The following is a 288,358-nucleotide window of genomic DNA, read 5'->3' on the forward strand; positions in this document are numbered from 1 at the left end:
GATGCTGCCTTTCTGAGACACCGCTCCCTGAAGATGTCCTGGGCACTTTGTAGGCTAGTACCCAAGTTGGAGCCGATTAGATTTGTAACCTTCTGCAGCTTCTTTCGGTCCTGTGGAGTATCATCATTGTGGATAGAATGAAGAAACTGCAGGGGTAAAAAGACCCTGATGGGAGTTGTATACAGACCTCCAAACAGTAGCAAAGATGTGGTCTACAAATTACAACAGGAGATAGAAAATGCATGTCAAAAGGGCAATGTTACGATATTCATGGGGGATTTCAATATGCAGGTATATTGGGAAAACCATATTGATGCTGGATCCCAGGAGGATGAACTTGTAGAATGCCTGCAAGATGGCTTTTTAGAGCAGCTTGTGGTTGAGCCTACTAAGGGATCAACTATTCTAGATTGGGTGTTGTGCAATGAACCAGAAATGATTACAGAGCTTAAGTTAAAGGAACCCTGAGGGGACATGATCATAATATAATAGAATTACCCTGCAATATGAGAAGGAGCATGGTCCCCTAATCTGAGGAAAGACATCTTTGTCATAGAGGGAGTACAAAGAAGGTTCACCAGATTGATTCCTGGGATGGCAGGTCTTTCATATGAAGAAAGACTGGATGAACTGGGCTTGTACTCGTTGGAATTTAGAAGATTGAGGGGGGATCTGATTGAAACGTATAAGATCCTAAAGGGATTGGACAGGCTAGATGCGGGAAGATTGTTCCCGATGTTGGGGAGGTCCAGAACGAGGGGTCACAGTTTGAGGATAGAGGGGAAGCCTTTTAGGACCGAGATTAGGAAAAACTTCTTCACACAGAGGGTGGTGAATCTGTGGAATTCTCTGCCACAGCAAACTGTTGAGGCCAGTTCATTGGCTATGTTTAAGAGGGAGTTAGATATGGCCCTTGTGGCTACAGGGGTCAGGGGGTATGGAGGGAAGGCTGGGTTCTGAGTTGGATGATCAGCCATGATCATAATAAATGGCGGTGCAGGCTCGAAGGGCCGAATGGCCTACTCCTGCACCTATTTTCTATGTTTCTATGTTTCTATATCAGTATTACAGTGGAGTAAAGGGAATTACATAGGCAGGAGAACGGAGCTGGCCAAAACTGATTGGAAAGGAACACAAGTGAGGATGATAGCAGAGCAAAAATTAGTGGGAATTTAGAGGATTGGGAAGCTTTTAAAAACCAAAAGAAGGGAACTAAAAAAGGTCATCAATAAGGAAGAGAAAGAATATGAAGATAAACTAGCTGATAATACTAAAGAGGATACCAACAGTCTTCAGTATGCAGGAAGTTCGGGGGGCATGATTGAGTGAAGTTGCCATTACTAGGGAGAAGATGCTTGGGAAACTGAAAGGTCTGAAGGTAAATAAATCACCTGGACAAGATGGTCTACACCCCAGGATTCTGAAAGAGATATCTGAAGAGATTGTGAAGGCAATAATAATGATCTTTGAAGAATCAGTAGATTCTGGCATGGTTCCGGAGGAAGGGAAAATTGCAGATGTCACTCCACTTTTCAAGAAGGGAGAGTGGCAGAAGAAAGGAAATTATAGGCCAGTTAGTATGACCTTAGTGGTTGGGAAGATATTGGAGTTGATTGTCGAGGAGGTGGTTTAGGGTTACGTGGAGGCACATGATAAAATAGGCTGAAGTCAGCATGGTTTCCTTAGGGGAAAATCTTGCCTGATAAATCTGATGGAATTCTTTGAAGAAATAACAAGCAGGATAGACAAAGGAGAATTGGTTGATTTTGTTTACCTGAATTTTCAGAGGGCCTTTGACAAGTATCACATATGAGGTTGCTAAATAAGTTATGAGCCATGGTATTACAGAAAATATGCTTACATGGATAGAGCATTGGCTGATCGACAGGAGGCAAAGAGTGGGAATAAAGGCAGTCTTTTCTGATTGTCTGCTGGTGACTAGTGGTGTCCACAGGGATCTGTGTTGGGACCACTTCTTTTTACATTGCACATCAATGATCTGGATGACGGAATTAATGGCTTTTTGGCCAAGTTTGTGAACAATACGAAGCTAGGTGGAGGGGCAGGTAATGTTGAGGAAGCAGAGGCTACAGGACATAGACAGATTAGGAGAAACCATAGAAATCATAGAAAAATTACAGCCCAGAAACAGGCCTTTTGGCCCTTCTTGGCTGTGCCAAACCATTTTCTGCCTAGTCCCACTGACCTGCACACGGACCATATCCCTCCATACACCTCCCATCCATGTATCTGTCCAATTTATTCTTAAGTATTAAAAAAGAACCTGCATTTACCACCTCATCTGGTGGCTCATTCCTCCCACCACTCTCTGTGTGAAGAAGCCCCCCCTAATGTTCCCTTTAAACTTTTCCATCACCCTTAACCCATGTCCTCTGGTTTTTTCCTCCCCTTGCTTCAGTGGAAAAAGCCTGCTTGCATTCACTCTATCTATACCCATCATAATCTTATATACCTCTATCAAATCTCCCCTCATTCTTCTACACTCCAGGGAATAAAGTTCTAACCTAATCAACCTTTCTCTGTAACTGAGTTTCTCAAGTACCGGCAACATCCTTGTAAACCTTCTCTGCACTCTTTCAACCTTATTTATATCCTTCCTGTAATTTGGTGACCAAAACTGAACACAATACTCCAGATTCGGCCTCACCAATGCCTTATACAACCTCATCATAACATTCCAACTCTTATACTCAATACTTTGATTAATAAAGGCCAATGTACCAAAAGCTCTCTTTACGACCCTATCTACCTGTGATACCACTTTTAGGGAATTTTGTATCTGTATTCCCAGATCCCTCTGCTCCACTGCACTCCTCAGTGCCTATGTTCTACCTTGGTTCGTCCTTCCAACGTGCAATACCTCACACTTGTCTGTATTAAACTCCATCTGCCATTTTTCAGCCCATTTTTCCAGCTGGTCCAAGTCCCTCTGCAAAACCTTCCTCACTGTCTACTACACCTCCAATCTTTGTATCATCAGCAAATTTGCTGATTCAATTTACCACATTATCATCCAGATCATTGATATAGATGACAAATAACAATGGACCCAGCACTGATCCCTATGGCACACCACTAGTCACAGGCCTCCACTCGAAGAAGCAATTCTCTACTACCACTATCTGGCTTCTTCCATCGAGCCAATGTCTAATCCAATTTACCACCTCTCCATGTATACCTAGCAACTGAATTTTCCTAACTAACCTCCCATGCGGGACCTTGTCAAAGGCCTTACTGAAGTCCATGTAGACAATATCCACTGCCTTCCCTTCATCCACTTTCCTGGTAACCTCCTCAAAAAACTCCAACAGATTGGTCAAACATGACCTATCACACACAAAGCCATGTTGACTCTCCCCATTAAGTCCCTGTCTATCCAAATGCTTGTAGATTCTTTCTCTTAGTACTCCCTCCAATAATTTACCGGCCTATAATTTCCTGGATTACTTTTCGATCCTTTTTTAAACAACGGAACAACATGAGCCACTCTCTAATCCTCCGGCACCTCACCTGTAGACAGCGACATTTTAAATATTTCTGCCAGGGCCCCTGCAATTTCAACACTAGTCTCCTTCAAGGTCTGAGGGAACACCCTGTCAGGTCCCGGGGATTTATCCACTTTAATTTTCCTCAAGACAGCAAGCACCTCCTCCTTTTCAATCTGTACATTTTCCATGATCTCACTACCTGTTTCCCTTAATTCCATAGACTTCATGCCAGTTTCCTTAGTAAATACAGACGCAAAAAATCTATTTAAGATCCCCCCCATTTCCTTTGGTTCCACACATAGCCCACCACTCTGATCTTCAAGAGGACCAATTTTGTCCCTTACAATCCTTTTGCTGTTAATATACCTGTAAACGCTCTTTGGATTATCCTTCACTTTGACTGCCAAGGCAAGCTCATGTCTTCTTTTAGCCCTCCTGATTTCTTTCTTAAGTATTTTCTTGCACTTCTTATACTCCTCAAGCACCTTATTTACTCCCTGTTTCCTATACATGTCATACAACTCCCTATTCTTCTTTATCAGAGTTGCAATATCCCTTGAGAACCAAGGTTCCTTATTCCTATTCACTTTGCCTTTATTCCTGACAGGAACATACAAACTCTGCACTCTCAAAATTTCTCCTTTGAAGGCTTCCCACCTACCGATCACATCCTTGCCAGAGAACAACCTGTCCCAATCCATGCTTTTTAGATCCTTTCTCATTTCTTCAAATTTGACCTTCTTCCAGTTCAGAACCTCAACCCTAGGACCAGATCTATCCTTGTCCATGATCAAGTTGAAACTAATGGTGTTATGACCACTGGAACCAAACTGCTCCCCTACACAGACTTCCGTAACTTGTCCTAACTCGTTTCCTAACAGGAGATCCAATATTGCATCCCCTCTAGTTGGTCCCTTTATATATTGATTTAGAAAACTTTCCTGAACACATTGTACAAACTCTAAACCATCTAGACCCCTAACAGTATGGGAGTCCCAATCAATATATGGAAAAATAAAATCCCCTACCACCACAACTTTATGTTTCCTGCAGTTGCCTGCTATCTCTCTGCAGATTTGCTCTTCCAATTCTCATTGACTATTGGGTGGTCTGTAATACAATCCCACTAATGTGGCCATACCTTTCCTGTTTCTCAGCTCCACCCATAAGGACTCAGTAGACAAGCCCTCTAATCTGAGAACGGACAACGAAGTGGCAGATGTAATATAGTGTCAGGATATGTATGATCATGCACTTTGGTAGAGGAATAAAAGCATAAACTACTTCATAAATGGAGAGAAAATTCCAAAATCTGAAGTGCAAAGGGAATTGGGAGTCCTCTTGCAGGATTCCCTAAAGGCAAATTTGCAGGATGAGTCTGTGGTGAGGAAGGCAGGTGCAATGTTAGCACTCATTTCAAGAGGACTAGAATATAAAAGCAAGGGTGTAATGCTGAGGCTTTATAAGGCACTGGTGAGGCCTCACTTGGAGTATTGTCAGCAGTTTCGGGCTCCTTATTAAGAAGGGTGTGCTGAAATTGGAGAGGGTTCAAAGGAGGTTCACAAAAATGATTATGGGATTGAAAGGCTTGTGATGTCAAGAGTGTTTAATGTCTCTGGGCCTGTACTCACTGGAGTTCGGAAGAAAGGGTGTTCTCATTGAGATCTGTTGAATGGTGAAAGGCCTTGATAGAGTGGATGTGGAGAGGATGTTCCCTAACGTGGGGCAGCCTAAGACCAGAGGACACAGCTCCATATAGAGGGATGGCCATTTAGAATGGAAATGATGAATTACTTCAGCCAGAGAGTGGTGACTTTGTTGCCACAGGCAGTTGTGGAGGTCAAATCATTGGGTATATTTAAAGCAGAGGTTGATAGATTCTTGATTAATCAGGGCATGAAGGGATATGGGGATAAGGCAGGAGATTGGGGCTGAGGGGGAAATGGATCAACCATGATGAAATGGGGAACCAGACTTGATGGACCAAATGGCCTAATTCTGCTCCTATATCTTATGGTCTTGTCAGCACTCCCTCTTTTAGGTACAAGTATTTCAACTTTTCATGTCATCGATGCACAGGTCAGGTCAGCATTGACTGCTCAAAAGTAGAAAGCCACTTGGGTTGATATTATGATGGCTTTTACTGAGAAGTTCCAAGACACTGATCCACAATAGTAGTCCCTCCTAGAAACTGGAGTTGCTGGCAATGTGGTCAAGCTGAATCACTTCTGTTGTTGAAGTCTCTCTGCTGTTACTTGTTTATTCTTCTGCTTTTCTGTATTCCAGATCAGCCAGCCATAGAATGCTGCTGCTTAATGAAAAGTTACATGCTGCATATTTTTCAAATCACAAACAAGAGGAAGTCTGCAGATGCTGGAAATCTGAGCAACACGCACAAAATGATGGAGGAACTCAGCAGGCCAGGCAACATCTATGGGTGAAAAGTACAGTCGACGTTTCTGGCCGAAACCCTTTGGCAGGACTGCAGAAAAAAAGCCGGTTTGAAAGGTGGGGTGGGGGGGAGGGGAGAGAGAAACACCAGGTGATAGGTGAAACGTGGAGGGGGAGGGATGAAGCAAAGAGCTAGGAAGTTGATTGGTGAAAGAGACAGAAGGTCACGGAAGAAAGAAAAAAGGGAGGGGGAGAAGCACCAGAGGGAGGAGATGGGCAGGCAAGGAGATAACGAGAGAGGGCCAAGGGTATGGGAATGGGGGCGGGGGGGAAGAGAGGCACTACTGGAAGTTTGAGAAATCAATGTTCATGCCATCAAGTTCAAGGCTACCCAAAAGGGATATAAGGTGTCGTCCTTCAACCTAAGTGCGGCCTTATCCCAACAGTGGAGGAGGCCATGGATGGACATATCAGAATAAGAATGGGAAGTGGAATTAAAATGGGTGGCCACTGGGAGATCCCGCTTGTTCTGGCAGACGGAGCATAGACGCTTGGTGAAGCGGTCTCCCAATCTACATCAGGTCTCACCGATATACAAGAAGCCACACCGGGAGCACCAAACACAGTATATGACCCCAACAGACTCACAGCTGAAGAAAACCCAACCAGTTGCCCTGAACCACCATTCTCCTCTGCCTAGTAGAACTTGTCCTCACTCTAAGTAATTTCTCCTTTGGGTCCTCCCACTTCCTTCAAACAAAAGGGGTAGCCATGGGCACTCGCATGGGGCCCAGCTATGCCTGCCTGTTTGTCAGCTGCGTGAAACAGTCTATGTTCCAAGCCTACACTGATGGCTGTCCCCCCACTTTTCCAACGCTACATCAATGACTGCATTGGTGCTGCTTCCTGCACCTGTGTTGAACTCATCTATTTCATCCACTTTGTCTCCATCTTCCAACCTAACCTCAAATTAACCTGGTCCATTTCCGACACTTACCTTTCCTTTCTTGATCTCACTGTCTCTATCTCCGGAGACAGCTTATCCACCAATGTCTATTATAAGCCAACGGACTCTCACAACTGCCTGGACTATATCTCGTCCCACCTTGCTACTTGTAAAAAACTCCATCCCGTTCTCTCAATTCCTCCGTCTCTGCCACAGCTGCTCTCAGGATGAAGCTTTTCATTGTAGAACGAAGATGCCCTCCTTTTTCAAAGAAAGGGGCTTCCCTTCCTCCACCATCAATGCTACCCTCAACCACATCTCTTCCATTTCACACGGTTGCTCTTACCCCATCTTCTCACCACGCTAACATGGATAGGGTTCCTCTTGTCCTCACCTACCACCCTAGCAGTCTCCGTGTCTAGCACATAATTCTCTGAAACTTCCACCACCAAACACATCTCCCCCCTCCCCCACTTTCTGCAGGGATCGCCCTCTACGTAACTCCCTTGTCCATTCTTCCCTCGCCACTGATCTCCCTCCTGGCACTTACACTTGCAAGTGGAACAAGTGCTACAGCTGCCCTTACACCTCTTCCTTCATTACCATTCAGGGCCAGAAGCAGTCCTTCCAGATGAGGTGACACTTCACCTGTGAGTCTGTTGGGATCAAATACTGTGTACGGTGTGGCCTTTTGTATATTGGTGAGACCCAACGTAGATTGGGAGACCACTGCGCTGAGCAACTACGCTCCGTTCACCAGAACAAGCAGGATCTCCCAGTGGCCACCCATTTTAATGCCACTTCCCATTACTATTCTGATATGTCCGCCCATGGCCTCCTCCACTGTCGGGTTAAGGCCACACTTAGGTTGGAGGAACACCACCTTATATTCCGTTTGGGTAGCCTCCAACCTAATGACATGAACAACAATTTCTCAAACTTCCAGTAGTGCCTCCCCACCCCCCTTCACCATTCCCCATCCCCTTGTCCCTCTCTCATGTTATCTCCTTACCCACCTATTGCCTCCCTCTGGTGCTCCTCCCCCCCCTTTTTTTCTTTCTTCCATGGCCTTTTGTTTCTTTCACTAATCAACTTCCTAGCTCTACTTCATCCCTCCCCCTCCAAGTTTCACCTATTGCCTGACATTTCTCTCTCCCCACCCTCCATCTTTCAAATCTACTCCTCAGCTTTTTTTCTCCAGTCTTGTGGAAGGGTTTTGCTGGAAAGGTCGACTGTACTTTTTACCCATAGATGCTGCCTGGCCTGCTGAGTTCTTCAGCATTTTGTGTGTGCTGCTACATATTTTTGATTGATCATAGGTTAAAGCTAATATTTACAGTGGAATAGAATTCTATTGTTTACACCTCCTGGTTGCCATTTGAAATACCAGCCTTTCCCTATAAGAAAGAACTTGACTTGCATGGTACCCTCAGGATATCCAAAAGCATGTCATGGTCAATGAAGAACTTTAGAATCATAGAAAAGTCCAGCACAGAAACATCTAGTCTGTGCCGAACCATTTAAGCTGCCTACTCCCATCGACCTGCACGAGGGGCATAGCTGTCCATACTGCTACCATCCATGTACCGATCAACACTTCTCTTAAGCACTGTTAGTGTAATTTGTTAGCTGCTTCGTTGGTGTACAGTGGCATTGTAGGAAATGCTCAGCCCCATGATCAATAGGATTGTGGTGAGACTATCTGCATTACACAAGTAATCTCAGTAAGTGTGCACCTGACTCAGGGAAAGGAACAGACAAGCTAACACAGAAATGCCTGATGCAGTTTTGTGGGGGCTTAATTTCATTTGGTAAAAATTATTGGCACAATCTACTCCAGGTTAAGTTATTTTCACATGTTTACTGCCTAAAACAGATTAGTCACTGGGTGATCCAGTTTCAAGACTATATCCTTTCACGTAATTTAAATGTTTATTGCAGTCATTTACTTCAACTATTATAGCGAAGAGTACACATTTTCTATACTTTCTTGCGTTTTCTCTTAAACATTATTAATCTTGAATGAGAAATGGAGAGGTAAAAGGAAGCAAGAGCAGGCAAGCCTGGAGGGAGGTGGGTGAAGGTGGGAGGGTAAAATGACTGGGAAGAGGCTGAGAGAGGGAGTACGTAGAAGGTAGGAGTGGGTAAGGAAAAGTGATAGGGAAGGCCAAGGGGAAAGAGTACAAGGTATTGATGGTGAGGAGAAAGGAGAGTGGGGAAAGGGAAGGAGAGGGTAAAAAGGAGAGAGTGGCTATTCTCTCCTCTGCATTTCAGTCTCCGCTGACATTGTGTCATTGATCCTCTTTAGATTACTTCATACACCGTCTGCAACTACCAATGACTACCCCGTAACTCAGCAACACTCTTCAGGAATTGCAAGTGGCTGGCGTAGAGTTGCATGTTCTGGTCAATGTCAAGCCACTGGACATCCGCAGCATCGTCACCTGCATGTAGATTCAGTTCTCCCACACTGTCACCTGGAAATAGAGCTCATGATTAGGACCCCTGACACTAATGCCAACAAAAGCAAGAACTGTGGAACATCTGGAAGTTGTAAAAGGCGGTACACAGACACAAAGTACTTTAAAGCCAATGTGCTCTAGGGCTTGTAAAAATCTGTTCTTCATCCGCAACTTTGTCTCCACATTTCTCATCTTCCTACTTCCCCTCCTTACAGCTCCTCCTTTCCACACATACCAGTATCATCGTGGAAATTCACAGCCATTGTTTCCATCCAGGCGTTGTCAGTGTTCCGTGGATCATCCACGTATCCTGTGTAAATCTGGGGTGGGGTGGGAGGGGGAAGAAAGAGAGAGAGTGGGAGAGAGAACATTGTGTAAACTCTCTTGCCTTCCACATCTCCTTTAAACCCACCCCCCCACCTGAAATGTATATCCTCTGGTACTTGCCATTTTTACCATGTGAAAAAGATTCTGACTGTCTAACTCCTGTATGCCTCCCACAATTTCATAAACTTCTATCAGACCTCTCCCTCAGCCTCAAAACTCCAGACAAAACTACCTGTTTCAACAACCTCTCTTTCTAGATCATACACTCTTAATACAAGCAACAACCTCTTCTGTATCTTTTCCAAACACTCCACATCCTCTCTGTAATGGAGCACCCAGAAATGAATAAAATACCGCAAGTAAACCCAACCAAAGTTTCATAAAGATGCAACATGACTTCCTTATTCCTCCACTCAATGGCCTGACCAATGAAGGCAAGCATGCTGTGCTTTACTGATTGGCTTATCCACCCGTGTGGCCACTATGGGAGCTATGGACTTGGACCCCAAGATCCATCACTTAAACGTCCTGACACTAACTGTACACTTCCTGCTAATGTTTGATCTCCGAAAGTACTAAATCTTACATTTGCTTGAATTAAATGTCATCAGCCATTTCCACACCCATACCCATAACTGAATGGTATTCCGTTTTCTTTGATCGCATTCCACATAGTATCCACAACTTCACCAAGCTTTATATTGTCAGAAACTTACCAAGCCACCCATCGACATTTTCATCTAAGTCACTTACATCTACCACAAGCAAAATAAACACCACCGACCCCTGCAGAGCACAACTGATCACAAACCCACAGCCAGAAGAACACACCACGCCCCTCAACCCTCTGCTGTCTTCTATGGGCAAGCCAATTCCAAATTCAAGCTACAAGTTATCATGGAGAGAGGTAGGTAGAGCTCTTGCCCTCTAATCTAGGAGACATCCTGGTAAACCTCCTGTGCAACCTTTCCACAGTCTCCACATCATCCTGTAATGGAGCATGCAGAACTTTAGGCAATGGTCCAAGTGGTCTGACTAAAGTATGTATCCCTCAAGCACGACTTCCTTACTCTTATACTCAGCATGCATATCAATAAAGGCAAGAATGCATATGAATCAGAATCAGGTTCATGTTTAACATCACTGGCTTATAGTGTGTAGAATGTAGAATAATACAGTACAGGAACTGGGTCACAATGTTGTGCTGAACCAGCTAAACAGCAAATTAAAAACATTCAACAATAATCCCTCCTACCTATAACATGTCCATAGCCCTCCATCTTCCTTACATCCATGTGCCTATCCAACTGTCTCTTAAAAGTCTCTAATGTATTTGCCCCTACCACCATAGCAGGCAGTGCACTGCAGGTATCCATGACCGTCTGAGTGAAAAAACCTATTGGCCCAGATCAGAGGTGATTGCCGATTTCACTTGCCCTACGCAATTGGCAATCGCCTCTGATCTCGGCCAACATTTACGTGCTGGGTGGCACCTAATTAATTAGCTTGTTTATTTTGGCTTTTTTCTTAAAGATGTGCTGGGTGCGTTCTGGCTACTGCTGCATGCTTCGCGGCCCGGAGGTTGGGGACCACTGTCCTAGATATTGTCTATCCAGAATTTTATAAAGTTGCAACAGAAGCTCCTGACTTTTGAACTCAATGCCTTGGCTAAAAAAAACAAGCATTCCATAAGCCTTCTTAACCACCTTATCAGCCTGTGTAGCCACTTTCAAGGAGCTATGAACTCAGATCCCAAGATCTCTCTGCTCAGCAACGCTATTAAGGACCTTGCTCTTAACAGTGTACCTTGTATTTGCTCCACCGAGGTGCAACACCTCATACTTATCTGGGTTAAACTCCATTTGCCATTTCTCAGCCCATATCTGCAATTAATCTATATCGTGTGCTATTCTTTGCCAGTCTTCTACACTATCCACAACTCCATCAATCTTGGTATCATCCAGAAACTTACTAACTGACCTATCTACATTCTCATCCAGATGATTTATACAGTGGTATGCAAAAGTTTGGGCACCCCAGTCAAAATTTCTGTTACTGTGAATAGCTAAGCGAGTAAAAGATGACATGATTTCCAAAAGGCATAAAGTTAAAGATGACACATTTCTTTAATATTTTAAGCAAGATTACTTTTTTATTTTCATCTTTTACAGTTTCAAAACAACAAAAAAGGAAAAGGGCCCAAAGCAAATGTTTGGGCACCCTGCATGGTCAGTACTTAGTAACACTCCCTTTGGCAAGTATCACAGCTTGTAAACGCTTTCTGCAGCCAGCTAAGAGTCTTTCAATTCTTGTTTGGGGGATTTTCACCCATTCTTCCTTGCAAAAGGCTTCTAGTTCTGTGAGATTCTTGGGCCGTCTTGCATGCACTGCTCTTTTGAGGTCTATCCACAGATTCTCGATGATGTTTAGGTCGGGGGACTGTGAGGGTCATAGCAAAACCTTCAGCTTTCGCCTCTAGAGGTAGTCCATTGTGGATTTTGAGGTGTGTTTAGGACCATTATCCTGTTGTAGAAGCCATCTGCTTTTCATCTTCAGTTTTTTTTTTACAGACGGTGTGATGTTTGCTTCCAGAATTTGCTGGTATTTAATTGAATTAATTCTTCCCTCTACCAGTAAAATGTTCCCCGTGCCCCTGGCTGTAACACAAGCCCAAAGCATGATCGATCCACCCCCGTGCTTAACAGTTGAAGAGGTGTTCTTTTCATGAAATTCCGCACCCTTTTTTCTCCAAGCATACTTTTGCTCATTGTGGCCAAAAAGTTCTATTTTAACTTCATCAGTCCACAGGACTTGTTTCCAAAATGCATCAGGCTTGCTTAGATGTTGCTTTGCAAACTTCTGACGCTGAATTTTGTGGTGAGGATGCAGCAAACGTTTTCTTTCTGATGACATGAAGGTCATATTTGTGCAGGTGTTGCTGCACAGTAGAACAATGCACCACCACTCCAGAGTCTGCTAAATCTTCCTGAAGGTCTTTTGCAGTCAAACGGGGGTTTTGATTTGCCTTTCTAGCAACTCTACAAGCAGTTCTCTCGGAAAGTTTTCTTGATCTTCCAGACTTCAACTTGACCTCCACCATTCCTATTAACTGCCATTTCTTAATTACATTACGAACTGAGGAAACGGCTACCTGAAAACGCTTTGCTATCTTCTTATAGCCTTCTCCTGCTTTGTGGGCATCATTTATTTTAATTTTCAGAGTGCTAGGCAGCTGCTTAGAGGAGCCCATGGCTGCTGATTGTTGGGACAAGATTTGAGGAGTCAGAGTATTTATAAAGCTTTGAAATTTGCATCACCTGGCCTTTCCTAATGATGACTTTGAACAAGTCATAGCCCTAACAAGCTAATTAAGGTCTGAGACCTTGGTAAAAGTTATCTGAGAGCTCAAATCTCTTGGGGTGCCCAAACTTTGGATGGTGCTCCTTTCTTTTTTTTCCACTCTAAAATTGTACAAAACAAAATTAATACACTAATCTTGCTTAAAATGTTGAAAAGAATGTTTCATCTTTAACTTTATGACTTTTTGGAGATCAGTTCATCTTCTACTCACTTAACTATTCACAGTAACAGAAATTTTGACCGCGGTGCCCAAACCTTTGCATGCCACTGTACATTACAAACAACAGAGACTCCAGCACAGATATCTGGGGAACTCCACCAATTACAGATAGCCAGCTTGAATAAGTCCCTTCAACCACTACCCTCTGATTCTATGCGAAAGTCAGTTCAGAGACCAAACAGCCAATTTGCTACGGATCCCATGCATCTTAATCTTCTGTTTTTGCCTCCTGTGAAGGACTTTGTCAAATGCCTTAATAAAATCCATGTAGACAACATCCACTGCCCAACTCTCATCAATCTCTCTCATCACCTTGTCAAAAAACTCAATCAGGTTGGTAAGGTACGACCTGCCCTGCACAAAGCCATGCTGGCTCTCTCTAATTAGGCCATGGGTTTTCAAATGCTCATAAATCCTATCCGTAAGAATTTTATTCAGTGGGCACGCGACTCACTGGTCTATAGTTTCCAGGATTTTCCCTTATTCCCTTCATAAACAGAGGTACAACATTAGCCACTGACCAGTCCTCCGGGATCTCACCTGTGGCTAGAGAGGAAGCAAAGATAATGGTCAAGGGCCCAGCAACCTCGTCTCTTGCCTCCTTCAATAACCTGGGGTAAATTCCATCAGGTCCTGGAGTCTTACCACCTTAATATTCACCAGGAGGCCCAACATTTTCTCCTCCCTGACCTCTAAAGGCCCTAACATATTTATACACTCAACACTGATCTCCTGGTCCTCCATATCCTTTTCCTTGGGAAATATTGAAGCAAAGTACTCATTAAGTGCCTCACTCACATTCTCTGCATCCAAGCAAATGTTCCCCCCTTTATCTTTGAGTGGTCCCACCCTCTCCCTAGTTATCCTTTTACTCTTGATGTCTATATAGAATGCCTTGGGATTCATCTTAACCCTATTTGTCAAGGGTTTTTCATGGCCCCTCCTGATTCCCTAATTCCATTCTTTACTACTTTTCTGGCTTCCTTATACTCCTCATGTGCTTTGTTAGATCCTAACTTCTGGATCTTTACATACTTTTCCTTTCTCTTCTTGACTAAATTCATCAAGTCTCTGGACATCCAAGGTGCTCTTATCTTTCCATCCCCGTCCTTCCTTCTGTACTTTTCTTTACTCTGTGCAATTAATCTTTAAACAGCCTCGACATGTCTGATGTGGACTTGCCAATTAATGCTTCTTAGTTCCTGCCTAATACCCTTGTAATTGTCCCTACTCTAATTTAAAATTCTTTCAGAAGAACCATATGTATCCTTATCTATAGTTATCCTGAAAGTTACGGAGTTGTGGTCACTGTTCTGTAACTGCTCACCCACTGAGAGATCAGTCACCAGGCCACTCACTACCCAGCACCAGGTCCAGTATGGCCCCTCCTCTCAATCCACATACTGGTTTAAGAAACTTTCATGGAATCACTTAAATTCTGCCCCACCTAAACCCCTTACATTAAGGAAGTCCCAGATTATATTAGGGAAGTTGAAATCCCCCATGACAACAAACCTTTTTCTAAGCACATTTCCTTAATCTGATTACATAGATTCCTCCATGTCCCAGTGCCTATAATGGGGTGTGTAGTACAATCCCATCAGTGTGATTGTACCCTTCCTATTCTTGAGTTCCACCCAAATGGACTGACCCCTCCATTATGTGCAGCTGTGATATTGTCCCAAATTAGTAGTGCAACTCCACCACCCCCCCCCCCTTACCTCCTCCTCTATCTTTTCTACAAGTTTGAAAATCTGGTATATTAATCACCCATCCCTGCTCCTCTCTCAAACAAGTTTCAGTAACGACTACAACAACTAGCTTAAACTCTCCCGAGCAGTGTGCAGCCAGGATATTGGTTCCCCTCCAGTTCAGGTGCAATCCACCCCTCTAGTACAGGTCATCTCTTTTCCAGAAAAGGTTCCAATGATCCAAGGACTGGAAACCCTGTCCTCTGTACCATCTCTGCAGCCACTCATTCATCAGTGCTATCAGCCCATTTCTATCTGCACTAGTCCGTGGTGCAAGGATTACAACCTTAGAGGTCCTTCTCTTCAGCCTCTTTCTTAACTCTATATTCTCATTGCATTGAACCTCTTCCCCATTTCTGCTTATGTCATCGGACTGATGTTTTGAAATTTGTTATCTTTGCAGTACAATACAATACGTAATAGAATAAAAAACCTTGAATGACATTGAGTATATCTATGTTAAACTAAATAGGTAGTGCAAAAAGCAGAAATAAAAAAAGTAGTGAGGTAATGTTAATGAGTTCAATATCCAAATCAGATGGCAGAAGGGAAGAAGCTGTTTCTAAATCATTGGAAGTGTCTTCTTTACCACCTTATCCACTTCCATTGCAACTTTCAGTTAACTATGAACCTGGAACCAAACATTCCTTTGTACCTCAATGATACTGAGGGGCCTATCATTAACTGTATAATCTCTCCTTTAATTTGTCTTCCCAAAATGTAACATAGAAACATAGAAAATAGGTGCAGTAGGCCATTCAGCCCTTCGAGCCTGCACCGCCATTTATTATGATCATGGCTGATCATCCAACTCAGAACCCCGACCCAGCCTTCCCTCCATACCCCCTGACCCCCGTAGCCACAAGGGCCATATCTAACTCCCTCTTAAATATAGCCAATGAACTGGCCTCAACTGTTTCCTGTGGCAGAGAATTCCACAGATTCACCACTCTCTGTGTGAAGAAGTTTTTCCTAATCTCGGTCCTAAAAGGCTTCCCCTCTATCCTCAAACTGTGGCCCCTCGTTCTGGACTTCCCCAACATCGGGAACAATCTTCCTGCATCTAGCCTGTCCAATCCCTTTAGGATCTTATACGTTTCAATCAGATCCCCCCTCAATCTTCTAAATTCCAACGAGTACAAGCCCAGTTCATCCAGTCTTTCTTCATATGAAAGTCCTGCCATCCCAGGAATCAATCTGGTGAACCTTCTTTGTACTCCCTCTATGGCAAGGATGTCTTTCCTCAGATTAGGGAACCAAAACTGCACACAATATTCCAGGTGTGGTCTCACCAAGGCCCTGTACAACTGCAGTAGTACCTCCCTGCTCCTGTACTCGAATCATCTCGCTATAAATGCCAGCATACCATTCGCCTTTTTCACCGCCTGCTGTACCTGCATGCCCACTTTCAATGACTGGTGTATAAGGACACCCAGGTCTCGTTGCACCTCCCCTTTTCCTAATCGGCCACCATTCAGATAATAATCTGTTTTCCTATTTTTGCCACCAAAGTGGATAACTTCACATTTATCCACATTAAATTGCATCTGCCATGAATTTGCCCACTCACCCAACCTATCCAAGTCACCCTGCATCCTCTTTGCATCCTCCTCACAGCTAACACTGCCACCCAGCTTCGTGTCATCCGCAAACTTGGAGATGCTGCATTTAATTCCCTCATCCAAGTCATTAATATATATTGTAAACAACTGGGGTCTCAGCACTGAGCCTTGCGGTACCCCACTAGTCACCGCCTGCCATTCTGAAAAGGTCCCGTTTATTCCCACTCTTTGCTTCCTGTCTGCTAACCAATTCTCCACCCACACCAATACCTTACCCCCAATACCGTGTGCTTTTAGTTTGCACACTAATCTCCTGTGTGGGACCTTGTCAAAAGCCTTTTGAAAATCCAAATATACCACATCCACTGGTTCTCCCCTATCCACTCTACTAGTTACATCCTCAAAAAATTCTATGAGATTCGTCAGACATGATTTTCCTTTCACAAATCCATGCTGACTTTGTCCGATCATTTCACCGCTTTCCAAATGTGCTGTTATCACATCCTTGATAACTGACTCCAGCAGTTTCCCCACCACCGACGTTAGGCTAACCGGTCTATAATTCCCCGGTTTCTCTCTCCCTCCTTTTTTAAAAAGTGAAGTTACATTAGCCACCCTCCAATCCTCAGGAACTAGTCCAGAATCTAACGAGTAACACCACCACTTTCCCAGATTAAACTCCATCTGCCTCTTCTCCACCCATATCTGTATCTATATCCCACTGTCTTCTTCGATAGTCCTTTACACTGTCTACAACTCCACCAGTCTTAGTGCCATGCACAAATTTGCTAATCCACCAATCTACGTTTTCATCCAGGTCTTTGATATACACTATATCAAAAACAAGAGGGCCCAGCACTAATCCTTGCAGAATGCCACTAGACTTCCAGCTAGCATAACAACCTTCCAGCCTTATTTTCTTTCTTATATGGGCAAGCCAGTTCAAAGTCCAAACTTGCAATTCATTCTGAATCCCATGCATCTTTATCTTCTGAATCATCCTACCATGAGGAACATCTCCAAATGCCTTAAGGTCCTTGTAGTCAATGTCTACTGCCTTACCCTCATCAAGTGCCTTTGTCATCCCCTCAAAAGTTCAATCAGGCTTGTACAGCGTGACCTGCCGCGCAAAAAAAAGCCATGCTGATTGTCCCCCAAGCAGGTCAATCCTTTCCAAATGCACATAAATCGTATCTCTTAGTATCTTCTCCAATAATTTCCCCTACCACTGGCCTATAATAACCTAGACTATCCCTATTTCCTTTCTTTGACAAAGGGAGAATATTTGGTACGAGACCACCTGTTGCTAAAGAGGACATAAAAATCTTTGTCAAAGTCCCAACAAACTCTTGATTTGCTTCTTTCAATAATCAATCAATGATATGCCATCAGGCTCTGAGGACCTATTCACCTGAAGACCCAGCACTATCTCCTCCTTAACCTTAAAATGTCCCAGTGTATCAGCATGCCCCACCCTGCCCTCAATGTATTTCACATCCTTCTTGAGGGTAAATACCAAAGCAAAGTACTCATTTAGCCCCAAGCACAAATCCCCTCCTTTATCCTTGAGGGATCTGTCCTCTGTGATTGTCCTCTTTTTCTAAATAAAAGTATAGAATGCCTTGAGACTCTCTTCAACCCACTCACCATGGGCCCTCATGGGCCCTTTGGGCCTTCCTAATTATCTGCTTGAGTACTTTCCTGCTATCCTTGTATGTTACAAGGGCCCAGTCTGATATTAGCTTCCTAAATCTTAAATAAGCTTCCTAAATCTTAAATATGCTTCCTTTTTCATCCTGTTTAAATTAGGACCTTGAGTCATTTGAGGTTTCTTTACCTCACCACTCTTGTCCTTATTCCTTACTGGAATATGCAGATCCTGAAATCTGATCAGTTGGTCTTTCAACAATTTTCACAGGGTCGAATGTAGATTTAACTGACAGCAGCTGTTCCCAATTAAAACCCCTTGGATTATCCTCTCATCCATTTGCCCTCCCCCAGTTTAATACCATATTGCAAGATCCAATTTTATCTTCCTTTTTCCCTCTTCAGTCCTGATGAAGGGTTCCGGCCCGAAACGTTGACTGATCGTTTCCACGGATGCTGCCCGACCTGCTGAGTTCCTCCAGCACGTTGTGAGTTTTATTCTTATTTTACCCAATTTTATCCTTACTCACAACCATCTTAAACCATAACAAGTTGTGGTCACTATTCCCAAAATGTTCTTCCATTATCTGGTCTGTCACCTAGTCTGTCTCACTTCCCAAAACCAGGTCCAGTACATGCTTTTCCTTCTAGTTGGACTCTCCAAGAGCCCCTCTTGGATGCACTGAGAAAGCCTGCCCTATCAAAGCCCCATCCAGTCCTGATGAAGGGTCTTGGCCCAAAACGTTGATTCTTTATTCCTCTCCGTATATGTTGCCTGATCTCTTGTGTAATGAAGTTCCAATCAATACTATTTCTGCACCTACCATAACGTCTACACATCTGTTCCTCCACCTCTCTTATGGCTATTGGGATCAATAGTATAATCAGCATAATGGTATCTTCCTTATTTCTGAGCTCCTCCCAAGTTGTCTCTGTCGATGAGCTTTCTCATGTGTCCTCTCTGACTATTGCTGTGACGTTCTCCCTCATCAGAAGTACAACACCTCCACCTCTTACATTCTTAAAACAACACCAAGGAAGGTCTAGGTGCCAGCCCTGTCCCTCAAGTAATCAGGTCTCTGTAACAGCAATGACATTGTAATTCCATGTACTGATCCAGGCTCTAATCCATCCACCTTACTCATAATACCCTGAGCATTGAAATAAATACATTTCATCCTATCAGTGCCACCATGTTGATTAGCCTGTTTCCCATTGTCCTTCTCAGTGTTACATGTCACACCATCCTTCTTGCTCTCAACCCTATCCTGCTGCTGTGGTTCCCATCCCCTGCCATTCTAGTTTAAGTCCTCCTGAGTAGCAGCAGCAAACCTCCCAGCCATGATATTGGTTTCCCTCCAGTCTTGTTTGTATTGGTCCCACTTGCCCTGGAAGAGAATGCAATGATCCATAAATCTGAAGTTCTCCTCTTGCACCAGCTCCTTAGCCGGGTGTTGAACTGCACCATGTACCTATTTCTCCCCTCACTAGCACATGGAAGGGGTAGTAATCCTGATATTACAACCCTGGAAGTGATGGATTTTAACTTCATGCCTAGCTCCCTAGAATTACTTTGTAGGACCACATCCCTATGTCACTAGTACCAATATGGCTGCTCATCCCCTCTCAGCATGTCCTGTACCCACTGTGAAATGTGCTTGACCTTGTCATCGGGGGGCAACACACCATTTTGAGTGTCATCTGCAGCCACAGAAATGCCTATCTGCACTCATTACTAGAGATCCCTAGCACTAGCACTCCCCACTCTGCTTGACTTCAGCCTTTGCTTCTTTACATCAGAATGGGGCATGGTGCCACTAATCTAGCTTCTGGTATCGATCTCTGAAAGGTCACCTCCCCCCCCACCCCCCCAGCGGTATCCAAAGGGATATAACTGTTAGTGAGGGAAATGGTCAGAGGGTAACCATGGTTTGTCTACCCCTTGACTGCTCTGGTGGTCACCCAACTATCTGTAGCCTGCACCTAAGGCGTGTCCACCTCACTAAAATTCATCTCTGGTGATCCTAAGTACATTCAACTTCACCTCCAGATCCTTGTCAGTCAGTCAAGAGCAGCTGCTGAATGAACTTCCTACAGATGCAGCCATGAGAGAGACCACATCATGCAGGAGGAGCAGTCCACAGCCTCGACTGCCATTTTCTCTAAGTTAAAAATCATGGGTTACCAGCTGGATGGAAACATCTACTACCGCTCTTCAATCTTCAACAAAAAACATCCGGAATCCAGACATTGCCTTCCAGATCAGTGACCTTTGTTCTTTAAAAACAATGAAACCAGCCAAAGCAGCTTAACTTCATAATATGTTCAGGAACTTATTTTGACAATTAATTCTAAGTCGTTTCACAGTCAGGGAGGCACGTGTCAGCTCACACTTTCTCAGGCCGATCTATGTCTCCTACATTCCCTGCTCCTCTTATGTTACTCCACGCCAAAGCCTCAGAAATCCCAATCCCGTACTGCATCTGGAAGGAGACGGCACCAGCAAACAACACTACCATGGGCAACATTCACCACATGGTCCACAAAACTGCTTCTTTAACTTCTTTTATATCTTTTTTTTTCTTTTAAATGTGTTTCTGACACTGCTGGAGCGTGTGACCTAGAGTTTGGTGGTGTGTTTTTGGGCCGATTGACATGATCTGGCACTTCACCGTCTCAAAGAATGTTCTGGGAGGCGAGTGGCCTCGAGGCCAAGAAGCTTAGGGGTTAATTTCTGCCTGATCTCACTGATTAAAGCATGAAGGAAGATTGAAAATATCGAGGTGAGTGGAGAAGGTAAGTGAGTGTTCAGCGCTGTTGCCCAGCCTCATGCTCCCCTCACTGCTGCCAGAGGAAGGTGTCTGCGTGTGAAGGTTTCCCTTTCTCACTCTTGCTCACTGTTCCTGAGGGAAGGCCCCTGCGTTTGAATGGTCTCTCTCCTTCACTCGATGCTGTCTGAGGATGGTACTGTAGTTCTGGGTCTGCGGTTTGTGTTTGGACTGTAGATCCTGGCCATTCCTTTTCCTGATGCTAGTTTGGGTGACTTTGAATCAGGGCAGCCTGCTGATAATGAACACTGATCTGAACTGAATATGGACTCTTTCGATTTTCTGTGTTCACTCATTCTTTCTTGTCGCTGTTTGCGCAATTTGTTTTTTTGGGCGGGGGGTTGATGTTCTTGTTGCCTCGTTTGCGCGATTTGATTTTTGCACGTGGGGGGGATTGACTTTTTTTCTTTGAACTGGTTCCATGGTTTTCTTTGTTTTACGACTGTCTTTGGAGAAGACGCATCTCAGGATTATATACTGCATAGATAACTTTGATAATACATGTCCTTTGAATCCTTTGACCTCACAATGACTGTTCTAAAATGGTCACTCAACACGACCTCACCTTCCTTTCATTGGACAAGTTGTCACAAACTAAGCCAATCAGAAACACAGCACACAGAAATGGTTCCTTTTTCAAGGCTCCTACTTTACAGGGAATGGAACAATACTGTGGGGAAATTATAGCGGCCAACCCACGTCTTTAGGATATTGGAAGAAACATATACCATCATAAGGCGAACACCCAGACTACACCAGGTCAGAGCTGAACCTGAGCATCATACAAGATCAGGCAGTGGCTCTATTGGCCGTGCCTTTGTGATACAACACTCAAAATGTACCCCTCATGTAGTCTCAACTCCATTTAAACTATGGGTTCTCAAATTCTTTCATGCCATGGACCCCTACCAATAACTGAGGGGTCCATGGAACCCAGGTTGGGAATCCCTGCACAAGTTCCCTTTTCCTATCTGCTACAACATCCCTTCTCTCAAAGTAAACAATCTAGGAACCTGGAGGAACCCAATTTATACAGGTTTTGCACAGGACTGTTGGACCCATGCTACGACCCCGGACGCCTTCAGACTACAAATTGTGCAACCCCTTGTTCCGGATCCAGCCTGGACCTTGACTACCTGCGCTGCCGCTGGACCCCAAGTCTCCTCTTCCCACACCGCCACTCTGCAACCCCATGTCCCCCAGGCCCCACCATCAGTTCTTGGGTCCTCAGAGCCTCCAACTTCCTCCCACCTCACACCCCAACCCTCCTCTATCCTCTGACACCACCAGATCTCTTCCCATCTCTAATCCTTCCTACATCTTCACAATTCCATCCAAGCTTCCTTCTCTGACGCAGGACGATGTCCTCAGTAAAGGCCTCACCTTTGTCCGCACCTCAGTGAGTTCCACACCTGTCACGAAGTTGAGCTCTTTTTCCGTCGCCTCTGTCTCCAAGCCTATTTCTTTGGCAAGGATTCTACATCCTGCGCTGATGACCTCTTCTCCCGTCTTTAACCCTCCTCCTCTTTTTGGACACCCCATTCTGGATCTTTTCATCTCAAATTGTCAAAGAGACATCAACCGCCTCAACTTCAGCACTCCACTCTCCTCCTCTAAACTTATCCCCTCTAAACCCACTGCCTTCCACACCAATGCCAACCTTACCATCAAACCCGTAGACAAAGGGGATGCTGTTGTAGTGTGGTGCACCAACCTCTACCCTGCTGAGGCCAGGCAGCAACTCTCAGACATCTCCTCATACCTACCTACCCCACTCCACACCATCAGAAAACTGTCTCTGACACCATCACTGATATCATCCACTCTGGAGAACTCCCAGCCACTGCCACCAAACTCATAGTTCCCTCACCTCACACCGCTCGCTTCTACCTCTTACCCACAAACGGAACTATCCAGGTAGGCCTATTGTCTCTGCTTGTTGCTACACTACTGAACTCGTATCTTTATTCTCATATCTTGATTCCATTCTATCACACTTGTTTCAGTCCCTCCCCACCTATATCCGTGACACTTTTCATGCCCTTGATCTCCTCAGTAACTTTCAATTTTCTAGCCCTGACTGCCTCACCTTTATCTGGATGTTCAGTCCCTATATGCTTCTAACCCCCATCAAGGCGGCCTCAAGCTCTCCACTTCTTTCTTGACAAAAGAACCAATCAATCCCCCTCCCACCACCACCCTCCTCCATCTGGCAGACCTAGTCCTCACTGTCAACAATTTTCCCTGGCTCCTCCCACTTTCTCCAACTCAAGGGGTGGCTATGGGCACTCTCATAGGCCCCAGCTATGTCTCCCTCTTCAATGGCTGTGTACAGAACAGTCCATGTTTCAAGCCTTCACCACTTATACTCCCCAACTCTTCCTCCGCTACACTGACGACTGCATTGGTGCTGCTTCATGCTCTCATGCTGAGCTCCTCAACTATCAACTTTGCCTCTAACTTCCACCCTGCCCTTAAACTCACTTGGTCCATCTCTGACAACCCCCTCCCCTTTCTCAATCTCTCTGTCTCCATCTCTGGAGACAAACTGTCAACCAACATCTTTTATAAAACACCTAGTGGTTATCTCTACAATACATCTTCCCACCGTATCTCCTGAAGAAATGCTATTCCCTTTTCCCAGTTTCTTTGTCTCCTCCGCATCTGTTCCGAGGGTGCAGCTTTCTGTACCAGGACATCAGAGATGTCCTGCTTCTTTAAAGAATGGAGTTTCTCTCCCTCTATTATTGATACTGCCCCCACCCGCAGCTCCTCCATTACCCATACGTCCACACTCACACCATCTTCCTGCTGCCTTAATCGAGTCCCTCTTTACTTATTACCCCATCAGCCACCGCATCCAACACACTATCCTCTACAACTTCTGCCATCTCCAAAGGGACCCTACCACCAAACATATCTTTACTTCCCCCTTCCCTCTACCTTCCATGATTCCTTTGTCCATTCATCCCTTCCCACTTATCTCCCTGCATATATCCCTGCAAGCGGCCTACCTGCTACACTTGCCCATATACTTCCTCCGTCACCTCCATTCAGGGCCCCAAACAGTCTTTCCAGATGAGGCAACACTTCCCCAGCGAATCTGCTGGGCCGTCTGTTATGTCCAGTGCTCTCCTCTACACTGGTGAGACCCATTGTAAATTGGGGACCGCTTGGCTGCGCACCTCTGCATCATCTGCCACAAGTGAGACTTCCCTGTAGCCAAACATTTAAATTTTGATTCCCATTCTGATGTGTCGGTCCATAGCCTCCTTGTTTGCCAAGATGAGGCCACCCTCAGGGCTGAGGAGCCACATGTTGCACCCTCCAACCTGATGACAATGTCAATTTCTCCTTCCAGTAAACAAACTCCTCCATCCCTAATTCCCCACTCTGATCTTTTACTTCTTCTCACCTGCCTATTACTTCCCCCTGGGTCCCCTCCTCCCCCCCTTTCTCCTATGGTCCACTCTCCTCTCCTATCGGATTCTTTCTTCTCCAGCCCTAGACTTGTACAACCCACCTGGCTCCACCTATCACCTTCCGGCTAGCCTCCTTCCCTTCCCCCCCATCTTTTTATTCTAGCATCCTCCCCCTTCCTACTCAGTCCTGAAGAAGGGTCTCGGCCCTAAATGTCTATTCTTTTCCATAGATGTTGTCTGACCTGCTGAGTTCCTCCAGTGTTTTGTGTGTGTTACAATGCTAGTCCTAGATATGTAACCCCCATCCCTGAGGGCACAAGGCCTAGAAAGCACTGACCCTGCTCCTGCTCACCTTCACAGAGTTCTTTTTGCTGAAAATGGCTTGGAACTGTTTCCGCATAGGATCCTTAATACTATGAGGAATACCCAGAGAATTGAGTGCTTCTTCCTCGAACTCGCGCTTCAAGGTGGTAGAAGGATGTTCACCAGCATCCACCATGCCCTGCCATGAGAAAGAGTGACAATTTAAGCAAGCTCAGAAGTTAATGATTGATGCGGGGGGTGGGGGATGTGCAGGTAGGGATGGAAGGAGCTAAATTTACAGACACCTTGAAATGTCTCACTCTTAATGTATTCATAATCTTTAAATACACAGCATGTTTCCTTACTACCTGAAATATTCACAAGAGGCCAGAGACAAATGGTCAGGAAAGCTACAAAATGGAGCCGCCAAGTATCACGCTGAGTTGGGGTCAAGATGCACGAGCTGACAACAGTACTCCAAATTAAATTATTCAGACCAGTGGTTTGGGGACTGGGAGAAGGGGCACTCCTTAATTTCCAAGTTGAACAGATCTTTGGCTGGTGAGCTAGGATTACTTGAGAATGAATCAAAGTAGCACATAAGGCAGACTCTTGACCTCACAATCTACCTTGTAATGGCCTTGCATCTTACTGTCTAACTGCACTGCACTTTTCCTCTATCTGTAGCACGTTTTTCTGCATTCTGTTATTTTTCCCATTACTATCTCAATGCACTATTGTAATTAAATGATCTGTATGGAAGGCACACAAAGTTTTTCCACTGCACCTTGGTCTCTGGGATAATAGTAGGTCAATTTACCAACAAGAATTTGAACTTGTAGAAAGTACTTAACATTACACAACATTCCTGGATACTTAACAGAGACAGAAAGTAGATCTCGATGCAAATAGGATTGAACAAAATGGAGAGTTGCTATCATATCAGAACAACTCCCATGTGATCAGTGGAACTATGAAGAAAATTCCTGGAGACACAAGAAACTGCAGATGCTGGGACCTGGAGCAGCAGGCAGTCTGCCAGAGGTACTCAGTGGGTAGAGCTGCAATGTTCAAGGGACCGAAATTGTTGATGTTTGTTGACCCTGCATCCATCCTACTCAACTCACCAAGTTCCTCTGTCAGATTGTTCCTTGCTCAATAAAATTCTGGAATACACAGGTTTTGAGGCAGCATCTGAGCTAACGTTTCAGGCTGATGACCCCTCATCCAAACTTTGACTTAAACTCGCCAAATTCCCATAACCGGTTAAAAGACCTCAGAAATTTAAGGAATTGGCAAATGGTCGGGGCCTTTAAACTACGAACTTAATATTTTATTTCTTAGACTTAGACGTTGAAAGAATAGATAGTTTGAATGAGCCATCTATTCAGATAGTAACTAGTTGGGGATTAGCAGGCCATCATGTCAACAGACAGGTCAGGTAGCCAGTGGCACAATGATGGGGGAACAGCAGTGTTAGTTGGAGCCGGGCAATGTGACAAAGACTCCCAGAATATTATAACTGCTGGACCCATCAGGGTATGGTCATCATTCAAAAAGGGGTTCTTATGTGCGGACACAAAAACATAGGAACAGGAATCAGCTACTTCTCCATCAAACACATTTATCTTTCATTGTTATAACATGGGGTGACATAGTTCACAGAGCTGTGTCCCATAGCTCCAGAAACTCAGGTGAAAGCTCTATAAAGATGCACAGTGAGATGTATCATTATTAATTGATTATACCCATTATTCAAGAAGATTGGTGTAAGCTAACAAGCCCCTACCCACCTCTCTGACTTTTGTGAAGAAACACACAAAATTGACCAGGAGCTTGTGGAGTTTGTACTGGAAACAAGATTGTGAGGCAAGATATGATGGACCAGCTTGTCTGTTCTCACCTGTGATCTTCTATCCTCACATCCTATCATACAAGGTTGGGAAGAGCCCTAAACACCTTGGCACTGGGTTCACGATATTGGGGGATTAAAAGAGAATCAGGACTTTTCAGAATTAAAGAATGAGGTGAGAAAACAGACTATGTAAGGATGGTATACTGTGCAACATCTTGTCCTCACCCCTGGAATCGCCCACTGCTCACAGTCTTTCCTCTTTATTGAAATAAACTGTAGGATGGGTTTGCCAGAAAGCTTGTGGATCACCTTTTCACCTCCTTCTTTCTTCCACCTGCAATGGAAAAAGAACATGAATAGGTCTTTCAGTTAGGAAGAAAGCAAGAATGTTGAGAAACACTGAGTGATAAATGGAAGAAGCCTAATCCACAAAGGCAGTGTGTAGATTAGCGGCTGAAGGTTCAACTATCAGTTAACAAACATACTCTTCTACTGTTAAAAAGAGTGTGGATTTTCAGGGGAGTGGTTATGTGGATGATGGGGGAAGACAGAGGGAAAGAAAGAGGGAAAGAGGGAAGGAGGGAGGGACAAAGTCTGGGGAATTGAGACAGTAAAGGACAAGATGAACAATCCTAGTGTCTGAAAGGGCAATGGAAAGAGATTCTGCTATGAATTTCAAAACGAAAGGCAAGTCAATAGGTACTTGCAGGGCTGGGGCATGGGCAGGTGTTGGGGACTGAAGTGGAATTCTTTCAAAGAAACATACTGTACCTGTGATGAGGAGGAAGAGTAGTTCAAAGTAAATTTATTATCAAAGTGTATGGGGTGTCAGGGAGGGGTAGCACCTGTAGTGGGGGAACAAGTCACATCCTCTTCAGGGCGGTTTATCCACCTTTGGTCCCCACCTGGCACCGAGCTCTCACCTGTGGCTCCCTGTAGTTGTTTGCATACGACAGCAGCCACACTCTGGGCAACAGCTTCGACAAGCCAGCTAAACCAGGTGAGGGTAGCCGATGGGTCTCAAACCCTCGGTGAGGTAGGGAGATGTCTATCCCAGCATGTGAAGACAGACTCCGGAGGATTGAGCAAATGAGAGACTAATGGAAGGTCCAACAGTCAAGAAGGTGGTCTCTGCAAGCGTTGTGGAATGTGTAGAGCATGACAAGACACAGAAGACGTCCTGGTCATTCACTGCGCCTAGTCCCATCTCCAGCCGTCTCGACTCTTGTCTTGACACTGGATCCAGATGGGAATTGGGAAGAGAGTGAGGCTGACGCTGCGCAACTCTCCCTCACTTAAATCCAAATCAAACGCTAGTCTCGACATCAATTGGTGTCGAGGTCTTCATCGACAACGATGGACGAACATGATGATCAAAGTACATATATGTTACCATACATACGCTAATCTGAGAATTATTTTTAGGCATTTACAGGAAAAAATACATCAACAGTGAAGATTGATAATCAACCAATGAGCAATAGATGACAAACTGTGCAAATAAAAATCGTACTGAGAATTTGATGTGCAATGAGTTCTTCAGAGTGAGTCTACAGATGATATAATCTGTTCAGAGTAGCGGTGAATGAGGTTACACACAGCACTTTAGGAGGCTGATGGTTGTAGGGTAATAACTAACTGTTCCTGCACATGGTGAAGGTGGGGGGACTTGGGTCCTGTACCTCCTACCCTATAGTAGCAGCAAGAAGAGTGCATAGCCTGGATGGTGGGGACCTTTGACCATGCTGCTGCTTTCTTGTGGCAGCTCCATGTAAATGTACTCATTTGTGGCAAGGGCTTTGCCTGTGATTTTCCATTCCTGGGCATTGATGCTTACATACTAAGCCATGATGCAACCAGTTAGAATCATCTCCATGGTGTATCTATAGAAATCCCTCAGAATTTTTGGTGGCATGCTGAACCTACACAACTTCTGAGAAAGTAGAGGTGTTGTCATGCCTTCTTTGTGATGACACTTATGTGCTGGTCCCAGGATAGATCCTCTGAGATATTAACACCAAGGAATTTAAAGTCACTAACCCTCCCCACTTCCAATCCCTAATGAGAACTAGCTCAGACCTCCAGCTTCTTCCTCCTGTAATTAATAAATCAGCTCTTTGGTCTTGGTGACATTGCGTGAAAGGTTGTCGTTATGGCACTACTCAATGAGTTTTCAATCTTCCTCCAATATGATGATTCATCACCACCTTTGATTTTACCAATAGCAGTGGTGTCATCAACAAAACTTAAATACAGCCATGGAGCTGTACTTAACCAGGCAATCATAACTGAGTAAAGCAGTAGAGAACTGTTGCTTCCCAAGTTGATAAATGTGTAAACTTTTCCTCAAGGAAAATCAGCATGAGCCAAGGATCCCATGATTGGTCACAAATATAACTGTTGGATGAATATAGACAGAATAGATCGTTGTCTTGGGTATCTTCTCTCCAGTTAGAACAAAACAAAATATTAGGTGGGCTACACAATGTGCAACTGAGACCAATCAGAGATGAATTTCCACCCAGTAATGGCTAACCATGGAAAGGGAGAGAGACAATGAACAGACTGGACAATGCACATGATGAGGCTAATTTATAGATGTAATGGAAGAATGAATGCTCCTTTTTTTCTCATCAAGTCCAAATAGTTCTCAAAGAGCAGACAATACCCTTTCATAGCTGGGAATCTACTGTAGGATCAAATCAAATCCAGCTACCAGAGGTGATGACCATGTCTTTCTGAATACAAGCAGTTGGTGCAGCAAGCTGATCCCAGATCTACCACTTCACTTCCACAGAGTACCAGGCATTGGTCAAAAAGTGCTGAGTTCAAATTCCAGTTGCCATTGCAAAAGTTAGACAGGCAATGGAGTTCCAGACATGATGAAACCTACAGTTACATTAGGTACTAACCTTCAGATGAGATGTAAAACTGAGGCATTCTTGAATGGACGCAAGAGATTCCACAATACCATTTCAAACTGCAGCATGCAAATCCTCCATGTTGTTATTGGGAAGTACAGTGGATTCTGATTAATTGGGGCAGCCACTTATTAGGAACAACGCTTAGAGAAAAAAAAACTAATTGACAAAATAGTAGGATTCCCTTTGTTTATTTGGGACACTATGCCTCTTAATTGGGACAGGTGACTGTTGTTGAACAGTTTCTAACTGGCATCAGTCACGTGACTGTTTTATGCTACACCATGCTTAGAACGAACAGTTTTTAAGTAGCATCAGTTGCTGTGTTTGTGTTCAAAATGCAGTGATTTTTGTTACTGACAGTTGGTGGGAAATAAGCAGTACTACAATTCAAAACTGTTTTGTTCACTGCAGTTTCAAGTATTCAGGCTGGGAGATGCCAGCAATGGCCAGGAGTGAAATTGAAATTATTTCACTACTTCAACAAGTTAGGAACTACGAAGAATTTGAAGGTATCAATACTACAATAAAAATGAAGATTTGGAAGGTGTGATTGTCAAAAGCATTGTATGAATGCAGGACATTATTTGTATTAGGAGTCCACGCGGATTCCTCCATTGATAACTATCAGGAACCATTACACAGTTTTACAGTACTGTAGTAGTATTGGTAGTGTTCTAATTAGTTCTGTATTTCATTCAAATACATAATTTGTTACTCAGTTAAACAATAGTTTGTCTTTTTTAATACCTTTTAACTATTTGCATGAAACTTAGGCTAATTAGGCCAAAATGTACCAGTCCCAATGTGTCCCAATTAATTGGAAGCCACTATATTTATTTTTCAACCAATATCATTAAAAGGAAATGTATTACAAATCCACATTCATGTAAGCTTGCTAGGTATGCTCCAGTCACTGAACTTAGTATTCAAAAGCCATTCACTATCTGGAGCTGTACTGAAGTGGTGAAAGGTGCAAGTTTTTCTATACCACATTATGAATGGAGTTTCATTGCAGCTGACTGACAGTTATGTTGGCAAATTGCACCTACTGCCTGTGTGTCATTATAAATACAGACAGCAGTGAGGGGATACTGCACTGACAGACAAGAGCCCGTTTGTTCCCTCAGCTGGTTATACACAAAGAGAAAAGCTAAAAAAAAAATAGGTGGCACTATTTAGAAGGGCAGTAAAGTTATCTCCGCTGATCGGGCCAACATTTACATCTGACCAACATCACAGAAAACAGAATACAGGTCCTCCCTGAATTACAAAAATCCAACCTACAAACACACATACTGTATACATCAACGAGCATTTGGGAGACCAGCGGGATATGCCCGCTGACTCTCACATCACAGCTGTTTCTGTGATCCCCTCCCAGGCACTCTTCCTCTTTCTGTTCATTTCTGACAAACAAACTGTTCTCAGTAACAGAACCCTGACATAACCGAGAGACTGCTTATATCTAGTTGTTAACAGAAAGTATGTGTGGGAACTTGTTGTGCGTAAACTGAATGTTACACTTCTAATATTACAATAATATCTGCATTTCAAAAGCAAAGCTGTAAGTACTTTGGAACATCCTGAAGGGGTGGGGTGAAAGTTTTTATTTACTTACCGTGTAACAATGGGATCAGCCGCATGATTTGGTCCCCATTTTCCCAGCAAGCCTCGAGAAGTCATTCCCGTTCTTCCCATTGGATTCCTAGGAATAACAGCAAGGATCATGGAAGCCTTGGTTCCTCTCACTGATAAAGCGTGAAACCAGCATGGATAGAGAGAGAGGCACTCCTCACAACTCATGCCTTGATCCTAAGCATTTTTCAGGATCAGGAGCATAATTGCATGGAAAGCAAAATGTGTTACTGTGTAAATGAACCCAAATGGACCCACATCTAATACTTAGTGTCTACACTCAGTATTAGATGTATTTTCAGTCACTTTAAATTATACACATTTCTGTGATGTTTTGATTTATTTTCTTAATTCTTAGGAAGTTGGCATTGCTGGATAGTTCGTTATTTATATATCAATCCAAAATGCCTCAACAGACTTTCTGGGCCATTTAAAAAGGCAGTTAAGAGTCAACCAGATCACTCTGGGACTGGAAGCGCACATAGGCTGGGTGAGGTAAGGAGAACGATTTCCTTTCCTAAACGATATTAGTAAATCAGTTGGGATTTTGAGAGAATCAACTAATACAATAGTCATGCTTTTCCCTTCTGATTAATTTAATACTTGGATTGTAATTTTGCAACTATCACAGTCAGATTCTGATCAACAGCCCATTAACAGTCTAATAACTTAATCTCTAGGCTACCGGATCTGTCATTCTATTATGATGCCATAGAACAGGTGTGTCAAACTACTGGCCCGCGGGATGATTTTGGGGGAGAAAAAAGTATAGTCACAACCATTTATTATGTATCTGTACGGCAGTCGCTCTCTCTCCCACCACTGTCTGTGCCGGCAGCCTGCTGTGTGTACTTAGAAAACAATAGGCAGCAGTTAACTACCCGCTGTGCTTAAGCACCTACCACCCTGCACTGAAGACCACTAGGGCCCCACTTACGTCATCACACACAGTATAAACACACAGAGTACTCAGGTAAGTAACACCTGTAGCAAGGCTGAGATTGTCTGCTGCTGTGGTTCACAATGCTTTCCAAGAAAAGAGAAGTTGACATCGAAGGTTGGATATTCAACGATAATTGGAAAGGTTGTTTTTTCTTCTGTGAGGTCAACGGTAAACCGTAAACCTGTGTGTCTGATATGCTCGCAACAAGTGGCTGTGGCAAAAGAGTACAATATCAAACGGCACTACGGGACGTCACACGGAGAAAAATATGACAAGTATGTAGGACGACTCAGAATGCAAAAGATAAATGAGCTTGAAGCAGCTCTGGAATAACAGCAACCAGTGTTCACCAAAAGTCGAGAGACTCATGATGGAGCTGTCAAGGCCAACAAAATAGCTGCTGCATTGAAGTCATACCCAGAGGGGGAATTCATCAAAGCATGCATGCTGACCGCGGCTGAGCTGTTGTGCCCTGAGAAGAGGCAGGCTTTTGGTAATATCAGCTTGTCAAGAAATACTGTGGCAGACAGAATCGGGAAGCTCGCAGGAGATTTGAACAGTCAACTAAAAGACAAAGTTAAGTCATTTGTTGCCTTCTCTATTGCAATTGATGAGAGCACCAATGTGACTGATGTAGCTCAATTGGGAATATTTATTCGTGGTGTTGATGCATCTTCGACCATCACCGAGGAGTTTGTGGAGATGGTGCCCATGACAAACACCACAACGGCGAACAACGTTTTCTCCAGCCTCGTCGAGGCCTTGGACAGACTGGGGGTTGATTGGAGTCACGCTGTCAGCGTGGCAACAGATCCATGGTCAGGAAAAAGGCAGGTGTTGTTATGAAACTCAGTGAGAAAGTTCAGACAGGGAATCCAGAGCAGGAATTCTGGAATTTTCTTCATATTATACACCAAGAGGCATTATGTAGCAGGAACCTGAAAATAGACAATGTCATGGATGTAGTAATCAAAACGGTTAATTTTATTAGAGCCAAGGGACTCAACCATCAGCAATTTGACATTCTTTTGTCCGAAAGTGATATTAGACACAGCCTACCCTACCACACTGAAGTCCGCTGGTTGAGCAGAGGGGTTGTGCTCAAACGTTTTTGGACTATTCATGAACAAAAAAGGGAAGCCAGTGGCAGAGTTGGATGACCCAGACTGGCTTCATGATCTTGCATTTTTGGTGGATATAACAGAGCACTTAAATGTGCTTAATGTTAACATGCAAGGCTGCAACAAACTTGTTACGGAATACTACAACAGCATTCGTGGCTTTCAAATTAAATTAGGCCTGTGGGAGATGCAACTATCCCGGAGCAACCCAGCTCATTTCCCCTCTTTGCAGTCTGTGCGTGTCACTCACGGAAATAATGACAATATGGACAGGTACAAGGACAAAATATCATGGCTGAAAAGTGAGTTTCAGAATCGTTTCCAAGTCTTCACTCAGCTTGAGAAGGAATTCTCGCTATTTTGCTCGCCGTTTGCTGTCAACGCAGCATCAGATGTGCTGGAGGAACTCCAAATGGAACTAATTGAAATTCAGTGTAACTCGGCTTTGAAATATAAATTTGAGACTGTGAGTCTGGACTCATTCTACCAATACCTGGGACCGATGTACCCGAAGATGACAGACTTTGTCTCAAAGATCCTTTGCATGTTCGGGACAACATATCTCTGTGAGCAGGCGTTCTCCATAATGAACATTAACAAATCCAAACTGCACTCGCAGCTGACACACAGACATCTAAATGACATTATGAAAATCACAACTGCCCAGAAACTGGTCCCTGATGTTGACAGGCTGGTTAAAGCCAAGAGATGTCAGGTGTCTGGAAGCAGCAAGTGAAAAATGAGTGACACTGTTCGATGCACTGCGACATGTAAGCAAAATGCATTATAAAATATTGAGTGACATAATATTGTGATTCATTTATTTTCTGACCATTCTATTATTGTAAATGTGATCACTTCAATAAAAAAATCAGAGGCTAACTGTGTTCATTGTCTTGAGTTTGATTGCTGGAAGCAGGCTAATAAAAATTAGGTGCCGTTGTGTAGCCTACATTTACAATTTGTTTCATTAGGCCTACATTTGTATCTGCTAATGTTTGATTTCAAATGGTTTATTAATGGAAAGGGTGTGGCTCCCAAAACAATCTTAGCCAAAATAGCATCGTTTTTCTCTCTCTCTCTCATCACAACTTCCTTGTAGCCTACGACTGTAAGTTAATAACAATCATAAAAATAATGCTTGCTAGGAAATCTTCTCCATAAGAAACAAAATTCGTAAAGTGAAACACTTTGTAGTTATAGCAGAGACTGATACACATGAGAACAGGTTGAAAAAACGAAGGCAACGAAAGCTGTGGGAGCACTCGCGTGCACAACTGATCCAGCCCGCATGAAGTCGCATTTTGGCCAATCCGGCCCATGACCTAAAATGAGTTTGACACCCCTGCCATAGAATATTCATGAAATCTCAATGAGTTCACTTTTCAATCTTCCCTTTAAAGTGACAGACTTCCTTCTCTGTTCATATCATTCAGACAAAGCACTGGCAACTGCTTTTTTATTGTGCTTTAACTGATGAAGGCATGTCCATTTTTTGCGCTGATATGCTATCAATACTGTGAGGCTGAGTCTGTGTTTTAGCATAATCTGTGGAGATTAATACTCTACACAGTTTGATTGGAATGAGATGTTAGTACCTTTATAAATTGCACTGCTATATGTCTATAGTCAAGCATTGGCAAGCCTATTAATACTCCTAAACACAAGCCTAGGTCTTCCTGTGATAATCTTGCTCAGTTCACTGTTGTAATTTTCTCCGTAATATTCACATAGTCAGCCTCCTGTTTGTTGTTTACTGGAACTCTGATGTAAACCCCTTGCAAACCGTAACTCATTGTCTGATCTAACTGTGTATTTACTATGATATGACAATTGTTCACAAGGTCCATGCTTGTTACCTACAAGTTGTGGTTGACACTAAATTCTCAACTATCATTACTGATATTAGATAAAACACATTGAAATACTGGGGTAATGAAAAGTTTGATATAAATATCAGTCATGGGTTGGTTGACCTCTGATACATCACCTTATTAATTATTCTTTATCTTCAGACAATTCAACTGTGGAAGATACAAACCCCAACAGAATCTAACTATTCAAATGCCACACCTTCATATTTCTCCATGAAGAATCTATATAGTAATTAGTACTGGAAACCTTTACAGAATCCCTCCACCCTCTACTTCATCTGTATCCCTGATACTTTACCAATGCTCTCTAACACCAGCATGTTTGAAATGAGACACTTAGCAAAGAGTAGAGAGAAAACACGTAATTGTGTTTTTAACTGAGGGGTTGTTCGAATTACAATTTGAAGGCACAGTTACCAACACTATAAGGGACAGGTAGCAGCGTTTTTTTTTCCTGATTATTTCCATTTATACGGCTTTATTCATTTACTAAAGTGACCAGATGCAGTTGACAGCAGATTATCAGATAAAATCTGATTCTAGGAGATATTTGAGTAGGTAACAAAAAGCTTTGTCAGAGGTAGGTTTCAAGGAGGAAAGAGAGGGGTAGAGAGGTTTGAGGAAGAATGTCCAACTGGCAGCAGAGGATAGAACCGGCCATAAATGAAGCAATTAAAACTGGAGTGAACAGTCAGGCATTCTAGGATATCACATGCCTATCACTGCTCCAAATCTCAGAAGCTCATCTCCAGTGGAATCAAACAAGTGGGATCACAACAAACCTGAAATGTCGACTGTGTATTATTTTCTACAGATACTGCCTGGCCTGCTGATTTCCTCCAGCATTTTGTGTGTGTTGAAGTGGAATCAGTACTCACCGAGGCAGGTTGTCTTTATCCAGTTCATACACACCTAGGTTGCTCCTCCGATCAATTCTCCCATCCAGTGCATTGAAACATGGAGCATGTTTCAATTGGTCTCTCTTCCTGTCACAAATAATGAGAGAAATTTGCCTTCATGCCAAGTATTACTTTATTTTTCTGTGTGTTCTAAGGTTATCACCAATCATGAAGCAACTTCATAAACACTGCTGTGAGGGGAGGAACCTGAACATAGCCACTCATAAGAGCAGAAGTTGGGCTTAACAACTTGGCTCCTCAAGCCCTCTCTGCTCGTCAATGAATTCTTGGCTCTACTTCAGCCTCCGTTTTCCTCCACAAACCCATATTTCTTGATTCATTGAAGATCCATACATTTATTAATCTCTGTCTTGAATACATCAGGACTAAGCCTCCACAGTCCTCTCGGGTGGAATACCACTCGGAGTAATTTAGTTCCTTCTCATTCACTTCTGAATGGCAGGCTCCTTATTTTGAGATGGTGTCCTCCTGTTCTGGCCACACCAGCTTGGGGAAATAACAACTTAACATCTACACAATCAAGCCCCATAAACTTTTTTTACATTTCAATGAAATCACCCCACATTATTTGAAATACAGAATATAGTCCTAATCTGCTGAATCTCTTCTTCTCCAACTAACTTGGAATTCCACCACACAATCTGATAAACCTTTCAGCAGTCCCTCGAATGCAAATATGAACTTCCTTAGGATGGGATCTCTCTCGCATTCTATTCCCTTTCTAATAAGGACTAACTTTCTGAATTTGTTCTTAACTGTTTGCTACACCTATAATGTTAATTTTCAGTGATTTGTGTACAAGGACACCCATCTCCCTCTGAACTCACACTTTTCAGTCTCTGGCCATTTAAAAAATCTCTAACATTATGATTTTTTTTCCAATCAATGTGATAATCTTACATTTTCCTACATTATATTACGTTTGGTGTATTCTCACTCGTCACACCCTCTGCATCCTCCTCACATCCACACTAACAGGAAGCATTCTATCAGTAAACATGGACATATTACACTTGATTCCCTCATCCAAAACCTTGATCTAGATTTTGCACAGTTGCTGGTCCACTAATCAGTCTCCCAAACTAATAAAAACTGTTCATTTTGATTCTTTGACATTAATCAATCATTAATACACGTGCTGGGATTGTGAAGCATCTTACTGAAGGCCTTTTGAAGATTCGCCTTTATATCTAAAAACAAAAACTAGTAGCAGATATTAAATCGGATGTTCCTTTCATTAAGCTTGTGTTGACTATACCTAACCATGTTATTCTTTTCTAAATGCCATGTTACCATTTGCTTAACCAGAAGGTTTCACTTCTCTGTTGCCTTTCTGTCCCTTCTTAAATAATTGTGTTACATTTGGTAGCTTCCAATTTGTGCCAATCACACCAGAACTTATGGAATTTTGGGAAATGGCATCCAGTTCACCCACTATTTTCATCAATATGTTCATCAAAACATTAGAATGCAGGTCACCATGTCCTGGAGATTTATCTACACTCAGTCATATTACTTTCTTGAATACAAATTGTTGACTCCTACTAACTTTATTGTCTGTCCACTGCTCTACATAGAACAGTGATTTACCACCACTGTCTATCCTTGAAGATAGACACAAAATTTCAATTTCTTTATCAATTTTTTTCACCAAACAATTTCTCCTCAGTGTACAAGGACCCACTACATCTAATACTGTCATTTTCACATTTCTACAGAAACTCTCAATCTTCACTTGCCAAAATTAATTTACCTAAAATCTGGGTCAGCCCATTCAGGCCCAGCCTTGACAACCTCTGCCGTGTAGTCCACTGGATCATATGCTGCCCACTCTCTGCTCCAGCTGACATTATCATCCTGAACAGGGAATCGCTTGACCTGTGATCCTGGGTATGGCGAGCTTCGTGCCTTTACGTGAATCATTGATTTCCCTGTACTGCTAAGTGTAGCAGGACACATCGGGTAAGGTTCAGGCAGACACCAATTGGACTGGAAGAGGCAGGTGCTGAAATAGAAACACTTTACCATCAAAAGTTTGCTTCCTGAGGAATCCATCCATGCACAATCCAATTCTCTTCAAGGTGTAAATTTCATAAAGTATCTAACTGGCTATGACATGCTTTAGGAACAATCTGGATTGCGAAAAGCACAGCAAAAGTATAAATCTCTTCCTTATTACATTCCAACTTTTAGGCAGTTACTCTCCACATATTCCCAACATTTCCTGAGGTTTACTTTATCTCACATACACATCTTGCTGCAAACTTTACCATCACTCATGTATTCCCTCTAACTGCTACATATTTATGCAGCATTACTTAACTAACATTTCTTATCATTACTTGCCAGCTTAATCGCCAGTGTTCTGCTCCACCCTGATCTTTGTGGACTGGGAAACCGTCAGCAATCGATCTCCGTGACAGGTGTTGGCTGCTCTCAGACACTTAAATAACAACAACAGTGGCCTGGTCTGTGTAACTCCACTATGATGATCTCCGGTTAACAAAGTTATGCAACGTAGTTTTCATATTAACCAGTGAACGTGTCCAATCCTTGCATGACTTCCTGAGAGGTTCTAACTATTATTAATTGAAGAACTGAAACTAGATGCAATAACAAAAAATTGACAGAGCAACCAATATTGACTCATTTCCTCCAATCTAAAGGCACACAGATGACTAAAAGAGACATCTCCCATTGTGGTGGTTAAGCAGACTGCTTCAGGTTTTCCTCCAGTATTTTGTTGCATTCATTTTACCCTCTGCCTTCACGAGCCTTCCAGGGCCTGCTGCAGTGAAGCATCCCCACAGCATAATGCAGCCACCACTCTGCTTTATGGTAGGGATGGTGTGTTTTTGATGGTGTGTGCAGTTTGGCTTATGCCAAACATAGCATTTAGTCTGATGACCAAAAAACAGTTTTGGTTTCATCAGACCATAAAACCTTCTTCCAGCTGACTTCAGAGTCTCCCACATGCCTTCCAGCAAATTCTAGTTGAGATTTCATGTGAGTTTTTTTCAACAGTGGCTTTCTCTTTGCCACTTTCCCATAAAGCTGCAACTGGTGAAGCTCCCGGACAACAGTTGTTGTACGTGCAGTCTCTCCCATCTCAGCCACTGAAGCTTGTAACTCCTCCAATTACCCTAGGTCTCTTGGTGACCTCCCTCACTAGTCTGCTTCTTGCATGGTCACTCAGTTTTTGAGGACAGCCTGCACTAGACAGATTTACAGCTGTGCCAGATTCTTTCCTTTTCTAGATGATTGACTTAACTGTACTCCAAGGGATATTCAGTGACTTGGAAATTTTCTTGTATCCATCTCCTGACTTGTGCTTTTTTAATAACCTTTTCACGAGTTGCTTGGAGTGTTCTTTTGTCTTCATGGTGTAGTTTTTGCCAGGATACTGACTCACCAGCAGTTGGACCTTCCAGATACAGGTGTATTTTTACTACAATCAATTGAAACACCTTGACTGCACTCAGGTCTCCAAAAACAGATCTCCTTTTAACTAATTATGTGACTTTTAAAACCTTTTGGCTCTGTTTAAGGCTCTCTGCTATTATATCTTCCAATACAGACTCAATGAAAAGTAAAGTCTACTGCAACCTTATCACTCTCACACCAGGCTGCAATTGCCTGTCTACGCACAGCTGGAATCAAATCTGCAACTTTTTCCTCTACGTAGTTTCGCTAAATAAAATAGGATTGTCAAGACAGCACAAAGTTATTTGCATTACACAGAATCAAAAAGTCGTGGTAATATTATTCAAAGTTAGTTCTAACTTTTTTCCTCACACAGAGTAGTGGATATGTGGATCAAGCCATCAGAGAAAATGGTAGAGGTGAGTACAAATACAATGTTAAAACACATTTCAGTAGGTTCACTGAGAGGAAAGTCTTAGAGGGCTATAGTCGAGCTGCAGTCAAATGGGACTAGCGCTGGCAAAGTCAAGTTGGGCCAAAGAGACTGATTCCATGCTCTATAACCATGACCCCGATTTAACACGTCACAGTAAAACATAACTGATGCTCTTTTGCAGTGGCGCACTCTAACACGGCCTTTGCTCCACTCCACCCTAGTGTCTGATGCTGGAAAGTGCAGAACCCTCAGAGAACCCAGGAGTTCAGCCGTGGTCTCCCTCAGCTCCAGCAGCTTTCAGGTGTGACACGTGCAGGACAGTCAGTGACATCCAGTTGGAGTATAGTGTGAAGGAACAGGAGCAGTAGACCCTCTGGCCTCAGAATCCTACTGTGGCTTCAATAAAGTCATGACCGATCTTTCACTGTAATGCCATTTCTTGCAGTAAACTCATCCCTCAATATCAAAAAGAACAAACCAAGTTGCACGCACAGTAGAAATACTGTAACTCACACACAAACCATTGAGACATCCCACCTCTCCAGCAAGTTCCAGCAGTCTCTCGCATATTAATTGTGGCTCCCTGATGCCCGCAAATTATATACAATAACCCAGAAATCAATTTTTTTTGAGAGAGAGAGAGAGAGATATATATATATATCCAAAAAAATAAAAAAATAAAATGTACGTCACCCCAGACTACCCTAAAGTGTACCCCTGCCTAATAGGGGTCAAAAATAATGACAGTGTTGCTCGCTGCGCTGTTTACAACAGTGACTTTTCTATTGCCCATGGTGGGTTAAGACTATAAAAGACATGTTAAGGTGAGTTGAAAAGGTGTCACTCATTCATTAGCATAGCTAACGTTATTTAAACTAAACAACAGGAATTCTGCAGATGCTGGAAATTCAAGCAACACACATCAAAGTTGCTGGTGAATGCAGCAGGCCAGGCAGCATCTCTAGGAAGAGGTAACGTCGACTGTACCTCTTCCTAGTTACTTAAACTGGCTTGCTAGCTGCTAAGGAGCTACTCTATTGCAGACATCCCACCTCTCCCGGAAGTTCCTGGAGTCTCCTGCAAATTGATGGTACTACCTCCCTGAAATGAGTTTTTGCAGGGTGGGATGTCTGAATATTACCACTAGTAAATTACCAAATAATAAGGTGCATTTATAACACAAATTAAAAAGTAAAGTGTGTAACACCACTGGCGCTACGTGATGAGACCTGGGTCTTACAGCCCAGCAAATAGTTCTTGTCCTAATGCGACAGTACCTCCTTCCTGATGGTTGTTGGATGGATGGGAGGAATCACCGACAATGCTAAGGACCCTGCATATGCAGCACTCCAGATAAATATCTCTGATAGGTAGAAGAGAGACCCTGATTTTCCCCTTAGAATCAGAATCAGGTTTATTATCACCGGCATGGTGGTGAAAATTTGTTAACTTAGCAGCAGCAGTGCTATACAATACATGATAATGTAAAAAAGAAAAAATGAATAAATAAATCAATTTCAGTAAGTATATACATGTATATTGAAAAGATTAAAAATAGTGCAAAAACAGAAATAAAATATATTCCAAAAAAGTGAGGTAGTGTTCACAGTTTCAATGTCCATTTGGGAATCGGATGGCAGAGGGGAAGAAGCTGTTCCTGAATTGCTGAGTGTGTGCCTTCAGGCTTCTGTACCTCCTTCCTGACAGTAACAGTGAGAAGAGGGCATGTTCTGGGTGATGGGGATCCCTAATGGACGTCACCTTTCTGAAGCACCGCTCTTTGAAGATGTCTTGGGTACTGCAGAGGTTAGTACCAGCCTCCTCAGCAGTCCTCACAATCCTTTGTTGGGACTTACGGTCAGATGCCTTGCAATTCCCAAGGCTATCTTGACCATGCTGTATCTCTTCCTACCCTGACTCCTGTAAAAATGATAACCCCTTTTCTCAGTTCCTTTGGCTCCACCACATCCGTTCCCAAGATGAGCCTTTCCTTTCCAGGACATCAGAGTTTTCCTTCTCCTTTAAAGAATGGGGTTTCCCTTCCTCCACCTTTGATGCTACCCTCATTCACATCTCCATTCACATCCTCCATTTCCCAGACATTCGTGCTCACCCCATCTTCCTGCTGCCTTAAAAGGGACAGAGTTCCTTTTTCCCTCACCTACCACATGAGCCTCTGCATCCAACACGTCATTCTCCGTAACTTGCTTCATCTTCAGTGGGACCCTACCTCCAAAGAACTCTTTACTTCCCCCCACTCTCCACTTCATTCCCTCAGTGATTCTGTTGTCTATTTATCCCTCCCCACTAATCTCCCTCCTGGCACTTATCCCTGCATACAGGCCCCAAACAGTCCTTCCAGGTGAGACAACACACATCTGCAAATCTGTTGGGCTGTCTACCATGTCTGGCGTTCCCAATGCAGCCTCCTCTACACTGGTGAGATCTAATGTAAATTGGCAGGCTGCTTGATAAGCATCTTAACCACATCTGCAGAAAGCAGAATTTCCCAGTGGCCAACCATTTCAATTCCTATCCCTATTCCCATTCTGACATGTCAGTTTATGGCTCTTCTTCTGCCATGATGAGCCACTCTCAGGTTGGGGAAGCAACACCTCATATACTGTCTAGTTACCCTCCAACCTGATGGTATTAACATCCACTTCTTCAACTTCCAGCAATGTTTTCCCCTCTTCTTCATTTCCACATTCTGGCCTCTTACCTCTTCTCCTCACCTGCCCATCACCTTCCCTGGTGCTCCTCCTCCTTACTTTCCTCTTCTATTAGATTCCTTCTCCTCCATCTTTCTGCATTTTCCACTTATCACCACCCAGTTTCTCAATGCAACCCCCACCCACCTGGCTTCACCCATCATCTTCTAGCTTGTTCTTCTTCCCATCACCCTGCCCTTCTTATTCTGGTATCTCCCCAACCTTCTTCGGCACAAAATGTTGACTGTTTATTCATTTCCATAGATGCTACATGACTTGCTGAATTCCTCCAGCATTTTATATGTGATCATGTACGCATAACAATTAAAGCCAATCTTTATCTTTACTTTTCACTTCTGTTAAAAGCTATACTTTTAAAAATGCTAATTTCTTTCTGTTTCACTTCACCTTCAACCCAGTTTGCATGTTTAATTCCAAGCACAAAATATTTAATTTGTCCACTCTTTCCTTATTCCACAAAATAATTCTGTTTCAGTCTATGGGGCCCACATGCCGTTTTTTTTTACTAATCTTTTCTATACGAGATTAATACTATTACTTTTCTTATCAAAACCTTATTTCTTTATTTTGTGACTTTATAACTCTGAATGCTTTTTTTTTGCTGGCAAACTTGTCAACCTTTTCCTTGATGGCCATAGATAGACCACTTTTCTTTTGCCTTAGAAAAAACTTTAAAAACTTTTTTTTCGTAACTTTATTCAGATTTGAGTTTCAGATCGAACTAAATCACTTATAAAATCACTTATACACATATATATGTATATATCTAATTGTACCTGTGTTTTATCCAAACGAGGCACACGATGTCAAAATAGAACACAGACAACCACATTGTCTGATCCCAGGATCTGTTTACATTTCAATCACTGTCTTTGTCCGAAATCAAAATGCTCATTCATCCCAGTCACAATGCCAACAGCCTGCACTTTCAGCTTGACCCTCCTCTCCACCATCACAGCAAAACATTCCATTCAGCTCAGCCCTATAGTCCCGCTTCATGCATAACCTTAATTCAACTTCTCTTCACACTCACAACCAACACGAACCCCCAGTGCCTCCTCACACCACCTGAAACACAACTCCCTCACCGGCCAGCTAGTTGGCCCACTCACTCCCTGCGCTCAACCCTTCCTTCACCGTGCGTGAGCTCACCCCACCCTCACCCATTGCTCGAGAGCAGACCAATCAGGAACGCGGATCTCCCACAACTGCTCGAGAGAAGACCAATCAGGAGCGTGGAGCCCGTTGACGGCGACGCGGTTTCCTGGTGCGCGGCAAAAGGTGTCCGCATGCGACGGGGCCGGGGGATGAATTTCGGTGTGGGACGGCTCAGGAACCAGGAGTTGCGACAGCGGCCCAGTGGGCCTGGGAGTCGACAGTTTTGGTGTGGGCTCCGAATCGGGTTCAGGTGAGGGCGGAGTTTTTGTGCGTCCATCTCATCCCGGAGTTCACCCCGGAACTGGTGAAGCTCCTCTAAACGGTGTAGGGGACGGGACCATCGGCGGACAGGTAATTTACCCCACGCCGGGGAGAGATAACGAGTAACCCCGCTCTGGGCAACCTCCCTCGGCAAAACAGCGCAGGTCTAACGCTGGACTATTGAGGGAACAAGTGCAGGATATCCCATCTAGCATGAGACATCGAAGGCGGTGCGGAACACCCTCAACACTGCTCTGGAGCATCAGCATAGTTTGTGCTTGACACCCAGGTGTGTGGATTTGGATAGACGTGTGCTTTGCACCCTCTGAGCCATGCATGGACGTCTAACTGAATTTAGAAAACAAAATAAAGAAGGAATGTCAACGATGAAACAATTTGTTTTGAGAAACACAAGAGTCAGCACAGTCTGCACATGCTGGAATCTAGGGCAGCAAACAATTTGCTGGAGAAAAATCACCAGGTTGAGCAGCATTTGGGAGGAAAAGTATTGCGATGCTTCAGGTTGAAACCTTTCGTTGATACAAAGAGTGGAGAGATGAGGTGGCCCTCCTCAGTACATCAATCGCCTCAAGTTCCTTAAGGCTGATTTATACTTCTGCGTCAAATCGACGCCGTAACCTACGCAAGTGGGCTACGCGCATTGTGAGCATTTAAGGCTGATTTATACTTCTGCGTCAAATCGCCGTAGGTACGGCGTAGCCGCGAACCCTACGCAGAGCCTATGTATTTCCTTCTACGCTGCAATAGCTTCCCATTGGGTGACTGAAGGGCAGGGAAGGAACTCTGGCTGCAATGCTTTCCATAAAGCTTTACGGACCTCCGAAATTATGGAGGACACATTTCGCTTTTACGAAAAAAGACGCTCACTTTAAACTTGTTTACCCCGAGAAAGACTACCATGACCATGAAGCCTTGCATGGGCAGGTGTGTGCGCATGTGCGACATGCCCGGATTGTAGAGCGACGCAGACACATCAACGCACAAGTATAAATGCTCACAACGCACGTAGGCCACTTGCATAGGTTACGGCATCGATTTGACACAGAAGTATAAATCAGCCTTTACTCACCACACCCTTTCTACTCTTTATGCTGACATCTTGCCTCTGCTCTTTGTCCTTGACCTGAAACATAAGCAATTCTTTTTCTCAAGCAGATGCTGCTCAACCCTCTGGTTCCTCCAACAGATGGTTTGGTGTTTTGGGAGTGATTGAAAATGTTTGTAAAAATGTATTTAATCTGTTTGTAAGTACAGTGAATTCCAGTTTGGGACTACTACATTTTGGCCCATTTAAGTGGCTGCTCCAATTAGCTGAAGTTTCATGAGAATAGTTAAAAGTTATATATAAAAAAAACAACTACCATTTAACTGAGTAACAAAATTATGTATTTAAAAAAAACACAGAACAAATTAGAACACTACCAATACTACAACTGTGCTATAAAATCATGTATTGGTTCCTAATAGTTACCGACCGAGGAATTCACCCAGTGTACTCTGCCATGTTCTTTTGATTGACTGTAAATGAACAAAATCAGTACACACACCTAATGCAGATAACGGACTGCCTTCATACAGTGCTTTTGTTAATTGCATCTTCCAAATATTCATTTTCATTGTAACATTCAAGATGATTGTTGATACCTTCACATACTTTGCATTTCCTGACTTGTTGAAGTAGGGAAATGGTTTCATTTTCACTCCTGGCTGTTTCTGGCAGCTCCAAGCCTGAATGGTTGAAACCACAGTGAGCAAAGCAATTCTAAATTTGTGTAGTGCTTATTTTTTGCTCATATAAGTGGCAAAAATCCCTGCTTTTTGGACACAAACTTATGCAACTGATGCTATTTAAGACTGCTGTAAGCACGGTGTGGCATCCAACAGCCATGCTTGTGCACATGACTGATGCTGATTACAAGCCGTTCAGCCTCAACCTCCTGTCCCAATTAAGTGGCATAGTGTCCCAAATAAACAAGGGCAACTCCAGCTGCTTTTAGATTAGTTTTCGTTCTTCCAGAGTTGTCCCAAATAAGCAGATGCACTGATCAACTGGAATCCACTATACACCTTTAGCACAGAATTTTTCATGTAAAATTAATTACTTAATAGGTTAAAAAAAAGCTGCAAGTTTTTCATTGCACCTGTACCTCTACTTGTGCATATGACAATACTTAACAAATACAGTACAATAATTTTTGCAACACACATCAAAGTTGCTGGTGAATGCAGTAGGCCAGGCAGCATCTCCAGGAAGAGGTACAGTCAACGTTTCAGACCGAGACCCTTCCCGACGAAGGGTCTCGGCCTGAAACGTCGACTGTACCTCTTCCTGGAGATGCTGCCTGGCCTGCTGTGTTCACCAGCAACTTTGATGTGTGTTGCTTGAATTTCCAGCATCTGCAGAATTCCTGTTGTTTGCATAATAATTTTTGATTTTCATTCAAAATGATTCTAATCTGACTGCTGCTTTACACTTAGAGGGATGCAAGTGTAATAGTGATCGATCTTTTAAAGATGTTATCCCATCTAAGGCTTAATAGATTTATTTCAGATTTTCCTGTAATTTCAGTACTTAAGTTTATTATTTTGTCTGTTTATTTGTTTTTTTTTTGTTGACAGCAAGGGACAGTTGTTTCTGATTCAGCACAATAAGGAGCAAGAAGCCGTTTAGTCGGGATGAACCGGCCAAAAGCTGTAGCAATTCGGCGGCCCAGCAGTGCTAAACCCAGTGGTGAGTGAGGTCTCTCTCGTTCACAAAGTGCAGATTTGTTTAGAATCAGAAAACAAAAAGTTCTTGGCATTATTATGTTGACTTGTATAGAGTGCATCATCATTTAGAAATATATGAATCAGGAGAGTGTCCCCAATGTGTAGATTTCACTGTTCTTCACTTCACAATTATTCCACATGTCATCCAAGCAAAAATTTTAAGTTTATTTTCCTTATCCTGTTTCAGCCATTTAATAAGAACATGAGTGGTCTGGTGTTAATTTTAACTTAATCTTGCCTTCATTAATGGAACTATGAGATCTGGTTGATAGCTTTAAGTTCCAAAGCATCCAAATCACCAGCATCTTCATCTAGTCCATCCGTACTGATGCAAAGATCAAGCAATTGCATCAGCATTTATATTTTCTTCGGTGTCTGTGAGGACTCACTTGTCCACATGTATTCTCTCAAACTTCTACCGATAAATTCCAGAAAGTATCCTCAGCCTGGTGTGGTAACTGCTCTGCTGTGAGCCATCACAACTTGCAGAGTGTGGTGAACATCCCTCTCCATCACAGGCTCATCATTTCCTTCTGATCAGTTGCATCAGGAAGGCTAATTGATTGAACAAGGATGCTTCCCACCCTGGCTATTTCCTGTACTCTCCTTCACTGTCCAGAAAAAGATGCAGGAGCTTAAAAGCCCAGGCAGCCATATTCAAGAGTGCTTTCTTCCCCAATCTATTCAGACTCCTAAACCAATCACTTCTTTCATATCCCCTTCCTAGTATTGCTGGCATGTTCTCACACTCTTTATTCTATCTCTGTCATTTATTTTGTTTTTGTCACTTTATCATTTCTTTTACTGCACTGCCATGTTTGATCTATTGCTATATTGTTGTCGTTTATTCTGTGAATTTCCCATAAGGAATTTCATTGCACCTGTGACAATGAACTAATCTCAATCAGTTACCCTGTCATTTCGTGAAGCCTGATTTTACTATTCTGAATTCCATGATCATTCCTCATGCAATCCATGTAAATCTGAATTTTAAGTGGGGCACTTTCTATTTCCTGTTTTTTTTTCTCATTTATATTAGGATCCATCTTTTCTTTTGATTAGTGTTATTTTTCTCAGTGTTTAAATTTGTATTTTTGCAGGCCATCCTCCACCTGGAGATTTTATAGCCTTGGGCTCAAAGAGTCAGGCCTCTGACACCAAGGCACCTGCTGCACTTCTGAAGCCAACACAGGCAGGACTGCAGTCTGATCGTAAACGGGAGGGATCAGCATCCTTGGCCTCAACCTCTGGCCTTTCAAAGCGTCCGAAGATCTCTTCCACACCACCACTGAGTGCGCTAGGGCGCCTGGCAGAAGCAGCAGTCGCTGAGAAACGAGCCATTTCTCCTTCAATTAAGGAGCCGTCTGTTGTACCAATCGAAGGTAGACCTTGCAGGCTGTAGACCTTGCATTTGGATCTGTCTACTGGGCCTAGTGCCTGGAACTGTGCACCATACTCTGATTCGCTGCTGTTCCTCATGACATTTTAATCATGTAATTCAATTCAATTGTGCACCGTACTCTGATTCGCTGCCGTTCCTTATGACATCTTAATCATGTAATTCAATTCAATTGTGCACCATACTCTGATTCGCTGCCGTTCCTTATGAATATTTTAATCATGTAATTCAATTCTTGAAATGTAAGCAGAATTTGCACTTCCATGATTATTTGTCAGTATCCTTATGATCGTCTTTGTCAAGCGAAGTTACTATTATATCATGCAGGAAGCATGTTAGCCAATTTGAACACAATTAGCAATGATTCAACAAATATGATAAGCAGGTCAGCTGTGATCTGATCATTTGTTCTGGTATTGTTGGCTGACTTTTAAGTATTGGTGAGGTCATTTGAGATTTGTCCTACTTCAAAACAGTACAATGAGGTACAGTATTTTTGCAGTTGGCAAAGAGGACAGAATGGAATATCAAAACAAAATATAGGAAGCAGTCAGCACTGTGGAAAGAGAAACTAGTTAATGTATTTGTAAGAGTCTATATTTGAATGTGAGGCAGGTGAGCCCTTAGTAAAGTTTTACATTCTAAATGTGCCATGCTTTGTAGAATTCCATTATTCCTTACTCTTCACGAACAACTTTTGTGTTTTAACATCCAAATTTTGAAAATGCTTAATTATTGTTTGGTTTGGCTTGCCCTTTAATTTTTTTTTACAAACTTTGGATGGCATTCCACACATGAACCTTGGTCTTTTTAAAATTCTGGAGCCTGATTTGCAGTTAAATAGTAATAGTAGATGAGTTGTGATCGATTCATCTGCTCAAAAACTCATCATAAGTGATTTACTATCTAAACTTGTGGTGAATTACATGCTGTTTATTCATGTTGTTGTAGAACTTTTAAAAAAAAAGGAAGAAATTGATTGATTTATTTGTTATTTTTCCTGGTCTTGATTACTTCTCAGCATATTATATAGTTTTTGAAGTAGATATCCATGGAGGGATAGCAGCCAATTACCTTCAGTAGACTGCCACAGGTAATTAAATACTTGCCGTTTGAGTGATCCCATTTGAAGCATGGATATTGGCTGAGGTGATGGGGATACCTTTCACACTCTTCTTCATAATGGTTCCAGGGATCCTTTATGCTCATCTGAGAGCACAGATGAGGTTGTGGTTTAGAGTCTGCTCTGAAAGATAGCACCTCTGACGGTGAAGCAGTGTGTAATTACTGCATTGGAGTGCAAGTCCAGATCTTGGTGGCATGCTTTCTGAGTGAGCTTGTGCTGCAGGTCACGTGTATCACGAGACAATTTCATTTTGTTAAATACTCACAGTATCCCTGATTAATAACATAGGATCAAAAATTTGTGATGTTTACAATAACAACTTAACCTACCAATCTACATGTCGATAGACCATAGAAACAAATCAGAACCCCTGGATCACAAGGAGAACAAGCAAACTCTTCACAGTCAGCACCAGAAGTCCCTATTGAACCCATTCCCTGGGACTGTGAGGCTGCAGTTCTACCAGCTGTGCATTTGTGCTACCCACAGTACACACGGACTAGGAAAGTTACAGCTGTGAGGAGCTGTTCTATCATCCCAGCTAAAACATACTGTAACTTAATGACTCATTTACTGAAGGTGATGATAAAATCCCTGACTTTAACAATGATGAAGCAAACCCTGTATGTAGTAGAATATTTCGTAGGCTTTCTGTTCTAGAAAGCAGGTGATGTATTTTTTACTTTGTTTTGCAATAGTCCCGCCAGCGACATTGTTGGATGAGATAGAGGCAGCAGAGCTGGAAGGAAATGATGACCGCATTGAAGGGCTGCTTTGTGGAGCAGTGAAGCAGATGAAACTCAATCGGGTGAAGCCAGACGCAACGCTCTTTCTCAGCCTGATGTATTTGGCCAAAATCAAACCCAATGTCTTTGCTACAGAAGGTGTTATTGAGGTAAGGGTTAGTATAGATTACGTGGGAAGGAAGGCAGGAAAGGCAATTATAAAACAGAGCCTCAACTAGAATGCTGTGAATGGTAATGAGCACCATATTTGAGGAAAGAAAGGCCATAGGAAGGGTGCAGAGGGCATCTACTTGGATGTTCCAGGAATAGGGGATTTCATTTATAATGTGACCTTCAAGTTAAGGCTGCCACTTCTGGATTGTGAGGTGAAAGAGCTAGTTCTGGTTCATTACTTAGTTTCTGAATGAACAATACACTTTTCTGTATGCAATGTCTTTATGTTTGGAAATGTCCACACACAAATTAAAAGAAGATTTGCCATTATAAAACACATGTTGTACTCTTGAGTCATCCTGAAGGGCTTTACAGTGAATTATGTTTTATTTTATTTTTTGTTAATTTTCAGGAAAATACAACTTAATGAGATGCTTGAGCTCTTGTCATCCTCCTTTATGAAGGCGGTGAGGGAAGCAGACTATTATGCAGACATTGATATGTTAATTTAATATCTTTGTATTAGGCCCTTTGCAGTTTGCTCCGACGAGATGCTTCTATTAATTTCAAAACGAAAGGCAACAGTTTGGTTTCTGTGCTTACTTGTAATCTCCTCATGGCAGCCTACGAGGAAGATGAGAACTGGCCTGAAATCTTTGTCAAGGTATGGCCAATTTGTACATTGGAGAAGCATGTTCTGTCAGTTCAACACATTTCCATGTCATCTTTCAATTTTAGTTTTTGCTTTTGGGAATTCTGTGAGCTCTTTTGTGAAGTAGCTTCTGTGGCTGGCAGACCTACTATGGTGGGAAACTACACTGTGTTTGCTTAATGTAGAATCAAGGTTATAGCAAGCCTCTTTTACTTGCTCATTGGTGCAGTTTTGGGGGAATGCTGTGCCTCGTCACTGCAAAGTGAATCAAAGTGCTTTTTATTACATAGTCTGTAATTCATTCACTGTTCTGTTGCCCATTTACAAAAATAGTTTTATACAGTGCCTTGTATGAGCTTGGGTGTCTCAAATAACTATATCCTATAAAATCCTTTCTTCAAGTGTAGTCACAGTTATAATGTTGGAGACTCCCACAAATTAGCAACCAAATAAATGAACAGATCATCTGTACTTTTAACTTTTTTGGAGGCGTTTAATGATAAGGACAAAGGAGAGAAGTCACTTACTTCTTGTCAGATAGTGCTATTGTATTTTTTTACTTCATTCTGAAGGCAGGTAGAGCCCTAATTAACATATCTATCATAAGAAGTCATTCCCCCAGCGCTGAAGAACTGCTCATTAACCACGTCACGTCATGCAACGCAGTGAGGTATTGAGTAACATGTCATGTTTCCATTATATTAATTCCAATTAGCTCTCTCTGGTGGATTTGTAATTGGCTAATGAAAGTGGTGATCAGATAAACTGCATGAGTTCTATTTTTTGCAACTCAAACTTATTGAAAACAGCATTTCAAACACTTTCCTTCAGGTGTATATTGAGGACTCCCTTGGTGAGCGTATTTGGGTGGACAGTCCCCAGTGCAAGACCTTTGTTGAAAATATTCAGACTGCTTTTAACACAAAGATGTCTCCAAAAAGCATGTTGCTGCAGGCGGACGGGGGCAGGATTGGCAGTGATCTCAGTGCAGGTGAGAAATTCTGTGTCCTTAAATGCATTTTTGTAATATGTCTCAAACCGTAATAACCTTCCTAGCGTTCTTTAGTTAGACAGTCTCCTCCTTTTCACCATTTATTGCTGACTGATTCCATGGGTAATTTTGGAGGTTTCTCCTAAATCACAGTTCTCCCAAATATCAGTGAAGGACGGGGTATTTCAGGCTATGTAATGCCATTCTTGGAGGCACTTAGAATCAAGACCAATCCTAGGCTTTCCCCCACTCCAAGCCTTACTTGCTTCTTGTTTAAACCTCATTACTTTGTATCAGTTATCTCGAGTATATAACTGGGGAATAGCCAGACCCTTCTGTATAGTCAGTGGCACTCTACGTAGTTAGACATGAGCTTGGAATTATAATTGAGTGAAGTTTTAAAAGTACAGAAATTTGGTCTCTCTGGTTCATGCTCGTATTAATGGTCCACATGAATCTTCTGACAGCAAAATCCTTTATTTCTTTCTCACTATTAAGTCCTTAAATGGACGAGATATTGCCCTCAGTCTTACTTCTCCAAGTCTTCATTCTCTTCATTCTCGGTAAAGGAATTTCTACTGAATTAATTATAACCTTACAATTATGATCTCTAAAGTTATTTTATTTAGAGTCCTTTATTGACTAATGTACAGGTGGGAGTCCACATCCATCTACGCCAGACGATGATGATAATCAAGCTGAGCTGCTTATTGCAGAAGAGAAACTGAGTCCAGACATCGAGGCAGGTCAGGTGATGCCCAGGTGAGAGTTGTCACAATATTCCTGTGACAGATCGTGGATGTTTTGGATAGGGTGGTGGCAGGGAGATGGTGAATACGACTGGGAAGAGAATGAACCCTGATGTTTTAACAGGAATTTTGAGGAATCCAATGAATTGATTGATTATAACTTTGAGCCTTTTCAATAGTAGCTCTTTGCTCTGGAATAATTCAGGTAGTGATCTGCATGGGGTGGGAAAGTGGTCTGATGAGAGAAGAAACCCCTCTTTGGTACTTAGGCTCCCATTTGGATAAGAAAATGTAAAACAGATACAGCAGGAAAAAATTGAAAATTAGTTGACATTTAGCAGCTTCTTGTAATTTTCATTTTTTCAGTCTATGGAAAATACATTAATTTTTAAAGACTGATCATTTGGCTTTGCATGTAAATTATTGTACCTCCAGAATCTGACGTGATTTATTACAGATCAGTCAGGTACAGGCTTTGTTGCGTTAGTCTATGTGCCATTATAATTCTTACTGAAAACTTTCTGTTTGTTTATTTTCAGTTGCCACTTTTACATGATGACTAATTAAGGCAGATTCAGTTGTGTAATTCTTTTTCACCTGCTATTCGTGGTGTTCCATTTTGTAGGAAAATCTTTCACAAGTGTGCAAGAAGACACGGTTCCAGGACCTCTGTCTGATATCCTTCCCAAAGCTGTAACCTTTCCCAGTTATTCTGCAGCAGTTTTTACTTTTTTGCTCTGATTCATTCTCTAGGTATGAGGACTTGGCCGAGAGTGTGGAAGATTATGTTATTGACATGCTTCGTGATCAGCTCAACCGGCGTCAGCCCATGGATAACGTATCACGGAATCTGCTACGGTTGCTCACTGCTACCTGTGGTTATAAGGAAGTTCGCCTGATGGCTGTTCAGCGGCTAGAAATGTGGCTGCAGAACCCAAAGGTGGGATGTTATGGGGTGGTGTAGAACTAAAGATTAAGAGTTAGCAGTTGATTTGGAAAATAAGTTAAAATGAGCTTATTTTAAGCGTGGCGCTTGAGAACAAAAAGGAATTTTCCAGCTTCTGCAATGCCTTCTCTTACACTGGAAATGTTTTTCTTTCGAGGGGATATTTCTAAATATACTGGATATATTTGATCTAACTCCAGATTCTACTTCTGTTTGGCCTCATCTGTCTTTCCTCACAAAACCAGCAACTGACCTACTTTGACCTTGCAAGCTAACATCCATTATGAATCCTTTCTCCTCAGTTTTCTTGGCTGTAGTGTCCTAAATGCATCTCTTTTGCAACTTATTCAGCTCTGCCAATGAGATTTCTTACCCTATTGCAGTCCAAAAATGTCTTAGATCAAAGGAAGCGATTGTAACAAAGGATAATGCATCTTATCCTATTCTGCTTGTAGGCTGGTGACACCTTCCTTTTACCCATGCCCACTATTCTTGAGTACTGCTATCTCTAATTATCTAATTTCTTCTTTGAAATGGAGCATTGGATAGGAAGAAATTTCCTGCATCTTAAGTGTTATAGCCATGTTTTCAGCCCTTGTTATAACCTCAGAGGTTAGGGAACAGATTCCATCTCTCTTTGACAGTGGTCAGAGTCAGTTTGTAGCCTATCATCTTTACCAACATGAACTTGAACTATGTCATAATTGAATAAGCTTCTCAATTTTAACAGCTCCAAGATGTACTTTCAATCACACCATACTTTTGCTTCAACTTCTTGTTTTCTCCTCACTGAGGTTGCTTGAATCTCATCAGGAATGCCAGTCCAGAGGAAGGGTCTCAGCCCAAAATGTCGACTATACTCTTTTTCCATAGATGCTGCCTGGTCTGCTGAGTTCCTCCAGCATTTTTCATGTGTTGGTTTGGATTTCCAGCATCTGCAGACTTTCTCATGTTTGCTTGAATCCTTGCCTGTCTCAACTCATCTGCTACTTAAGCTCTCATCCAAGCTTTTACCTTTTAGATTTGGCTGTCAACACACTCTTGGATGGCCTGAATGTGCATGTCTAATTGTGCATTGTGCATTCATCCATTACCCCCGTGACTGCTGACCTACTCCTTATCAGCAAATATCTCTTTAGTTACAATTCCTTTCTATTCTATGTTTTGGTAGTATTTTCATCCATTCTGTTCTGCTTCAATTCTGGGATCACGTGAGCCTGAAATTTATGGTTTCACTACTTTCAGCTGCCAAAGACTGAGGCTTTGGACTTCCTTTCCTGAACCTCTCTCTTTACTCCTTAATGTCTATGCACTTCTCGGTTTTGAATTATTTTATAATGCTCCTGTGAATCATCTTAGGAAATTTGAAACCTTTGGCAGTTAACAGGAAAAATCAGTCTTTTGTACTCCTGAGGTTACAAACACCTGACTTGCGCACAGCCCACACATCACGAATAAGCAGTGGGAGACTAGTGCGATGGATTTGCCAGCTGCTGAGGAGCTGCAGGCATCATCTGCCGGGTGATCGCATTTCTGATATGGGAACTGTCTGGGCTATGAACAGTTCACAGAAATGGAACCCTCTTGTGCCCTGGGGACAACCTGTATTGAGTCTTTCTTTATTTACTCCTCTTTTTCTAAACTTAATTCAGCTTTTTTGTGTTGGTAATCTTTAGAATTACTGCTGAGCTGAACTTTGAGAGAGGAGATTCCGAATTTTGTGCTTTGCATATGTCAGTTTGAAAGAACACCTTGCCGAATACGTGTAACTGTATTTTTTGTCTCTGTTAGCTGACCCGTCCAGCTCAGGACCTGCTGATGTCAGTCTGCACCAACTGCTGCTCACATGGTACAGAGGACATGGAGGTTATGTCGAACCTCATCAAAATCCGTCTGAAGCCCAAAGTTTTGCTGAATCATTACATGCTCTGCATAAAGTGAGTACCAGAAATACAGCATGTCTTGTAAAGGTATCTGAGAGGGACTTGGAAACTCAGCATCTGCTGAGGCCAAGGAAAACAATCATGTCAATGAAGCCTGACAGTGATATAAGATTCCAAGTCTTAAACTAAGAAGGTAAAAATTCTGCTGAGAACTTTGAAAAACTTTGATATTTAAGAAGTGCTGAGTATGTTGAATGTGTTATCACAGTGAGTAAATGGAGTGGTGGGTTTTGAGGGAACTTTTTAAACCTAGCATTATTTTCTCTGATTACATAGAACTTGGTGAAGTGTAATATGGTCAGTAGGACAGCTAAACTGATCATGGCTGCAGAATATTTTGTATCTCATAAATGTATGAATGTCTACAGGTGCCAGAAATCCAAAGCAACACACACAAAGTGGTGCAGGAACTCAGCAGGTCAGGTAGCATCTATGGAAACGAATAAAAATGAAATTTCTTCCCTTTCCCCTGTGGTCCACTCTCTTCTATCAGATTCCTCCTTCTCCAGCCCTTGACTTTTCACCTTCCAACTAGCCTCCTTCCCCTCCCCCCACCTTTTTTACTGGCGTCTTTCCCCTTCCTTCTCAGTTCTGATGAAGGGTCTCCACCTGAAACGTCCACTGTTGATTTGTTTCCATAGAGGCTGCCCGACCTGCTGAGTTCCTCCAGCATTTTGTGTGTGTTATTTTGTACTTCAGCCTGCAGCACAGAATCCCAGCCTTTCAGCGTGCACATAATTCTCCATGCCACATCCAATCTAAGTTGCATTTCTGTGCGGTAGCTTCAAAGTGGGGAGTTTAGGTGACACACTATACCATGAAGATGCAGTTTAGCATGTGGTAGCTGATGCTTCACCTTTTATGTCTTATAAAATAGACTTGGTAAGTGCTTGGGTATAAAGTAAAAATCAGAACCAAACCCCACCTGTACTTAACCTGTACATGACAATCTGCCCCATCCAAAGTCAATCTCAACTCTACCCAAATCATAGGGCTATTGTTTTTGCATTCTTTATTGACTCCCCATTCTGGTACCAATACCTATAGTTGGACCCTGTTGTGCCTGAGTTGGATAACCAGGCTTTAACCTGACTGCTGCAGAGCTTTTGTGACAGATAGTAATCTAAGCATTATCCTTCCTAAGCTTTTCTGAGACATTTAAAAACTCTACGGTTATCCCCCACCTCAGCAAAGCTGTCTCTCTGTTAAATATCAGAATCAAGTTTAATCACGCATATGTCGTGAAATTTATTCTCATGCGGCAGCAGTACAATACAATACATCATAAAAACTGAATTACAGTCAATATTAAATATATATAAGTACGTGTGTGTGTATATAAAACGTGTGTGTGTGTGTGTGTATACATACACACACACACTTGTGAACACGGCGCAGCACATCACACAAACCAATCTTCCGTCCATGGACTCACTCTACTCCGCACGCTGTCGGAGCCGTGCTGCCAGGTTAATCAAGGACACAACCCACCCAGCCAACACATTTTTTGTCCCTCTTCCCTCCGGGAGAAGGCTCAGGTGCTTGAAGACTCATATTGCCAGATTTGGGAACAGCTTCCTTCCAACTGTGATAAGACTGCTGAACGTATCCTGACCCAGATCTGGGCCGTACCCTCCAAATACCTGGACATGCCTCTCGGTTTTTTTTGCACTACCTTACTTTCCATTTTTCTATTTTCTATTTATGATTTATAATTTAAATTTTTGATATTTTCTTATTTTTAATATTTTTAATATTTAATATTTATAATCCAGGGAGTGGGAAGCGCAGTATCAAATATCGCTGTGATGATTGTACGTTCTAGTATCAATTGTTTGGCGACAATAAAATATGAAGTATATATTCAAATTAAGTAAGTAGTGCCAAAAAAAAGTAGTGAGATAATGTTCATGGGTTCAATGTCCATTCAGAAATCTGATGGCAGAGGTGGAGAAGCTGTTCCTGAATCGCCGAGTGTGCGCCTTCAGGTTCCGGTACCTCCTCCCTGATGGTAGCAATGAGAACAGGCCATGTTCTGGGTGATGGAGGCCCCTACTGACAGAGTTTTTCTTGTTTGTGTTACAACTGACCTTTAAGATTAACTCAGCATTTTCTTTTCCTTTTGATATCCAGCAACTGGTGTGTTCGTAGGTCTAGCTTTGCTTACTTGTTCTTTAGCCTCTAGTATACACTCTGCAGGATATAAAGTGCTTTGTGACACTCATCGGTCCTTGAAGGTGCTATGTAAACAGTCCTTCATCAAAGGGATCTTTTTTTCTTCTCTTTAATTATACAAAATATTGCCACACAATGTAACTTTTCTGTTTACTGTTGGTCTTAGGGAATTGCTGAATGCCCATCGAGATAACCTGGGAACACTAGTGAAGTTTGTCATTTTTAATGAGCTGTCAAATGCACGGAACCCAAACAACATGCAAGTCCTTTACACAGTGCTGCAGCACAATCCTGAACTAGCCCCCAAGGTGAGTCCTTACATACCTGCCTTGTGTACAGGCAGTCCAATGGATTTGGTGGCATGTTTGGTGTTAAAGAAGATTTGCTATTTTTGTCCCTGAGAAGGTCATAATAGATGCTGATTGTGTCAATTCATTTAAGAACATAGGCGAGTAGTGCAACAGGAGCTTTCCTAACTTGGGTTGCCAGCATTCTCATTCTGCATAGGGCACTCTGTTTAAACAAAAAATTGGACTGCCTCATCTTTTTTTCCTTAAAATCTTCCTGACTGGAACTACAAAGGTTGAGTCTCAATTTTGTGCTGAGTTTTTCCAGCAAGACAGAACAAGTCATGCCCACAATCAGCTGGAACGTTTACCCCTGACAAAGTCGGTTGTCAGATGGTGCCACTGGGACACAGTGGGACTAGATACATGCTGAATGAGGGGAAAATATTCATGTTTGTATTAATATAGAAAGAGTGAAGTTATTATTTTCCTGTTGCCTCAAAATCTCTGGCTAACTGTCCCAGGAGCTGCTTAACCCTTGCACTCTGTGAATTGAAATACTTTTAAGTTAGTACAGCACTGTGGGACTCCATGAGGAGCACAGACAACAGTGCAAAAGATGCCACTGCTAGCATAGGTCATGTCAGCAATAGATGCTTGGACTTAGCAGGAACCAAGGCAAATCTCAGAATTAATATCACATGGAATGGAAGACTTAATCATTTAAAATCAACATTTGGACTGTGATGAACCTCTGCTGGAAGAAATAACAAATACAATTTGTCCCTCAGTTTTTAAATAAATAGTGGAAACTCAACTCTCCCAGTTAGTGACATTGTCCTCTCTCCAGTACCTTACATGTCTCTTGATAACCTTTAAATCCAAAGCTCCACCTGTCTCAACTTTGCTCATTGACTGAAGTAGAGAATAACAAAGGTACACAAAGCTATGCGAATGATGTTCTCTTATGGTCAGACTTAAATGGCTGTCCACTTAGTTTGTGATAGTATCCTTGGACTTGTAACTGTCAGATCTACTTTGTCAACTTCTCACAGACTTGTAAATTTCCAGCATTCAAGTCAGCGAGTGTAGGCCTATGGTACTTCACCAGTCATCATGGAGGACAATCCCCTTGCTGCAGGAATCAGTCTTACAATTAGTGTGGTATTCTTCCAAGGTAAAGAAATCTGATTCTAATAGATCAGATTTTGGTTCTGAAGATATTTTGCTATAGCAATATAGGATCTTAGGAACATCAGAAGAATGCAAGATACTTTCCACAGTGTGGTGAAAACTTTAGAATTGAGACAAATTGCATGGATAAATATGGAAAACATTGTTAGTAATGGGTATGGAAGGATGTACTGATTGGGCTCTAGTGGTTAATGGGGCCGGTAATGTTTCTCTTTGGATACCAGAAATTCATATAGATGCTAAAGAAAAATACAAGTGTTTAAATAGTCCATTGCCATCACTTGTAATTTTCCTTTTCTTCCCTTTCCAAAGTAGATTGAAAATCACTAAAGCTACTTTTAATGAGGATAATTTAATGATCACAGCTTAGAAACAAAAGTTGACATGTTCCTAATCTCCCCAAGTTAAGTCATTAGTCACCTGAAGTTTGAATAGTTCTATGAATTTTTATGTGTTGGTGATGGGCAGCTTGTGGTTTGTCTATAATTGTTTTTTGGTAGTTACGTAAATATTATTATGTGTCTCATTCTGTGTTGCATTCTCTCAGTATCTAGCTATGGTGTTCCAGGATCTGCTAACCAATAAAGATGATTATCTTCGAGCATCTCGAGCTTTGCTGCGGGAAATTATTAAACAAACTAAACACGAGATCAACTTTCCTTCCTTTTGTCTGGGCCTGATGCAGGAGCGGAAGGAGCAGACATATCTAGATATGGAGTTTAAGGTGGGTCCTTGTTCTTAGTACATGTATGTGTTTATAGTCTAATGAAGCTGACTGAGTGCTGAGTCCTTCCATTTTAGGAGATCGAGATAAGCATCTTTATTATCTGCTCCCATCCAAATCATTGACAGAGTCGCGCAGTGTAACTGTTGGCATCACAGTAGCCTCTCAGCCATTCTTCTTTAGCAACTAAGTTTAGAGGGGCTGCCTGACCAAGCCAATGTGGCTGTGGTTTCACAATGGACTGCACTGAGCTCTGAGGTACGTTCACTATCTTTGAGATGGTCTTGAACCTTTTACCAGTTTTGTGTTTCTCTATTATCATTTCCCTGACTTGTCTTGAATGCTCTTTTGTCTTCATTTTGGTATGGTTTGTTGAAAATCTACTAAAATGTTGGGTCTTTCAGAGAGAAGGGAATTTATTCTTATGAATTCATTGAAAACAGGTGACCCTCCAATTTTCTACATCAACAAATTTGCTGAGTTTGTAAGGTAGTATATAGTAGTGTACCTGAGGAAAGTTTGGTTGTTTCAGCCTCACAATTTTGATTTTAATTTTTAATAAACTGTTGACAAGCTTTGGAATTTATCTGTTAATTTGGCATCATGCACAATGTTTTGTAGGTTAGCACAAAAAATCCTACTTCAATATAAAATTTAGAAATTGAGACAGTAAAATGTGAAAATAGTTGTGGAGGCTGAATACTTTTTCAAGACACTGTAAGTCACTTGGATCTGATGGAATATACTGTATCTGAAGAGAATATGGAGGCATTAATAATTATCTTCCAGGAATCACCAGATTCTGGCATGGTTCCGGAGGACTCAAAAATTGGAAATGTCACTCGACTCTTCAAGAGGCAGACGAAAGGAAACTATAGGCCAGTTTGCCTGACCTCAGTGGTTGGGACGACATTAGAGTAGATTGTTAAAGATGATCTCAGGATACTTGGAGGCACATGATAAAATAGGCTATAGTCAGCATGGCTTCCTTAAGGGAGAAGCTTGCCTGACAAATCTGTTGAAATTCTTTGAGGAAATAACAAGCTGGATAGTAAAGGAAAACTGGTGGATGTTTACTTGGGATTTTCAAATGCCTTTGACAAGATGCCATACGTGAACATGCTTAAAAAGGTAAGAACCTATGGTATTACAGGAAAGATATTAGCATGAATAGAACATTGGCTGATTGGCAAGAGGTAAAGAACAGGAATAAATGGAGCCTTTTCTGATTGTCTGATAGTGACTAGTGGTGTTCCACAGGGGTTGTTCTTGGGACTGCTTTTTATGTTGTATGTCAGTGATTTGGATGACAGAATTGAAAGCTTTATGGCCAAGCTTGCAGATGATATGACGATAGCTGGAGGGGCAGGTAGTGTTGAGGAAGCAGGGAGGCTGCAGAAGGACGTAGATTCAGAAAATTGGGACAGAAGTGGCAGATGGAATACAGTGGTTGGAAGAGTATGGTCATGCACGTTGGTAAAAGGAACAAAAGAGTAGACTATTTTCTAAATGGGGAGAAGATTCAAAAATTCGAATGGCATAGGGACTTGGAAATCAGTGTGCAGAATTCCCTGAAGGTTAACTTGCAGATTGAGTCAGTGATGAGGAAAGCAAATGCAATGTTAGCATCCATTTTGAGAAGGCTATAATAAAAAAACAAGGATATAATGCTGAGGCTTTATAAAGCACTGGTGAGACCTCACTTGGAGTATTGTGAGCAGTTTTGGGTCCGATATCTGAGAAAGAATGTGCTGACATTGGAGAGGGTTCAAGGGAGGTTCACAAAAATGATTCTGGGAATGAAAGGCTTATCATATGAGGAGCATTTGATGGCTCTGGGCTTGTACTCACTGGAATTTGGAAGAGGGATGATTTCACTGAAACCTATCGAATGAGATAATGAGATGAAGAGTCCTTAGAATGAGATCACTGGTTGTGGGAACATCTCAATAGATGGACAACTGAGTGTGGCTCTCCTCTTTTGTTCAGTAGCCTGATGGTTGAGGGGTTGTAACTGTTCTTGAACCTGGTGGTGTGAATCCTGAGGGTCCTGTACCTTCTATCTGATGGCCTGGGTGGTGAGGATCTCTGATGATTGCTACTGCTTCTCCATGGCAATGTTTCACGTAGATGTGTTCCGGGGTTGGGTGGGCTTTACCCATGATGGACTGGGACGAATTCACTACCTTTTGGAAGATTTTCCATTCAAAGGCATTGGTGCTTTCAAACCAGGCCGTGATGCAGCCATTGACTTGCCAATTTTTACTGACGCACCATTCTCTCTGGATGCATCGTGGCTTGGTATAGCAACTGCTCTGCACATGGAGCAGATTGACTGTGTTGTTTATTATGTTCTCTCTGTGTTGTTCTGCTGAGCATTGTGATCATGCTTTGCTGGCACTGGAATACTTGCGGGCTGCCCCCAGCACGTCCTTAGGTTGTGTTAGTTGTGGACACATTTCACTGTATTTTTCGATGTACACGTGATAAATAAAACTGACTATGAATTTTATCAGTATTTGTGTATGTATAGCTTTTCATAAATTCTATTGTATTTCTTTATTTTCCGGTAAATGCCTGCAAGATCGAGGTCAAAGGTTAAGGGTGAAAGTTGAACCGTCTAAGGGGAACATAGGTGGAAACTTCTTCACTCAGAGGGTGGTGAGAGTGTGGTTCGAGCTACCAATGCAAGTGGTGCAAGAGATTTTAAGCAATGTTTGGATAGGTACATATATACATCGATATTGAGGGTGATGGTCTGGGTGCAGGTCAATGGGACTGGACAGTTTGAATGATTTGGCACAGGCTAGATGGGCCAAAGGGCCTGTTTCTGTGCTGTTCTTTTCTATAAATGAATATTGAAAGGCCTCGACAGAGCAATGTAGAGAGGATGTTTCCTATGGTGGAGGAGTCTAGGCCTAGATGTTACAACTTCAAGAGCAGAGGGACGTCCACTTAGAAGAGAAATGAAAAGAAATCTCTTTACCTGGAGGGTGGTGAATGTGTGGAATTCATTGCCACAAGCAGCTTTGGAGGCCTGGTCATTGGGTGTATTTAATGCAGAGGCTGATAGATTCTCGATAAGTCAGGGCGTACAAGGCTTGGGAAGAAGGCAGAAGATTGGGTTTGAGAGGGAAGTCCATCAGTCATGATCAAATGGCAGAGCAGACTCAATGAACCGAATGGCCTAATTCTATTCCGTGGTTTATAATCTTATGTTTGCCCTATATACCTGAATGGTTAAATGTTAACACATAATTGAAACAGTGTTAGATTTTCACAGAAACAACCACTTGGTCCATCTTGTACATGCCATTGTTTTTGTTCTACTCAACCCTTTTATTGACTTGTTCCATTGCATTCTGTAAACATGTCTATTCCATTCTTTGTCTTCTTATCAGCTTTCTCTTGTATTCATTTGTTATTCATCTTAGTTCTTCCATGCGGTAACAAGTTCCACATATGTAATTCTTTATAGAAAGGAATTTTTTCTGTTGTTTAGTATTGTAGTTATTGAAAACTGTTTTGTTTTCAATCTTCTCCGTCTTTATCAAGTCATTATTGTAAAGACTTGTATCTGGCTCATTGTTGTGTCATGGAGCTGATCTTCATTTGTCAAACAGATATCAAACTGTCTCTGCTGCCCTCTTGCAAGTCAGAAAACGTGCAGTAACATGCAGAATGATCTGCCTATGTTCTCATATTTACATATGGCTTGCAAATTGCAACTGAGCATTTGAATACTTTTTAAAAATATATATTTTTAAACTATTATTGACTGACTTTTGCAAACTGTGGAAACTGCTGCAGCAATTGTCATTAAGTTGTATCAAATTTATGATTTGACTTAGATTAGAGGTGTGCTTCAGGGAAGGGACAGGTGGTATGATTGTGGGTGGGTCGTTTAACGCAGCCCCAAGCAATGACATGGTGGGTGACCATTAGGATGGTAGAATCAGCAATCCTTTTCTTGTCACATAATCTTATTAGACTGATATTTCCAGAATCAGTAAGAGACTCTGTTTGCATATTGTCATATCCTACCTCAATTCAATTTATAGACCGACATAGCAGAAAGGCAATCATCAGCAAGAAGAAATCTGTCTGAACCTGTGTACTTAATGCCAGGAAACTGTCAGGACAATTATCTGCCCATTGATTGGATTCCCAGTTGTCCTCTGTAGTACAACAAAAAAGCCAAATGAATGGCGTTAGGTGGAACTTTAACTTGCTTTCTTGGTTCTATAGGAGCGCTTTGTGATTCAGGTGACGGACCTGTTGACCCTGTCAATGATGCTCGGGATTACAGCTCAAGTGAAGGAAGCAGGGCTTGCTTGGGACAAAGGCGAGAAAAAGAGTGAGTACAAGTAGCTGATGGTTAGTGGACCGGAAAATAGATGAACAATTTTTCTCTGCTCTATAGCAGGTAGCAATTCTTAAAGATGGAATGGTTAGACAAAGTGGTATTGTTTGTGATATACAATCATAGAATTATTAGAAATTTATCGTAAAGCAAAAGTAAAATTTGATCCCTCCCAATAAAAATGCTAGCCACCCTAATAGCATGTTCCAGCGTGAAACACACAGCGTTCCAGCTGAACCTCAGTGACATCACCTGTTGCTGAAGCTGCAGAACCTACTCTGATCTTTCACCACTCTACACCTGGGCCTCTGGCTACCACTTTTTGTCGTTCCTCTCTTGGGCAAACCCCCACGTCCGTTGAATGTGCTGGGGTCCATGTTTGCTCTGTACCTGGCCCTCTAGTCCCTACTCTTTCTTCCTACTCTTGGGTGGAGCCTGTGTCTGCTGGATCTATACAGGTCCACAATTGTTCTAGACTTTTGGAGATGTAGTCATGTAGAAAACACTCATCACCTTTGTCATAAGATCTGTCATGCAGCAATGGGAAAAGAACCATATCATTTGTTTTAATGTTATGAAGCGATCCTACTTTGCAAAATATCTTTGAATACTGACTTTATTGTGTTAAATTAAAAAGGGCCATAGTGAAAACTTAACTGTACCAAAATAAAGTTCAACAGGCAGATGAACGTTGATTACTGGCCTTTAGCTGGCTGTTGAACCCTATCAACTTATGAAATCCAGGCAAATTGATCTCATTGTAATTGCCAAGTCTGTTCTTTTTAAAAAAAACACACAGCTTTACTTTGGAGTCAAAGGTGATGGGCTCAAACCATGCTCTGGACTTAAGCACATTTATTTATTTGTTCACTCATTCATTTATTTAGAGATTCAGCATGGAAATGGCTCCTCCAGCCCAACAAGCCATGCCACCCAGTAACCCACCTATTTAACACTAGCTTAACCATAGAACAATGTACAATGATCAACTAACCTATTAACCGGTATGTCTTTGGGCTGTGAGAGGAAGACAGAGCACTGGAGGAAACCCACACGGACACAGGGAAAACGTACAAACTCCTTTCGGATGGCACTGGAATTGAACTCCAAACTCCGCCCCAAGCTTTAATAGTGACATGCTAACAGTTATGCTAACGTGGCAATCTAGATTGATACCATGGAGATACTAAATCAAGAGATGGCATTAGTTTAAATTGACCTCGTGGTCAGTTGAGACACCTTGGGCTGAAGAGTCTGTTCCTGCAGTGTATTCTTTGATGTTCACAGAGATTCTAACATTACTGTTAAAGAGCCTGGGAGTTTGCCCTAAAATCATGGTCGGTATTTATCTGTCATCCAATGTTACTAGCAGATAAAATTCAGTAAGTGCTGGAAATCTGAAATAAAAATAGCGAAAGCTGTAAGAACTCAGCAAGTCAGCTAGCGTCAGAGTTAATGTTTCAGATCAAAGAGAAAGCAAAGGTTCTGATCCAGGCTCTTTGATCTGAACCATTAACTGTTTCTCTTTCCCTGATTATGCCCAACCGGCTGAAAATTTTTGGCATTTTTTTAAATCTTACAAAAACGGTTAATCTGGATTTTATGTAAAATTTCTGGTTATGTGAAAATTCTGTAAATGATTATTTAATATTTTCATAAATTGGAAGGATTAATATTCAAGACTATTTAATTGGCTGTAAAGTGTTTTGGGCACTTTAAGATTATAATAAATATTACATAGATTTCGATTCTTTAAATCAATTGAGATTGAGATGGAAGCCTTAACTAAGGCTTTCAAGGTTCCATAGAATTACAGATCTGTAGAGCCTGGATGCTTGTGTTTACAGCTATGCTAATATTCTGTACGTTTTCCTTATTAGAATTACTAGTCACCTGTGTGATTAATATCCATAAAATTGCACATGCTTCTGGGGCATGCATTAATATAAAAAGTGAGAATCACACTGCTGCCAGTAGCATTTTCATAGTGTGCAGCAACAGTGACACCTTTATATATTGTGCTCTGCATAGTTACATAGGGCTTCATTATTTTTCATTTGCTTATACTTTTGGTATCCTTGTTAATCTGATAATTTTGTATTGCAATGCATTCATTCAGCAGAGATTTTAAACATGACCTGATTAATGACGAGATGCCTATCGCGGCTGAATGGAACTGAATTATACAGGTTCAGAAAGTGTCAGAATTCTTGTGTGCTTGATTTCAACTGACCAGGAAATCAAAATCAGTGGTTGAATGTTTTATTTTAATATAGATGAGTTTTGCTGTTGATCTGGGCTGCCGTCCCGGAAGTGAAGTTTGAACACAGAGGAGCAGTTTCGAGGGGTTGTCTGGCCTTGTCCTGTTCAATTTTTGTCTACATTTTTGTGTTCTGACATTGTGTTGACAAATCTAGTTCGTGGAAGTGTGAAATATATTTGTTTTCTCTCTCTCTATTATCTCATTATTCCTCTCACCGTTACTTCTGGATAAAGACCTGGAAGGGCTGCGTGCGTTTCAGACTCAGATTGCAACCATCCAGCGAGATGCGGTGTGGTGGTTACACACAGTGGTACCAACTGTCTGCAAGCTGAATCCCAAGGATTACATCCATTGGTAGGTGCTGTGTGGTGGTGACTTGGAGGAGAGGGTTTGGAATAATTATCTTTCAATATCGGTGATTAATGCTTGCAGAGGTGGCTGCGTTCACTTTTTCGTATTTAGTATTATTGGAATTGTAAGTGTAACCAATAGCCAGAAATAATCAGAAATATACTCAGAAATCTGAACTGGGAACAAACTGCCACTGTAAGAATAGATGGAGAAGTGAGTTAGTTTACGGAAATCAAGAGAGGCGTTAGACAAGGGTGTGTTTTCTCCCCTGATTTGTTTAATGTTTACGGTGAAACAATATTACAAAAAATAAGAGACATCTTGGGTATCAAAGTTGGCGGTGAAAACATCAATAATTTTAGATATACGGATAACACTGTGTTAATTGCAAATACGGAGGAAGTACCACAAAACTTAATTGATGTAGTTGTTGAAGAAAATGCAAAAATAGGTGTATCTATCAATTGCAAAAAGACAATGTATGGTGATATCCAAAAAGAAGGAGAATCCTATCTGCAGGCTGAGAATAAATGGGGAAGACATAAAACAAGTACAGAACTTCTACTTAGGAAGCTGGGTGACATCAGATGGCAGGTGTGACATGGATGGCAAAAGACACCTTTACGAGAATGAAGAGTATACTAACCAATACTAAACTAGGCATGACAACCCGCCTCAGAGCACTGAAATGTTACGTTTATCCAGTTATGTTATATGGCTCAGAATGTTGGACAATATCTAGTAACATGAAACGAATTGAAGCAGCAGAGATGTGGTTTTTGAGGAGGATGCAAAGAATATCATGGACAAAATGAATATTTAATGAGGATGTCATGAACAGACCAAGCACAAAAAGAGAAATAACGTATGAGATCATGAAAAAGCAATGTGACTTCATTGGACATGTGATTAGGTAGAATGCACAGTAATTATGGGAAAGATTGAAGGGAAGAAAGCAAGAGGAAGGCAAAGACAAATGATGATGGAGACAGCAGCCAGACAACTGGAAATGACAACCACTTGACCCGAAACAGGAGTGTGTGGGCCATGGAAGTCAAAGCTCAAACTGGGCATGGCACCTGATGATGATGATGAACCAATAGCCAACTTCCCTCACATCCTTCAGTAGTAGGGACCAAAGATAATTTCTTCCCTTGAATGAGTAAGGAAGGTTTACCTGGTATAGTACCTGTGTTGAGTAGAGCTAATTGGAGCACTCCCTAAATACAGTGTAAAGCAACCTCAACCAAATGGAAGTTTAGTGTGGAGGGAGGAGGATGAATCTGGTGGAAGTCACCTGCTTCATTGAGTTTCTTTGGCTTAAAATCACTGATTGGAATGCATGTGAGCAAACACAGGGAGTACCTTGTTGGATTACATCGAACCTTGGGTATAACTTCTGGACAGACCTAGCATCAAAATAGTTTGGTGTGATGATGTCTATAGAGAGATAGAGACCAGAATGTGATAGAAAATGGGGGCTTTCGCAATCTCTTCCATTGATGTAATGCACTAGTCATGAAGAAAAGGATAAATACTGTTAGAATCATAGCTAGAATATTAACTGTGCCAGTCGGGAGTGGGAAATTTCCTGCTGGGAGCACAGGAATGGGAGAAAAATATCGTAATAATACAGGAATTTCATAATCATGGGATACACATTACCCTATGCGATACTTCAACTACTTGGTGCTTGGGTAAAGCTCCTCTTTAATGACCTAATGGAGAATGAGGAGGAAAGGGAAGCATCTAGTCATTAAGATTAAGTACACAAAAAGTGTAAGCAAGAGGTTGTGTACAGGGAATTCCAGGTTTTGAACTAAATTTAAGAGCAGGACTAAAACGCTTGTTATGTAATTATTCATAATATGAAGAAGCTTTGATAGTTTTGAATAAAAAAAAACATGGAAACATAGAAAATAGGTGCAGGAGAAGGCCATTCGGCCCTTCGAGCCTGCACCGCCACTCAGTATGATCATGGCTGATCATCCAACTCAGAACCCTGTACCAGCTTTCCCTCCATACCCCCTGATCCCTTTAGCCACAAGGGCCATATCTAACTCCCTCTTAAATATAGCCAATGAACTGGCCTCAACTGTTTCCTGTGGCAAAGAATTCCACAGATTCACCACTCTCTGTGTGAAGAAGTTTTTCCTAATCTCGGTCCTAAAAGGCTTCTCCTTTATCCTCAAACTGTGACCCCTCGTTCTGGAATAACTTAAAAGGGAAAGAGGATAAGAGCTGTGTGTCTCGCAAGACGATCCAGGTATTCCCTAACTGGAAACCTTGGATGAATTATGAGGTCAAGTCCCTTTTAAAGGCTAGAGCTGCGGCTTTTAGGTCCGGGATACCTGTCGCTACACGGAATCCAGGCGTGAACTCCAGAAAGCCATTAAGGGCGCCAAGAGGCAATATTGAGCCAAGTTGGAAGCCCAGGCTAACCAGAGGGATGCCAGTAGACTATGGCAGGGTCTAAATGAGATCACTGGGCGCAAAGAAAAGGCTGGGAATATCAATAACTGTGGCGCTTATCTTCCTGATGAACTTAACATATTCTATGCAAGATTCGAACAGAAGAGGAGCGTCCCGCTCCCTCTGGATGAGCCAGACCTGGTGGCATCGAGATTCATCGTCACCGAGGAAGACGTTAGAAGGGCTTTCCTGAAGATAAATCCAAGGCAGGTGACGGGCCCAGATGGCGTCCCGGGACGGGTTCTCCCGGCCTGTGCAAGCGAGCTAGCTGGATTGTTGGCTGACATCTTCAACTGCTCCTTGCTTCAGTCTAAGATCCCTTTTGTATTTTAAGAAGGCATAATAATCCCAGTGCCGAAGAAGAGCAAGGTGGCATGCCTGAATGACTATCGACTTGTGGCTCTGACATAAATTGCTATGAAGTGCTTCGAGTGATTGGTTATGGCACACATCAACCACAGCCTACCGGTCAACCTCGACACTTTGCAGTTCGCCTACCGGAGCAACAGGTCAACGGCAGGTGACATCTCTCTGGCCCTACGTTCCTCCTTAGAACACCTGGAGAATAAAGACGCATACATAAGGCTCCTTTTCATTGACTACAGCTCTGCCTTTAATACCATCGTTCCAAATAAACTGATTCCTAAGCTCCGGAACCTGGGCCTTAACACTCAGATCTGCAGCTGGATCTTCAACTTCCTCACAGACAGGACCCAGGCTGTAAAAATAGGGGACAAGTTCTCCTCTACAATCACTCTGAGCACCGTTGCCCCACAAGGCTGTGCACTCAGCCCCCTGCTGTACTCACTGTACACCCACGATTGTGCAGCCAAGTTTCCACCAAACTAAATATATAAGTTTCCTGCACCGTAGAAAGCATTCTTCTAAGGTGCATCACAAGCTGGTATGGAAGTTGTCCTGTCCAAGACCGAAAGAAGCTGCAGAAGATCGTGAACATGGCGCAGCACATCACACAAACTAATCTTCTGTCCTTGGACTCACTTTACACCACACGCTGTTGGAGCAGTGCTGCCAGGATAATCAAGGACACGACCCACCCAGCCAACACACTTTTCGTCCCTCTTCCCTCCAGGGGAAGGCTCAGGAGGTGAAGACTCGTACGGCCAGATTTGGGAACAGCTTCTTTCCAACTGTGATAAGACTGCTGAACGGATCCTGACCCGGATCTGGGCCGTACCCTCCAAAAATCCAGACCTGCCTCTCGGTTTTTTTTTGCACTATCTTACTTCCCATTTTTCTATTTTCTATTTATGATTTATAATTAAAATTTTTAATATTTACTAATTTTTTACTATTTTTAATATTTTTAATATTTAATATTTGTAATCCAGGGAGCGGGAAGCGCAGAATCAAATATCACTGTGATGATTGTACGTTCTCGTATCAATTGTTTGGCGACAATGAAGTACTGTATAAAGTATAAGAGCTACAAATGTAAGCTATTGAACTTTGGGAAGTCAAATTCTGATATGACATGTAGAGTAAATGGCAGGGACCTTGGAGACACCTTGGAGTGCAAGTATATTGCTTCCTGTAAGTGGTAACCTAGGTGGATAGGATGGTAATAAGAGCATTTGGTATTGAATATAAGAGTTGTAACATCATGTTGCCGCTGCATAAAACATTGGTTAGATTGCGGTTCCAGTCACCACACTACAGGAAGTTCGTGGTAGCAAAAAGGCAAGTGCTGAAGAGGTTCACCAGGATGTCACAGTAGAAAGGAGGGCTGTAGTTATAAGCAGATATAGGAAAGGTTGGATTTATTCTTACTGAATCTTAGGCTAAGTTGTGACCTGAAGAGGTTTATAAAATTATGAGGGGCATAGATAAGATGGGCAGACAAAGTGTTCCCGGGGCAGGGAAGTTTAGCAATTCTGCAGATGTTGGAATTTAGATCAACAATCATACTGGTTGAAGAACTCAGTGGGCCTGGCAGCATCTGTAGAAGGAAATGGTGAGTTGCTGTTTTGGTTCAAGACTCTTTTAGATCTACAGTACTGAATAATACAGTGGCATTTAAGAGTGACAGAGTGTCAGGACCCAATGGTTTCTATCCCAGGGTTTCATAGTTCTCTTGATTTATTATGTTAGGTTAACAAACGCTGCTGAAGCAAGTTGGGAGATGAAAACCAGCAATATGTGAATGAGTTGACCTATCGGTAATTGGAAGATTGCTAGTTTGCCATTAAGGACAAAGTGGAAGAACTTATGGAACAGTTTTGTTGATCTGTAGTAGATCATGTGTGAAAAATCTAATTGTTACTTTTGAAGAGAATGTTAAAGCAGTAGACAGAGAATGGCTTTTAATATTATCCCAAATGGGCTCCCAAACCCTATTTAATAAAGTCTCTCAGTAGAAATAGTTAACTAAATTAGAAGCTTAGGCAATGTACTAGCATGTTTATTGACTAAGATTCAGGAAGAGAGAATATAGACAATGACACCATCTCAAATTTCCAGGTTCTGTAACAGCAAGGGTATATATTGGGGTTGCAAACGTCCTCATTTTTATATATGGCCATCAATGGTTTAGGACAGCATGTCGCTAGAAGAATACTTTGGACTTTGTAATATCTTATAGACTTACCACAATAATATCTGAACACCAAAAATTAAAATAAAGATTACAGAAACTTTGAGCTGTGTTTTCAGTAATCCACTAGATTAAGAGTGATTCAGTGGACGATCTGAGGTATTAAAGGGGAACTGATTTAAAAAAACAGTTATCACAGTATGGGAACCTGAGACTGGTGAAGTGGTTTTAAAAAAAGCAAGCCCTGAGGAATGAAGTTAGTGAGTGCTTTGATATACAAAGTGATAGAAATTTACAACTGTGGTCTGCAGGTAGCAACTGATGTCAAATCGATTGTTAATCCAGTTCTAGGATTAATAAAGTAAAGCTAGCTTTATTTGTCACATGTACACCAAAACGTACAGTGAAATGCGTTGTTTGTGATGCATCAAATCAGTAACAATTGTGCTGGGCTGCCTGTAAATGTTGCTACGCTTCCAGCACCAATGTAGCATGCCCACGACTCACTAGACCTAACAGTACGTCTTTGAACTGTGGGAGGAAACCCACACGGTTGTGGGGAGAACATACAAACTCCTTATAGACAATAGTGGGAATTAAACCCACACGGTCATGGGGAGAACATACAAACTGCTTATAGACAATGGTGGGAATTAAACCCTATGCTGTCATGGTGCCCTAATAGATGAAAGGTTATTGGAAAATGGCAAGTCCTAGGTATTAGGTTTCAGTTAAACTGTGATCTGTTTATTTATGAGAAAGGCTTGAAAGATTAAATGACCAACCCTTAATTTGGTGTTTCTTTAGCTAAAGCAGGACTCACTTTTTACTTTAGCTGAAATCAATTGCACATTCATCGTCTTTTCTGGGAGACATTAAGCAGTCTTCAAAATATAATAGTGAGTGATAATAAGAAGGGATATTGTTGCAAGTGATTTTGTATGTCGATGAAGGGAATTTCTTTTTCCCTATGATATAGACAATTAACTGGGAATTTGCAGCATTTTCTATTTGCACGAGTTAGCACATTGTAGTGGAGGGGGGATGGGATTGGTGGTGGGTGGAGGTTGATCGGAGGGTTTTTGCATCCAAGCTGGAATACCTAGCCATTGGTCGAAACTTCTACCAAGCCTACTGTTCTACTTACATAACGCGTGTCACAGATTTTTTAAATCACAATTTTAAGTGGGCTCTGCTTGGAGGTTGATGTACTCTTACATGATATTCTGTGGCCAAGTTTTAAACACACTTTAACTATCTTCCTTGCAGTTTGCATAAGGTGCTTTTCACCGAGCAGCCAGAGACATACTACAAATGGGATAACTGGCCTCCAGAGAGTGACCGCAAGTAAGCAATTGTTTCCATACCCCTGGGGGTGTGTAAGCACAGTTCCCTGACACCATTCTGCTGAAGCATTTACAGCATCATCTTATGACTTTAGTTGTTGTTCAAATGCACAATCCAGATCTCTGGTTCTGTCTCTGCTTCTGTAATTGCAATTGCAAATGTAATTGCATCTTGCATCTTGGCAGTTGAACAAAAGGGGCTCAAGTGTCCTGGGTACAGAGGATTGGTGGTATCCAGAGCAGAGCTGGGCTGTTCAGTGCTGCTTCCTTACTAAGTACTAATAGAGTATGTGAGCGTTGTAATGTTCAATATCCATGCTGACAGATGAATAATGGTTCTCATTTTGATAATGAATCTAAAATGCTCACTTGTATATGTGCTATCTTTTGCATAAGAATAAAAGATGCAATGAGAGTTGGCTCAGAGAAGGCTCACTAAGTTGATTTCTTGCATGAAGGAACGGGCTTGTACTGATGCAGTTTAAAAGAATAAGTCGCAATCTTGTTGAATCTTTAACATTATAAGACCATAATACATAGGAGCAGACTCAGGCTATTCAGCTCATTGAGTTTGCTCCACCATTCTGTCATGGATCATCCCCCTCAACCCCACTCTCCTGTGTTCTCCCTGTAACCTTTGACACCCTGACTGATCAAACTCTGCTTTAAACATACTCAATGACTTGGCCACTGCAGTTGTCCACGGCAATGAATTCCACAGATTCACTACCCTAAGGCTAAAGAAACTTTTCTCATTGTTCTGCAGGCTGAATTCCAGATTCCTAACACTGGGTGTTGGGTGACAAGGTTTAAGATTTTAGCAATTGCTCAATTTGAATTTAGTGGTTCAGATTTTGTCAGGTTGCTTGCTTGAGAGAGCACAGTTACAGAATACCCTGCCAAACACTGACTCTGACTCTCAGTGGTGTGTCTGGATAGAGTACAGTTACAGAATACCCTGCCAAACACTGACTCTGACTCTCAGCGGTGTGTCTGGATAGAGTACAGTTACAGAACCCCCTGTCAAACACTGACTCTGACTCTCAGCGGTGTGTCTGGATAGAATACAGTTACAGAACCCCCTGTCAAACACTGACTCTGACTCTTAGAACTGTGTCTGGATAGAGTACAGTTACAGAACCCCCTGTCAAACACTGCCTCCAACACTCAGAGAAGTGTGTCTGGATAGAATACAGTTACAGAACCCCCTGTCAAACACTGACTCTGACTCTCACAGGTGTGTCTGGATAGAGTACAGTTACAGAACCCCCTGTCAAACACTGTCTCCAACACTCACAGAGGTGTGTCTGGATAGTTACAGAACCCCCTGTCAAACACTGACTCTGACTCTCAGTGGTGTGTCTGGATAGAGTACAGTTACAGAACCCCCTGTCAAACACTGACTCTGACTCTCAGCGGTGTGTCTGGATAAAGTACAGTTACAGATCCCCTTGTCAAATACTGACTCTGACTCTCACAGAGGTGTGTCTGGATAAAGTACAGTTACAGATTCCCCTGTCAAACACTGATTCCAACTCTCAGCGGTGTGTCTGGAAAGGCAGACGGAGGGGGTCTCACATTGACTCAACTATCATTATTGGCAGGGCAGATAGTGAAACCTGCAGATGGGAGCAGCAGTGGAAGGTGGCATGCAATGCCCCCCAAACTCTGCATCGTTGGGAGTCAGAGGAGACGGCAGACACTGGACTATGGAACAACACAAGGTGTTGGGGGGAGCTCGGTGGGTCAGGCAGCTTCTGTGGAACAAAGTGTCGAGTCAGCATTTTGGGTAGAGAGAGCTGGTTGCTGCTATTAGAGCCAGTAATGAGGGCTGTGTCATGTTCAGGCATATATGCTTGGAGATACAGTTATGAGGGAGGTTCCCATGCAAGGTGGTCAGAGTTGTTTCACCAGTGGAGGTGTGTAGGGGCTTGGTTTCAGAAAAAGGAATCTTTACTTAACGTAAGGATGAGGAGAAATTTCTATTTTGAAGATTCATGAATGTTTCAATAGGCCCTACAATATCAGAGCAGAATTAGGCCATTTGGCCCATCAAGTCTGCTGTACCATTCAATTATGGCTGTTTTTTTTTTCTCTTAATGAAATCCTCCTGATTTCTCTATTACCTCTTCACTCTCACTCCCTTACCAGTCAGGAACCTATTGATGATCTCTGTCTTAAAAACACAATGACTTGGGCTTCATAGTCCTCCTGGCAACAAATTCCACAGATTCATCACCCTTTGGCTGAAGAGGTTTCTCCTTATCTCAGTTCTAAAGTGATGTCCCTTTATTCTGAGGTTATGCTCTTGATCCTAGACTCCTACTAATGAAAACATTCTCTCCACGACTGCTATCTAAGCCTTTCAGTATACAATGAAATTCCCCCTTTCATCCTTCTGAACTCCAACAAATACAGGACCTGAGCTATCAAATGCTCTTCTTACCTTAAACCCTTCTTTCCTGGGATCATTCTTGTGAACTTCCTCTGGATTTTCTTCAGAGCCAGCACATCTTTCCTTAGCCACAGGGCCCAAAATTGCTGACAATTGCTCAAATTCCTCAGCAATACAGCTTTGCTTTTATATTCTGGTCATCTCAACGTCAATGCTAGCATTGCATTTGCCTTCTTTGCTACTAACTCAACCTGCCTGTTAATCTTAAGCGAATCCTGAAGTCCCTTTGCACCTCCGATTTCTGATTTCTCTTGCAATTTAGAAAATAGTCTATATCTTTATTCTTCCTACCAAAGTGCAAAACTTTTCACTTCCACTTCTCTACTCCAGAAAACTGTGATGGCTGATATAGCCTTGGCTGATGGAGGGTTACAGGGATCTAACAGGATTATGGAGTATAGGCCAAAATCTGCTAGAACCTTATTGAATGGCGAAGCAGGCTAGTGGCCACACAATCCACTCCTATACTATCTTTATGTCCTTAAGCTACAATTCCAGCAGTATCTAGAATCTGCTCTCCATCTGACCTCTCCTTCTGCATCTGATCTATCCCCAACCCCTTGCACACTTTTCTTCCCAAACCACGCATCCCCCACGACTGCTATCTAAGCCTTTCAGTATACAATGAAATTCCCCCTTTCATCCTTCTGAACTCCAACAAATACAGGACCTGAGCTATCAAATGCTCTTCTTACCTTAAACCCTTCTTTCCTGGGATCATTCTTGTGAACTTCCTCTGGATTTTCTTCAGAGCCAGCACATCTTTCCTTAGCCACAGGGCCCAAAATTGCTGACAATTGCTCAAATTCCTCAGCAATACAGCTTTGCTTTTATATTCTGGTCATCTCAACGTCAATGCTAGCATTGCATTTGCCTTCTTTGCTACTAACTCAACCTGCCTGTTAATCTTAAGCGAATCCTGAAGTCCCTTTGCACCTCCGATTTCTGATTTCTCTTGCAATTTAGAAAATAGTCTATATCTTTATTCTTCCTACCAAAGTGCAAAACTTTTCACTTCCACTTCTCTACTCCAGAAAACTGTGATGGCTGATATAGCCTTGGCTGATGGAGGGTTACAGGGATCTAACAGGATTATGGAGTATAGGCCAAAATCTGCTAGAACCTTATTGAATGGCGAAGCAGGCTAGTGGCCACACAATCCACTCCTATACTATCTTTATGTCCTTAAGCTACAATTCCAGCAGTATCTAGAATCTGCTCTCCATCTGACCTCTCCTTCTGCATCTGATCTATCCCCAACCCCTTGCACACTTTTCTTCCCAAACCACGCATCCCCCAAAACATCTAATTTTTCCCCTTCCTTGCCTAGTCCATCACCTCTGTAATACCACCCAGCATCTGTCCTATTTCTACCCTTCTCTTCCCCGCTGACTCCATCTGCTAATCTCCTCTCCTCACTTGGATCCATCTGTAACTTATCAGCTCTTGCCTCACCCTCCCTCTCATCTCTTTATACTGCCTATCTCCCGTCTTTGGTCCAGATGAAGTGTCTCAACCTGAAGTATTGAGTGTCCATTTCCATCTACACATGCTGCCTGGCCTGCTATGTTCCTTCTGCAGCTTGTTTTTGCATCTTGTTTTCAAGGGCAAGTTGATCATTCCCAGTATTTTTTGTCAGTGATTGGTGGTGTTAGGGGGTGGGGAAGGCTAAAGAAGCTGGGATTATACATCTTGAAATTTGTCTGCTTATAGACAGCCACAAAGCAAGAAATTTGAATAACCCAATTTTTTAAAAAAGACCAAAAACCGCTGTGCAGAGAAAAAGAAAGAAATAAAACCACACACATTGTGTGTTTGATAGTTGAGTGCTAGAATTTTTTTTTCATGAAGTAGATAGATGGCTTTTCTGTTTCAGGGAGAGCTGATATCTAGCGGAGACAGATTTAATATAATTGGGGTGGATGAATATTTATGCAGTGTGTTATGATCTACACGGCATTGCCTGCAAGGATGATGGAAGTACTTTCCAATAGTAACTTTCAAAAGGAATTTGGATAAATACTTGAAAGAGGAATTATTAGCAGGGCTACAAGAAAAGATGAGAGAAACTGAGATCAATTAGGTAGGTGTTCAAAGAATCAGCACAGACATTAGCAGTTAAATGTCCTTCTTGTGTATGAATCTGAGAACTGTAAACTCCTCATCTCTTTTCAGTTTCTTTCTCCGGCTGTGCTCTGAGGTCCCACTCTTGGAGGATACCCTGATGCGGATCCTGGTCATTGGATTGTCACGGGACTTGGCTCTAGGGCCGGCTGATGCCATGGAATTAGCTGACCACCTGGTGAAACGAGCTGCATTAGTGCAGGCTGACGGTAAGGTGATTAGTTTGATGCAGGGAGGTAGCACCCCACCCCCCGCAACCCCATATTCACCCCATCCACCGGTCAACCTCCAAAGGTGTATGTAATACTTTGTTTAGTGATTTTGTCTAATCTGTAAACCAAGTTGGGTATATGCAGAAAATGTGACACTAAAATATGTACCTATATTATCATGCTTATTCTATTACAACTTTAGGCAAGTCTACGGGGAGTTCGGCCTCATCACGTAGGACATCAATAGAGTAGCTCCTTAGCAGCAAGCCAGCTAGTTTAAATAACGTTAGCTACGCTAATGAACGAATGACACTGTTATACTCACCTCAACATGTCTTTTACATTTTAACCCACCATGGGCAATAGAAGAGCACTGTTGCAAACAGTGCAGCGAGCAACACTGTCATTATTTTTGAGCCCGACTGTAAAGCCCACCCACAGAGAAAACTGATAGATCTACTTAGCATGAAGAGAGACCAAACAGGATTCCCCCCTCCCCCCTCCCCCTCTCTAAAAAAAAAATCGATTTCCGGGATATTGTATATAAATTCCAGGCATCAGGGAGTTGCTATCAATATGCGGGAGATTCCCGGAACTTCCGGGAGAGGCAGGATGTCTGTTAATGTGTGTTTGAGATGGGCATTTAACTCTTAGGTCAGGTGCAATAAAGTGTAGCACGTAGTCCTTCACATTTTGTGAAAGAATGGTTCTGTGCAGGCATAGAGCTTTGGAAATCCACAGCTGTAAATGTAACACGTGGTCCTCTGTCTAGTTTACCACCAAGGAATGTAATTATATTTATTTGTAGTCAGTGATTCAGTATGGAAATGTCAGTATAATGCATCATATAACAGTATATCTTAAGTTACTGGCACAATGCTTTGAGATCTCCTGCCATGTTTAGTTAGAAGTCTCTTCACAACCAGAAAGTACAGTGTTGTTGCATCTATCCTTTTGAATCTCTCCATTATTTTAAACATCTCAGTTCTTTAAAATTTCTTCTCTATCACTTAAAGGGTTGCTAACAAAGTTTATACAAAGTGTCCTCAAAATTTAATCAATTAAGATAGATAATAAGTAGGTATAAATTCTTTTCATAGCTGAAAATCATACTGAATAAATGTTAACTTTTTAACACATTAATCAAAGCAGACTGCTGAAATTTTATAGGGTTCTGTGAACTACGTTAAGCCCAATGGATTATCTTGGATCTCGGATCCTTCTAATCCTACCATTCCTCTGTCCTTGGGACCCACCAAGTACCAGAGCTTGTCCAATGAATTATCTTGGATCCTTCTAATCCCACCATTCTTCTGTCCTTAGGACCCAGCAAGTACCAGAGCTTGTCCACGTGCTGGGCCTGTCCCATTCTCCTCCTCCCTTCTGTCTGTTGCTGAGAATGTTTGTCACCTACTTAAGATTCTTTACTGAACTCCAGGTTTGCAGTTAGGAATTTAGATTCAGCTAGGTAGCTACAGTAGGTGAGTTGGCAGTGGGACGATGAGAGATGGGGAAGAGAGAGAAAAAGCAAGATAGAATGGGGGAGTATTAAGAGAGATGGACAATTACTAAACAGAATTCAGCATATCTTGCTCCTTCTTCAATGCTCTCTTAAAGGTATTAAGGCAAACTATTCTCCATTGGTATATTTAAATGGGCTACTCATTGTCTACTTTTGTTTATTAGTGCAATTAAATTTACAATTTTTAAAAAAATTGTTGGATTGCTCTATTTAGAAAAAGGTCCTTAAAATGTCATAAAGACTCAACAGGTTATTGACATCCGTAAAGAATGATGTGTGCTGCTGTAGTTTTAACTGAAGTATTTGGGAAAAACCTGCAAAGTCATTCCTGTATTGCTGTTGTGTAGCTCTGACTGAATTTTGCTTTTTATGCATGCAAGCAGGGCTGCACATATTAAATGATCCATAAAAAGTAAACTTTGTGTGTAATGTCATTGCACTAACACATTACTGGTTTTAAAATACTTCACTAATTAATGTCTGAATATTTGTTTTAGTGTCTCATTCCCACCTGGTTCTGTTTCTGAATTCAAATGGTTCAGGTCACTTCAAGTTACTGGTCCAGCAATGATGTACTATCCAATTAATTATTCTGCCTTAGTGGCAGTATTAATCTGTGTCCAATTATAAAGGCATAAAAATTTGTAATAATATCTCCCTCTCCCTTGTCAAATTGGGAGTTCTGTGTCTATCTGCCTGCCTGCCTGCCTGTCTTTCATTGGGTCTTCTGTCAAAAAAAACGCAAGTACTTATAATCATGCAAGGTGGTTAATGCATGGAGCACATCTTTGAGTATTAAAAACACAAGACTTGAAGAAATGCCTAATATTAAGGTTTTTCATGCCGCGTTAACTGTGACCATTGAAGTAAAACATGATAACTTTATTCTCTGTTTATTTTGTTCTTTCTTTCAGATCTAGAAGTTCTTCACGTGGAGAGGGTTCAGCTGATTGACGCAGTTCTAAATCTGTGCACCTATCACCACCCTGAAAACATTCAGCTACCTCCTGGGTTTGCCCATTATCTTTCACCTATCCACAATGAAGCTAGTTTTTAAAATTCAGAAGCAGCTTATAGGGGAACACTTCTTAAATTGCATTGATATTTTAGCCTCAGTTTTACAGCACAGAAGGAGGCCATTTGGCTCATTATATCTGTGCCAGGTTTTGATAGCTGTGCTATTAATCCTCACTTTTCTCCCTCCAAAATCCTTAACCCTCTTTCCCAATTTGAAATAATTGTCCTTTTATTTTAATTTTTGTAAGGTTCTACAGGATCTAGAAATCTACAAGTTCTAGAGGACCACTTGCTCTGTTTTAAAAAAAAACACACACACATATTCTGGTATTTCTAAGCAGTCATCCTGTACTAGAGTGGGAAATGACCTGCCTGTGTTTGGTAATTATTCAATGATTATCCCCGATAAAGTGCATGTGCAGACTTTAGAGTTGAACAGCATTCAACTCAGTACTGGTTAAGCTTATATTGTTAATGGTTGTTGCCCATTATCTCTTTTTTTTAAAAAAAATAGTTTTACTTGTCACCTGTACATCAAAGCATCTACAGTGAAAAGCATTCTTTGCACCAAATCAAATATGCAAAGATTGCACCTCTCCCTTGATGAGCAAGTTGGGGTAACCCCAGAGACATAGTGTGGGGATATGTTGTGAACTGGTCTCTAGTGACTCTGAATAACTTTAGAATAACACAAAATGCATATGTAGTCTGGATTATGTATTTATATATCTTGTATATGATGCATAGCAATCATTATTAATCTAGTTAAAATGTTCACCTTTTACTGAAATCCTGTCAGAGTGTTTGAACATTCTCACCGTGAAAATAACATGAGATATCCCCCTTGTAACATAAAAAATGGTATTAGTGTTGCCACTGAGACGTGTCAGTGTGTGCTGCCCTCTCATGATGTTGGATTTTTTTTAATCCTTCAGGTACCAGCCCCCTGCCCTGGCTATTTCCTCCTTATATTGGAAGGCTTGGCTATTACTGTTAGTTGTAAATGCCTTCAATCCACAAAATATCGGTGAGTTTCCAGCTGACCTGCACATATTACTTTCTACAAGTGTACCAAATGTTGATAAGTTGCACAGAGTACTGCAGCTAGAAATAAAACGAAGTGCAAAAACATCTCTATTAATGTCTGAAAGTTGGATTATTTGCACATTGCACACAAACATTAAGCAGGGGTGGAATCTGGCTTGACTGTGATGCCATTTGGTTGTCAAAGAGCCTGCTGCTGCTCACTGTCTTGAATGATGCACAGAGTAATCTGGATGACTTGTCAGTTTGCACAGTTATATACAAGTGAGTGTGCTGGCCTTTGACAAAGGGAATGAGGAATAGGAAATAATAATTAGCTGTCTACTGGACTTGCATTTTCTGAAAGTAAGTGCACATTTAGAAAGGCTTAAGAGAAAAGGATTGTTGCATTGTTCTGTGAAATCACCTCAGTTGCTTAAAGAAGGATTTTTGAGGCGATGTCCTCTCTTTCTGCACTGCAGATTTGCCTACATCATGTAGACTGAATTCTTGCCATAGGCAAGGCATCATCCGATGGGAAGTTTGCCACACTGCTTATTCTTAGAGATTGCTGAGTAACCATTTCACTCTCACCTGCCTTTGGCAGTACTGGCACAAGCAGTGGAGCGAATACTTTGCAGATTGGTGCAGGGGTTGGAGGGAGCTTAGTATCTGGAATTCTGTCTCTAACCACCTTTCCTTTAATGTACAAACTGAAAATGCTGGTAGCGTTCAATAGGTCAGGCAGCATCTATGGAAAGAGAAACACAACATTTCAGATTGAAGACCCCTTGACAGATACTTAAGGATAGTGATTGAAGCCTAGATGACCAAGATTGATCAAAAATGTCTCACATTTCCATATTTGACTTAGTGTGAAAATTTTGTCTGATATATCACTCTGTAAAGTATTTTGAAATATTATGTTGAATAATTGAATTTAGAGTTCTAAAATGCCCTAAAATGTCAGTATTTATATCTGAATTGTCTTAGTTTGATGATGCAGAGAATATTAGTTAAATGTGTTTTGTTTACAGGTCTGGCTGCATGGGAAGGTTACCCCACCCTGAAGATGTTCATGGAAATGGTGATGACAAAGTGAGTTACTTTAGATTGGAATTAAAAATGAGTGTGGTAAGATTTGGTGCAGGCACTCTTCTCCCTGAAGTAAATGCTGCTGTGTGTGTGTGTGTGTGTGTGTGTGTGTGTGTGTGTGTGTGGTGATGGAGGAAGAAAGGGAGCCTGGAATTGTTCTCACCTCTAATAACAGAAGTCCTCCTGATTTATCTTGTGCAGGTTAACCATAAACTACTCTTAACAAATCTATTTATAACTTTGATGCAAGTTGTCATGGATGGAAAATTCTTGTGAATGCTTACAGAGGCTATGTTGACTCAGGCCAAGGGGGCTGGCGTCGGGCATGATGACGGACTCTCCACTTCTCCCTCTCCCTCATCAGTGTGTTCAGTTCATCTACATTAGCCGCGCCGCTGTCTTCTAGGAGTGTGTTGACAATAATCTTGGGGGGGGGGGGCGCCCAGGGTTCATCCTCCCATGCTTGGGCTCCCATATGATGACTAGGCTGGCAGGTAGCTCGGGGTGGCGTAGACAGTGCCCTGCTAGTTGGAGTCTTCTCACCTCGATTTAGTGGTGAGCATTGGTAGGTCGTCATAGAGCTCGACATTCTTCATGTGCTGTTGCCAACTCACGTCAAGAGCCATCCGGAGCATTCGTGTATAGCAACCATCTAGAGACTTTCGCATAGTCTTAGTGAGTGTCCACGTCTTGCATCCGTACATGAGGACGGACTCTTATGACTGCTATGAAGATCCTCTTTTTAAACCCTCTGGTCAGGTTCGACTTTTGGATTTCCTTCATGTCGTTCGTAGCCCTCCACGCCAGCGCCTTCTGTATCTCTATAACCTCCTTGCTTATTTAGCTTCATTCCATTAAGAAAGCAGTATCGAAAAATGATACTTGCACACATTATTGTGAGATGATGATCCTCCTGAAGAGGCGGTCCTGTGTGCCATAAGCTAGACATCGCCTATAGGTTAACTGACAAGAACAAAAGAAGTAAAAAAGGAATAGGTCTGCTCTGACATTCAGTAAGATCATGACTAACCTTGAACGTCATACCAGTTTCCTGCACCAACCTCAGATCCCTTGATTTGTTTAATATCTAAAACAGTATCCATCCCTGGCATGGCTATACTCAGGCACTGCCTCTGTAGCCTTAAATTATTGAATCTTTGGAATTCACTGCCTTCTAGGTAAAGACATTTCTTTTCTCAGATCTGAATGATTGACCTCTTAGTCGTAGTTATACAGTATTGAAGCAGTCATTTGGCCAAATTCATTCATACCCACCAAGTTGACTATTTGAGTTAATTCCATTTCCCTAAGTTTGGCCCAAATCACTCTAAACCTTTCATATCCAAGTACGTCTCTATATGTTTTAAAATGTTGTGCTTGCATTTGCCTTCAACACTTCTTCTAGAAGCTCGTCCCACCCTCTGTGTGGAAAATGTTGCACCTCAGATCCCTTTTAAATGTTACCCTCTCACCTTAAAACCTGTCCCTCTAGTTTCAGACTCCCCTACCGTAGGAAAAAGATTATGATCATTCACGTTGTCCAAACCGCTCATGATTTTATATAAGGTTACCCCTTAGCATCCTATTGTCCAGGGGAAAGTCTCAGCCAGTCTAATCTCCCCTTGCAGCTTAAGCCTTCCAGTTCCAGTAACTTAAACTTGAATTTTTCCTGTACCATTTGCTACTTTCTAAGCCCAGGTGACTAGAAGTGTATACAGTGATCCAAGTGCAATCTCACCAATATCTTGTACATTGAGAGACTGTGGCCCGTGGTTTTCACAGTCAGTGAAAATGCCAATGCTACATTTACTCTGTCAAGGCCCATAACAATTTTGGTTAGATCAATTTGCGCTCTTCTAAACTGGGCACAATTTCTCCTCGTATATTGAACCAGATATTGCACACTTTAAGCAACACACATAAAAGTTGCTGGTGAACGCAGCAGGCCAGGCAGCATCTCGAGGAAGAGGTATAGTCGACGTTTCGGTACCTCTTCCTAGAGATGTTGCCTGGCCTGCTGCGTTCACCAGCAACTTTTATGTGTGTTGCTTGAAATTCCAGCATCTGCAGATTTCCTCATGATTGCACACTTTAAAATGCTTTTGTATCAGCAGAGTAGGGTTTCTCTTCATGAAGACTATCAAAATTTTATCTTTGTTAGCATATCAGGCCACATGTATGTGCAAAAGGTATCTGTATGCTGGCAAATGCTTCTGTAGGTATACATGTGGCAATATACGTATGTTACATCAGTTAGCAATTCTAAAGAGAAGAGACAGGTCATAAAATTTATCCCTTTTGTTGAGAGAAAAAGTGCACAGCTTAACTTCATACGAACATTCTTCATGTGTACCAATTGGCCATCTGTGTATTTGTCTGTCCCTGGCTGCTTTAGACAAAGGAGCAGAATCAGGCCATTTGACCCCTGGATTCTGCTCCACCGTTCAATCCTGGTTGACTTCTGATCCCTCTCAACCCCATTTTCCTGCTTTCTCCCCAAAACCAACCTGAATAATCAAGAACCTATCAACCTCTGCTTTAAATATACCCAATAACTTAGCCTCCACGGCCATCTGTGGTAATAAATTCCACAGATTCAGTACCCTCTGGCTGAAGAAATTCCTCCTCATCTCTGTTATAGTGGATGTCTCCTATTTTGAGGTTGTGCCCTCTGGCCCTAGAATCACTTTAGGCAACATCCTCTCCACATACACTCTAGCTAGGCCTTTCAATATTCGATAGATATCAATGAAGTTTCCCCTTATTCTTCTACACTCCAGTGAGTACAGGTCCTGAGTCAACAAATGTTCCTCATACATTAATCCTTTCATTCCTGGAATCATTCTGGTAAACCTCCTCTGTCAGTACCATGTCAGTACATCTTTTCTTAGATACGGAGCCTAAAACTGCTCACAATACTTCAAGTGCCGTCTGACCAATACCTTAAAATCTTCAGCATTACATCCTTGCTCTTATAAGTCCTCTTGAAATGAATGTTAACATTGCACTTCCCTTCCTTACCACCAACTCACCTGCAAGTCAAGCTTTAGGGAATCCTGCATGAGGACCCCCAAGATCCTTTGCACCTCTGATTTTTGAATTTTCTCCCCATCTAGAAAACAGTCTACGCCTTTAGCCCTTCTACCAAAGTGCATGATCATATACTTCTCTATATTCCATCTGTCACTTCTGTGCTCATTATTGCAATCTAAGTCCTTCTGCAGTCTTACTACTTCCTCAGCACTACCTGCCCCTTTGTATCGTTCGTAACCTTGGGCCATAAAGCTATCAATTCTGTCATAAAAATCATCGACGTATAACATTAAAAGAAGCAGTCCCAACTCTAACCGTTGAGGAGCACTATAGTCACCAGTAGTTATTCCCAGTCTTTGCCTCGTGCCAGTCAGCCAATCTTCTATCCATGTTGGTATCTTTCCTGTAATACCATGGGTTCTTGTTAAGCAGCCTCATGTGCAGAACCTTGTCAAAGGCCTTCTGAAAATCCAAATAAACAACATCCATTGACTCTCCTTTATCTATCCTGTCTGTTATTTACTCAGAGAATTCCAACAGATCTATCAGGCAATTAAGGAAACCATGTTGACTTTGACCTATTTTATCATGTGCCACCAAGTACTTCGAAACCTCATCCTCAACAAAGTACTCCAACATCTTTCGAACCACTGATGTCAGGCTAACTGGTCTGTAATTTTCTTAGTTCTGCTTCCCTCCCCCTTAAAGAGTGGAGTGACATTTGAAATTTTCCATTCCTCCAGAACCACTCTAGAACCTAGTGATTCTTGAATAATCATTACTAATGCCACTACAGTTTCTTCAGCTACCTCTTTCAGAACTCTGGGATCTATTCCATCTGGTCCAGGTAACTTAACTACTATACCTTTAGGCCTTTTAGCTTCCCAGGCACCTTTTCCTTAGTAATAACAACTACACTCACTTATGCCCCCGATTCTCTTGAACATGCTGCTAGTGTTTTTCACAGTGAAGACTGTTGCAAAATACTTAGTAAGTTTGTCTGCCATTTCTTTATCCCCCAATACTACCTCTTCTGCATCATTTTCCAGTGGTCCGATATCCACTCCTATCTCTCTTTTACTCTTTATATATCTGAAAAAAAAACTTATGGTATCCTCTTTTAAATTATTGGCTAACTTTCCTTTATATTTAATCTCTTGTCTCCTTGTGGCTTTTTTAGTCTGTTGGCTTTTAAAAGCTTCCCAATCCTCTAACTTCCCACTAATTTTAAAAGTGCATGTGGAAGCTCATGTGTACCATAAACACTTAAAGGGACTTTTTCGTTTCAGTGGTCAGTTACTCTAATTTGATGTTGGTATTAATTTATTACTGAAACAGGTACTGAGATACAGTGAAAAGCTAGCCTTGCATTCTGTTCATAAAGATCAGATCATTGCATGGTGCAATGACAAGATTTAAAAAAAATGTAGAATAAACTAACAGCTACAGAGAAAATGCAGTTTGTTTAAACCCTAAGGTGCGAGATAATAATGTGATGGACTGTGGGGTCACGAGTCCACCTTCTCATACTAGGGGACCATTTAATAACAGTGGTGTCGAATCTGTTCTTTAACTGTATAGCCATGTAATATCAACATGTGAGCAGTGGTACTACATTTTACCGATTATGCTAATGCACACTGTATAGCCATGACATGAGAACAGTTGATGGTGGAGATACTTAGCAGGTGGAGGAGCATCCATGGAGAGAGAAACGGAGTTAATATATCAAACCGATGGCCTTTCATCGAAAGGTTCTGATGTAAAGTGATCAACCTGAAAACGTTAAATGAGATATATGAAACTTGATAATGGAATCTGAAACAAGAAACAAAAAAGTTCAAGGAACTCAACAGGACAAGTAGCATCTATACGGAGAAATGGATAGTTGATTCTTTGGCTTGTGACCCTTCATCCACAGATGCTGCCTGACCTGTTAAGTTCCTCCAGATTCTTGTTTGTTGAACTTCAAATGCTAAGTCTGTTTCCCTGTCTGCAGATGCTGTCTGACCTGCTGAGTAGCTCCAACATTTTCTGTGATTATTTCAGTCTTATAGCAACTGCATTATTTTCGCTTTCCAATATTATCTCTTTGCCAATATGCCAAAATGCCAGCACCTCATCAAACATGAGAATATCAAGGATACTAAGAACCAGAAAAGTGATGTGATCATTTTCAAGTCTGTAAAAATATCTTTGCTTTTCTACTTTCAGCAACTTCTCTTACCCTCAATGCACTGTGACCGATGAGGAAACCAGAACTGAAATGATTACTCGTGAACTACAGATGTCACAGAGAGAGAAGCAGGAGATTTTGGCTTTTGAGAGCCACCTGGCTGCTGCATCAACAAAGCAGACCATCACAGAAAGTAACAGCCTGCTGCTGTCACAGCTGACCAGCCTTGAACCACAGTGAGTTGTGGATAAGGGGTACCAGTATTGACCAGTAGTGAATGTGAGAGCGTATAGTTGCCACTGACCTCGTATCAGTTATTGTTCATGGTCATATGATGCCTACCCGTCATGTAGCTGAACGTAACATTTGCTAGCTAATTGAACAGAGTACATTACAGCTCTAGCCATCTTTATTCAGATTTGATCAGTGTAAATCATTGTTTGGGAATCCTAATCATTTTATTTTCTTCTGACCTCCCAATAGAACGCTGTTGTGTGTGAGTGTACCAATGCATTTATTACATTTTTTTAAGCTCTTTATGTTAGACATGGGTGGTGATAGGAATTTTTGCTGGGCCTGAATTATCCATAATGATGCATTCTTGAGCTATCTGAACAACAGCAGTCTGGAGAAGTTATTCTGACAGTGCTGTTGGAGACTCACTGTATTTAGAGCTAGAGATGATGGACTAAGTGCATACTTGCAAGTCAATGAAAAAGGGTGTATGAAACCAGAGGAAATAGCGGAGATACTTAATGAATACCTTGCTCCAGTATTCACTATGGTAAAGGATCTTGGCGATTGTAGCAATGACTTGCAGTGGACTAAAAAGCTTGAGGATGTAGATATTAACAAAGAGGATGTGCTGGAGCTTTTGGAAAGCATCAAGTTGGATAAATTACACACATAAAAGTTGCTGGTGAACGCAGCAGACCAGGCAGCATCTATCGGAAGAGGTACAGTCGACGTTTCGGGCCGAGACCCTTCATCAGGACTAACTGAAAGAAGAGCTAGTAAGAGATTTGAAAGTGGGAGGGAGAGGGGGAGCTCCAAAATGATAGGAGAAGACAGGAGGGGGAGGGATGGAGCCAAGAGCTGGACAGTTGATTGGCAAAAGGGATATGAGAGGATCATGGGACAGGAGGCCCAGGGAGAAAGAAAAGGGGGGGTGGGGGGAAGCCCAGAGGATGGGCAAGGGGTATAGTGAGAGGGACAGAGGGAGAAAAAGGGGAAAGAGAGAGAGAAAAAGAATGTGTGTGTATAAATAAATAACGGATGGGATACGGGGGGAGGTGGGGCATTAGCGGAAGTTAGAGAAGTCAGTGTTCATGCCATCAGGTTGGAGGCTACCCAGACGGAATATAAGGTGTTGTTCCTCTAACCTGAGTGTGGCTTCATCTTTACAGTAGAGGAGGCCGTGGATAGACATATTAGAATGGGAATGGGACGTGGAATTAAAATGTGTGGCCACTGGGAGATCCTGCTTTCTCTGGCAGACAGAGCATAGGTGTTCAGCGAAACGATCTCCCAGTCTGCGTCGGGTATTGCCAATATATAGAAGGCCACACCGAGAGCACCGGACGCAGTATATCACCCCAGCCTCACCTGGAAGGACTGTCTGGGGCCCTGAATGGTGGTGAGGGAGGAAGTGTAAGGGCATGTGTAGCACTTGTTCCGCTTACACGGATAAGTGCCAGGAGGGAGATCGGTGGGGTGGGTTGGAGGGGACGAATGGACAAAGGAGTCGCGTAGGGAGCGATCCCTGTGGAAAGCGGGGGTTGCGGAGGGAATGATGTGCTTAGTGGTGGGATCCAGTTGGAGGTGGCGGAAGTTACGGAGAATAATATGTTGGACCTGGAGGCTGGTGGGGTGGTAGGTGAGGACCAGGGAAGCCCTGTTTTTAGTGGGGTGACGGGAGGATGGAGTGAGAGCAGATGTGTGTGAAATGGGGGAGATGCGTTTGAGAGCAGAGTTGATGGTGGAAGAAGGGAAGCCCCTTTCTTAAAAAAAAAAAGGAGGACATCTCCCTCGTCCTGGAATGAAAAGCCTCATGATTTTTTTTTCATTTTTCTCTTTATCATGGTTAACTATATCAAGTGTGTGGGAGATCTATTATACTTGTATTATTCCGAGAGCAGATGCGGTGGAGACGGAGGAACTGTGAGAAGGGATACCAGAATAGGTTTGGAACATAGATTGTTCCACAAAGCCAACAAAAAGGCAGGCATAGCTAGGACCCATATGGGTGCCCATAGCCTTCAACCTGATGGCATGAATATTGACTTCTCATACTTCTACTTATGCCTCCCCCTCGTACCCCATCCGTTATATACACACATTCTTTTTCTCTCTCTTTTCTCCCTCTGTCCCTCTCACTATATCCCTTGCCCATCCTCTGGGCTTTTCCCCCCCCTCCCCCTTTTCTTTCTCCCTAGGCCTCCTGTCCCATGATCCTCCCATATCCCTTTTGTTGATAACTGTCCAGCTCTTGGCTCCATCCCTCCCCCTCCTGTCTTCTCCTATCATTTCGGATCTCCCCCTCCCCCTCCCACTTTCAACTCTCTTACTAGCTCTTCTTTCAGTTAGTTCTGACGAAGGGTCTCGGCCCAAAACATCGACTGTACCTCTTCCGATAGATGCTGCCTGGCCTGCTGCGTTCACCAGCAACTTTGATGTGTGTTGCTTGAAATTCCAGCATCTGCAGATTTCCTCGTGTTTGCGTTTTTAAGTTGGATAAGTCACCGGGACCGGACAGGATGCACCCCAGCTTACTGTGGGAAGTGAGGGAGGAGTTTGCTGAGCCTCTGGCAATGATCTTTGCATCATCAGTGAGGACAGGAGAGGTTCTGGAGGATTGGAGAGTTGCAGATGTTGTTCCCTTATTTAAGAAAGGGAGTAGGGATAACCCAGGAAATTATAGGCCAGTGAGTCTTACTTCAGTGGTTGGTAAGTTGATGGAGAAGATCCTGAGAGGCAGGATTTATGAACATTTGGAGAGGCATAATTTGATTAGGAATAGTCAGCATGGCTTTGTTAAAGGCAGGTTGTGCCTTGTGAGCCTGATTGAATTTTTTGAGGATGTGACTAAGCACATTGATGAAGGTAGAGCCGTAGATGTAGTGTATATGGATTTTAGCAAGATATTTGATAAGTTACCCCATGCAAGGCTTATTGAGAACGTAAGGAGGCATGGGATCCAAGGGGACATTGCTTTGTGGATCCAGAATTGGCTTGCCCATAGAAGGCAAAGAGTGGTTGTAGATGGGTCATATTCTGCATGGAGACTGGTGACCAGTGGTGTGCCTCAGGGATCTGTTCTGGGACCTCTACTCTCTGTGATTTTTATAAATGACCTGGATGAGGAAGTGGCGGGTTGGGTTAGTAAATTTGCTTATGACACAAAGGTTGGGGGTGTTGTGGGTAGTATGGAGGGCTGTCAGAAGTTACAACAGGACATTGATATGATGCAAAACTGGGCTGAGAAGTGGCAGGTGGAATTCAACCCAGATAAGTGTGAAGTGGTTCATTTTGGTACGTCAAATATGATGGCAGAATATAGTATTAATGGTAAGACTCTTGGCAGTGTGGAGGATCAGAGGGATCTTGGGGTCGAGTCCATAGGACACTCAAAGCTGCTACACAGGTTGACTCTGTGGTTAAGAAGGCATATGGTGCATTGGCCTTCATCAATCATGAGACTGAGCTTAAGAGCCGAGAGGTAATGTTATAGCTATATAGGGCCCTGGTCAGACCCCACTTGGAGTAATGTGCTCAATTCTGGTTGCCTCACTCACTATAGGAAGGACGTGGAAACCATAGAAAGGGTGCAGAGAAGATTGGGGAGCATGCCTTATGAGAATAGGTTGAGTGAACTTGGCCCTTTCTCCTTGGAGCGATGGAGGATGAGAGGTGACCTGATAGAGGAGTACACGATGATGAGAGGCATTGATTGTGTGGATAGTCAGAGGCTTTTCCCCAGGGCTCAAATGGCTAGCACAAGAGGGCACAGTTTTAAGGTGCTTGGAAGTAGGTACAGAGGAGATGTCAGGGGTATGTTTTTTACGCAGAGAGTGGTGAGTACATGGAATGGGCTGCTGGCAATGGTGGTGGAGGTGGAAACGATAGGGTCCTTTAAGAGACTCCTGGATGGGTACACGGAGCTTAGCAAAATAAAGGGCTATGGGTAACCCTAGATAGTTCTAAGGTAGGGACACGTTCAGCACAGCTTTGTGGGCGGAAGGGCCTGTATTGTGCTGTATGTTTTCTATGTTTCAAGCTATTGTATGACTTGTGAGGGAAGTTAAAATTGTTAAAGTTGCCATGTACCCAGAAGCTTTACCGAGGATTGTCGAGTTTGGGAGCTGTTGTTGAACAAATCTTTGCAAATTGCTTGGATTGCAATCAAGCAGTTGCTTAGTTCTGCATGATGAGCTACTAAAGTATCACTCTCATGTAAGTTCGACATGTGGATTAGGCATATTCCTCTTCTTAGCTCCTGCTGTCAGACCGTGAAATCCAGTTGCCTTTCCTAAATGAATACCAGAAGAATGTTACTGAGAGGATGCTCTCAGTTCTGAGTGGGGTGATGTGTGGAGAGACCCCGTGAAAAGTATAAAGGAGATCTGCATAAACACGTGTGAGAAATGAATGGAGATTTCTGTTGATAACCTGGTACCAATCTGTTATTGAAAAGTTTTATAATGGTCTCTGAAATGATATTTAGGTACGTTCTTCATGCTGATGAGCCTCAGAGAAAAACAGAAAAGGCTGGAATTGCTTTGCAGGTCAAGCAGCATCCATGGAAGGGTCTGACTTAAAACATTGACTTTGTCTCTCTTGCTGCCTGCCCTGCTCTGTTTCCAGCATTTTCTATTTTAATTTTAATTTTTGTCATTTGCAGGAATTTTTTAATTACTGTTTTAGAGAAGGCATATTGGGGAAGAAAGTGGCCATCAATACTAAATGTAGGCAGGACTATTTTCCACTAGCTGTTCTTGCCCCTGCATATTCACCAACATTGAAGGCTGAATGTGTAGAAATGTGTGCAACCAGTAGCAACACATACATAATGCTGAAGGAACTCAGCAAGTCAGACATTATCTATGGAGAGGAATAAACGCTGGACATTTGGTGCAGAGCACCTTCATCAGGACGAGAAAGAAAGAGGGAGAAGTCAGAATAAGAAGGTGGGGAAAGGGGAAGGAGTTGAAGCTGGTAGGTGATAGGTGAAGCTAGGGGAAGAAGAGGTGGATGGTTGAGGGGGCGGGGGTGAACTGAGAATCTGGGAGGTGAAGAGCAGAAGAAGAAATCTGATGGGAGAAAAATGGACCATGGGAGAAAGGGTAGGATTGGGTGCAGTGTGAGGAGAAGAGAAAGGGGTAAGAGAGGAGCCAGAATGGAAAACGAAGTGTGGGGGTGGAGAAATTACTGGACGTTAGAGATGTTGACGTTCATGCTGTCAGATTGGAGGCTACCTAGAAAGAATATGAGTTGTTGCTCCTTCAACCTGAGAGAGGCTTCGTCTTGGCAGGAGAGGAGGCCATGGTCCAACATGCAGATGTTTGCTCAGGTGTCTCGTGTTTGTGATGAGGAGTAAATATTTTCCTCCTTTTAATGTCTTTGTGAATATGCTTCTGTCATTTTCTGACTTCCTGACCTTGTGATTCCTCTTTCAGGGGCCCCCCTCGCCGTCCACCTCCACATGTTCTCGAGCAGCTGAAGAGCTTAAATCAGTCCCTTCGCCTTGGCCACCTGCTGTGTCGTAGTCGCCATCCTGACTTCCTGTTAAACATCATTCAGAGGCAGGTGAGTGAGCACTGCTTAGAAAGGTAATAGGGCCATTTACAAATAGATAGTTTTTCACATCCTCAGCACTTAGAAAGTGCAACGCAGCCAAAGGATTACTTTTCAAGTAACACAGATAAAAGTTGCTGGTGAACGCAGCAGGCCAGGCAGCATCTCTAGGAAGAGGTGCAGTCGACGTTTCAGGTCGAGACCCTTCGTCAGGACTAACTGAAGGAAGAGTGAGTAAGGGATTTGAAAGTTGGAGGGGGAGATCCAAAATGATAGGAGAAGACAGGAGGGGGAGGGATGGAGCCAAGAGCTGGACAGGTGATAGGCAAAAGGGATACGAGAGGATCATGGGACAGGAGGTCTGGGAAGAAAGACAAGGGGGGGCACCCAGAGGATGGGCAAGGGGTATATTCAGAGGGACAGAGGGAGAAAAAGGAGAGAGAGAAAGAATGTGTGTATAAAAATAAGTAACAGATGGGGTACGAGGGGGAGGTGGGGCATCAGCGGAAGTTAGAGAAGTCGATGTTCATGCCATCAGGTTGGAGGCTACCCAGACGGAATATAAGGTGTTGTTCCTCCAACCTGAGTGTGGCTTCATCTTTACAGTAGAGGAGTCCGTGGATAGACATGTCAGAATGGGAATGGGATGTGGAATTAAAATGTGTGGCCACTGGGAGATCCTGCTTTCTCTGGCGGACAGAGCGTAGATGTTCAGCAAAGCAGTCTCCCAGTCTGCGTCGGGTCTCGCCAGTATATAAAAGGCCACATCGGGAGCACTGGACGCAGTATATCACCCCAGTCGACTCACAGGTGAAGTGTTGCCTCACCTGGAAGGACTGTTTGGGGCCCTGAATGGTGGTAAGGGAGGAAGTGTAAGGGCATGTGTAGTACTTGTTCCGCTTACACGGATAAGTGCCAGGAGGGAGATCAGTGGGGAGGGATGGGGGGGACAAATGGACAAGGGAGTTGTGTAGGGAGCGATCCCTGCGGAATGCAGAGAGAGGGGGGAGGGAAAGATGTGCTTAGTGGTGGGATCCCGTTGGAGGTGGCTATGCAACTCCCTTGTCCATTCATCCCCCCCATCCCTCCCCACTGAACTCCCTCCTGGCACTTATCCGTGTAAGCGGAACAAGTGCTACACATGCCCTTACACTTCCTCCCTTACCACCATTCAGGGCCCCAAACAGTCCTTCCAGGTGAGGCAACACTTCACCTGTGAGTCGACTGGGGTGATATACTGCGTCCGGTGCTCCCGATGTGGCCTTTTATATATTGGCGAGACCCGACGCAGACTGGGAGACCGCTTTGCTGAACATCTACGCTCTGTCCGCCAGAGAAAGCAGGATCTCCCAGTGGCCACACATTTTAATTCCACATCCCATTCCCATTCTGACATGTCTGTCCACGGACTCCTCTACTGTAAAGATGAAGCCACACTCAGGTTGGAGGAACAACACCTTATATTCCGTCTGGGTAACCTCCAACCTGATGGCATGAGCATCGACTTCTCTAACTTCCGCTAATGCCCCACCTCCCCCTCGTACCCCATCTGTTACTTATTTTTATACACACATTCTTTCTCTCACTCTCCTTTTTCTCCCTCTGTCCCTCTGAATATACCCCTTGCCCATCCTCTGGGTCCCCCCCCCCTTGTCTTTCTTCCCGGACCTCCTGTCCCATGATCCTCTCGTATCCCTTTTGCCAATCACCTGTCAAGCTCTTGGCTCCATCCCTCCCCCTCCTGTCTTCTCCTATCATTTTGGATCTCCCCCTCCCCCTCCAACTTTCAAATCCCTTACTCACTCTTCCTTCAGTTAGTCCTGACGAAGGGTCTCGGCCTGAAATGTCGACTGCACCTCTTCCTAGAGATGCTGCCTGGCCTGCTGCGTTCACCAGCAACTTTTATGTGTGTTGCTTGAATTTCCAGCATCTGCAGAATTCCTGTTGATTACTTTTCAAGTGTTGTCACTGGTTGATGAATTGGAATTGGTTTACTCTTGGTACATACTGAGATACAGTGAAAAGCTTGTCTTGCATACTGTCCTTCTGTTTTATGTATATGCTGAGACTATGGCAACCTTTGGAAAGAGAAGTCAAGCAAAGTGATTGGGTAATTATGACATGAAGCTAGTGCAAGATCAAATATAAAAGGGCACATTTGGACAAAGAACTTGGCGATGACTTAATACTGTTCACCTAGGAAGATGGTAATTCCAGAGATACTTTGCAGACATTGCAGTACTTCTGAAGCATAGTTAGCATTGCATTGAAGGGACTCAAAGCAAGATTTCACAAACAGCAGTGAAACTGTATATATTACTTACTGGGTTAAAGCTGGTCAGAACGTTGGAAATTACCCTACTTCTTTGCAAAGCACTGACAGGGATCTTTTTATATTCATGCTCAGTTTATTGCTTCATCCAAAAGATGAATCCTCAAACAGTACATTTCCTTCCTTGTGGCACTGAAGTGTAAGCCTTGATTATGTGCTCAGTTTTTTGGTTTACTGATTGAAATCATGAGACCATAAGACAATAAGATCATGTCCTTCTTAGTCAGAAGTGAGAATCTAATCCTCTGAGCCAAAGCATTTACTCTTCTCTTATTGTGAACACTGCCCTGGTAACCTTTTCGGAATGCTGACTTGAATAAAGCAGAGCTTTTAACATCTCACTTGGTGCTAAATGTGGGTAGTGTGGACCTCTAGGTGGCAAGTTTATTTCACTGTTGTACTCTGTTACAGTGTACCAAAATGTACTGCACTGAAAATAATACATCATTGAAGTGTTCCATTTTATGTTGGCTTCAGATTCTCTGGACTGAGGTCTTGGGATATTAACTCAAGAGGTCTCAGACACTGATTATGTAAAGAAAGTAGGAGAAAAGCTTGCTTAAAATTGTGCTTGTTCTTTGAGAAAGTTTCTGTGTCCCTTCTGAGGATGTTCTTTCTGAGGTGGCCAGAAGAGGGTTCGTTGTTTGAAACATTAAAGCAGGAGGTCCTGAGAGGTTGAAGACCACCCCCCCCCACCCCCCACCATGTTACAGGTATACAGCACTTATCTGTGCCTGTTGTTTCTTTTTGGGTTTGATCCGTGGAATAGAATCATTGGATCACTGTGCCTGTATCTACTTTTTGAAAGCACTACCGAGTTTGTTTCACTTTCCCCTGTTTTTCTGTCATAACCCTGGGTATTTTTCTTTTAAATATGCTAAAAATGCCCAGCTTACCTTTGAGTAGGACATTTCTAATTATAAGGTGCTAAGTGAAAGAAGGATTACTGAGATATTTAAAAAAATATTTAGTCAGATACATGGATAGGAAAGGTTCAGGAGGATATGAACCAAATGCAGACAAATGGACAAGCTCAGTTAGATAACTTAGTTTCTATGCTTCTCTTTGTCAGTTACCTTAAACTTGTATTACTTGGTTATAGATCCTTCTTCCATTTATTATATTTTATATTAATCAAAAAATTAAATCAAATGTGGCTGTTAAATATGTTTTTTCTTTCGAACCTTCCTTTTCCTCCAGGCTTCGTCTCAATCCATGCCCTGGTTAGCAGATCTGGTACAGTCTAGTGAAGGGTCCTTGGATGTGCTGCCTGTCCAATGCCTGTGTGAGTTTCTGCTTCATGATGCAGCTGACGAGGTGGCCTCCACAGAGGAGGAAGATGAGGGAGAAAGCAAAGAGCAGCGGGCTAAGAAACGACAGGTAAGACTGCATCTACCCAACTGGGGCAGGAGCACATGTATATGTGGACATTTGTAAATGGCTGAAAAATGTCTTATCCTTACCCAGCAAATGCCGTTTTTATTTATTGCTTATTTTAATTTGGGATCTTGGCTTTGCTGCCAAGGTCTATATTGTCTAACCATAATAGCCATTGAGTGGGTGGTGATAAGCCAGCCACCTTGTTGAGCAGCTGCAGTACTTCTGCGCTGTCCAGCGGCAAGTGGGGGGAAGAGACCCAGTAACACTGAAGCAATGGTGATGTTTTTTAAGGGTGTTGGGGAACTTCAGTCTGAAGTCCTCACCCTTCATGCAGGCGAAGTCTGATTTGGGAGATGCTGCTGGAGTAGCTGTGTAGGTAAATGCAGTGAATTTTGTGGGTGTTTCAGTTGGGCTATCCCATAACAGCTATGAGAGAGATTGCTGAAAAACAATTGTGCATTGTATCAATTTCAACACCTAGCTTCCACACTGCTAGATTCCAAACTGGGAATGTGACAGAAATTAATATCCTGCTTTGTGATGCTACTAGGCCATGACTTGCTACCCATAGACAGGAATCCCTTGGTTTTAAAACAGCTGTGAGATCTTTTGTATTTACTTTAGCCTTGGCTTAGTATTTGATCCAAAGGTTGGTACCTCCAGTACTGGTACAGTGAGCTTGGATTTTCCGTGGCACGTGGAGGAGTAGTTGAGCCCAAATGGGGGGCATGGTGGCAGCTTACAGTGCCAGAGGCCTGGGCTCACTCCTGACCTCTGGTGCTGTCTGGGTGGAGAATGAATGTTCTCACTGTGACTGATAAGGTGCTCCTGTTTCCTCCCACATTCCAAAGATGTGTGGATTGACCACTGTAAATTGCACCTCATGTTTGGGTGAGTGGTGTGATCATGCTGGAATTGATGAGAATGTTTTTTTAAAAAATGGGATTAGTATAGGAAGGTGGTTGATGGTCCTCACCAGCTTGCTGTTTTGAAAGTCCTGTTTCTGTGTGGTATCCCTCAGTGGTACAGCTATCTCTTTCAGGAGAAGGGGGAAGTTTTCATGGGGACCATTTTTTTAAAACTGTGATTATAGAGTCATGGAGTTAGGGACACTTAGCCCAACTCATCCATGCCAACCAAAATGCTTATCTATTATTTGTCTGTTTGCCCCATATCCCTCTATTTTCTATCTATGTACCTAATGTCTATTTCTGTCCTCATATCTGTTTCTATCCCAATGTCTTTAGATTTTGATGTCATTATACCTGCCTCTATCACCTTTTCCAGCAGTTCATTCCATCCTTTGTGTGGGAAAAGCATACCCCTCAGTCTCGTATAGAATGTTCCTCCCTCACCTTACAACTGTGCCTCCTAAATTTAGTCGTCTCTACCCTGGGGGAAAAAAGACTGCAACTATCTAACCTACAATATCAGTGCCCCTCATGATTTTATAAACCTCTAAGGTCACCTGTCAGTTTCCTTTGTTCCAGGGAAACCAGTCCATCTCTATCCAGGCTCTCCTTATAACTCATGCACTCCAGTCGTGAAGAAGGGTCTCAGCCTGAGACGCCAACTGTTTACTCTTTTCCATAGAGGCTGCCTGGCCTGCTGAGGTCCAACCTTTTGTGTGTTGCTTTGTCCAGCATCTGCAGATTTTCTCGTGTTTGTGTTTGTTTTTCCCTTGCTCAGCCCTGTCAACTTGGTTGGTGTCATCTGCAAGACACCAATTGTGATTAAGCAGCATCATCTCATTGGCAGCACTGGGAGTGTTGACTAAACCTCTGAAGTACCTGGAGTAGGTCAGTTTGCTTCCTTATTTGACCTCTGCTTTTCTCTTTGTTATAGAGACAACAGAAACAACGGCAGCTTCTGGGCCGTCTGCAGGACCTCCTGTTGGGTACCAAAGCTGATGAACAAACGACCTGTGAAGTACTGGATTACTTCCTGAGACGCCTTAGCTCTCCACAAGTCGCCTCTCGTGTTCTAGCCATGAAGGTATGTTGGAGGGGTCTGTGTATCTTTTAAATTTACTATCTATCTTTGTGAAAGTGAGCCAGGTTTTGTTTCAACAATTTTACATGCATCACTGCTAGCATCATCATCATCAAATACCTGCTACGCTGCTAGTGTTTAGGGCAGCTTTTTATGCTGTTTCTGCAACAGTCAGAGTTGTTGTAGCCCTGAGCTGAACTCCTGAACCTGGAGGACTGGTGGACCACTCTTAATCTGGCCTCTCCCTTTTGACTTGTTTGGCATAGCTGACCCTACCAAGAGTAAAATTACAAGGCCCTGACTCCAGCCAACTTAGCTCTGCAGATCATTGAGACATGCAAACCTCCTAACCCTCTGACAAGGTTGTGGTCCTCTTGAAGGATGCATCACTGTTAAGCTAGCCTTGTTATGTTTTAAGAAGTCTGTGGTGAGTTGCTTTCATGAACCTCTATAATTCTTGTATTGAGGGAATTCTGTCAGTGGCTGTAGAGGAAGTGTCACAAGCAAGAGGATGTATTTACAATGTAAGAGGGTTGTCATTTCAGATTAAGGTGCGTAGAAATTTCTCAGAGAGCAATGAATCTCTGGAATTCTCTACTTCACAGGGTGATGGAGACCTGATCATTAGAAATACTTAAGGTAAAGGTTAATATAATATTTGAAATAGTGAGGAAATGAGGGTTATGGGTAACAGGCATGGAAGTGAAGTTGAGGTTCACAGAGATCATCCATGTTCATGTTGAATAGTGGGGTAGGCCTGAAGGGCCTGCTAAACTACTCCTGCTCTGATCTTGTGCAACACACAAAAAGTTGGAGGAACTCATCAGTTCAGGCAGCAGCTGTATTCCGAAATGGACTGTCGATGTTTTAGATCAAGACCCTTTATCAGGACTGAGATGTAGGTGGAGCAAGAGCTGGCAGGCAGTAAGTGGTTCCAGTTGAGAAGGGCTAACAGGTTCTCTAATGGATGAAGGGGGACAGTGGGAATGGTGCCTGAAGCTGGAAGGTGATAAATGTAAGTAACAAAGGGCAGCAGATGATGGATATCAGATAGGTGATGCTGATAGGAGAGGGTGGGACATCCCTATTTTCCTCTGTTGAATAGAAAGATCAAGGATGTTGACGAAGTAATGCTGAAGGAACAGGGAGGGACATGTTTCTAGGCAAGTTACAGTGTGATCTTGAAGGGAACTTGCAAGTAGTGCTGTTCCAACCTCTCTTCTGTCCTTGTCCTCTGAGGTGGTGGAAATAATGGTTGGTGAGTTGCTGGTGGTGAAGTAGCCTTTCTTTTAACCTGAATGATAGAAACATAGAAAACCTACAGCACAATACAGGCCTTTCAGCCCACATAGCTGTGCTGAACATGTCTTTACCTTAGAACTTCCTAGGCTTACCCATAGCCTTCTATTTTTCTAAGCTCTATATACCTATCCAGGAGTCCCTTAAAAGACCCTATCATTTCTGCCTCCATCACCGCTGCCAGCAGCCCATTCCACACACTCACCACTCTCTGCGTAAGAAAACTTACCCCTGACATCTCCTCTGTACCTACTTCCAAGCACGTTAAAACTATGCCCTCTTGTGCTAGCCATTTCAGCCCTGGGAAAAAGCTTCTGACTATCCACACAATCAATGCCTCTCATTATCAAACCGCTGAAGAAATAACCACTGATGCTAAATTAATTGAGAATTTCAGAAGCTGTACCAACCTCTGCAAGTGAAGAATATTCAACATGCTCTTGGCTTGTGCCTCATGGAAGGGATTTGGGTGTCGGGAGTTAAGTCAATCACGAATGATGCTCTGGCTTTGTGCAGTTTATGTGGCTAAAGTATTTTTATGTCTGGTATTTTACCAAATTCTGCTAATGATGACACAGATGTTGAAGGCAATGATCTGGGAGATGGCAGTGTCACATTTTGGGGAAATGCCAATTTATTAGTGCGAGAGCTGGTTTGAGTTTTACAACAGCAATGATCCAAATACCTGGAACTGCTTCCTACACATTGTGAACATTTACTGGAAGCAAACATGAGGAATAGCAGAGAATGAGCCCAGGTAGGCAGTGTCAGTGGATTATTTGGCAGTGATGAGAGGGTGCTGATGTTTGTGTTTCTCACACAAACTGTACACCATTTGTTTCACCTACCAGCTGATAATAATAAGTGACTCATGAGTTTCATGATGTCACATGGGAAGGGGTGCAGAGGGGGTGGTGAGAAATAGGTCCAGTATCCTTCTCCATTGATATTACGAACTTCTTTACCTTTTTGACGTCACTTTCAAAGGGCTTCTCATGTGACACAAACATTCAACCTTCTTCACTGCAGGGATTGTCTCTGGTACTGACTGACTCTGAGAGCAGTCTGCGGGATGCGGATGAGCGAGACCAAATGATAGAAGAGGACTCGAGTGATAGTGAGCCGCTCCCTGGATATCAGTGGCTGCTGCGGGATCTTCCCAAACTGCCCCTGTTCAGCAGTGTCTGTAAGATGACTTCCTTGGCACTGCAGCAGGTAAGCTTTGTGAACCACAGGGGTGCTAATGTTTTTTAATTGAATGTTACAATGTGGACAAAAGTCCCTTAGCCTATCTCATTTTGAAGAGAAACTTAAAGTAAAAGAGCACCGATTTAGAAACTTGTGGAAGAAATGAATACGTAGGCTGAGAGACACGGGCCAAATTCAGGCAAATAGGATGTGCTTAGATAGATACTTCTGGTTTAAGATGACACTACTGAAGATGGGCGATAACTTACTGGCAGTTCATTATGCAAGAAATACAAATAAATACTTTATTAATCACAATTTTCTGTAGTGGAAATATTGTAAACGATCACCACAAACAATGAAGAGGTGAGGGAAGGTGACGCTAACTTGATGGTCGAGGCGTGTGGATTCAAGACTGATTTGGAGAGAGGTGGAGGCATGTTTGAGAAGTGGTCAGAGCGAGGGAGAGACATGGTTGGGACCTCTAAGGTGTGCATGCACACATTGTTTGCTACTAGCTCAAAGGAATTTAAACTGCGCACAAAAGAATGTCACCCTCTAACTCATTGGCATGTTAAGTATATTTTATGATTGTACACAATAACATTTCCTTTTCCACTTTCTGATGCAGACAGTGTTGATAACAAGGAGTTTGTGATAATTTGTCTGCAGATTTTAGAATTGACATGTTTATACTGCGGTGAGCATTTGGTCCTTATTGATAGATGAGTGAGCTCATTGAATTCAACAAATGCTTTACTGTGATAAACACAAAACAGAAGGGGAACCATGACTCAGAGAGTGAACCCAACCAGTCTCATACAGACGGGGGAGGTGACCATCACACACCCCGGTTACAGATAGGGTGACCCACAAATACACAAGTGAATAACTGTATAACCCAAGCTAAAATGTAACAATAAATGAACTGGAACTTCCCACCATAATCCCACAAAAGCATTTTAATGCAAGAACAATAAACAGTACTGGTCATTAGAAATGCAGGGGTGGGCTGTCGACCAGGCCCCCCCCCCCACCAAATAGCATCACACTGCCCACACCCGAGGGGTCAGCTGGCCTTGGCAACCTTAGAGTCTATAACAAAGTTCAAAAGTCCCAGTGGGCGTGGACGCTGCCACCTGTTTGTGTGAGGCAAGAGACAGGGCACCCGGACTGTCACTTCCTTCCTTCAGCCTCACTGGGTTAGTGGTGGCCAGGGCCTGACACGGAGCCAGCCGGTCCCGGTGCAGCACGACTGCCTTCTGCTGCTCAGGTAACCGCACCTGGTATACCACATCGGCGATGCGGTCGAGCACCTCTCCCGGCCCCTCCAGTGGCTTCTGAGGAGATGCGGTCGGTCCTTCTTCCGGGAGGGGGAGTAGACCCATACTGGGGCCCCCACCATTTACTGCTGCATTGGCACCCCAGGCTGTTGGCCCAGCCCTTTCTGGAACTTGCAAGCATCGCGGCCGTGCACGAACAGCTCCACATCCCGCCTGTAGCCAGGCCAGTAGAAGCGTGCACACAGCCTGCCCAGCGTCTTTGCAACTGCGAAATAGCTGGCCCCCACCAGCCCGTGCACTGACCTCAGCACCATGGCACGGAGCCCCCGCCCCGGGGGACCACCATCAGACAACTGCCACCACTGGAAAAGCAACCTCTCACACACCTCCAGCGTTCCCCACTGCGAGTATAAGGCATTGGTCTCTGGATCCAGGGCGGAGAGCTCTGCCCATTTCAGCCATTGTCCCACACTCAACCATCCCCACACCCGGGCCAGCACAGAATCACTCACCTGCTCGCTGTGCAGCTGCTCATGGTCCATGGTGGGGAGGTCATTGCTGGCTGTCACTACCACTTGCCCCTGGTTCAGCTGTGTTACACTGGGCCATTACCAGGTGTGCTGCACTGCAGCAGGCCACTGTGAAACCGGTGGTGGTTGCTGCTCCCTCTGGGACTACTTCCTGGAGCTGTCCTGCTGGAGAGCCACAGCATTTGTCCCATGGTCCAGGTCTGTTGCAGGACTCTCGGATGTCGGTGAGCCACACCTCGTGCTCCATTGTGATTTTCCACACCGTAACGCGCAGCCTCCTCTTCCCTCCCGTCGCCACACAGTCACCAGTGACCGTCGCCAGCTGGACCACCATCGTTGTCCATCCAGGCGGGGTTGGCTGGTCCATGTTGGGGAGAACACCGGGACAGATGATAGTGATGGTAGCACCTGCCTCACCGCACCAGTAGCAGAGATCCTTTCGTGGCCCGTGGTGGGGTTGGCACGGTGCTGGTCGGACCTGTCTCGCTCTTCGTCAGTTTCCTCCTCCGCCTCGGTGACACAAGCCTGGGCTTTGATGCTGGTAGCCTTTGCGGGGTGGGGGGTGCTAAAATTGCTTCTGCTCTCTCCGCCTCGTCTAGCAATGATAGTCATGTCAGGCGAACGTGCTGCCGAAGGCATTCCAGTGTTAGCGCCTTTGCAAAGGCGTGGAAGGCAAGCTCTTCCTGGGCTGTAGGAGGGAACTCGGGGTAGCCGTGCCAAGCACGCCTTCAAGCTTTCTCCCATACGGTGCCATCTGCTGCACAGTTCTTTCATCAAGGGGAATTGAGTATAAGAGCAAAGAGGTTCTTCTGCAGCTGTACAGGGCCCTGGTGAGACCACACCTGGAGTAATGTGTGCAGTTTAGGTTTCCAAATTTGAGGAAGGACATTCTTGCTATCGAGGGAGTGCAGCATAGGTTCACAAGGTTAATTCCTGGGATGGCGGGACTGTCATATGTCGAAAGATTGGAGCGACTGGGCTTGTATACTCTGGAATTTAGAAGGCTGAGAGGGGATATTATTGAAACATATAAGATTATTAAGGGATTGGACACGCTGGAGGCAGGAAGCATGTTCCCGCTGATGGGTGAGTCCAGAATCAGAGGCCACAGTTTAAGAATTAGGGGTAGGCCATTTAGAACGAAGTTGAGGAAAAGCTTTTTCACCCAGAGAGTGGTGGATATATGGAATGCTCTGCCCCAGAAGGCTGTGGAGGCCAAGTCTCTGGATGAAAGAGATGGATAGAGCTCTTAAAGATAGCGGAATCAAAGGTTATGGGGATAAGGCAGGAACTGGATACTGATTGTGGATGATCAGCCATGATCACAGTGAATGGCGGTGCTGGCTCGGAGGGCCAAATGGCCTACTCCTGCACCTATTGTCTATTGTCTATCATTGCTTCCACCAATGGCTTCTGCTCGAAACGCCACTCCATCGCTGCTACGAGGGCCCTGTAGTCGCGCTGCCCTGCCAGCATTAGGTCGAGGAGGGCCCACAGGCCATCTCCCTCCAGTGCCAGGGCAAGGCGCACCGCTGTCTTGGTGAGGCTCCTTCTGTTGTGCCATGCAGCAAGTCTGATGCGCCAGGTAAGGCTCCAGGCAACTGGTACCGTCGTATCTGGGAAGCTTCAGGATGGACCTTGAGGCACAAATCATCAAGGCCCTTTGGTCTTCCTGTTCCTCTGGTGGTGGTGTCTGCCATGGTGCCGATCTTCCCATGGCTACGACGTCTGGGGTTCCCCTGTGCGGGTCGCGACGAAGGTGAATGATGTCCTCCACCGTGTCTCCTCGGTTGGGGAGTCTGGGTACCCTCGCTCTGTTGGGGCTCCCCGGGAAGGCACAATGCTCACACTGGTGTTTAGAAATTAGAGGGACATTTGTAGAGACGGTATCGAGGCATGCGAAGCAAAGAAAAATCAAAGTGGAGGAATTTTGGGGCCCTTCCACCTAAACCAGGAGCAAGGTCTGATCGATCTAAGCACCAGGCCAATTTGGAAAGGTCTAGCACAGTACGGAACATGGCAGCAGGGTCCAGGCCCAGAGCGTGTTGATGCAACAGGACCCAAGTCTCAGAGCGTGGAACGACCCAATGTTTGGACAATTTAAACGCTGGGCCAGAGGAATTGAAAAGGCAGGGGTCTGAACCAAAGGTGAGGGTTGGGATGGTTCTGTTGCTGCTCCACAACATTCACTCTGCTGTTTGCTGCACCGACACTGAGTCTGTGGCCTACTCCGGGACTGAGCTCTGCGACATTTTGCTTGTGTGTGATGAACTGGGGCTGAGGCTGTGGCCTACTCCGGGAGCGAGCTCTGCGACATTTTGCTTGTGTGTGATGAACTGGGGCTGAGGCTCCGGCTGCTCTGGGTGCTCTGGCCTTAATATCTACGGACTCACTTTCATTCTGAATGCTGTTGCTTGCTTTTATTGTTTGCACTATTTGTGTTTTCTTTCTCTTTCTCTGCATTGTTGTTTGTTGGTCTTTTTGTTAATGTTTTTTTTCAGGTTTCTTGTTTTGTGGCTGCCTGTAAAGAGACGAATCTCAAGATTGTATAATTTATACATACTTTGATAATAAATGTACTTTGAACTTTCATCTCGGATAGTGTATACATACTGTAATCATCTGACGAGCAGTGATCAGATAACATTGTGTTTGAATTTTGAAAGGTAAAAGCAAACTGGAGTAGATTAAATACTCCATATCATAAAATAGTATTTGCATTTAATTGGTGCTACTTTAATGCCTCAATAGACTTAACACTTAAATGCAACAAAATTTCAGCATATACAGTGCCTTGAAAAAATATTCAGCCCCTAGAACCATATTCGCATTTTAATGTCTCATTTCTAAACTCAAAATATATTGAAGTCAGGTTTTTTAACTTAATCTACAAAACATTGTACAACGTGTCAAATCAAAAGAAATATTCCAAAACCTGTCAGCAATTTACGATAAATTAGAAACCAACATTATGAGGCTGAATAAGTTTTATCCCCTTTGTAATTACCATACAATATTTACTATTTCCTTACCAGCTCACTCAATTTGTTGATGTAGAAAATTAGAGGATCACCTGTTTGCAATGAATTCATAAGAATGAATCTCTCTCTAAGGTCCACCAGTATGGTAGATTTTGAACAGTCCAAACCAAAATGAAGATAGAACAGTATTCACTTGTAAGAGAGGTTACTGCGAGCTGCAGAATTCAGTGGCTGCAACTGGAGATGAAGATCATGGTTCCACAATCTCTAAGGACTTGAACAAAAAGGGTGTTTGTGGATGAATGGCACGATAGAAGCCCTGGCTAAAAATAAAGAGAATATTCTTGTCCATAAAAACTTTGCAAAGCATCACTTAGAAGATACTGTAAAGATGTGGAAAAATCCTGATGTGGGATGAGACTAAAGTGCAACCTTTTCGCCTCAACACTAGCGGTATGAGTGGCGTAAATCTAATGCTGTTTATCAGCCAGGTTTCACCATCCCTGCTGTAACGTATGATGGAGGTAGCATCATGCTATGGGAATGCCTTTCAGCAGCAGGGACTGGAAATCCAGTCAGGATTGATGGGAAGATGAATACTGCTAAATACAGATTAATCCTGGGTTAAAAACCAACTAGCCTCTGCCAGAAAACTGTGGAGGAGGTTTGTCTTTCAGCAAGACAACAACGCAAAGCGCACTGCCAGAGCAATCATGGAGTGACTTCAAATGAAGAAAATTAATGTCCTTAAGTGGACCAGTCAGAGTCCTGACATTAACCTGATTGAACGTCTTTGCCAAGACGTCAAGATTGCTGTCCACTACCGCTCCCCAACTAACCTGGCACAGCTTGAGCAATTTTGCAAGGTGGGATGGGCAAATCTTGCTTCATGTTGTGCAAAGTAAAGACTAATCCAAAAAGACTAGCGGCTGTAATAGCTGAGGGATGGTTCAACTAAGTACTGAGCAAAGGAGGGTTGAATACTTTTGAACTGCTGATGTTTCAGTGTTTGAATTTTTAGATTTTTATACTTTACAATTCTCCATTTTTTGGGCTTTACTGTGGGGGAGAAAGAAGAGCATGTGATGCACAAATAAAATTCTCAGTTGAATGAGTATAACAGCCAGGAATTTTGATCAATTTATATGAAAAAAGTTTGAGGGCTGAATACTTTTACAAGGCACTGTATATAATGGCTTCATGATCTTGGGTCATCCAAGAATAGCATCCAGTTATTCAAATGCTGTTTGAAGCATTTCTGTATGAATAACAAGTTTTGACATGCAGCACTGTGATTAAAACTAGGTAACTTGTGTTTTGAGTGATGCAGTGGAGGGATAAACATTCCCCAGTGCTTTATCAAAATTGTGCCCAGGCTGATATTTGAGAGTAAGATGGGACTTTAATTTAATACTGATTTTGAAGGTAGAAAGTTCAATGATTTAGTATTCTCTTTGTACTGCACTGAAGTGTCAGCTTGGGTAATTTCCTCAAATTTGTGGTGGGGTTTTGAATCCATCACCTAAATGAATGAACAAGGTAAGTACACAGTATTCTGCACACCCCTGTGATTCTGTGGATTGTGACAACATTTCCTTCCGTGTTTAAAAGAGACCTGAAGGGTAACTGTTTGCATAGAGCTTGTGCATATATGGAACAAGCTGCCAGAGGAAGTAGTAGAGGCAGTTACAATTCAATTCATTTCCAGTTTAATTGTCATTTTAACCACATCCAAATAGAACAGCGTTACTCTGGGGTCAAGGTGCAAAGACACATTACCAAAGGTCATATACTGTAAGCACATACAAGATCACAATTATGTAATAAGAGTCCTGGGGCCCACCTGCTTTCCCTATTTGCCCCCCCCCAAAAGTAAACAACCCCATATAGAATATCACTAAACATACAATGACACAGAATATGCTGCATCTTGAGGCCCGAGTCCATTGAATGCTGCTAAAAAATTTGCCAGCGGCCACAACAGAGCTTGTCTTCTGCTGAGCAAAACCGTGGGAGGGAAGCTCTGACTCCGTCTGGACACCGTGTCACACAGCCCCCGGTGAAGCACAATGGCTTAGACCCTGACTCCAAGCAGGTGACACTATGGCTTCAGGCCTAGTCCTCATTATGACCGAGGACTTGGCCCCCTCCATCCACACCTGCTCACATCTAATAAGTCAGCAAATCAAACTTGCAGCATACCAGGTTAACAATGTCCAAAGACAAGATCACAAGAAAAGTGACCGTGATGGCCACTTGCTATATGCCTGTAAGTCTCCATCTACTCAGGCAGCAACATGTTGCTCAGCTCCTTCATTATCTCTGCCAGCAAGCAACTCGCTCATGGTGTAGACCTCCAGTTCTTTGAGTTCTCAACGTATAGCAGGATCTTGTGATCAATAGATGTGCATTTAAGTATAATTTATAATTTTTAAAGATATTTGGATAGGTAAGAGAATAGGAAAGATTTAGCGTTATATGTGCCAAATGTAGGCAAGTAGGCTAGCTTGGGCAGGCAACTTAGTCAGCATGGGTGAGTTGGGTCAAAGGGCTGTTTCTGTGTTGTACTAACTGTATTTTCTGTGCTGTACGACTGTTTGCTGAGAGCAGGACTTTTCACCACATGAGGGCATCAGATGCCAATTGTTTTTGTTCACCCTCTCAGGAGTGAACACTGCTGTTTGTTTAATGGGACTGGTATATTTTAACTGTTTAAGATTTGAGCAGATAGGGAAATGATGTGGTGTGTAGCCAAAAGGGGCATACAAGGGATAAATTGCTGAGAGACGTATTTGGTGTTGATTTGAGTTAAGAATTTGTTAATTTTTTTAAAAATTCTTATTGCTAATTTTGATTTGCAGGCAATTCATGTGGAGACTGATCCCCAAACCATCAGTGCTTATGTTATTTATTTGTCACAACATGCTCCAGTAGAGGAACAGGCTCAGCATAATGACCTTGCTCTGGTAAGAATAAATCTGCAGGCTTGAATAATGTGGCAGCATGAAAAAACAATAGATCTACGGCAGAGAAATGCTGTCTTATTACCCAGCTTGTGAAAATGTTTCATTTGAATGCTTTTTTGGAAATATGTTTCATAAGATCCCATTTAATAAGGAGAACTCATAAGGTTGAGGGTGTAATATTATGACTGGTAGTGGAATGGGCACAGCTGGAACACACACAGAAGGCATAAATGGGTAATCCAGAACTGGTGGTTGTAGTCTTGGGACAAGAGGTTGACTGCTTAGGACTGAGCTCGGGTTGTGTTTCTGTATTCTAAAAATCTGTAGATGCCATTAAGTATGTTCAGGATTAAGGTAGGCTTTTGGATTGTTGCAGATCAGGAAGGAAAATGAGGATCAACTTGTGTTCACTGTGTAACATATTTCAAAGGTTGAGTTCACAACATGTTGGGGTATTAATGGGAGTGATAATCTGCCAGTCTGGCACCCTTGTTTCCAGATTTAGGGAGTTCTGTACTTTGTATTCTATTAGGTTTGTTTCCATGTTAGAACTTTATCTCATCAATATGCAAACTGACCTAGTACTTCTAATGTATGAAAATTGGACACTCCCATCTTCAACAAAGGAAATTCTGGTGGCATTGCCAGATAATAAACCATTAAATTATTTTATATGCTGCTGTCCTGAAGAATAGCAGTGCCTTTGATATAGTTAATAAACCTTGGTGTTTCTAAGGAGCATAATCAGTCAAACTTTAGTACAGAGCTCCATGGGGTGATGTTGAGACAGGTGATCAAAAGGAATTGTCAGAGGGATAGGTTTAATGAAGCAGCTGAAAAGAGATGAGCAAGGGGGGATTTAGCATAGGACTTCAGGAGCTGAAGGTAGAGCTATTTGATGGCACGGCAGTTGAGAGCAATTAAAACAAAGGATCCAGAAATGGAGGAGAACTGAGATCTCGGTGGAGGCTACCAGTGTATACCAATATACCAATACCTCTTTATATACCAATTTATATGGAGAGGTGAGGCCAAGATCACAAAGATCAACAATATGAACTTTAAATTGGAAGCATGGTTGGACCAGGATTTTCTGTGAAATTATTTAGCACAGTGGGTCATTGGTAGAAGTGAATAGGTAAATATTTACCAAATGCAGAACATCAATCAGTTATCACAGAGAAGATTATAAGCCAGGCTGACAGCTTTTAGATGGAGATCTTTTAAGAGTGATCAGGTAGATTTTGTATAGAATTTTCATTCTTGTTTGCAATGTACTTTCCATTATTGATAAGTTTTAGTTGTTTTGTTGTAATTCATCCTTTTGTTTCCTTAGGATGTTGCTCGTTTAATTGTGGAGAGGTCCACGATCATGACCCACCTCTTTGCCAAGCACTCCTACAGAACAGAGTGTGAGTCTGTGCTGGTGGCACTAATTGCCATCTTCTCTCGGTACGTGAAGCGCATGCGAAAGACAAAGGAGGATGAAGAGGTGTACAGCTGGGTGAGTGCTTTGTCTTTAGCTGTTGCACATTACCCCCAGCGGTCACTGGGTTCATGAATGACTCAATATTCTGTACTGTGCATTGGAGACACACTTGGTCCTGGTGTCTGCTGGCAGTTATTCCACAGCCGTTTTATTCTTTGTAGTCCATTATCCACATGAAGAAATTAAATCAGAACTTAAGAGAGAAATTAGGAGGTTCATTTGAATGAAGGAAATCTGGGAGGAGGAATGGGCAGAGAAAAAAAAAGAGAAGCTGCAGTTGTCCCTTTTGAGGGGACATTGCCTCAAGATTCAGGGGAGAAGATTTAGGACAGAGATGAGGAAAAACTGTTTTTCCCAGAGAGTGGTGAATCTGTGGAATTCTCTGCCCAGGGAAGCAGTTGAGGCTTCTTCACTAAATATATTTAAGATACAGTTAGATAAACCTTTATATAGTAGGGGAATTAAGGGTTATGGGGAAAAGACAGGTAGATGGAGCTGAGTTTATGGACAGATCAGCCATGATCTTATTGAATGGCGGGGCAGGCTCGATGGGCCAGATGGCCTACTCCTGCTCCTATTTCATATGTTCTTATGTTCTTTTAAGTAGAGACATCAAGTCATACAACATGAAACACTAATCCTACACCAGTCCCATTTTATTCTCTCCACTTTTCCAGTGACCTCCAATTTTCACCACCTAACTATGTAGTAGTGGTAATTTGCAGTGGTCATTTAACCAGTTTGCATGTCTTTGGGATGTAGGAGGAAACCAGAGTGCCTCACAGTCTCAGCAGGAAATTGTAAAATTACACAGGTAGCACCAAAGGTCAAGATTGAACTTGAGTTGCTGAAGCTGTCACACAGCAGCTCTTTTAGTTGTCCTATTTTGAAAATTTAATAAAGGTATCCATAATTTTGGCAATAGAGCGGGAAAATGGTTTTGAGATAGGTTATCCTGTTGAATGATGGAGTAGGCGCAGGAAGTAGAGTAGTCTGCTTCTACTGCTTTTCTAAAGTAATTAGTTTCTTTCAAGGAGGCACAGATGGCATCATACTTTAATGTGCCATTCTCTAAGTTGAGACGGCTATGAGAAATACTAAATGGGTCAGGGATTGGTGAAGTTATACCAATACAAGAACATTTTCCATTCTGTCCCTATACACAGAGGAAGGATATGTTGCTGATAGTTCATATACTTTTGCAATGGCTCTGTCCATTCTTCCTCCTCTTTCCCAGCAGCTCTGCAAATTTTATCGTTCTTTAACTCTTTCTGTCATTCCGCTTAGAACAGGGGTTCCCAACCTGGAGTCCCCGGACACCTCAGTTAACGCTAGGGGGCCGTTGCATAGAAAGGGTTGGGAACCCCTCATTTAGAAAGTCTGCTTCGTTAAATACTTCCAACTCTATTAAATAGAACTTAATTCCAGGAATGTGACTGCCACAGGGAGAACTAATGATTTTTTTCATGTTCCTCATCCACAGTCTGAGTCCCAGGACCAGGTTTTCCTGCGCTGGACTACTGGGGAGACAGCTACCATGCATATTCTGGTGGTTCATGCTATGGTCATCCTCCTGACATTGGGTCCTCCTCAAGGTATTGACATGAAAGCAGGGTTTCTGATACGTTATTAAACTTAAAAAAAAATCTTTGGGTGGATAATAAATGCTGGCTTCGATAGCTCTGCCCATTCAGAAAGTTAGATAAATGAAATCATTATATTCTGGTAGATTGAGTATTGAGTGCTTAAGCAAAAATAGCACAGAGCATGCAACTGCAGAGCTGCCACAGACACTTGTAATAATTAACATTAACCTATCCACTCATACTATCCCAACCTTGGGTAGAGATAGCAAATATTTCCAAGTCAAAATGGTGTTCAACTTGAAGGGGAAGATGGTGTTCCCATGCACCTGAAACCTTTGTCCTTAGTTTAAAGTTCAAAGTACATTTATTATCAAAGTATTTATACAGTATACAACCTTGAGATTCGTCTCCTTACAGACAGTCACAAAAAAAAATTGAACCTTTTAAAGAAACCCCCCACACGAGATCAACAGGTGTTCGGGGGAGAGCGGGGTGAACAAATCGCGCAAAAAGCAAACAAGTAACACGCAAAACATTAAACATCAAACTGTAGAGTCCCCATCCCTGAGGCGAGTAAGGGCTGTCCAGGAGCCGATGACCGTGGTCAGAGCCACCGAGTCAGTCAGTTCAGCGTTGTGTCGATGGCTTCAGACCACAGCCGCAGATTCAGTTCCATGCTGAAGTGCTACTATCAAACCACGCAAATAGTAAAGTGTGTTAAGCACTGAGACATTAAACATCAAACCATAGCAGAAAGTGAGTCCACAGCCATGAGCTGCCAAGGTGATAGAACTAAGCAGCATGGGGCCCAAGTTTCACTTTCTGCCGGATGCGGTGAGAGGAAAACCAGTTAAACCTAGATAGGCGGCACTCAACACTGGTTCATTTTCCGCTCTTGTCCTCGACAATTTTAATCTTGCTTGATGCTTTAATCAGCGCGGAGTAATGGAGTTGACCACGGGTTTGTATTCCACCTTTAGGAATCAATGCAGCATACACCACTAGCGAGGGACATAGCTTCACTCCATACCGAGACCCCCAAGAGATCTCATAAGCACCAGATTGTTCAGTCAGTCCAAAAATACATCCTTAAGAGGGAAATTACTGGCTACAATCGATCCCAGTCCAGAACAAGCGATATATTTAGAAGAAGAAAAATATCCAGCAGTTTTGTAAGCTGTCTGCAAGATGTCGCTGTTGATCACTGTCACCACCTTGCTGGAAATTAAAGATAAAGATTATTTGTCACACATACATTGAAGCATACAGTGAAATGCTTTGTTTCTATCAGTACCAACACAGTTATGGTAGGAGCAGCCCATGGGTGTCGCCACGCTTCAGGTGTCAACATAGCATGCCCACTACTTACTAAACCCTATCTCTTTGGAATGTGGGGGAAAACCGGAGCTCCCAGAAGAAGCCACAGGGAGAACGTGCAAACTCCTTACAGACAGCAGAATTGATCCCTGATCTTACAACTGGCACTGGACAGCATTGCACTGAATGCTGTACGACTTGTAGAAGTTATGGATTCATGAGGTACTTAAGGAGTAGTCCAGACAAGTAACTGTTGTGCATTTTGTACTAGTATACACTACAGAAATGTGTGGCAGGGTGCAAGGCTGCTTGGTGCTGAACTTATTGAGAATTGTTGGAACTGCACTTATTGTGGAAAATAGTTGGAAAAGCATTGGGGTGTCAGAGGGTGAGTAATTCACCACAGGATACCTAGCTGCTGACCAGCCTTTGTGTGTCTAGTGATTTTTCCATTTAGTTTTGATCAAGGTGAAGGGTCTGGTGATTATAACAGCATTGAATTTCAGCAGTAGGTGGTTAGACTCTCCACTGAAGGACTTGATCATTGGTGGGCATTTTTTATGGCATGAATGTTACTTGCCATTTATCATCCATGCCTGAATTGTTGAGAAATTGCAAATAGAATCGAATATTGTGCAGTCTTCTGTGAATTTCCCCCGCATGTCAATCACTGGGTCATAGATCAAGGGAACAAGTTCTTCAGCCCACTGAGTCCATGCTAACTGGCTATTACCCATTGTCCATGCAATCTCAAAATTGTAATAACATTCCCCATCTCTTGGCCCATATAATTCAATGCATGATGTTTCCAGTGCTAAAATAAATTTAACTCAAACATTGTGAGAGAACTTGCTTCCAGCACCAGCTCCAACAATACATTCCAGATTTTAGCAATTCTGTGCACTAAAAAAATCTTCCCAAGGTCCTCTTTAAATTCCTAGTCTTTACTTTAAAATTTTGCTGACTGTCACAGATGTGGTGTTCAGTGGTGGACTTCGGTAGAATCGGTCTGTTACTAAAGGCAATCCTCTGTTTGTCTAGTATGTCTTGGAGGGGGTGGGGGAGATGAGAGGGATTGTCCATAATGCTCCGTAGCTTCTGCCGCATCCTCCTCTCAGGCACGTCCACTAGAGAATCCAGTTCCACCCCAAACTAGAACCAGCTTCCCTGATGAGCTTGTAGATCTTCTTGCTGTCAGCTGCTCTCACCCTGCTGCCCCAGCAAATTACAGCATAGAATAGAAAGCTGGCCACCACTGAGTCATAAGACATCTGCAGCATAGTACTGCGGATGTTTAATGACCAGAGCCTCCTCAGAAAGTACAGTCGGCTCTGTCCCTTCTTGTTCAGAGCCTCTGTATTTTCAGTCCAGTCCAGGTGAGTTCCCAAGTATTTATAGTCCTGGATGATTATTTGATGGAGATGGGAATGCAAGGTGTTTTTATCTTGCTGAAGTCCACCACCGACTCCTTTCTGTTAGATATGTTGAACTGCAGGTGATTCAGCCCACACCACTCAACAAAGTTGTTGCCACACTTGTTTCCAATGGTGCCTTGATGTCATAGGTAGTCATACTTGCCTCTGGGATTTAACTCTTTGATCCACATTCACAACAAGTTTGTGAAATGACTTGAAGCTGAGTCATGCTGGTTAAACCCAAACTGGGCTTCGGTAAATAGCCTATTAGTGAGTAAGTGCTCTTTGGTAACACTGTCTATCACATTTTCTGTTGCTCTGCTGAGGAGTGATCGATGATGATTACCAGAGTTGGGTTTTTCTTTTTTTTTAATTACAGAGTATAGGTGAACAATTTTCCATATTATTGGGTAGATGGCAGGCTGTAACTGTATTGGAATAGTTTCACTAAAGTGGTGGCCATTTCTGTATGGCAGGCTTTCAGTACTTTTGTAGGGCATTTTCTGTACTGTCCATTTCTTGATACCTTGATTTCTTGGAGTGGATTGAATTGACTGGAGACTTGACTTCTCTGATGGCTGGGATCTCAGAAGGAAGTCAGGTGGATCATCCATCTGTTGCACATGTCTACGTGCTGACAAATAATTAATCTTTTCCTTCAGCATGCACATTTTAAGACCTGCCATCTTTGAGAACGAGATGTATAGGACTGCAGAGTTTCATTCCAGTCTGTTGAGTGAGACCACCTAGTTGCGCCTGACGGTGGATTGCATGGACCATGAGATAAAATGTTGTGGGGGACGTCACTGCTGCTGATGATTCATGGTGTCCGTTTGTGTCCAGCTTGGAGTTACCTAATCTATTCTGAGTCTATACCATGTAATATGTTTCCTTTGTCACACTGTATGATGGAGATTGTCATGTCAGTACCTTACTACACCTTGTGGAACCTTGTTCTGCATCATGTCTGCTTAGTACATTGTTAATACAGGTCGACCTTCACTAATCCGGCACCATTGGGACCTGAGGAGTGCCGGATTAATGAAAATGCCGAATTACAGAAGGATCACATTAAGCATAATCAGTGCTGGTTTATCGAAGGAACCAGATTACAGGTAGTCAGATTAGTGAAGGTCTACCTGTACTATATTTCAAAATTCTAAAATTGGTGTCTTGATTGCTTGTGTGAAATCTGAATTGACCGGTTGCATCATGGCCTGTAATGGAAACAACAATGCCCTTGAACAGAAAATCCTACAGAAAATAATGGATATAACCCCCATGTACACAGAGCGCTGTCGCGGGAAAGCAACATCCATCATGAATGACCCCACCATGCAGACCATGTTTCTTTCTCGCTGCTGCCATCAGGAAGATCATACAGGATCAGGGTTGTATAGAGTGGCATATATGTACTTTGATTAAAAAAAAACTTTGAACTTTGAATAAAAAGCAGTTCTTCAATTTTTTTTCTGCAATACCTTGTATATTCATAACAAAGAAAGAAGTTTGCTATTGTGTCAATTGCTTGAGGAGCAATAATTCAGATATTATTCCTTTCCAGTTTATTTAGCTAACTTACAAAATATTTATTTCATTGCAGAAACCACTTATTGAACTTGATCCTCATATTGTTCACTTACAGCAACTGGCTTAAAATTTAACTTGGAATAGTTTCTCGCTTCCCCAACCCAGACATTTCAGGAAGTCAGCACCAATATATTCTGAAGTTGTGAGCATTTGTTGTAGAAAATTGCCCACAGTTTGTTAGACATAGAACATAGAATAGTACAGCACAGTACAGGCCCTTTGGCCCACAATGTTGTGCCGACCCTCAAACCCTGCCTCCCATATAAGCCTCCACCTTAGATTCCTCCATATACCTGTCTAGATTGTCAGCTTCTCTTGAATAGCATGTCCTGGATGGGATGGGATCCACTCTAACATTGGGTTAGCATTTGACCCATTCTGTAGTTGACTTCGGCCAAGTTTGAGATTGAATATATTCTGTTCTCAAGCAGTTCTCACCTTGATAAATAGAAGGGTATGTGGGTTGACCATGTTTGAACTTGCATTAAGCAGTTCTGTGCGACACTGAAATATTTGTGTAACATGGCTGCTTGAGATAGCCACTTGCAGCTTTGCACAATGAGAATGTGATTAGTGTTTGAACATTCCCATCGTGTTGCCAATGTCATATGCTGTGCTTTCCAGGATAAAGTGATTGCTTAATTGAAACAACCAGCATCAGATTAAAATGTTTACTCCCCGCATAATCGGTGTGCTGTGACTGCAGTTTGTGCATTTTACAAGATGAACTGCAGCAACTTGTAACTGCTTCTTTAAACCAGGGATTCCCAACCTTTTAACTGAGGGGTGTGTGGACCCCAGGTTCAGAACCCCTGCTTGAAATCTGGAACTTTACAGCTGAGAAGGACACAGGTGGAGTGCATGTAAGGACTTTCCTTCCAGGTCCTACATCATCCGATCTTAACATTATATCATTAACCCATCATTATTCCTTAGTCCAAATCTTGTAACTTCGGAACAATACTGAGTTGTTTCACCACATGGACTTGAGCAATTTATGAAGGTGGTCCATCATCTCAAAGATAATTAACAAGTGACCGTAAGTACTGGTCTTGCCATGTCCTAAGAATAAATTCATCTGGCCAAGCAGGTGTTGAAAGGGTGCTTTGTCTGAGTATGGGAGGGTTTGCCTTCTGATACTGTGCTGCTGGCTCTCACATGGTAGATGGACTTTATGCCAAGTTGAACTTTAATGCCAACAAAAATGTACTTCATCTCATTGCACCAAGTTGCTCATCGGCCTTTTAGGCTTGAGTGTGAGTGTTTCCTTGATAGCTCTTCCTAAAATCTCCCGCTTAAAAAAAATTCTGCAGTGTTGTTTAGCATGTAATCATTCTTGAATTGTGGCTTACAGGTGACAGTGATTTCTACCACCTTCTTGACGTGTGGTTTCCTGACAAGAAACCACTCCCCACGGCATTTCTAGTCGATACTTCAGAAGAAGCACTGCTTCTCCCTGACTGGCTGAAACTCCGGATGATCCGCTCAGAAGTGTCTCGATTGGTAGATGCCGGTAAATAAACTTTTTTTAAATTGAGCCTATTGCCCTTTCCCAAGTTGACACCATTCTTTATTTTACAAAACAAAATGATCCTTCCTAGTTAATGAGTTAGGACTATTTCTTAATGTTTAAGAAATGTGCTTAATAGTTGGGAGCATTTTACCTGTGATGTACTGGGCCAAATCCATTACCTTTTGTTGGGTTTTTGGCTCAAAGGTATTGGTGTTCTTATACCAGGCCATAATGCAACCTGGCTGCATCATGGTCTGGTATGGAAACACCAATGCCCTTGAACAGAAAAGCTGGCAAAAAGAAGTGAATACAGCCCAGTCCATCTAGGTTGAAGCTCTCCCTACCACTGAGCACATCTACACAGAACACTGTTGCAGGAAAGCTGCATTCATTTTCAAGCACCCTCATCATCCAGGCCATGTACTTTTCTAGCTGCTGCCATCAGGAAGGAGGAACAGGAGCTATACCACCAGGTTCGGGAAACCGTTATTACCCGTCAACCATCAGGCTCTTGAACCAGAGGGGATAACTTCACTCCCCCTATCACTGAATTGTTCCCACAGCCTGTGAACTGTTTTAAGGATGCTTTATCTCATAATCTTCATATTTATTTATTTATTATTTTTGAATTTTTTTTTTTTTTTTTTTTAATTTTTGTATTTGCACATTGATTGTCTGTCCTATTTGGGCATTCTTTCATTGATTCTATTGTATCTTTTGTATTTACTGTGAATGCCCACAAAAATGAATCTCAGTGTTGTATATGGTGACATATATGTACTTTGATTATAAATTTACTTTGAATTTTGATAATCAAAAATCTGACATGTTTATACTTTCATTCCTGCAAAAGCCAGAAAATGTCTCCACCTTCAGTAATTGTTCTTTATTATCATTTTACAAAGTCATCTTTTATAAACTGAAATAGCCCTCTAAGCTAAAACATCTGGGCACAGTCCTCCCCCCATCATGGTAGATCTGATGGGTTACCCTTATTAGTATCTGTATCTCATAGCCAAGATTTGTATTTGGGGTCATCTTCGTCTTACCAGTCATTTGACAACTACCACTGCATGTACCAGTGAACTGTGACAGGTTTACTGTCAATATAATTGAAGAATATTGTCCTTTAAAGATTGTGATGTTTATTTGTAGATAAAGGCTAAGGAGGAAGTGTACTTCTGTTGCTCTCCATTCTTGCTCATTAATCTGAGCCTGAGCATCTGTGCAACTCAGCAAGGTGGAGCTTTGCTGACAGAAACTGATGTTCAATAAAAGCTGAATAAGACCACTCTCTGAAGTTGATTACTTGTATAATTAGGTGTCCTCGAGTGATTTCAAGACTTGGTGTTAACTTGACAGTTCTAATAAACCACTTGAGGTTCACTGCCTGGGTTTCTGGTATCATCTGCACTTTGTGAATTGAATTGCAATCTTGTACTCGATTCCAGGTGTTTATTTTTTAATTGTGGAACTTAGGAGGTGGGTTTAAGTCTTTATTACTTGATTCCACCAATGGTGAAAGGAGGAGTGAAAATTGAGGATAAATCAAGCAGTAATCAGTAGATATGGTGCGCGGGTGTTTTAAAAATGTCAGCTTGTGTAAGAGTGGGGTGGGAAGACAAGGGAGCTGCAATCTGCTTTTCTGAGATTAAGCAAGTTTAAGTTAGCTGGAACAGCTTTGAGGTGTATGCAAGGCAACTAATTCTTCATCCTCCCACACAAAATGTTGGAGGAACTTAGCAGGTCAGGCAGCATTGATGGAAGGAAATGAACAGTTAACGTTTTGGGCCAAAGCCCTTCGTCAATCTTGATTGAAGGACCTTGAATGCAAATGTTGACTTTCTCCCCCTCCAGAGATACTGCCTGATATGCAGAGTTCCTCTAGCATTATGTGTGTTGATCCAAATTTCCAGCATTTGCTGTCTTTCTTGTGTCTTAATTCTCCAACATCATTTCCTTGTCTTTCTCACAGCTCTCCAAGATTTGGAGCCCCAGCAGCTGATCCTGTTTGTCCAGTCCTTTGGAATACCCGTCTCCAGCATGAGCAAGCTCCTGCAGTACCTGGACCAGGCTGTGTCTCACGATCCTCAGACACTTGAACAGAACATAATGGACAAAAGTGAGTGTTTTAATAACAATAATGGCTGAGAAGCTTTTAATTGTGTCTTCTGTGCTGGAGGCATACTTGGCAGGGGTGGGGGTGATGTTGACTGACAGGATTGAGTTCCACATGTCATCAACACTACATCAAACCTCATATGAGCTTGGAGAATTGATTGCAGGCATTATTTGATCATTGAAAGAAATCCAGACCAAAACTAACTTCAGGAAATACTGAACAGGTCAAGCAGCTGAGGGAAACAGTAAATGTTGCAGCTTGATGACTTTTCATCAAGATTAGGGGAAAAAAATTACACAGACATGTTTTCAGTTGCAGTGAACCAAATACACTACTTAACCTACTGTGTGTTCCCAGCATTTTTGTTTCTGGAGGACATGGTGTACCGATACCATGAACTCAGAATTTTACACCCAGTGGATCTCCTTGAAACACAGCAGCTGTTTTACACATAGCAAGCTATGACAAACAATCATGAGTTATTGGTTGTTTGTTTATGTGATGTTGATTGAAGCATAAACATTGGCTGGGTCAACATTCCTTTTCAAATATTGGCCATGTGATCATTGCCTTCCTGAGAGGGAAAAGGAGGCTTTGGTGTAAGGCCTCAACTTCTCAGGAGTGAAGCACTCCCTCAGTACTACACCAGAGTATTGGCCTGGAATTTGTGCTCATAGAGAATGGAACTTGAACACATAACCTTCTGGTTCAGGTGAAAACACTGATCTTATCTCTCTTGATGACAGCAGAGATATTTATCCACCAGGGTTCACGCCAACAGAGGCTGAAAGCAGTGATTCTAGCTGTGTTGGTTATTAATTCACCCTCCTGCTTTGCTTTAAGAGGCTGTGCTGTTTATAGACCCTCATCTTGCTGAGGTTAGGAGACTGCATTTCAAATAATGCTTGTTGTGAATTGGCTGTTGTTCGCCCCACTTTCCATGTATCAGGCCAGAATTAGCAGGGGATTGCATGGGCCCCTCAGTAATCCATCTTGGACCATCTGCTGTATCTAGCACAGTCATTGTGATTAAATTAGATGGAGTTACTGAATGGATAGTTGTAATAAGCAGACTACACAGGGGAGTGGATGATTGCAATGTTCTAATTCAAAGTAATGGATGGTAATTAAAAATGAAGGATGAATGATTCAGAAGTGGAAAATTACAAATTTATTGCGGTGTTCTTTATGATATTGAAACATGAATTATATTTTTTTAATTCCTGATTATTTAACATGCTATTATTTCTGGTTTTGCAGTGCTGATTGTTTGCATCGATACCCAGAGGCAATGTTCACTGTTTATCCGGTGTTAAGTGACTTGTATTTGTTTTATTTATTTGTTTGTTCTAATTTCAAGACAGTATTTCATATAGGTCGTCTGGTTTACAAGGGAGTGAATTGGCTAATTTTTTTTGTTGCCAACAATAAATTTATGTTAGTCTGGTGATTTCAGATATAATAATGTTACAAAAATAAATAAGACTTTTTATTTGAATTAGTGTTATAAAATTCAATGAAACCAGTGAAATCATGTATCTCGGCTTTGAATCTTTCTCTTTGGGATTTTAGGCTTAAAGAGTGAGAGTAATGGAGCATAAGAGCTCTGTGCCTCATCCTCTCCACATCTCCTCACTGTGAAATCACATGGTATGGGGAGGCCATTTGACTCATCTTGCCTGTACTAGCTCTTTGCACCAATAATTTTGTTCATCCCACTTGGCCATTTGTTACCCCCAAACGTACCAGATTGTTACATCTCAGCTATTTGAAAGTTATTATTAAATCAGCTTTCACCACCTTTTCGGACAGTGTGTTCACATATCGTAACAGTTGACTGCAAAGTGTAGTTTTGCCTCCCTTATGGACATTTAAATGATTGCTTTAAATCTGGTTTGTTCTTGAGCAGTCTCTCACGATTAAGGATGATTTGATTCCACTCTGGTTCTCTGGGTTCTGAGGTGACTGATGAGGCCAGTGAGCTCTTCCAAAGCCAAAGCAGGTAGTTGGCAGGTTAGGTGGTTAGTTAGTTTGTGAGATGGTGGCACCTTTCACTGCTCATGCTGAGCCCTCAAGACTCTCAATACCATCCGGAATCTTCCCTCCCCACTTTCTGGGATTATGGGCGACACTTTTCTAGGAGTCAGAATGAACACTTCTTTAAGCTCTGAGCACATCCTTGAATCGTTTTCTTTGTCCAGCATAGAAACAGGCCATTACCTACACAACTCCCTTATCCATTCGTCCCCCCCATCCCTCCCCACTGATCTCCCTCCTGGCACTTATCCGTGTAAGCGGAACAAGTGCTACACATGTCCTTACACTTCCTCCCTTACCACCATTCAGGGCCCCAAACAGTCCTTCCAGGTGAGGCATCACTTCACCTGTGAGTCGACTGGGGTGATATACTGCGTCCGGTGCTCCCGATGTGGCCTTTTATATATTGGTGAGACCCGACGCAGACTGGAAGACCGCTTTGCTGAACATCTACGCTCTGTCCGCCAGAGAAAGCAGGATCTCCCAGTGGCCACACATTTTAATTCCACATCCCATTCCCATTCTGACATGTCTATCCACAGCCTCCTCTACTGTAAAGATGAAGCCACACTCAGGTTGGAGGAACAACACCTTATATTCCATCTGGGTAGCCTCCAACCTGATGGCATGAACATCGACTTCTCTAACTTCCGCTAATGCCCCACCTCCCCCTCGTACCCCATCTGTTACTCATTTTTATGCACACATTCTTTCTCTCACTCTTTTTTCCTCCCTCTGTCCCTCTGAATATACCTCTTGCCCATCCTCTGGGTCAACCGCCCCCCCCCCCGGTCTTTCTTCCCGGACCTCCTGTCCCATGATCCTCTCGTATCCCCTTTTGCCAATCACCTGTCCAGCTCTCGGCTCTATCCCTCCCCCTCCTGTCTTCTCCTATCATTTTGGATCTCCCCCTCCCCCTCCAGCTTTCAAATCCCTTACTCACTCTTCCTTCAGTTAGTCCTGACGAAGGGTCTCGGCCTGAAACATCGACTGCGCCTCTTCCTATAGATGCTGCCTGGCCTGCTGCGTTCACCAGCAACTTTGATGTACATTACCTACAGTGTTTGTGTTGACCAGCATGCCTATCTATACTAATCCCAGTTACCTACATTAATTCCATATCTCACTGTCCTCATTCAAATACGTAACCAGATGCTTCTTAAATCTTGTTACTGAATTCCTGCTGTTGTCTGTAAGGAAATTGTGCATTCTCCCTATGACTGACCGTTTCCTCTGATTGCTCCAGCTTCCTCCCACATAACCACAGGTAAGTTATGGGCATGCTGTCTCAGCACCAGAAGCATAGTCAGACTTGTGGGTAGCCCCCAACATATCCTCGGACTGATGGTCGTTGATACAAATGACGCATTTCACTGTATAATTCAATATGCATGACGAAGAAAGCTAATCTTTATGCTTATCTTTAATGCTATCCAGCTCTATCATATCTTTCCACTTGCTCAGGGAAATCAAGACCCAGTCTATCCACTCTCTCCTGATAACTCAAGGCTTCAAATTCAGGCAATGTTGTGTGAAATTTTTCTGCAGTCTCTGGTTTAAACATGTGCTTCCTCAAGTTAAGGGTAGCTTTGGGATTAGCATTAGTCTTTCTGCCCAGCAATCTCCTCCCAGGATGAAGGTCCAGACTTTTGAAGCAGGAGGCAGATTATTCAGTGAGCTGTGTCCTTCAGAGCAGAATGTCCCAAGTCCAGTTTATCTCTTGGTGTTCTGGATGCTATCTTTCCCTCATCATCTTGGGCAAGCGAGCTGTAGATCAATCAGCATTTCAAGCCCTTGATGCTGCTCATTGTCTACTAGTGAGTTCTTGTTAACAGTGGCTCAGTGGGTGTCAAGTCTTCCTCAGAGACTTGAATGCAGTCTTTTACATTTGGGCTAGTGCATAGTTTCATTTCCTGTTTTTCAGTTGTCCTGTCCTTCTGTTCAGAAGTTTATAAAAACTCTATGGCTTTATGCAAAATACCATAGAAATTTTCTGTGTGCCTTGGTGCCTCGATCATCATCTCAAACGTGTTGCCTGCTTGTTATTTAAATACAGCTTTTAGATTCTTGCTCTGCTGCTCTGTTTTCCACATCACTGCAGGGACCACATCTCAGAAGTATTGTACATTAACTATAGTACATTTCATCCAAAGTTCTATCTTCTGTACGTACATCAAGTAGTTTGTGCATTGGAAGGAAATTGTCTGCAAAGGGGTAAATATAAGCTGAGTGGGTAGCACAGTAACATAGGGGTTAGCATAACACGAATACAGTACCAGTGACCTGGGTTCAACTCCAGCACTGTCTGTAAGGAGTTCGTATGTTCTCCCCGTGACTCAGTGGCTTTCCCCCCGATGCTCCGGTTTCTTTCCACATGAGCGTAATTGGATGACATGAATTTATTGCTCCGGGAGGGCCTTTTACCAAGCTGTATCTCTAAATAGATAAACATCAAGTGCCGAACTATTTTATACTCGTAGCCTAGAGCCATGTCCATGGCAAACTGGCTGCAGAGGATAATAAGGGAGAATTTTGTGATTGGAAACCTGTGAGCAATGGCGTACCGTAGGAATTAAAGTGGAGTCTGTAAGGAGTCTGTACAAGTGGGGTTGTTGTAAATGTTGTATACTGGACTATATTGTAAATGTCAGAAGTATAAATAGTAAGTTCAATGACAGCTCAAAGATTAGTGTTGTTGTTGATCATAGGCTTCCAGTGATAAGACGGTTGGATTATTCCACGACAGGATTCAATCCTGATAAGGGTGAAGTGATGCATGTTGAGAGAAATAGAGTAGGACAGATACAATAAATGGTAGTCTTAGAGAATACTAAGGAAAAGAGTCGAAGGGTCACAGAAAGATCCCAGAATGAGGTGGTTAAGAAAGCATAGAGATTAGCTATATTTGCCACAAGTACTATACATGGAAACACACAGTGAAATGCGTCGTCTGTGTCAGTGACTAACGCAGTCTGAGGATTGTGCTGGGGCCACATCGCAAGTGTCACCAAGTTTCCAGCACCAGCGTAGCATGCCCACAACTCACTAAACCCTAATCCGAACCACATATCTTTGGAATACGGGAGGGAACCGCATCACCCAGCAGTCATAGGAAGCATGTACAGACTCCTTACAGACAGTGGTAAGAACTGAGCCCTATTTATGATCACTGACGTTGTAAAGCATTGCACTAATGGCTACTCTATCGTGCCATCCTAATATGAAATATGAGATACTTGTCTTCAGTAACCAGTGGTAACATGGTTGTTAGCACAATGCTTTACACTACCAGCGACCCAGGCTCAATTCCTGCCGCTGCCTTAAAGGAGTTTGTACGTTCTCCCTGTGACTGCGTGCATTTCCTCCAGGTGCTCTGGTTTACTCCCACAGTCCTAAGACATACTGGTTGGTAGGTTAATCGGTCATAGTGAATCGTCCCTTGATTAGACTAGGGTTAAATTGGGGGTTGCTAGGTGGTGCAACTTGAAGGGCTGGAATGGCGTTTTCTGTCTTAAAAATATATTAACAGCAGAGAAGTCACGTTATAAATATATAAAATAAAGCTGGAATATTTTTTTTCAGTTCTGGTCACCACACTAGAGGAAGGATATGATTACACTTGAGTGTGCAGAGAAGATTACTGGGATTGGATTATTCTATGTCACAGGGTTGGAAGTGCAGTGTAAAGCTTGCATGCTCTTTATCAGTTCATTACACAATGTATTGACGTAGTACAAGGTAAAACAATATCAGAATAAAGTGTAACAGCTGCAAAGAAAGTGCAGTCAATGTGGCCAATAAAGTGCAAGATCATAACAAGGTAGATAGTGAAGTCAGGAAGTCATGTAAATGTACTCGGGAACCTTTCAATAGCCGTATGACAGTGGGCTAGTAGCTGTTCTTGAGCCTGGTGGTTTGTGCTTTCAGGCTTTTGTATATTTTGCCCAATGAAAGAAGAAGAGAGGATGTCTGGGCTGTGTGAGGTCTTTATCTGAGTTTCTAACTGCCTCTGTAAATCAACCAACATAATTCGAGGCCAAGTAGGGGAGGCTAGTTTCCATGATGTGCTCAACTCTCTGCAGTTTTTTGCAGTCGCAAGCCATTGCCATTCTAAGCTGTGATGCTTTCCTTGTGCATTGATAAAAATTGATAAGGTTTGACAGGGACATAACAAATTTCTTTAGCCTCCTGAGGAAGTAGAGGTGTTGGTGAGCATTCTTGTGTAAGGGGGTTTCGATTTTTATGTTACTGCGGAGGCTAATTAAAATGGCGTCTTTGTTATGTTAATCTGGGGAATGCGGCTTTGTTGTGTTAAACCCTGAGAAAGTTTGCGCTAACAGTTTGTTTTTGCTTTAGTGTGTGATAAGAGAGTGCTATTAACCAATTAGGATAGTTGTTATGGTTTTGGTTTATTTGAAGATACTGTATGCGCGGGATTTTGGGGCAGAAGGCGGGAGAGCGAGACAGAGGATGGACCAGGTGCTCTGAGTCCGCTAACGGGGTCGGACCCCGAGCGGGACGTTCAGCGAGGAGACGGAGACGGACTCGTGTGGAGCGTCTGGTCAATCACCGTTGTTGGTCCCAGGCAGCCGGTCAAGGTGGTCTGAGGGGGTCGCAGGGTGAAGAAGAAGGTCCTTGAGCTCCAACAGTTTTTGTGCACAAAGAGACTGAACTTTGATAAGTGTGGCGCCTTTTATTTTCCTTTTATATTTTATTCTCTTTTAATTATATAGTTCCAGTAATATCTATAAACTGTAAATCATTTAATTGCATCTAGTGTATTGTCTGTTATTTGGGCGGGGTCGGGCACCTCACACAGCATCCACACAAACGAATTACCCAGTTTGTCGGGGCCGAGGCTGTTTCCCTAGACGACAGCGAGCCAAGCGACCCTGAGGGTGGCCAGAGGGGGTTACACTTGTTTGTGATGTCTACATGGCTGGACCAGGACAGGTGATGTTCACTCCTTGGGAGCAGAAGTTCTCAACCCTCTTGACCACGGTACCACACACAGATTAGGCCCTTCTGCCCCTTCAAGCTGCACCACCCAGCAACCCCCAGTGTAAGCCTAGCCTTGTCACAGGACAATTTACTATGACCAATTAACCTCCCAAAAGGTATGTTTTGGGATGATGGGAGGAAACCGGAGCAGCCAGAGAAAACCTACACGGCCACAGAAAGAACGTACAAATTCCGTACAGGCAGTGGTGGGAATTGAATGGGGGTTGTCTGTACTGTAAAGCGTTGTGCTACCCTGACGTACTTTTATAATAAGTTTACTTCAAAGTACACAAAAAGTTGGAGGAACTCAGTTGATTAGGCTAATCTATGGAAGGAAATGGACAGTGGACATTTTGGTCTAGTTCAGATGAAGGGTCTTGACCCGAAACAATGACTGGCCATTTCCCTCCGCAGATCCTGCCTAACCTGCAAAATTCCTCCGGTGTTTTTTGCATTGCTCATTATGGATGGACAGTAGTTGACATGGACATTGTGGGCTGAAGTAACTACTTAAAGTGGATTTGAATGGATTTTGCAAGGCTGTTCTAACTCTTGCTGCCTCTCTGCAGACTACATGGCCCACCTGGTGGAAGTACAACATGAGAGGGGAGCAACTGGTGGCCACACTTTCCACACTCTGCTTACCACCTCAGTGCCTCCAAGCAGAGGTACCACTAGCAGTTTGAGTTCTTCTGTTTTTTATTCACCATAAAAAGTATTGTTAGCAATTTCAATTAGAGGATTCCCTTTGTATAATGCATCATGCTGTACTTTCTGGTGTTGCATTAGTCCCAGCCTTGGTTAGGTTAGATATTGAGGGAAGAGTAATCAAGTGGAGCTGTTATGGCACAGTCACTAGGGATGAGGGTGGAAGAAAGTGGGGTGTAGCCAGATGTGGAGAAGTGCGGGGTAATATTGGGAAGCTACACAGGGGACAGATAAGTTTCTTAATGAGTTATGATTCTGGAAAAATCATAAGTGAGTGACCAGTGAAACGTAGGTTGGAGTTGGGGAACGTGTCTCACTGGAGGACTAGTTGGTGTGGGTTTGGCACTCACTACACAGTGACTGGAGGGAAGTAATGAGAGCTTGGTGTGTAGGGTTGGATATTGAGGCTGAGCAGACTATGACAGGGTGCACTCTATGGTAGTAGCTAGAGTCTTAATGAACAGGATCATGAGTCCATTATTCTGCCTTTTGGAAACTCCAGTTATGTTCAGTGAACTCCACGTAGAAAGGGGATTACATCTGTGTATTTATCAGGCTATGCACTTACTAATCCATTTAGTGAAAATCTCTCTGCTTGTTTTGGCATTAAACAGCTGTTTTGTTGTGAGTAATATGAAATGGCAGGATTTTTATAGCTGATGAAACATAAATTTCTGTAATCCTAGAAAATGAAGACCACAACAGACAGAACTCAAACAATACAGCACCGCAGTGTCCCATCCGAATCAGGGGGCCAACGCAGATTCCTGTAATTGGGCCAGATGAAGATTTAGCTGGGCTCTTTCTTCAGGTACAAAGGTGTTTGCCTTTCACATACAGTGCAACAGTAATGTCAAACCTGATGTACTTCTAATGACTATGTGATCTAATGTACTGCTTTGAATTGTCTCAGGAGATCTGAGACCTGAGCTTTTTTCTCCCTTATTGCCCCTGGCTGTCCTGTCGTCTTCTTGCCTCTTGGGAATGTTTTATGTTGGTGGGGGTTTGGGTGCAATTTAATATTGTTGTTCCCACTGTCACACAACATACTTACTGCGCAAGCTGGCTTTCGCTGCTAATCTCGTCAACAGCAAGATGCATTGAAATAGATCCTATAGCATATTCATGCTTTAGGATGCTTTAGAAGAGGTATGGAAGGTGATGTACCGATGAAATTTGTTTAAAGGGCTCATGCAAGAATATTAACTTTTTTATATTACAAAAATAAATGTTATTCATTATAAAAAAATGTATGTAAAGGAAAAAACAGTGCAAAGCTCTTTTTGTTCTTCGTGTTGTTTGGTCGAAGTATTCAGTGTTGCTGGTTCTATACTTAGTGTTATTAGCACATCTCTTTTTGTACATAGCACCAATGCTGCCCATCTAATTCCTTGGGGCAATACACCCTTCTCCTGCTTGAGCAGCTTTTCTGCTGGACTCAATCCAATAGTGGAGGGCCCTAGATTGTGGCTTAGTATTAAATATACATGTACAATTTGCCAGCTCAGTCTTATAGCAACTTCAGGAGAGGCAAGGTCTTGTTGCAGTACTCTGTCGTGTTGAGTTGATTGCTGGCTATTTTCCTGCATGTTAAGTTTCATATAATCATGAACTTTTCCCTTGCAGCTTTTCCCCATGAATCCTGACCCAAGATGGAAGAACACAAGCAGTCGCTCAATCTCGCTGATGTTACAGCACACACTGGCTCAGGAGTTGAGTCGTGCCCACCAGGGGAAGGCCGAGGAGACTGGAATTGCTATTCGTCTGCTCCAAGCTGTGTCTGCACTGCTGAACTCCCCACATGGCAGGGCCTTTGTCTTATCCATGCAGAGGAATTATGTCATCTCCTGTCCTTTAATGAGACAACTTTACCAGTATCAGGTATGGTTGTGATTTTGCTGGTGACTGATTGTAATAGTGTGTTTGTGAAAATGTGAATGTGCATGCTGTTAGCATGTTTCCGCATTAGCATTTATGCCAGTATACGAGAGGGATACTGGGTCATAACTCGCTCAGCCATTTAAACCTTAGTTTCAAAATTCCTTTCATTTATTATCAGTGTGGAAGTCTGAGATATCCTGACTGATATCAGAAGTTGCATCTGTCAGTCTTGGTCACTGGACTCTGAGACTGAACTTGGTCTTGCTGATGTTTCCCAGCATTTTCTTGGGAAATCACTGATTACTTTATGTGCAAATCAAACCTGGCATGGAATTTCTGATGCCAATGGGATTTGGGAGGCAATAGGAAAAATAATAAAAGCCAAAAATACTGGAAGCTCCACAGTTCAGGCAGCTTCTGTGGAGAAACACAGCTAATGCTTCAGTTTGAAACTGCTTTGGAAGAGAAAAGGGAAGGCAAGTCATTTTTGATCTATAATCTGCTGGAAAAACTCAGTGGGTTTCGACCTGAAATGTTGATAATTCCTTTTTTCCACAGATACTGCTCGGCCTGCTGACTTCCTCCAGCATTTGTTTGTTACTTCAGATTTCAGCATCTGCAGACTCTTGTATCTCCAAGTTATTTTTGAATTGTGTACTTTTATTATACTGGTCTGAACACCACTCTGACCCTCTACACTTCGTATGCCTTCGGTTTATCCTGGGACTCAGTACTGTGAATGCCATTGTCCTCCTATGTCTGCCTGTGCAACTTCACTCTGGCCATCAAGTGTGAACTGTCTTTTGAGATCTGGAGCTTCCTGAATGAGCACAATGCTGCATTATTGGGATTCTACCTGTGAATGCTTTCTGACCAGTGCATGGGCAGTCTCATTGCTTGGCCTCCTTTTACTACCAAGCATGGAGGTCGTTGTACAAATGCAAAGGTTGACTGTTTATATTGTGTTGCATCTACAGAAAATCAAGCCCCAGGACTCTGTTGCTGTGTCCCTGTTCTACAACGTGGTGATGCAGCTCCGGACATGGCTAGAGAATTCGGCGACAGAAGACAGTCCTCTTCGAGCACTACTGAAATCACTGGCTGCTCAATGCTCGCTGAAGCACAGAACGGGCGATGGTACTGTATCAGTTATGTGTGATGGGCCAATAATGCTTTTTAAACCTCAAGCTGATCCGAAGTTCTATACTGTCTTTCCAGCTGACACAAAGATTCATATGCATGTCCTTCAACCTTGTCTGTTGCATTCTGTGCTCCCAATGTGGTCTCTGCATTGGTGAGATCAAGTACAGACTAGGCGTCTGATTTGCCCAGCACCTACGCTCCATCTGGAGATCCCAGTTGTTAGCCATTTTAATTCCCACACTGATCTGTTTGTCTTTGGCCTCTTCTGCTGCCAGAGTGAGGTTAAATGCAAACTAGAGGAACATCACTTCATATTCTGTCTGGGTAGTATATAACCCAACAGCATGAATTCTTTAATTTCAGGTAACCTGTTCCCCGCTTGTCCCTTTCTCTGTCATCCTGACCTCTGCAGTTCTTCCTCCACGCACCTGTCCTCCTTCTAGCCCCTATTTTTCTTCCCCTCCTCCACGCATTCCAACTGCCCATCACTCACTCACTCCTCCCATTGGGATCTCTTCCCCCACTATTCCCTCTGTCCAACCCATCTCCGTTATATGGCTCCATGCTGCACCTTCCTTTCCTATCAGATTCCACAGACCACAGCTATCACCTCCCAGCCTCTGTAGCTTTCTCTACTCTTCCCTCTTCCATCTTCCTATCATCCTTCTTCATCTGGATCCACTATTGGTTTCCTTCTCCATCCCTTCCCCTCACCTCTATATTGACCATCTCTCCTGTATCCTTGAGCCACAATCGGGGTCTTGGCTGGAAGCGGCGACTGTTCAATCCACTCCACAGATGCTTCCTGACCCACTGAGTTCTTCTATTAATTTGTATTTTGCTCAAAGAACACTAAATCTGCCTTGAGTCAACTTTCACCCTTGTCCACAGTACATTCCAAAGGTCTTATAGAAAAAGTACTATTGATGTACAGTCTCTATTATAAAGTAGAATACAATTGCCAATTTGTACACAAATAACCAAAGGCAAATCTGGAAGAAGGACAGAAATTTTTGAAAAAGACCTCGCAGGTCAGGCAGCATTTGTGAAGAGTAATCAGATTTTAATGTTTTGAGTTGATAGACTTTCATCAAATCTAAAAAGGGGAAGGAAGGGAGGACTTGCAGGACTGTGATAGGGTGGTGGGCAGGGGAGACTAAATCACAGAAGGCATGATGTAGCATCGGGTATAGGTGAAGGATTGAAAGTGGGTGTAATAGCACTATAAATAAAAAGTGAATAAATATTAGAAATTACAAGGCTACAATAGGTCTTGGAAATTAGAGGTATAGAGACTTTTAAAAATCATTATACTCTGCATCCAGAAGACAGTAATGTACCTAGCTAGAAGGCAAGATGTTTTTTGAACTTATGTTGTAGTTTGTGAGAACAGTGTAGGTCAGATGACAAATGTCATAAACAGGTTGGGGAATTAGTGACAGGCAACTGAATGCTCTGGGTCATACTTGTGGATTAAATGGAAGTATTCTGCAAAGCCATATTGGAATTGGTTTATTATTGACATTTACTGAGATACTGTACAGTGAAAACCTTGTTTTGCATACTGTTCATACAGATCAAATCACTGCACAGTGCACTGAGATAGTACAATGGAATAACAGAATGCAGAATAAAGTGCAAGAGTGGAAGATCACTAGATATGTAAGGAGATTTAAAAGAACACACCACAATTAGTCATTCTTAGAGACGTAAAACTTCTTTATCTCAAATATAAACCAGATGCAGTACTCTAGGATTAATCTGGAAGGCTACCCACTGATTGGTAGAGATGGGTTATGCTGAATATACTGTGATTTAATGTAGTATAGTTCTATGAAATATATTGTATCTCTAAGTAATGTTGGTTGGCTAATGAATACTAGTCAAGATGCTGCAAACAGTTTTCTTCCTTTTTTGCAAAATAGTGACCACTTTTTTTATATATCCATCTGAGGGGTGAGAAGTAGGTGCTATCTTCTGTGTTGTCAAGTGCCTTGTGCTGTCTGGAAAGAAAGATCAGGAGATCCTTTTCTGTGTAGTGGGATCATTAAAAAAACAGAATTCTTCACTTATCTCCTGGTAAACCTAAAAGAAAACTGCTGTTCCTGCTGCCCTTGAAGTACAGAAACCCAGATTATCGAAGGAGATAAGCATAATTTAATAAGAGAGGTTTCCATTATTCTTCCTTCCCTTCCCCTCCCCCCAACACCACCAACAAATCCCTGGAGAATTAATATGAAATAAGCTTACTGTTCAATATCTCCTTAAGCAGTCTGTTGGAGTCTGCTTGCTTACTCTTGGTTTTCTATCAGCTTCATATGCAAAATGATTCAGCTTTAGTATAACAGACTGAAAAGGAAATTTGACAGTTGGAGTCACTGATTGTGGTGAGTCAGGTGTTGCATTTTTATCAAACTGCTGTTGCAAGTACGTGGACCCCTCTTTTACATTTTGTTTACTATCTGCCAAAATGTTTCCGTTCCTCATCACAGTGAATCTGTGCTAACAGCCTGGTCTGCTCATTCACTCTTCCAGACGCAAGGCTCTTTTATACAAGTATTTCTTTAAATATTGTTCAAGTTACCCTGATCTTTCCTCTCAAAGACTTGATTCATGTTTGTGTGACATTGAATGACTAGCACTCTTACAGGGCTGTTTATCACTCCAGGTTGACCCAAAGCACCCCATAGCCAATGATGGACTGATGAAGTGTAGTCAGTACTGTAATTAGGAAATACAACACTAATTCACACATACTAAACTCCCACAAACACAGGGAAAAATATTGCTCAGAACTCTGTGAAAAGATTCCCACTCTTCTTTGAGATAGCACCATGGGATCCTGCCAGTCCTGCCAAAGGGTTTTGCTCTGAAACGCCCAAATGTACTCTTTCTTTTCTTAGATGCCACCTGGCCTGCTGAGTTCCTCCAGCATTTTTGAGTGTGTTGCTTGGATCTCCAACATCTGCAGATTTTCTGTTGTTTGTCATAGGATCTTTTAAATTTGTTTTAAAAAAAATTGACAAAGCTTGGTTTAAATTCTTATCTCCAGTTGTGTGACACGCCAGTACTGAACTGGGAGTCTCAACCTAGATTTTGTGCTCAAATTAAATCTCACTCAGGTAAAAATGCAGATTAACAGCATTGAAGGTTCTGAACTCAAAAGGTAAAACAATTCTTTCTTGTGCATTAAGTAAACAATCTAGGAGAAGATCAACCATGATCATATTGAATGGCTGGGCAGACATGAGGGCTGAGTATCCTACACCTGCTCCTATTATGTTCACATGCATGCTCACCCCCTCCATCATTTACACATACTTTCCTCACCTGCATGCTCACCCACCCAAACACCTCTGTTCCCTCTGTATTTAACCTGAGAGCTTTACTCATTGAAACATCCTATTACTGTCCCAGTTGGAATTGATTAATTCAAAACAGCTTAGGCAGTGTATCTGAAAATATCTAGGCACTCGTGGTGGGAACTCTTATCAGGTGGCTTCTTAAACCCAATTAACCAATTGGATTTCATTAGCAGTTATTTTAAATGTTAAAGTAATGGATTCTAGAGCTGCTCTGCAAAATTCAGATAATACCTTGCTAGAGGAGCCAAGTTAGACTGGTTTGAAACAACACTTGATCCTTCAGGTCATTATTTCAAAATGAATATCTGGGATGTTTGTATTCTGAAGGTTTATTGGATTTTGCTTGTGTCTTTTTGAGTCCCTCAGAACAGCTGGAGGGTCACTGATCTAAGGTGACATACATATTGAATAATTCTAAATGACAGCACCATCATATCAAGTCTGTAAAGATTTATTTCCAACCAATAATTGGGGTCACATATAAAGTCTCAGATTCTCAATTCATTCTAACTGGTGGTTATACAAGCATCTTTCCAAATTACTTTATTTTGCCCTTTCTGGGGTAATGGCTAGGTTATATCTGTTTAAAGCCCAGCCTAAGTGAGGCTATTAGCTCATTGGATTAACAAGTGTGTAGCATCCTCTGCTACATACTGTAGGTTAGACTTCAACTTGTAACTTATGGTGTTAACTTGCCAGGCTTTTTGCACAGCTTGCGATACATTGTGGGATTGTGTTTCGACAGTACGAGCCAACTTCAGGCACCTAGCTGAGCAGCTGAGCTATCGGCAAGACCAGGAGCTGATCGATTCAGCAGTACAAGCAATAATGTCGGCTCTGAAAACCGGGGAGGCATGCAACGTGGAGCCAGAGTTGATGGGAAGAGGTATGAATCTACTGCAGTGTATGGCAAAGAAACTAGTTTTGTCTGACAGAAAAAAAATTACTTAGAAAAAACTGGTGGAAACATGCTTCTCACTGTTAACTCTTAATGGTACTTTGTTTGCTGAGTTCACTTGTCTTGAAAAATGTCATATATTTGAGGCTGTGATTTTGTGACTTTAGTGGCCTCATGTTGTCCTAAAGTGCTGTGAAACCTGTGTAGTGCTTTTCCCCTGTAATCAGCGTTGCATCATTGGACATGTGGCAACCAGGTTCTGTACCATTTGTACAATGGACAATAGCACTAGAGAGATTGGAGAGGAGATTTATATGGATGTTGCCAGTGTTGGGGAATTATTGTCATGGAGAGAGTGTTAGGCAGGGGCTGTTGTCAAGATCAAAAGAAGGTTAATCAATGTGTATAATCTTGTTCAGCCTTATCATGGTGAGCAGGGAGTAGTTATTTTGCTTAGGGTAATTAGAAAGTCAAATTGAGATAGAAAGAATAGTGGGGAGAAGTAGCTGAAGATTTTATTTTCACCCATAGAATGGTAAAGCATGGTTTGTCTTGAATTCATTGCTTGAGGAAGAAACCCTCAGTATATCTGATAATCTTATGGATGACCACCTAATCTGCTGCGATTTATGGAATGCAGTTAAGAGCTGCCAACATAGACAAAATGTGAAAGAACTCAGCAGGCCAGGCAGCATCTATGGAAAAAAATCACAGTCAATATTTCGGGACAAAACCCTTCGGCAGGACTGGAGAAAGAAAGCTGAGGAGTAGATTTGAAAGGAGGGGGAGGGTGGGGGAGAGAGAAATACCAGGCAATAGGAGCAATGTGGAAGGGGAGGGAGCTGGCAACTGGGGTTAGACAAAGTGGCTTTTTTTTGCTTGGTATGGGCATATGGCCTTAGTACAATATATTTTTATGGTTATCTAAGTTCTAAACAAACAGCAATGACTAGATAATGTAGCTATGTTGATTGAGAGTTGAGTATTAGAAGCTGCTTTGTAACCAGTCATAGTTTTGCAGGAAAGATCCAGATGAAGACAGCAAGGTATGCTCCCCTAAAGGACATTATTCAACCAGTTAGATCTCATGAACTGCAGTGTAGAGATGTGAACTTACATTGCCCGCATTATTTGTCCTGTCTCGGTGCTACCAGTCCAGAAACAATCCTAAATTGAATAATTTTTCTGATCATTAATTCCTAAAGGTGTTATGACTGTCTGTACGCTAGCATAAGGTTAATTTGAGATGTTTCCATTCAAACCAGACCATTTAAATCTAAACACATAACATTTAAGAACATTAAAAAATGAAAAAGAGTAGACTACTTGGCCTCTCATGCCTTCTCTGTCATTCATTTAAAGCAATGCTTATCTGCATTTTGCCTACAGTTCCACTTTACTGCTTGATCACCATGTCTTTTGAATGCCTTGTAGTCCAGAAATACATCACAGCCCTTTGAATACGTTTAATAACCCAGTATCTACAGCTTTTGGGGGGGGGGGCGCAGAGAATTCCAATAGTCCTCAACCACAAGAGAGTAGTTTTTCCTTGTGCCAGTCTTGGTGATCAAAGCCTTTTCTTGAGATTGTCCTGTCTAGTTTTATATACTCTCCCATTGGCAGAAACATTCTCTCAGCATCCACTGTATCAATCCTCCTCAGCATCTTTTATTCTCTCTTGTAAACTCCAGAGGGTAGACAGCGCTGAATTTAGCCAATGGACCACTTTGTCAATGCTGCTGTTTAAACCCATCAGAAGTGTTCCTTTTACCCAAGATTAACTCTGTCTTTCAGCAAATATTTTTATTCTCTTTTTCTCCCATGTGCTCCTTTGGTTTGAAATCCCGAGTTTGGTTTGAAATGGAGTTTCATGCTCTGATCACGCTCTCAATAAAGAAATTTATACTTATTTCCCCGCTGAGTTTATTAGTAACTAATGGAATACACAATAATTCTTTGCAGTTTACATGTGCCTCTGAGCCTAATTAACACAGGGACATGGAAGAGTGCATTTTACATTGGCTTTGTCTCAGCAATAATGAAATGCAACAACTGAAGCTAGCAAAAGATTTGAGAATTGTGTTTAAAAGCAGAAAGCAAGTTTTCTGAAGTTGTGGTGAATTGCTCAGATGATCTGTTCAGTGATGAGCATGCTGTTTAAAGAGAATGCAGTGAAGAGTATTATGTGTGCAAGTGAATAAAAAGATAAAATGTCCAATATTTAACAGTGTAGGGAGGCTGGTTTGCACATGTCTAAAATATGTGCCAAAACTGTAAAGGCCAAGATGAAGAAATGTAAAATTTCTAAATAATGTCAGAAGTATTTTGCAATGAATGTTAAGTGTCTGGAGTAATTATGCCTCATCCTATTGGGCATTTTCTTTGTAATTTTTTAGATGTCTGTTCTGTTAGAGATTATCATCATTAAAATTCTGTCACTCCCACAGTATTAAAGGGTTTAATTGAGATGCGGTCTCCCTACCTGGAAGAACTATTGACATTAGTCCTCACCACCAGCCCAGAAGTGGCCACACAGCACACAGCCATGGATCCAGTGGCTCTGATAACCACACTTCTTCATCAAGAAGGAGAAGAGTCAGTGGTAAAGATGGAGGTCGATGGCAACAGGTATCTCTCCATTGAGGCATTTTTGGTGGGGAAAGTGGCAGTGACTAAATAACCTGTGCAACAAGTTAATCTAACGGTGTACAATGAGCAATGTTTTGGGACTGAGTGTTTCTAGCAGGCTTTGAGAGGAATAGAAAGATGGAGCTTATTATGATGTGTCGCAGTCAAAAATGTTAAGCAGCCTAGCAATAAGCTGATCACTATCCAGGGTCCCAGTAGGGTAGTGATTTGCATTTCTGGTTCTGATGTCCCAAGTTTAATTACTCCAGTAAGTGTTTCATAAGCTGATGATAGTATATGCTCTTTAAGTTAGCAAAACCGCTCCTTGGGCTTTAGCACTATGATTTAAAAAATTTGAGGTCTCTTCAAATGAAGGTGCTCTTTTGCTGTCTTTTCCAACTTCAGGGACCCCTTTAATCTGAGGGAGATCAGATGAGAAGCTTATTGGATATCTAGCTTTCAGCACAAGGCCCATGATCTCCACGTTGAGGAACAGAAGTATTTAATGCTGCAAGTGCTTTGGTGCACATTAGTGGTGAAAAGAGATGGGCACAGACAACTTTTGATAGAACTAATGAGATCACATTGCCAATTATTAACCTCCCCTTGTTTTCTATACTTGGATTTTGTTTTTATTTTGGATGTCCAGCATTCAAATCACAAGTTCAGGTTTAGTGTGCACACAATAAGATAATTCTCCATCTGACAATTGGATAATGTGAGTTAAAGGGGAAAGTGTTAGTCATTACTGCTGAGTTTTGCAATCCTTTTGAGCTTAGCTGCTCACAGTTTCATCCATTTGTTTTAAAATCCTTTACCGAGATTGTATGTTGCCATCGTGGTAACGTCAGATTCGTAACTGACCAGCTGTAGGAAATTTAAAGTGACACTAAACAACCAAAAATTTGTTTCATGTTGATATGATTGACTCCAGTAGAAAGATGAATTAGGTTTGAGAGGCAGAATTTAAGGAGCTAAGAAAGAGATCAATATCAAAGTTTATTCAATACCTGGATTATTTACATTGGCACTGATAGTATAGGAATACAGGTATTCCTTGATCTACAAAGCTGTTCAAGAGAATAATACATTGTGTAAAATTTGTATATCAATAAGGTATTTCTCATTAGTTCCAATGTAGAGATTATGCTTGTATTCTAAGGCTCAAGAATCTTGGTGGAAAAAGACCTAAGCACTTTAACCATAGCAACGTAGTTATTTAAATTCATTGTAATTTTATTAATAATTAAATCTCAAATTAAGATAATAGAAGCATACATAATGTACTCTGTCAGAATTCAAACCAAATGAAACATTCAAGATCCAGAAAGATCTTGACAGGTGTATATATCCTCTTGTAGGGGAACGTAGAACTTGGGGTCACTGTCAAGAACTCATCTATTTAAGACAGACATGAGCTCAAATTATTTGCTCACAGAGCTGTGAATTGTTGAATTCTCTTCCTCAACAGCTGATGACACCAGGATCATCTTTGAGACAGATTCATGATAAGCCAGAGGGTGAAAGGTTACTATGGATAGGCGTGGAGTTGAGGGAGCATTCAGAACAGTAGCACACAATCTACTGAAAATTTCTTCCATACATGTGACAGCATAAGTGTCAGGAATACACTCCAGTCCTGCCAAACTCATGAAATTGAGACGGCTCTCCCACCCTAGACCGCAGTTTGTGTGGGTGCTGTGTAATTTGTTACCCTGTTACAAATCAGTGCCAAGAAATAACAGACAGCACACTGCATACAATTAAAGGAATTATATTTATGAATCTTAACTTAACTAAAGGGTAAGTGAAGAAAAGTCAAGTCAAGTTTATTTATAAAGCACATTTAAAAACAACCCAAGCAACACACACAAAATTTGTTGGTGAATGCAGCAGGCCAAGCAACATCTCTAGGAAGAGGTACAGTCGATGTTTCGGGCCGAGGCCCTTCGTCAGGGCTAACTGAAAGAAGAACTAGTAAGAGATTTGAAAGTGGGAGGGAGAGGGGGAGATCCGAAATGATAGGAGAAGGCAGGAGGGGGAGGAGTGGAGCTAAGAGCTGGACAGTTGATTGGCAAAAGGGATTTGAGAGGATCATGGGACAGGAGGCCCAGAGAGAAAGAAAAGGGGGAGGGGGAAAACCAGAGGATGGGCAAAGGGTATAGTGAGGGGGACAGAGGGAAAAACGGAGAGAGAGAAAAAGAATGTGTGTATATAAATAAATAATGGATGGGGTACGAGGGGAAGGTGGGGCATTAGCGGAAGTTTGAGAAGTCAATGTTTCATGCATCTGCAAATTTTCTCATGTTTGCGTTAAAAATAACTCATGTTGACCAAAGTGCTGTACAATCCATAACAGGTAGCGAAAGTCACAAATAGAAGAGACACAGATATAAACAATAATGCACACAGCTTATAGGCACAAAATTAACAACACATGAGCCTAAGCACAAGCCAAAAATCAGCCACATCAGGAAGATTCAAATGCTAGTGAATAAAGGTAAATTTTGAGCCTGGATGTAAAAGAGTCAATGGAGGGGGCAGCTCTGATAAGGAGGGGAATGCTGTTCCACTTTCTAGGGGCTACAACAGCAAAGGCGCAGTCAACCCGAACTTAAATTTAGATCGTGGGACAGCCAGGAGCCCCAAGTCAGCCAACCTGAGGGATCTGGAAGTAGAATGAATGAAAAAATGAAAAAAATTAAAAGGACCCATTATAATTGAATAGTCACATGTGCACAAGTTGGAGCTCAACTCTTCCCAAAATTCATATTCACCAATCTTGGCTCCATCAAATCATGATTCCCCCACCGAGACAAATCCTATGACCGGTTCTCTTCAGTGTCTTCTCTCTTCATCTCCCCTGAACAAAGGACCCAGCTCAAATTCCCAAGCACCCATTATCTCTAACTGTAACTCAAACACTGCTTCTACAGAAAGACCATTACGTTAACAGTGAATCCTTTCCCAGGGTGTTACACGTGGTTGCATGAGTTACATTATCCCATGCTTTCTGTTGGTTACTAATGTGAGAGAAGGATATATGAATGATGATCTAGGCTGGAGGGGCTGAATGGTCCACTGTTAATTCATGGTAGACCTGCATCTTGAGGCAGAGTTATCATTGCTGTTTGAACAATAGGTGCTGGTAATGTGATTTCAGTAACTATTCCATGACATCCTGGTCTAGTCCGTCAAACCTAGCCCTGTTTGTAAATTTGACAATGCTTTCTCAGGCTTATAAACCTTTGAGTCAGGCACGCAATCTACTGATAATTTCCTCCATATACCATCCGTTACTGCTTGAGTTATGCCTTTTTTCTTGGCTACCATTTAGAGTGAAGACTTGTAGGGTAACAAATCTGCAAGGAGTGCAAGAAATTGAAGAAATGTAAGAATGGGTTACTTTGGATTTGCTGACAGAGATTGAGTAGTAACAACATGAAGGATAGAGGGAAAGAATTTCTGAAATGTGTTCAGGAGTGTTTTATAAGAATGTTTCTAAACTAACACAAAATACTTAATTTAAATGTGAAATAAAATTAAAATTAATTTAATCAGAATTCTAAAATGTCATTGAATCTGGTGATGGTGAATCAAATGAAGTAAGTATCAAGGGGTAACAGGTTATAGTATTGTAAGGTTTAGAACAGCACTATGAAAAGCTAAGAAACAATGTAAAGTAAAAATGCTTAAGAGAATGATATACTTATTTGAAAATGCTGAAGGCTGCAGAAAATTGAAATCAAAAATTGGCAGATGTTGATGAGTCATTAAGGACAAGATGATTAGGATACGATCCAGATGCATTCCCACTTGGACGGTCAAAGCCAGGGACTGGTGATGTGATGTCAAAAGAGTTAGAGGAAACAGTAAAAACAGTGATGTGTGAAAGAAATCAAATGTAAAAAGATCAAAATAGAAGCGAAAAAGGAAATTGGGAAGCAAAGAAAAAGTGAAAATTGGATGTTTCTCTGGTTGGCTGACTGTGGATACCATGAGGGTCACTTCACCTTGGACTAGAAAGAAGTGAAATTTCTTCACTTAGGGTGATGAACTTTGAATTTTGTACTTCAGAGAACGATGGAGTGACAGTCATTGAGATCATTCTAAACACAGATCAACAGAGCTTCCACCCCATCTGATAATTAAGGGAATTACCCCTTATTCTGAGACTAGTGTCTGCTTCTTGACATCTCAGCCAATGGAAATGTCTACTTTGTTGAGTTCTGTAAGAATGAGATCACCTCTCATTCTTCAAACTGCAGAGGATAGAAGCCTAATCTACCAATATAAAATATACATTTCTAAAAGTGAGATCTGGATGTTTTTGTACACAAACTTCAGAAAATAATTGGAGGGATTAAAGTATATTGGTTACTGAACTTTTAAATGGATGCATATATTATAAAAGTGAGGAGGTGTTGTTGAATCTTTATGAAACTCAAATTTGGTGTAATTAGGTTATTCCATACATTTCTAGTAACTATTATAAAAAGAATTGATAGCAAAGAGAAAGTACAGAAAAAATTTTGTAGTGTGCTGCCATGTAAGAAAAATTTAAGCTATGTGGGTAGATTGGAGAAGTTGAGGTTATTCTCCTTGGAGCAGAGAATAATAGCGAGATGTGTTCAAATTTAACAAAGTGAATAAGGAGTCTTTCTTTTGCTGGAAGGATTGAAAAGAAGAAGAGAACCTGAATTGAAGGTGATGAATAAAGGAGCTAGGATGACAGAGGGGTAAACATTTTCATGCATTCAGTTACGATTTGGAATTCACTGCCTGAAGAGTGATGAAAGCAGATTTTGTTTCTCTCAAAAGAAAAATACATTGATATTTGAGAGGGGTAAAAATTATATTGACAAAAGGCTGGGGAATGGGACTGACTAGATTGCTTTTGCGTTTCTTTGTTATCTAGACTTTTTCCATGCTGCAATAATTCTATGCTCATCATTCTTAGTTCTTCTGCATATTATCACCGTCTTTGCTTTTCTCTTGATCTCTGCAGTGTGGAGCAGACGAAGCCCGTTTCAGCATCTGGGTTACTGATTGACTGGTTTGAGTTGCTGGACCCTGAAGTCATATCCTGTTGTCCTGAACAACAGCAGAAGCTCCTGTTTGCTGACCATAAGGTAAAGATTAGTGAGGTATCATGAGAGTTGAGGTGAACATTGCATATACCTGAACTCTGGAATGGACAAGCAGCTTTTATCTTTCTTAGCCACTGATGGACTGAGTGTGAGCTCCGTTTTCTGCATCTTGCTGGCAAGTTAAGAGCATGTGCTCCAAACTCCTGAGTATGTCAAATAGTAAAATTGAGTCAGATTACACAACAAAATTATATAGATAGGAGTAACACAAACAAAATGCTGTAGGAACACTCAGCATGTCAGGCAACATCTATGGAAAGTAATAAACAGTTGATGTTTGGGGCCGAGACCCTTCATCAGGACTGGAAATGATAGGGAAGAAGCCAGAATAAGAAGGTGGGAGGAGGGGAAGGAGTGCAAGATAGATGGTGATAGGTGAAGCCAGGTGATTGGTTGGGGGTGGGGGAGAAGAAATGAGAAGCTGGGAGGTGATAGGTGGAAAAGATAAAGGACTTGTGAGGAAAGAATCTGACAGGAGAGGAGAATGGGCCGTGTGAGGAAGGGAGAGAGCAGGGGCACCATGGGGAGGTGATAGATAGGTAAGGACAAGAGAGGAGTTAAGAGGGGAGCCAAAGTCAGAGTGAAAGAAGGGGGAGGGGGTACAATCTACCAGAAATTAGAGAAATCGATGTTCATGCCATCAGGTTGGAGGCCATCTAGATAGAATATGAGGTGTTGCTCCTCCAACCTCAGAGTGGCCTCATTGTGACAGTAGAGGAGGTCATAGACCGACATGTCAGAATGGGAATAGGGATTGGAATTAAAATGGTTGCCACTGGAAAATCCTGTTTGTTGTGGATGGAGTGAAGATTCTCAATTAAGCAGTCCTCCAATCCATGTTGGGTCTCACCAATGTAGAGGAGGCTGCATTAGGAGCATCATATACAGTAGACGACCCCAACAGATTTGCAGTTGAAGTGTTACCTCACTTGATAAGATTATTTGGGGTCCTGAATGGAGGTGAGGGAGAAGGTGAATGATCAGGTGTAGCACTTCTTTCACTTGCAGGAAAAAGTGCCAGGAGGAAGATTAGTAGGGAGGGATGAATGGACAAGGGAATCACAGAGGGAGCCATCCCTGCAACAAGTGGAGAGTGGTGTGAAGGTAAAGATGTATTGGTGGTAGGATTCCTCTGAAGATGGCTGAAGTTTCAAAGAGTGATATGCTGGATGCAGAGGCTCATAGTTTAGAAAAAACACAGCTATATTCTTATTAAGGCAGCGAGAAGATGGAGTGAGGGCAGATGTCTGGGAAATGGAGGTGATGCGGGTAAGGGCAATATCAGTGGTGGAGGAAGGGAAACCCCGTTATTTGAAGTAGGAGGACATCTCTGATGTTCTACAAATGAAAGCCTCATTCTGGGAACAGGTGTAGCAGAGGCAAAGGAACTGAAAAAAAGAATAGCATTTATTTCAGAAGACAGTGGGAAGGGTATATCAAGATGGCCTTGGGAATCAATAGGTTTATAAAAGATGTCGGTAAACAATTTGCCCCCTGATATGGAAACAGATTGAGAAAGGGGAGAGAGGTGTCAGAAATGGAACAAGTGAATTTAAGGGCAGGGTGGAAGTTGAAGACAAAGTTGATGAAATTGACAAGCTCAGCATGGATGCATGAAGCAGCACCAATTCAGTCATCAATGTAGCACAGAAAGAGTTGGGCAGCATTACCAGTGAAGGCTTAGAAGATGGATTGTTCCACATGGCCAACGAAAAGGCAGGCTTAGCTGTGGCCCTTGCAGATGCCCATGGCTACTCATTGGAGCCAAAAGAGAAATTGTGGAGTGTAAGGATCATTTTCACCGGATGGGAGAAGGTGGTGGTGGAGAGGAACTGGTTGGATCTGCTGTTGATAGTGAAGCGGAGAGCTTTAAGGTCATCTTGACTGAGGATAGAAGTACATAGGGTCTGGACATCCGTGGAGAAAATGAGACAATCAGGGCAAGGAATTTCAAAGTTGTTGAAGAAATTGAGCATGTGAAGTGTCATGGGTATACACGGGAAGGGACTGAACCAAGTAGAATAAAATGGAGCCGAGGTGCGCAGACACAAGTTCCGTTGGGCAGGAGCAGGCAGAACCAGTAGGACTACCCAAACAGTCTAGTTTGTGGATCTTGGGTATGAGGTAGAAATGAGCAGTGTGGGATAAGGAACCATGAGGTTTGTGGCAGTGGATGGGAGATCTCCGTGGTTGATGAGGTGGTGATGGTGCGGAGACAATGCCTTGTTGGACCTGAGTAGGGTATTTCTCTTTCTTCTTCAGCCCTTACCTTTTCCACCTATCACCTCCTAGCTTCTCACTTCATCCCCCTTCTCCCACCAACCTGGCTTCACCCAAAACTTCTAGCTTGTACTCCTTCTCCTCCCCTCACCACCTTATTCTGGTTTCTTCGCCCTTCCTCTCCAGACCTGATGAAGTGTCTTGGCCCGAAACGTCGACTGTTTATTCCTTTCCATAGATGCTGCTTGACCCGCTGAGTTTCTCCATCATTTTGAATGTGTTTCTCAGGATTTCCAGCATGTGCAGAATCTCGTGTTTATTATATAGGCATCATCTGCTTTGAAAAACCAGCAATTTAATAACTGCTGCGTGTTGATTTCTTAAGCTAGCGGGATGTGGGCCGCATTTATTTTCCTTGAGAAGGCTTTGATGGCCTGTGCCATGTTGCTCCCCAATGCAAAACATTCATTGATGCAACTAATTGGGATACCGGGTTCTCTGATAGTGCACTTAAGAGTCAATAGCCTTGCTGCATCTTTGGGAGTCACTTAGGCCAATCTGGATAAGGACTGCATCTTTCCCTATCTGAAGATCTAGCTAAACCAGATAACTCTTCACAACACTGCTAGTTTTATACCCACTTTACTAATTCATTCCAAATTACTTTATAAATTTAAGTTTCCTACGTGCCGTAGTAGGATTTGAATGTCTCTATGGATCCTTATCCCAATTTCTAAATTGCTGGTTCAGGAGAGTGATCTTAGTGTTACCAAACCCTTAATTTGGTTCTGTAAGAGCAGAGAGACAGAGTGTGACATGAGCAGTTTATTTCTGAAGTAAGTGTGGTTTTCTTTATATAGAAACTGCTTTCTTTGATGGGGGAAAAAATAGGGGGGAAAAAGGCTTAAAATAAGTACATGGCCATTTAATAAGGTAATCAAAAATACTTGTTCACAGTCGGGGAGTAGTAATGTATTATCCTCCCTCCTTAGATCCTGTGAATGGTGATGACAACTGAAATGTTCAGGACCAAACCATTTAAAAGATAAGAGTACGAAGAGATACCTGTCAGTGAGTGGGGTTGAGATACACAGTTGTCAAGATGCAATTAAATGTGAAGCAAGTGTGAGAGGTTAAATAGTCTTTTCTGTTCATTGTTTGTATTTCAAAAAAGTGATTGTAGTTTGTGTACACTTAGCTAATCAGAAATAAATGTGGGTGATAGAATAAAGATCATTGTTTAAATCAAAACCACTTTAAAATTCTGATCTTGGTCAGTCTTGATTCGGTGTAGAGGATGGAGATGATTTCTTTTTTTGTGTTAATTAGAATGAGTTCTTGTGTCCAGACCACAGGTCAGCAAGGATCGCAGCTGCTTTCATTCCGACCCTATCTTCTAGCTGTTCTCATTCACCAGTCAAACTGGACAACGGTACATCGGTGCATCAGCACTCTACTGAGTAACCAAGAGGGACTCAGGTGAGTTGCAAACCAACAGCAAATGCACGCAACACTCAGCAATAAGGCAGAAGGCAGTTTGACTCCCTAACATTTCAAGCAGTTAAAAGTGGGAATGAATTTGTAAAATTCTAACCTGTGAACCTGCTCACCAGTAGCCAGTTGGCATTACAGCATAACTACTCAGCTCCACACCTCCTTACACCCTTAGTCCAAACACTGGTGTGGAGGTGAATTGCAGAGGTGAGATCAGATTGACTGTTTTCAACTTTAAGGTGGCATTTGTCTGTATTAAACATCAAGGAGCCCTGGTAAAACTGGGTAATGAACATCAAGAAAAAAGCATACCTCCAGAGTAAATAATGTATTGCAAAACATTTGCTGTTTTTAGAGCAACATACATCAAAGTTGCTGGTGAACGCAGCAGGCCAGGCAGCATCTATAGGAAGAGGCGCAGTCGACGTTTCAGGCCGAGACCCTTCGTCAGGACTTGCGCCTCTTCCTATAGATGCTGCCTGGCCTGCTGCGTTCACCAGCAACTTTGATGTATGTTGCTTGAATTTCCAGCATCTGCAGAATTCCTGTTGTTTGCTGTTATTAGAGGTTCGTTATCCCAATCCCAGGACATCACTGCAGGACTTTCTCAGGACAGTGTCCAAGGCCCAATTATATTCATATGCTTCATTTGTGACCTATCTTTCACTATAAGATTAGGAGTGTAGAAGAGGTTGTCAACTGATTACACAATTGAACAACAGTATCAAATGTTTGTAATTATTAATTAATTAAAATTATTATAGTTGGCCAAATCTAGATGCAATTAGACCAAGAGAATATCTGTTAAATGGTAAGCAACATTTATGACTCAAAAGTGTTTGTCATCGACAAGGGTGTGACCTTATGTCTTTCAAACACACATTTATCTATCTCTCCTGTGCCCCCTCCACCCTCCCCTCCCTCCCCCTCTTCCTTTCTTACTCCCTCCCTTTCTTTCTCTTTCCCTCCCCCCTTCCCCCCCTCCCTCCCCCCTTCCCCCCTCCCTTCCCCCTTCCCCCTCCCTTCCCCCTTCCCCCCTCCCTTCCCCCCTCCCTTCCCCCCTCCCTTCCCCCCTCCCTTCCCCCTTCCCCCCTCCCTTCCCCCTTCCCCCCTCCCTTCCCCCTTCCCCCCTCCCTTCCCCCCTCCCTTCCCCCCTCCCTTCCCCCCTCCCTTCCCCCCTCCCTTCCCCCCTCCCTTCCCCCCTCCCTTCCCCCCTCCCTTCCCCCCTCCCCCTTCCCCCTCCCCCTTCCCCCCCCCCTTCCCCCCCCCCTTCCCCCCCTCCCTTCCCCCCCTCCCTTCCCCCCTCCCTTCCCCCCTCCCTTCCCCCCTCCCTTCCCCCCCTCCCTTCCCCCCTCCCCCTTCCCCCCTCCCCCTTCCCCCCTCCCCCTTCCCCCCTCCCCCTTCCCCCCTCTCCCTTGCCCCAATCCCCCTCTCCCTTGCCCCAATCCCCCTCTCCCTTGCCCCAATCCCCCTCTCCCTTCTCCCAATCCCCCATCACCACCCTCACCCCTCAGTCCCTTTCCCTTTCCCTTTTTCCCTTTTTCCCTCCCTTTCTTTCTCTTTCTCTCTTTACCTCCACCTCCATCATCTGGTAATCACTGTCTAATCTCCTTATTTTAATTGCAGGCTTGACCCTACAGCAACCCTAGATTTTCTCTGGGCCTGTGTGCACATTCCAAGGATCTGGCAAGGACGTGACCAAAGAACCCCACAGGTAGCATTGCAAATCAAATGGAGCAGTTGAACTACCAATTGCTCAGTTATTGAGATAATTCAATTTGTAAGGGGCATTGGATTTCTGTAGCAAAAAATTTCCTTGAATATCTCGATAACTGGACCCATTACCTGAAGGAAATGCTTGTATTTTGAGTTAATTAAGTAGGCAATGCTGATATGTAACAAAATTAACAATATCCGATGAGTGGAAAGCAACATTATGGACACAAAACTGCTACGCAGTGACCTTTCCCCAACATGGGTGTAACTTCTCACCAATTTGTGGCATAATTTACTTGGCACTTTGTGCCTGCTCCACCATTTACCAGCTTCATGGCTGATCTACCTTAGTGTCCTTTTCCTAAACAATATTGCCTGTTGATGTCTATTGAATGAATTCAGTGACTGAACCTCCATCCACTGGGGTAGAGAATTTCAAAAATACACCACTTTCACCTATAAAGAACTTTCACCTCATCTTGGTCGTCAGTGGCCCTGGTTCCAGATTCCTCAACCAGAGGAAACATTCTCCTTGCATCCACTTTGTTGAATGATTTTAGGACTTTAAAGATTCAATGTTATCTCCTCTCATTCTTCAAATTCAAGATAATATAGACCTAGTTTACTGAATCATTCCTCATCAAACTTGCCTGCTGAAGTTTAGTTGAAACAGTCTCAATAGGCAGAATATCATTTTTCGGTTAAGGAGGCCAAAGCCATGCTCCAGGTGTAAATTCAAGGCCCTATATTATTAGACACCTTTTGTGGGAGAAGTAGTGGGGATAAGTTCTCACTACCTATTAAATGCTCCCATTGGTGTGCATCTCAAATAGTCTTTGACAACCAAGCTCTTGGCCTTTCTGTGTGGCTTAGCGCCTAAGCCTGGTAGTACTGTTTCTACGGACCAGAAAAGGGGCAAAAGCAGGTTGCTGGTGTCTTTAAACCAGTTGCTTCAGGCAGATGGGGCTCGTCAGCTGTGGTTGGCAGCTCATCTGAGAGAAGGAAAACTGTGATCTCATGGGGAGAGCTTCCAGAGTAAACCACGAGGAAAAATCCGGAGCAGTAGACCTTAAGGCAGTGCTACGCTGAGTTCAATGCTGACTGATAGCACTGGTATCAGTCTCTGCCATTCCTTTCCATACATCAGCTGCACAGAGAGGGGGAGCCTGCTGTATGGGGGACATCTGCTGTACATGTCGTACTGCCCTGGATTGCCTGCTGGCTTGCATATCACGTCATCAATTAAGACGCCATATGCATGGTTGACCCCGACTAACGAAGGGCTTCAGACATCTTTTCAACTTAAATCCTTTTGTGATAAAGGCCAACTTACCGTTTGCTTTCTGTATTTCCTACTGCATCTACATGTCAACTTCCAACATCTTGTGTACAAGGAAACAGAGCTCTTCTGTTATCTGATTACATTTTTAAGATGTTTGTCTGCCTGTTGCAGCGAATTGGGTGACCTTGTATTTTTCGCTATTATATTCCATCTCCATGTTCTCATTTCGTCACTTTTTTTAGGCTAGGCTTTAAAGAGAAATGAAATCTAGATGATTGTAGAGCAAGATCTAACTAGAGTGACTTCCTAAATGACAAGTGGTAGTACAAGCATACAGTTAGGTGCAAAAGTCTTAGGCAAATAAAAAAAAATATTTAAAGCAAAAATGCTTTCAAAATAATGAAACAAAGTTTCTAAATATCAAAAAAATTACTATAAAGAGTAGTAAACAGTTTTTTTAAAAACAGAACTAAATCAAATCAATATCCAGTGTGACTACCCACCTTTTGCATTTAAAACTATCAGTTCTCTTAGGTACACCGTTGTGCAGTTTTAAAAGAAAATTGGCAGCTAGGTCGTTCCACACATCTTGGAGGACTTGCCACAGTTCTTCTGTCGACGTTGGCTGTCACACTTGTATCTATCTCGCCAGGTAATCCCAGATACCCTTGACGTTGAGCTCAGAACTCTATTGAGGCCGTACCATCTGAAACTGTGTAAAACATCTAGGGTGCCTGACTGAAACCGTATAAAACGTGTAGGGTGCCTGACAGCATAGTCGATATCCCGTGCTCCAGCCCTTCATCAGGACACGTCCTGCCTGGTCTGCTGAGCTCCTCCTGCATTTTGTGTGGTTGCTTGGATTTCCAGTCTCTGCAGATTCTCTTTTGCACGGTACTGTATAGACTTTATTTTAAAGGAGTTGGCAATTAGAACTAGGCAAGTTTTGATACAATGGTCGGGCCTTGGTGAGATCATACCTAGAGCTTAGGCATAATTTTGATCCCCTTATCTATGGAAGGATATGGTAACATTGGGAGTAGTCCAAAGGAGAATCACCAGCATAGTGCTATCAAAAGATGCAGAACAGGTTAGATCTGTATTCTTTGTGGTTTTGAATATTGAGAGTTATCTTAGTGAAGTATGCGAGATCCTAAGGGATATGACAGCATAAATGTCAAGATGTTTCTTCTAGTGGGACATCTTAAAAGAAGGGGCCACAATTTCAATATAAGGGGCAAATAATTTAATTCCAAGTTTTGTCGAAGGGAGTGAATCTCTACAATTCTCTTCTCTAAAGGGTTATAGAAACTAAATTATTAGGAGTGCTTAAAGTGAAGGTAGGTAGTTTTGAAAGATCAGGGCTATCGGGATCAGGTGGAGGAGAGGAATCGAGGCTTGGGCTAAATCAGCTAGATCATATTGAATGACAGTGCAGGCTCCAGGCACCCAGTGGCCTACTCTTGCTCCTCTTGTGTTCCTTACTGTTGTTCAACTTGATCTTGACTCTGCAACTGCCTTGTTCAGATTCCACCTCGCCAATTTACAGAGGTGTTTGAAACTCCAATAACAACCAGTAGGTGCAGAGAATGAATGTGACAATGATGTTGAATGTAAAAGTATGCCTCTATACTGCTCTGTCATTTAGTGAAAATATGGCTGTTCTTATCAAAATATAATCTGCACTAAGTAGACCTCCCTAAATATCAATCCAGTAAAAATCTAGTCAGACACCATCAACTGTCCATTAAACTTCATCTCAATTAAGATACCAACTGCACAACTAAATGATAGAATATAGTCAGTTGTAGTATGTTAGTGGTTTCTGCTCTCTGATTGAACTGTAACCCAAAGAAGGGCATTAATCTTACTGATTCAGTGTTGCTGTACATACTGGAGTTATAACCAGTGTTATAAGGAAAAATGCAAGTTAACAGAACTGCAGGTAGCACGCTGGAGGTGTCAAACTGAAAAGAGAAACTTGAATTTGAAAGTCAAAAGTGCAGGTGGTGGAAATCTGAAATAGAAAATATTGGAAACACTCATCAGCTCAGGCAGCACTGTGAAAAGAGAAATGCAGTTAACACTTCAGGTTGAAGATTTTATTTTGGTTCGGCCTGAATTGTTGAACGTTTGAGCTAATTCTGTCTTCATTTCCACATTAAGCTATACAGCTAATGAAATACATTTGAAGTATAATCACTGCTGCAGTGTAAGAAATGTGAGAGTCAGTTTGCATTTGGCAAACTCAGTCAGAAACAAACACACTCCTCCAATGGCCACCTGGCAATGTATTGCTATCTAGGTTGGGAATGTAGCTACTGGGTGTTTCCTTTGTCGTTGTAGAAACATACCAAGGAATACGTCCTGTGTCTGAAGAAGAGTGAGCTTATCAGCCTGGTGGATATTGTCCTTTTGGAGTCTGAAGCCAAGATCTGCACTGCGACTCACAATAAGAAACCTGCTGATGATATTACGGGAACCCTCATCCGATGTCGAATTCCCCTGTTGCTCAATTGTTGCCATGGTGATTTGGATAACATCAAGAAAGTGACAGATTATCTAATCAGTTGCATCAAACAAAGGGGTGAAAGGTAAAAACAAAAGTTTCTTTTTTATGTTCTCGTGCATAAGAATTTATGCTTCATCTGGTAAAATGTTTCTGAAATTAGACTTAATTTTTCAGGAGCAACGTATGATAACTTGGTTTATTTTTGATTTTTGATGAACAAGGTGAAAAGGCACAAAAAGTAGCTCTGAATGTACAGAACATTTTCTATATAGTAAGGATAATATATTCTCATTTACCAAATGCTAGACATATACCAAGAGTAGTTAGACTGCTCTGTGTGACAGGTGTGAAAGTTAGGCCGAACCTGTTCTATATATTGTTTACTAAGAGGCTTGTGCTTCGATAGCACCAAGTTTTTCTTTCTACTGTTTTCTGCTTAACCGAGGTCTGATGGCCACTCTCCCTATTGAGTTTCTCATGGGCTGGCAGTAAAGTGTGCTGCAGCAGACTTTGATAAACCAGCAAGTAGGATTTGGTTTATCCTTGGGTATGACCGACTATGATGGAATTGCCAGCATTGCATTTGAAACAGTCAGCTCCTTTCCCCACACAAGTCAATATGACCACAGTCACCCCTGTTCCCAACTATCCACAGACCCTTCCTGCAGAGCACTCTTGACAGTGCCGTAACCTAATCCTCCAGGATCCGTATCCTACCTTCCCCCCCCCCCACATGCATTCAACTCAAACCCGTAATTGCTTTTCTGCAAAAGTGTAGCCAATGGAGGCAAGGCCTTTGAACTAATATAATGTGCAATATATTTTGTATTGTGGCTGTCAAATTGGGTGAATCTCGTGCACAAAAAAAAATTTTAGTGTTGTGCCCTTGCTTAACAGATAATATGGTCCTCTAGCCCTGACTCTGAAGAATTTCGTAGGCTGTCAGGACTTGGAGAATAAATTACCAGCATCCACTGGGGCAGTCATATGGGTAGGGATCAATAATTGTTGTTAATTGTAATTGGACTTTATTCTGAAGAATTGTCAATTTACAAGCTTAAAAGAAACATTACTTTTTTAAAGGATTATCATGTCTATATGAGACAAAGGATTTAAATGATAGCTGTGATGGATGAATACAGTGGATTCCAGTTAATTGGCATAGCCACTTATTTGGGACAACCCTTTAAGAACAAAAACTAATGGAGAAAATAGCCGGGATTCTCTTTGTTTATTTGAGACATTATGCCGCTTCACTGAGGCAGGAGACTGTTACCCAACAGTTTCTAACTAGTGCCAGATGTGTGTACTTGTGTTCAAAATGCAATGATTCTTGTCACTGATAGCTGGCGAGAAATAAAAACTGTTTTTCTCACTGCGGTTTCAAGCATTCAAGATTGGAGATGCCAGAAATGGCTGGGAGAGAAAATGAAATTATTTCAGTGTTTCTGCAAGTTAGGAACTACAAAGACTTTGAAGGTATTAATAATCAACCAGAATATTACAATAAAAATGAAGATTTGGAGGATGTAGTGGTCGATAGTGTCTGTGCTGATTTTGTTAATTTACTATCAAAAGAAAAAGGCAATGTGCACTGGATGAACTATTCAGAATTAATATACAGTTTAGAAGTACTGTAGTACTATTGATAGTGATCTAATTTGTTCTGTATTTCATTTAAATACATCATGTGTTACTCAATTAAATGGCAGTTTGTCTTTTTTATACCTTTTTTAATTATTTCCATGAATCTTCGGCTAATTGGGGTAACCACTTAATTGGGCCAAAATGTACTGGTCCAGTTGCGTCCCAATCAATTGGAATCCACTGTACTATTTTGTATTATTTCAAAATTTGGAATTGCTGCTCTATCATTGCAAGGATAATGTTATGTGTGGAATTGTGGCATGCAGGTGAATTTTGCTCATCCCTAGAAGAGCACAAAACAATCAAGTTATTCCCTTGTTAGTTTTGGACTTTGCTAATTTTTACAGTCTTCACCTCTGACTTTCACAAGTTCTGCTGAAAGATCCCCCAGTTGCAGTTCCCTCTCTTTTCATGGGTCCTATCTAATTGATTATTTATAACTTTTGCTCTTCTGCCTTCCACTGATTTTTTTTTAATTTTGTAATTTAATAAAAGAATTGGTTGTTGAACCCTTTATTAATTTATAATTGTAATCCCTTGTAAATGTGCATCACAAACGTACCTCTATAATCAAGTACACCATTGCTCTCCTTGACAAATGTGCCAGGCCTTTCACAGTGTAGATACATGCTTGAACCTAGGTTGAATTTCAAAGCTTGTGCCTGTGCTGTTATCAAGAAGCCTATTTGCACATCTGGAGAATCACCTCTCTTTCTGCCAATCTCAGATTGTCATCATCTGAAATGGATGTCCATGCTTTTGATACCTCTCTACTTCACTATTCTGAAGCATTCCTCAATGTCTCTCTCACCCACGCCCCCTCGCCACATCTCCCCCCTCGCCACATCTCCCCCCTCGCCACATCTCCCCCCTCGCCACATCTCCCCCCTCGCCACATCTCCCCCCTCGCCACATCTCCCCCCTCGCCACATCTCCCCCCTCCCTCCTCTGTACTCTGTCTAAAACTTCCACATCCTTCCTATTAAAAAAAAATCCAACAATTAGTTCTGTGGTTATTCAGAAAATCCATTGATTCAGTGTCTGGCTCACCAATGATGTTTCCTGTGCTCCCTTTACATTTTTTGGGCCCCTATTTCCTGCATTCCCTTGAAGCATACTGAGGCCCCATTTTCACCTCATGCCCCTGCTGAATGCATGCTGGGATTCCATTTCCGTTATTCCCTTTAAGCACAGTAGAGCCCAGTTTCCCATGCTCCTTTTAACCATAGAAGACCAATGTTATCTCTGCTCTCTTGAACATTCACTGGGTTCACTGGTGAATTTACTATATTACAGTGTAACGTATTTTCTAAAGAAGTGAATTAAAATTGTGTTGAAGTATTAACAGAAATGACCTAGAAGAGGATGCAAAATCTGTAAGTCTGGCATCACCAAAGTCCCAGTGTGTTGCATTAATGGAATTTTACAGTGTTGCTTCTTTTGAGTATTTTGTATATGTGCATTGTCTCCTTGCTGAGATTGCTGCTGTTATTTACTTACGGTTATTTCTCTTTTTCTTTTCAGCAGTGTGATGGGCAAGTGTTGTCAGAGCCTGTTGCTTCAGATTTACTTCCAGGTCCCAGAGGTTATCCGCCACGTGAATCTTCCAGAGTGTGTGCTGAGCAGTGAAAGCACCAGTGATGGAAGTACCTGCAAGGTTTGAAGTGTTCATGAATAGTTTCCTACTCAAAGCTAAGTCTGCGAGAACAGATGGTGCAGTGCCATGAAAGTTTCATAGAATTCTACGATTGTGATTCTCCTCACTCTTTGAAAGAAAGAAAAATAAGTAGCTGGTATTCGTACCTCTACAGGAAGTAATATAGGGGTTAATAGACAATGAAGTGCAGAAATACAGTCAACCTTATAATGTGGGAAATGCAGCAGTCAATTTGTGCACAGAAGCTTCCTTTAAAGAGCAGTGCTACCATCTGCTTTAGTAATGCAGATTGGAAGATAAATGTTAGCTAATATACCGAAGAGAGAGCACTCCTGCTCATCAGAATAGTGCTGTGGTTTTGAGATTAAATGGCTTTTTAAGTTTGATCCAAAAGGGAAGAGATGTTCAATTTAAAATCATTTTTTGCAACCTAGTAGAAGGCCAGTCAGGCCATTGTGTCTGAATAAGTACATAGAACAAGAAAATTAATCTCAATATTTCTGCTCTTCCCCTACCTTCCCCCACTCTCTTTAGGGTTACTATTGATCCTGACTCCACAACCTGCTGTGTAACAAAATTTGCAATAGCTCTGTGTAGTTGTATTTGACAGTTCAAGAATGCAGGACTTATTTTTTATTAAATCTTACTGTTTATAAAGAAATGCATTTTAAGAAGTATAGAACATGCTATGTGATCCTTTCCTATGAATAAACTATCACTGGCTGATTTTGTTGAATAATGGTTTCATATAAAAATGCCATACTCTGTAATAGTTGTACTAACATGCTGCATTCAAAGTATTGAATGCAGTGCATTGTATAACATAGTACCTTTCTCAATATGTAATATTTACTATGCCCTTAGTATTACAACATCCATTTGAAAAAGTTGCCTTCAGGGAAAAGTAGATATCTTGAGATACTGACTGCATCTCTCAGGTTTGGACCTCGTGTATTAGCTTAATGGGCCTAAATTTGATGAATGTTACTCCCTGTGAATGGAGGAGAGGAGCAATGCTGATGGACCTGAGGTAAATATCTAATATACAGGTGCAAGAAAAAGTTTGTAAATCCTGGGCAGTTACCTGGTTTTCTGCATTAATTACTCAGAAAATGTGGTCTGATCTTCATCTAAGTCATAGTAATAGACAAACACAATCTGCCTAAACCAAAAAAACACAAACAATTGTACCTTTCATGTCTTTATTGAACACATTGTTTAATCATTCTCAGTCCAGGTTGGAAAAAGTATATGAACCTTTGTATTTAATAACTGGTAAAACCATCTTTAAAAATATAGCCCCCTGGTAAGCCTCAGGCTCGCTCAGCTCGCTTTCATCTAGGGGGAGCAGCCTTCGGCCCAGCCAAACTGGGTAATCAGTTTGTGTGGATGCTGTGTGATGTACCCCACCCTGCCAAATATCAGACAGTACATCATATGTGATTAAATGATTACACTTTATATCTCTTACTGGAACTATGTAATTAATAGAGATAAAATATAAAAGGAAAATAAAAGGCACCAAACTTATCAAAGTTCAACCACTTCGTGCACACAGTTGGAGCTCAAATAACAGAGTCTTCTTTCCACCATTCGATCCCTTCCGACCCCATCGACTCGCCGCCTGGGATCAACCACGATGGTCAACCAGAGTGCGTCCAGCACGTCCAGTCCTCTTCGGTTCTCCTCCCCGAAACCCTGGGCCTTGGACTCCCACTCGGGGTCCGTCCCGTTGCCCAGCTTACAGCATCATGTCTCCTCTCTCCCCCCATCTGCCTTCTCCCCCAAAGCTTGCGAAAAACATAGCTTACAGACACACAAGAAAGAATAACATCTATTCCAATTGGGTTGTTGGCTCTCTTATCAATAATATAACCCAAACAAGCTGCGAGGGAGAAGCACTTTCTCAGCAGTTAACATAACAAAGAAGCCATTTTATTCCAACATAACAAAGAAACCATTTTCATTAGCCTCAGCAGTAACATAAGAGAAGAAACCCCTTACAAAAGCAATAACCTCCACCAAACGTTTGCTGTAGCTGCTGATCAGACTTGCACAATAGCGAGGAGCTTTAGACCACTCCTCCATATAAAACTCTTTCAGTTCATCAATATTTCTGGGATACCTTGCAGGAATAGCCCTCTTCAGGTCATGCCACAGCATCTTAATTGGGCTAAGGTCTGGACTCTGACTTGGCCATTCCAAAACATGAACCTTCTTCCTTTTAAATCATTCTGTTGTTGATTTATTTAGTGTTTTGGATCATTGACTGTCTTGTTGCATCATCTAATTTCTATTAAGCTTCAGCTGACTGACCACTATCCTGACATTCTCCCATAAAAATGTCTTTTACAATTTTGAATTCATTGTTCCCTCAATAATTGCAAGCTGTCCAGGCCCTGAGGCAACAAAGCAGCCCCCAAACCATGATTCTCCTTCCACCATGCTTCACAGTTGGGATGAAGTTTTGGTGTTAGTGTGTCCTTCTCCCTCCAAACTTAGTGGTGTGCATTTCTGCCAGAAAGTTCAACTTTTGTCCCATCTGTCCACACAATATTGTCCCGAAAATTTTGTGGAACTTCCAGGTAGTGTTTTGTAAACTTGATACGTGCAGTATTTTTTTTTGGAGAGTAGTGGTTTCCTTTCATGAACACCATTCTTGTTCACTGTTTTTCTTATAGTAGATACATGAACAGAGAATTTAGTAAGTTCTAGAGATTTCTCAGGTCTTTTGCTGTTACCCTTGGGTTTTTTTTCACCTCCTTCAGCATTGCACATTGTGCTGTTGGTGTGATTTTTACAGGACACCCACTCTTAAGGAGAGTAGCAACAGTACTGAATTTCCTCCATTTGTAGACATTTTTTTTTCTGTGGACTGATGAACACTTAAGTCTTTAGGAGTGCTTTTGTAGCCTCTTTCAGCTTCATGCATCTCTACAATTTTTCTTCTACGGTCCTCTGAAAGTTGTTTTGATTGAGGCGCGGTGCATATAAACAAATCTTTCTTGAGAAGAGCAAGCCCTGTCAGTAACCTGACTTCGTCTTTCTTTAGGGCAGGGCACCTCTACAACCTGCACCTCCAATCTCATCTCATTGGTTGGAACACCTGACTCCAAATAGCTTTTGTAGAAGGCATTGCCCCAGGGGTTCACATAATTTTTTGAACCTAGACTGTGAATGTATAAATGGTGTACTCAGTATTGATGAGAAGATGTACAATTGTTTGTATTATTAGTTTAGGCAGATTGTGTTTATCTACTATTGTGACCTAGATGAAGATCAGACCACATTTTGTGAGTAATTAATGTAGAAAACCAAGTAATTCCAAAGGGTTTACAAACTTTTTCTTGCAACTGTACATTCATGTTTTTATGCTAGTTCTCATCAGCTGAGGTCCTGACCATTGAGAGGCTAGAACTGGAGGATTGCGGATGTTTCGGAGATTGTAGAGCTAGAGCAATTTACAGAAATAACATAAGGCAGCACAATGCAAGGATCTGAAAATAAGGGTAAGAATTTTATGCAATGTAGAAGATGCAAGACCCACCAGCGTTTATAGAGGGAAGTGTACAATCAACATTTTGAGTTGCGACCCTTCATCTAACTAAGAATTTTAATACTGAGTTTTCTTAACTGGGCTCTGACATAGTCCTGCAAATTCGTGATGGTGGTTGAAGAGAAAGAGAAAATTGGGAGATGGGCAACAGAGTCTTGAAGAATTTTAAGGAGTATAGGATTTGGATTAAAGTACTTGAATCTCAATGGAGCTAAGTCCTGGCTCAGGTTTTGGCGAGAGATGAGCAGAGAAGTGAACTGAGTCGGGTAATTTTATGCATTTGGGAACAGGCATTCCTGGTGATTGTGTGGATCTGTGATTGAAACTCTTCACTGCTCTCTCTTTTCCAGCTGGATGCACTAGTTCATCGGTTGCTCACGTTACTTGCAGACACCAGTGACACAAGGACATCAGAGAATCGCACTGCTGATGCCAACATGGCGTGCCGAAAGCTGGCGGTGGCACATCCGGTTCTATTGCTTCGGTATTAACGAGTTCACTTCTGAAGAATTTTTATGACGATTGTATTACTTGTTTCAGTATTTCTGTGATGCACATTGCACAGGATCAACAGCTTTCCTGTCTGCTTATTGTCATTCGCTCAGTCTTTCGTGCCTTTTTATCTGTACTGCTGTAACAATTGTTTCTCTGCTCTCTCTTTACTTGGATGGGTAGAGAATCAGTTTCATTGTGCATTAGGTCAGTGGGTGCTGATGGACCAAGCTAAGGGTGAATGAAAAGGCATAGTTGTATAGTGGAAAGGCAGAACCAGAAATAACCTACTGGAGGAACTCAGCAGGTCAAGCATCATGTGTTTGGGGAGAAGAGTAGTTTACATTTGAGGTAAAAAAAAAAGACTAAGATTGGAGAGGCAAGGTGGTGAGTATGAAGAGAGGGGCAGTGGGGAGTTTGTGACAGGAGAGGGTGATTCATGGAGTGAGGATGGGGTATAAGATGATGGGCAGATTGCTCCAAGGATGGGTGGACTTGGGTGACAGTGGCAAGTGAATGATAAATAGAGGCAGACAAAGATAGGCAAAAAATGACATTCAAATGGAACGAGGTGGGAGAATAGAATCGAACTTTATTGTTACTGCTCAAGATAATGTTATTGCGGGGGAAGGGGATTGTGGGAAAATCAATATTGGTTCTCCAAGTTGGGTGTTGGTTTCTGCTAGTTAATTTTTTCCCAATGGAGATGCTAGGTGTGTATTGGTTTACCTGTTTGCGAGGGTGGGTGACTGAAATTTTCCAGTGCCAACAACCAGGTCTTTCTCCTGATGATTAACATTGGGCTTTTGGTTTCTTGCCATAGACCAAACACCTTCCTTCTGTCTGGCAGAAAATATACTAACCCAGATTGTGTCCAGCAAGGAACCTGTTATGTCACAAACACTGTTAGAATCTTACCTAAACTGAGCTTATTGATAAATTATTGAACCACAAAAATGTATCTTGGCATACAGATATTAAAATCAGCCATGCTCTTGCAGTGTGTTGGATCAATTGGGAACAACAGATATTTTGTGGTGATAGAACAGAGCAAGATAAACTGCAGATGAGAGACATGGATTTGAAGACTATCAGTCCAAACTGAATAAATGATGCAGTGTGTGTCCTATCTATCTGCTCTGGGCCTTTATCCCTAGCTTTTTGCATTGAAGAGCTTTGTTTCATTTGTTTATTTTTCAGACACTTACCAATGATTGCTGCTTTGTTGCATGGACGAGTTCATTTGAATTTCCAGGAGTTCCGTCAGCAGAATCATTTGACCTTCTTCCTGCATGTTCTGGGGATCTTGGAGCTACTACAGCCATACTTGTTTCAGAGTGAACACCAGGGGGCAATGCAGGACTGTCTGCTCTCCTTCATATTACTCTTGGAGGTCAGTTGGAGTCAGCCTGGAATCCATTCCTAATTTATTCGGAATTGTGGCTCTGCAAGGAGAGTAGGAAGCTTTAGGCATGATTTTGGCTTGAAAGTACTTTGCGCTGGTGAGAAATATTGCCACAGTGAGCTGGCAGATGCTTGGTGCATCCCTTTACCCTGTTGAATTGAATGGAATTTACTTTATTTCTCACATCCTTCACATACATGAGTAAAAATCTTTACATTACGTCTCCGTCTAAATATGTAATGTGCAATCATAGTAATTTATAATAAATAGAACAGTCAAAGTAACATAGAAATACACTCAAATCAGCGTGAGTTAATCAGTCTTTTTCACCACACAGCTGGAGTGTACAGATCATGTGAGGTCCTTGGTGATGTGGATGCCGAGGAACTTAAAGCAGTTTACCCTCTCAACCCTACCTAGATCCATTGATGTCAGTAGGGGTTAGCCTTTCTCCATTCCTCCTGTAATCCACAACCAGCTGCTTTGTTTTTGTGAGAGGTTGTTTTCTTGACACCACTGTGTCAGAGAGATGACTTCTTCCATGTAGGCCACCACATTATTGTTTGAGATTAGGCCAATCAATGTAGTGTGTCGGCAAATTTAATTAGCAGATTGGAGCTGTGGGTGGCGATACAGTCATGGGTATACAGGGAGTAAAGGAGGGGACTCAGTACGCAGCCCTGAGGATAACAGCCATGAACTCCCTAGTAGGGTCTGTACAGCAACACCAGGAATTCCAGGTCTGGGGAACAAAAGGATTTGAGGGCATGCAAATTCTGGGGGTCACACCAAGCATTGTTGACCATGAAGCATACCTCTCCTCCTTTACTCTTCCCAGTGAGGTTTTTCAACCTGTCTGCCAGGAACAGAGAGAACCCGGAAGGCTCGATGGTGTCTGGTCTGGTCTTGTCTCAGCTGGAGCCTGTAGTTGGGTCTTAGCCCCAGATCCCTGGGTTTGATGTGTGAGCAATTAACGAGTTTGCTCCTGAACACATCAAAGTAGAAAACACATTTATTAATATTGTCTGAGAACAAGTCCACTATAAACTGTCATTGGGGGATTAGAAACCTGTTTCTCTATCCATTTACACCCGAGCTGAACCAGTTCCTAAATCCCATTTATTTGCTTTGAGAGTGAGGATTTCTGCTCCTCTCCCTGTCAGGTGGCGAGCTTCAAATCCTTATTATTTTTTAGTGTGAATACAAAATTCATTAATTTTCCTTAAACCCTTTCATTAACAAATTTAGTTTTAAGTTATTTATCAACTAGGGCTGCTGCTTCACAGTTCCAGAGACTCTGGTTCAGTCCTGACCTCTGGTGCTGTCTGGGTGAAGTTTGCAAGTCCCCTCTGTTACCATGTGGTTTTATTTCCACATCCCACAGGTATGAAGGTTGGAGGGTTAATTAGCCAATATAAATTGCCCATAATGTATAGGTAATGGTAGAATCTTGGGGAGGTATTAGAAGTGTGGGGAAAATAGGGTTAGTATAGGATTAGTATAAGTGAATGCTTGGTGGTCAGTACAGAATCAGTGGACTTGAGGAACTGTAGGATTCTTTGACATGAGGAAGCAGTTTTTCCTGTTCATCTAATCCAAGTCTCCCAATATCGCAATCATATCTCTCCTCAGTCTTCTGTGTTCTGTGGCAATCAAACCAACCCTAATCTGCCTCTCCTTGTAACAATAATTCTCCAACATCCCCATGAGCTCCCTCGGCACCTTCTCTGGTGCTATTGCATCATTTTCCTTAGTACTCTGTCAAAATAAATGTTAATTTGGGATTGAAAATTTGAAATTGGCAATCTTCTCAGTGTTCCATATTTCACTGCCTTTGGTGTAAAACACCTCCTAATATTATTCCAGGGCATCCAGGCCTTGTAAGGTTATGCTACTTTGTTACTGACTTTCCAGCAGTGGAAATGGTGTGGGTAGAGAGAAGGAAACATTTGCTTTAATTGTTTTAAAAGCCCTTAATCTTCTGTACAAACATATAACTTTCACCAGTTAAATAGTCAAAGGGCACAGGTTGTCACTGTTCAGAAATCAATCATTTTACAGTTAAAGTGGTAGTTCCTGTTAAACATTGTTCGACCTGAACTGGAGGAGGTTAATGGTGATGTAATGCAATGGGCTTCAGCTACAATGCAGGTTGTAAAAGAATTCTATGTTCTTTTATTTTAAATAGAACTATGGAAAATACTCCAGACTGCTTGCTTCCTTCATCAACAAGTTTGTGCACTTTATTCACAAGTTTATTACCTTCAATGCAACAGCAGCTGTCCCATTCCTTCAGAAGCATTCAGATGTTCTCCAGTAAGTAGCCAGTTTGCTTTATTGAAGCGAAAGTGACTGTCTGAAAATGGGAGTTAAGACAACATACATAATAACATTCAGGCTTTGGATCATAGGATGGGTTGGTTTCAGTTAGTCACTAATTGCTGGAAGAACAGTTGCCTTTCGTTACTTCTCATTTTTACAGGCAACAATTAAAGGGAGTGCAGGTTCCCTGTGTGAGGAGTCAGATTGGGATTTTGCAGATGTTAATTCGTTTATTATTGTCACATGTAATGCTGAGGCTTTATAAGGCATTTGGAGTATTGTTAGCAGTTTTGGGTCCCATATCTAAGAAATGATGTGCTGTCATTGAAGGAGGTCCAGAGGAGGTTCATGAATATGATCCTCAGAATGAAAAGATTAACGTATGAGGAGAGCTTAATTGCTTTGGGTCTGTGCTCGCTGGAGTTTAGAAGAATGAAGTGATGGGGGATCTCATTGAAACATACCGAATATTGAAAGGCCTGGAGAGAGTGGACATGCAGAGCATGTTTCCAAAAGTGGAGGAGTCAACAGCCTCAACAGAAGGACATCCACTTAGGACAGAGATGAGGAGGAATTTCTTTAGCCAGAGGGTAGTGAATATGGAATTTGTTGCCACAGATGGCTGTGGAGGAGGCCAAATCATTGGATATATTTAAAGCGGAGGTTGATAGGTCCTTGATTAGTAAAGGCATCAAATGCCACAGAGAGTAGGCAGGAGAATGAAGTTGAGAGGGATAATAAATCATCCATGATCAAATGGTGGAGTGGACTCGATGGACTGAATGGCCATGTGCTCATGTGGATTTATGTGCCAAGGTACCATGAAAATTTGTTTTAGATTAGAATCTGAATCAGGTTTTATATCATTGGCATAAGCCATGAAATTTATTAAATTTGTGGCAGCAGTACAATGCAATTCATGATAAACATAGAAAAAGAATTAAATTACAGTAATTATATATGTGTGTATCTTAAGTAGTTAAGTTAAAATACGTAGTGCGGAACAGCAATTCTAAAAAAAAAGTGAGGGTTCAATGTCCAATTAGAAATCAGATGGCAGAGGGGAAGAAGCTGTTCCTGAATCGCTGAGTGTGTGGGCCTTCAGGCTCCTGTACTTCCTTCCTGATTGGTGCAATGAGAAGAGAGCATGTCCTGGGTGGTGGGAATCCTTAATGATGGACGCTGCCTTCCAGAGGCACCATTCCTTGAAAATGACTTGGATACTGCAAAAGCCAGTACCCATGATGGAGCTGACTAATTTTACAACTTTCTGCAACTTATTTCCATCCTGTGCAGTCCCCCCCACCCCGCCAATACTAGACAGTGAAGTAGCCTGTCAGTATGCTCTCCACAGAACGTCTGTAGAAGCTTTTGAGTGTTTTAGGCCATCTATGTGGGTAGATAATAAGGTGCAAGGCCATAATGAGGTAGATTGGGACATCAAGAGTCTGTCACATCATAGCAGAGGTCAGTTCAGGAGTCCGACAACAGCAGTATCGAAACTGAACTTGAGCCTGCGTTACGGCTTTCTGGCTTTGCAATCTTCTGCCCAATGGGATGGGGGAGAAGAGAAAATGTCTGGGATAGAAGGGTCTTTGATTATGTTGGTTGCCGTTCCAAGGGAGTCTGTAGAGAAGAGTTTTGTCTATGTGATGTGCTTGAGCTGTGTCCACATCCCTTTGCAGATTCTTGCAGTCAGCTGTACCTGGTGTAATATCCGAAGCCTTGTTGCATAGATCCAAAGGTAACAGTATTGGCCAATCTTCAACTGATTGGTCAACGGTAAGGGTTATGACATCTTTGCTCTGTTCAGGGTCCTGACTATAGTCAGAAGTTTAAGTTGCATTGAATTTGATTTTCTAAATTTCTCCCAACACTGAATAATTAACTTCATATAACAGCAACAGCTGGTGGTCAGGGTGTTTCTCTTCTCCTGTTATGCCTTGGAAGTGTACCTACCCAATTATGATGGGCAATATACTGCAAGATGAAGCTTACCCCTGATTCTGGATATGGTGGATAGTTCATCATGCAGGGATCTTGCTCATACTTCTGCACATGAATTACTAACTGTGATGTGATATGGAGTGAGTAACCCCTCTGTGTATCAGTAGCACCTGTGTCTGGAGCTCACCAGGACCATTATGTTTACTCAATTCAGGATAATACAGGGTGTTACTGGCACTGACACTTACAGCCATGTATGGCAACAAGCCAAATCATAAATGGCAAACTAAAATGCATAAATTAAATATTGTATGGTATGGAGCAGGTTAACCTGTGACACTTCGAATGCGATGTGGCAGGGAGTTCAGAAGCCTAATGGCCTGAGGGAAGAAACTGTTTCACATCCTGACTGATCTTGTTTTTTATGCATCGTAGTCTCCTGCCTAATGGTAGAAAGACAAAGAAGATGCTGGATGGATGGGTGAGAACCTTAATGATACTAGGAGCCCTGAGTAAGCCGCACTCCTAATAAATGTCCCCGATGGATGGTAGAGAGACCATTCAGCTGTTCTCACTGTCCCTTGTAGGGACTTCTGGTCCGAAACCCAGCTGCTTCCATACCAGATGGAGATGTAAATTGTCAGGACGCTCTCAATGGCACTCCTATAAAATGCAATTAAGATGGGGTGGAGGTTGGGGGAACCTCGCTTGCCTTGATCTCCTTAGGAAGTGGAGATGCTGCTGTGCCGTCTTGTTCTGGAAGGTGATATGAAGGGACCAGATGAGGTCATCCCAGGAACTTGGTGCACACAACTCTCTATGAAGGAGCCATGTATTCACAGAGTGGGATGGTTCATCTGCACCTTCCTGAAGTCCACAATAATTTCCTTAGTCTTCTCCACATTCAGGATCAGGTTATTCTTCTCACATCAATTCACCTGCCACTCCACTTCATCTCTGTAGTCCATCTTGTCGTCGTTTGAGGCCATCCACAAACTTGATGACAGGGATTGAGCTGAATCCTGTGACACAGTCATATGTCATCTGTGTGAACAGCACAGTGACAGTGTTCAACATCATGCGATTAGAGACGTTGCCACCCACACGAACTGACTGAAGTCCAGAATCCATTTGCAGAGGGAGGTGTTGAGACCCAAAGAGGACAGTTTCCCCACCATTTTCTGGGGTATGATGGTGTTAAATGCCCGACTGGTCTTTAAACAGCACTCTGGTATATGAGACCCCATTTTCCAGATAGGACAGGACAGAGTGGAGGGCAGACGCTACTGCATCGTCAGTGGATCGATTCGAATGATAAGCAAACAGGGAGGGGTCCTGTGCAGCTGGGAGCAAGGCTTTAATGTGCTCCACGACCAGCCCCTCAAAGCATTTGAAAATCAGTTTGGAGGGGTGGTCAAATACACTTAGCCCAAAACTGTACAAATCATGATTTGTAACACTTCAGAAACCAACATGGCTTTTACTGAGCATAGACTAAGCCGTCCTTTAAAAAGCTAAGATTTTCAATTAGCTGGATCATGTTGATCAAGTATAGAAATCTGCTGTTTTTAAGTGAATGCCTGTAAATGGCTCTTGCTATTCAGCAATATGGCTTAGTAAATCTTCACTTTTATCAGATGCTGCTGCATTCAAACACAAGAATAAAACAAGCTTGACTGCTCCTTATTGGTCTGTAATCAGACACAGCAAACCCCAGTCAACGTCGAGAAAATCTCAGGACATAGTGAACAATCATGTTGACCAATCACAGAATGATTACAGCAGGGGTCCCCAACCTTTTTTTCGCACCGTGGACCGGTTTAATATTGTAAGTCAACTATAAATCACTTATCAGAGGCTAATACACTCAATTTTGTTTCTAAAAGGGTTTATCTAATGAATTTAATTTTAAACACACAGCGCATATTTTCCTCGTATGAATATAACGATAAGTCAATCATAAGTCATAAGGAGGTTCCTTATGTCCAGTCTATTCTGCAATTTAGTTTTCGTTGCGCTCATTGCAGAAAACTCCACTTCACAGAGATATGATGCTGGAAATGGAAGCAACGTTTTCAGTGCTTTCATGGCTATCTCAGGATATTCAGCCTTGACTTTGATCCAGAATGCCGGCAGAGATGTTATGTCAAACATACTTTTCAGCCCACCGTCATTTGCAAGCTCGAGGAGTTGATCTTCTTCCCGCGCTGACATGGATGATTCACTGGGGACATTCACAAGTGGGTCACGGACCCATTCCTTTGCACGTCTTGGGTCATTTGGGGTTGGGAAGTAATGCTCGAATTCTGTCAACAGCGAAGATAGGTGACCGCGCACCAGCTGTGAAAAGAACAGTGCAGCCTCAGTCTCTCCCAAATTCCCAGCTAATGTTGGGAGCATGTCAAATATGCCCCTGTCCACTCGCCGTTCCCACAGTTCCAGTTTGGCTTTGAAAGCAGACACCTTATCTGCCAACTTGAGGACAGTTGTCATTCTCCCCTGAAGTGACAAATTGAGTTCATTGAGCAGGTTGAAGATGTCACACAGATGCTATCCACTCGTCACTGAAGTGTGCTGCCAGTGGTGACTTTTTTCCTGAAAGAAATCTCTGTAGCTGCTTTCTTATCTCAAAAACCCTGGCCAGGGCTCTCCCCCTTGAAAGCCACCTGACTTCAGTGGGTAAGAGAAGGTATTTGTGCTCTGCATCCATTTCTTCACAAAGCTGCTCAAACAGACGTGAGTTCAGGGCTTTTGCTTTGATGTGATTGATAACTTCAGCAACGTCACTCAATACATTGTTAAGATCAGGTGACATTTTTCGGCTAGCCAGCATTTCCCTGTGTGTGACAGTGTGTAGACTGGCATTCAGGAGCAACCTCTTTGACTTGGGTAGTGAAACCAGACTCATTAAACCGTTCCAACAACTGTGCTTCGATGTCCTCCGCTATGTCATCGAATCTCCTTGAAACTGTGGTAGCTGAAAGAGAAACCTGTGCCATCTTGTTAGCTGCAGCTTCTCCCAACAGTTCACGGCACGTGTCCTTGGCAGCAGGCAGAATCAATTCTTCACCAACAGTGAAAGGCTTCCTAGCCTTAGCAATACGGCTAGACACTAAGTACGACGCTCTCAGAGCAGCAGCATTTGTGGAGGTGGTGGCTCTCAGCACTTGCTTCTGTTCCGCTTGCTCACGTTTTTTTCACTCAAAAAAAATCTCAACGGGTTTGTCTTTAAATGCAGGGTGCTTGGACTCAAGGTGCCGAAGCAGTTTTGAGGGCTTCATTGCCTCATTAGACAGCTTGTCTCCACAGATCACACAAGGCTTGGAGCGTGAGAGTCACCGGTTGCAATAAAGCCATATTTTATGTGCGACTCGTCGTATTTTCTGTTGAAGGAAGCTTTCTTTTTTTTGCAGTCTTAGCCTCCCATGTCTCTGCATTATCATCATCGTTAGGCCTTTTCTGTCCCCTACCATATCTTCCAAAGAAACTCTCAAGCAACGTTTGTTTTTTACTCATCGAGTAGTTGTAGGTTAATGACCGACTGATGTCCTCGCGTGGGTAATGACCTCGAGTGCGTTCAAGTTCAACAGTGGGCGTGACTGGGAATGAGGAAAGGTGCAGTTGACTCGTATCGTTTCCTTGCGGCCCGGTAGCACATGCTTTGCGGCCCGGTACCGGTCCGCGGCCCAGTGGTTGGGGACTACTGGATTACAGCAAAGAAGTCAATTGGGCCATTGATTCTGTACCGGCTTTAATTAGTCCTGATCCATTGCCTTCTTCCCATCACCAGAATATTTCTGCAGTTTACTTGTTGAACATATATCTGCCTCTAACAGTATTTGTGAGTGATCTCTGACAGTCCTGGTGCAGACAAAACCTGCCTTCTCACCAAGTGTACACTCCATTGGGTTGGCTGGCATGACCATCATGTTAAGTGGAATAAAGTTGGGACAAATTTGACAGCTCAGAACTGGGCAACCATAAGTCATCTGTAGCCAGAAGTGCTGTGTGAATAATCTGTTCTCAGCTTCCTCCTGAAGTTCTCATAATCTCAGAACCCAGTTGTTAGTTAATTTAGTTCACTCCACAACACTGTCAGAAAGCAGTCAGGAACAGTTGATAATGTAAAGAATTAGGACAAGACAGTATCTTGGCTGTGATGCTAGAAGTGTGTGCTTCAAGGTAACCGAGGCTCAGGTGGCACAATCATTAGTAATCAGAACATATTGACTTGAGGCCCCACCACAGCAAATTATTAATAAAATGGAAAATGTTGGAAACTCAGGCAATAACCACATCATCAGAACAGTTACGTGACTTATGTTTTTATTTCAGTTTCCAGAATCTGCAGGGTTATTCCTGAATTTCAATATTAGCTTAATAAATTTGGTTAATAATTTTAAAAACAGCATGCCTTGATAACAATGAATGCAAGTCTATTAGATTATTGTGAAAACCCATCCGCTCCTTCAGGGAAGGAAATCTGTTGTTATCTTATTTAGATAATATATGACATATAATAATTTGGTTGATTCTTAAAGTGGTCCAGAAATCCACTGTACTGAGTGAAGGATAGACAATTAATTCTGGCTTTGCCAGCAATGACAACCCCAAAAAATTGAATATTTAAAAAAAATATATATATATATATGTGTGTGTGTGTGTATATGTGTATATTTGTATATATGTATATATATTTGTATATATATATTTTTTTTAAAACCTGTATCTCAAGCTGTCTCAGTTACAACAGGAACATCCATCTAAAAATGTGTAAAATTGCCCAAGTGTGTCTTGTCTACAAAAAAAAAGGACAAATTTAATGGAGTGCTTATTGCCCATTTAGTCTACTGTCTAAGTGATAGTGGGAATTGTCATCCATGCTATCAAACACTGTTGACTCTCCATCAACCTGTTCACTTGATTTGATTCTTGCCTGGATAATTTGCTCTCAGTCTCTTCTATGAAGCAGAATTGAACTCCAAGAGGTGAGATTTACCACCATGGGGGCACCATTTAACTGAGGGGTAGCATCAAGAAACTAAAATGAAAGTCAAGGCAAAAGCACTGTTGGCTGAAGATAAACCTCCTGTAGAGAAAGATGATTATGGTTGTTGGAAGTCAATCAAACACAGCCTCAGGAGTAAATCCACATCCTACAGCAGCTCATTTCAGCTGATTTGTCAATGGCCTTTCATCATAAGATCTGAATATGTGAAGTCTGCTGATAATTACAAAATATTCAATCCCAGTAGTAGCTGGCCATTCGGGGAAGCAGACCATACCTGCATGCAGCAAGACCTGAACAATATTCATACTTCCACTGATACAAGACATTGTAAATGCTGGACGATGGCTATCTTGATGTTATATCATGAGTTCCCCTGATTAACACTGGAGGTGATCATTCACCAGAATCGTAACTGGATAATCTACAGCTGCTCTTGTTGTAAGAGCGCATCAGACGTTAGATCTGCAACAAGGGACTTGCCTCCTGACAACCAGAACCTTTCAACCGTCTACAAGGTGCATCAGAAAAGTGATGTAATATACCAGGCAACTTCAATAACAGTTTAGAAATTCTAAACCATCCAGGACAAAGTGGTTTGCTTGATTGACACCACATCTGCCATCCTACACATACAATCTGTCCATCACAGCTGGTGCATCATGGCTACAAAGTGCACCATCTTCTACAATATCCTCCAAAATGTAATCTCTGCCACCAAAAAGAAGGGGTTAAGGAGATGAGAGCATCACATACAAATTTCCCTTGCACGCCATGCACAACCCTAACTTGGATCACTAGGTCTAAATGCTGGATCTGTTGTACAACAACAAAGACTACAGCGATCTACAAGTAGGCTGGAAATAAATGAAGGCCTTATTGTCTATGCCCACATCCAATAAATTAATCAAACCTTTCAGCTGTCACAGAGCAACAAAAAGTTATCAGGATTCAGTGAGTTTCTCTCAGAATAGGTCTTGAAGTAAGAACAAGTTGCTTGTGTGTGCTAAATAAGTTCAAAATTCATGGTCTGTAACCCTCCATAGCTATTGCTGTTCCATGTATGCTGTCAGTCTGAAATATGTTGCCCAAAAGCACATTTGAAATGCAATTTTTTTTAATACAATAATATCCTTACTGTTTTAATGTGCCCCACAGTTATCTGTCACGGGAGTACCCAGAGATGGCGCTGCTTAAGTCTTTGCTGGCTGGTTTAACACTCCCAACACGGACTGGGCTTGTTGAGGAGAATGTAGAGGATGAGGATGGGGGTGAGTACCATTCTGCCAGCCAGTATCCCAACTATATTTGTAAACTTAAGTCAGTGATTATGTGGGAGAAGGAATGGAAGTCTATGTGGTCAGATTATTTCTGTCTCAAAATCCAGTTCTACTATGATGTTGTAAGTCCACATTTCTTTGAAAATTCTGCAGGATACGAATATACTTGTACTACAGGATTTCAAAATACTTGTATTTATTTGGGACCTATCATGTATTCAAATAGATAAAAAGAGCTTCACAACAAACTGAGCATTTATTGAAGCCTTGTCGCTGTTCTGTTGTAAGAAATCATAGCAATTAATATCTGTACCATGGCTTCTACACATAGCAATGTAACTATATGAAGATAATGGCCAGAATCATCCTTCCTTCTTGCAGTGACTCTGGAAAGGTGATGAACTATGTTCGCTCTGCCAGGCAGCTGGAGATCAGGCACAAACAAATCTTGCAAGAATTAAATGTTATTCCTCCTGTAGACGATCAAACTATGGTCTTCCAACAATTGAAAAGTGAGAACTTAGCCTGAAAATCCAAAATACTGGAAATATTCAGCAAGCTGGGCGGCATCTGTCAGGAGATGAACAGAATTAATTATTCAGTTTAATGATGGTTTATGAGCTCAGAAAGGCCATCAATCTGAAATCTGATCTTTTGAATATTTCTGGCAGTTATTCTTTTGTGTCTGCCCACAGTATTCATAACAGTGTGCATTGAAGTTTAATGTCAAACAGGAACTATAAATGGGAAACTCAACTCATTAGATTGCAGGTGTAAACTGCATTTAACAAATCCACAATTATTCAACTGGCTGACTTCTTGAAAATAGTAAGGAAATTCCATTTCAGTCCTCCTCAGTTGCTAACCGTATGTTTAAATTATGTTCCTCTGCCCCTCCCTGCTCCCCACTCTCCATCCCTCTCAAAGAGGAAGAAACGTCCAGCTCACTCCCACTGGTCAGTTTCTCTGCCATGACTCCATTGACTTCAGCTGAAGTGGCACCGTTCCTTCAAAAGATTGCAAGAGCTCGTGCTCTAGAAGGTAAGAGAACAGAGGAATAGTGTCTATCACAAACCTGAAGGAACTGAGAGAAAGCTAACTGAATGTACAAGGAAAGATGAAATGAAGGCTGTCTGCTGCCCTTGCTGGAGAGCTGTTATTGTAATCTCTGTAGCTGAGGATGGACTAACTAATCATAGAGGATGCATGTTAATCATACATCAAATTGATTATTGGGAAATGAGGGATTTCATAATTAGAGAGCAAGACTGGTCTTCACATAGTTTAAAGAATAAAAACTTTAAATAATTTTGAACTATTGACGGACCCAGAGCCACAGGCTGGGTATCCTGCTGCTGCAATGTCTTGCTTCTTGATTCCATGAATATTCTAACCTGTGGCATTGCTGGCAGGGGCAATGGTTATTGCTATTCCTATTATCTTCTTGTGAAGAGATAGTCTCTGCTCACTTAGATAAAAGCAGCTAACAACACACAAGATCATCCGGCACTGGTTGACTGTCCACTACTTCAAATACTCTTTCCTTCATCACTGGTGCAGCATGGCTGCAGTACATACCATCTACAAAATGCATCGTGGTTACTTACCCAATCTATTCTGACAGCATCTCCCAAACCCATTAACATCTGCAGGTTCTCTCCAAGCCACATACCATCTTGACTAAGAAACACTGTATATCGGCTGTCTTCCTTCCTTGCTGACTCTAAATCATGGAACCCCTCTGCATCAGCTCTGTGAGAAATTCACAAAAAAGACTACACCAGTTTGCCATCTTCTCATGGGCAATTAGCAAAGGGCAGCAAATGCTGTCCTTGCTAGTGACACCATATCCCAAAAAACACATGAAATAGATCAGCCAATAGATATTGTGCCTGAATAGGAATCATGTGTGAGGACAAACAGTGATTAGCTATAATCTTTACCATAGGACTGTGTTTTGTGGCTGCTCCAATTATGTTCTTACAGTCTTAGATCCAGGGTTAGCAGCCTGTGGATCTGGGATCATACACTACCCTATGAGAATGTGCAACTCTCCACGTAGCTCCTACAGAGTCTGTGTATGCCTTTCTGGCCCAGTTGTAACATTGCTTTCGGTCCATAGGAATCCACAGGGTGCTCCCACTTCTTGGAAGGAGCAGCCTGAAATGTTGAATGGGAGTAGGATGTTGAGGACTGGGAGAGGCACAGTGAAATTTGTGCCTCCTCTTGAGACCAGAGAATAGTCATGTTCCAGTGATCCCAACTGCTGGGCTCTACCATATGCTGTGCTAGAGAACAGAGAGTCATGGAACCTGTCTGTCCCAAGTCCAGATTGTAGTAATGGTGAAGGCAGGTCTGTTGTTGGCTCTATTTGCCATTCCAGAGAGGCCTTTTACAGAGCTGATGCAATGGGCTTATAGGATTCTTTAGATTACTATCGCTGCCCCAGCCTCCCTCTCCAGAATTTCTTGTTAGAGACAGGTACATGTGCATGAACATGAGGGATTCCATGTAAAACTGATGTTAGGGTCAGACTGGAAGAATGCCCACTGTCATGATTTAGACCAGTGAGAAATGCTTGCCCACCAAGAAGGAGAAGTGAACATCAGGACCATTTTTTATGAAAAAGAAAACTTAGCTTTTTTATACAACAACACAAATTTCTGGAAGAACTCAGCATGTATGTAAGAGAATTAACAGTTGACATTTCAGGTCAAGACCCTTCAACAGTACTAAGGATACAGAAGGCAGCATGTTTATAGGTTTCTGAATGACTTAAACTCTTCCAGCTGCATCGTTGCATAGGATCTGAGTCATTATTGTCTTTTGATTGGTCTATTCAGTTTAAAACCCTTTCTACTCACCAGCCAGGTAGTCAGGAGTCAGACAATATAGAAGCAGGCCCTTCAGCCTGCCACATCTATGCTGCATCATTGTACTTATCCCATTTACCCACATCAGCTCTGTAGACTGCTTTAGTAGTCCAATTACTAGGTGTTCTGTGTGGAAAAAGCTCCCTCAGACCCTCTCACCAAGCCACCTTTTCCTCGCTCTAAACTATGCTGTCTTGCCTTAGACTCTGTTGCCATAAGGAAAAAGATTTTTACTGGACAGGCATGTTTTTACCCTGTCTATGACATTCATAATTGTATATATATCTATCAGGTCACCTCTCAGCCTCCTCAAAGGTGACCTGGTAGATATATATATATATAAAATAGAGGAGTCAAAGCCAACATAAAAGCCAAAGAGAGGGCATATAATAGAGCAAAAATTAGTGGGAAGTTAGAGGAAGCTTTTAAAAACCAACAGAATGCAGCTAAAAGGTCATTAAGAAGGTAAAGGTGGAATACAAAAGTAAGCTAGCCAATAATATTAAAGAGGATACCTAAAGGGTAAAAGAGAGACGAGAGTGGATATTGGACAACTGGAAAACAATGCTGGTGAGGTAATAGTGGGGGGGGGCAAGGAAATAGCGGACAAACTTCATCAGTCTTCACTGTGGAAGACACTGTGTGGTGAAAGCTCCAGGTGTCGGGGTAATGAAGTGTGTGAAGTTGCCATTACTAGGGAGAAGGTTCTTGGGAAACTGAAAGGTCTAAAGGTAGATAAGTCACTTGGACCACATGGTGTAAACCTCAGGGTTCTGAAAGGGGTGGCTGAAGAGATTGTGGAGGCATTAGTAATAATCTTTCAGGAATCACTAGATTCTGAAATGGTTCCGGAGGACTGGAAAATTGCAAATGTCACTCCTCTCTTCAAGAAGAGAGGCTGGCAGGAGAAAGGAAATTATAGGCCAGTTAGTCTGACCACAGTGGTTGGGAAGATGCTTTAGTCGATTGTTGAGGGATGTGCTTTCGGGGTACTTAGAGGCACATGATAAAATAGGCTGTAGTCAGCATGGTTTCCCCAAGGGTAAATCTTGCCTGGCAAATCTGTTGGAATTCTGAAGAAATAACAAGCAAGACAGACAAAGGAGAATGGGTTGATGTTGTGTACTTGGATTTTCAGAAGGCCTTTGACAAAGAGCCATTGTGAGGCTGCTTAACAAATTACAAGCCCATGGTATTACAGGAAAGATTCTAGCACACATAAAGCAATGGCTGATTGGCAGGAGGCAAAGAGTGGGAATAAAGGGAACTATTTCTGGTGGGCTGCCAGTGACTAGTGGTGTTGCACAGGGATCTGTGTTGGGACTGATTCTTTTGATGTTATGTCAGTGATTTGGATGATGGAATTGGTGGCTTTGTTGCAAAGTTTGCAGACGATGCGAAGATTGGTGAAGGGGCAGATAGTTTTTAAGAAGTAGAGTGGCTACAGAAAGACTTAGACAGATTAAGAAAAAGAGCAAATATATGGCAGATGGAATACAGTGTGAGAAGTATATGGTCATGCACTTTGATAGAAGAAATGAAAGCATTGACTGTTTTCTAAACGGAGGTTAACTTACAGGTTGAGTCTGTGGTTTGGAAGGCAAATCCAAAGTTAGCATTAATTTCAAGAGAACAAGGCCAGGATGTAATGCTGAGACTTTATAAAGCACTGGTGAGGCCTTGCTTGAAGTATTATGAGCAGTTTTGGGTTCCTTTTTTTTTAGAAAGAATGTGCTGAAATTGCAGAGGGTTCAAAGGAGGTTTATGAAAATAATTCCAGGATTGAATGGCTTGTCATATGAAGAACATTTGATGGCTCTGGGCCTATGTTCACTGGAATTCAGAAGAATGAAGGGTGACCTCATTGAAACCTATCAAATGGTGAAAGGCCTTGACAGAGTGGATGTGGAGAGGATGTTTCCTATGGTGAGGGAGTTTTAAGTCTAGCGGACACAGCTTCAGAATAGGGGAGCATCCTTTTAGAACAGAGACGAGAAGGAATTCCTTTAGGCAGGGAGTGGTGAATCTGTGGAATTCATTGCCACAGGTGGCTGTGAATGCCAGATTTTTATGTATATTTAAGGCAGAGGTTGATCGATTCTTGATTGGTCAGGGCATGAAGAGATGTGGGCGGGTGGGGTAGGAGAGGGGCTGAAAGGAAAATGGATCAGCCATGATAAAATGGCGGAGCAAACTCGATAGGCCAAATGACCTAATTCTGCTCCTATATCTTACTATGAAAAAGCTCTCGGGAAAATAATCCCAAACTGTCCATTCACACCTGAACTAAAATGTTTCAATACATTGAATCTTCTCTGCACCCTCTCCAATGCTATCACATCTTTCCATTAGTGTAGCAACTAGATTTTATTTTTAATGCTGTCTCATTTAAAAAATAAACGTTTAGACAAGTGATCAAAGCTTTGCTAAAATGTGAAGTTTTAAGGAGTGTTAATGGAGAGAGACAGACGAGAGAAAAGTTTAGGCAGGGTGCCTCAAAGAAAATATTAGCTTTATTAGTCACGTACACTGAAACACAAGTAAAATATGTTGTTTGCATGAATGGCCAGCATAGTCTAAACATTGCCATGCTTCCAGTGCCAACTTATTAACCTGTACCCTTTTGGAAACTGGAGCACCCAGAGGAAATCCATGCAATCACCGGGAAAACATACGAAGTCCTTACAGAGAGCACTGGGAATTCGCTGGCGCTGTAAAGCATTACACTAGCCACTACACTACCACACCGCCCTAATTTTAAGTGGTGGAGTGATTGAAGTAGGGATGTGGGCACTTTGCAAAAATGTGGATATCTTGGAAGCTTCTAGTGAGAGATTAGCTTAGAGAGGAAACTATAGCCGTGAAAGCATTTGTTTAACAAAGAAGAGAATTGTAGTTTTGACTCTGTTTTACTGGAAGCCCATGTAGGTCAGTGAGCTCTATGAAAAGTTGATGCCTAATGTGTCTTCATTTATCCACTCAGACACTCTGGAAGTCCTGAACGATATTGATGAGATGTCAAAGCGTCGAGTTGAGGTCCTCTCTTTCTTTGCTGTAAGTAAAAAATAAACTAATTATGTCTCAAAGCAAACAAAACTGGGCTTCAGTTTGTTTACAGCATTTAATTAGCACCAAAACTCTGCTAACAAGTGAAGCTGACTGGTTTTGAATGCAGCTAATAATGTCTCTTAACTATGAACTGTCTGTACACAGCTATCAAGGAAAAGCTATTGTAAATACTAAAAAAGATGATGGATTTGCCTTGGCAGCAGAGGTGAGGTAGCACGGTTGCCTTTGGAGGAAACTGAGCCATTACAGTTATAAGAAAACTGTTCCAGTGCATTAAGAGTCATTCCTCCTGCTCCCAGGCATACTGTAATAGGACAGTCCTGCCACCCTGCTCTTTACCGATAGGCTTGAATTCTTTATCCCTTTTTTTAAGTATTGATCTGTTTCTCTTATGAATCAGATAGATGGAGGTATGCATGCAGACTTGTATGTACTCAGACACAGGTGCATGCAAACATACACAGGTGCGTGTGCAGAGACAGATACAGTTATGCATGACGCCCGGGTGCACGTACACAGACAGACGGGTGCACACACATGCACACATGGGCATGCATGAGCTGGCACAGCCACAGAGGCGCTTGTGCTAGCAGCAGGCAGAGGCAGAGAGACTTCCACACACACAGACACCTTTCAAAAGCAATTTAATGCAAGTCCTCTGATTACTGACCCCCATCAATATTGGGAACTCTGTTGTTTTATAAGCTCAATTTAAATTATCATCATTCAGTTCATCCTTCTTTACTCCATGGAGAAATCCCCATCCATCTTTGTGCTTGAAATGGCTCATCAGTGAACCATTTAACTAACTGACAATGGAGACTTTGGCCAGAGTCATTCAGTGTTTTCCTAGCAAGAATTGGTTTAATACAACCTTTGAGTGCTTCCTCATATATTGTCAGAGTGGCGATAAAAGTTTGGATAGTGGAGCAAATCGTATAGAGCATACTGTCATCATTCTTAGCCTGCAGTATAACACTGGCCTGTGCTGCATATGGTCACGTTTTAATCCCACTTCAGATCTAACCACACATTACCAGAACATGGTAGCCTTGACTTGATGACTGCCTGTGAAGAGCCTAATGGATGTGTAGAGTTCAACCAGGTTTGAATTACTTCGAACACAAGCCCTCCCAGAGCACTTTCCAAATTTACAGTGAGGTACACATTTTTAAGCGATTTGAGATAAGAGACATGTACAGCAAGAGAGGTGACCATAGAGCTTGCCTGTTTGATAGACATTTCATATGAAAGCAGCTATCTATAAAACTTGTTGGTGAAGTTCATGTGTGTACACTGCACTTCCTTACCTGTTGAGCTTGTTGTGTTTTGAGATATTTTTGTCTATTTCATAATCTGTGATCACCAGAGAGATCTGCCTAACTGGAGTCAAAGGAAGCAGATTGGTGACAATCCCCACCTCAGGCCTTACCAGCTAGTTGTATTGATATGGGAGGGAGTTTCACTCTTTGTTGAGCCTGAATTGCACAGGGCAATAAATATTCAAGTTAACTTTGGATGCATTCACAGTGTCACTTGCTGTTACTGTACTAAAAGTTTTCTTATTTCTTACAGAATGATCTCCAGCGTCTGATGAGTTCACCTGAGGAACTTTCACGGAACATCGCATTTGACTTGGCCTTGAGGAGTATCCAGCACGATCCACGGTAACTAGAGCATGTGAGCTTGTCAAAGATGGACATGTACTCTATAACTGTCATAATCTGTGACCCAAAGTGCGTTATAACATTGGAATGCCGGAATTCGGGCTGTCAATTTGTTCAAAGAAATCTCTGATGAATTAGCATGAGATAACAGTCGGTCTTCCTTCAGTGCTATTGGTCAAATTACTTGCCAGGAAAATGGGAGGAATTCTACTGGACTCAACAGCAATAAGGTGTAAAGAAAAGCTACGTAATCTGGAGCTAAATTCACTGGAATTTAGAAGATTAAAAAGAGATTTGGTTTAAGGTTTCATGATATTAAAGATGCTGATGGGGCAGATAAAGAGGAACTAGTTAGGGAATCAAGGATTAGGGGATGCCGTCCACAAATTTAGGCTTAGACTTTGAAGAATAACTTCTAGGTGCAAGAGAAAGTAGATATTTAGAACTTAAATCTATAAAGAGTTTACTAATAGGCCTAAATACCTGGTCGATTAATTTTAACTCAAGTTTTTGTTGACTTGCAGTATTAAAGAATGTGGAAAAATGCCAGGTCATGATAATATGCTTAAATGGCAGGGCAAGCTCAACAGACCAAATGGCTTATTGCTGCTACTTTGTTCTCTACAGTACTTGGTTTTTTCCCATGAGGTTTATGTCATCCACCTAAGATCAGACCAGGCCCTAGTTTAAAGCCTCTCAAAAAAGTGGTGAGTTAGTAATAGTTGTCTCGTTTCTTGGGCCATCTTGTACAGGCTGAGGTACTCTTAAGGAATTGGATACTCTTGCAATGCTGCACTGACACTAATTGCTCCAGTATTACCAGAGGCTCCTTATATCTCAGCTCAAGTTGTAGATGCCTGATGAGCATCAGCAGCACACAGCTCTATGTCTTGGCTTTGACCTACCATTTATTAGGTTATTGTTAGATATGTGGGTTATGACCAAAGCAAAAATGGCTCCAGTCACTTAGCACTTTAGTGCAAGAGTGTATCTTAGGTGTGTCAAAAATCAAACTTACAAAAATTAGTGAAAATTTACGAAAAGATATCTACCAGAAAACACAGTAATAGCTCACTCTGTACAGTGTGAACTCCCGGCAGCCCCTATCGCTCCCTCACTGAGCTCCTTTTTATTCAGCATTAGGACATGACAGTGTTAATTATGGTGCACCCACAGTGCAGTAACAATCAGATTATGAAATAATCCAATTTACCTTAAATAAAGTATACAACAACATATATAAAAGTTGCTGGTGAACGCAGCAGGCCAGGCAGCATCTCTAGGAAGAGGTGCAGTCGACGTTTCAGGCCGAGACCCTTCGTCAGGACTAAGTGAAGGAAGAGTGAGTAAGGGATTTGAAAGTTGGAGGGGAGGGGGAGATCCAAAATGATAGGAGAAGACAGGAGGGGGAGGGATGGAGCCAAGAGCTGGACAGGTGATAGGCAAAAGGGATACGAGAGGATCATGGGGCAGGAGGTCCGGGAAGAAAGACAAGGAGAGCGGGGGGTGGGGGGACCCAGAGGATGGGCAAGGGGTATATTTAGAGGGACAGAGGGAGAAAAAGGAGAGTGAGAGAAAGAATGTGTGTATAAAAGTAAGTAACAGATGGGGTACGAGGGGGAGGTGGGGCATTAGCGGAAGTTAGAGAAGTCGATGTTCATGCCATCAGGTTGGAGGCTACCCAGGCGGAATATAAGGTGTTGTTCCTCCAACCTGAGTGTGGCTTCATCTTTACAGTAGAGGAGGCCGTGGATAGACATGTCAGAATGGGAATGAGATGTGGAATTAAAATATGTGGCCACTGGGAGATCCTGCTTTCTCTGGTGGACAGAGCGTAGGTGTTCAGCAAAGCGGTCTCCCAGTCTGTGTCGGGTTTCGCCAATATATAAAAGGCCACATCGGGAGCACCGGACGCACTATATCACCCCAGCCGACTCACAGGTGAAGTGTTGCCTCACCTGGAAGGACTGTTTGGGGCCCTGAATGGTGGTAAGGGAGGAAGTGTAAGGGCATATGTAGCACTTGTTCCACTTACACGGATAAGTGCCAGGAGGGAGATCAGTGGGGAGGGATGGGGGGGACGAATGGACAAGGGAGTCGCATAGGGAGTGATCCCTGCGGAATGCAGGGGGGGGGGAGGGAAAGTTGTGCTTAGTGGTGGGATCCCGTTGGAGGTGGCGGAAGTTACGGAGAATAATATGTTGGACCCGGAGGCTGGTGGGGTGGTAGGTGAGGACCAGGGGAACCCTATTCCTAGTGGGGTAGCGGGAGGATGGAGTGAGAATTTCCAGCATCTGCAGAATTCCTGTTGTTTACAACAACATATACACATTTACATACCCCCATTCCTGAAGAAATGGAATGTTCCACCTTGTATGACGGGAGAGGCACCAGAAGGCCAACCCAAGCACATTAGCTCGGTTTAGGACCCACTATGAAAATATACTGGGGTAGACATTGAAGTGTGCACACTCAGCAAAACAACAGCAGGATGACAAGGCAGTGTTTGTGTGTGTGTGTAAGGAGTGCGTTTACTGTGTGCTCTCCATCACAGTTATAGTTTATCTTCTACCTCAAGAACACTTTTCTGCTTAGTCCCCATATCGCCTAACTCCTATGATTTTCAAAAATGTGTGGATCTCAGCCATAAATAACTGAGCATCTACTACTCAGTAAGATAGAAAGTTCCAAACTGTATGACCCATAGGGTAACAAAAATTTTCTTCATTTCTGTCCCAGTTACTATTGCCTGTCCTACGACTCTACCCCAATTTAAAATCAAAGACAGGAAAAGAAGAGGCTTTTATGTGGTGAAGCCCTCTCCAGATCATATTTTTCCTGATGCGATTGCTCCTCATTTCTCTAAACTGTATGGACCAATCTAACAAGGTCTCTTGGGGATCATGCAGAGTAGGGCTTTGGTGGGTATGAAGGTGGGGCAGAGACTAAGCGTGGGAGTTCAGAAAAGACAGGGTGGAGAGTTGTAAGGCCAAGTTAAGTAAGCAGTAAAGCATCTGGACCCAAGTGTTGTTGGAAGTTAATTAATATTATAGTAGACAGAGTCAGGAAAGATCTCCCAGTTCCACTGAATGCACAGTCTTTGGCTTGTGGGAATATTATACTTAACAGTTTGTACAGTATGTTACAGGAAAGGCCCTTCAAATCACAATGTTGTGCCACAATAATGAAACTAGTAATTAAATGCCTGACTAAATTAATCCCTTCTGCCTACGCAATAGCTATGACCGTCCATTCTCTGTGAACTCCTGTGCCTGTCTAATGCCTCTGTTGTATTTGTCTCATGGCCAACCATGGCAGTGCATTCCAGGCACCCACCAATCTCAGTGTTAAAAAATAAAGTAAAACGTGACCCATACATTCAACTTATCCCCTCTCATATTAAATGCATACCAGGATTAGACATTTTGACACTAAGAGGAGGATATTCTGCAGCTCCAGCTCTCTACTCTGTAGATGTGGAATCAGGTTTCCTGAATGTGTGAATACCTAGAAAGAAACATTCAGGAAACATCATCAATTAAAACTTATGATCCAGATTTTGGACTTTGAGAAGCAGTTGGTGTTGCTCTGATGTATCTTTGAAGCTACGTTCTTTTTGAATTGTCTGCTTTGGGTTTAGTCACCCCACTGCAGGAGGAAAGGGAATGGCTGGAAGTCCAGAAAGATAATGCAATAGTCCACTGCATGTATTCACCTCTGTCTGGACACCCTATCACTTACTCCATTATTCAGAGCCAGAGTGGTGTCACAAAAACTACCTTGAACTCGATGTCAGTAAGGCCAAGAATTTGATTGTGGACTTCAGGAAGGGAAAGTTAGGGGATCAGCAGTGGAAAGGGTGAGCAGTTTCAAGCTCCAAGGCATCAACCTCTCTGAAGATCTATCCTGTGTCCAACATATTGATACAATTACAAAGAAAGCACAATGGTGGCTATGTTTCATTGGGAGTTTGAGGAGACAGTACGTCACCAAAGACTCACGCAAATTTCTGCAAATGTGCCATGGAGAGCATTGTAACTGTTGCATCATCATCTGGTATGTAAGGGCCACTGCACAGGATCGGAAAAAGCTGCTGAAAGTTTTAAATACAGCCAGCACTATCACATGCAGTAGCCTCAGTATCGAGGACATCTTCAAAAGGTGATGTCTCAGAAAAGGTGGCATCCATTATGAAGGACCCTCCCAGCACCCAGGACATGCCCTCTTCTCATTGCTACCATCAGAGAGGAAGTACAGGAGCCTGAAGGAACAACAACTTCCCCTCTACCATCAGATTTCAGAATGGATAATAAACCCATCAGCACTAACTCACTTCTGCTTGCTCTTTTTTTGCTCTACTTATTTAATTTAATTTTTTTTATTTTGAGTATCAGTGGATTTTGGTTAATTGGGCTGTCAATCAGGGTAGCCGCTTATTTGGGACAACTCTTAAAGAACAAAAACAAAACAAGAAATTAGCTCTGATTCCCTTCATCTATTTGGAGCAAGAGATCATTGCTGAACATTTTCTAATTAACATGGGTGGAGTGTACATGATGTGGCAGTTAGTACACTGTGCATAAAGGTAACAGTTTTTAAATAGCGTCACTTGCATGTATTTGTGTTCAAAAAGCAGTGATTTTTGTCACTGATAGTTGGTCAGTAATAAACAGTAAGACTATTCAGAACTGTTTTGCTCGCTATGGTTTCAAACATTCAGGTTTGGAGATGCCAGATATAGCCAGAGTGAAAATGAAACAATTTCACTACTTCAAGTTAGGAACTATGAAGAATTTGAAAGTATCCACGATTTGGAGAATGCAATCATCACGAGCACTGTTTGACTGCAGTCCACTGTCTGCACTGATTTTGTTCATTTACAGCTAAAAGAACACAGCAGCATACATTGAATGAATTCCTCTATCAATAGCTATTAGGAACCAATACACAGCTTTATAGTACTGCAGTATTGTTGATTGTGTTCTAATTTGTTTTGTATTTTATTTAATTACATAATTTATTACTCAGTTAACGTTAATTTGGCACTTATATTTCTTTTTAACTATTGCCATGAAACTGCGGCTAACTGGGGCAACCGCTTAATTTGGCTAAAATGTGCCAATCCCAGTGTGTCCCATTTAACTGGAATCCACCGTACTTATTTATAGTTTTTTTTATTATTATTATGTATTGCAATGTACTGCTGCCGCAAAACGATGAATTTCATCACATATACTAATGATATTTAACCAGCTTCTGATTCTGAGCAAAGTCCAGGCACGGTGGGTGATTTAACTGTAGAATACCATAGAAAGGGCAATAGAGGGATTTAAAAATTAGGCAGGAACTTGTGTTTCTTTGGTCCATAATTGTGGCATTTTATATTGCACCTTCTCAGTATATTGATATCTTCCTACAGCTTAGAACAATCGTGCCAAATGTCAACAGCACTGTCACTTTTGGTGCATCTGTATTTACAAACTAAGTCCAAGGCATTAAAATAATTGAAAATCCATAACCTGTAAGGCTATGCACTGGAGCAGCTGGACTTAAATGCAGTACCTACGCTGCTGCATTTTTGGCTAGCACAGTACATTGTCTTTCTCTCTATCTGTCCTGTACATCTGATTTTTGATACCCACTCATCCCCAGAATCAAAATAGTGAATCTATACATCTCTGATTCTGGGCCTTGTAAATAAGGAGATCTAAACTGCACATCCATATTCCTTGGACTGTACCAGAAAGCAGTTCTTACTTTTGTTCTCCAACTGTGGCAATGAAAGACAATTTATCTTCTCTGTGTTTTGGTCAAGTTCTAACGTTTACTTCCTATATCTGTCAAATCCATATTGTTGATTGTTTCGAAGAATGGCAACCAAATGGATTCTGTTGACTGCCAATATTTTTCCCAATTTGATTGCCCTGGTCCTTTCTTATTGTATAACAAGGGTGGATGTTGTGGATAGTTCTTTCTCCATTTGTGTTGCTGCTATTAGTGGAACTCTAAACCAATCTAATCAATGACTTTTTTTGGAGGAGCAACACTTCATATACCGTCCAGGTAGTCTCCAGCCCCTTGGTTTGAACATAGAATTCTCCATCTTCCAGTAATTCCCTCCCCCTCCCTTCCTCTATCCCTATTTCACATCACCTCCCTCATAGTTCCGCCTCCTTCTACTACTAAGCATTGTTCTCCTGCCAATCACCTCCCTGCTTTCCCTCCCCCACCCCTTTGTCTTCCAAATTACTGTTTTTTTTCAACTACCAGCATTCTTCAAACCCTCCCCAAAGTTCTTCCTTCAGTCCTGACGAAGGGTTTCGGCCCGAAACGTGGACTATTCTTTTCAACTGATGTTGACTGACCTGCTGAGTTCCTCCAGCGCATTGTGAGTGTTCCTTTGACAACAGCATCGGCAGATTATTCTGTCTTTACAATGATTTTTTTTGACCCCTATTATCTCTTCTCTTTACCCAAAATGATTCTACCTAATACTCATCTGGGTCAATATAATTCTTTATTAGGGCAATCATCATACCATTTCTCCTCTTCCTCTCTCAACTGTAAGATGTTGCTCTTTTCTTGTACAAGTACTCTTTTCCTGGATGCTGCCTAGCCTGCTGAATTCCTCCAGCATTTTGTGTGTGTTGCTCAGATTTCCAGCATCTGCAGATTTTCTCCTGTTTACGATTAACTTTGGTTTCCTTTTCCAGTGTTGCTGCTGACTTTCTCCCAACATTCTTGTACTGTCTTGGCTGTGGAAATTATGATGTGGTGCAGACAGCCCTGAAGAATCTTCCTGATTACACACTACTCTGCCAAGGTAAATATGATTTGTCTTGTATAAACCTTGAGATTGGTTTATTATCTGGTAAGTTTTAAAACTTGATCCACTTCTCTCTATAAATCCCTGTGACTGAAAGTTGCCGCCTTTTGTGAAAATATGACTCTATTTAACTAGTCTGATGCTTGGTTCAAATGATCATTGTGAACCACAGAGAGCATCACAATACTCACAAACAATACACACATGCACACTGTACTGTAGGTGATAAAAGAGGTCTGGGGATCTCTTGCTTTCTTAATAACCCTCCTTAGCTCTTGGGTATTGCTTTATTGTAAGACTTGTAATGAACCACTCTAATACAGTACAGAGATTGAAAAGACAGAGGATCTTCCAGGTCTGAATTGACCAGTGTGATTTATCAGATAATCATAATGACTTAAATATGTGATTGATTATGATGCAGTGATTGAGGAGTTTATTTGCCTTTACCTGGATGGTAGTGCTGCTGTTCTTTTACTTCTGACATTAACTCATTATTGTCCTTTGCTTTGTTTCTAGAGCATGCAGGTGTTCTCTTGCACAAGGCTTTCTTGGTTGGGATGTATAGCCAGCTTGACACAAGTCCACAGATTGCAGAAGCCATGAAAGTTCTACACATGGAAGCCACAACTTAAGGACCAAGCATTGTTAAAGTGATGCCTTATTGATACAGCAAGAAGTATTGGAAGAAGACTTGACGGTGGACGTACTTTTCATACAATGCCGTTGATCTTCTAATATTTTTCACATGAAGAAGTCAAACTATTCAAGATGATGCTGCACAGGATTATTTCCCAAGAACATAAACAACTGAGAATTAGACGATTTGAACATTGCTTTTCTTGCATAACGATAGTCACTGCACTTCAGTTCATCATATGAAGATCTTTATGATGAGGAGGTGCACAGAAGTGAAATACAACAAATCTTTCAGTTTCTCAATTCTGATTTTTCCTTACTCTCACTCATGCACAGTTTGCCCAACTTCAGTTGAAATGCTCCAAATAAATGTCAGGTGAAATGGAAGCCATTATGTACAATTCTGAGCAGCCAAGAGGTTTGCTAGTCCAACAAGAAACATAGCACAAAGCTGAATTCCAACCTCCCATCATACTTGAAGATGAGGCTTGCAGATGCAAATGCATAGCCAGACATTTAGTCACTGAACCCATTACTATTGTAACCAGGACTCAGTAGTGTTGTCTTAAAATTGGGAAACAATTGGGTGAAAGCCATCAGAGTTTACTTGTCTTATTGGTTCTATTGGGCTCCTTGGGATAATTCTGTGGATTGAATAAGATCTTGTGAATGCATGGGACTGTGAGATTCCACAGTCAGGACCCACATATAATGCTTCCCTGATGTTCTGTGAAAGCATTGTGCTTTTGTTGAGTTTTTTTTATATAAAATAAATATTTGACAAAAATATTAGATATGTTTGCTGTTGTGATACAAACTGAGCAGGATAAACTGTCCAAATGACCAGCAGCAGGTGAAACTGTTGGGAAGAGTTTTTGTAGGTGGTTCTCCAAGCTATTTCTAATTCTTGGGAATTAACCTTGTAAATGAAGAAGAGACTCGGAACCTTCTAATACTTGTCATGACTGAAGAAGACATTCTGTTTTCAGCATGTCAAATACTGCTGAGTATTTGGAATCCTGGGAACAATTTTCAGCTTTGTATCAAAGAAAAGATGTGCAGCCCTGGAGAGAGTTGAGAGGAGGCTCACAAAACTGATCCCAGGAATGAAAGACTTAACCTATTTAATTTCTCTGAGCTGGTGTTTGTCAGATTTCAGAAGGATGAGGGGGCGATCTCATTGAAGCCTACCGAGTACTGAAAGGCTGAATAGAATGGACATGGAGAGGGTGTTTCCATTAGTAGGAGAGTCTAGGGTCTGAGGGTACAGACTCAAAATAAAGGGATGTCTCTTTAAAATTGAGATGCGGAGCGATTTCTTCAGCCAGATGGTGAATTTGCTGAATTCGTTGCCACAGAAGGCTGTGGAGGCAAAGTTAATTGGGTTTATTTAAGGCAGAGATTGATAGTTCTTGATTGGTAAGGGGGTTAAGGATTATGTAGGAGAATGGGATTGAAATATCTACTATAGGAGCAAAAGAAAAATTCTGCCCCTATATCTTATGGTCTATGTTACAGATTCATAAAACGTGGAGAGCCCATTTAGCCCCCATGATCATGTTATCAGAGGGACCTCATCAATATTAGTCACTTGGCCCAATGTCTTTTGTGTTTTAATGTGTTTGATTCTATTGTGAAGGTCTGTGAATGTAGTCACTCAGGCATTAATGTTGCAGTCATGCATTTCCTTTACTAGTTATCACATTTTCTTTAAGTCAGTACCCAAATAATCAAATAACCTGTCCCCAAGTAAACACTTCCCTCTTTTTCCTGTAGATTATCCTTCAATTACTTTTAACCCTTTGTTGTTTCCCTACAATTTTTCTTCTCAATTTTTGCAACCAAGGATGTTCCAGATCACTTACATAAACCTGTTCTGAAACTTGTGGGACTAAAGACGGACGCAATGATCTGCACCCAAGAGTTTGAAAGGAGGTGGTTGCAGAGATAATGGACCCATTGGATGATTTTTTTTAACTCACTAAATTCCAGGAAGTTACGAGAGGTTTGGAAAAAAGACAATATGACTCCCTCATTCAACAACAAAGGCAGACAAGGTGATAAGCATACACCAGTTAGTTTAACATCTGTTGTTGACAACTTGCTAGAGTCAATAGTATTTGATAATTTACCATTTATGACAGCTGAATGTAATCAAATCTGAATGACATCATTTTATGAAAGGTAATTCATGTTTGACAAATTTGTTCAAGTTCTTTGAAGGACAGTTGACAGAGGGGAACGTGTAGATGGTAGTGTATTTAAGTTCACAAAAGGCATTTAACAAGGTGCCATATAGAGGCTGGTATGTAATGAAGAGCCCAAGGAAATGGAGGAAGTGTGCTACCATGGATTGTAAGCTGGCTGCCACAGGCAAAACTAGAGTTGGAATAAATTAATTCTTTTAAAACTGGAGGAATGTAATTAGTTAAGTTCCCAAGGATTGGTTCTTACTCCCTCATTTACTTTTTACATCGCGACTTGGAGGAGAAAACGAAATATGAGATTTCCAAGTTTTGCCAATGAAATGAAAGTGGTGTAAGGGTGTGTTGTGATGAGGACATTGTAATTCTGCAATGGGATATAAATAGAGTGATAGGGCAAAGCCTGGCAAAAAAATTTAATGTGGGGAAGCATGAAATCATGCACTTCATTGAGAGGAATCAGAAGGCAGATTATTGTCTACCTCGGGGCTTCCCAGCATTTTCTTGTGACTTGGACCAATACCATTAAGCAAGGGGTCCGTGGGCACTAGGTTGGGAGCCCCTGCTCTAAGTGGAGAGAAGCTGTAAGTGAGTGCTGTTCAATGGTATTTAGAAGTACTGAGCATGAATAATTAAATGTAAGCAGTCAGTTCCTACCGAAGGTAAATAGTGCATTGGCCTTTATTACAAAAGGATTGGAGTTTATGAATGGGGAGTTTTTGTTACAGTACAAGATTTTGGACAGGTGAGGCCACTATGCACAGTATTGGTCCTCAAACTTGTGGACAGTGTACAGCAGGGTTCCTCACGGGTTCAGCAAAACCCGAAGGTTCTGTGAGGTCGCTAGAGCTTCCGCGGGAGGTCGTGATTTTAAAAAATAAACATCATTTTTTGAACTTTGCATTAATGCATGATGCTAGCGCTCTCATTGACTGAGTAGTCCCATTAGCAATCTCGTGAAGAGGTCTCTCAGCCCAGTATGGCAGTGCACAGTTGGACCACGTTTATTTGGTTGAGTCCATTTGTCAGTTTTTAACACAAGATGGTCAAGCCTTTGATAATTGGTGAGTACTAATGCACAGAGGCAAGGACAGTAGGCTGATAGTTGGTGAGCACTGTATTGCACGGAGGTGAGGACGGTAGGCTGATAATTGGTGAGCACTGTACTGCACAGAGGGGAGGATGGTATGTGTTTTCCAAGCATTGAATGGACTTGCCCAACTTGGGCTGTAACATCAGCCTGTCCTTCCCAAATTACCTCACCCAACTTCCCTTTACACACCTTCGACTGACTTATGGGAGTGAGCAAGTTATCAATGTAGTAGAAAATTGGAGGGAAATTTTCATTCTAAAGATGGTCTAGTGTGGTGAAGAACTGCAGAACAAAATTGGACAGTATTTTTCCTCCTTTTCAACACGTGTATGACTGGGTGAGGGACTATTTCTCTTAATCTTCTGCTCAGCCTGACAACTTGACTTTGGGAGAAGAGGAAGAGCCTTGTGAGCTGCACTCTGATCATATACTCAGGATGAGATTTACTGATCTCTCTCTGGACAAGTTCTGGAATTCTGTGGGGGAAAGCTTTTTCTTGTTTAACAAGCATCAGGAACAAGGATAAAAATCTTCTCATTTCAGTTGAAAGTGAAATCTGTGGGTGCTTCTCTCAAGTTCAACCCAGAATTGAGAGATGTATTATGTTTGTCTTATGAGCTTTTAAAATGTATGAAAGGGAATGAAAAGAGATTAATTTCAAGAAAGATGAGCTAAAAATAATTCTCTACTCGAAACAGCATTGACAACTATTTTTGGATTATTATATCTACAACCTACTAATCACACTAATGTACCCTGAGCTGTACAGATAATATTTTTTAGACAGGAATTCCCTGAGACCTGAGAATTATTTCGAGGGTTGCCCCAGGACATAACATTTGAGAAAGGCTGGTGTAGAGGGTTGTCAAAGGATACAGCAGAATATGGATCAGTTACAGATACGGGCAGAGAAATGGCACATTGGTTTTATTCTGTGCAATGTGAGGTGTTGTATTTTGGCACATCCAATGTAAGGATGAAATATGCTCTTACTGGCAGGACCCTTAACAGGATCGATATACAGAAGGACTTGGGCCTTAAATCCGTAGCTCACTGAAAATAGCCATGGTTGTCTTCATTGGTTGGGTCATTGAGTACAAGAATAAGAAAGTTATGTCGCAGCTATATAAAAGTTTGGTTAGGCTGCGCTTGGAGTATTGTGTGCAATTCTGGTTGCCCCATTACAGGAAAGGTGAGAAGGCTTTGGAGTGGATGCAGAAGATGTCGACCAGGATGCTACCTGATTATGAGCTATAAAGAGATGTTGAACGAACTTGGGTTTTTACTGTGGAGTGTTGAGGGGAGGCTGAGCGAAGGCCTAATAAGATTTTAAGAGACATAGACAGGGTAGACAGAATCATTTTTCTCTCAGGGCAGAAATGTCAAGTACTTGAGGGTATGCATTTAAGGCAAGAGGAAACAAGTTTACAATGATGGGTGACTAGAACAGGCTGCAGGGAAGAGTGGTGGAAAAAGATATGATAGTAGTGCTAAGGGGCTGTCAGATGCCTGAATGTGCAGGGAATGGAAGGATATGGATCAGGTACAGGCAGAAACAAATTAGTTTAATTCGGCATTGTATTGGTTGCAGACATTGTGAGCTGAAAAACCTGTACTGAGCTGTTCTATGTTAACTTAAAATGGGTATAGCAGCACTGGAGATGGTATAAAGGAGATTCACCACTTAATTTCCTGGGACAAGGGTTGGCGCATAAGAAGGGAGTAGACAGTTTACATTTGTATTCCCTGCAGTTTCAAAGAATGAGGGATGACCTTTTTCAGATATATAAGGCCTGGGGTCGAAATCTTTTTTATGCCATGGACCAATACCATTAAGCAAAGGTCTGTGGACCCCAGTTTGGGAATCCCTGCCCAAAGGGAACTTTTCCCTGGTGAGAGAATCTTAAACAAGGGGACATTGCTGTAAAACAAACTCAGTCATTCAAAACTGAGGAGTAGACTTCTCTTGGAAAGTAGTGAATCTCTGCAGTCCTCTGGTCCGAGAATAGTGGAGGCCAAATCATTAGAGCCCTTATGGTGCAGATAGATGAGTATTTGAAAGATTGAGGTACTGAGAACTAGCAAGAAAGGATAATTGTCAACATAGATCAATATCTGAAGCTTAACTCCTAATGAAATGTGGTGCTGCTGTAAGATTCTACTGCTTTCCTTTGCAACTGGCAAACTTCAGAATGCCCAAATACAAGCCATCACCAGCAATGAAGAAGTGGAGTGATTTACTTAATGTGATGCAGGTAGAATCCATTTAGTCTGCAGGGTCCCTCCTTGTTTTCAGCACAGAATTCCCCTTTTTTTTGTTCTTAGTGACATTCTCTCTTACCTACCCAGCAACTGCTCATTGATTTTCTTTTGCCATTTACCTACACCAGTCACCAATTAACATGCCAGTGCACCTTTAGAATATGGGAGGAAACCAGAGCACCCAGAGAAAACCCATACAGTAACAGGAAGAACGTGCAAACTCCGCAGAGTTGGGATCTGAGGTCAGGATTGAACCCACGTTACAGGAGCTGTGAGGGAGTGGCACAACCTGCTACAACTGTGAAGTGCTCTCAGAACCAATTGTTGTAGATTGCAAATCGAACAAGTTGTGATAACATAGGGGAACAGTGTTATGAGTGCTGTAGTTTGCACAAAAAGGTTCAGAACCAAAAGAAGTAGATGCCTGGTAACTGATTTCTGTGACACTACATTGTTAAGCACCATGTGATTCAAGTTTTCATTTTTCAAAAATAAAAAATAACAAATACCACAATTACCTTGATTGTGAAGTCAGCATTATTCTTTGTGGGCAAGGTACCGAAGCACAAATGACCCCAGGTTTGTCCGGGACCACTCATGCAGTCTAGCTGTCTCAACCCAAGAGGACGGAACACTACCCCTTCACAGCAGACACCAAGTCCAGTGCCTCACCATCCACATATTGCAGCCCTGATCCTCCCCCCAACACCACCACCACCGAACGCCAATGCCTTCTCATGCCCCAGGTCTGACTACTGACTAATGGCACTCCTCCAGTTCCTGAACTGCCTCTCCCTTGACTACTTGCCTTGCCAACCCAACCTCACCTGACCCAAAACTCCAGAAACACTTCTGTGTTCTTGAACTTCTGACATCCCCAGCTGCAGATTCACAGTGCACTCGAGTATTCACTCACACACGGGCCTTCAGCATGCCATCATTGTCCCAACATATCACACTGGTATGATAGATAAGCCATTTCTCATCGATATTATGGGTTCTTGGCTTGTCCTTCCAAAGCCAGCCAGTACATGCAGACAGTGAGCCGTGGAGGTCAATGGCCAAGAAAAGTGTGGATTATTTGAATGGTTTAAAGAGAAGCAATTGGGATTAGTCTGAGTAACGACATGACCGTTACAGCCTTGCTGAGTTTGAAGAGTATAATCTTACTCTGCAGCCTTTCACAATGTTTTGGTGGTGTACACCTTAGAATGTTGTTTCTCGGTCTTTGCATCTGGGATGTGGCACCAAACCCTGCCCAGGAACCAGCATTGCTGGCTTTTAGTTGTTGTTTTGTCTTGAGTTTTCCACTGGAATAGAAACAGGAAACCTCTCAGGTGTCTGAACCATATTTAGCATTATCTTTTCAGTTACATTATGCCTGGATTCTGCAAACCCAGTTGTTACAATAGATGACACAGATCTGTGATAGTCATTAAAAGAGAGTGCATAAATACTGGTGGACAGAGTGTGAGGGATTTTTTTGTTTTGTTAAATCTCATACTTGTCATTCCAGACAAGGCAGAGCAAAGATCAGTTTGCAGCAACAGGAGATGAGGTTTTTGTTTCTGATGCCTTTTTCGAACAAGAATAAAGTTTGTAAGATCTTGTGGTTGATTGGATAAGTTGGTTTGGAGAGCGTTGAAAGATGTTTTTAGAAAGATTAGGTTATTTCTGATGAAAGGTGCGTATGTAAAAAAAAAAGGCGACTAGAAGCTGTTGACTCTCAGGAGGTGCGATGAGATAGTTAAAGAGGTTTTGGCTCAAAGCTGTGATGGAACTCACTGTACTTTGCAAGTGAAGTGGAACAAGTGGAATGACAGTTAGGAAGAGGGGTAATAGAGAAACAACAAAACAACCATTTTCCAAGGAAGAAAGTGACAGAGTTTAAGAGGGGTTAGTGATTATTTTGACGGGTTAATGATGGATCAAGATACTGATTTTTGTTTCTTGTTCTTTGTGGATATTAATGGATACACTTGATCTGCAAAAGTGAGTCTTTTCGGTCAGATCACTGTTAAAGGGACAGCCTGTCGCATTCATTCAGCATTGGGCACACAATCTGTCTGCACACCATTTCCAATGGTATCATCTGTAGTCCCATTCATTCGATGATGTCAGCAGCTAATTGACTGTAGGGGCATCATCACATGTTACAGCAAAACTAATCTGATAAAAATACAAACCTTATCAAGATTATTTCTATCCATAAGCCTTCCTACTTCAGACCAATAGTATGGCGGCTACTTTTAGGAATCTCACCTGCATATGTTATTGATCAGATATCAGGACCTAAAAGATGTAAAATTGATGCACCTGTGATCTACACAGCCCTTACTCTCAGAGAGGAGTGATTTACCACCTCAAGCACTTGAGGTCCAACCTAGAGAGGGACATGAGGATCGGCAAGCAGCCAAGCAACACCAAACAGGGATTCTCCATTTAATTAATGGCTCCTTGTTGGGATCTAGCCTTGCACAAATTAATTTCTACATTATATCATCCTGAAAGCACTCTACTTGTGAATGGACTGTTGGCTGTAGAGAACTTCGATTGCTCTGAGATGGTGGAAGAAGCAGTGAAAGTGCTTTCCTTTATTAGTTGTCAATTTTCTCCATTATCTGTTTCCAATCTTTGGTAATATGTATTAACTTGATTAGTTGGTTTTTTATTGTCTTGTAACCACTTAATAAGTGAAACCAGGAGATAGAGTTGCGAAGGGTCTTGGCCTGAAACGTCGACTGCACCTCTTCCTACAGATGCTGCTTGACCTGCTGCGTTCACCAGCAACTTTGATGTGTGTTGATAGAGTTGGAAGAAGGCTGACAGAAGTTACATTTTTACCTCAGATCATGGACTAAAGATGTCTTGTCATCAGTGAAGTGTTTTCTGAATTATATTTGCTCTTCAGAGAAATAGAGTTAGTGAAGGAGTATAATGGTATGTGACTCGCATTAACTTGATGGACCGAATGGCCCCCTATATCATAGGGAAATATGTTGAGATAAATAGTGAATCTGTGATGCCAAATATACTTTGATTCCTTTAGGTTCATGAGTGTTAGCCATTTGCTCCTTGTAGTGCATGCTGATGGAAAGCCACCAGCATTCTGAGGGTTAATGATTTCATTGTCCAGCCCTAATTGTTAATGGTAACCATTTCAAACTAAGGCCAACATTCTGACAGAAGGGAATGAGCACCTGAAATGGCACACCTGTCCAACTCACCTTTTCCTCAATGCCATTTCACAGCAAATCACCTAATGCTCTTTCACGCATGAACTCCCGCCTTGTTTGCACAGAAATATGCACACAGCTTTCTCAACCCAATTTTCCCACTTTGAAGTCTGAAGTGTGATTGCAATGGACTTTAACTGCTCGCTTTATCATTTCTACATGAGCTACACTTCCATTTGCACATCTTCTCACTGTCAGTGATCCTTGACTAAACCAATCAAACCTTTGAATAAAGGATCTGATTACACAGAGAGACTGAGAAACAAACTCTTAGCCCAAGTTTTTTTTTGAAACAGCCATGAGGTTTAGACAATGGGTCTTTACTAGGGAATGGTGGGGGAGGAAAAACAGCTAGTGATCTATCTTCTTGGTTTTTGTAACAGAATCAAGGTGTCTCCCTAGAGCCCATACTAACTCTAAGTGCTATAGTCTGTTAATTGCACAACAACTTGCATTTATTTAACACCTTCAGTATTGTAAATGCCTCATTTCTTCACAAGAGAAGAAGATTCAGGCGGAACCATATATGGAGGTATTTGGCAGGTGACAAAAGTTTACTTAACGGGAGATTATAAGGAACAATTTAAAGAGAAAGGAGGCAGCCAGGGAATTCAAGTGTTGGGGGCTTGGGCAAAAGGATTAAATGCAGGCTTGCCCAACGAGGCAGAACTGGACAAGCATGGAGACTAGGGCTGGCAGCTTGAAGTTGTACCCACCCTTTCTGTAAACTCTGAAAGGCCACACTGTCTTACAGAATTTGCATATCTAGGTTCATAGAATCAAGCAGCACAGGAAGTGATTCAGCATATTAAGAAGGTACAGCAGGAAAACCGTGAATGAATCTGCATCCAGCACACATTCATACAGTGCACCCGAATTCACAGCTATCAGACAATTTGAGTATTTATTCTTGTCAGTCCTGGACATTTGCTGCCCCTCTCGACCTTCTCTGCTCTCAGGAGAAAACCCTTGTAGAGATTTTTACTTCTTTCTGGCCATAGGTGAGGTTCTGGAGGGTGGCTACTGTTGGTACCATTGTTTAAAAAGGTAGAGAAACAAGTCAGGAAACTACAGACTGGTGAGTCAGGCATCACCATTCGGTAAATTGCTGGAGGTGATTCTGAGGGACAGAATCTTCCAAAATGTTTTGATTTGGAACGGTCAGCATGCTTTGTATGAGGTAAGTTCTGTCTGACAAAACATCCAGAGTTCTTCCAGAAGGTAAGTATGGCAAAGTTATTTCCCGTGGTAGGGGATTCTAAGACAAGAGGGCACGACTTCAGAATTGAATGACGTCCTATTAGAACTGAGATGCAGAGAAATTACTTTAGTCAGAGAGTGGTAAATCTGTGGAATTTGGTGCCACGAGCAGCTGTGGAGGCCAAGTCATTCGGTATATTTAAGGCAGAGATAGATAGGTTCTTGATTAGCTAGGGCATCAAAGGGTATGGGGTGAAAGCAGGGGAGGGGGGATGACTCGAAGAATTAGATCAGCCCACCATTGAATGGCAGAGTTGACTCGATGGGCCAAATGGCCTACTTCTGCTCCTATATCTTATATTCTTATGGTAACCAAGGGGGCAGATGAAGGTATGGAGGTAGATGTTGTCTATATAGACTTTAGCAAGTTTTGACAAGGTTCTTCATGCAGGCTGGAAGATTAGATCACACATTGTCTACTAGGACTTTAGTAAGGTATTTGACAGGGTCCTGCATGGGAGGCTGGTCAAGAAGTTTCAGTCACTCAGCATTCAGGATGAGGTAGTAAATTGGATTAGACATTGGCTTTGTGGGAGATGCCAGAGAGTGGTTATAGAGGATTGCCTCTATGACTGGAGTAGAGGTTGTGTTTCTGACTGGAGACCTGTGATTAGTAGTGTGTCGCAGGGATCAGTGCAGGGCCCTTTGTAGTTTGTCATCTAAATCAATGATCTGCATGATAATGCGGATGATACTGAGATTGTGGGTGTAGTGGACAGTGAGGAAGTCTATTGCAGCTTGCAGAGGAATCTGCATCAGCTGAAAAATGGCAGATGGAATTTATTGTAGACATGTGAGGTTTTGCATGTTGGCAAGACCAACCAGAGTAGGTCTTGCACAGTGAATGGTAGGGCACTGAGGAGTGTGTAGAACAAAGGGATCTGAGAATACAGATTCATAATTCATTGACAGGTAGGCAGGATATTAAAGAAAGCTTTTGGCACACTGACCTTCAGAAATCACTGTATTGAGTACAGAAGACAGGATGTTATGTTGGTTGTACAAGACATTGGTGAGGCCTAATTTGGAGTATAGTGTGCAGTTTTGGTCACCTACCTACAGGAAAGATGTAAGCAAGGTTGAAAGAGTACAGAGAAAATTTACAAGAACGTTGCTGGGTCTGGAGGACCTGACTTATAAGGAAAGATTGAATAGGTTAGGGTTGTATTTTTTTTAGAACATAGAAGATTGAGACAATATTTGATTGAGGTATACAAAATTATGAGGGTATAGATAGGGTCAATACAAGCAGGCTTTTTCCACTGAGGTTGGGTGTGACTACAACCAGAGGTCATGGATTAAGGGTGAAAGATGAGAAGTTTAAGGGGAACGTGAAGGGAAATTATTTCACTCAGAGGGTTGTGAGAGTGTGGAATGAGCTGCCAGCACAAATGGTGCATGTGAGCTCGATTTCAAAGTTTAAGAGAAGTTTGGCTCGGTATGTGGAGAGTAGGAATATGGAGGTAATGGCCCCAGTGCAGGCCGATGGGAATAGGCAGTTTAAATGGTTTTGGCATGGACTAGATGGGCCGAAGGGCCTGTTTTTGTGCTGTACTTCTCTTTGACTCCATGACATGAGATCGGGGGAGATAGTGGATTGGATTCATAATTGGCTAAGTGGTAGGAAGCAGAATATGATAGCAGACTGGAGGCCTGTATCTCATGGTGTGCCTCCATTTGTAATTTATGTGAGCAATTTGAATGTACATCGGTATTTCCCCCAGAGAGATGGAGCTAAAGGCATGAAGGCATAGGTTTAGGATTAGAGGTAAAAGTTCAAAGTGAGATTTATTAACAGAGTACATACATGTCACCACATACAACCCTGAGATTCTTTTTCTGTGGGCATACTCAGAAAATCAATAGAAAAATGACTATAAACTGTAAACATCAGGAACAGTAAACTGTAAACAAACTGTGCGAATGCAGCAATAAATAATGAGCATGAAATAACAACATAAGAGTCCTTAAATGGGTGTAAAAGCTATCCCTTTTGTTCAAGAGCCTGATAGTTGAAAGGTAGTAACTGTTCTTGAACCTGTGGTGTGAGTCCTGAGGCTCTTGTACCTTCTACTTGATGTCAGCAGTGAGAAAAGGGCATGGCCTGGGTGGCGAGGATCTTTGATGATGGATGCTGCTTTTCTATGGCAATGTTTCACCTAGATGTGCTCAAAGGTTGTGAGGATTTTACCTGTGATGTGCCGGGGCAAATCCACTACCTTTTGCAGGATTTTTCACTCAAAGGCATTGGTGTTCAAAGACGGATAACTACCGCGGTATCAGCTTGACCTGCATCTTAGTGAAGTTATACAATCGGATGATCTTGAACAGGATCCGCACCGCCATTGACCCTAAGCTAAGATTCAATCAGAATGGTTTTCAGCAGAAGTGCACAACAGTAATGCAAATACTTGTTCTCCGTAGGATCATCAAGGAAGTCAAGAAGAACAACCTACCAGCCGTGCTTACTTACATCGATTTTCGCAAAGCTTTTGACTCCATTCACCGAGGTAAAATGCTGAAGATCCTGAAAGCTTACGGAGTGCCAGACCATCTACTGAGAGCAATACAGTCCAGCTATACCAAAACCATGGCAAAAGTTGTATCACCAGACAGAGAAACAGCAGTGTTTGAACTCCTAGCTGGTGTGCTGCAAGGAGACACTTTGGCACCCTACATCTTTATAATTATCCTTGATTACGCTCTGCGTCAAGCTACCAAAGATCATGACAAGCTTTGTTTTACCATAAAACCAGGGCGAACCAAAAAGGTCAGACCAGTTACGCTCTCAGATCTCGATTTTGTAGATGACATAGTCCTGCTCTCTGACCAGATGGAGGAAGCACAGCAGCTGCTGACAAAAGTGGAAATTGAGTGCTATAAAATTGAACTTCACCTAAACGCTAAAAAGACAGAGCACATGGTGTTTAACTGTGACAAGGGTACTCTCAAGACCATAGAGAATGATACCATTTAGAAAGTCTTTGACTACAAGTACCTCAGGTCAAGAATGATGAGTTCGGAGAAGGACATAACGATACGGAAGGTGCTGGCGTGGAGGGCTATGAAGGAAATCTGGAAGTTGAACCTGACCAGAGGGCTTAAAAAGAGGATTTTCATAGCAGTCATAGAGTCCATTCTCACATACGGATGTGAGACGTGGGCACTCATCAAGACGATGCAAAAGTGTCCAGATGGTTGCTATACACGAATGCTCCGGATGGCTCTTGACGTGAGTTGGCAACAGCACATGACGAATGTCGAGCTCTATTACGACCTACTGATGCTCACCACTAAAATCGAGGCGAGAAGACTGCAACTAGCAGGGCACTGTCTACACCACCCCGAACTACCTGCCAGCCTAGTCATCATATGGGAGCCCAAGCACAGGAGGATGAACCCTGGGCACCCTCCCAAGACTATGGTCAACACGCTCCTAGAAGACAGCTGCACGGCTAATGTAGATGAACTGAACACACTGATGAGGGAGAGGGAGAAGTGGAGAGTCCGTCATCGTGCCCGACGCCGGCCCCCTAGGCCTGAGTCAACATAGTAGTAGTAGTAGCATTGGTGTTCCCAGTCAGGCCATAATGCAGCCAGTCAGTACACTTTCCACCACACAATCATAGAAGTTAGCAAAGGTTTTTGATGACATGCTGAACCTCTGCTGTTCCTGAGGAAGTAGAAGTGCTGTTGTGCTTTTTTCGCAATAATATATATATGATAGGTCCAGGACAGGTCCTCTGAGATAACGACACCCAGGAATTTAAAGTTACTGACCCTCTCCACCTCCGATCCGCTGATGATTACTGGCTTGTGGATGTCTGGTTTCCCTCTCCTGAAGTCTGTAATCAGTTCCTTGGTCTTATTGACATTGAGTGAGAGGTTGTTGTTATTACACCACTCAGCCAGAATTTCAATCTTCCTCCTGTATGCTGATTCATTACCCCCTTTGATACAGCTCATAACAGTGGTGTCATCAGCAAACTTGTATATGGTGTTGGAGCTGTACTTAGACACAGTCATGGATGAAGCCTCCTCACTAGGCTTGTAGAGAAACTTGGTTCGTTAGCTGGCTCTGCTAAACAGCCACTGGAAACAGTGGTGAGAAAGCCACCTTTCTCAGACAATGTATACCTAGGGTTGGTATGATTTGGGTCCCACCAAACAGGAAAGCTGGGATGTTTCGATTAATGGAACCCCAATTTGAGCGAATGCTGTGTAAATATTGTCCATACACAATTGTCCGTTGGCAAGGAATAACAGATTGTACACTGCATACAATTATAATGTAAGTGTATTTACTAATTTCAGCTTTATCAAACCATTATTAAGAGAAAGAAAAGAAAAAGATAAAAATAAAAAGGCCCATTACAATTAAACCAGTCTCAATGTACGCAGTGTTGGAGCTCATATTTTCTAAAAGCTGGGTGTGTCCGTTACGGTGATGACTTCTCATCACCGATCACCGGTAGAACTTCCAATCTCAGACTCCTTCGACTCACAAAGCACTTCACACCTTTGCTTTGAATCGAATCCTTTTCTCCCGATTTTCTCTTCTCTCCATCTCCTGCCAAAAAAGACCACAAACCCCACCAGTGTTTGTCAGTGAGGAGGCGATTTCAATCAGGTCCATTGCCCGAGGATAAAAGGCAGCAGCAGGTTGTGGCAGTGTAGTAGAGCTTTGACCAGCAACCAGTTGGCATCTGGGATTAATTAGTAACAGCAACTTAAAGGAAGGTCGGGTAAGCACAGCAGCCAACGTCTGAGTGGATAGAGTCAGAGTGGTGATCCTGGGGCTTCAGCTTTTCGAGGCTTCACCCAAGGAAAGCAAAGGAAAGAAAAGAGGTAGTTACACCCATGGTATAGGACACAGGAAACTGGGTGATCTCCCTCCTGGCACTTACCCTTGCACCTGCCCCTATACCTCCTCCCTCACTACCATTCAGGGCGACACTCGCCTGCGAGTCTCTTAGGGTCATTTACTGTGTTTGGTGCTCCCGGTGTGGCCTCCTCTATGTTGGTGAGACCTGCCTTATATTGGAAGACCGCTTTGCTGAGCACCTACGCTCCATCCACCTGAAAAAGTGGGATCACCCAGTAGCCACCCATTGTAATTCCACTTCCCATTCCCATTCCGATATGTCTACTCATGACCTCCTCCACTGTCGGGATGAGGCCACACTTAGGTTGGAGGAACAAAACCTTACATTCCATCTGGGTAGCCTCCAACCTGATGGCATAAACATTGACTTCTCTAACTTCCGGTAATATCGCGCCCCCCCCCACCCATCCCTTTTCCTGCTCTCACCTTATCTCCTTGCCTGTCCATTGCCTCCCTCTGGTACTCCTCTCCCTTCATTTCTTCCCTGGTCTTTTGCCCTCTCCTATCAAATTCCCCCTTCTCCAGCCCCGTATCTCTTTCACCAACTTCCCAACTCTTCATTTTGTCTGTCTCCCTCCCGGTTTCACCTATCACCTTTTATTTCTCCCTCCCCTCCCCCATCTTTTAAATATACTCTTCATCCTTTTTTCTCCAGTCCTGCTGAAGGGTCTCGCCTGAAACATTAACTGTAATCTTTTCCATGGATGCTGCCAGGCATCAAAGGGAGAACATTTTACTAACTGTAGTCTTCTCTGATACAGAGAAAGATAGTTGTAGTTGTCAGTGGCCCATCATCCAGTCTCAGGATATCACTGCACCACCTTCAGCTGTTTCCTTAATAACTTTGCCTTCTGTTTTAAGTGAATATGCCTGCTGATGAGTGTTAAATTCCATTGACCTCTCCTCAGCAAATGTGGCAGTCTCGTCCTGCGTGCAGCAAAACCTAGACAACATTGAAATATGAAAAAATGTAGTGCATTTGACAATCTCCAACAAAAGATCTCTTATCACCTACTCTTGGCATTCAGTGGCAATTAGCATTGCAGAGGTCTCACCATCATCCTGGGAACTACCAATGACTACGAACTAAACAAGTCACACCATACTAAAAACAAGAGACCAGTACCTGGCCCATATCTCCAAGCAGGATCGTCTGTTCAGTTCCATTCCCTCTCTCACTTCCCTGAGGCTTTGCAACTCTCTTACCCATCAACATCTTACCTTTTAATTATTTTACCTACTCTAATGGGTAAGTTACTGAGGCTACTTAACCTACTAACAGGTATTTGAGATGTGGTGGGAAACTGCACCACCCACTTCCCAAACCTATGCCCTCTACTTTCAAGAAGTGTAAGGTCTTCGGGCACGTCACCAGTCGCAGGCTCTCCGCTGGGTTACACTCCACCCTGACTTTGAAGTATATCATCAGTTCTTGTCACTGCATCTAAATCCTAGAACTCGCTCCCCATCAGCATTGTGGGCACTGTTTCCCCAGAATGGCCACAATGGTTTAAGAAGGCATCTCACCACCACCTTCTCAAAGGTGATTAATGATGGCAACAAAATTAGTACCCAGATCACAGCTTAATGAATAAATAAGCACCATCCTCCCCATTTCAAGTTTTCTCTCAGGTACATCATCACAATTTTAATCTGCATACCCATGTACAATTAATAACAAAAGTAGAAGTCTCCAACCCACTCCCCTGAAAACACTGATGTTTATCACCTGCTGGTTTTGAAGTCAAGGTGGTGTCCTGACTGCCAAATTTCCTGCTATGCAAGAAATTTTCTACGTAGTACTCCAATAGCTTCAATATTTTCTAATCAATCCTTTGCTTCATTTTTAATATTGTCCCTCTAAGTGTGTTCATGATGTTTGTACTGCAGTATAGTGCCAATCGGGATCACCTATCCAGCTCTTTTCATGCTTTGGTTCGAAGCAAACAAGTCACTTCACTTCTGTCTGGTGGGATCTATATTAGTAGATCAGTAGTCAAAGGTGTGGACCTGTAAGAACAGTTGGCAGGCTGACTTCAGTCAGAAAGGGAGTAGTGGAGTTCAGGAAAGATGATGCATCTATTCTCCATTCAATGTTAGACAGAAGGTTTAGAAGAGAACACTCAGGAGGAAGAGAATAGTCAGTAAGACCACTATCTTTTTACTCAGTGCTCTTTCTTACACTGTCATATTTTTCAATTTTCTTAAAATATAAACATCTCTCCTAGAGTCTTGGAGAACTACCGCACATAAACAGGACCTTCGGCCCATCTAGTCTGTGATGAACTGTTGTCCTGCTGAGTCCTGTTGACCTGCACTTGGACCACAGTCTTCCATATCCCTGCCATCCATGATATATATCCCCCCATCCAAGTACTTATCAAAACTTCTCTTAAATGTTGTAATTGAGCCTGCTCTAAAGTGTTGTAACTTCCACTGGCAGCCTGTTCCACACTCGCACCACCCTCTGAGTAAATAAGCTGCCCCTCAGGTTCTCTTTGAATATTTCACTTTTCACCTTTAAGCTTTGACCTCTCATTCTAATCTCACCCACACTCAGTGGAAAAAGACTACTTGCATTTACCCTATCTATTACCCTTGTAATTTTATATACCTCTATGAAATCCCCCCTCATTCTGCTATGCTTCAGGGAATGCAGCCTAAGAGCTGCCATGACATTCCTCATATGGTAATCCTTTCATTCCTGGAATCATTCTCATGAACCTCTTCTGAACCCTCTCCAATGTCAGTATATCCTTTCTAAAATAAGGAGCCCAAAACTGCACACAATACTTCAAGTGTGGTCTCACGAGTGCCTTATAGAGCCTCAACATCACATCCCTGCTCTTATATTCTATTCCTCTAGAAATGAATGACAACAGTGCATTTGCCTTCTTCACAACTGACTCAACCTGGAGGTTAACATTTAGGGTATCCTGCACAAGGACTCCCAAGTCCCTTTGCATCTCTACATTTTGAATTCTCTCCCCATCTAACTAATAGTCTGCCTGTTTATCTCTTCCACCAAAGTGCATGACCATACACTTTCCAACATTGTATTTCATTTGCCACTTCTTTGCCCATTCCCCTAAACTATCTAAGTCTCTCTGTAGGCTCTCTGTTTCCTCAGCACTACCCACTTCTCCACCTACCTTTGCATCATCGGTAAATCTAGTCACAAATCCATTGTTCCCATAGTCCACATCATTGACATACATCATTAAAAAGCACTGGTCCCAAGAACACAAACCCATGTGGAATTCCACTGGTAACTGGCAGCCAGCCAGAATAGGATCCCTTTATTCCCACTCTCTGTTTTCTGCCAATCAGCCAAACAAAGTACGCACTCTGCCATCTCTATGTGTCTCTCATTACAATATCACCAGCATCATTTTCTATTCGTCCTATATGTACCCTCAACTCTCTTTTACCTTTCATATACTTGAAAAGCTTTTAGTATCTTCTTTGATATTAGTTGCCAGCTTCCTTTCATAATTCATCTTTTCCTTCCTAATGACCTTCTTAGTTTCTTAATTATGGATCTATATGGATTCGAAGAAGGAGTCTGAGAGTCTGAGTGGGAGTGCCGAGAAAGAGATTTTTGAAATTTTCGTTATTTTTTTTCTCCAACGGCTCTCTGAGAGGCGGGACTGCGCAGGCGTGTGACGTCGGGCAGTGCAGCGCGGCAGATTTAAAAGGAACAAAGCCTCATAGACCGGGCAGCGTAGTTTGCGGGCTGCGGAGTGAGCCGGGAGCAGAGTGAAGACTTAAGGGCTTCGGCTCACCGGGCTTAGGCGGAAGCGGGCGAGGCGAGGAAGGTTTGCCATTCATTTTCTGTTGCTATTTGAGGAGAGGGGCATTATGAGTGTGAGGGCAGTTTGCTGTTCTCGGTGTCGGATGTGGGAGGCCCTGGAGTCTCCAAGCCTCCCGGACGTCTACATCTGCGCCAAGTGCATCGAGATGCAGCTCCTAAGAGACCGCGTTACGGAACTGGAGCTGCAGCTCGATGACCTTCGTCTGGTCAGGGAGAGCGAGGAGGTGATAGAGAGGAGTTGCAGGCAGGTGGTCACGCCGGGGCCACGGGAGGCAGACAAGTGGGTCACGGTTAGGAGGGGGAAGGGGAAAAGGCAGGTGATGGGGAGTACCCCGGTGGCTGTGCCCCTTAACAACAGGTACTCCTGTTTGTGTACTGTTGGAGGGGACAGCTTACCCGGGGGAAGCGACAGTGGCCCTGCCTCCGGCACAGAGTCTGGCCCTGTAGCTCAGAAGGGTAGGGCAAGGAAGAGGAGGGCAGTTGTGATAGGGGACTCAATAGTAAGGGGGTCAGATAGGCGATTCTGTGGAGTCCAGAGACCCGGATGGTAGTTTGCCTCCCTGGTGCCAGGGTCCGGGATATTTCTGATTGTGTCCAAGATATCCTGAAGTGGGAGGGTGAGGAACCAGAGGTCGTGGTACATATAGGTACCAATGACATAGGTAGGAAAAGGGATGAGGTCCTGAAAGAAGAATATAGGGAGCTAGGAAGGGAGTTGAGAAAAAGGACCGCAAAGGTAGTAATCTCGGGATTACTGCCTGTGCCACGCGACAGTGAGAGTAGGAATGCGATGAGGTGGAGGACAAATGCGTGGCTGAGGGATTGGAGCAGGGGGCAGGGATTCAAGTTTTTGGATCATTGGGACCTCTTTTGGTGCAGGCGTGACCTGTACAAAAAGGACGGGTTACACTTGAATCCTAGGGGGACCAATATCCTGGCAGGGAGATTAGCGGGGGCTACTGAGGTGACTTTAAACTAGAATGGTTGGGGGGTGGGAATCAAATTAAAGAGGCTAGGCGTGAGGAGGTTAGTTCACAACAGAGGGATGGGAACCAGTGCAGAGAGACAGAGGGGTGTAAAGTGAGCGTAGAAGCATAAAGTACAAAGGAGAAAAGTAAAAGTGGCAGGCCAACAAATCCAGGGCAAGCATTAAAAAGGGCTAAGAGAGTTGTAAAAGAGCGCCTGAAGGCTTTATGTGTCAATGCAAGGAGCATTCGTAATAAGGTGGATGAATTGAAAGTGCAGATTGTTATTAATGATTATGATATAGTTGGGATCACAGAGACATGGCTCCAGGGCGATCAGGGATGGGAGCTTAACGTTCAGGGATATTCAATATTCAGGAGGGATAGGCATGAAGGAAGGGGAGGTGGGGTGGCGTTGCTGGTTAAAGGAGAGATTAACGCAATAGAAAGGAAGGACATAAGCCGGGAAGATGTGGAATCGATATGGGTAGAGCTGCGTAACACTAAGGGGCAGAAGACGCTGGTGGGAGTTGTGTACAGGCCACCTAACAGTAGTAGTGAGGTCGGAGATGGTATTAAACAGGAAATTAGAAATGTGTGCAATAAAGGAACAGCAGTTACAATGGATGACTTCAATCTACATGTAGACTGGGTGAACCAAATTGGTAAAGGTGCTGAGGAAGAGGATTTCTTGGAATGTATGCGGGATGGTTTTTTGAACCAACATGTCGAGGAACCGACTAGAGAGCAGGCTATTCTGGACTGGGTTTTGAGCAATGAGGAAGGGTTAATTAGCGATCTTGTCGTGAGAGGCCCCTTGGGTAAGAGTGACCATAATATGGTGGAATTCTTCATTAACATGGAGAGTGACATAGTTAATTCAGAAACAAAGGTTCTGAACTTAAAGAGGGGTAACTTTGAAGGTATGAGACGTGAATTAGCTAAGATAGACTGGCAAATGACACTTAAAGGATTGACGGTGGATATGCAATGGCAAGCATTTAAAGGTTGCATGGATGAACTACAACAATTGTTCATCCCAGTTTGGCAAAAGAATAAATCAAGGAAGGTAGTGCACCCGTGGCTGACAAGAGAAATTAGGGATAGTATCAATTCCAAAGAAGTAGCATACAAATTAGCTAGAGAAAGTGGCTCACCTGAGGACTGGGAGAAATTCAGAGTTCAGCAGAGGAGGACAAAGGGCTTAATTAGGAAGGGGAAAAAAGATTATGAGAGAAAACTGGCAGAGAACATAAAAACGGACTGTAAAAGCTTTTATAGATATGTAAAAAGGAAAAGACTGATAAAGACAAATGTAGGTCCCCTGCAGACAGAAACAGGTGAATTGATTATGGGGAGCAAGGACATGGCAGACCAATTGAATAATTACTTTGGTTCTGTCTTCACTAAGGAGGACATAAATAATCTTCCAGAAATAGTAAGGGACAGAGGGCCCAGTGAGATGGAGGAACTGAGTGAAATACATGTTAGTAGGGAAGTGGTGTTAGGTAAATTGAAGGGATTGAAGGCAGATAAATCCCCAGGGCCAGATGGTCTGCATCCCAGAGTGCTTAAGGAAGTAGCCCAAGAAATAGTGGATGCATTAGTGATAATTTTTCAAAACTCGTTAGATTCTGGACTAGTTCCTGAGGATTGGAGGGTGGCTAATGTAACCCCACTTTTTAAAAAAGGAGGGAGAGAGAAACCGGGGAATTATAGGCCGGTTAGCCTAACGTCAGTGGTGGGGAAACTGCTGGAATCAGTTATCAAGGATGTGATAATAGCACATTTGGAAAGCGGTGAAATGATCAGACAAAGTCAGCATGGATTTGTGAAACGAAAATCATGTCTGACGAATCTCATAGAATTTTTTGAGGATGTAACTAGTAGAGTGGATAGGGGAGAACCAGTGGATGTGGTATATTTGGATTTTCAAAAGGCTTTTGACAAGGTCCCACACAGGAGATTAGTGTGCAAACTTAAAGCACATGGTATTGGGGGTAAGGTATTGGTGTGGGTGGAGAATTGGTTAGCAGACAGGAAGCAAAGAGTGGGAATAAACGGGACCTTTTCAGAATGGCAGGCGGTGACTAGTGGGGTACCGCAAGGCTCAGTGCTGGGACCCCAGTTGTTTACAATATATATTAATGACTTGGATGAGGGAATTAAATGCAGCATCTCCAAGTTTGCGGATGACACAAAGCTGGGTGGCAGTGTTAGCAGTGAGGAGGATGCTAAGAGGATGCAGGGTGACTTGGATAGGTTGGGTGAGTGGGCAAACTCATGGCAGATGCAATTTAATGTGGATAAATGTGAAGTTATCCACTTTGGTGGCAAAAATAGGAAAACAGATTATTATCTGAATGGTGGCGGATTAGGAAAAGGGGAGGTGCAACGAGACCTGGGTGTCATTATACACCAGTCATTGAAAGTGGGCATGCAGGTACAGCAGGCGGTGAAAAAGGCGAATGGTATGCTGGCATTTATAGCGAGAGGATTCGAGTACAGGAGCAGGGAGGTACTACTGCAGTTGTACAAGGCCTTGGTGAGACCACACCTGGAGTATTGTGTGCAGTTTTGGTCCCCTAATCTGAGGAAAGACATCTTTGCCATAGAGGGAGTACAAAGAAGGTTCACCAGATTGATTCCTGGGATGGCAGGTCTTTCATATGAAGAAAGACTGGATGAACTGGGCTTGTACTCGTTGGAATTTAGAAGATTGAGGGGGGATCTGATTGAAACGTATAAGATCCTAAAGGGATTGGACAGGCTAGATGCAGGAAGATTGTTCCCGATGTTGGGGAGGTCCAGACCGAGGGGTCACAGTTTGAGGATAGAGGGGAAGCCTTTTAGGACCGAGATTAGGAAAAACTTCTTCACACAGAGAGTGGTGAATCTGTGGAATTCTCTGCCACAGCAAACTGTTGAGGCCAGTTCATTGGCTATGTTTAAGAGGGAGTTAGATATGGCCCTTGTGGCTACAGGGGTCAGGGGGTATGGAGGGAAGGCTGGGTTCTGAGTTGGATGATCAGCCATGATCATAATAAATGGCGGTGTAGGCTCGAAGGGCCGAATGGCCTACTCCTGCACCTATTTTCTATGTTTCTATGTTTCTATATTTCCAGATACTTTTGTTCTACTGCCTTCCTCGGTACCTAACCGTTCACCGTGTAAGTCCTTCCATGTTTTGTCCTCTCAAAGTGCAACATCTCACAGTTGTCTGCATTAAATTCCAGCTGCCATTTTTCAGCCTATTTTTCCAGCTGGTCCAGATCCAGCTGCAAGCTTTGATAACCTTTCTCACTGTACACTACGCCTCAGATCTTGGTGACATTCATAAATTAGCTGATCCAGCATACCGCATTGTCATCCAGATTGTTGATATAAATGACAGACAACTATGCACCCAGTGCACCACTAGTCACAGGCCTCCAGTCAGAGAGGCAAACATCTGCATCCAATCTGGCTTCTCCCATGCAGCCAATATTGAATCCAATTTACCACATCATCATGAAAGCCAAGTGACTGAACCTGCCTGAACGCATCCCAATGCAGCAATTTGTCAATAAAGTCCATGTATACATCATCCACTGCCCTTCCTTCATCAACTTTCCTAGTAATTCTCAAAACCCTTTCAGACTAGTAAGACACAAATGCTATGCACAATCTATCCCTAATCAGGCCCTGTCTATCCAGATACTTATTGAATGCCTTCCAATAATTTACCTACAACTGAAATCAGGCTCACTAGTGTATAATTTCCTATCTTACTCTTAGAGCATTCCTTCAACAATGGAATAACAACAATTCTCCAGTCTCTGTCTTGGATACTCAGAAAATGGGTCTCTACAGCCTCTGAGAGAGAAAAATCCTAATGTTCACTAGCCCCTAACTGAAGAAACTTATCCTCATCTCAATCCTAAATGATTGGATTATATTTTGAGACTCCCGCTCCTGTTTCTAGCTATCCCAAGCCATGAGAATCATAAACTCCATGTTCACTCTGTCAATCCAGCAAAATATTCTGTACATTTTGATGGAATCAGCTCACAGTCTGCTAAACTCAAGATCACAAGCCTAGTCTGCTGAATGACAAACCCGACATCTGAGAAACCAGTCTGGTGAACCTTCCTCTATCATGAATATATGAAACCAGGCCTATGCGTAATAGTCATAGTCATAGTTATACTTTATTGATAATAAGCCACAAGCATTCTAACATGGCCCTATATAATTGGAGAATGATGCTTAAATTTTTGTTCAAGACCAACATTCTGCGCATCTTATTGCTTTCACACCTTGCAGGTTTCAGTGATTTAAAGACTGAAATATCCAGGTCCCTCTAGATATCAGCACCTTCCATTCTCTCACCACCTAAAAAATATTCTGCCTTTCTACCTTTTCTACTTCACTTTACATGAATATTCCGTGTTCGTGTTCATTCACTTAGCCTCTCTGTAACACTCAAAACCTCTCTGTATCCTCATCATAACCCAGACTGCCACCTATCTCACTATCATTAGCAAACTTTGATGTAGTACACTTGCACCTTTCACCCCGATCATTGAAATAGATTGTGAGCACGTGGGTCCTGGCACTGAACCCTGCGACATCTTATTGATCGCAGTCACTGGACCCAAAAATGAGTTGACTATTCATAGTCTATTCATTAAGCAATCCTCAATCCATGCCATGTTATTACACCAAGTACTGTGCAACATAGTACTCTGGTCTGCACAGAGATTATGGAGGCATTAGTAACAGAATCAAGAATCACTAGATTCTGGAATGGTTCCAGAAGACTAGAAAACTGGAAATGTCACTCCACTCCTCAAGAAGGGACAGAGGCAGAGGAAAGGAAACTATAGGCTAGTTAGTCTGACCTCAGTGGTTGGGAAGATGTTGGTATCAATTATCAAGGATGAGGTCTCAGGGTACTTGGAGACACATGTTTCAGCTGCTACCATCTGGGAAATGGTACCGCAGCATAAAAGCTAGGACCAACAGGCTTTGGGACAACCAGGTCATCAGACCGATTTATTCATGCTGATGCAATTGTATTTCTATGTTATATTGACTGTCCTGTTGTACATAATATTTATCATAAATTACACATTGCATATTTAGATGGAGATGTAATGTAAAGATTTTTTACTACTTACGTATATGAAGGATGTAAGTAATAAAGTCTTTGAAGTAATAAAGTCTTTGAAGTAATAAAGTCTTTGAAGTAATAAAGTCTTGGAATTCTTTGAAGAAACAACAAGTTGGATAGACAAGGGAGAATCAGTTGATGTGGTGTACTTGGATTTTCAGAAGGCTTTTGACAAGGTGCCACACATGAGGCTGCTTAACAAGCTACGAGCCCATGGTATTCCAGGAAAAATTCTAGTATGGATAAAGCTGTGGCTGATCGGCAGGAGGCAAAGAGTGGGAATAAAAGGAGCCATTTCTGGTTGGCTGCTGGTGACTATTGGTGTTCCACAGGGTCTTTGGGACTGATATTTTTTACATTATATGTCAGTGATTTGTATGATGGAATTGATAGCTGTGTTACAAAGTTTGCAGATGATATGAAGATAGGTGGAGGGGCAGGTAGTTTCGAGAAAGTAGACAGGCTACAGAAAGAGTTAGACAGATTAGGAGAATGGCAAAGAAGTGGCAGATGGAATATAGTGTCGGGAATTGTATGGTCATGCACTTTGGTAGAAGAAATAAAAGGGCTGACTATTTTCTAAATGGAGATATAATACTAAAAACTGAGACACAAAGGGATTTAAGAGTCCTTGTGCAAAATTCCCTAAAGGTTATTTTGCAAGTTGAGTCTGTCGTTAGGAAGGTAAATGCGATGTTAGCATTAACTTCAAGAGGAATAGAATATAAAATCAAGGATATAATGTTGAGGATTTATAAAGAACTGATGAGGCCTTACTCGGAGTATTGCGAGCAGTTTTGGGCCCCTAATCCTAGAATTGTTGTGCTGAAACTGGAGAGGGTTCAAAGGAGGTTCGCAAAAATAATTCCAGGATTGAATAATCTGTTATATGAAGGGCTTTTGATGTCTCTGGGCCTGTATTCACTAGAATTCAGAAGAATGAAGGGTGACCTCATTGCCTATTGAATGGTGAAAGGCCTTGCTAGAGTGGATATGGAGGGGATATGGTGAGAGAGTCTAAGACCAGAGGACACAGTCTCAGAATAGAGGGGCGTCCTTTTAGAATGGAGCTGAGGGGGAATTTTTTTAGCCAGAGTGTGGTGAATCTGTGGAGTTCTTTGCCGCAAGCGGCTGTGGAAGCCAAGTCTTTATGTATATTTAAAGCAGAGGCTTGGTACTCAAAGGCCTATGAAAGATCCTTCCCCTTGGAAGCTGGTCTCGCTATATTTGGCTGCTCACAAGCTACTATTTGTTTCCCTGCAGCCATACAACAGTCTCTGATGCTGGGGATGATTGCTGCCAGAAGACTTATCTTGAGGGAATGGAAATCACCTTCTCCTCCTTCCTTTGGGAGATGGATGGCTGACATGATCTCAGTCATACAGATGGAGAAACTTAGGTTCTTGAGAACCAATTCAATTAAAAATTTTTTGGCTATCTGGGATCCATTTCTTGCCTCCCTGGATGAGTCCGGGGGCGGATGAGCAATTTCCCCCCAGCTGATTTCTCACAGCCCTCATTTGAGATTTAATGTTTAGTATTTTTGAGCACTTTGTACAATAGGCATCCCTCTAATGTTATCTTTTTTTTTGCTTATTTCTTTTTTATACATGTCTCAGCTGGTATGTTTTTGTTGATTTCAGTTTTTTTTAAATTTTGAAAATAAAGTATTTTTTAAAAAAAGGCAGTGGCTGATAGATTCTTGAGTGGTCAGGGCATGATAGGATATGGGGAAAAGGCAGGAGATTGGGGCTGAGAGGAAAATTGGATTAGTCATGGTGAAATGGCAGAGTAGACTTGATGGGCCAAATGGCCTAATTCTGCTCCGATATCTTATGGTCTAATAATTTTGTGTGTTGGTGCATGGCCAAGTGGTTAAGGCATTCGCCTAGTGATCCGAAGGTCACTAGTTCGAGCCTTGGCTGAGGCAGCGTGTTGTGTCCTTGAGCAAAGCACTTAACCACACATTGCTCTGTGACGACACCAGTGCCAAGCTGTATGAGTCCTAATGCTCTTCCCTTGGACAACATCGGTGGCGTGGAGAGGGGAGACTTGCAGCATGGGCAACTGTCGGTCTTCCATACAACCTTGCCCAGGCCTGCGCCCTGGAAACCTTCCAAGGTGCAAATCCATGGTCTCATGAGACTAACAGATGTTTATTTTATTTTTTATTTATAATTTTTGCATTGCACCTTATTTAAAGCCTTCTGAAAGTCCTTATTGGTGTAATTTCCATTGGTGGAATTTCATCTTACCTTTTGTGCTTCATCTTACCTTCTTACTTTCTTACCTTCATCTTTTGTGCTTGTCAGAAATCTCCAACAGACTTGTAAGCTACCACTAACTCAATAATAGATTCCATCATTTTCCTAACTGCAGGTGAAGCTGCTTTATGCTTGTTGTAGTTTCAGAAATTCACTCTTGTAGAATTCACATTTTGAGTTACAGACAAACGCTTAGTCTAATGGAATTTATGTGGGACAAAAGAAAACAAGACAACACTGTTTCTTTTTCCAGTCTCATTTCTTGATGCAAGCACAAATGGCGTGACCTTTCCTATACAGGTTGGTCTATGGTTCTCTATTTCCTTTCTCCTCCTTTTCCTTAACAGTGCAGTTATATTTCTGTCTTCCAGTCTGTGGGAAGAGAAGAGAAAATCTCTAACATCATGCATCAAAGGTTGGAGATTGATCAGTACTGAGGAAGATCACAGTTACTCACCAGAAGGTATCAATGGACTTTCAGAATCGCAATAACATTTGTAAATTGTTTTAGTTAGTACAGCAGGATTATACAATGGAAAGTAAAGATTTAAATGGGATAAAGGAATACAGGAATCTTGATATAACAAATCATAAAGTAATGGCAAATTCATTGAAAAGGCAGATCATGGTGAAATTCATTGAAAGCTGCAGATGTTGGCAATCTAAAATAAAAACAGAACAATACTGGAAGCACTCAACAGGTCATGCTGCATCTGTTGGAAGAGAAAAAGAGTATTGTCATTGATTCCTTGTCAGAAAGATAGAAAAGAGGCTAATTAAGCTTCCAGGAGGGTGAGGGGGTTGTGGGCTGTGGGGGTATCTCAGATAGGGTAACACCACAGTGAGCATCGGATCAGCTGCATCTGGTCAGTGTATTCGTGGATGCAGTTAGAGAGTGAGGACATCAACAAACTAATAATAAGCAGAATAGTGACGAACTCAACAGGTCAAATGGAGAAAAATAGTGTAAGTTGAATTTTTGGGTAGAGGCTCTTCATCAGGAATGAGGGGGAACAGGAAAGATTGCCTGTATGAAGAGTGAGTCGGTGAATTATAATTTGAATCAGGTTTATTATCTCTGACATTATGAAATTTGTTGTTTTGTGGCAACAGAACACTGCAATTCATTAAACATACTATAAATTACATTTTCTATATATAATATTTTAATTTATAGTATGTGTGTGTGTGTATGTATATGTGTATATATATATATATATATATATATATATAAAATAAGTAGAGTAAAAAGAGAGCAAAAATAGTGGGGCAGTGTTCATACACTCCCATTATATTTTACAGAAGAGGAGGTATTACTGTACCTGGTTGATGCACAATGTTAGATTTCCCCCACAGGTACCACGAAAAAAAGCATATCCTTGCCTGTAAAGCGTCACTTAGAAGATACTGTAAAGATGTGGAAGAAGGTCTTGTGGATGAGACTAAGGAGGAACTTTTTGGCCTTAACACTAAGCTGTATGCGTGATGTAAATCTAATTCTGCACATTGGCCAGGTGATACTGCCCTATTGTAAAGTATGGTGGAGGTAGCATCATTCAAAGGGTTGATGCCTTTCAGCAGCAGGGACTGGAAATCTGGTCAGGATTGATGGGAAGATGAATGCTGCTAAATACAGAGAGGTCTTGGATAAAAACCTGCCAGACTCTGCCAGAAAGCTTAAACAGGGGAGGAAGCTCGTCTTTCAACAAGACAATGACCCAAAGCACACTGACAGAGCAACCGTAGAGTGGCTTCAAATGAAAAGGATTGATGTCCTTGAGTGGCCCAGTCAGAGTCCTGACCTTAACTCGATTGAACATCTTTGGCAAGACCTCAAGCTTGCTGTCCACTGCCACTCTCCAACTGACCTGGCACAGTCTGAGCAATTTTGCAAGGATGAATGGGCAAATCTTGCTCCATCACATTGTGCAAGTTTATTAAAGACTTATCCAAGAAGACTACTGGCTGTGATAACTGCGAGAGGTGGTACAATTAAGTACTGAGCAAAGGAAGATGAATATTTTAGAACCCGTGACATTTCAGTTTTTGAATATTTAGTTTTTCATGCTTTTTAATTTTCCCTGTATTTTGGGCTGTATTGTGGTTAAAAAAAAGGATTCACAAATAAATATTCTCAGTTAAACAGGTCCAAATCCCTGGCTGTAATACTGATTTATGTGAACAAAGAGTAGGGGGCTGAATATTTTTACAAGATACTATACGTACAGTCAGATGCCAACAAACTTGAACTTGACTTTTGAAGATGTTGTTGATTTTAGGAAGGCCAGTCCCTGTGATGGAACTGACTGAGATTTTCACCCTCTCCCTCAGAGCTTTTTCCAATCCTGAGCAGTAGTCCCTCCATACAACGCAGTAATGTAACCAGTTAGAACGCTATAGAGGTTTGACAGAGTCTTTGGTGACATACCAAATCTCCGCAGATTCCCAATGGAATGTAGCCACTGGCGTGCCCTCCTTGTAACTGCATCAGTACGTTGGACCCAGGATAGATCTTCAGAAACGTTGACACCCAGGAACTTGAAACTGCTCACACTTTCCACTGTTGATCCCTTGATGAGGACTGGTGTGTGTTACTTTGATTTCCTCTTCCTGACAGGTGGAGTCAGATGGAAAGGCAGTAATGGGCAGATTCAAGATTGTTTAATGTCATTTCCAGTACACAAGTGTAAAGGAGAACAAGTTAATTGTTACTCTGGATCCGATGCAGCTCAAAAAAACACGATTAAGACAAGGAACACAATAAATATGAATACATAAGTTATTTTTCCCAAGTAGTAAGGCTGATAACACCTCTACTCACTAATATATATTCATTGATAGTATGTCCATAAAGTGATAACTGCCCATAAGGTGACTGACAGGAAATTATAAAGTAGTGGTGGTTGGGGGTTGTGGAGGGGTGCTTTAGTTGGTAGAGGTGTTATAGCCTTACTGCTTGGGGAAAGTAACTGTTCTTGGGTCTGGTGGTCCTGGCGTGGAAGCTACATAGCCTCCTCTGCAATGGGAGTGGGGCAAACAGTCCCTGAACAGGGTGGGTGAGATCCATCATGATGTTACTGATGGAGGAGGGATGAATAAAGAGGGAAAAACACTGAGTGCAACATAAACAAAATACTGGTGGAGCTTACCATCTATGGAGGGAGATTGGTGGGGAGGATTGGTCGCAGAGAGGGCGATCCCTGCAGAAAGCTCAGGAAGGGCAAGATGTGTCTGGTTCTGGGATCCCACTGGAGATGGCAGAAGTGACAGAGAATGATGTGTTGGATGTAGCAACTTGAGGGCTGGTGTTTGAGGACAAGGGAAATCCTATCATTGTTATGTTGGGGGGGTGAGGCTATTGTGCAGGAAATGAGGGTGAGGGCACATTGATAGTGGTGGAAGGGAAGCCCTGTATTCTGAAAAAAATGGAACATCTCAGATGTTCTGGCATGGAAAGCTTCATTCTGAGACCAGATACAGCAGAAGTGGAGGAAACAAAAGAAGAAAATGGCATTCTTGCAAGTGAAAGGCTGGGAAAGGTTTAGTTAAGGGAATTGTGTGAGTCGGTGGGTTTGTAAAACATGACAAAAGATAATCTGTCTCTGGAGATTGAGACAGAGGGATTGAGAAACAGTAGAAAGGTGTCAGGGATGGACCAACTGAATTTGAGGACAGGATAGAAGTTGGAGATAAAACTGATAAAATTGTAGAGCTCAGGTCAATGTGTGTGGGAGGTGAACAATGAGTATGAGTTACCTGGAGGTTTGAAAATTCCATTTTCCAACCATTGATTTAAAATTTATCTGAACGAGATATGAGATGTTAGAATATATGACAGAATAGTACAGCATAGTCCAGGCTCTTCAGCTCATAGTTATATGTTGACCTTTTAACCTACTCTAAGATCGATCAACCCCTCCCACACACATAGCCCTCCATTTTTCCTTCATCTATGTGCCTCTCAAAGCGTCTCTTAGATATCCCTAATGTATCCGTTCTATCATCACTCACCCCACTCTGTGTAAAAAAAAACTTGCATCTGAAATCCCCAGAATATTTTATTCCAATCACTTTAAATTTATACACTCTTGTATTAGCTCTATCCACTCAGTCTTTGCCTCATCATCTTATGCACCTCTATCAACTCACCTCTCATCCTCTTTCACTCCGAAGAGAATAGCCCCAGCTCACTCAACCTTTCCCCATAAGACATGTTCTTTAATCCAGACACCATCTTGGTAAACCTCCTCTGCGCCCTCTCCAAAGCTTCCACATATTTCCTGCAGTTGTTCTTCCAGTTTGTGTTTGGTCTCCATGGCAATGGAGAAGGCCGAGGACAGACAGGTCATCATGGAAGTGTGAAGGAAAGTTAAAATGACGTGAAACCAGAAGCTTGAGATGACTGTTGTTGACAGAGCGCAGGTGCTCTGCCAAACAGTTGCTATGGGAGAGGAGGCAACATAGTGAGAGGCAAATGCAATAGACCAGGTTGGAAGCTGTGCAGGTGCCTGTGGTCTTGGATCAGTCCTGTATCTCTAGAATGTAAATTTTCGATGACAGTTATACTACATGAAGTGCTCACAAGGTGGTTTGCTTTACATCGCAGAAGCCAAGCACGGATCAGTCTGCAAGCTCTTTCAGCTCTGTAGACAAAAGAATGCAGAAGTTGCAAAATGCCGAGCAGGAAGCTCTTGGCAGCTCAGGGTGCATATGACCCATCAACCCATCGTCAAAAAAATCAACAAAGTGAAAAAAATACAAACAATCTGAGGCAATATCACAGATGGAAACTGACACAGATCACAAAATCAAGCCACCTGAATTCCTAGGGTCTAGAAGGCTGCAATGAGCCAGATGGAAGATAACATTCTGACCTCAAACTGGGTCTCACTGTAACAGTGCTGGAGACCATAAGACCAAAAGATATAGGAGCAGAATTAGGCCATTTGGCCCATCGAGTCTGCCCCGTCATTTCATCAAGGCCGATGCATTTTTCCTCTCAGAACCAATCTCCTGCCTTCTTCCCATATCCCTTCATGCCCTGACCAATATATGCCTTAATATACATAATGACTTGCCTTAATGCCTTAATATACATAAAGACTTGCCCTCCTGTGGCAACAAATTCCACAGAATCACCAATCTCTCGCTTAAAAAAAATCCCTCCTCATCTCTATTCTAAAAGAACACCCCTCTTTGCTGAGGCTGTGTCCTCTGATCTTAGACTCTCCCACCATAGGAAACATTCTTTCCACATCCACTCTCTCAAGGCCTTTCAACTTTCAGGGAGGGGGATGGAGAATTAAAATGCCAGGGAATGGGAGGCTCAGGGTTGTTCTAGCACACTGAATGTGGGTGTTCAGCAAAGCATTCACCCAATCTGTGTTTTATTTCTCTAATGTAGAGATGACCACACTGTGAACACCAAATACAGTGCTAGTGTCAAGTTGAAAGTTTACTTTTTTAGAGAGACTGTAGGTGGATATTGAAGCAGGTGTTATCACTGCTTTTCAGGGAGATAGGTACAACATGGAATCTAGAAGGGAGAATTACTTTGTGACAGAGGGTGGTGTAGCTCCCAAGTAAATGCCAGTTTGGCATCGTTTGCCATACGGGCTGCTTATCCTGTTGTATATTCCATATAAGTCACTGCCTACCTCTGTCTCCTAGACTACCAGGAGTAGCCAATAATTGGTGGCTTTTCTAACTTCATCAAAATCCTGTGAAAAACTTTGTTCTTTTCCGGTCGACCCTCGCATGGTGAGTGTAGGGAAGGAACCTGCTGTTGTTCTGAGCTCAGACGTGAATGAAGCTGACCTGAAACAGAGTTTTAGCTTCCATTAACGATGACTCTACGTAACTTGAATAGTGGTCTTCCCTCAGCCCTAACTTCCTTTGCTTGCATTGACAACTTAGTTACAAGCATTATTGAGCCTATCTGCAGTGGCCTGGAGTGGACCTGTGGTTAACCTGCGAAACCCAACAGCAAGTTTTTACACAGCAAGTGGTAGGTTCCCGGGGAAGTGGAGGAAGCAGATAAATAGCAACATTTAAGATGCATTTAGACAGACAGATGGACAGGCAGGGATGGAGAATAAACACCATGCACAGACAGGGATGGGGGGGGGGATACACACCATGAACAGGCAGATGTACAGACAGGGATGGAGGGATACCGACCATGTACAGGAAGATGAACAGACAGGGATGGAGGGATATGGACCATGTACAGACAGGGATGGGGATATGGACCATGTACAGACAGGGATGGGTGGGGGGTGGATACACACCATATGCAGGAAGATGAACAGACAGGGATGGAGGGATATGGACCATGTACAGGAAGATGAAAAGACAGGGATGGAGGGATACACACCATGTACAGGCAGATGGGATTAGTTTAATTTGATATTGTGGTTAGTACAGAATCATGGGCTGAAAGGCCTGGCCATGTGTTGTAGTGTCTTATATTTTGTGTCTACCAGCACATTAGTGCCCCAAAGATCTCTCTCATTTGCTCTATATATCCTACAGAATTTGACCCCATGGCTTCAATCCCCAACCTTCCAGATCTGACAAGATAAAAACAAACAGTTTCCTCCCAAATGTTGACTTGCACAATTTAGAAGGGAAGTTATAGGAAGATAATGTGTCTAAGGAAGGAGAAATTAGAAAGCTGATCACAGTCCTCTGGACCCAGCCAGAAAGAGAGTGTGAGTGTGTGTGTGTGTGTGTGAGACCATATTAGTTTGGTTTTGTTTGCCTGTCAACAGAACCAAGCACACATATGATGGACCAGGTGAAGACGGATAGTGTAGAGGCAATGGGAATGTACCACGGTGAAAGGGGAAGAGTAATGCAGAGGGCTGGGGGAGGAGAGGCTTGAGGCGAGGAATGCATTGATGTAAGGAATATGTACTACGGGGCAGCTGATATTTCACACCAGTGTGTTTCAGACATCTCAAATGGAGGTCATTTTCTTCTATCACCTATAAGGATTTGCTGGCCTCAGTGACCTGCAACACGATACAGGCAGAGGGGACTGCGCAGGGTTAGGAGGTTTCCGACAAAGAGACGAGCCCTCATTGTTCCTTTGATTCCCTGGTTAGTGACTTGAATGTAATTTGTATTTGCAATTGACAGAGTGCTGTGTTGAACCTTTTATACTGAATCCTACAATCTGTGGAATTAGTTTACTGCTGAAGAAACAAACAGCTGAATAAAGCAATGGTGATTCCGACTAGTCCCCTTAAGCCCAATGCCTAGTGACCACACACAGAGCAGAAGGTCTGCCAAGGGACAGAAGACTTCACGTCTGCCGCCCTAAGGGAACATGACAGGAACCCCTTTCCTAGACTGCTCAAGACGAACCTGGGAAGGCAGTGAAACTCAGAGTCATTGATACAAGACTGTGCAGAACCTAAACTCAAAGACTGAGAGGGGGGCACAACATCCCAAACTATGCGGAGACTGCAGGCAGTGCAATCTGGATCATTGAGTTTAACTGGTATTATACATCACCCCATCAGGCACCTCCTGCCCCAACGGGAGCACGGTCTGTGGGTCTCTAGACTTGTGGAAGATAAGGCATGGAAGCAGGCCATTTGGACCACTGAATGCATGCTCACCATCAACCACACACTTACACCAATCGCATCGCGTACTAATCCCCTGGTACCACAATGCTGTCCACAATGTTCCTACATTGGCTTTATCAGCCACCCCAGATAACTGAGTGGAAGCAAGTCGCCCTCTCCCCTAAGAGACTACCTTAGAATTAATGGCATTGGTGATTGCTATTCACAATCAGTCCACTCAATATTTCTTTCAAAAGAAGATAAATGCATAGAATCATGAGGCAGATTACACACAGGAAAGTTTTGAGTGATTGAAAAATATAACCAGCAAAGTTTATTAAAGCAGAATGCCTATATGATGTCAGCATCCGTGCTGCAGGACATAGTGCATCAGCTCAGTAAAATTCTGTTTTACTGATGCACATTTTAAATACACAGGATACCCATTGACTACCCACTCACCATTGCTCTTGAATGAGCAGATAACACAAATGCTCTACAGACAGTGAAGTGTTTTTGAGTTGTTGTAGTGGAGGCCATGCTTTACTCAATATGCAAAGTACAAGGTTGTGTGGTGACGGTGGTAACGGTATTCTGACTGCAGTGTGAAGAAAGGAATTCTGGGACTTGAACCGGTGACCTCGGAGGGATCTATGTCTAAGGAAGTGGTGGCGATTTGAAGTGATGGTTGTCTCAGACACTCACTCTACTTGTCTTTTCTGGCACTGTGTGTTACTAGTTAGGAAATTCCCATTGGGATAGTTTATGTGAGCTTTTCATTTCTATCCAATGATTAGTCCTCAAAGTGACCATGGTGAAGGGTGTGAATCTCACAGAAACAAGCTGGTGTGTGTATGACGGAGTCATATCTTTGTGTTAAATTTAATCTAAACTCTACACCAAATAATCAATTTGTGAAAAAATCCTGGATTCAGCAGGGAGATGGCGTGATTGGGTAGGGATGAGGATCCATCAATCTGTGACTGCCTACTAGAGAGTACTAGTGGGATTTCCCGGAACGCATGAAGGTATTGGATGCAGTAGGTTGAAGGTTTTGCCTAAAGTATTTGACTGATTGCTGTGTCTTGCTTTGTTTTTAACAAGTTGATCTTCTTACTGAGTCAATGAAATTGGTGTTTCAGACAGATGTCAGTGGTTGGGGTTGTCTGTTTTAAAAGCAAGTGATTTGTTGTCAGCACCTGGCTCTGTATGTGGGCCCTGCATGTTTACTGCTGTCCAAGATCCAAAGTGCTTTTCACAGTGCACTCAGCAACATCTTTTAAGTAGTTCAGAGCCATGGGCTGGGCTTGGGAGGCACCACACATTATTTTGGCTGGTTTCAGAATGAAAGTGGGCTGGCCGGTGATGTAGCGGCGTCAGCTCTGGACTTCAAGGCAGATGCTTCTGAGTTCAAACCCAGCCGGGTCCCAACCTGGCCATGAAAACCCTATGGATCCTATGGTCCATGAAAACCCTATGGATCCTATGGTCCATGAAAACCCTATGGACCCTATGGTCCATGAGGCCACGAAGAGTCAGACTCGACTTAACAACTGAACAACAACAAGGGTAGAAGTATTAAATTTGAGGAGGTCTGTTTTCAGTTACAATCTCCTGTATCAACCCTCTTTATTCATTCAGAGGTGTCTATCGTCTGTGTGGTGTGGAAACCCTCTGAAGGATGTCCCTGGGTTTTGAAAGAGCTGATGCAGGAACTGTGGTATGTTTCCAAGTCAGGGTGGTGTGTGAGTTGCAAGTAATGACGTTCCTGCGTGCCTGGAGTCCTTTGCAAAGTCAGAGTCGAAGTCAAGATTTCTTACGTCACATGGAGAGGCGCAGTGCAGAACTTACTTGAAGCAGCGTCACCGGCACGTAGCACAGGAAACAACAACAATTACAAGAAAAATGTAAATTAAACATAAAATACAAAATTACAGAAGCAAGAACACAATTAGAACATTGTGTGCAAAGTGGTTATAGTGCTGTTTTGAAGTGGTGGCTAGAGTGGTGCAGGTTGGTTCATGAACTGGATGGTTGAAGGGAAATAGCCGATCCTGAAGCTAGTGATGTGGAACTTGAGACTCCTGTACCTCCTGCCTGATTGTAGCTGTGAGAACATGGCGTGGCCCGGCCCGGCTGGTGGTATTTCTGAAAATAGTGGTTGCCTTCTTGAGACAGTGCCTGATGATGGGAGGGGTGTGCCCATTAATGTGTGTATTGGGCTGAGGCCATTACTCTCGGTTCCTGCACACCTGAGTCGTTGTACCAGGGCATGATGCACACAGCCAGGGAACTTCTAAATAGCAAAGAATGCTGGTTGGTGACCGGGCTCTGTAGGAGCTCAGGTATCTCAGACAAGAACTCGTCACCTTGCCTTTCTAAATTGGGATCCTGGAGTTGCTATGATGCTATTGATAATGAAGTGATTGTTCCAAGGTCACTGTAGATGAATAAGTATTCATCTAATAAAGACAGGGAAGGTACCTATATCAGAGCCTTGCTTCAGTGGAGCCAAAAGGAGCACCCCAGATGCACTGCAGGGTTCAGCAAAACCAGTGGATGACTGGTTTAAGGTGGGGGTGGGCAGTTTAAAGGAGATGTGTAGGGTATTTGTTTCACACACAGCAGTAGGTTCCTGGGGCAGGCTGCCAGGGGTGATGGTGGAAGCAGATGCAAGAGCAGCAGTTAAAAGGCTTTGAGACAGGTTCATGAACGTGCAGGGATGGAGGGGTATGGATCACATGCAGGCAGACACATTAAGTGCGAGAGCCGTGATGAGGTAGATAGGGAGATCAAGAATTCAGCTTTAGCGTATGTGAAGTCCATTCAGGGGTCTGATAACCATAAGATATCAGAGCAGAATTAGGCCATTCAGTCCATTAATGAGTTTCCTGCACAATCATACCTTTCTAATAGTATTGCAGGTTCACTGAGTCTCTCAAACAACCATACAGAATGTATAGCATGGAGTGCATTAGGTCTGTCTCTGAGCCAAAGCAGCAGGCTCCCTTTCCTTGCAGTATCGTGTCCAATAAAAAACAGCACTCGTTATCGTCTGGGCTTTTTGTTTGTAAAAACAGTGGTAGACCAGTGTGTCCCCACAAAATCATTCCGTCTTCCCCAAACAGAAACCCTGGATGATGATGCAATCTGCTGATGGCCTGATCAGAGGAATTCAAGTCTCGTGACTAAGAAAGTTTCAAGATTCCAGGTATAATCTCACGGGCAAAGTGCTGATTCTGGGCTAAACCTCAATCAATAAAAGTTGCTCGACAGTTGTGGCAGGACTTGGATGCTACCACCTCTTCTGAAGTTAAATCAAGCGACATAGGCAACAACAGGACTTTGCTTCCAGCTGAGCTCAACGCCTTCCCTGCTCAATTTGACTGTCAAATTATGAACTCTCACAGACCAATATGAACCTATGATTTCAGTCTCTGAGGACAACCTATGAGCAGCCTTCGGGAGGGTGAACCCAGAAAAAGCATCCAGCCCAGATGGGGTACAAGGCCAAGTACTAAAAACCTGTGCTGATCATCTGGCTACAGAGTTCACTGAGATCTTTAGCCTCTCACTTCGGCAGTGGTGGTACTCACCTGCTTCAAGATGGCTTCAATTATACCAGTGCCTGAGAAGAATGTGGTAACCTGCTTTAATGACTACTGTCCAGTAGCACTTACATCCACAGTGATGAAGTGTTTTGAGAGGTTAATGATGAAATATATCAATTCCTGCCCGAGAAGTGACTTGGATCTGCTCCAATATGCCTACCAGTACAGCAGATCCACAGTAGATGCCATCTCTTTAGGTCTTCACTCAACCGTGGGACATCTGGGTGGCCAAGATGCATATATTAGGATGCTCTTTATTGACTACTGCTCAGCATTGAAAACATTCATCACCTCAAAACTAATCAATAAGCTTTAAGACCTTGGTCACAATACCCCCTTGTGCAATTGGATCCTGGATTTCCTCACTTGCCGACCCCAGTCAGTTCAGATTGACAACATCTCCTCCACAATTTCCATCAACACAGGTGCACCATAAGACTGTGTGCTCAGCCCCCTGCTCTATTCGCTTTACACTCATGGCTAAGCACAGTTTCAATGCTATATTCAAGTTTGTTGACAGTACCACTGTCGTAGACCAAGTCAAAGGTGATGACAAATCAGCATATAGGAAAGAGATTGAAAATGTGGCTGAGTGGTACCACATCAACAACCTCTCACCCAATGTCAGCAAGAGCAAGGAGCTGATAATTGACATCAGGGGGAGGAAACCAGATGTCCGTGAGGCCAGTTCTCATCGGGGATCAGCATTGAAGAGGATGAGCAACTTATAAATTCCTCGGTGCTATCACTTCTTTGGAGCTGTCATGGGCCGGCATGCAAATACCATTATGAAGAAAACACAGCAGCCTCTCTACTTCCTTAGGAGTTTGTGAAGATTTAGCATGACATCTAACACTTTGGCAAACTTCCTTAGATGTGCAGTGGAGAGTATATAGACTGGCTGCATCACAGCCTGGTATGGAAACACCAATATCCTTGAACAGAAAATCCTACAAAACATAGTTGATACAACCCAGTCCATTCTGGGTAAAACCCTCCCAACCATTGAACACACCTACATGAAGTGTAGTCACAGGAAAGCAACATCCATCATCAGGGACCCCCACCACCCAGGTCATGCTGTCTTCTTGCTGCTGCCATCAGGAAGAAGTTACAGGAGTCTCAGGACACACACCACCAGGTTCAGGAACAGTTATTACCCCTCAACCATCAGAACCAAAGGAGAAATCTTCATTCAACTTCACATACCCCATTACTGAACTGGTCCCATAACCAACAGACTCACTTTCAGTGATTCTTCATCACATTTTCTCAATATTTATTGTTTATTTATTTATTATTATAATTTATTTCTTTTTGTATTTGCACTGTTGTCTTTTGCACACTGAACACTCGAGGGTACCGTTTTATTATGATTATTATGCTTCTATTATGATTATTATTCCATTATAGATTTATTAAGTATGCCCGTAAGAAAATGAACCTCAGGATTGTGTATGCTTACATATATGTACTTTGATAATTTACTTTGAACTTTGTGTGACCAAACTGGTTGATAATGAAGGTTGGGGGTTTGGGGTAAACTAGATTAGATTCAGCAAAGGCACGATCAACTCAACCTTCCTACTGTGATGTTCGGATTTCTGAAGGCCATTGCATGCTATGGAATAAGTCCTGGGATATTCCCTTGCTGGATGGGATGGGGTGGGGTGGGGTGGGGTGGAAGGGACTTGTTTATTTGGTGATTTTTAGTTTAGTGCCTGTCACCACCATTTTGTCCAGCTACTTTCATACTCAGAGTCAGATTAAAGGCTTGTTTGTGGCCACTGGCTCCCAGTGAGATGAACAATGGATTCATAGCAGATTGTTAGCTGCTATCTCTGTGCTTAGTGGGACGTGCATTTCCACACTGATGTGCAGAATTGTTATGAAACATGAACCAGCTCCTGGCAGAGAGCCAAGGAGCCTTAATGTTCAAAAGATGATGGCTGAGCTGTGGGTGTGATTTCAGACTGCAAAATTTTGTCAGGGTGAGCTGGAAACAAATGACAGCAGGTAATGGCTAACAGGTTACATCACAGCTCTTCATAAGACTATAACCCCACAAGACAACAGCAGAATTAGGCCATTCAGCCCATCAAGTCTGCTTTGCCATTCCATCAAGGGTGATTTATTATCCCTCCTAATCCTGTTCTCCACTACAACCTCTGATACCATGACTAATCAGGAACTCAGTCACCTCCAATTTAAATATACCCAATGACTTGACCTCCACAGCTGCCTATGGTGATGAATTCCACAGAGTCACCATCCTCCTCATCTCTGTTCTAAACAGACGTAAAATCTATTTTAAGTCAAAACTATTGCTTTAGGGGCCTTTTGGAGACAGTGCAAAATAACAGCCACTACACTTAACTGGTGAACGTTAAATCTTTGCTATTAGTCTGAATCAGGGACTGTGGTTTCAGCTAGGTGCCAGAAACACCTCCCAGTTTAAATTTCCATGAAGGTGCTACAGGTAGCAAAATCAATAAGAATACAAGTCACAATGCAGTAATGTTATGAGGTGCTTGGTTGTGGTAATATGAGGTAAATGTGTCATAAAATTCTTCAACTTTGGTTGTGTAAAACGAGATTTGTCCATTAATCAGAGGTGGATCCAAATAGTGTTGAAGTATTGAATGAAAACAGTGTCATGTAAAATGTGTTCAGCGCCTTTCTTTACTAACAATCAATCCACCAGTACTGTAGGGTCAGCACAATTCGAAATCTCTATTGATCTTCGTTTATTATTGTCACGGGTACTGAGATGCAGTGAAAACTTTTTGTTTCTGTGCCGTCCAGTCAGATTGTGCTGTACACACGTACATGAAGACAGAGCAGGAAAACAGAATGCACCATTTTCAGTACTCTGCAAAAGTCTTAGGCATGTACAGTCCATATATATACAGCTCGGGTGCCTAAGACTTTTGCACAGGACTGTAATAATTATATGTTTTGCACTGTGCTGCTGCCTCAAAGAAACAACAAATTTCATGATGTGTGAGTGATGATAAACCTGATTCTAATATGGGTCTTTATTGTGGACTGAGAGTGGGAAGGGGGCAGAGAGAAGGGAGAGAACGGAAGGCACCAGAAAGGCATTCTGTAATGATCAATAAAGCAGTTGTTTGGAATGAAATAACTTTGCCTGGTGTCTCTGCACCTGTGCCACCACCCTCCCCACCATCCCTGCTACCTGTCCCACACCTCTCCCTTTGCTAGTCCCCCTCCCACCATCCCTGCTACCTGCCCCACACCTCTCCTGGGGCTCTCTACCTTTGCTAGTCCCAATGTCTTTTGCTCCCACCAGACTTACAGACTTGCTCCCCACTCCACGTTGACAAATACAGGGATACACATTGTCCAAAAGTCTAGCTATATATATATATATATATATATATATATATATATATGTGCCCGAGACTTTGCACCTAGTGTTACGTTTACAGAGAATGTGGAGCACAGGCAGACAAATAAAGTGCAGGGGGCATGAGGGAGACTGGGAGATCAAGAGTTTATCTTTAGCATTTGAGAGGTCCATTCGAGAGTCTGATAACGGTGGAGTAGAAGCTTCCCTTGACACTGGGAGTATGTATTCTCAAGCTTCTGTACCTTGTGCCTGATGGGAGAGACTGAGGGGTGAGAGGAGTCCCTGATTATGCTGGCTGCTTTTCTGAGGCAGTTCTGTGACTGTAGATGGATTTAATGGGGAAGGGGAGGACGCTGATATTTGTGATGAACTGGGCTGTGTTTACAACTCTTTGAATCAGAGAACTGTGAACATTTATGATACCAAAGGAGGCCATTCCACCTATCCTGTTTGTGCTAGCAAAAAGGGACATTCAGTTCCTCCTGTTTCCCAGCTCTGTCCTGTGCCCTGGGGGTAAAGATTCTTCAAGTGCACATCTGGGTACCTTTAAATTTGCTGGGAATGTCCCTCCCCCACCCAACCCCACCATTCCAGGCATGAGGTTCAGACCCTGAACAACCCCACCATTCCAGGCACGGGGTCGATACCCTGAACAACCCCACCATTCCAGGCACGAGTCGAGACCCTGAACAACCCCAGTATTCCAGGCATGAGGTCGAGACCCTGAACAACCCCACCATTCCAGGCACGATGTCGAGACCCCACCCAACCCCACCATTCCATGCATGAGGTTGAGACCCTGCACAACCTCACCATTCCAGGCATGAGGTTCAGACCCTGCACAACCTCACCATTCCAGGCACGAAGTCGAGACCCTGCACAACCTCACCATTCCAGGCATGAGGTTCAGACCCCACCCAACCCCACCATTCCAGGCACGAGGTCGAGACCCTGAACAACTTATTGAGTGACAGCTTTTGCTGAGCTCCCCTCTAACCTTCCCTGACCACAACCACTCCCCTCCCCACCCACACACACACATAAAGTTACTGACGCTGTGCCAAGGGAAATCGTACTCTCCCTTTAATTTGGGTCCCTTCTAATGCTCATTCATCCCCTCCCAGCCTCTTCTCTCACAAAGGAATCAAACCCAGCCTAGAGAGTTTCTACCTATAACCACATTCCCCAGTCCTTATGACAACCTCAGAAAATCCCTCTGCATCCTTCCGTGTGTTATCACATCCCTCTGTATGACGATGAGCAGAACTGTATACAATGCTCAAGCTACAGTCTAATTAGTCTATAATACTGTTCCAACATGACCTTGTCATTCCCTGTGTCTCAGCCAGTAAAGCCAGGAAGTATCTCAATTGCCTTTGAACCCAATGTAACTTTCCTGGATCTGTGGACATGTCTTGTCTCCTCTACACTGGCTACTATCCTCAGTACTGTGCGTACTCTTGTTTTGCCTGCTCTACCCAAATGCTTCTCGCCCTTCTCTGCATTGAATCTCATCTGCCACTTTTGTGCCAACCAGACCAACCATTGACATCTCCCTCAGTGTGGAAACTCCTCGTTCACTTGCAACTTTGATATCAACAGCAAACTTCTAACTGTAGTCCCTACATTTAAGTCCAAACCAGTTACTGTATGTATAGCACAAAAAAAACAAGAAACAGGTTATGCAGAACCCCACTAAAATTCCATGAGCTATAACTTTCTTGTTCAATCTGCAATTTTATCAGCCTGGTTGTGAAAAGTCATATCTACTACATGGACTACTTTACTTTATCCTCATTATCCCTCTTTGCTATCTCCTTCAAAAAAAGTAATTAATACGGTCAGATACAGCCTTCCCTTAACAGATTATGCTGACTGGTTAGATTAGCCCATGCCTTCCTAATGTTGATCTCTGACATCTAAGGATTTTTTTCACAATAAGTTGTGCCCAACTACCAGTGTCACAGGGGGTGGCCTATAGGGTCTTGATCTATCTCCTTTATTTTTAAGCAATTTTACTCTATCAGTTATACTAAGACAGCTGGAAAATAATAATCAGAAGCAATGCTATTCTTCTGCAGTGTAGTGAGATCCTAGGACATACTTCCTCTCATGAGACTATAAGAATATAACCATATGAGCAGAATTAGGCCATTCAGCCCATCGAGTCCCTCTACCATTTCATCGTGACTAAGTTATTACCTCTCTCAAACCCACTCTCCTGCCTTCTTCCTGTAACATTTGACACCCTGACATATCAAAAACATATCAATATCTGCTTTAAATATACCCAATGACTCTGCCAATGAATTCCACAGATTTAGAAACATAGAAACATAGAAAATAGGTGCAGGAGTAGGCCATTCGGCCCTTCGAGCCTGCACCGCCATTTATTATGATCATGGCTGATCATCCAACTCAGAACCCAGCCTTCCCTCCATACCCCCTGACCCCTGTAGCCACAAGGGCCATATCTAACTCCCTCTTAAACATAGCCAATGAACTGGCCTCAACAGTTTGCTGTGGCAGAGAATTCCACAGATTCACCACCCTCTGTGTGAAGAAGTTTTTCCTAATCTCGGTCCTAAAAGGCTTCCTCTCTATCCTCAAACTGTGACCCCTCGTTCTGGACCTCCCCAACATCGGGAACAATCTTCCCGCATCTAGCCTGTCCAATCCCTTTAGGATCTTATACGTTTCAATCAGATCCCCCCTCAATCTTCTAAATTCCAACGAGTACAAGCCCAGTTCATCCAGTCTTTCTTCATATGAAAGACCTGCCATCCCAGGAATCAATCTGGTGAACCTTCTTTGTACTCCCTCTATGGCAAAGATGTCTTTCCTCAGATTAGGGGACCAAAACTGCACACAATACTCCAGGTGTGGTCTCACCAAGGCCTTGTACAACTGCAGTAGTACCTCCCTGCTCCTGTACTCGAATCCTCTCGCTATAAATGCCAGCATACCGTTCGCCTTTTTCACCGCCTGCTGTACCTGCATGCCCACTTTCAATGACTGGTGTATAATGACACCCAGGTCCCGTTGCACCTCCCCTTTTCCTAATCGGCCACCATTCAGATAATAATCTGTTTTCCTATTTTTGCCACCAAAGTGGATAACTTCACATTTATCCACATTAAATTGCATCTGCCATGAGTTTGCCCACTCACCCAACCTATCCAAGTCACCCTGCATCCTCTTAGCATCCTCCTCACTGCTAACACTGCCACCCAGCTTCGTGTCATCCGCAAACTTGGAGATGCTGCATTTAATTCCCTCATCCAAGTCATTAATATATATTGTAAACAACTGGGGTCCCAGCACTAAGCCTTGCGGTACCCCACTAGTCACTGCCTGCCATTCTGAAAAGGTCCCGTTTATTCCCACTCTTTGCTTCCTGTCTGCTAACCAATTCTCCACCCACACCAATACCTTACCCCCAATACCGTGTGCTTTAAGTTTGCACACTAATCTCCTGTGTGGGACCTTGTCAAAAGCCTTTTGAAAATCCAAATATACCACATCCACTGGTTCTCCCCTATCCACTCTACTAGTTACATCCTCAAAAAATTCTATGAGATTCGTCAGACATGATTTTCGTTTCACAAATCCATGCTGACTTTGTCCGATCATTTCACCGCTTTCCAAATGTGCTGTTATCACATCCTTGATAACTGACTCCAGCAGTTTCCCCGCCACTGACGTTAGGCTAACCGGCCTATAATTCCCCGGTTTCTCTCTCCCTCCTTTTTTAAAAAGTGGGGTTACATTAGCCACCCTCCAATCCTCAGGAACTAGTCCAGAATCTAACGAGTTTTGAAAAATTATCACTAATGCATCCACTATTTCTTGGGCTACTTCCTTAAGCACTCTGGGATGCAGACCATCTGGCCCTGGGGATTTATCTGCCTTCAATCCCTTCAATTTACCTAACACCACTTCCCTACTAACATGTATTTCACTCAGTTCCTCCATCTCACTGGACCCTCTGTCCCTTACTATTTCTGGAAGATTATTTATGTCCTCCTTAGTGAAGACAGAACCAAAGTAATTATTCAATTGGTCTGCCATGTCCTTGCTCCCCATAATCAATTCACCTGTTTCTGTCTGCAGGGGACCTACATTTGTCTTTATCAGTCTTTTCCTTTTTACATATCTATAAAAGCTTTTACAGTCCGTTTTTATGTTCTCTGCCAGTTTTCTCTCATAATCTTTTTTCCCCTTCCTAATTAAGCCCTTTGTCCTCCTCTGCTGAACTCTGAATTTCTCCCAGTCCTCAGGTGAGCCACTTTCTCTGGCTAATTTGTATGCTACTTCTTTGGAATTGATACTATCCCTAATTTCTCTTGTCAGCCACGGGTGCACTATCTTCCTTGATTTATTCTTTTGCCAAACTGGGATGAACAATTGTTGTAGTTCATCCATGCAACCTTTAAATGCTAGCCATTGCATATCCACCGTCAATCCTTTAAGTGTCATTTGCCAGTCTATCTTAGCTAATTCACGTCTCATACCTTCAAAGTTACCCCTCTTTAAGTTCAGAACCTTTGTTTCTGAATTAACTATGTCACTCTCCATCTTAATGAAGAATTCCACCATATTATGGTCACTCTTACCCAAGGGGCCTCTCACGACAAGATCGCTAATTAACCCTTCCTCATTGCTCAAAACCCAGTCCAGAATAGCCTGCTCTCTAGTTGGTTCCTCGACATGTTGGTTCAAAAAACCATCCCGCATACATTCCAAGAAATCCTCTTCCTCAGCACCTTTACCAATTTGGTTCACCCAGTCTACATGTAGATTGAAGTCACCCATTATAACTGCTGTTCCTTTATTGCACACATTTCTAATTTCCTGTTTAATACCATCTCCGACCTCACTACTACTGTTAGGTGGCCTGTACACAACTCCCACCAGCGTCTTCTGCCCCTTAGTGTTACGCAGCTCTACCCATATCGATTCCACATCTTCCCGGCTTATGTCCTTCCTTTCTATTGCGTTAATCTCTTTTTTAACCAGCAACGCCACCCCACCTCCCCTTCCTTCATGTCTATCCCTCCTGAATATTGAATATCCCTGAACGTTGAGCTCCCATCCCTGGTCACCCTGGAGCCATGTCTCTGTGATCCCAACTATATCATAATCATTAATAACAATCTGCACTTTCAATTCATCCACCTTATTACGAATGCTCCTTGCATTGACACATAAAGCCTTCAGGCGCTCTTTTACAACTCTCTTAGCCCTTTTTAATGCTTGCCCTGGATTTGTCGGCCTGCCACTTTTACTTTTCTCCTTTGTACTTTTTGCTTCTACGCTCACTTTACACCCCTCTGTCTCTCTGCACTGGTTCCCATCCCTCTGTTGTGAACTAACCTCCTCACGCCTAGCCTCTTTAATTTGATTCCCACCCCCCAACCATTTACCACCCTATAGCTAAAGAAATTCCGCATCTCTGCTCCAAATGGACTTCAGTCTATTCTGAGGCAATGCCCTCTGGTCCTAGACTCCCCCACTATAGGAAAATTCTTTCCACATCAACCCTATCTAGGCCTTTCAATATACAATAGGTTCCAATGAGATTCCCCTCATTCTTCTAAACTCCAGTGACTACAGGGCCAGAATCATCAACAGCAACACATACGTTAACCCTTTACTTTCCTGGAATCTTATTGTGAAAGTCCTCTGGACCCTCTCCAATGCCAGTGCATCTTTTCTTAGATAAGGGGCCCAAAACAGCTAACAATACTCTTGGGCGTGGTCTTATCAATGCTTCATAAAGCCTCAGCATTATACCCTTGCTTTTATATTCTAGTCCTCTTGAAGGAATATGAAGAATTCATCATGAACTCCCACAGCCCTGATGATCCTGTGATTTCTGAGGCCTATGTGTGAGCAGTCTTCAGTAGGACAAAAATGTATTTGCTTCAAACAGACTTTACTTTTACTGGTGCCTAAGAAGAAAGTGGTAACCTGCCTCATCCAGTAGCGCTTACATCCACAGTGATGAAGTGTTTTGAGAAGCTTGTTGCAAAATATATCAGCTCCTGCCTGAGAAGCACTTGGATTCACTCCGGAACAACAGGTCCCACGACAGATGCCACCTCATTGGCTCTTCACTCAACCCTGGAACATCTGGAGAGCAAAGATGCCTACATCAGAATGCTCTTTACTGACTACAGCTCAGAATTCGATACCATCATCCCCTCAGAACTAATCAATAAGCTTCAAGACCCGGGCCTCAATATCTCCTGTGCAATTGGATCCTTGATTTCCCAGTTTGCAGACCCCTGTCAGTTTGATTGTCGACAACATATTCCTCCACAATCTCCATCAGCACAGGTGCCCCACAGGCTGTGTGCTCAGCCCCCTGCTCTACTCTCCAGTCTATCATGGATAAAGCCCTCCCCACCATTGAGCACATCTATTTGGAGTGTTGTCACAGGAAAGCAGCATCCATCATCAGGGACGCCCACCACCCAGGTCATGTCCTCTTCTTGTTGCTGCCGTCGGGAAGAAGGAACAGGAGTCTCAGGACTCACACCACCAGATTCAGGAACAATTAGCCATCAGGCTCTTGAACCAAACAGGATAACTTCACTCAACTAGGGTAACCCTAGTAATTTCTAACGGAGGGACATGTTTGGCACAACTTTGTCGGCCAAAGGGCCTGTATTGTGCTGTAGGTTTTCTATGTTTCTATGTTTCACTCGCTCCGTCACTGAACTGTTCCCCAACCTATGGACTCACTTTCAAGGACTCTTCATCTCATGGTCTCGATATTTGTTATTTATTTATTTGTTTGTTTATTATTAATTATTACTTTTTTGTATTTGTGCAGTTTGTTGTCTTTTGCACACAAGTTGATCGTCCAAATTGGTGCCGTCTTTCACTGATTCTGTTATGGGTATTATTCTATTACTGATTTATTGAGTATGCCTGCAAGAAAATGAATCTTGGGTTTGAATGAGGTGACATATATGTACTTTGATAATAAATTTACTTTGAACTTGAATGTCTCCATAATCACTTCTGCTACTCTTTCATAACCATTGGGTGTAGTCCATTTGGTCTATGTACCTTCAGACCTTTCAGCTTCCCAAACAACTTCTACATTGTACTAGCAACTGTACTCACTTCTGCCCACAACACTCTCAAATTTATGGCATACAGCTAGTGTCCTCTACAGCGAAGAATGACACAAAATATTTAAGAAGTTTGTCTGCCATTTCTTTGTTTGCCATTACTACCTCTCCAGCGATATTTCCCAGTGGTCTGATGTCCACTATCACCTCTCTTTTCCTCTTTATATATCTGAAAAAACTTTTTGTATCCTCTTTTATAGCATTGCATAGCTTCCTTTCAGGTTTTCCATTTCTCTCCTTATGGCTTTTTTATCTGGCTTCTGTTGGTTTTTAAGGGCTTCCCAATCCTCTAACATCTCAATTGTTTTGCCCTCACATTTGCTTTTATGCTGTCTTTGACTTCCCTTGTCAGCCACGGTTGCATCATCCTCCCTTTAGAATACCTCTTCTTCGGGATACAGCACCTTCTGAATTCCTCCCAGAAACTCCAGCCCTTGCTGTTCTGCTGTTACTCCTGCTAGTATCTTCTTCCAATCATCTTTGGCTAACTCCTCACCATGTAATACTGATACATCTGACTTTATCTTCTTCCTCTCAAACTGCAGGGTGAATTCTATCATATGATGAATACTGTCCCCTAAGGATTCCTTTACCGTAAACTCCCTAATCCAGAATTGCTTCTCCCTTTTTCTACAAATTTCATCTCTTGAGATCCAGTACCAACCTGATTTTCCCAAGCTACCTACATATGCATATTTCCTATGACTATCATAACATTGCCCTTTTTACACGCGTTTTCTATCTCTCGTAAATTTGTACCCCAGATTCTTGTTACTGTTTGGGGGCCTGTATACACCTCCCATCATGGACTTTTTACCCTTATAGTTTCTTAACTCAACCCACAAGGATTCTACTTCTTTCAATACTATACCACTTCTTTCCTAGGAGTTGACTTCAATTTTACCAACAGAGGCAGCCTACCTGCCTGTCCTTTTGAGAAAATGTGCATTTTTAGATGTTATGCTCACAACTATGATCTTCTTTCAGCCATGACTCAGTGATATCCACAACGTCATACCTGCCAATCTCTAACGGCATTGCAAGATGATCTACTTTATTCCGTATGCTGCGTGCTTTCAAATATAACACCTTCAGTTCTGTATTTGTCACCCTTTAATTTTGCCACATGTTACACTTCAACTCATCCCACTGATGCAATTTTGCCCCATCATCTGCCTGTCCTTCCGCACGGTCTCACTACACACTGACTCTGCTTGTCAACCAACTGTCCCATGCTCAGCTCCATCACTCAATTTCCCATCCCCCTGCAAAATTAGTTTTAACACTCCCCAACAGTTTTAGCATAATTGCCCACAAGAATATTGGTTCCCTTTGGGTTCAGATGTAACCCATCCTTTTTGTACAGGTTATACCTTCCCCAGAAGAGATCCCAATGTTCCAAAAATCTGAGATCCTGTCCCCTGCACAAATTCCTCTGCCACACATTCATCTGCCAAATCACTGACATGTGTCACAGGCAGCAATCCAGAGATTACTACCCTGGAGGTTTTGCTTTTCAGCTTTCTACCTAGCTCCGTGCATTCGCTCTACCGGACTTCGTCCCTTTTCCTACCAATGGTGTTGGTACCATAGTATACTCTTTAATATGTCCTGATATACTGCCAGTTTACTGATTAATATGTCTTCTCTCTCATGGTTCATCGCTTCCAGAACTTCACAGTCTTCCTCCTGAATATCAATGTACTCCCCTCCTCTCCCCCCATTCTTCCCTGAAAGATGCATAGTGTCCATTCACAACTTCAAGTGTCATGGTGCAGGGACACAGGCCACGTATTCCACTGGGTCTGTGCTAACCAGCTACCACCCTTTTACATTAATACCACATTAATCCCATTTTGTTCTCCCTGCATTCTCATCAAATATCTCCAGATTCTACCAGCACTTACACAAGAGTAATTTTCGCACTAATTAGCCTACAATCTGCCTGTCTTTGGTATATGGAATGAAACCAGAGCCTGCAGGGGAAACCGACATGGTCAAAGAGAAAATGTGCAAACTCCCCAGATAGCGCACAAAGTCAGAGTCAGAATCAGGTTGAATGTCCTCGGCATGTGTCGTGAAATTTGTTAACTTTACAGCAGCAGTACATGATAAATAAATATAGAGGAAAAAACTGAATTACAATAAATAAATATGTTTATGTCTATTAAATAGCTAAGTTAAAATAAGTAGTGCAAAAACAGAAATAAATAGAAATTTTAATAAGTATTGAGGCAGTGTTCATGGGTTCAATGTCATGGATGGCAGAGGGGAAGAAGCTGTTCCTGAATCACTGAGTGTGTGACTTCAGGCTTCTGTACCTCCTTCCTGACGGTAACAATGAGAAGAGGGCATGACCTGGGTGATGGCGGTCCCTAATGATGGATACCACCTTCCTAAGACACCACTCCTTGAAGGTGTCTTAGATACTACAGAGAACAGTACCCATGATGGAGCTGACCAATCTTACAACATCCTCCAACTTACTTTGACCCTGTGCAGTGGCCCCCCCACCCCATCCCCATACCAGACAGTGATGCAGCCTGACAGAATGCTCTCTATGGTACATCTGAAGAAGATTTTGAGTACTTTATGGATAAAACAAGTCTCCTCGAACTCCTAATGAAATATAGCAGCTGTTGTGCCTTATAACTGCATTGATATGTTGTGTCCAGGTTCGGTCCTCAGAGATACTGACACCCAGGAACTTGAAATTGCTCACTCTCTCCACTTCTGATCCCTCTATGAGAATTGGTATGTATTCCCTCATTCTATCCTTTCTGAAGTACACTCTGATCTTACCAACATTGAGTGCAAGGTTGTCACTACGACACCACTCAACTAGTTGGTATATCCACTCCTGTATGCTCTCTTGTCACTGTCTGAGATTCTGCCAACAATGGTTGTATCATCAACAAATTCATGGATGGCATTTGAGCCATGCCCAGCCACACAGTCATGGGTGTAGAGAGAGTAGAGCGGTGGGCTCAGTGCACATCCCCGAGGAGCACCAGCGTTGATTCTCAGCGAGGTGGGGGTTTTATTTCCCATTTGCACAGATTATGATCTTTTGGTTAAGAAGTCCAGGATCCAGTGGCAGAGGGAGGCTCAATCAAGTAATTTTTTTGATCTAAATCAGGACTGAATGGTACCTGTGTTTCTCAGGCCGTGAAGCAGCAGTTCTTATGTTTGCATCACTTTGCCTTCCAGGTTGGTCATACTGTGGATATCTTCTGTGTAGCAGAGGGAGGGAAAGATTTAATTGTTGAATAAATTGGTTAAAAAGGACTACAGTCGGAACCGAGGAAGGAGCAAGGATTTAAAATAATTTGATTAGTAGGGAGTGGAGGAGAACTCTTTACTCCTGGAGAGTGATAGAGGGAGAAAGCCATAGAGCACAACACCATGGGACTACACTCCAAGAACATAAAAACAGGAGAAGTCTGTATATCTAATGGCGTGAGGAGCTGAATGAATTCCGCATGATAACTCACTCTGATGTCACATTTTGAGCCAGTTATGGTCCCAGCTTGGCTGACCACCTACCAACAACTGCCAATGGATCCATAACTGTACTCATTTCTCAGTCAATCTGCGAACACACCATCCATAGTTAGGAAGGGAAAGAAGATGAATCAATATTATCAGGCCAATGTAGATCATTAGTACTCCTGGTGGAATCAACTGGTATGGTGTTTAGCACCTCCGTTTCTTCTTCCTTGGTCGACCCTTCTTATCCTCAGCTCCTCCGAGCTCCATTCGTTCACCATCCCTCCCTTGTCTGGTCCCATTTATCACCTTCCTGCCCATGACTACATCCTCCCCCTCGCCCGTGACTATACCTTCCCCCCTCCCCCGTGACTATACCTTACCCCTCCCCGTGACTATACCTTACCCCTCCCCCGTGACTATACCTTACCCCTCCCCGTGACTATATCTCCCCCTCCCCCGTGACTATACCTTCCCCCTCCCCCGTGACTATATCTCCCCCCTCCCCCGTGACTATACCTTCCCCCTCCCCCGTGACTATACCTTCCCCCACCCTCTGTGACTATACCTTCCCCCTCCCCGTGACTATTTCTTCCCCCTCCCCGTGACTATATCTCCCCCCTCCCCTGTGACTATACCTTACCCCTCCCTGTGACTATATCTTTCCCTCTCCCCCCGACTATACCTCCCCCCTCCCCCGTGACTATACCTCACCCCTCTCCCGTGACTATACCTCACCCCTCTCCCCGTGACTATACCGTCCCCCTTCCCCCGTGACTATACCTTCCCCCTCCCCGTGACTATATCTTCCCCCTCCCCCGTGACTATACCTTCCCCCTCCCCCATGACTATACCTTCCCCCACCCTCTGTGACTATACCTTCCCCTCCCCGTGATCTTCCCCCTCCCCGTGACTATATCTCCCCCCTCCCCCGTGACTATACCTTACCCCTCCCCCGTGACTATATCTTCCCCTCTCCCCGTGACTATACCTTCCCCCCCGTGACTATACCTTACCCCTTCCCCTGTGACTATACCGTCCCCCTTCCCCCGTGACTATACCTTCCCCCTCCCCGTGACTATATCTTCCCCCTCCCCGTGACTATATCTCCCCCCTCCCCCGTGACTATACCTTACCCCTCCCCGTGACTATATCTTCCCCTCTCCCCCGTGACTATACCTTCCCCCTCCCCCATGACTATACCTCACCCCTCCCCCGTGACTATAACTTCCCCCCTCCCCCAGTGACTATACCTTACCCCTCCCCCCGTGACTATACCGTCCCCCTTCCCCCGTGACTATACCTTCCCCCTCCCTGTGACTATACCTTCCCCCTCCCCGTGACTCTATCTCCCCCCTCCCCCGTGCCTATACCTTCCCCTCCCCCGTGACTATATCTCCCCCCTCCCCCTGTGACTATACCATCCCCCTCCCCCTGTGACTATGTTTGACTTACTCGTTTTTTTCCCCTTATCTCCACCTCAGCCCCCAGTCCCTGTCACCCCTCTCACCTGGTTTTCCTATCCCCTCCTCGCAAATGACTCACTCCTCCCTCTCACCTCCTAACATGGCCATCTCAGCTCTACACTCTCATTTCTGATGCAGGGTCACAATCTGAAATATTGATAATCCCTTTCTCCCTTCAAAAAGGCATGATCATCATTCAGGACCTCGTGACCCAGGTCACCGTCCGTTCGTATTGCTACCTCAGGAAGAAGCTCTGAGGGGATGAAGACACCCAATGAATCAGGAACATCTCTGTCCCCTCTGCTATCAGATTTCTGAATGGACATTGAACCCATTACTTTTTAAATTTCTATTTATTTACTACTTACTAAAATTAACAATTTAATATATGTACTTGCTGTAATTCACTGTTTTTTCTATCATTATGCTGCTGCCACCAAGACAACAAATGTCATGACATATTGGTGATATTAAACCTGATTCTGATCTCCTCCAGCATTTGTTATATTGCTCCAGGTTCCAACATGCACAGTCTCTCTTGTGCCTGGCGACTAAGACAGATCTGGGCAAATAATGTCTACTAAGCAAATGTTCTCTGGCTGAGTGTAAACAACAACATCAAAGGGAATGCAGCCATAAACTTCCATTAAGTAGATCATTGCTTTATTTACCTAAAACGTAGGGCAGTGCAAGTAGGTTGATGTGACAGATCTAATCCCATCTCCTCCCTCAGATTCTGAGCTTTGATTACATCACCCCTTGAGCCAGCTGAATGGCTCCGGCCCACGCTTGTATTCCTTCCGGGCAGTGCTTGGATTTCCCCGGAATGCCACTGAAACCCTGCAGGCAGCACACAGCGGTCTTCAGTGGTAGAGAGTGATGTCCTGCTGACCAACTTCCAGCGGCCTCCATCTCCCAGTACAGCTGGAACATGGGCAGAGGGGACTTTCAACTTCATTGTACCATTTTTAGACATTTTCTCTCTTTGTCAGCTAATATTACACAAAAGAAACCCAGAATTCAGTAGCTTCTTAACTGGGATGTGAAGCTCACTATCACATTGATTGTTGAATCATTCAATTTGATAAGTTAATGGGGAGGAGAGAATAGAAGAGCAAAGGATATCTGGTCTGCACTGGTTTCAATAACATAGTGTGAGTCCAATTGTGGAGCACAATCATCGGGACAGTCCAGCCGGGCTGTATGGACACACACACACACACACACACACACACACACTGACACACACACACGTATGAACACATACTCATAAACTCGTAAACATGAACTCTCTCTCTCACACACACACACACACATAAACATGCCTTCTCTCACACTCACTGATAAACACACACATGAACACACACTCATATGCTCATAAACATGAACACACTCTCTCTCTCACACACACACACACTCTCAAATACACGCATAAACATATACACTTGCATAAACAAAACTGCACAAAAACTCTCTCTCGCACACACAGTTCAGCTGATAACCTCTTGTCGCTCTCTCAGTATCCAGGCCAGAGATTTTCTTTTTACCTTGGTTGCTGAGATGCTGTTGGTCAAGCACACAAATTATTTGGGTTGCCAGATAGTCTTTACTATTACTTGTGAACTTCATTCTTTTATTTCTCATACTTCAAATTCTTCCTTTTCCAGAGACACGAGGGTAAAACCCCAGGTTAATACTCAGTAGGGCTGGTTTTCAGATGACACTTTAAAACTGAGGAGTGGTCTGAATTGTCAGACAGATGTCAAAGAAACCAGAGTGGTACTCGAAGGGAAAAATCCCCGGCCTTAATAAATTAATGATCATTTAATTAACACGGCTAAAGCAGTTCTTCTGGCAATCATGACAGTTTGCAGGCAAGAGGATTCTCTTGAAGGAGAGGAAGGTGGGTGGTTGAAATACTTAAGCTGGGACTGGGGACACAAAGGGAGCCTAAAGTAAGGAGATGTGTGTGAGAAATTAGAGGTCAAAGTTCTTGCATTCCAGAGAGGGCTGACCAAGGAAAGGTTTGTGGACAAGGTGGGTTAATTTGGCAGGGAGAGCAGGAAGAGATGGCATTTAACATGAGTGAGTGTGACTCAGCACACAGTTAATACTGTACAAAACATTGGAGAGAGCTGCATCTGGAATATTGTGTGCATTTCTGGTCTATCACAAAAGATATGTGTACAGAAAAGATTCACAAGGATATTGCTAGGACTGGAGGACTTGAGTTATGAGAGATTGGATAGGGTGGGATTGTTTTTTCTGGAGCAGAAGAGGCTGAGGGGTGACTGTAAAGGGTTAAAAAATTAAAAAGGGCAAGAATGCTGTATCAGAGGGAAATGAGGAATAGTTGTGTTCTGTGTTTCATGGAGACATGGCTCACTCTGAACATGCCAAATTTGGTGATCAGACCAAATGGCTTCTCGATACACAGCTAGAACTGAACTGCTGATTCGGAGAAGGTGAAAGGTGAGGGGTTGTGTTTTATGATAAACTCTCTGTGGTGCTCAGACAGCAGCTTTGGTCTTATCGTACTCCTGTTGTCCCAACCTTTAACATCTAACAATTTAATATCAACCATTCTACTTAACAAGAGACTTCTCCGTGGTCCTGACCACAGTTTATATACCACCAAAAACCAATGTTAACCAGGCACTCGAGATACTGAATGCAGCCTTCACCCAACAAGAAACTGCTCACCCCGACACATTTCAAATCATAGTTGGGGACTACCAGGCTTGTTTGAAGGAATCTCTGCCCACTCACCCAACCTGTCCAAGTCACCCTGCATTCTCATACCATCCTTCTCACATTTCACACTGCCACCCAGCTTTGTGTCATCTGCAAATTTGCGAATGTTACTTTTAATCCCTTCATCTAAGTCATTAATGTATATTAATCCTCCTACATGTATACAGGCAGAGGTTAAAGAGTAGGGACCCAGAGAAAAGGACAACAGAGAGCTGGTCATCGGAGGCAGAGGAGGGATTACAGGATTGCTTCAAGTCAGTGGACTGGACTGTGTTCAAGGACTCATTGGAGGATCTGAATGAATTCACCATGGTGGTCATGGACTTAATTGAAACAGTTGTGCATGAGTGTGTCTCCACAAAATCATTTAGAGTCTCCCCCAACCGGAAGCCGTGGATGAACCATGGGATCCACAATCTGCTGTGGCCAGATCAGTGACATTCAGGACTCACGAGACAGTAAGACACAAGAGGTCCAGGTATGATCTCTAGGAAGCCATCTCACATACGAGGTGGCAATTCCAGACCAAGCTTGTGTCATTGGAGAATGCTCAACAGCTTGGCAGGGCCTGAATGCTATTTCTCACAAAATGAAACCAAGTGACATAGGTGCCAACAAGGCTTTGCTCCCAGATAAACTCAATGCCTCCTATGCTTGCTTTAACTGTCAAAACATGGAGGAACTATCACCTGGAGGAGGACCTTAGAAGAATTAATAGTGCCTACAGGGACTCATTTGCTCGCATCTCCAGAAACAGCTCTATTTTTCCCTTTCAGGGTTCTTTTGAACACCCTGACCTGGAGTTACACGCTGACTTCGGTTCGTTGCGAGAATGGGACCTGGGCTTGGACTAGATGAGGTTCTGGGATGTGGTTTGGATGAGGAATCTCCAGCACAGGACGTGGCTCTTGGACTAGGTTTGGCTTGGTTCTTGGACTCGGCTTGATTAGGCTCTTGGGTACAGAGGGGCCGGTACCCTTTCCAGGACGCAGGTTGGGATGACTACCGAGGATACTTGCCAAGATGACCGTTGAGGAAGCTATCAGATGGGGAGAGGAAGGGAACAGTCCAGCAAGGAATCCTTGGTTTGCAGAGGTATTTATGTACCAACCCAAAATCAGAATCAGGTGCCTCAATTAAGGCACCCAATGGAACGAGAGAAAACAGGAAAACCCGGAATAAGGATCAATGAACCAGACCGTGAACCGGAAAGCAGATTTCACAGACTGGACCATGACAGTATCCTTCCCCTATGGGAGCCTCCCAGCGACCAAACGGGCTCTCCAGGACTAAGGACGACCAGGGCCGGTGGGAGGTATTCAACAGGAGGGAACTCAGGATGGAGAGAGTTAAACGACAGTGTCTGTGTTGCTGGGTCCATGTATGACTGGACTGTTCTCTCTCTCTCTCTCACCCCCTCTCTCCTCCCTTCGGAATCCCTGGCAGTTAATCTCAACAGTTACTTTGGCACTAACCTTCGTCTGTAATCTTCGTCTGCTAGCTTGCTTGCAGCCTCGCTTGTATCGCTATCAAGTTCAACTGCCAGAGTGAGACTGGAGCCTTGCCATGCCAAGATAAGGAACTATCTATCACTGAGTTTGGAACAGTCTCTTTGTGTCCCTGTGTTTAGTGTCCGTGTCAAAGAAGAGTCCCGGCCCTATGTCCTGTTCCCGAGGAGTGGTCCTGGCTCTGTGTAGAGCCCCGGCCCTATGTCCTGTTCCCAAGGAGGGGTTCTGGCTCTGTGTTCCTGTGTTCTTGTGCTCAAGTCCAAGGCCCTGTGTTCCCGTGCTCAAATCCAAGGCTCTGTGTTCCGGTGCTCGAGTCCAAGGCTCCGTGTGTCACAATGGGGGCGTTGGGAACAGACCCAAATACAAGACACAGACACTGAAGTACTAGGAACAGGACAAGGATGCAGGACCTGGGCTAGGACATGGACAAGAAACAGGGAAACCAGACAAGGAGAACTAGGAGCCTGGGCTTGAACCCCAAGCCAGAGACTGGACAAGGATGCAGGACCTGGGCTAGGACATGGACAAGAAACAGGGAAACCAGACAAGGAGAACTAGGAGCCTGGGCTTGAACCCCAAGCCAGAGACTGGACAAGGACCCAGAACCTGGGTCTTGTCTCGGGCCTGGGACCCAGAACCAGGCAAGGACATGACATGATTCCAGGACAGGAGGCTGGGGTCTAGAGGCTTGAGGCTTGGAGACAGGCTTGGGGTCCTGAGGCTTGAGGCTTGGAGACAGCCTTGGGGTCCTGAGACTTGAGACTTGGAGACAGGCTTGGGTTCCTGAGGCTTGAGGCTTGGAGACAGGCTTGGGGTCTTGGGTCTTGGGTCTAGGGTACTTCGAGGCTTGGGTATGGACTCCGAGCCAGAAACTGGGCAAGGACCCAGAACCTGGGACTTGACTCGGGCTCGGACTCCAGAACTAGGCGAAGACAAGGCAAGTCTACAGGACTGGAAATGGCTTGGGTGAGGAACTCCTGGGTAGGGCGAGACACAAGGACAGGTGTGAGACACAAGCACATGAACAGGACTCGGATAGGACTGGACTATACAGAGACTGGATGAGGGCCTTCAGGAACACAGAGCCTTGGACTAGAAGAGACGGGAGCATGGAACACAGAGCCGGGTCCCCTCCTTGGGAACAGGACGTGGGGCCAGGACTCATACACATAACACAGAGCCGGGACCCCTCCTTGGGAACAGGACGTAGGGCTGGGACTCATACACAGAATGCTGAACATGAAGAGACGGATTCCAACACAAGGTGGCGGCAAATGGCTGGACCCACCTAGCGAAGGCGTGGACACAGAGAGACAATTCCCCACAATGAAAGACAGTTCCTTATCTTGATCCAACAAGGCTCCTGTCTTGCTCCAGTGGTAAAATTTCAGCGATACAGGCAGGGTATATAGGCGAGGTATCCAGGTAAGGTGGGGGGGGGGGAGTCAAAGAGGGGAACAAACAGTCCAGCAGGGAATCTCTGGTTTGCAGAGGTATTTATGTCTCAGCCCCAAAACGAGAATCATGTGCCTACAACAGAAACTGGGGAAAACCAGAAACCCTGGAATAAGGAGTTATGGACCGGCCGGTGAACCGGAATGCGAAATTCACGGACCGGACCATGACAGGCTGGGTATATGGAGTGAGATGCCAGACGTCGTAGAGTCAGGTACAATGACAAGGTACATATGCTTGTAGAGGATGTTCAGAGGAAATGAGACATGCTCAAGTTGGGCCGGAGAGCCTATTTCTATGGACTCATCTCCCTTAGACATTCCTAAATATGACCGGAATGAAGCTCTGTGAAGCAGGACACAGGGAAGGAGCGTTTCATTGGTCAGCGCAATGCTTAGATAGCCGCTGGAACCATACAACCAGCGGGCGGAAGATCCGGCGGGCTGCGGCAGAGAAAGCTCGTCTCGCATTTTGAGCTGAAGGCCCCGGGAGGGCGCCCTGGCCTTTACCGTGCGTGTTGCGCTACCTAGAAACCGTCCTTTAAATCAAGTTCATTAAAAACTAAATACTGTATAGGGTATGGCAGATGAAATAATTTACTGCACATGATCTTCCCTCGACGCTACTTCACCCAATCGGAATCTAATTCTGATTCACAATGTCTAATAATTGTGTTGGGTTTGGGGACATTTTCGTTTCGAAAGTTAGGAGAGCACGCTTCTCACTGAACTTCCAGCGTTGTTTGTTAGTAACACTGATTCAATTACTTCTCCAAAGTTACAGAACAGAGCGAATCCCCAAAAATAATCTGGTTAAAATGCATCTTTCCTGTTTAACGATACTAAGCTCCAAATAGTTAAAATTGTCAAAGTCTCGGCTTTTGACAGTGGAAATGGATCAGCTTTACTTAATTTTACTCTCAACTCGATAACATCTCCCCTCGCCAGACCAAGTTTTTGGGTGGGGCTAAAGTGCGTAAAAAGACGCGCAAAAATATTGCCGGGGTTTGGGGATAGCTAACTGCAACGAACTCCACTGAACCAAAACTTAACCGCGATCTGCGCCCCGATATGCATTTGAACGCAGAATTATACCTTTTAAAATTATTGCTTGAAGCATGCAGTTCATGCAATCGAATCTAAAACTACTGACTGAAATCGCTCAAAGAAGCGGAGTTAGTATTATTGATAATGATATATAAAGCTCTGTTACACCAGTCGAACCGTCTTGTTCGTGAAGTAATCAAACAATAGCAACGCTCTTAAGGTCTGAGTTTAAGATTGAAACTCAAATTCGAAATGGCACAAGTTAAAAAACTCAGATGCCCTACTGTGAAGGAATGGACTGAGGAAATGATTAAGATTTCATTATATGAACACGTTGGGAAGAATTAACAGTGAGGGAAAAGTGCAAGACGCGTGGGATCAGATTTGGTTGTATGTTAATTTAAACTTAAATTAGAACTTCTTTCTGTCTCTAAGTTTTATTTGTTTTCCTGTCATGGGACGGCTGTGTAAATATGCTGTACTGTATCTGCTCTATGATCTGCTGTGCTGCTTTCTAAAATAAGAATATATAATAATAAAAATTTGAATTATAAAAAAGTGGAGCAACAATTCATCTTAAAAAAACAAGAGATTGGATACAAAATTAAAAGCTGAATGCAACTTTACGAATGTAGTCTGATATATTTCAGCCGAAATCTTTGAAGACCGACACCAGACCTATGTCAAAACCTAACTTGCAATTAATAGCTTGCAATCTGCTATATTGCAAATCCGATCCATGCATGTAAATCTGCCATTGCTTGATACTATGTAACCCATTATATTATTACCCAGTTCATAAAACAAAACATGGCAGTTCAGAGGTCCGGTCAGTAAGATCATGATACACTAAATTATAGGGCAGCTGTAACATTGTTTCCTTGTTCTACACGGACATTACTGGGAAAGATTGAATAGTTTGGAAGTTTTATTTTCTAGCACATAGAATGAGTGGAGATTTGACAGAGATGTACAAAATAATGAGGGGTATAGATAGAGTAAATGCAAGCACGCTTTTTCCACTGTGGCAGGGTTAAGGGTGAAAGGTGAAAAGTTTAAGGGGAACATGAGGGGAAACTTCTTCACTCAGAGGGTCGTGAGAGTGTGGAATGAGCTGCCAACTCAAATGGTGCATGCGAGCTCGATTCCAACGTTTAAGAGAAGTCTGGATAAGTTCATGGATGCCAGCCGTATGGAGGACTATGGTCCGGGCGCAGGCATTTTGAATGGTTCGGCACGGACCATTCTCTTTTCCATAGATGCTGCCTGGCCCGCTGAGTTCCTCCAGTATTTCGTCTGTGTTGCTTGGATTTCCAGCATCCTGTTTCTGATAGGCCGAAGGGCCTGTTTCTGTGCTGAATTTTTCTATGACCAAACTCAGTATAACTCCGGGTCAATGTAAATCACCTTGAGATGCTCGAACAATGAATTTGTAATCCGGAGCACCTTCGATTATTTTACGATCACCCAGCGGTAAAACTGTAACAACTATCTAGAGGCTAACCGACAGGGTTTCTGAGCCTAACGCCCAGGAGTAAATTAGTTACAATGAGCGCTTTTAATGACCACGGGATATTTTAGATATGTCGTCAATCAGTCTGTAACGCAAGATCACAAACAGCGTGTTACGATAACTGTTCTTTTTTAATGGTGATTGCGGGATAGGTAGCGGTACAGAATATAAGACACCGTGATCTGTTTCCTTGCGAAATAACTTCCGGCAATCTTGTCCTTCAAACTCCTGAGAGAAACGACAGGCTGAATCGTTGCTGGAACCACCAGCTCACCTCCCACTGAAACCTTGGCTGTGGGACCGGGTACCTTTAGGACTGAGATCCGGCGGTGGGAGTCCTGCAGCTGAACAGTGATTGCCACTTCAGAGAATACATTTGACAATGATAAATAATTCAGGTAGAAAGGGGAAATGACTGTAAATCGTGGAAATGGGAAATGAGAACACAGAACACAGCAAGTCAGGCAGCGTTTATGGGAGATGGTAATTTGGGAAGTTAAGACAGGGCAAGATTGATATATTGAGTGCTGGGGCTCTGGGGACAGAGTGACCTAGGGGTGCAGGTACGTCGTTCCCTGGAAGTAGAGACGGAGGGGAGGAAGAAGCCGTTTACTCTCTCATTCGTACTGCAGGTTATTTGTGCAGGAGTTAGGATAGGATGTCAGGTTGCAACTGTACGAGTCGTCGGTGCGTGCGGCTCTGGTCGTTGATCATAAGCCAGAAACGGCACGGGAAAAGATTTGCCAGTGTTACCGGGCATGGGGCGGGGCGGGGGGGGGCGGGGAAGGGGGCTTGAAAGGAAGAGAGGCTGCATGGAATCAGAATCGCTTTAATATCACTGGCGTATGTCGTGAAATATGTTAACTTTGCGGCAGCAGGACAATGAAATATATGATAACTAAACAGATAAAAACTGAATTGCGGTAAGTATTTATGTCTATTAAATAGTTAAGTTAAAATAAGTAGTGTAAAAACAGAAATAAATTTAAAAAGTAGTGAGGTAGTGTTCATGGGTTCAATGTCCATTTGGTTGGCGGAGGGGAAGAAGCTGTTCCTGAATCACTCCGTGTGTATCTCCTTCCTGATAGTAGTAATGAAAGAGGGCAGGTCCTGGGTGAGGGTGGTTGCCGCCTTTTTTTTAACATTTTAAAAATAATTTTAATTCAAGTTTCAAACTTGGTTACATGGAATAATAATATCTACCCTCCCCTCTCCCAACCCTTCCCCCGATACATACCCCTACTTAAAAGAAAAGAAAGAAAAAGAAAAAGAAAGAAAGAAAGAGTGCCTGGATCTTAGAAGGTCTCCACATGCTCCGTGGGATTCGAAATAAATTTAATATATGTATTTGTTTCTTTCCCCAAAGGACCAACATCTTTATCATCGGACCACCTATATATACAATCCTATCTTTTGTAAATAAGGGTGCCAAATATTCAAAAATGTATCATATTTATTTCTTAAATTATAAGTAACTTTTTCAAGTGGAGTACAACTAAAAGGCATCGCTTCTTGAAGATGTCTTGAATCTACGCGGCTCTTGCCCATGATGGAGCTGACTAATTTTACAAGTTTGCGCAATTTATTTCGATCCAGTGCAGTCGCCCCCTCCCCCGCCCTCACTCCACTATACCAGAATGGTCTCCGCGGTACATTCGTGAAGTTGTACACTTGCAGATTGGGACTTTTCCGTGGGCCACAGGAGGTTGAAAGGTGACCTTAGAGTCTTTCACGAAACAACTAGGAGAGCGAAAGGTCACAGTCTTTTCCCAAGGGTAGGACAGTTTAAAACTAGAGGACATAGGTTTAAGATGAGAAGGGTAAAAGTTAAAAGGGCAACGCTTTCACACAGAGGATGGTGGGTAAGTGGAACGAGCTCCCAGAGGATGTGATTGTGAGACGTACAATTACAATGTGTAAAGGACATTAACGCAGATGCATTGATATGGGTTAAATGCAAGAAAATGGGAGGACGCTAGATAAGTATGTTGGTCGGCACGGGCGGGGTGGGATGAAGGGCTTGTCTCCGGCTACACAACTCCACAAGAGGAAAAAGAACATTTCGAGCCGATGATTTGAAAGAAGTTAGAAATAGGGCAGGTTTCAGTAACAAACAAGAGAAAATCGGAAGATGCCGGAAATCCAATCAACATGTACAAAATGCTGGAGGAACTCAGCAGGCCAGGCAGCATCTATGGAAAAGAGTACAGTCGGCGTTTCGGGCCGAGACCCTTCCGCAGGAGTGGAGAAGAAAAGCCGAGGAGTCTTCAAAGCTCTCCGTTTCTTTCCGAAAACCAGCGCCGGTGGCTGTAACTGATAGGCCCGCACTGGCGCAGAAACCTCAGCGAGATGAACCTAGAATGCGTTAGGCGAGTTGGATCATTTCTTCAACGGGGATTGTTCCAGTAGCGAGGATGGCGGGTGTGCGCGCGCGCGCGCGCGTGCGTGTGTGTGTGTGTGTGTGTGTGTGTGTATGTATGTGTATGTGTGTGCGTGTGTGTATGTGTGTGTCTGCGTGTGTGTGTATGAGTGTGTGTGTGTGTGTGTGTGTGTGTGTTTGGGGGGTGGGGAGTTTGCCGTGGCCGTCCTGGGTGCTGAGGTCAGGATTAAACCCAGACTGAGTTGAGGATTCAAGCAACACACACACACACACACACACACACTCACACACAATATGCTAGAAGAATTCAGCAGGTCAGGCAGCATCTATGGAAAAGAGTAAATGGTCGACGTTTCGGGCCGAGACCCTTCATCACGACTGCAGATTCTCGCTCAAAAGGACGGTGGAGAGCGGTCCCGACGCGGGGCTGGGCCGGTGGAGCCTCGTGGGAGCTGGTCCATATCTGAACGCGATGTCCAGCAATGTCAGATCACTGACCCATAGACAAAGCAGGGCAGAGGGCAGCCGGGGTTGATAAAAAAAATCTACCATGAAACATCTTGGTAGTGACCAAGGTAATAAAGAGCAAGTGGGTGAGGTGATGGGAAACAGGCGTGGGGCTGTGGGACTTGTTATGAAATCCAGCAGGGCGGGAGATTTGACCTCGGTAGGGGTTGGACAAGGTGGGGTACCGGGAGGTTTGGAGTGACACCGTGGCGATGGCTGTGAGTGGATTCGGGCGACAGGAGCTCGCCGGGGTCTTTGCAAAGACTGGAGATGGAGCTGGCGCTATTGACAAAGAAACCCAAGACTCTCAGCTGATTGAAGACTGCTTTGAAGTGTGTGGGAGCCGCGGACTCTGGGCATGACGTGTACCAGAGGGAGTTCACTCCCTGAAGTTAGTTTCAGGTGAATTTCAGCCCCGCCACCCCCTGTCTCCAACACATACACACCTTGGGCAGGTGGAGTGCAGTCGCAGCTTCAGCATGTTCTGTCCCGGACACTCGCTGCCCCAGATTCCAGTCGGGATCTTCTCCCAGCACGCGGGGCACATCTGTCCCGTTTTCCCGACCCGAGTTGCCTCTTCTTTGTCGAACGTTCTCTTGCCCCCCGCTCCCATCTTCAGCTATGGGCTGCTCCAAGGCTATGTACCGTCCGAGCCCTGCAAACAGGCGCTTCTGCTCGCCACGCAGGCGGCGGGATTGGCCGGAATGACCGACTATCCCGGTAAGAGTGCGAGTGAGAGATGGAGAGAGAGAGAGGGTGGGGGAGAGAGATAGAGATAGATAGATAGATAGAGAGAGAGAGGGGGGAGAGAGAGAGAGGGGGGAGAGAGAGGGGGTGGGGGAGAGAGATAGAGATAGAGAGAGAGGGGGGGGGTAGAGAGAGCGGGGGGAGAGACGGAGAGAGAGGGAAAAGGAGGGAGGGGAGTGAAAGGGAGGGGGAGGGAGGTACGAAAGGGAGAGAGAAATAGGATCAGAGACTGTTAGTGACTATTGGAATATGCATTTATTAGCATGTTCGCTTTAGAGAGAATGAGTGTTCAAGGAAGAAGGAGCGTTAGAGGGAGACTGAGAGAGTTTTGGGGAGAGTTTAATACAGTGTTTTTGAGTGTTATAGACTTGGAGCTCCTGAGTGTTAGAAAGAGGGTGAACATTAAAGGGTGTGTATGTTGGGGGCGGGGGAAGAGGGAGACTATGGGTTTTAGAGAATTTAGAAGTGCGTGTTCGAAACTGTGAGCTTTATAAAATGTTAGAGAGTGAGTATTAGAGTGGTGAAAGAGGGAGTATGTATGTTAGAGAGGGAGGCTATATGAATGTTATAGGGAGACTGAAAGAGCATCAGGAAATATTTTGATTGTGTGCTGTTGAGAGGGGATGTACTGTAGATACCAGGAATCCGTGTTTGCGAATGTGGGTTTGAGAGAGAATGTGTGAGAGGATAGGAATGTGTGTGAATGAGAGCGAGAGAAAGGAGGGAGGGAGGGGAATGTGCTGCTCTTATCCTGCGAATGAGAGACCCATCTGTGCAAATGTGCAAAGGTGGAGAGATTTGGATGAAATATGTGCGTAACTGAGGTGCGTGATGGAGGGGTGGGAATGTGTATGTGTGTGTGTGTGTGACTGTGTATGTGTATTTGTATGTGTGTGTGTTTATGTTTGTATTTGTGTTTGTGTGTGTACGTTTGTGTTTGTATGTGTGTATATGTGGTGTGTGTTTGTGTGTGTATGTTTGTATGTATGTGTGAGTGTGTGTGTGCTTGTGTGTGTTAGTGAGTGTGTGCGTTTTATTATGTGTGTGTTTGTATTGTGTGTGTGTGTGTGTGTGTGTGTGTGTGTGTGTGTGTTGGGTTGGGTGTATTTGTGTAACTATATGGATGTACGTTTATACATGCATGTGTGTGCGTGTGTGTCTGTGTGTGAATGTTTGTGAGTCTGTGTGAATGAATATGAGAAAGCGTGCATATGTGTAAGTGTACGTGTGAGAGACGATGTGTAGGTGTGTGCAAATGAACTTCAAGTGATCAGGGTGGGTAAAGAGGTTTTGGGTGAGTGAGGGGGATGGGATATAAGTGTGGACTCGTGAGGAGATGAAGCACTGGAGTGGAAATGTGTGTGAACGGGAGGAAAATGTAGGGCACGGATGTTAAGGAATCAGACAACACGAGACATTAACGGCCAGAGACAAAGAGGAAATTGTGGGATGTAGCAACAAAGCTCAGGAAGTTTGAGAAAATAGTGGCCCAGGCTGTGCAGTGTGGATCTGAAGGACAAAGGGCTGCAATAAATGAGATGCTAAAAAACGAAGCATAGAGAGAGAGAGAAGGAGCAAGGTTCAACTGACGTGGATGAATGATGAGCTATTGAGCAGAAAGTAGAGTGAAGTCCGAGTGAGTGAACTGAGCAGAGAGTAGAGTGAGGTCTGAGTGAGTGAACTGAGTAGAGAGTGGATTGAACGTACTGTGGGTAACCAGACACGTTTTTACCCAGAGAGTCGTAGGTGCCAGGACCTGGCTGCCAAGGGTAGTGGTGGTAGCAGATTGATTAGTGGCTTTCAAGAGGCCACTAGATGCTGCCTGGATTAGAGGGTATGTGATCTAAGGAAACATTGGACAAACTTGAGTTGTTCTCCCTAGACTGCTGGAGTCTGAGGGCAGACCTGTTAGAGATCCATGAAAAGCAATGGGAGGATAGAGAATCAGAATCTTTTCCGCAGGCTAGAAATATTTCTTGGTTGAGGGGAGGTGGAAGGTTAAAGATCAGAATCAGGTTTCATGTTACTGGCATATGTCATAAAATTTGTTGTTTTGTGGCAGAAGTACATTGCAATACCCAATAAAATCTGTAAAATTACAATATGTATGTATAAAAATCCAATTAAATACGTATTGCAAAAAGAGAGGGAAAAATACTGAGGTATTCAGGTAGCTGGTGGCAGAGGGGTAGAACCTGTTCCTGAATCGTTAAGTGTGTGTCTTTAGGGCTCTGTTCCTTCTCATTGATGGTATCAATGAGAAGAGAGCATGTCCCGATTGATGGGGGTCCTTAATGATGGATGCAGCCTTTTTGAGGCATTGCCTTTTGAAGGAGTCCTCGATGCTGGGGAGGCTGGTGCCCATGGTGGAGCTGGCAGAGTTTGCAACTTTCTGCAGCCTTTTCTGATCCTGTGTAGTGTGCCTTCCTTACCAGAGGGTGATGCAGCCAGTTAGAATAACTCTCCACAGTACACCTGTTGAAATTTGCAAGTGTCTTTGGTGATATACCAATTCTCCACAAGCTCCTAATGAAATATGGCCGCTGTCACACCTCCTTTGTAATTGCATTGATATGTTGGGCACAGGATAGATCCTTAGAAATGTTGACACACAAGAACTTGAAACTACTGATCCTTTCCTCTATTGCTCCAGCAATGTCTGTTCCCTTGATTTCTCCTTCCTGAAGTCCACTATCAATTCCTTGGTCTTACTGACGTTGAGTGCAAGGTTGTTTCTGTGATCTATCCCACTCCTGTACACCTTCTCATCACCATTGAAAATTCTGCCAACAATAGTTGTGTCATTGGCATAATTATAGATGGTGTTTGAGCTGTGCCTAGCCACACAGTCATGAGGTGGGCCAGTGTTGATTGTCATTGAAGAGGAGATATCATTTCTGATCTGCACGGACTGTGGTCTCCCATTGAGGAAGTCAAGGAACTGTTTGCAGAGGGAGGTACAGATTGCCAGCTTTTGGAACTTGTTGGTTAGAACTAAGGGTGTGATTGTGTTGAACACTGAGCTGTAATCAATAAAGAGCAGCCTGATGTAAGTATTACCTTTGTCCAGGTGATCCAAAGCTGAATGGAGAGCCAGTGAGATTTCACCTGGTTAGGACCTACTGTGGTGACAGGTAAATGGTAGCTGATCCATGTCCTTACTTCGGCAGGAGTTGATTCTAGCCATGACCAATATCTCCAAGCACTTTGAAACAGAGGATGTGAGAGCCACTGGGTAATGGTCATTGAAGCAGCTCACCCTGCTCTTCCTGGCCACTGGTGTGATTGTCACTTTTTTAAAGCAGGTGGGAATTTCCAACTGCAGTAGTGAGAGACTGAAGATGTCCTTGAACACTCCTGCTAGTTGGTTGTCACAGCTTTTCAGTGCCCTACTAGGTACATACACCACTGGGGCCTGATGCCTTGTGAGGCTTCACCTTCTTTTAAGATGTTCTGATGTTGGCCTCCACGACAGAGATCACAGGGTCATTAGATGCTGCAGGGATCCTCATAGGTGTAGTTTTATTCTCCCTTTCAAAGTGTGAATGAAAGACTTTGAGTTCATTTGGGAGTGAAGCATTGTTCCCATTCACAATGTTTGGTTTTGCTTTGTAGGAAGTAATGGCCTGCAAATCCTACCAGAGCCGACATACATTGATTCTGCCTCTAACCTCAATTGGAATTGTTTTCTCGCCCTTAAAATAGACTTCCTTAGGTCATACCTGGTCTTCCTGTATCGTTCTGGATCACCAGTCCCGAATGCCACAGATCCAGCCCTCAGCAGGCTGCAAGTCTCCTCACTCCTCCATGGCTTTTGGTTTGGGTATGTCCAGTATGTTCTCGAAGGCACACACTCATCCACACAGATCTCGATATTGGTGAGGTCAGTGACAACTGTGGCGTATTCATTCAGACTAGCTAATAATATAAAGCGGGGTACCAGAAATTTTTTTTCAGTTATATATAAAGTAAAAGGGAGGTGAGAGTTGATATTGGACCACTGGAAAATGATGCTGGTGAGATAGTAATGGGGAACAAAGACATGGCAGATAAACTTAATGAGTACTTCGCGTCTGTCTTCACTGTGGAGGACACTAGTAGTGTGCCAGTGGTCCATGAGTGTCAGGGAGCAGGAGTGAGTGCCATTGCTATTACAAAGGAAAATGTGCTAGGCAAATTCTAAGGTCTTAAGGTGGATAAGTCACCTGGACCAGATGGACTACATACCAGGATCCTGAGAATGGTTACTGAAGAGATAACTGATGCGTTGGTCATGATCTTTCAAGAATGACTTGATTCTGGCAAGCTCCTGGAGGACTGGAAGATTGCAAATGTCACTCTACTCTTTAAGAAGGCAAAAGAAAGGAAATTATAGGCCAACTGTCCTAACCACAGAGGGTGGGAAAGTGTTGGAGTCTATTATTAAGGATGAGGTTTTGAGGTACTTGGAGACTAATGATAAAATAAGTCAAAGTCAGCATGGTTTCTGTAAAGGGAAATCTTGCCTGAAAAATCTGTTAGAATTCTTCGAGGAAGCTACAAGCAGGGTGAAAAAAGGAGAGGCAGTGGATGTCATTTACTTAGATTTTCAGAAGGCATTTGATAAGGTACCACACATGAGGCTGCTTAAAAAGATAAAATCCTATCGTGTTACAGGAAAGACACTGGCATGGATAGCAGACTGGCTGATGAGCAGGAAGCAGCAAGTGGGAATAAAAGGGACCTTTTCTGGTTGGCTGCTAGTGACTAGTGGTGTTCAATTTGTCAATGATTTAGATAATGGAATTGATGACTTTGTGGCAAAGTTTGCGGATGATATGAAGACAGATGGAAGGGTAGGTAGTGCTGAGGAACCAATGCAATTGCAGCAGGACTTAGACAAATTGGAAGAATGGGCAAAAAAGTGTCAGCAGTTTTGGGCCCCATATCTCAGAAAGGATGTGTTGTCATTGGAGAGAGTCCAGAGGAGGTTCATGAGGATGATTGCAAGAATGAAGGGGTTAACAATGAGGAGTGTTTGGCAGCTTTGGGTGGATGCGGAGAAGATGTTTCCTATGGTGGGGGTATCCAGAACTAGAGGGCACAGCTTCAAAATTGAGGGGTGACCCTCTGGATCAGAGGTAGGGAGGAATGTTTTTTAGCTAGAGGATAGTAAATCTGTGGAATGCTCTGGCACAGACTGTGGTGGAGGCCAAGTCCATGTGTATATTGAAGGTGGAAGTTGATCATTTCCTGATCGGTTGGGGTATCAAAAGATATGATGAGAAACAGGTGTGTGGGGTTGAGTGAGATCAGCCATGATGACGAAAACACGAGGAATTCTGCAGGTGCTGGAAATTCAAGCAACACACATCAAAGTTGCTAGTGAACGCAGCAGGTCAGGCAGCATCTCTAGGAAGAGGTACAGTCGACATTTCAGGCCGAGACCCTTCGTCAGGACTAAGGTCTCGGTCTGAAACGTCGACTGTACCTCTTCCTAGAGATGCTGCCTGACCTGCTGCGTTCACCAGCGACTTTGATGTGTGTTGCTCAGCCATGATGAAATGGCATTGCAGGCTCAATGGGCTGAATGGCCTAATCTGCCTCTAGGCCTTATGGCAAAGAGGGGTAGGTGTCTGAAATGGGTTTCCAGGGGTAGTAGTGGAAGAAGTCATTTTAGGTGGAGTTTAAGAGGCTTTGAGAAGGACACATGAAGATGAAGGAATTGGAGGGATATGGATAATACACGGGTGGAGAATATTTAGTATAAATTGTCATCAAGATAGGCACAATATCATGGGCTGAATGGTCTGTTCTATGTTCAGTGTAGAACTAGGGAGTGGAGGTTTAGGGATCATGTATCGGCAGAAGAGATTTAGCTGAATTTGATATTGTTTGGCTGAAGGGTTGTACGGTTCTACATTCTACCAGTGTAGAGAACGGCAGGGGATAGGAAAGAGGGAACAGGAAACAGGTGAATCAAGTGAACAAATAGCATATCACACAGAAAGGGAATGGAGTGGGACCACAGGGAATGAATCAACAGAGAATACAGTGTGGAGAAAGAGAGTCAATAAGTGGGGTGAAATTGATGAAGGTTGGAGTGGTAGGGGTCAGGTGAATGCAAAATTATGTGAAAATAGAGTAGAACAGACAGAAGGTAAGGACGCGGCCATAAGGAGAGAGCACAGTGAACAGACACGGGAAAACAGAGAGAAGAAAAAAGGAAGAGGGTACTGAACGATGAAGGGAATGAATGGAGAGGGCATGGAAATGGAGTGACAAAAGCAGGATGAAGAGGTTAGTGACACACATCAAAGTTGCTGGTTGAACGCAGCAGGCCAAGCAGCATCTATAGGATTTCCTATAGATGCTGCTTGGCCTGCTGCGTTCAACCAGCAACTTTGATGTGTGTTGCTTGAATTTCCAGCATCTGCAGAATTCCTGTTGTTTGAAGAGGTTAGTGAGTGGAGAGTGGATTTAGTGGTCAGAATGGTTTGGAGATTAGAATGAGGAAAACCAGGAGTGGGCAGAACAGGGTGTGAGTAGAGAGGGAACTAGGCAGAAAGAGGATACAGATTGTGTATCGAATAGAGAACGAAGTGAACCCGAAGTGTGCGAATGAAGCTGTGTGTGAACACTGAGGGGAATAAACAGTGAAGGGAGTGAGAGAGAAAAGAGTGGAGAATGGAGAAATTAGTTTATTGTCTGCAGACACCAGTTCTTCTCAAGCAGGGGTTCCCAACCTTTTTTATGCCATGGACCATTACCATTATCAGAGGAGTCTGTGGACCCCTGTCCTAGAGCTTTAAGGACTTCTGTTATCCAGTATTATGATCGGTGTGCAATGAGAAACAGCGAATTGTTTACTGTGAGCTCTTTCCCCTAATGACTACTGATAGCATTTTGTACTATTTCAAATCCATTTCCATAATGTTTCAGGTCAACAGCATTTTATTAGAACTTTATACCCCTGCCTGATGTTTTCTTTTCCTTTGGCTTCAATGGAAAATAAAATTGGGCTGGTAATAAATGGGCTTTCCATTTGCTGTTGTGTGTTGTGCATTACCAGACAAAGAAAAACCTGCAGTGTATGGTTTAAGCAGTGTAGACTCTTCTCTGCCTGTTTTATTTTCTTTAATGCTTATTTTTCATTTTTTGCACCTTATCTGTTGTGTAGCCTATCTCTGTACTTTACATTTTAATAACAGTTTTCTTTAAAGTATGGTTTATATTTTGTTTCCAGTGCTTTTCACCTTCGATCAGTTTAATTTCTGTGGGAGAGTGTAAGTGTTTTTATTTCTTGTGATAAAGTCAGAATTTTCTGCAAGTTTCAGTACAGTATGTTAAGCAGCATCTGTGGAGAAAGAAGCAGAGTTAACATTTGGATCTGACCCAAAAAGTTAACCCTTTCTTTCTCTATAGATGCTGCCTGACCTGCTGAGTGTTTCAAGCATTTCTGCTTTTTCTGTTAGATTTCTGTTATCCACACATTTTTACTTTACATTTATTTCTGAAAGTGAGTTTATATCTGTTTGAATTTTCATGCGTTGCCTGTCCCATGTTTACATCTCTCGTCCATTTGGTCTAATGCACATTTTATTGGATATTTCATTCTTCACGGGCCTGTAATATATTTTTTTCTGTATATATCTCTTCTATCTTTTCACTTTAATTTCATTTACTGTTCTCTCTGTTTATTTCTTGCAGCCTATATTTTATTTTATTTCCTTTTTTATTCACTTATTTCTCCAATTCATCCGCTCCATATTATTTTGATCACTATATTGTAACTAATTCATACAATACCTGAGTCTGATATTTTATCACATATATTTCCTTTTTTTAACATTTTATGCTATTGTTAGTCATAAAATATATGACTTGATGACTGTTATATGAATTATATTTTGAATTTTGATCATTGTGTTTGAATGTTTTATCTTTTGTATTTAAGAATATAGAATATAGAACATTACAAAACATTACAGTCCCTTCAGCCCATGATATTGTACCAAACTTTCAACCTACTCTAAGATTAATCAAACCCTTCCTTCATCTAAGTGACAGTCTAAGAATATCTTTAAGTCCCTAATATATCTGCCTCTACTACCATGCCCGACAGCGATTTCCATGCACCCACCACTCTCTATGTAAAAATCTACCTCTGACCTCCCTGTTATACTTTCTTCCAATCACCTTAAATTATGCCCCCTTGTATTAGCCATTTCTACCCTGGGAAAACATCCCTGGATGCCCACTTTATCTTTGCCTCTTATCATCTTGTGCACCTCCATCAAGCTACCTTTCATTCAACTTTTCTCCAAGGGAAGAGCCCCAGGTCATTCAACCTACCCTCATAATCCATACAGCCTCCTGGTAAATCTCCTCTGCATCCACATCCTAGCTATAAGGAGGCAACCAACCTGAACCACAGTTCGATAGAGCTGCCACTTTACTTTCTGGTGCTTGAAATAAATCCCCCACCTAATGAAGGCCAACACACTATATGCCTTTTAAGCACCCTATCACCTTGTGGGACAACCTTGAGGAATCTATGGACATGGATCCCAAGATCTCTCTGTTACTCCACACTGTTAGAATCCTACCATTAACCTTAATGTATTAACATATGTCACGTCACATGTCTCCATCATGAACTCCATCTGCAAATTTTAAACGCAGTTCTGTATCCTATCAATGTTCCATTGTATCCTACGACAACCTTCTAGACCAGAGGTTCCCTTGGTCACTGATCTCCAGGTAGAATAATCTCCGTCTACTACACATTCGACCTTATATGGGCAAGCCAATGCTGAATCCATGTAGCTAAGTTTCCCTGTATCACATTCTGTTTGTTTTCATATGAGCTCCCATGGCGAACCTTATCAAAAGCCTTACACACACACCATACACACCCACCATATCCACTGCCTAACAAAGTCCAGACACATCACATCCACTGCTTACCAAAGTCCATACATACACACCATATCCACTGCTTACCAGAGTCCAAACACACCCACCACATCCACTGCTAACCAGAGTCCATACACACCACATGCACTGCTTCCAGAGTCCATACACCCACATCCGCTGCTTACCAGAGTCCATACACACCACATCCACTGCTTACCAGACCATACACACCACATCCACTGCTTACCAGAGTCCATACACACCACATCCACTGCTTACCAGAGTCCATACACACCACATCCACTGCTTACCAGAGTCCATACACACCACATCCACTGCTTAACAGAGTCTACACATCACCACATTCACGGCTTACCAGAGTCCATACAAAACACATCCACTGCTTACCGGAGTCCATACACACCACATCCACTGCTTACCAGAGTCCATATACACACAACATACACTGCTTACTAGAGTCCATACACACCACATCCACTGCTTACCATAGTCCATACACACCACATCCACTGCTTACCAAAGTCCATACACACCACATCCACTGCTTACCATAGTCCATACATAGCACATGCACTGCTTACCATAGTCCATACATAGCACATGCACTTCTTACCAATGTCCATACATACCTCATCCACTGCTTACCAGAGTCCTACACCACTGCTTACCAGAGTCCATACACACCACATCCACTGCTTACCAGAGTCCATACACACAACATCCACTGCTTACCAGAGTCCATACATACACACCACATCCACTGCTTAACAGAGTCTACACTCACTACATTCACGGCTTACCAGAGACCATACAAAACATATCCGCTGCTTACTGGAGCCCATACACACCACATCCACTGCTTACCAGAGTCCATACACACCCACCACATCCACTGCTTACCAAAGTCCATACACACCACATCCACTGCTTACCAGAGTCCATACACACCACATCCACTGCTTACCAGAGTCCATACACACCACATCCACTGCTTACCAGAGTCCATACACATCACATCCACTGCTTACCAAAGTCCATACACACCACATCCATTTCTTACCATAGTTTATAGACACTACAGCCACTGCTTTCTGAAGTCCATGCACACACACCAAATCCACTGCTTACCAAAGTCCATACATAGCATATGCACTGCTTACCAATGTCCATACACAGCACAGCTACTGCATACCGGAGTCGATACACACCACATCCACTGCTTACCAGAGTCCATACACACCATATCCACTGCTTACCAGGGTCCACACTCACCTCATCCACTGCTTAAAAAAATCCATACATACCTCATCCGCTGCTTACCAGAGTCCATACACACCACATCCACTGCTTACCAGAGTCCATACACACCACATCCACTGCTTACCAATGTCCATACACAGCACCCACTGCTTAACAGAGTCCATACATACACACCACATCCACTGCTTAACAGAGTCCACACTCACCACATTCACGGCTTACCAGAGACCATACAAAACATATCCGCTGCTTACCGGAGCCCATACACATCACATCCACTGCTTACCAGAGTCCATACACACCCACCACATCCACTGCTTACCAGAGTCCATACACACCTACCACATCCACTGCTTACCAAAGTCCATACACACCACATCCACTGCTTACCAGAGTCCATACACACCACATCCCTGCTTACCAAAGTCCATACACACCACAGCCACTGCTTACCATAGTCCATACACACCCACCACATCCACTGCTTACCAGAGTCCATACACACCACATCCACTGTTTACCAAAGTCCATACACACCACATCCTCTGCTTACCAAAGTCCATACACACATCCACTGCTTACCAGAGTCCATACACACCACATCCACTGCTTACCAGAGTCCATACACACACATCCACTGCTTACCAGAGTCCATACACACCACATCCACTGCTTACCAGAGTCCATACACACCACATCCACTGCTTACCAGAGTCCATACACACCACATCCACTGCTTACCATAGTCCATACACATGCACCACGTCCACTGCTTTCCAGAGTCCACACTCACCACATTCACGGCTTACCAGAGACCATACAAAACACATCTGCTGCTTATCGGAGCCCATACACACCACATCCACTGCTTACCAGAGTCCATACACACTACATGCACTGCTTACCAGAGTCCATACATACACACCACATCCACTGCTTACCAAAGTCCATACACACCACATCCACTGCTTACCAGAGTCCATACACACCACATCCACTGCTTACCAGAGTCCATACACACCACATCCACTGCTTACCAGAGTCCATACATACACACCACATCCACTGCTTACCAAAGTGCATACAGACCACATCCTCCGCATACCAGAGTCCATACACACCAAATCCAGTGCTTTCCAATGTCCATACACACCATATCCTCTGCTTACCAGAGACCATATACACCCAGCACATCCACTGCCTACCAGAGTCCATACACTCACCACATACACTGCTTACCAGAGTCCATATACACCACATCCACTGCATACCAGAGTCCATACACAGCACAGCCACTGCTTAAAGAGTCCATACACACACACCACATCCGCTGCTTACCAGAGTCCATACACAGCATATCCACTGCTTCCCCGAGTCCATACACACCACATCCACTGCTAACCAACGTCCATACACAACACATGCTCTGTTTACCGAAGTCCATACACAGCACATCCACTGCTTAACAGAGTCCATATATACACACCACATCCACTGCTTAACAGAGTCTACACTCACTACATTCACGGCTTACCAGAGACCATACAAAACACATCCGCTGCTTACCGGAGCCCATACACACCACATCCACTGCTTACCAGAGTCCATACACACCACATCCGCTGCTTAAAGAGTCCATACACACACACTACATCCACTGTTTACCATAGTCCATACACACCACATCCACTGCTTACCATAGTCCATACACACCACATCCACTGCTTACCATAGTCCATACACACCACATCCACTGCTTACCAGAGTCCATACATAGCACATGCACTTCTTACCAATGTCCATACACAGTACAGCTACTGCTTACCAAAGCCCATATACACATCCACTGCTTACCAGAATGCATACACACCACATCCACTGATTACCAGAGTCCATAAATACACACCATATCCACTGCTTACCAGGGTCCATACACACCATATCCACTGCTTACCAGAGTCCATACACATCACATCCACTGCTTACCAAAGTCCATACACACCACATCCACTGCTTACCATAGTCCATACATAGCACATGCACTGCTTACCAATGTCCATACACAGCACAGCTACTGCTTACCAAAGCCCATACACACATCCACTGCTTACCAGAGTGCATACACACCACATCCACTGATTACCAGAGTCCATAAATACACACCATATCCACTGCTTACCAGAGTCCACACTCACCTCATCCACTGCTTACCAGAGTCCATACACACCACATGCACTGCTTACCAATGTCCATACACAGCACATCCACTGCTTAACAGAGTCCATACATACACACCACATCCACTGCTTAACAGAGTCTACACTCACTACATTCACGGCTTACCAGAGACCATACAAAACACATCCGCTGCTTACCGGAGCCCATATACAACACATCCACTGCTTACCAGAGTCCATACACTCCACATCCACTGCTTACCATAGTCCATACACACTATAGCGACTGCTTTCCGAAGTCCATTCATACACACCACATCCACTGCTTAACAGAGTCCACACTGAACACATTCACGGCTTACCAGAGACCATACAAAACACATCCGCTGCTTGCCGGAGCCCATACATATCACATCCACTGCTTACCAGAGTCCATACACTCCACATCCACTGCTTACCAGAGTCCATACATACACATTACATCTACTGCTTACCAGAGTGCATACACTCCACATTCGCTGCTTAAAAAAGTCCATGCCTACCTCATCCGCTGCTTACCAGAGTCCATACACACCACATTCACGGCTTACCAGAGACCATACAAAACACATCCGCTGCTTACTAGAGTCGATACACACCACATCCACGGCTTACCAGAGTCCATATACACCACATCCACTGCTTACCAGAGTCCAGATACACCACATCCACTGCATACCAGAGTCCATACACAGCACAGCCACTGCTTAACAGAGTCTATACATACAAACCACATCCACTGCTTAACAGAGTCCAAACTCACCACATTCACGGCTTACCAGAGACCATACAAAACACGTCCGCTGCTTACCGGAGCCCATACACACCACATCCACTGCTTACCAGAGTCCATACATGCACACCACATCCACTGCTTACCAAAGTCCATACAGACCACATCCTCCACCGACCAGAGTCCATACACACCAAATCCACTGCTTTCCAACATCCATACACACCACATCCTCTGCTTACCAGAGTCCATATACACCCACCACATCCACTGCTTAACAGAATCCATACAGACCTCACCACTGCTGACCAGAGTCCATATACAACACATCCACTGCATACCAGAGTCCATACACAGCACAGCCACTGCTTAAAGAGCCAATACACACACACCACATCCGCTGCTCACCAGAGTCCATACACAGCATATCCACTGCTTCCCCGAGTCCATACACACCACATCCACTGCTAACCAACGTCCATACACAACACATGCTCTGTTTACCGAAGTCCATACACATCACATCTACTGCTTACCAAAGCCCATACACACATCCACTGCTTACCAGAGTGCATACACACCACATCCACTGCTTACCAGAGACCATAAATACACACCATATCCACTGCTTACTAGAGTCCACACTCACCACATCCAATGCTTAAAAAAATCCATACATACCTCATCCGCTGCTTACCAGAGTCCATACACACCACATCCACTGCTTACCAGAGTCCATACACACCACATGCACTGCTTACCAATGTCCATACACAGCACATCCACTGCTTAACAGAGTCCATACATACACACCACATCCACTGCTTAACAGAGTCTACACTCACTACATTCACGGCTTCCCAGAGACCATACAAAACACATCCGCTGCTTACCGGAGCCCGTACACACCACATCCACTGCTTACCAGAGTCCATACACACCACATCCGCTGCTTACCATAGTCCATACATAGCACAGCTACTGCTTACCAAAGCCCATACACTCATCCACTGCTTACCAGAGTGCATACACACCACATCCACTGCTTACCAATGTCCATACACAGCACATCCACTGCTTACATGTCCATACATAGCACATGCACTTCTTACCAATGTCCATACATACCTCATCCACTGCTTACCAGAGTCCATACACAACACATCCTCTGTTTACCAAAGTCCATACACATCACATCCACTGCTTACCAGAGTCCATACATAGAACATGCACTTCTTACCAATGTCCATACATACCTCATCCACTGCTTACCAGAGTCCATACACACCACATGCACTGCTTACCAATGTCCATACACAGCACATCCACTGCTTAACAGAGTCCATACATAGAACATGCACTTCTTACCAATGTCCATACATACCTCATCCACTGCTTACCAGAGTCCATACACACCACATGCACTGCTTACCAATGTCCATACACAGCACATCCACTGCTTAACAGAGTCCATACATACACACCACATCCACTGCTTAACAGAGTCTACACTCACTACATTCACGGCTTACCAGAGACCATATAAAACACATCTGCTGCTTCTCGGAGCCCATACACACCACATCCACTGTTTACTAGAGTCCATACACACCCTCCACATCCACTGCTTACCAAAGCCCATACACACCACATCTAATGCTTACCAGAGTCCATACATACCACATGCACTGCTTACCAGAGTCCATACCCACACACTTCATCCACTGTTTACCATAGTCCATACACATCACATCCACTGCTTACCAAAGTCCATACACACCACATCCATTTCTTACCATAGTTTATAGACACTACAGCCACTGCTTTCTGAAGTCCATGCACACACACCAAATCCACTGCTTACCAGAGTCCATACATAGCATATGCACTGCTTACCAATGTCCATACACAGCACAGCTACTGCTTACCGGAGTCGATACACACCGCATGGACTGCTTACCAGTGTCCATACACACCATATCCACTGCTTACCAGGGTCCACTCTCACCTCACCCACTGCTTAAAAAAATCCATACAAACCTCATCCGCTGCTTACCGGAGTCCATACACACCACATCCACTGCTTACCAGAGTCCATACACACCACATGCACTGCTTACCAATGTCCATACACAGCACATCCACTGCTTAACAGAGTCCATACATACACACCACATCCACTGCTTAACAGAGTCTACACTCACTACATTCACGGCTTACCAGAGACCATACAAAACACATCCGCTGCTTACCGGAGCCCATACACACCACATCCACGGCTTACCAGAGTCCATATACACCACATCCACTGCTTACTAGAGTCCATATACACCACATCCACTGCATACCAGAGTCCATACACAGCACAGCCACTGCTTAACAGAGTCTATACATACAAACCACATCCACTGTTTAACAGAGTCCAAACTCACCACATTCACGGCTTACCAGAGAGCATACAAAACACGTCCGCTGCTTACCGGAGGCCATACACACCACATCCACTGCTTACCAGAGTCCATACATGCACACCACATCCACTGCTTACCAAAGTCCATATAGACCACATCCTCCGCCTACCAGAGTCCATACACACCAAATCCACTGCTTTCCAACATCCATATATACCACATCCTCTGCTTACCAGTGTCCATATACACCCACCACATCCACAGCTTAACAGAATCCATACAGACCACATCCACTTTTTACCAGAGTCCATATACACCACATCCACTGCATACCAGAGTCCATACACAGCACAGCCACTGCTTAAAGAGTCCATACACACACACGACATCCGCTGCTTACCAGAGTCCATACACAGCATATCCACTGCTTCCCCGAGTCCATACACACCGCATCCACTGCTATCCAGTGTACATACACAACACATGCTCTGTTTACCGAAGTCCATACACAGCACATCCACTGCTTGAGAGAGTCCATACATGCACACCACATCCACTGCTTAACAGAGTCTACACTCACTACATTCATGGCTTACCAGAGACCATACAAAACACAACCGCTGCTTACCGGAGCCCATACACACCACATCCACTGCCTACCAAAGTCCATACACACCACATCCACTGCTTACCATAGTCCATACACTCCACAGCCACTGCTTTCCGAAGTCCATTCATACACACCACATCCACTGCTTAACAGAGTCCACACTGAACATATTCACGGCTTACCAGAGACCATACAAAACACATCCGCTGCTTACCGGAGCCCATACACATCACATCCACTGCTTACCAGAGTCCATACACTCCACATCCACTGCTTACCAGAGTCCATACATACACATCACATCTACTGCTTACCAGAGTGAATACACACCACATCCGCTGCTTAAAAAAGTCCATGCCTACCTCATCCGCCGCTTACCAGAGTCCATACACACCACATTCACGGCTTACCAGAGACCATACAAAACACATCCGCTGCTTACTAGAGTCGATACACACCACATCCACGGCTTACCAGAGTCCATATACACCACATCCACTGCTTACCAGAGTCCATACACACCACATGCACTGCTTACCAATGTCCATACACAGCACATCCACTGCTTAACAGAGTCTATACATACACACCACATCCACTGCTTAACAGAGTCCACACTCACCACATTCACGGCTTACCAGAGACCATACAAAACACATCCGCTGCTTACCGGAGCCCATACACACCACATCCACTGCTTACCAGAGTCCATACACACCACATCCACTGCTTACCAAAGTCCATACACATCACATCCTCCGCGTACCAGAGTCCATACACACCAAATCCAGTGCTTTCCAATGTCCATACACACCATATCCTCTGCTTACCAGAGACCATATACACCCACCACATCCACTGCTTAACAGAATCCATACAGACATCATCCACTGCTTACCAGAGTCCATATACACCACATCCACTGCATACCAGAGTCCATACACAGCACAGCCACTGCTTAAAGAGTCCATACACACACACCACATCCGCTGCTTACCAGAGTCCATACACAGCATATCCACTGCTTCCCCGAGTCCATACACACCACATCCACTGCTAACCAACGTCCATACACAACACATGCTCTGTTTACCGAAGTCCATACACATCACATCTACTGCTTACCAAAGTCCATACACACATCCACTGCTTACCAGAGTGCATACACACCACATCCACTGATTACCAGAGTCCATAAATACACACCATATCCACTGCTTACCAGAGTCCACACTCACCACATCCACTGCTTAAAAAAATCCATACATACCTCATCCGCTGCTTACCAGAGTCCATACACACCACATCCACTGCTTACCAGAGTCCATACACACCACATGCACTGCTTACCAATGTCCATACACAGCACATCCACTGCTTAACAGAGTCCATACATACACACCACATCCACTGCTTAACAGAGTCTACACTCACTACATTCACGGCTTACCAGAGACCATACAAAACACATCCGCTGCTTACCGGAGCCCGTACACACCACATCCACTGCTTACCAGAGTCCATACACACCACATCCGCTGCTTACCATAGTCCATACACATCACATCTACTGTTTACCAAAGTCCATACACACATCCACTGCTTACCAAAGTCCATACACACCCACCACATCCACTGCTTACCAGAGTGCATACACACCACATCCACTGATTACCAGAGTCCATACATAGCACATGCACTTCTTACCAATGTCCATACATACCTCATCCACTGCTTACCAGAGTCCATACACACCACATGCACTGCTTACCAATGTCCATACACAGCACATCCACTGCTTAACAGAGTCCATACATAGAACATGCACTGCTTACCAATTTCCATACACAGCACAGCTACTGCTTACCAAAGCCCATACACACCACATCCACTGCTTACCAAAGTCCATACACACCACATCCACTGCTTACCAGAGTCCATACATAGCACATGCACTGCTTACCAATGTCCATACACACCACCACATCCACTGCTTACCAGAGTCCATACACACCACATGCACTGCTTACCAATGTCCATACACAGCACATCCACTGCTTAACAGAGTCCATACATACACACCACATCCACTGCTTAACAGAGTCTACACTCACTACATTCACGGCTTACCAGAGACCATACAAAACACATCTGCTGCTTCTCGGAGCCCATACACACCACATCCACTGTTTACTAGAGTCCATACACACCCTCCACATCCACTGCTTACCAAAGCCCATACACACCACATCCAATGCTTACCAGAGTCCATACATACCACATGCACTGCTTACCAGAGTCCATACCCACACACTTCATCCACTGTTTACCATAGTCCATACACATCACATCCACTGCTTACCAAAGTCCATACACACCACATCCACTGCTTACCATAGTCCATACACACTACAGCCACTGCTTTCCGAAGTCAATGCACACACACCAAATCCACTGCTTACCAGAGTCCATACACAGCACAGCTACTGCATACCGGAGTCGATACACACCGCATGGACTACTTACCAGAGTCCATACACGCCACATCCACGGCTTACCAGGGTCCACTCTCACCTCACCCACTGCTTAAAAAAATCCATACACACCTCATCCGCTGCTTACCGGAGTCCATACACACCACATCCACTGCTTACCAGAGTCCATACACACCACATGCACTGCTTACCAATGTCCATACACAGCACATCCACTGCTTAACAGAGTCCATACATACACACCACATCCACTGCTTAACAGAGTCTACACTCACTACATTCACGGCTTACCAGAGACCATACAAAACACATCCGCTGCTTACCGGAGCCCATACACACCACATCCACGGCTTACCAGAGTCCATATACACCACATCCACTGCTTACCAGAGTCCATACACACCACATCCACTGCATACCAGAGTCCATACACAGCACAGCCACTGCTTAACAGAGTCTATACATACAAACCACATCCACTGTTTAACAGAGTCCAAACTCACCACATTCACGGCTTACCAGAGAGCATACAAAACACGTCCGCTGCTTACCGGAGGCCATACACACCACATCCACTGCTTACCAGAGTCCATACATGCACACCACATCCACTGCTTACCAAAGTCCATACAGACCACATCCTCCGCCTACCAGAGTCCATACACACCAAATCCACTGCTTTCCAACATCCATATATACCACATCCTCTGCTTACCAGTGTCCATATACACCCACCACATCCACAGCTTAACAGAATCCATACAGACCTCATCCACTTTTTACCAGAGTCCATATACACCACATCCACTGCATACCAGAGTCCATAAATAGCACAGCCACTGCTTAAAGAGTCCATACACACACACGACATCCGCTGCTTACCAGAGTCCATACACAGCATATCCACTGCTTCCCCGAGTCCATACACACCGCATCCACTGCTAACCAGTGTACATACACAACACATGCTCTGTTTACCGAAGTCCATACACAGCACATCCACTGCTTAAGAGAGTCCATACATGCACACCACATCCACTGCTTAACAGAGTCTACACTCACTACATTCATGGCTTACCAGAGACCATACAAAACACATCCACTGCTTACCGGAGCCCATACACACCACATCCACTGCTTACCAGAGTCCATACACACCACATCTGCTGCTTAAAGAGTCCATACACACACACTACATCCACTGTTTACCATAGTCCATACACATCACATCCACTGCTTACCAAAGTCCATACACACCACATCCACTGTTTACCATAGTCCATACAAAGCACATGCACTGCTTACCATAGTCCATACATAGCACATGCACTTCTTACCAATGTCCATACATACCTCATCCACTGCTTACCAGAGTCCATACACACCACATGCACTGCTTACCAATGTCCATACACAGCACATCCACTGCTTAACAGAGTCCATACATACACACCACATCCACTGCTTAACAGAGTCTACACTCACTACATTCACGGCTTACCAGAGACCATACAAAACACATCTGCTGCTTCTCGGAGCCCAAACACACCACATCCACTGTTTACTAGAGTCCATACACACCCTCCACATCCACTGCTTACCAAAGCCCATACACACCACATCCACTGCTTACCAGAGTCCATACATACCACATCCACTGCTTACCAGAGTCCATACCCACACACTTCATCCACTGTTTACCATAGTCCATACACATCACATCCACTGCTTACCAAAGTCCATACACACCACATCCATTTCTTACCATAGTTTATAGACACTACAGCCACTGCTTTCTGAAGTCCATGCACACACACCAAATCCACTGCTTACCATAGTCCATACATAGCACATGCACTGCTTACCAATTTCCATACACAGCACAGCTACTGCTTACCAAAGCCCATACACACATCCACTGCTTCCCCGAGTCCATACACACCATATCCACTGCTTACCAGGGTCCACGCTCACCTCACCCACTGCTTAAAAAAATCCATACATACCTCATCCGCTGCTTACCAGAGTCCATACACACCACATCCACTGCTTACCAGAGTCCATACACACCACATGCACTGCTTACCAATGTCCATACACAGCACATCCACTGCTTAACAGAGTCCATACATACACACCACATCCACTGCTTAACAGAGTCTACACTCACTACATTCACGGCTTACCAGAGACCATACAAAACACATCCGCTGCTTACCGGAGCCCATACACACCACATCCACTGCTTACCAGAGTCCATACACACCACATCCACTGCTTACCAGAGTCCATACACACCACATCCACTGCTTACCAAAGTCCATACACACCACATCCACTGCTTACCAGAGCCCATACACACCACATCCACTGCTTACCAAAGTCCATACACACTACAGCCACTGCTTTCCGAAGTCCATACTCACCAACCACATCCACTGCTTACTAGAGTCCATACATAGCACATCCACTGCTTACCAATGTCCATACACATCACATCTTCTGCTTACCAATGTCCATACATACCTCATCCACTGCTTACCAACGTCCATACACAACACATCCTCTGTTTACCAAAGTCCATTCACATCACATCTTCTACTTACCAAAGTCCATACACACATCCACTGCTTACCAGAGTCCATACACACCACATCCACTGCTTACCAGAGTCCATACACACCACGTGCACTGCTTACCAATGTCCATACACAGCACATCCACTGCTTAACAGAGTCCACACTCAACACATTCACGGCTTACCAGAGACCATACAAAACACATCTGCTGCTTACCGGAGCCCATACACATCACATCCACTGCTTACCAGAGTCCATACACACCACATCCACTGCTTACCAGAGTCCATACATACCCACCACATCCACTGCTTACCAAAGTCCATACACACCACATCCACTGCTTACCAGAGTCCATACACACCACATCCACTGCTTACCAACGTCCATACACACCACATCCACTGCTTACCAGAGTCCATACACACACACCACATCCACTGCTTACCAGAGTCCATACACACCACATCCGCTGCTTAAAAAAGTCCATGCATACCTCATCCGCCGCTTACCAGAGTCCATACACACCACATACACTGCTTACCAGAGTCCATATACACCACATGCACTGTTTACCAATGTCCATACACAGCACCCACTGCTTAACAGAGTCCATACATACACACCACATTCACTGCTTAACAGAGTCCACACTCACCACATTCACGGCTTACCAGAGACCATACACAACACATCCACTGCTTACCAGAGTCCATACACATCACATCCACTGCTTACCAAAGTCCATACACACCACATCATCCCTGCTTACCAGAGTCCATACACACCACATCCACTGCTTCCCAATGTCCATACACACAACATCCTCTGCTTACCAGAGTCAATACATCCACATCACATCCACTGCTTACCAGAGTCTTTACACACCACATCCACTGCTTTCCAAAGTCCATAAACACACACCACATCCACGGCTTACCAGAGTCCATACATAGACATCACATCCATTGCATACCAAAGTCCATACACACGACATCCTCCCCTTACCAGACTCCATATATACCAAATCCATTGCTTTCCAACGTCCATACACACTATATCCTCTGCTTACCAGAGTCCATATATATGCACTACATCCACTGCTTAACAGAATCCATACAGACCACATCCACTGCTTACCAGAGTCCATACTCACCACATCCACTGTTTACTAGAGTCCATACATACACATCACATCCACTGCTTACCAAAGTCCATACACACCACATCCACTGCTTACCAAAGTCCATACAAACTACAGCCACTGCTTTCCGAAGTCCATACTCACACACCACATCCACTGCTTACTAGAGTCCATACATAGCACATCCACTGCTTACCAATGTCCATACACAACACATCCTCTGTTTACCAAAGTCCATACACATCACATCTTCTGCTTACCAAAGTCCATACACACATCCACTGCTTACCATGTCCATACATACCAAATCCACTGCTTTCCAACGTCCATACACACGATATCCACTGCTTACCAGAGCCCATACACACCACATCCACTGCTTACCAAAGTCCATACACACTACAGCCACTGCTTTCCGAAGTCCATACTCACACACCACATCCACTGCTTACTAGAGTCCATACATAGCACATCCACTGCTTACCAATGTCCATACACAACACATCCTCTGTTTACCAAAGTCCATACACATCACATCTTCTGCTTACCAAAGTCCATACACACATCCACTGCTTACCATGTCCATACACAGCACATCCACTGCTTAACAGAGTCCATTCATACACACCACATCCACTGCTTAACAGAGTCCACACTGAACATATTCACGGCTTACCAGAGACCATACAAAACACATCCACTGTTTACTAGAGTCCATACATACACTTCACATCTACTGCTTACCAAAGTGCATACACACCACATCCGCTGCTTACCACAGTCCATACACACCAAACCCACTGCTTTCCAACATCCATACACACCACCTCCACTGCTTACCATAGTCCATACACACCCACCACGTCCACTGCTTTCCAGAGTCCACACTCACCACATTCACAGCTTACCAGAGACCATACAAAACACATCCGCTGCTTACCACAGTCCGTACATACAGATCACATCCACCACTTACCAGAGTCCACACTCACCACATCCACTGCTTACAAAAGTCCATACATACCACATCCGCTGCTTACCAGAGTCCATACACACCACATCCACTGCTTACCAGAGTCCATACACACCACATGCACTGCTTACCAATGTCCATACACAGCACATCCACTGCTTAACAGAGTCCATACACATCACATCCACTGCTTACCAGAGTCCATACACACCACATCCACTGCTTACCAGAGTCCATACATACACATCACATCCACTGCTTACCAAAGCCCATACACACCACATCCAATGCTTACCAGAGTCCATACACACCACATCCACTGCTTACCAGAGTCCATACACACCACATGCACTGCTTCCAAATGTCCATAGACAGCACATCCACTGCTTAAAAGAGTCCATTCATACACACCACATTCACTGCTTAACAGAGTCCACACTCACCACATTCACGGCTTACCAGAGACCATACAAAACATATCCACTGCTTACCGGAGCCCATACACATCACATCCACTGCTTACCAGAGTCCATACACTCCACATCCACTGCTTACCAGAGTCCATACATACACATCACATCCACTGCTTACCAAAGTCCATACACACCACATCCACTGCTTACCAGAGTCCATACACACCACATCCACTGCTTACCAGAGTCCATACACACCACATCCACTGCTTACCAATGTCCATACACACACACCACATCCACTGCTTACCAGAGTCCACACTCACCACATCCACTGCTTAAAAAAATCCATACATACCTCATCCACTGCTTACCAGAGTCCATACACACCACATCCACTGCTTACCAGAGTCCATACACACCACATGCACTGCTTACCAATGTCCATACACAGCACATCCACTGCTTAACAGAGTCCATACATACACACCACATCCACTGCTTAACAGAGTCCACACTCAACACATTCATGGCTTACCAGAGACCATACACACCACATCCTCTGCTTACCAGAGTCAATACATACACATCACACCCACTGCTTATGAAAGTCCATACACACTACATCATCCCTTTACCAGAGTCCATACACACCAAATCCACTGCTTCCCAACGTCCATACACACAACATCCACTGCTTACCAGAGTCCATATACACCCACCACATCCACTGCTTAAAAGAATCCATACAGACCACATTCACTGCTTACCAGAGTCCATACACACCACATCCACTGCTTACCAAAGTCCATACACACCACATCCACTGCTTACCAAAGTCCATACACACTACAGCCACTGCTTTCCGAAGTCCATACACACACACCACATCCACTGCTTACAAAAGTCCATATGCATCACATCCACTGCTTACTAAAGTCCATACATAGCACATGCACTGCTTACCAATGTCCATACACACCACAGCTACTGCTTACCAGAGTCGATACACACCGCATGCCCTGCTTACCAGAGTCCATACACGCCACATCCACGGTTTACCAAAGTCCATATACACCCACCACATCAACTGTTTAACAGAATCCATACACACCGCATCCACTACTTACCAAAGTCCATACGCACCTCATCCACTGCTTACCAAAGTCCATACGCATCATTTCCACTGCTTACTAAAGTCCATACACACCACATCCACTGCTTACCATAGTCTATAAACACCACATCCATTGCCTACCAGAGTCCACCGTCACCATATTCACTGCTTAGCAGAGTCCATACAAAACACATCTGCTCCTTACCGGAGTGCAAACACACCACATCCACTGCTTACCCGAGTCCATACACACCACATCCACTGCTGACCAAAGTCCACACACACTACAACCACTGCTTTCCAAAGTCCATACACACACACCACATCCACTGTTTACCAGAGTCCATACACACCACATCCTCCCCTTCCCAGAGTCCATACATACCAAATCCAATACTTTCCAACGTCCATACACACTATATCCACTGCTTACCAGAGCCCATACACACCACATCCACTGCTTACCAAAGTCCATACACACTACAGCCACTGCTTTCCGAAGTCCATACTCACACACCACATCCACTGCTTACCAATGTCCATACACAAAACATCCTCTGTTTACCAAAGTCCATATACACCACATCCTCCCCTTACCAGAGTTCATACACACCAAACCCACTGCTTTCCAACGTCCATACACACAACATCCTCTGCTTACCGGAGTCCATATACACCCATCACATCCACTACTTAACATAGTCCACACTCAACACATTCACGGCTTACCAGAGACCATACAAAACACATCCGCTGCTTATCGGAGCCCATACACACCACATCCACTGCTTACCAGAGTCCATACACACCACATGCACTGCTTACCAATGTCCATACACAGCACCCACTGCTTAACAGAGTCCATACATACACACCACATCCACTGCTTAACAGAGTCCACACTCACCACATTCACGGCTTACCAGAGACCATACAAAACATATCTGCTGCTTACCGGAGCCCATACACATCACATCCACTGCTTACCAGAGTCCATACACACCACATCCACTGCTTACCAAAGTCCATACACACCACATCCACTGCTTACCAAAGTCCATACACACCACATCCACTGCTTACCAGAGTCCATACACACCAAATCCACTGCTTTCCAACGTCCATACACACCACATCCTCTGCTTACCAGTCCATACACACACACCATATCCACTACTTACCAGAGTCAATACTCAGAACATCCACTGCTTAAAAAAGTCCATACATACCTCAGCCGCCGCTAACCAGAGTCCATACACATCACATCCACTGCTTACCAGAGTCCATACACACCACATGCACTGCTTACCAATTTCCATACACAGCACATCCACTGCTTAACAGAGTCCATTCATACACACCACATCCACTGCTTAACAGACTCCACACTCAACACATTCATGGCTTACCAGAGACCATACACACCACATCCTCTGCTTACCAGAGTCAATACATACACATCACATCCACTGCTTACCAAAGTCCATAAACACCACATCATCCCTTTACCAGAGTCCATACACACCAAATCCACTGCTTCCTAACGTCCATACACACAACATCCTCTGCTTACCAGAGTCAATACATCCACATCACATCCACTGCTTACCAGAGTCCTTACACACCACATCCACTGCTTTCCAAAGTCCATACACACACTCCACATCTACGGCTTACCAGAGTCCATACATACACATCACATCCATTGCATACCAAAGTCCATACACACGACAGCCTCCCCTTACCAGACTCCATACATACCAAATCCATTGCTTTCCAACGTCCATACACACTATATCCTCTGCTTACCAGAGCCCATATATATGCACTACATCCACTGCTTAACAGAATCCATACAGACCACATCCACTGCTTACCAGAGTCCATACTCACCACATCCACTGTTTACTAGAGTCCATACATACACATCACATCCACTGCTTACCAAAGTCCATACACACCACATCCACTGCTTACCAGTGTCCATACATACCAAATCCACTGCTTTCCAACGTCCATACACACGATATCCAATGCTTACCAGAGTCCATACACACCACATCCACTGCTTACCAAAGTCCATACACACTACAGCCACTGCTTTCCGAAGTCCATACTCACACACCACATCCACTGCTTACTAGAGTCCATACATAGCACATCCACTGCTTACCAATGTCCATACACAACACATCCTCTGTTTACCAAAGTCCATACACATCACATCTTCTACTTACCAAAGTCCATACACACATCCACTGCTTACCAGAGTGCATACACACCACATCCACTGCTTCCAAATGTCCATAGACAGCACATCCACTGCTTAAAAGAGTCCATACACACCACATCCACTGCTTACCATAGTCCATACACACTACAGCCACTGCTTTCCGAAGTCCATGCACACACACCAAATCCACTGCTTACCAGAGTCCATACACACCACATCCACTGCTTACCAACGTCCATACACAACACATCCTCTGTTTACCAAAGTCCATACACATCACATCTTCTGCTTACCAAAGTCCATACACACATCCACTGCTTACCATGTCCATACACAGCACATCCACTGCTTAACAGAGTCCATTCATAGACACCACATCCACTGCTTAACAGAGTCCACACTCAACATATTCACGGCTTACCAGAGATGATAGAAAACACATCCGATGCTTACCAGAGTCCATACATACACATCACATCCACTGCTTACCAAAGTCCATACACACCACATCCTCCCCTTACCACAGTCCATACACACCAAACCCACTGCTTTCCAACATCCATACACACAACATCCTCTGCTTACCGGAGTCCATATACACCCACCACATCCACTACTTAACAGAGTCCACACTCAACACATTCACGGCTTACCAGAGACCATACAAAACACATCCGCTGCTTATCAGAGTCCGTACATACAGATCACATCCACTACTTACCAGAGTCCACACTCACCACATCCACTGCTTACAAAAGTCCATACATACCTCAGCCGCCGCTTACCAGAGTCCATACACACCACATCCACTGCTTACCAGAGTCCATACACACCACGTGCACTGCTTAACAATGTCCATACACAGCACATCCACTGCTTAACAGAGTCCACACTCAACACATTCACAGCTTACCAGAGTCCATACACTCCACATCCACTACTTACCAGAGGGCATACATACACAACACATCCACTGCTTACCAAAGTCCATACACAAAACATCCTCCCCTTACCAGAGTCCATACACATCACATCCACTGCTTACCAGAGTCCATACACACCACATGCACTGCTTACCAATTTCCATACACAGCACATCCACTGTTTAACAGAGTCCATTCATACACACCACATCCACTGTTTAACAGACTCCACACTCAACACATTCACGGCTTACCAGAGTCCATACACACCACATCCACTGCTTACCAGAGCCCATACACACCATATCCACTGTTTACCAAAGTCCATACACACTACAGCCACTGCTTACCAAAGTCCATACACACACACCACACCCACTGCTTACAAAAGTCCATATGCATCACATCCACTGCTTACTAAAGTCCATACATAGCACATGCACTGCTTACCAATGTCCATACACACCACAGCTACTGCTTACCAGAGTCGATACACACCGCATGCCCTGCTTACCAGAGTCCATACACGCCACATCCACGGTTTACCAAAGTCCATATACACCCACCACATCAACTATTTAACAGAATCCATACACACCACATCCACTACTTACCAAAGTCCATACGCACCTCATCCACTGCTTACCAAAGTCCATACGCATCATATCCACTGCTTACTAAAGTCCATACACACCACATCCACTGCTTACCATAGTCTATAAACACTACATCCATTGCCTACCAGAGTCCACAGTCACCATATTCACTGCTTAGCAGAGTCCATACAAAACACATCTGCTCCTTACCGGTGTGCAAACACACCACATCCACTGCTTACCCGAGTCCATACACACCACATCCACTGCTTAACGGAGTCCATTCATACACACCACATCCACTGCTTAACAGAGTCCACACTCAACATATTCACGGCTTACCAGAGATCATAGAAAACACATCCGATTTTTACCAGGGTCCATACATACACATCACATCCACTGCTTACCAAAGTCCATACACACCACATCCTCCCTTTACCAGAGTCCATACACATCACATCTTCTGCTTACCAAAGTCCATACACACATCCACTGCTTACCATGTCCATACATACCAAATCCACTGCTTTCCAACGTCCATACACACGATATCCACTGCTTACCAGAGCCCATACACACCACATCCACTGCTTACCAAAGTCCATACACACTACAGCCACTGCTTTCCGAAGTCCATACTCACACACCACATCCACTGCTTACTAGAGTCCATACATAGCACATCCACTGCTTACCAATGTCCATACACAACACATCCTCTGTTTACCAAAGTCCATACACATCACATCTGCTGTTTACCAAAGTCCATACACACCCACCACATCCAGTGCTTACCAATGTCCATACACACCACATCCACTGCTTACCAAAGTCCATACACACCATATCCACTGCTTACCAGAGCCCATACACACCACATCCACTGCTTACCAAAGTCCATACACACAACAGCCACTGCTTTCCGAAGTCCATACTCACACACCACATCCACTGCTTACTAGAGTCCATACATAGCACATCCACTGCTTACCAATGTCCATACACAACACATCCTCTGTTTACCAAAGTCCATACACATCACATCTTCTGCTTACCAAAGTCCATACACACATCCACTGCTTACCATGTCCATACACAGCACATCCACTGCTTAACAGAGTCCATTCATACACACCACATCCACTGCTTAACAGAGTCCACACTCAACATATTCACGGCTTACCAGAGATGATAGAAAACACATCCGATGCTTACCAGAGTCCATACATACACATCACATCCACTGCTTACCAAAGTCCATACACACCACATCCTCCCCTTACCACAGTCCATACACACTATAGCCACTGCTTGCCAAAGTCCATACACACCACAGCCACAGCTTAACATAGTCCATACACACCCACCACGTCCACTGCTTTCCAGAGTCCACACTCACCACATTCACGGCTTACCAGAGACCATACAAAACATATCCGCTGCTTACCGGAGCCCATACATACAGATCACATCCACTACTTACCAGAGTCCACACTCACCACATCCACTGCTTACAAAAGTCCATACATACCTCAGCCGCCGCTTACCAGAGTCCATACACACCACATCCACTGCTTACCAGAGTCCATACACACCACGTGCACTGCTTAACAATGTCCATACACAGCACATCCACTGCTTAACAGAGTCCACACTCAACACATTCACGGCTTACCAGAGACCATACAAAACACATCTGCTGCTTACCGGAGCCCATACACATCACATCCACTGCTTACCAGAGTCCATACACTCCACATCCACTGCTTACCAGAGTCCATACATACACAACACATCCACTGCTTACCAAAGTCCATACACACCACATCCTCCCCTTACCAGAGTCCATACACACCAAATCCACTGCTTTCCAACGTCCATACACACCACATCCTCTGCTTACCAGTCCATACACACACACCATATCCACTACTTACCAGAGTCAACACTCAGAACATCCACTGCTTAAAAAAGTCCATACATACCTCAGCCGCCGCTAACCAGAGTCCATACACATCACATCCACTGCTTACCAGAGTCCATACACACCATATGCACTGCTTACCAATTTCCATACACAGCACATCCACTGCTTAACAGAGTCCATTCATACACACCACATCCACTGCTTAACAGACTCCACACTCAACACATTCATGGCTTACCAGAGACCATACACACCACATCCTCTGCTTACCAGAGTCAATACATACACATCACATCCACTGCTTACCAAAGTCCATAAACACCACATCATCCCTTTACCAGAGTCCATACACACCAAATCCACTGCTTCCCAACGTCCATACACACAACATCCTCTGCTTACCAGAGTCAATACATCCACATCACATCCACTGCTTACCAGAGTCCTTACACACCACATCCACTGCTTTCCAAAGTCCATACACACACACCACATCCACGGCTTACCAGAGTCCATACATACACATCACATCCATTGCATACCAAAGTCCATACACACGACATCCTCCCCTTACCAGACTCCATACATACCAAATCCATTGCTTTCCAACGTCCATACACACTATATCCTCTGCTTACCAGAGCCCATACACACCACATCCACTGCTTACCAAAGTCCATACACACTACAGCCACTGCTTTCCGAAGTCCATACACACACACCAAATCCACTGCTTACCAGAGTCCATACACACCACATCCACTGCTTACCAACGTCCATACACAACACATCCTCTGTTTACCAAAGTCCATACACATCACATCTTCTGCTTACCAAAGTCCATACACACATCCACTGCTTACCATGTCCATACTTACCAAATCCACTGCTTTCCAACGTCCATACACACGATATCCACTGCTTACCAGAGCCCATACACACCACATCCACTGCTTACCAAAGTCCATACACACAACAGCCACTGCTTTCCGAAGTCCATACTCACACACCACATCCACTGCTTACTAGAGTCCATACACACCACATCCACTGCTTACCAAAGTCCATACACACCACATCCTCTGCTTACCAAAGTCCATACACATCACATCTTCTGCTTACCAAAGTCCATACACACATCCACTGCTTACCATGTCCATACACAGCACATCCACTGCTTAACAGAGTCCATTCATACACACCACATCCACTGCTTAACAGAGTCCACACTCAACATATTCACGGCTTACCAGAGATGATAGAAAACACATCCGATGCTTACCAGAGTCCATACATACACATCACATCCACTGCTTACCAAAGTCCATACACACCACATCCTCCCCTTACCACAGTCCATACACACCAAACCCACTGCTTTCCAACATCCATACACACAACATCCTCTGCTTACTGGAGTCCATATACACCCACAACATCCACTACTTAACAGAGTCCACACTCAACACATTCACGGCTTACCAGAGACCATACAAAACACATCCGCTGCTTACCAGAGTCCGTACATACAGATCACATCCACTACTTACCAGAGTCCACACTCACCACATCCACTGCTTACAAAAGTCCATACATACCTCAGCCGCCGCTTACCAGAGTCCATACACACCACATCCACTGCTTACCAGAGTCCATACACACCACGTGCACTGCTTAACAATGTCCATACACAGCACATCCACTGCTTAACAGAGTCCACACTCACCACATCTACTGCTTACCGGAGTCCATACACACCACATCCACTGCTTACCAGAGTCCATACATACACAGCACATCCACTGCTTACCAAAGTCCATACACAAAACATCCTCCCCTTACCAGAGTCCATACACATCACATCCACTGCTTACCAGAGTCCATACACACCACATGCACTGCTTACCAATTTCCATACACAGCACATCCACTGCTTAACAGAGTCCATTCATACACACCACATCCACTGCTTAACAGACTCCACACTCAACACATTCACGGCTTACCAGAGACCATACATACCACATCCTCTGCTTACCGGAGCCCATACACATCACATCCACTGCTTACCAGAGTCCATACACTCCACATCCACTGCTTACCAGAGTCCATACATACACAACACATCCACTGCTTACCAAAGTCCATACACACCACATCCTCCCCTTACCAGAGTCCATACACACCACATGCACTGCTTACCAATTTCCATACACAGCACATCCACTGCTTAACAGAGTCCATTCATACACACCACATCCACTGCTTAACAGACTCCACACTCAACACATTCATGGCTTACCAGAGACCATACACACCACATCCTCTGTTTACCAGAGTCAATAAATACACATCACATCCACTGCTTATGAAAGTCCATACACACCACATCATCCCTTTACCAGAGTCCATACACACCAAATCCACTGCTTCCCAACGTCCATACACACAACATCCTCTGCTTACCAGAGTCCATATACACCCACCACATCCACTGCTTAACAGAATCCATAAAGACCACATGCACTGCTTACCAAAGTCCATACACACCACAGCCACTGCTTACCAGAGCCCATACACACCATATCCACTGTTTACCAAAGTCCATACACACTATAGCCACTGCTTTCCAAAGTCCATACACACACACCACATCCACTGCTTACAAAAGTCCATATGCATCACATCCACTGCTTACCAAAGTCCATACATAGCACATGCACTGCTTACCAATGTCCATACACACCACAGCTACTGCTTACCAGAGTCGATACACACCACATGCACTGCTTACCAGAGTCCATACACACCACATCCATTGCTTACCAAATTCCATACACACCCACCACATCTACTGCTTAACAGAATCCATACACACCACATCCACTGCTTACCAGAGTCCATACACAGCACATCCACTGTTTACCTAAGTCCATACACATCACATCTACTGCTTACAAAAGTCCATACACACCACATCCCTGCTTACCAAAGTCCATAAACACTACATCCATTGCCTACCAGAGTCCACAGTCACCATATTCACTGCTTAGCAGAGTCCATACAAAACACATCTGCTCCTTACTGGAGTGCAAACACACCACATCCACTGCTTACCAGAGTCCATACACACCCACCACATCCACTGCTTACCAAAGTCCATACACACCACATCCACTGCTTTCCAAAGTCCACACACACGCACACCACATCCACTGCTTACCAGAGTCCATACACACCACATCCACTGCTTACCAGAGTCCATACACACCACATCCACTGCTTACCAATGTCCATACACACCACATCCACTGCTTAACAGAGTCCACACTCAACACATTCACAGCTTACCAGAGTCCATACACTCCACATCCACTACTTACCAGAGGGCATACATACACAACACATCCACTGCTTACCAGAGTCCATACATACACACCACATCCACTGCTTACCAGAGTCCATACACACCACGTGCACTGCTTACCAATGTCCATACACAGCAGATCCACTGCTTAACAGAGTCCACACTCAACACATTCACAGCTTACCAGAGTCCATATACTCCACATCCACTACTTACCAGAGTCCATACATACACAACACATCCACTGCTTACCAAAGTCCATACACAAAACATCCTCCCCTTACCAGAGTCCATACACATCACATCCACTGCTTACCAGAGTCCATACACACCACATGCACTGCTTACCAATTTCCATACACAGCACATCCACTGTTTAACAGAGTCCATTCATACACACCACATCCACTGCTTAACAGACTCCACACTCAACACATTCACGGCTTACCAGAGACCATACATACCACATCCTCTGCTTACCGGAGCCCATACACATCACATCCACTGCTTACCAGAGTCCATACACTCCACATCCACTGCTTACCAGAGTCCATACATACACAACACATCCACTGCTTACCAAAGTCCATACACACCACATCCTCCCCTTACCAGAGTCCATACACACCAAATCCACTGCTTTGCAACGTCCATACACACCACATCCTCTGCTTACCAGTCCATACACACACACCATATCCACTACTTACCAGAGTCCACACTCACCACATCCACTGCTTAAAAAAGTCCATACATACCTCAGCCGCAGCTAACCAGAGTCCATACACATCACATCCACTGCTTACCAGAGTCCATACACACCACATGCACTGCTTACCAATTTCCATACACAGCACATCCACTGCTTAACAGAGTCCATTCATACACACCACATCCACTGCTTAACAGACTCCACACTCAACACATTCATGGCTTACCAGAGACCATACACACCACATCCTCTGCTTACCAGAGTCCATACACATCACATCCACTGCTTATGAAAGTCCATACACACCACATCATCCCTTTACCAGAGTCCATACACACCAAATCCACTGCTTCCCAACGTCCATACACACACATCCACTGCTTACCAGAGTCCATATACACCCACCACATCCACTGCTTAACAGAATCCATACAGACCACATCCACTGCTTACCAGAGTCCATACACACCACATCCACTGCTTACCAGAGTCCATACACACCACATCCACTGTTTACCAAAGTCCATACACACATCCACTGCTTACCAAAGTCCATACACACCCACCACATCCAGTGCTTACCAATGTCCATACACACCACATCCACTGCTTACTAAAGTCCATACATAGCACATGCACTGCTTACCAATGTCCATACACACCACAGCTACTGCTTACCAGAGTCGATACACACCGCACATGCCCTGCTTACCAGAGTCCATACACGCCACATCCACGGTTTACCAAAGTCCATATACACCCACCACATCCACTGCTTAACAGAATCCATACACACCACATCCACTGCTTACCAAAGTCCATACACACCACATCCACTGCTTACCAAAGTCCATACACACCACATCCACTGCTTACCAAAGTCCATACACACCACATCCACTGCTTACCATAGTCCATAAACACTACA

At 43.2% G+C, this 288,358-nt stretch overlaps 2 protein-coding genes across 7 annotated transcripts; one reads left to right on the top strand and one right to left on the bottom strand.

Annotated features, from left to right (window-relative positions):
• Positions 1-8,323: 8,323 nt before the first annotated feature.
• On the bottom strand, positions 8,324-43,732 carry LOC134351854 (ADP-ribose pyrophosphatase, mitochondrial-like). 3 transcript variants are annotated; one of them, XM_063058660.1, is made up of 8 exons: positions 38,347-38,502; positions 37,754-38,005; positions 35,959-36,066; positions 31,126-31,212; positions 26,809-26,917; positions 24,778-24,927; positions 9,544-9,628; positions 8,454-9,323 (listed from the first exon to the last, which is right to left on the bottom strand). In XM_063058660.1, exons 2-8 carry the CDS (start codon positions 37,957-37,959, stop codon positions 9,178-9,180), a joined length of 891 nt encoding a protein of 296 aa, XP_062914730.1. In that variant the 5' UTR covers positions 37,960-38,005; positions 38,347-38,502; the 3' UTR covers positions 8,454-9,177. The 3 variants fall into 3 exon arrangements, with proteins under 3 accessions (XP_062914731.1, XP_062914730.1, XP_062914729.1); XM_063058659.1 differs by lacking the exon at positions 38,347-38,502 and adding an exon at positions 43,368-43,731 and having other exon boundaries at positions 8,455-9,323; XM_063058661.1 differs by lacking the exons at positions 37,754-38,005; positions 38,347-38,502 and adding an exon at positions 43,368-43,732 and having other exon boundaries at positions 8,324-9,323.
• Positions 43,733-43,848: 116 nt separating this feature from the next.
• Positions 43,849-193,146, top strand: ints1 (integrator complex subunit 1). Of its 4 annotated transcripts, none has more exons than XM_063058663.1 (48): positions 43,849-43,999; positions 46,651-46,762; positions 47,901-48,182; positions 50,024-50,220; positions 50,751-50,888; positions 51,708-51,867; positions 52,521-52,629; positions 53,370-53,556; positions 55,354-55,499; positions 57,847-57,988; positions 59,709-59,885; positions 64,134-64,242; positions 66,745-66,865; positions 73,158-73,235; positions 77,865-78,022; positions 80,462-80,558; positions 81,500-81,591; positions 82,625-82,685; positions 87,930-88,127; positions 93,567-93,696; positions 97,217-97,396; positions 99,242-99,391; positions 101,717-101,902; positions 109,531-109,635; positions 110,972-111,139; positions 112,608-112,719; positions 118,387-118,545; positions 120,521-120,667; positions 128,275-128,373; positions 129,100-129,224; positions 130,040-130,294; positions 131,272-131,431; positions 135,548-135,688; positions 138,148-138,328; positions 143,337-143,460; positions 147,047-147,177; positions 148,819-148,906; positions 152,537-152,784; positions 155,874-156,006; positions 159,913-160,046; positions 161,255-161,447; positions 163,648-163,775; positions 171,895-172,007; positions 172,944-173,057; positions 177,873-177,943; positions 179,534-179,625; positions 186,339-186,448; positions 186,971-193,146. In XM_063058663.1, exons 2-48 carry the CDS (start codon positions 46,708-46,710, stop codon positions 187,084-187,086), a joined length of 6,600 nt encoding a protein of 2,199 aa, XP_062914733.1. In that variant the 5' UTR covers positions 43,849-43,999; positions 46,651-46,707; the 3' UTR covers positions 187,087-193,146. The 4 variants fall into 4 exon arrangements, with proteins under 4 accessions (XP_062914733.1, XP_062914732.1, XP_062914734.1 ...); XM_063058662.1 differs by having other exon boundaries at positions 43,860-44,299; XM_063058664.1 differs by having other exon boundaries at positions 43,860-44,100.
• The last annotated feature ends 95,212 nt before the right edge of the window (positions 193,147-288,358 follow it).

This window comes from Mobula hypostoma, chromosome 9 (assembly GCF_963921235.1).
Source record: "Mobula hypostoma chromosome 9, sMobHyp1.1, whole genome shotgun sequence".
In the NCBI taxonomy this organism is placed as follows: Eukaryota; Metazoa; Chordata; class Chondrichthyes; order Myliobatiformes; family Myliobatidae; genus Mobula; species Mobula hypostoma.

What these genes read in the sequence shown, in the direction of transcription:
- LOC134351854 (XM_063058659.1), bottom strand. Translation starts at nt 43,423, where the DNA reads ATGTGGTTGTCTGTGTTCTATTTTGACATCGTGTGCCTCGTTTGGATA. An exon ending in CTCGTTTGGATAAAACACAG is followed by an intron (nt 38,006 to 43,367) that starts GTACAATTAGAT and finishes TTTCTATTTCAG; the next exon opens with CACCTGCCTCTTCCAGTCCA. An exon ending in GATAAAGACAACCTGCCTCG is followed by an intron (nt 31,213 to 35,958) that starts GTGAGTACTGAT and finishes TGTTATTCCTAG; the next exon opens with GAATCCAATGGGAAGAACGG.
- ints1 (XM_063058663.1), top strand. Translation starts at nt 46,708, where the DNA reads ATGAACCGGCCAAAAGCTGTAGCAATTCGGCGGCCCAGCAGTGCTAAA. An exon ending in GCCAGAGTTGATGGGAAGAG is followed by an intron (nt 135,689 to 138,147) that starts GTATGAATCTAC and finishes TCACTCCCACAG; the next exon opens with TATTAAAGGGTTTAATTGAG. An exon ending in TCCTGTTTGCTGACCATAAG is followed by an intron (nt 143,461 to 147,046) that starts GTAAAGATTAGT and finishes TCTTGTGTCCAG; the next exon opens with ACCACAGGTCAGCAAGGATC.